Here is a 244,993-nt window from a genome sequence, read left to right on the forward strand (position 1 = left end):
CCAAAATCTTACCACAACGATCCACTAATGTCTGCATAAGCATAGACTCTAGGACTGGAAGGGACCTCGAGAGGTCATCGAGTCCAGTCCCCTGCCCTCATGGCAGGACCAAATACTGTCTAGACCATCCCTGGAGTAATATTCTTTCCTGTGGAGCGCATAAACTCTTGGGCATTTGCAAGGAATTAGGAGATGAATAGGCACATTGCTCCTGCACTGTTAGAAACAGTCAGTTGTTTATATTCCTTAATAATCTCTGGTATCTTGTCCACCTTTATCGCATCCACATGCTCCTGCAACAAATAGTTTTGCAAACCTCCACCATAGTAGCATCCACTATGATCTTCCTAGCCCAAACTGGGCAATAGTTATCAGGGTAGCAGTTAGGTCCTCGGGCAATTGCCATTTCCTTTTCAGTGGGGACCAATGCTCTCAACCTTCCTAATGCTGTGGCTCCCAAGCTTTTCCCATCCCATTGTGTCAAGGGTACCAAACTTCTGTCAAGTGCTGATACCAATGTAATCTTTAGGGTAGGTACTACCCTCTATCTAGTGCTGCTGCCCCAGTACTCCCACACTTGTCCCCCTCAAATGCAGATATCCTCCACAGTTCAACCCTACCAAGTATTCTCCTTAATCTAGTCTCTTCTGCTCAGTGCTGGTGACCCTCATTAACTTTGCTATTGCTGGTAGAGGCCCTTTAACGCCACCATTGCCAGTACCACTCCTAATGCACAAGCTTCCCCATAACCAGCCCTCTCCATTGCCTCCCCCAATTGCCAGTACCCTCCTCCAATGCTAAGGCATCCTTATTAATCCCTCCCCCCATAGCCAACACCCTTTCCCCAATGCCAGGGTCTCCTCATTACCTCCCCATTGTTAGTGTCCCCTCTTCAATGCTGGGGTGAGGCCTCCATTAACCCCCCATTGCCACACACCCCCAGTGCTGGGGTCTCCTCTTTACCCCACCATTGTTAGTGCCCCCTCTCCAGTGCTGGGGTGGGGCCCTATTAACCCCCCATTGCCACCGTGCTGGGGTCTCATTATTCCTCCCCCAGCATTGCCGTGGCCCCCACTTCTGTTGACCCTTCTCCACTGTCGGTCCCGCGGCCGCTCCCCGACAGAAGGCGAAAGGAGTCACACCCCAACCCAACCTCCCCAAACCCGGTTGCGCTGCCACCCCCGGCGCTGGGTGGGAGCTGATGCCTGGTGACTTTGTCCCGCCCTCCTGCTGGGCGGGGATTGGGAGACTCCACCTGTCACTCAACCATATGGCCGCGTGTGGAGTGGGCAGCGGGACTGTCACTCCGCGGCTGGGCCGCTCCCACCGCCTACTCCGGCCCCTCGTTGTCACGACGTAACTCGGGCTCTTAGCGCTGCTGCCGCTGTCGTGGAGAGCCGGGAGGGAAAAGCGGCTTCTTCTGCTGCCCCCCGACCAGTCCCCGTTCTCCCGGGCCGGGGGCGGCGCCCTCGCCATGGCTACCAGCACCACGGGCTCCACACTGCTGCAGCCGCTCAGCAACGCCGTGCGGCTGCCCATAGACCAGGTGAGGATGGGGAGGCGCCCACCCTGCCCGGCTTCCTGTGGGGAGAGGGGGCTGGCTGGGTTTAGCCCCCTCCACTCCATCCCATCCCCCATCCCTCCCCTCCTCATCCCAGCCATGGCATCTCTCCCCGCATGCACCCCACGCAGCCCATGGCACGTCTGTGTGTGTGTGTCTGGGGACAGCCCCCAGCACCTTCTCCCGTGCGTGCCCAGGCACCGGGGTGCCTGTGTGCATAATCCAGCCCTTTGTGTGTGTGCAGGAACGCTTGTGCCTGCATCCACCCATCTCTGACAATAGTGTGTGTGTGTGTAAGATGTGATGAACATGGGTATGCATCTAGTATGAGAATAGGCAATAACAATGCTATTTGTGCAGGTGCACATGGTGTACCTCAGTGTTCTGATAAATACAAAAGCATACATCAGATAGTATTTTTAGTACAACACTTGTTCTAAACTGCATTACAGATCTGTAATAAAATTGTGTACATAATATAGTTATATGTGTGTTTACAAATTGCTATGGTGGTGGTTGACTCCTGTATGTGTGGGTTAGTAGTTATACCAAGGGATTGGTAGAAACCATACGTTCTTTTCCTAGCTTTGTAATTACCTATGTGGCCTCGGGGAAGACATTTAACCTCTTCTTTTTTTTCCTCCCCCATCTGGAAAGGGGGGGATAATATTGACTTGTCCTTCCAGAAGTGTCATGACTGTTAGTTCATTTCTGCAGTTCATGGAACACACTTACTCTGCATTTATGTATTACTTATTTTGTGCATATATGTATCTCTTTATATAAACAAAATGTTTAATAATTAATATATACCCCTGGGCACTGCACTTCCCTAGTGGCGTTTATCTCCGGATGTATAAATACCTGATGACTTATGTCTCTTAACACATGTAAAGTAGAAATTGTTATCCCTATCTTATGGGTGGGGAAACTGAGATGTAGAGGTTTTGTGACTTATCCAAGGTCATATAGTATGTTTGTGAAAGAAATAGAAATAAAACTTGGATCTTCTAACTCCAAGGATAAACAGTTTTACAAATATATATGTAATGTTCATAAAAAATGTAGTGATACTGTGATGTATGGGTAGAGAAACAATTTTAGAAAGAAGAATAATAAGAAAAACCATGGTGTAAATGTGTAAAGGCTGATCTGGGGCAGAGCGTCTAAGTTTCTAAGGTGATAGTACGCAAACAAAGGAAGCAAGGTAAGGAAAATAGAAGAACTCCTATTATATGTACACAGAAGGAGTTTTACATTTAAGGGGCGTCACCAAACCAAACTTCACAAGAAAAAATCAATGGGGACTAAATATTGAGGAAAGGAAACTCTCTAGAAAAAAAGAGTTTTAAATTTTTCTACTCCACTAATACAAGAGTCTAAAAATACCCTAATTCTATGGCTTCTAAACATACATATAAAAAGATATGGCTGTTACAGAAGCTCCCAAAAGCAGGCAATTCTAGTAAATTCTGACACCAGGAGCTAGATATTATATAGAACTTCAGTTGATTCGGTATGCATCTCGTACTGGTAGTAAGGGCAGTATGTGGCCTAGTGTCTGAACTCTCTTATTTCTAAATTTTTAAATTCTTAAAGCACGAACCAAACCTTCTCTATTTTTGTAAAGCAACTAGAACTCACTTGGATGTTGTAAAACAAATAATAGATAACTCCTCATTTATGGCATGATTCCAGGATGTTGGCATTCGTTATAACTTTCATCACTTTGTGGCATATGGTCACTTGTTCAAACTCGTTTTGATAAATATTGCTGATATATCACTTGAAATTATTTATCCAAAAGACTGGAAGGTCTCCATCTAAAACAGAGGTAGGCAACCTATGACACATGTGCCGAAGGCAGCAAACAAGCTGATTTTCAGTGGCACTCAGACTGCCTGGGTCCTGGCCACCAGTCTGGGGAGCTCTGAGTTTTAATTTAATTTTAAATGAAGCTTCTTAAACATTTTAAAAACTTTATTTACTTTACATACAACAATAGTTTAGTTATATATTATAGACGTATAGAAAGAGACCTTCTAAAAACGTTAAAATGTATTATTGGTAGGCAAAACCTTAAATCAGAGTGAATAAATGAAGACTCGGCACACCACTTCTGAAAGGTTGTCGACCCCTGACCTAGAATCTTAATCAGTGTATGGTTTATAATCTGTATTGTTCTAGTGTTCTGCAACAAATGCTTCTGTAAGATAGGTGCTTTATGAAAAATACCTTGCACTTATCTAGCAAGCTACTTGGAAGCTTCCAGGGCAATTTCAATGAAAACTGTGTGTAGTTTAGAAGGTTTTTAACAAGAATGTTAAAATACTCCCTCTTCCCCCTCATTTTTCTATTGTCCGGCCCTATGGACTATTAATGTTGATATGTAGATGTGTACAAAGGAAAATTGTTGTGTATTTTCATTAGCCATGATTTAAGCAATAATAATGTTGATTAGAGTATAGATTCAAGGCTTTGTGAAATTATACAACTTCTTACAAAGTTGTATTTATTGGAGTACTTATTTAAAAAAAATCTTTACAGCTGAGACTTTTGTATAACAAGTCTCATCACAAGACAAATGCATAAAGATATGTTTAATTAGGGAGATAACACGAATGTTGGATGTAATCAAATGGGATGGAGTAGTGGAGGGAAAAGACTAAAAGGAAACAAAGTGTTTGGATAAATTGCTGTATGTGCAAAGGTTATGTATGCCATTCAACAATATTGTACAAACACTAGGGATTATAAAAAGCAGATCTGGCTGAACGAGGAAGTACAAAAGGAGTAAAAGCTTTTTGTTTATACTGGTATAGTTAAAGCTACACAAATCCCTTTTGTGGGAGTTGTACCAGTTTGGCTGTGTCTTCACTGCCAAAAAAGGTGGGTTTTTACAGTGAGATAGGTAATGTGTGTTAACTATTTGCTGTGAAAGACATAGTGGAGACAAGGCTCTAGTTTTTACAGTGAAGTTGCTAGGTGAGATTAAACCCATGTGGAGGGTATAATGGTGACTTTGTCTAACTATACTTTAGTGAAAATCTCTTGTGTCTTGTCTCCACTGAAATCATACAGAAATATGGCTAACACGTGTTGCTGTTAAAATAAATTTAAAGAAAAATATTTTTTGTCTTTGAAAACAGCCTAAAACTTGGATTAAGAGTATGATTTTTACAGAAATAGTTATACAAAAATATGCATGTAGACCAGACATTAAAGGGGATTTAGAGGTACTGCTTAGAAAAACACTCAGTACAGCCAAGGCTTGGAAAATTTGCCAAGTACCTACTAGTCAGAGGTATATTTGAAAGACAGGAGAGGATGGATCCACCCGAGAGATTCAAAGGCAACCACATAGTGAGAGGACCAGTCCCCCTACTTTCGTCAGCTGTGGCGAAAGGGAGAAAGCTGTTGTAACAGATATGCTAATTTCCTGTAAAATCCTTGGGAGACTTTATTGAATGAAGTGTATTTGGGGTCCATTTTATTAAATGAATGGTTTACGTATAGGACCCTACTAAATTCAGGGCCATGAAAAATGTGTCACGGACCATGAAATCTGGTCTCCCTCCGTGAAATCAGGTCTTGTGTGCCTTTACATACAGATTTCACAGGGGGAGACCAGCATTTCTCAACCTGGGGTTCCTGTCCCAAAAGAGGGTTGCAAGGTTATTTTAGGGGGGTTGTGGTATTGCCACTCTTATTTCTGCACTGCCTTCAGAGCTGGGTGACTGAGGAGCGTCGGCTGCTGGCCAGGTGCCCAGCTCTGAAGGCAGTGCCCTGTCAGCAGCAGCACAGAAGTAAGGGTGGCAGTACCATACCATGCCATCCTTACTTCTGTGCTGCTGCTGGTGGTGGTATTGCCTTCAGAACTGGACTCCCAACCAGCAGCTGCCACTCTTCACCCATCCAGCTATGAAGGCAGCACCTCTGCCAGCAGCAGCACAGAAGTAAGGGTAGCCGTACTGCAACTCCCCTACAATAAGCTTTCAACCCTATCCACAACTCCTTTTTGGGTCAGGACCCCTACAATTACAACACCATGAAATTTCAAGTTTAAATTTATGAAATCATGAAATTTATGATTTTTAAAATCCTGTGACTATGAAATTGACCAAAATGGACCGTGAATTTGGTAGGGCCCTATTTATGTATTACTGTAGGCTGGGATTGTACGGCATCTCTCATGGGTGGGAGATGTGACAAATGTCAGACCTGTGGTTTCAGAAAACTCCATTGAACAATGTGCCAGACAGGAATGGACTCATGGAACAAAAAGTGTTGTTTTCCTGGAGAATACCTAGGGGAAGTTGATTGCAAATTTCCCACTACTGGTTATGCAGAAACACAGGGCATAGCTTCATAAGGCTGTGGAGTGGACTGTTGTTTGCTGATCCTCTTACCTGAGGCCATCATCAAAGACCCAAGCCAATATAAAGGAAAGCCTGAACTATTCATGGGTGTTCTGGTTCTGAATCTGAGATGGTTATGAACTTGTAACCATGATGAAAACCATGTTGTGGCTTTTGAAGGACTGACATCTACCAGAGCCCGAGGTTGGACTTGTCTCTAGTAAGCTTTTTAATGTGCATGTAGTTTCTTCTGTTGTCTTTAATATTTTTTTCTGTAGTACTTTCACCTTATGAATAAATGTACTTGCTTATAAAAAGCTGCGTGGTAAAGTTTGTGACTGTTGGCAGTGACAGTTGTTCATAGCCTTCAGAGAGAAAGTAAAGAACAGCCTCTGACCTATTAAGGCATTCTGCCTTGCTGGGGAACTTACAGTATAGGCAGAGAATCAGGCAGCCTGAAAAAAAATCCTGATCAGGAGGGAGAGAGATGCAGGTCTCCTCCCAAAATGGATGACTGAGGGGCCAGGAGCCTAGACTGGTCGCCCTTGTTGGTGGATGAAATACAGATGCATTTTCCCTGAACTGTGGCAGCTGGGATTTTTATAAATTTGAAGTTCCAACTTCTCCAGTTGTTGGAAGGGTCAGAAGCTTTCTGTTTCTTTTCCCCTAACCCATACATAGCCCCCTGATATCAGGATGGGAGTTTCTACTGCACTACCTCTCCCCAAGGCTCTGTTTTTAAGTCCTCCTGCTCTGGTTAACTGAAGTTGCTACTTCAGAATGCTAATGTGTTTCTTAATAGTTGCAGTGCTCCTCAAAGGGTTTTGGATATCAGCACAGAACCTGAGCAGAGTTTTGCTAATTTCACTCTGGTGGTGCTTGGCAAAGTTCTGAGCAGTAGCAAAATCACCAGAGCCAGGACTGGCTGTAGGTTTTTTGCCACCCCAAGCAAAAAAAAATTTTGGCTGCCCCCACCCCAGCCCTGCCCCCCCCCACACCTCCCTGCTACCCCAGCCCTGGGCTCTCCCCACCACCACCTGCACCCCCCTGCCGCCCCAGCCCTGGTCCTCCCCCCACCTGCGTCCCCTGCCACCATAGCCCTGGGCTTCCCCACACCCCGTGCTTCCTCAGCTCTGGGCTCTGTCCCCTCCACCCGCACCACCTGCCTCCCCAGCCCTGGGCTCCCCCGCCCCCTCCTTCCACCCCAGCCCTGGGTCACTGGCAACTTGCTGCCAGGGTGGGTCATTCAGCAGGAATTTTGGATGTGCACAGAACACAGACAGGATTGATTCCCATATGGTTACAGAACTGCAGTAAAGTGGAACAATTTTCAGCTTGTGTGATTGGAGGATATCTGGATGCATATTATAATACTGTCCTCCATAAATGAGAAAAAGTTGAGGTGCCTTTATTATGCTTTTGTTCCACTCTTTCTTCCTATGGGGAATTTGCCAATGCAATATCATTGTCTTCCTTTTAAACAAATAAAACTTAAAAAAGGCAATGGCTGCTGAAAATAGCAATTCCAGCCCTAAAAACCACTGGGAAGCATTTCTTGCTCAATTTTATCCTACTTTTTCTACAGCAAATTACAGTGAATCAGTATATTTGATTTGGGAAAAATGAAATAACAGCTGCCCAAATTGAGCTTGAGCACTCCTGAATTTTGAGGTGTTCAAATCAGGAAGGCAGGTGCTAGATTCCCATTCTGAGTCTAGCTAAATCTGGGAAGGAAAAGTCAATTTCTGCTTCCATGGCTCAGAAGTGGAAATCGTTCTACGTGCCTGATACTGTATCTAAAGCTGCCCAGGTCCAGAGCCTTCCCTCCCTTACTTTTCATTTTAAATTCTAATGGGATTAGAATTTAGTCCACCCAGTTCCTTCTTTGGGTGCTGCAAGGTGAGGTCACACCAGTATCCCTAATCCAGTCTGGGGATGTCTTCTGAAGGGGATATCTGGGCCAAAGCCTTCTACTCTTTGGGCACATTTGTTCCCCATTCACAGTGCCAACCCGCTCTAGCAGTGAGCTCTCCATTCAGAGCAAGCTGCAGCATGAGGTTTCCGCTGCGATACTCCCTCCCCCTCCCTTTCCTATTGATAGCGGCCAAGGGAATGCTGGGAAATTTAATTCTTTCCCTGCTCCAGGGCTGGCTCTATAGGCAGGGGGCTAACCAAGGAACTACAGCTCCCAGGGCCCCATGTTGGTTCTCTGCTCCCAGGCTGGATCCCTGCCAGCTGCTGCCCCTGTAAATGGGCTGCTTCAAGCAGCTGCTTGCTTTGCTGGTCCCTAGAGCCGCCTCTGACCAGAGCTTTCTCTCTACAGATTTGGAAGACAATTTGACACAGTCATATATGAAATAAGGCATAAGGATCTGCATGTGGAAAGTTATAATTGCAATCTAGGGACTAGAAATGTAACTCTATTAAAAATAAAAACTTAAATTCTGCAGAAATTGATAGTGGAAGGCCCCAAATTCATCTGGGAGCACTTCTCATTGGCCACTATTGAGTGGACTTTCAAGCCTTGAAAATTACAGAATTAATCTGAATACATAAAGATACAAGGGCTTTATTTTAACTTTTGTTCAGAGGGTTTTTTCAGCCATCTCTGATAGTCCTGCAGATAGGTGTGGGATGGGAGAGAATTAATATTTGAAGGGGATCCAACTTTAAGTACACTCCTCACTTAACATCATCCTGGTTAACGTTGTTACGTCACTGATCTATTAGAGAACATGCTCAGTGGTTTGAGCATTGGCCTGCTAAACCCAGGGTTGTGAGTTCAATCCTTGAGGGCGCCACTTAGGGATCTGGGGCAAAAATCAGTAATTGGTCCTGCTAGTGAAGACAGGGGGCTGAACTTGATGACCTTTCAAGGTCCTTTCCAGTTCTAGGAGATTGGTATATCTCCAATTATTACAAAGTTGTGCAATGTTTGGTTATAACATTATTGGTCATAGGGGGCTTGGAACGAGTGTGGGCCAGCAGCCCCTCTATCGGGCCTGGAACCAGGGTGGGCCAGCAGCCCCCCTATCGGTCTCCTCTCCACTCCCCACAGCACCTTCTGCCCGCCAGCATTCCAGCGGATCAGCAACTTCCCCCTTCATCCCCACAGCAATCAGCTGTTTCGTGGTGTTCAGGAGGCTCTGGGGAGGAGGGGGAAGAAGCGAGGACATGGCACGCAGCCCCCTCCCCCCAAGCTTCCTGAATACTGCAAAACAGCTGATTGCTGCACGGGGAGGGAGGGGGGAGGCTGCGCGCTTCCTGCCCATAGCAATGTTTGGAGGCATTCAGGAGGCTGGAGGAGGGGGAGGAGCAAGGACTTGGCGTGCTCAGGGGAGGGGGTAGAGCAGAGGTGGGCTGGGGCCTTGGGGGAAGGGGTGGAGTGGGGGCGGGCCTGGGGCAGAGCCAGGGGTTGAGCACACCACGGCACTTTGAAAAGAACAGCAAGAGGAACAGCCAGATGATTTACCCTCTGACTCCACCACCTCAACCAAGCTTCACAATCATCATTGCTGAGTACAGTATTACATTGTTTATGTATATAATGTCTTTTTTTTTTTGGTCTGGCAAAAATAATTTCCCTGGAACCTAACACCCCTTCCCCCAATTTACATTAATTCTTCTGGGGAACTTGGATTAGCTTAACATCATTTCGCTTAAAGTCACATTTTTCAAGAACATAACTACAACGTTAAGCAAGGAGTTACTGTATTTACCTTCTTTCTCCTACAAGTCTGTGTTCCCTTTTTCATTGGTCTTCTGCCTCCACCGTCCCATCCATACCCTTTCTCCTTGTCTTCGCTCATGGAAGAGGCTCCTGTATTAATTCTAGGTCACTATAGGATGACACTTTGTCTATTGAGGGAATAGTGCCAGCTCCCTCTGCCTCCCCTAGTGGCAGATAAAGATGACTTGTGGCATTTTTGCTTTTGTTGCCATAGAAGCAGGCAGCAGTGGTGGAGGAGATGGCAGGAAATATAGTGATGAGCTATGTGGTAGTTGGGAAGGTCACTGGGAGCAGTGAAGGCAGAAGGAGAAGCCTCTGGGCTTCATAGGGATTTAGCTACCCAGAAGGACTCATGAATTCAGCATAAACTGGGTGTGAGTGGACAAAAGTTCCTCTGAGGATCATGGAAACAGAGAAATGTAGGGCTGGAAGGGACCGCAAAAGGTCCTCAAATCTAGCTTTCTGCCATGAGGCAGGATAAAGTAAACCTAAACTGTCCCTGACAAGTGTTTGTCCAGCCTGTTTCTAAAAACCTCCAATGGTGGGAATTCTACAGCCTTTCTTGGTGGGATATTTTGGAGCTAACTATGCCTGCACTTATCTATTGAACTGCGTATGTGGGTCTTAAGATGACTGGAGAAACTCCAACCCTCTTGTGAATTTCAGCTCTCTCAGAGAGAGGAGATTCTGATTGGCTACCTCCCTTGCAGCCCTGCCTCCTGGAGAAAAGCAGCCCATCAGGACTGCTGCAGAAAGCCTGAAGAACTTTCTGCCCTCCCCTCTCCTCTCAGGAGCCCACACTATTCTAATAGGAAAGCTGGGGTGGGAAGGAGAAGAAAGAGCCCAGCAACTCTGCTCCATCCTCTCCTTCTTATTCAAAATTTTGTAGATTCTAAGACCAGAAGGGGCCACTATGATCATCCAGTCTGACCTCCTGTATAACACAGGCCAGAGAATTTCCCTGAATTAATTCCTGTGTGAACTAGAACAAATCTTTTAGAAATATGTCCAATCTTGATTTTAAAATTTCCAGTGATGCAGAATCCACCACAGCCTTTGGTAAGTTGTTTCAATGGCTAATTATCTTCACTACTAAAAAATTGTGTCTTGTTTCCAGTCTGAATTTGTCTAGCTTCAACTTCCAGCCACTGGATCTTGTTACACCTTTTGTCTGCTAGACTGAAGATGCCATTATATTGGTTCCCCAAGCAGGTACTTATCAATTGATCAAATCGCCCTTAAACCTATTCTTTGATAAACTGAATAGATTGAGCTCCTTGTGTCTTTTACTGTAAGGCTTATTCTTTGATCATTCTTGTGGCTCTTCTCTGAACCCTCTCCAATTTATCAGTATCCCTCTTAAATGATGAAGAAGAGGGCTGCACAGAGTATCCCAGCATCAGTTGCATCAATGCAGAATACAGTGCAGAATACAGAGGCAATATGATCTCTCTGCTCCTATTTGAGATTCCCCTATGTATGTGTCCAAGGATTGCATTAGACCTCTTGGCTCTAGCATTGGGAAGGGAAGTCTGGGAGTTCATGTGCAGCTGATGATGCACCACAACCTCCAAATCTGGTTGAGGCACTACTTCCCAGGATAGAGTCCCCCATCCTGTAAGTATGGCCTGTGTTTTGTATTCTTAAATATATATATTACAATGCATATTATTTGCTTGAGTCCAGCTTACCAAACTGTCCAGATCACTCTGTATCTGTGACCTGGCCTCTTCCCTATTTACTACTATTTACTGTTCCTTTGATCTTTGTATCCTCTGAAAACTTTATCAGTGATGATTTTATATTTTCTTCTAGGTCACTGACAAAAATGTTAAATAGTGTGGGATCAAGAACTGATCCCTGCAGGATGCCTGTGACCAAAGAGACGGCTTCTCTTGCCTTCCTCTCTCTCCCTCCTTGCAACACCATGACTGGGAAAGAGCAGGACAAGAGGAGTGAAGAGCTTCGGGAGTAGGGTGACCAAAATCGGGACAGTCCCAATTTTTGGGTCTTTTTCCTATATAAGCTCCTATTACCCCCCTCCCCCCATCCCAATTTTTCACATTAGCTGTCTGCTTACCCTATTCAGGAGGAGTGGAAATGAGGGTGGGGAGGGGCAGAATTGATGGAGGTTCTGGGCAGAACTGATGAGGGTAGAAGTGATGGAGATTTAAGGGAAGAATTAATTGCTGGGCAGGAGGAAGGGCTGATGTAGGTGTGAGAGCTTTGCAGCAGGAGCCAAAGTCATGTTCATAAATTTGGAAGTGTAGGCAACACAAATTGTCACTGTCAGTGGCATTGGAGGGGTGGGTGGAGTTCAAAAAGCAAGAAAAGCAAAAACATGATATAATTTTTATTTAGCCCAAAATCATGATTTTTTTTTTTTTTAAATCTCATGATTTTTGGACGTTTGACTTGAGCTTTTTGAAACTTAAGGTTGACAATATTGAGTTACAATGCTACAGCTATAGCAGTTCTGCCAGTCAGTTTTCCCATGTAGACAAGTCCTTTCAGTGCTTTTTTTCTGGTTTTGTTTAGGCAACATAAACTAAACCAGAAAAAGGCGCTCTTATTCTGGAATAAGTGTGTCCACAGAGGGAGCAATAGCAGAATACTCTAGTGATAAGATGCTGGTAAATTTCCCTGTATAGACATGTCTCTCTGACCCATCTGTTTGCTGAGCTCTTGATCTTAAGGCTTCCTGTCTCTCTATGTTAAAAGAAGCAGTAAGAATTAAGAGTTGCACCTGTATCAGATCTTCAGTCCCCCTTATACAACTTGTAGGTTTGCCAGAATCTATGGTTATGTGCAGGAAAGGTGATGTGTATGGCCCCTTGCCAGTTGTGGCAACAAGTTGTGTAAGGGGTCTAGTCTTAAACTACATGAACAAGTATGTGTCTTTAAAGGTATTATATGGACATAGATTAAAAATCATATTTCAGAAATACCGTTACTAAAACCTTAGATTATGAAAACTGAATTCATTGTCGGTGAAGGCGATGCAGGGGGAAACAACCCTAATAATTTTCTGCTGTTTCTGTGGTTTGTGTTTTTCATTTCACTAGGATGGTGGAAATAAACTATTTATTGCAGGAATAGTGTGTGTGACTGATTAACACTCAGATCTCATCCCCAGAGAACAAATACTTCAGCAAGATGATTTTAAAAGGATAAATAGAAGGATGACATTTGGCAATAGAATAGTTGGGGTCTGAGTTGGGGGCAGAGCAATGGAGCAGGCTCTTATGGACAAGGCTGAGTGAGCTGTCTGTGTGTGGGCATGTCAGGCACAGTCTTAAGTGAATTTCTGAAGCTAGTCTGTTTAGTACACTTCATTCTATGGCTTCTGTTCATTAGCACAGTTGTTCAGTACTTGGATTGCAAACACTTATATGGAATGTTGAAACGATAATAGAAACAACAAAAGCTCTTCATGGAAAGTGTAAAAACCCATTTCCATTAGATTTTTTTTTTTTTTTTTTTGTAAAACCACTTAATTTCTTTTGCCTAGACCACTTAACATCATGTCCTTTTAACTTAGCTGTTAGAGAACTTCCCTATTTTTTTTGAGACAACAAACCTGTTAAGAATTACAAGGACAAAATGAATAATAAAAAAAAAAGGATAAAAGTTTTATAGGAAAATCTTCATATAATTACAGAACTGGATTTTGGTTTCTTTTCAATATAAAATAAGAACTATATCACTACATAACTCAGTAAGTGAAGCCATCTATAAAATTTGCCAGTTGTTAAATTAGTTATTGGAAGGGCTCCTTGACTGCAGTAAAAGTATAATTCTAGTTAAACATGTAGCAAAGCATTTAATATAAGTACAAATAACTATATTAAGATAATGTAGATGCCGAATGATGAAGTACCCGAAAGTCAGGAAATTGCAAAGTTAGGGCTGCATATGGAACAATAACTTTCCCTTTTGTGCAGTTAATTTACATGTAGAGCTTCACTGTTGACATTGCTTGCCTGCTGGGTGGTTAACTATTCAAGCTTAACATTATTTATGTAGCTTTCATACTGAATCTCGTAGTCTGTTGGAGGTTTATACCTAATCTGAAGGTGGAAGAAGGCATTTCTTGCCACTGTTACTTCCTGGATGTCCAGAGCTAGCAAAGATTCCAACAGAAAGCAGGAGACAACTGAGGGAGATGGAAAGTTGGTGGGCTGGGAAGAACAGAAGGTGACCAGAAACGAGGGGATGGCAGCAATGGGGAAGAGTAGCAGTCAGTCAAGGGAGGGGAATAATTAAAATGCCTCTCTATAATGGAGTTGGGAAAAGGAGAAGTCAGGTTCTGCTTTTTAGGATCAGGATTGTGTCTAACACCTTTTTGCTGCTACACGTATCTTGGATGAGTTTGACTTTCAGGTTCTCATGCATTAGCAGAGTGTGGCAATATTCACATTGCAGATGTTGAAGGAGGAATGTTAATTTCTCATAGGATTTAAAAAGGAAAAAAAGAATATTTCTATAAATACTAAATTTTGTATAAACTTATTTTACAAAACCTAAATTTTGGGCCTAATTTGACCTTGACAATTTTGGATTTGTTAGAATTTTATGCACTTTTAATTTTTTTTTATTAAATTAAAATAATAGGTTCTGATCCTGAAAATAGATACTTGAGTGACTTTTCAGATCAGTGGCATTCCTATATTGAAGTGTTTGCAGGATCAGGGTCCAAGTAGGTACTTATGTACTCCTTTGGTAGACTTATTCAGGTCTGCTAGACTTGTTCATGCAGATTGTCCCATAGAAGCTGTTGGGGCAGGTTGCTCTAAAAGTGAACTTGTAGGATATGGCCCAATGTAAACACATAACTAAGCATGTTTTTTAAATGCACTGTTAACCAGGTTGCGTTAATCTGTATTTATGGAGTTCATATATAGTACAAAGTATCTGGACAAACCACTACATCAAGGCCTAGTCTAAGAAGGAAAGAGGAATATGAAATAATCATCATTGATATTTTTTCATGATACATTTTTATCTCTGTTTCACACTTGCTGTTTAATGTAGTCACAGATGAAGTTGTGGGCTGAGGAGATAGAAGAAGTAATCTATGAACTACAGGGAATAAGAAGTGTAACTGTCGTCTAGCTATGTGCCATTTCATAATCTGGACATATACAGTTGATTATGTTGAGGAGTATTGAAAATATAACCTTATTTCTCTAGCTTTCAATAATTAACTTGTAATTGTATATGCTTCTGCCCACTAGTCAAATAACTGTCCACAAATGTCACTGTTTGACTTACACCAGTAATTGCAGGTTTTGCATGTGGAAATAGATTTGCTTGACATAGAGGCTTATTGAACATTTGGCCCTTAGTGTAAGCTGATGTAGCCTTTTATAATCTAATTTATGGAGTTTAATCAAATCATGGTTTACACTTTACACTGCAATGGTGATTGATGCAGGTTTGTGCTCTCAATTGGCTACAGTATGAAGAGCCATAAAGTCAGAATCACCCCCAGGACTATCATTAGAGTGAGGTTATGTCTACACTACAGACTTCACAGTGGCACTGCTGCAGCTGCACCATGGTAAGGCCTCCCTTGCAGCCTCTCTATGCCAATGAGAGAGCTCTCTGGCCGGCATAATTAACCCCCCTCACACATCCTCCTGTGAGCAGCAGTAGCTTTGTCAGCGGAAGAGCATCTCCCACCAGACATGGAGCTATCCACACAACCCTTGACCGACAAAAGTTTTAGCAACAAATATGCTTGTGTAGGCATAGCCTGAGAGACTCTAGAAACACCTCAGGAAAGACACATCCATTTATTAATAATTTTATTAAGTAGATAATAAATGCCACAGTCAGAGAATCATAACAGAAGAAAGTGAGATAATGAACGTCCAGCATTAAGAAGTTTCCTTGTTGGGAACTCCAGAGCCTGGATGATCATCAGGTGATGGTCAGCTAAGTGTCTTCTGATGTGTCTTCCCTCCCCCCCACCGCCCGCGCACAGGCCAAATGACACCTTTTATGAGTTATGCTAATACCCACTGAAGTTCATATCTCTGCAAGAAGGTTTCCACCTCTTTTCCTTGATTGTACTTCTAATTTAGTGTACCCATTAATTCCTGGGTACCCTGTTTTTACATAAGCTAAGTCATCAATTCCTTTATGTTCGTTAACATTTACATCAATTAATCACCATAGCAACTTGCAGTTAGCATATTGCTAACACCCTATTTTTACAAAAAATCCCCCAAATGATACAGCTGGCTTTATTATGATTTGGACTGGTACACTGCAGTACCTTTTTCCTAAACATCAGCACTCAACACATCTATTTACTGTAACAGCGTATTTTATGGTACAAGGTTTTTAATTGGTCATTGAGTCATGTTGACTTATTCTCAGGCCTGAGCGCTTATTTGGCTAAGCTAAATATCACTTAGGAGGAACAGAGTTGTTATGTGGCTGAGTTGGATGCAAGAATTAAAAGACATTACCTAGCTGAACAGTAGTCCGGTATAAACTGCTGATCCTTGTTTTGGTTCTTGACAAATTGAAACTTTAAATCACTTTGGGAAGTCTGCACTTGTTAATATCTATACCCTGTTAGACTTTACAATCTTTCTTGTGGTTAATGCAAATAGCCTTCCAAATGCTGCATTTGCATCTAAGGTTATAGAAAATGGTGCCATTCCTTTGTATATAATGTAGTAGTATTTTATCAAATAGTATGTCACACACCCGCTGTTGTGTGATAATGCAATGTGTTGATGGGACCTCAGAAGAGTCAAAGGTTAATTTTCTTTTCTTGATGAGATCACACGTTTAGATAAGCACAGCTGGTATGAGCTTCCCCTTCCCCCACTTGGCACTGTATTAACAATCTTTCTAAGTGAGTAAACCAGGTCTATCATCCTGTTGTGTGCAAGAATCTTCTTGGTGGAAAGGCCTCTTTTTGACAGCAGGTTCCCTATGCTGCCTCATCAGTTTGTCTAAACTCTAGCGGTCTGTAGCAGGAAGAGAAAACAGTCAGCTATGGATTGTGGTCTTCAGTTGTCCATTGCAGATAAAGATTGGGAAAGATGGGCCAATTGTACTCTAGGTTATGAACAGTAGCAGTTAGTAAGGAGACTTGAGCTAGGAATAAAAACAGTTTTCTTGGACGAAGTTTAAAAAGGGACAGTTTTATTGGAGGCAAAACAAAAAAAGTCCTCACTCCATCCCCACTCCCAACAGCCAGAGTCTGGGGGAAGTTTTTGACATTCTTTTAGCAGCATGTGGTTGGACCTGCTACATTTTGAAATTGGAATGCTCTTGGGCTGTTTGGCAGTGGTTTTACAAGATACATGGGGCTTGCATAATTCCAGAAAAGATACGTTTCCAGTTGTGCAGTTCTCCTCTTGCCTCCCTTGAAACTGTGGATTGCATGCCATTTGGAGCTTTTCAGACTCTGTGTATTCAAATGGGTCTCTCAAAGGTTACTCCTAAAAGGGAACTGTGTAACAGGAAGCAGAGGTTTCTTCTTTTCTTTGTTACTCTAGTCTTTACTCCCACCTCCCCAAAGTAGTACACAACACGCACATGATGCATGCCATCTATATGCACCTCCCATTCCCGTCTTAGGCTGGTTAGTGTACTGTATGTGCCGACCACATGGTAGCCAGCAACTCTTTTGGGTCTCCCCATTGCTCTTCTCCGCGTTAGGCTTCTGCTGTGCCCACTGCTCCTTTCTTCTCTCCTAACTCTGTCAGGTAACCCCCATTAACTAAACCAAAGTCTGATAAGGAATGAAGGGGTTATGCTTGATGCATAAGGGTAAGAGTTCAAACAAGCTCTTAACATTCTTTATACTAAATTGGTAAGTTTAGTTGCCTTAATACTGTGTTAATTCCTTGTGAAAACCTCATTTCCTTGGGTTTCAATAAAAGTAACAACTGCCCAACATCCTCCTCTCTCGCCCTCTAATTTCCTGTGTCCTTGTCCTAAACCTATCAAATATGAGATGGGGAAATAATGTAGCCAGGGCTGCAGGGAAATGTTCTGTTAGAGAGGGAAATAATTGCTGCAATAAGTTTTTAAGATAGGAATCTGTGAAAGGCATGTTTTGGAAGTTTCCCATCCATGTACTGACAGAGCTTTTGTTAATGTGCTTTCAGGATCTGGCAGCGCCAGGACTGTTCATTTTGGGATTTGTGTGTGGTGGGCTACTTTGTTCATGGATCCCCCCCTGCTGGTATAGAGAGGGAATGAGTGCTACCTTCATGGCACAGTTGCTCATGGACTTTAAGGACAGAATGGACCATCATGATCATCTAGTCTGACCTCCTGCACATTGCAGGCCGCAGAACCTCACCCACCCATTTATTCTTAATTGTAGAAGTCCCTTTGCTGAGGCCCTTGGAGGGTTTGGAGCAGAGGAACAGTCATGTTTTGTAGCACTGCTACCTGCAGTCTCACTGGATTTCTGTGCTGAAATCGAAATGGTCAGAGCTTCATTTCTCCTGTTTCTCCTCCAAAGGCTGCTATCCCTTCTCCTCAAAGGGATAATTTGCAGAGACTTATGGGATATGGTTCTTATTAAGTTATCATGTCCCCTCTGCTTTGTCCTGTGCAGGATGGGGCCTTCTGGCCTAATGTACTGTGTAGATTCTAGGACAGGAAGGGACTTTGAGAGGTCATCGAATCCAGTCCCCTGCCTTCATGGCAGGACCAAATACTGTCTAGACCATCCCGGATAGACATTTATCTAACCTACTCTTAAATATCTCTAGAGATGGAGATTCCACAACCTCCCTAGGCAATTTATTTCAGTGTTTAACCACTCTGACAGTTAGGAAGTTTTTCCTAATGTCCAGCCTAAACCTCCCTTGCTGCAGTTCAAGCCCATTGCTTCTTGTTCTGACCTTAGAGGCTAAGGTGAACAAGTTTTCTCCCTCCTCTCTATGACACCCTTTTAGATACCTGAAAACTGCTATTATGTCCCCTCTCAGTCTTCTCTTTTCCAGACTAAACAAACCCAATTCTTTCAGCCTTCCTTCATAGGTCATGTTCTCAAGACCTTTTAATCATTCTTGTTGCTCTTCTCTGGACCCTCTCCAATTTCTCCACATCTTTCTTGAAATGTGGTGCCCAGAACTGGACACAGTACTCCAGTTGAGGCCTAACCAGTGCAGAGTAGAGTGGAAGAATGACTTCTCGTGTCTTGCTCACAACACACCTGTTAATGCATCCCAGAATCACGTTTGCTTTTTTTGAAACAGCATGATATAGTTGACTCATATTTAGCTTGTGGTCCACTATAACCCCTAGATCCCTTTCTGCCATACTTCTTCCTAGAGAGTCTCTTCCCATTCTGTATGTGTGAAACTGATTGTTCCTTCCTAAGTGGAGCACTTTGCATTTGTCTTTGTTAAACTTCATCCTGTTTACCTCAGACCATTTCTCCAATTTGTCCAGATCATTTTGAATTATGACCCTATCCTCCAAAGCAGTTGCAGGCCCTCCCAGTTTGGTATCATCTGCAAACGTAATAAGCGTACTTCCTATGCCAATATCTAAGTCGTTGATGAAGATATTGAACAGAGCCGGTCCCAGAACAGACCCCTGCGGAACCCCACTTGTTATACCTTTCCAGTGGGATTGGGAACTATTAATAACTACTCTCTGAGTGTGGTTATCCAGCCAGTTATGCACCCACCGTATAGAATCCTACGGCACCTTATAGACTAACAGATGTTTTGGAGCATGAGCGTTCGTAGGTGAATACATCACATGCATGCGATGAAGTGGGTATTCACCCATGAAAGCTCATGCTCCAAAACGTCTGTTAGTCTATAGGGTGCCACAGGATTCTTTGCTGCTTTTACAGATCCAGACTAACACGGCTACCCCTCTGATACTTCATACCCACCGTATAGTAGCCCCATCTAAGTTGTATTTGGCTAGTTTATTGATAAGAATATCATCCAAGACTGTATCAAATGCTTTACTAAAGTCTAGGTATACCACATCCACTGTTTCTTCCTTATCCACAAGACTCCTTATCCTGTCAAAGAAAGCTATCAGATTTGTTTGACATGATTTGTTCTTTACAAATCCATGCTGGCTATTCCCTATCACCGTATCACCTTCCAAGTGTTTGCAGATGATTTCCTTAATTACTTGCTCCATTATCTTCCCCGGCACATAAGTTAAACTAACTGGTCTGTAGTTTCCTCGGTTGTTTTTATTTCCCTTTTTATAGATGGGCACTATATTTGCCCTTTTCCAGTCTTCTGGAATCTCTCCTGTCTCCCATGATTTCCCAAAGATAATAGCTAGAGGCTCAGATACCTCCTCTATTAGCTCGTTGAGTATTCTAGGATGCGTTTAATCAGGCCCTGGTGACTTGCAGGCCTCTAACTTTTCTAAGTGATTTTTAACTTGTTCTTTTTTAATTTTATCTTCTAAACCTACCCTCTTCCCATTAGCATTCGCTATGTTAGGCATTCTTTCAGACTTCTCGGTGAAGTCCGAAACAAAGAAGTCATTAAGCGTCTCTGCCATTTCCAAGTTTCCTGTTACTGTTTCTCCCTCCTCACTGAGCAGTGGACCTACCCTGTCTTTGGTCTTCTTCCTAATGTACTGATAAAAAGTCTTCCTGTTTCCCTTTATTCCTGTAGCTAGTTTAAGCTCTTTTTGTGCCTTTGCCTTTCTAATCTTGCCCCTGCATTCCTGTGTTGTTTGCCTATATTCATCCTTCGTAATCTGTCCTAGTTTCCATTTTTTATATGACTCCTTTTTATTTTTTTGATCATGCAAGATCTCGTGGTTAAGCCAAGGTGGTCTTTTGCCACATTTTCTATCTTTCCTACCCAGCGGAATAGCTTGCTTTTGGGCCCTTAATAGTGTCCCTTTGAAAAACTGCCAACTCTCCTCAGTTGTTTTTCCCCCTCAGTCTTGTTTCCCATGGGACCTTACCAGGGCCATCCTTAGCCATGGGCAGAACAGGTAGCCGCCTAGGGCACCACTAGGTCTGGGGGCACTGCTCTGCTGGGAGCCCGGACAGACGGGAAGCAGTGAAGAATGTAAGAGCAGAGCTGCTGGGTCCTAGAGAGAGCTGAATGTACCACAGTCTGAGGGAGGGGATTGGCTGCTGGGGTCTCTGGGAAGGGGTCGGGGAAGGAAATCACCTGTAGGGTGACTAGATGTCCTGATTTTATAGGCACAGTCCCGATTTTTGGGTCTTTTTCTTATATAGGCTCCTATTTCCCCCCCACCTCCATCCCAATTTTTCACATTTGCTGTCTGGTCACCCTGGGTGGGGTAATTGGTACCTATATAGGACAAAGCCCAAATATTGGGACTGGCCCTATCAAATCAGGACATCTGGATCTGGTCACCCTAGCTGGGGAGCACGTCTCACCCCCGGGTGGCAGCGATCCATCTCGCCTGGGGGGAGCTGCACAGGGCAGGATGAGCTGTTGTGGCTCCATGGGTGCCCCGTCCCTGAGATCAGATGCTGTGCTAACTTCACCATAGTCTGTTGCGCTGGCGGTGGTGCCCATTGGTGTGTGATTGGACCTGAGGGTTTGCTGCTGCTATTGCCACTCTGCACCCCAAGAGGTGGAGTTAGGTGGAAAACTGCAGGACCCCAATCTCCTCCTCTACTGCAGCTGTTGGACCAGCAGGCTGGGGAGTGAGCCAAGCATGAAAGCCATACTGCCTTGCCATTTAGATTGTCATTTAACAAATTTGTTCAAGAAAAATGCTTGCTAACAATCCTGAATTCAATTTCAATTTAAAAAAAAATCAATATTTTAGCCAAAAATGGAAAATTAAGTTGTTGACAATTATTAGTGACAAGTTTGGTATGGGGAAGGGAGTGGGCCAGTTTTCATCAGAGAAACAAAAAATGTTGACTGACTTTCCTATAGCCCTGTTACTGCTAAATAGAGCCCTCCAACAACTGTAATATACTCATCTCCTTACTAGTGTGTAGAGTAGGGGTTGGCAGCCTACGGCACATGTGCCAAAGGTGGCATGTGAGCTGATTTTTGATGGCACGCAGCGATGGGCTGAGCGGCTCAGCCCGCTGCTACTCTGCGGTTCCAGCTGCTGCCCCATTGCTACCTGGGGTAATGGCCACCAGCCCCACTCAGCACCCACTGCTGGCCTGGGGACCCCCAAAGAACCCCAGGCTGGCAGTGGGCTGAGCAGGCAGGCGGCTGATACCCTGGCTGAGCCACTCAACCCACTGTTGGCCTGGGGTTCCATTCACTCAGCTGGCAGTGGGCTGAGCGGGACTAAATTCAACAAAATAGGAAAACAAGAGCAACTAATGACAAAGTGCAAGAACCTAGAGCAGGGGTCCCCAACCTTTTTTGTCTGGTGGTCACCAGACGAAGGGCTGTGGCAGGGGACGAGCATCCGCCGAAATGCTGCCGAAATTCGGTGGCATTTCAGCGGCGTCGCCTCTGGATGATGATGCTTATCAGCGGCAAGCGGTGTCATTCAGTACGCAGGTGCACTGAGAGGCCCCTGTGGGCGCCATGGCACCATCGGGCACTGCGTTGGGGACTCCTGACCTAGAAAGCCTCCTGAAGCACGACGATCGTTTTGATTTAAATGGACTTGAACTGTATGAAGAATTGAGTACGCTGTCATCAATGTTGCCACATGCAAAATCGATGATGGACATTGTAGAGTCTATTCATACCAGCAAACTTGTTGACATATATCCTAATGTGTACGTTGCCGCTTGTAACAGTAGCATTAGGAGAATGGAGTTTCTCAGAACTAAAGCTCATTAAAAACTATCTCTGCTCTACAAGGAGTCAAGAACACTTGACTGGTCTTGCTATTCTTGCAATCGAATAAGACATCACTTTGTCTTTGTCATACGATGACATAATTACTGATTTTTGCAGCCAAAAAAACCAGAAAGATTGCTTTGAATTAAAAACAAATCCTTATTTCAATACCTCTTCATATAAATTTCCAATAAAATGTTGACAAATTAAAAAAATATTATTTGCATCATTCTGTCAAATCAGAATTTTTTCTATAGTGCTACCTCTTTAGTGCTAGTCCATCAGCATTATAGTATGCTTAATTAAGTTAAACTGGTTTTAATAATATGCATGTGGCAAGTTTTCCATTAGTGTAAGCTTATGTTTGTGTTGCTAAGAGCAAGACAGGCACAGGGGCACCAGTTTAATAATCCCGCCTAGGGCACCGTAAATCTTAAGGATGGCCCTGGACCTTACCTATCAGCTCTCTGAGCTTACCAAAATCTGCCTTCCTGAAATGCATTATCTCTATTTTGCTGTACTCTCTTCTACCCTTTCTTAGAATTGCGAACTCTATGATTTCATGATCACTTTCACCCAAGCTGCCTTCTACTTGCAAATTCTCAATGAGTTCCTCCCTATTTGTTAAAATCAAGTCTAGAACAGCTTTCCCCCAGTAGCTTTTTCAACCTTCTGAAATAAAAAGTTGTCTGCAATGCAGTCCAAGAACTTATTGGATAGTCTGTGCCCCGCTGTCTTATTTTCCCAACATATATCTGGATAGTTTGAAGTCCCTTATCACCACTAAATCTTGGGCTTTAGATGATTTTGTTAGTTGTTTAAAGAAAGCCTCATCCATCTCTTCCACCTGGTTAGGTGGCCTGTAGTAGACTCCTAGCATGACATCACCCTTGTTTTTTATGCCTTTTAGCCTAACCCAGATACTCTCAACACTTCCATCTCCTATATCTATCTCCACCTCAGTCCAAGTGTGTACATTTTTAATATATAAGGCAACACTTCCTCCCTTTTCCCCTTCTCTGTCCTTCCTGAGCAAGCTGTACCCATCCACACCAACATTCCAAATCATGTGTATTATCCCACCAAGTTTCAGTGATGCCAACAATGTCATAGTTGTATTTATTTATTAGCACTTCCAGTTCTTATTACCCATACTTATTACCCTTACTTCTCGCATTTGTATATAGGCATCTAAGATCCTGATTTGATCTTGCCTCCCAGTTTTGCCCTGACCTTCCTTCCTCTCTGCCATTATGGCCCACGGTCCCTCCTATTTCCGACCCATCTCTCAGGTCTCCAAGTTCCCCACTTAGCTGTGGGCTTTGCTCACCTGTCCCTGTCGAACCTAGTTTAAAGCCCTCCTCACTAGGTTAGCCAGTCTGTGTCCAAATAGAGTCTTTCCCCGCCTCGAAAGGTGAATGCCATCTCTTCCTAGCAGTCCTTCCTGGAATAGCATCTTATGGTGAGGAAGCCAAAGCCCTCCTGGTGACACCATCTTCGCAGCCAGGAATTCACCTCCACGATGCACCTGTCTCTGCCTGGGCCCCTGCCTTTGACAGGAAGAATAGAAGAGAATACCATCTGCACTCCAAGCTCCTTCATCCATACTCCCAGAGCCCTGTAATCACTCTTGATCTGCTCAGTGTCACACCTTGCAGGATCATTTGTGCCTACATGGATGAGTAGCATGGGGTAGTAGTCAGAGGGCTGGATAATCCTCGACAGTGCCTCCATAATGTCTCGGATATGGGCCCCCGGCAGGCATCATACCTCCCCAGATGAAATGTCAGGGCGACAGATGGGCGCCTCCATCCCCCTCAGAAGAGAGTACCCAACCACCACTACCCTACATTATCTATTTGCAGTGGTTGCAGCAGACCTCCCAGCCTTAGGGGTACGAGGCTTCTCCTCCTCTACTGTAAGAGGTGATTCCTTCTCTCCTGTATCAAGAAGAGCATCAAGAAGGCTACCTATTACCACGGTGGGAGGGTTCGGGGCAGGGGTGGTGCACGGCCTGCTGCCAGAAGTAACCAGCTGCTAGTGTCCACCCTGAGCCATCTCCTCCTCCACCAGTGGTGTGTCAGCAGTCTGTGTACTGGGAGAGCTACCTCAGCTGTCTCCACATGGACACTGACCAGGAATTGCTCTTGGATTTGGATGCTCCTCAACCTAGCCACTTCCTCCTGTAACTCCCCCACCTGCTGCCTGAGATATTTCACCAGCAGGCATCTTTCACATTGGATGGTCCCCCTAGCCTGGATGTCAGTAAGTGGGAATTGCAAATCACAGTCTCTGCAAAACCACACCACACCTGGGTAGAAGCAACCACGCTCAGGCTCTCTGTCTGGCTACAGGTGCAGGTGGAGGAAACAGAAGCAGTTCTGGCACAGGTGTTACAGGTCTTCCTAACCATCATAGGCCTCTCTCTGTCAAACTTCCTCTCAAACTCCCCTGTCTGCAGCCCCCTGTCCGCTTCACTCCCAGTTGAGTTGATGTGTCCTGGTCTGTGGAGAGCTTGCTTCTGATAATGAGAGTGGAGAGGTTGGAGGGTTGTTTTGAAGGCTGGAAGTGGGGGTTCAGGAAAGATTTCTTTCAGGATAGGGTCCCCATTAAATATAGGTTGTAGCTGTTTGATACCCCATATCAGTTCTAGTGTGAGGTAGTAGGTGACAACTAGGAGTGTGCTGTCGGAAGTTTTATTTCTATATATATCATGTTCTTTTGGGGTATTTGGGTGCTGACTTAGCAATTATTACTACTTGTTATCCTTAGTTTACCTCCCTCCTCATTGCAATGCCTGCCAAAAAACCAGGTAGAAAAGTGTTTGGCAAATGGTTTAAGTGATATTAATCAGTTGCTTAAAGAATCCTAATATAGAGGCTGCTAAGCAAGGATAAAATGGAAAAAAAGCAGTGAATGTTAATTAAAAATTATGTAAGTACAGTTTTTTCTTTCCAGACAGATTCATACTACTTTGCAAAAAGAAGTTTTAAAATTTTGCTCTCCTTTCAGTCGCTTTGGGTATGTCTGCATATCAGCTGGGAAGCTGCTTTCCAGAGCCAGTAAACAGATGTGCTAGCTCTACTTGAGCTAGCACACTAAAAATAGCAGTATGGCTGTGATGGCATTGGCTTAAGCTGGCCACCCAAGTACGAGCCTTTCTGACCTCCTGAGTACACGTACTTGTCTGTGGCCACAGTGGTTCAGGTTAGACACCCATTGCAATTTTTAATGTGCATCTATTACTGTGCCAAAAAAATAAAAAATTCAGCACATAGTATTTTAAAATTCTGTATTTTGTTTGTCAAAATAACACAATACAATCACACCAGTTTCAATTATTTTGGTAATTTATTTAAAAATACCTGTCAGCAAATATGTCCGTTATAATACAGACAATGAAAAAGATTCAGGAAATGTTTTTTGACAAATAGATTCTTTATTAGGCATATTAATACAGAACTCTGAATAATAATTTACAATACAGAACTGTATTTCCCCATCATTCAGAAACAGTGCAAAGGCTTGGAGGAGTCAAGGGTAATGGAGGAGCTGAGGGAGAGGGAAGTAATTGCTGGGAAGGAGCCTGGGTGTGAACTTGAGGGTTGTTGGCTGTGGGTGGGAGAAGTATGGAACAAGTATTTTTGGGGAATGGGGTGGGATTGTTAGGATTTGCTATTCAATCAGGCTCATTTGCCCCCTGTCCCCATGTGTCCCTGCATCCCCACTCAGGTATCCCCACTCAGACACCCCATCTGTCACTGTGCACCTACTCAGCCATCCCCTGTCCCCATGTGGCCCTGCACCCCCACTCAACCAACACGCTCCCCTGCCCATCCCCTGTCCCCATTTGGCCCTGCACCCCTCGCCCATCCCTGTGTGGCCCTGCACCTCCACTCCCATTCAGCCCCTGCCACTGTCTGTCCTTCCTCAATAGCCCTTATAAACCCCCCCAGCAGCCCCATGTGCCACACACTGTCTCCCATAACCCCAGCTTCCTGACCTGGCCTCACTGGCAGGATGCTGCCTTCTTTTCCGTATCAGCAGCTGGGGCTGGCTCAGGAATATCTGCTCTGTTCTAGTGCCACAGTGGTGCCTGGTGGGCAAAATGCATAACTGCAGCAACTTTCCAGTAGAAGTTATTTTCTGTGGGGGGGGAGAAAAATCTGCTCAGCACATGAATTCTGCACTTGCGTAGTAGCACAGAATTCCCCCAGGAGTAATCTGTCTATCCTGTGCTGGAAAGCATGGTTCCAGTTACTTTGTAGACATACCCTCAAAGTTGTTCTTTGTTTCTTTGTATCATACTCTTGACTATCAGACTGAGTTTAGGTTAGGCTTTTGTACTAGAATGTTCATTTGTATCACAGTATTAAGGAATCTTAAAAAAAACATGTCTTTCAATTACTATAAGTTAACATCTCTAAAGCCTAATAGTGAGTGATATGTTAAGAAATACATAATTGTTTCCCTGGCTATTTGACTACTCTGATCACAATGTAAATAACAATTTTCAGTATATTGTTTCTCAGGGAAATTCCATAACTTGTTTATGTAGGTGACGCAACGCATTTATCACTGTGAATTCAATAGTTAAATTACCTTGCTTGGAAATGCATCTTGACCATTTAAACCTGGAGTTGTTTGTGTATTGAAGATGTAAATACTTTTCATTTGCAATCTGAGTTACTCAGCCCTTAACTGGCCAAACCAGTTTCCTTTTAGAAAAAGCACTACCGTAGGTCATGTTTTTCTTCTGTCTTATTGTTTTTTTAAAAAGCATTAGCATTCTTACTCCAATTCCACTTTTAAACCAGATTGGTTTCCTAGGGTTTGGCTGTTCCTGTGCACAGGGTAGCTGTATGGAGCCACATATGATTGCTGAGAACCAATGATGCTGAGTCACTGAGAGATTGGCTTACTGATCAGAGTTATTACCTTTTGCTTGAATCTCATCTCCCTCCACGAGTCTGAATATTGGCTTGTTCTCAGTCTGAAAATGTATAAATCTACTTTTGCTCAAAATGACACATTGTTTTCTTTCCTTGCAGTGATTTTGAATAAAGACTTAGTAAGCCCTATTTAAAAGGCTCATTGGATTTGATGCTAATTTATTGCACAAACCAGATTATTAGTGCCTAGATCGTATTCTTCATTACTTGTTCCCAGCATACTTAAAGAATTATTTGCCAAAAATTGAAAAAGTTAAACAGAAATAGAAATATAATTTACAAATTGTCTGTCTGTCTGTCTTTTCTGTATGTTGTTTTGGACTATAATCAGCAAATACTGGAAAAGAAACGTTAAGAATGAGAACGAGATTGGCTAGTGGTCCTGATGACTGCCAACAAATGTATTTTAAAATGATAGGGTTTATTATTAGTTGGACAAAAGAAGCTGCTGCTAGTCTTGGTAAAGTTGGGCAAGACTAGTAGTGACTGCAGATCTTTAAGAAGCTAGTATTTTATTTTATTTTATTTTTATTTTATGATTAAAGTAGGGCCTCCAAATCAAAACTGAAATTGTGTGTGTGTGTGTGTGTGTGTGTGTGTGTGTGTGTGTGTGACACACCTGGCAAGATGGTCTTTAGTCTAAATAATTGGTTCAATCTCTTTCACACCTGCACCCCCACAATGTAGGAAAGGCAGGGTATTTGCAACCCACTGGCATCTGTTTGTGACCCTCCAGATTGAGAACCTAAGCCACCATGTATTTCATCCTTGGAGAGAAGCTTTCAGAGCAAACCTGTGATGATCAGTGAAGTATTCTGCAAGGACAGAGACATGTATAGCAAGGAAAATGCTTGCTTCATCTCTGAGCTTGACCACATGATTTAAAAATTTGCCACATTAAATCCAGTAAATTCTATTTTGGAAGAAGGACTGCTGATTTACACAGTGGGTTTAAATACCAGTACAGTGATTGCAGACACCTTTCTTCAAGAACCGATTTGTTATAAAGGTTCAAATATTTTTTTTTACGATAGCATGTTCTGTCAAGCAGGCCTCATGTATGGCTCCTTCATACTCATTCTGGAATAATGTAAAACGTTGAGTGGAATAAGACACACTTGTGGTTTTATCCTGTTCTGTGGAAAACTAGTGGTTCTCCTGATTTCTAAGCAGCTGTTCACAAATAGCAGCAGCCATGTCATGAATTCATCAACTGACTACCTCATTGGAGAGGAAAATTGCATTGACTTAACTGACAGCAATAGATCCCAATCTAACGCTGATATTTGAGATAAAGATGGTCAATGTTTCACTAATTATAATGAGGCTTGGCAGTTTTTGTTATTTGCAGTGTCACCAAGTATGATGCCATTAATGAAATAGTTTTAGAGTTTATATCATTGAAAGCTTTTGCTTGAAGAATTCAGTGTCTTTCTTCAGAAAGACTGCTTGCTCTACAAATGGCTTAATGCCTCCTTCCTCTTAATGGCCATGTGCGTGCCATGTAATTCTTCACCAGTTACTTCAGAAAAGGTTTTTTTGATATCATGGCAGCTGATAAGTATTCTGGGGCATGTCTCAATCAAGTTTACCAGAGAGGAAAGGCAGGATCCAAGCAGGGATATATTGTTGTTAATGATTTGGGATATTAAATAGCTTTTGCAGGTTGTGGGGTTTGGGTTTGTTAAAACTTAGTTCATTTTTAAGAAAAAGTGTTTGGCAACAATGGCTTAATTTGTGGGAAAGCATTTTTAGAAGGTAAACTATTGATTGAGTTTCTTTCCTTAAGCCAAAAAGGCTGTACACAAAGTTGTTGCAAAGTCTCTTTTTCTTTTCTTTAAAACCCAGAAATAGAAATATATAAAGATAGAAATAAATGGAAGGGGTGGAAGTGTGAGAGCAATTAATTTAACATCTCCCCAAATGATTTAGTTGGGGATTGGTCCTGCTTTGAGCAGGGGGTTGGACTAGATGTCCTCTTGAGTTCCCTTCCAACCCTGATATTCTATAATTCTGTGATCCACAAAAGAGAAATCAAGGGCGTATGCATGGCCAGCAGCACCCCACATAAATGCCCGGCACCAGATGGCGCTAGAGCTAGTCCAATGGATACCACTGAAGGAGAAATCTCCAGCAACAGTGCACGCAACGTGCACACACCTAATGTGGAATGGACATGAGCAGCACCTCTCGAAGAACAACAGTTAGGAAAGGTTAGTAACAGTTTTTTCTGCTGTTGCTGCCAAGCTGTTAACTACAGTTTTGCTGCTGTGACATTGCAGGCCCTTAGTGAAATGTAGCCTCTACAGTCTGGGACACTTAATCTGTACCATCCAATTAACAACCATATGTACAAGTAAATGTACTTTATTTTATTTATTTCAATTGGGCAGATGCCTCTATGGTGATTCCTCCATTATGAAGTAGTGTGGGAGATTGAAGGGGTTTCTAGTAACTCCTGGCTACACGCAGACTATACAGCTGCTGTTGAAAAGATAATGAGCGTAAACTCTTAGGCTTGGTCTACGCGATGTAAGGCAACTTACAGAGCTAGGACGTAAGTGTCTACACTACAGTGTTTGCTCCCATTGATGGAAGTTGCCCACTATACCAACCTAATAACTTCACCTCTGCAAGAGGTGTAGTGCTTAGGTCGATGTAGTTAGGCCGATGCGGTGTCAGTGTAGGCACTGCGTTATGTACGTTGCCTGTCTGGAGTCTGGCCACCCTGCTCAGGCTGTCAGCCATGGGACAGGAAGCGGTGGGGCTCCAGTTGTCAGTACCCCACACTTAAGTTGGAGGAAGTGCTCCTGGTGAGGACGCAAACCACTGACTGAAGGGCCGTAGTGTGGACATGAGCCACCGCAGTAATTACTCCAGTGACTGTACGTCGACTTAACTTAGGTCAACTTAATTTTGTAGTGTAGACAAGGCCTTAGTTAAATGAAAAAATTAAATACAAAGTACTTAATTCTCCTGCATCTTGTTATAATAATTATAAGGCTTTCTTCCTTATTGGTTCTTTAACACATGGAAATGTAGTTATTCCTTCTTGGATTGATAAGGGTCTAGTTTGTTGGAGGATGTGTGGAGACTTTGAACTGAACTCGAATTTTTTCCAGAAATTCTTACTAGGTGGTGAGAAAATCTGCCCTTTTTTTCTTGTTCTCCTAGGCTTTATGTTAAAAGTGAACGCTTCCTCAAGAATCATAATATTTAATTGATAAGAATCTTCAAATTCTTCATTAAGAATAAACAAAAATTAGATATGACATAAATGAAACTAAATGGCCTGTTAAACTTTTATACTAAACCTCCTACAATTTGTGCAAATGGCACATTGATTTTTATATAACCCCAATGTATCCTATAGCAAGACAAGTTTGCTGGTGTAGAAACATTTGGTAGATCTAACAAACTGTAAATCAGCATTTCGCTCTTTAGGGTTCCATTTACCACAAAAATCTGATTCTCAGTTAGATTGGGGATGCTTCCAACTCTGCACCGAAAAGTGTGTGTGTGTGTGTGTGTGTGTGTGTGTGTGTGTGTGTGTGTGTGAGAGAGAGTGTGATACAGTTAAAGTACCTCTTAGTGTGCACTCACTTATACAATAACCATAAATGTACTAAACACTTAGCTTTGTGATTGTAAGGTTTTTTGTTTTTGTTTTTGTTTTTTTAGTGGAGTGACTGTCTTTTATTATGTGTCTGTACTAGGGCTGCCAAGCGATTAAAAAAATTAATCGCAATTAGTCGCACGATTAATCGCACTGTTAAACAATAATAGAATACTATTATTTAAATAGTTTGGATGGTTTCTGCATTTTCAAATATACTGACTTTAATTACAACACAAGATAAAAAGTGTACCAGTGCTCACTCTATATTTATTTTTTATTACAAGTATTTGCACTGTAAAAAAAACAAAAGAATTAGTATTTTTCAGTTCACCTAATACAAGTACTGTAGTGCAATCTCTCTATTGTGAAAGTTGAACTTACAAATGTAGAATTAGGTACAAAAAACCTGCATTCAAAATAAAACAATGTAAAATTTTAGAGTCTGCATTATCTCTTGTAAACAACTTGTTTGTCTTAGCGTTTGGCTGAATAAGTAGAACTGAGTGGATTTGTAGGCACTGAAGTTTTACATTGTTTTGTTTTTGAGTGCTGTTATATAACAAAAAAAAATCTACATTTGTAAATTGCACTTTCACAACAAAGAGATTGCACTACTGTACTTGTATGAATTGAAAAATACTATTTCTTTTATAATTTTTACAATGCAAATATTTGTAATATAATATACGCTTTGATTTCAATTACAACACAGAATACAATATATATGAAAATGTAGGAAAAACATCCAAAATATTTAATAAATTTCAATTGGTATTCTGTTTATTCTTGGCGCAAGACATGGTTTTATTCAAAGGCTTTATTCTGTTTAACAGTGCAATTAAAACTGTGATAAATGTTGATTAATTGTTTTATTGTGATTAATTTATTTGAGTTAATAGCATAAGTTAACTGCGATTTAATTCTAGTATGTACACTGTCTTGCACAATAGAACCTTTAATATCTTTTGGGACCTCTAAGTGCTACTGTAATTATAGAGGGAGATGTTAGTGCTGCCTATAGTTATGGCTGCATGTTGCTTCCCAATACAAGTTGCTTATAATCTTGCCAGACTTTAATCATTCCATGCTGGATGTTGACTTCAGGCAGATTTTTTTATTTCCAGAATGTTTCAGCTAAAATGGCTAGCGTGTGTGTGTGTGTGTGTGTGTGTGTGCGTGTGTGTGTGTAAATCTGCAACTGTTTCATTGAGGCACTAGAGTTTGTCCATGTTTTGAAGTGGGGACTCAAAATTTCATGGACTGGTGGGGGTGGAGTAAAAGCAAGAGGTCTCCAAGGTGTCTGGGTTGTGCCTTTTGATATCTGTGTAGTTTATTTTTGTTTTGTTTTTTAAATCCACCCAAATTTGGCCACGTTACTGGCACCCATTTAAAAAATTTCTATGCTCACATTCTCATAGAGCCTTATTAGTTTGACAGCTAAATTCTCCAAAGATAGTCTTTATTGAGCATACTGTATCCCCACACAGCTCTTATCTATCAGCTGGGCTGCATATGGGTCATTCCCACAGAGTAATGGAGCATACACCAGTGTGGGAATACAGGGCCTGAGCAACAATTCTACAGTTGCTTCTCCTGGCAGTCAAGGGTTTCTGTGATAATGGTCACTGAAATGGAAAGCAGGGAAACTATCTCCTGTGCTCTCAGTGCTCTTGATGCTGGTACCCATGGAGCATGGAGGAGGAGTAGCCTGACTGGAATGAAGATGAAATGGGTGAGGAATTGGGGTGTTACAGGACCCAAATGGTGGTATGGATAGGAGTAAGAAGGGGAGGGGGCCAGCAGCCAGGGGATGCCTGGAGGATGCAAGGGGAACTGGGAGAGGGGGGCAGGAGCTTGGATGTGTGAGGTGGAAGGAGGGAGTAGCTGCACAGGTTCTGGAGGGCAGGAGCTGGGAAGTGGGGTGGAGGATAGAAGGAAAGGCAGACAGGTTGGGTATACAGGAGCAGAAGTGTCTAACCACTCCCTCCAGAATCTGGAATTGAATCCAGGAGTGCTGAGTCTCACTTGCTGAAAGCAGAGGGATGTAGGAACTGACTGTCAAATTCTCACGTCCCTCTAGTGCAGTGGTTTTAAACCTGTGGCCCACAGACTGTGTCTAAGAAGTCCATGAAAGATTGTTACCATAGAACAGTGTTTTTCAACTTGTGGTCCATGGACCCCGAGGAGCCGCAAACTAAGATTTTCAAAGGAGTCCACACCTCCATTTTACATTTTTAGGGGTCTGCAAATGAAAAAAAGTTGAAAACTATTGCTCTAGTGCCTAGTACACATTGAAGGTAATTGCAGTGCTACTAGTTATTCATTAGTTCAAGTGGTAGAGTTTTGTGCTGTAGATCGAACGGTCAGAACCCTTCTAATGACCTAAGTTGTGTGTGTCTGTATCTCAGTATGGTTCCACATGACAGAAGTTCTGGATTTTTAATAAAAAAGAAATGTATTAAAAGAATATATATTTTTTAAAGTCAAGCACTCAAAAGTCAGAGGATGCTAGAATAAAGGTTGCCTGTGCAAATTTTATTCGGCTATCTTGAGTGCATGCATTATGATGTAGTCTTTAATTACGTGATCACTTCACTTTTTAGAGCAGCGAAGTGGATTTATCACTGCCTCTGCCAGAGTACTTAAGTGATCTGGGCATACCACTTAACCAAAACATTCACAGTTGGCCACTAATGATGTTCCTTTTTTTCTGGATGCCCGACGTGAGACACCTGCAGCCAGATTTTCAGAAATGCTGAATGCTCATAACTGCAACATTTGAAACTGTGCTTTGATATATAAAGTGCTAATAAAAATGCTAAGTATTCTGAAAAAATCAGGCCCGAGGTGTCTCAAGTTGGGCACCCAAAATTAGTAGACACTTTGGTCTTAATTACTCTGTACTTCAGATGCCAGTCTGTAAAATTGGGGTAGTAATTTTACAGAGGTGTTATGATGGTGAATTCATTGTTTTTTCAGCACTCAAATAGGCTGGTGAGAACTCCATGGAAATGAGGGTAGAGTGATGTGTGTTTAAGTAAGGCCTGAGATCACACACAGAACGAGAAGGAAGAAACAGTGAATAAAGTAACTGTTCACTGAATGAGGCAGAGGTTCTGTGGAGGGGGGAGAGGGAGTATTCAGTTGTGTAAAGACAATATCATAATGTGTATGTCCAAGAAGGGTGAATTAAGGTTGCATAGGCAGTCTTAATTCTTACATTTCCTAACTTTTAAGTGCTGGATTTTGCAAACTTAAGATTCTTTTTAACATAGACATGCTATAATTAACTACAAGTATCTTGAAAACACAGTCTCTGCCCAGGAGAGCTTGTAATCTAAGGGTATGTTTACACTATGAAACTAGGTCGATTTTATAGAAGTCGATTTTTAGAAATCTGTTTTATACAGTCTATTATGTATGTCCCTGTCCAAGACCAATACAGGTTCAAGTAAGTTTTTTGACTGAGTGAGGAAAATCAAAACGTGACAGATTGAAAGTTCAAAACCACGTGGCCATTTATTGATGGGGGATAAGTTGCAACTTGGGCTGGGGAGGAGCGCTTTTACTAACTAACAATACTATTAGAACAAGAATATTTACACAACGTGAAACAATCTATTTACATCCAACAACAAGAAATCAAACAATCTATAATTAACTGCTTACTAAAATCAAGAACAGATACACAAAAAACTAAATAAACTGTGCACACATTAACCAAACACTGTAAAATACAACAATTAACCACAATAGCAATTAATACAACAATTTAACTTTCATATACTATATACATAACTTGGTACCAAGTAAAAGAGGGGAAAAAGGAAGAAGCTAAGCAGACAGAGTATTTACAGCAATTAGAATGCATATACCACACTCCAGGCGCAGCTGACCAGCAGTACAGACACCAAGGCCATGACAAATTGGTGGGAAATAATTCGTAACGACATGACACGAGCCGGCAAAATACGCAGGAGACCCTTCTAGCTGGAAGGGGGATCCATGCCTTCCAGCTAACGTGTGGATACGCCTGCAGGTCTTGGCGCGAGACATGGTTTTATTCAAAGGCTCTTACTTGTGTCAGCGTCTGATTGGTCTCTAGCTCCTTCACCAACCAGGTTCTGAGCTGGTGCCCTCTACGTCAATGGGAGCTGCACTGGCACACTACTTTTGCACACAGCCCTATGCTTCTGCACACAGCACCAACTTGACCTTTTGACTGACAGAAGGTTCAAGAACAGGCACACTGGTATTTTTGCACACGGCACTAGTCTGACCTTAGTTGACCAGGGAAAAAGAGCGGGAAAATGCACATGGCACTATAATGTTGCACACCGCACTACGGTGTTGCACATGGTACCAATGTGATCTTTTGACCGACATTGGCCATTCAGACGCCATGTTTGAGCATAGGCTTTTAGGGCTGCGACAGTCCCCACTAAGTGCATTAAGTCAGCGGAGTGTGTCCTCACTGCTGTGGCTATCATTGACGCATGGATCAGTGCACTGTGGGAAGCAGTATGTGCAGAACCTGGCTAAGAGATGGCAGCATGAGGACGATTGTGATGAGAACATGAACACTGATGTTCCTGAAAGCATGAGCTGTGGCAATTGGGACGTCATGGTGGCAGTGGGTCTGGCTGATACTGTGAAACGCCGATTCTGGGCCCAGCAAACAAGCACAGACTGGTGGGACTGCATAGTGTTGCAGTGATGGGATGATTCCCAGTGGCTGAGAAACTTTTGGTTGCGTAAGGCCACTTTCCAGGAACTCTGCGAGTTGCTTTCCCCTGCCCTGAAGCGCAGGAATACCAAGATGAGAGCTGCCCTGACAGTTGTGAAGCGAGTGGCGATAGCACTGTGGAAGCTTGCAATGTTTGACTGCTACCGGTCAGTCGGGAATCAATTTGGAGTGGGCAAATCTACTGTGGGTACTGCTGTGATTCAAGTAGCCAAAGCAGTCACTGACGTTCTGCTGTCAAGGGTAATGTGCAGGTCATAGTGAATGGCTTTGCTGCAATGGGTTTCCCTAACTGTGGTGGGGCGATAGATGGAACACATATCCTTATCTTGGCACCAGGCCACCTTGCCAACCAGCACATAAACCACAAGGGGTACTTCTCAATGGTGCTGCAAGCACTGGTGGATCACAAGGGATGTTTCACCGACATCAGCGTGGGATGGCCGGGAAAGCTGCATGACCATTGCATCTTTACGAACTCTGGGCTGTTTGAGCAGCTGCAAGAAGGGACTTACTTCCCAGACCAGAAAATTACTGTTGGGGATGTTGAAGTGCCAATAGTTATCCTTGGAGACCCAGCTTACCCCTTGCTCCCGTGGCTCATGAAGCCATACTGTACTACTGTACACCCTGGACCAGGGGTAGGCAACCTATGGCATGCGTGCTGAAGACGGCACGCGAGCTGATTTTCAGTGGCACTCACACTGCCTAGGTCCTGGCCACCGGTCCAGGGGGCTCTGCATTTTAATTTAATTTTAAATGAAACTTCTTAAACATTTAAAAAACCTGATTTACTTTATATACAACAATAGTTTTATTATATATTATAGACTTATAGAAAGAGACCTTCTAAAAATGTTAAAATGTATTACCGGCACGCGAAACCTTAAATTAGAATGAATAAATGAAGACTCAGCACACCACTTCTGAAAGATTGCCAATCCCTGGCCTGGACAGTAGTAAGGAGCAGTTCAGCTCTAGGCTGAGCAAGTGCAGAATGGTGGTAGAATGTGCCTTTGGATATTTAAAAGCTCGCTGGCGCTCTTTGTTGGCTAGGTTAGACCTCAGCACAACCAATATTCCCATTGTTATTACTGCTTGCTGTGTGCTCCATAATATCTGTGAGAGTAAGAAGGAGAAGTTTATGGTGGTGTGGGAGGTTGAGGCAAATCGCCTGGCTGCCAGTTTTGAACAACCAGACGCCAGGGCGATTAGAAGAGCACAGGTAGGCGTGCTGCACATCAGAGAGGCTTTGAAAACCAGTTTCTTGACTGGCCAGCCTACGGTGTGACAATTGTGTGTATTTCTCCTTGATGCAAACCCGCCCCTTTGTTGATTCTAACTCCTTGTAAGGCAACCAACTTCCCCCCTTTGTTCTCAGCTGGCAAAGGAAATAAAGTCACTATTGTTTTGAAACCATGCATTCTTTCTTTATTAATTAAAAAAAAAAGGGAGATAACTGATAAGGTGTCCTGGGTGGGGTGGGGGAGGAGTGAAGGACAAGGCCACATTGCTTATTGTGGCCACACTACAAATCAAAACTGTTTGAATGACAGCCTTCTGTTGCTTGGACCAGTCTTTGGAGTGCAGTGGCCGGGTTCCCGGAGCTTCCCTCCCACCCTCCTGTGTTCTTGGGCATCTGGGTGAGGAGGATATGGAACTTGGGGAGGAGGGCAGGGAGTTGTACAGTGGATGTAGGGACAGTCTGTGCTCTTGTTGGCTTTCCTGCAGCTCCCACTTTAGTCTCAGCATTGCATCCTGCCTCTTCTCATTGCGCTCACTTAATGCTTTCCTGGACTCTGCCACTGAATGTCTCCATGCATTCAGCTGTGCCCTATCTGTGAATGTCACCAGGACATTGTCTAGCAACAAGACTAGAGCAGATTGAAAGGCGTTAAGGAAGTTTGAGGACTGTGTAGCCTTCCTTTTTTGGGAACTGTCTACCCAGAGTATCAACAATAAGTGAAATGGCTTAACAGTTTCTCATGTCTGATGTCCATACCATGTTTTCTTGAAGGAAAGCACAATAGTCTCTGCCAGTAAGAGCAGTGTATCAATGTAAAATTCAACAATTTTTATGAAAAGGAGGGACACATATTCACATTTCAGTTGCAGGTTGAAGCTACCGAAACACCTACAGAACTAGTGAATAACTTGTGTGGAAATGTAAATGGAGAAGAGACCACAGTTCTCCCCACCATGAAAGTGTTCATCTGATATAAAAATAGATTTGGAATAATCAGATGAATAAGCTGGTCTGCAAAATAGATGGAAAATTTGTGACCGTGAGAAACATTCTATTTTGAGTGAAGAGAACTAGGTTTATCAGGCTGTCCATAGCCCAAGTCTCTGTGATTGCTATGCTAGAGGAAGAGAACCACTTCATCACAGCCTTGGCATAAGACTTTGAAAACTCTTCATGCCACAGTCAGTCTGACTCAGAACATAACTTCTGTTTCCAGTGGTAAAGCCGTCTTCCTAATCATTTCACCCATAGCAGAATGGCAGGTCACCTGTATTATACGTCAACTTGCCTGTGAGGACAGCACAGTAAAAGGAGCGGTCTGGCTGCACAACACTCTGCCTCTATTCAGCTCCAAAACTTCAACTGGTTCTTTTAGATCTGAGGACAGACCATGAAAGTAGGTTCTCTGCCCTGATGGAAGCAAAGTTCAGCTCTAGTCTCAGACGAAAGAAGGCAACATTCTAAAAATGGTATCCCAGTTCAAAAACAAAGCCGAGTTATCAGAAGTGGAAGAATGGCTTTGTGCTTAAGGCACTGGTCTGAGATTTATGTTATTTTGGTTCAGTTTCTGGATCTGTCACAGACTTCCTCTGTAATCTTGATGAATCAGCCTCTCTGTTCCTTTTAGTTTTCCATCTGTAAAATGGGAATAGACTTTCCTACCTTAGAAATGTGTTGTGAAGATTAATTCTTTAAAATTGTAAGATGCTTCAGTAATTCAGTGGTATAGAATATAGTACTTAGTTTTTAGAACTTTTGGCCCTATCATTAGTGGGCGGGTGTTGTTGGTAAGGTTTTTGATTTGGAGGCAAGGTATATGACGTTTGTGTAGAATAACAGCTGTCTTTTCTCTGCAGGTTAACTTCGTAGTGTGCCAACTCTTTGCCTTGCTTGCGGCTGTTTGGTTTCGAACATACCTTCATTCAAGCAAAACTAGCTCATTTATAAGACATGTTGTTGCCACGCTTTTAGGCCTTTATCTTGCACTTTTTTGTTTTGGATGGTAAGTAGCATTTTATCTTCTTTTTTCAACCGTTTCATGTGTTTTGTTCCATACGTTTTGATATTTAGTGCTGCTGAAGTTTATTACAGTTAAATTTACTACACTTTCTGTGTAGTAATATATGCTCCATCCAATATAACTGAGATGGAAAGTACTCTAAATGCCATAGTATTTAATTCTCTGAAGATCTTTTCAAAGGATTGGATCTTGCAGCTGTTTTTGGGAGGAGAGAGGAAGAGCTAAAATAAAAACTAAATTTGTACAACTTGTGATAAATTTGTGTAACATACTGCTCTGAGTAGGTATGGCAGAAAGTAATTTTTTTATAGCTTCAATGGATAATTTCAGTGTCTATTTTTTCTGTTGATTTAAATTTTCACAATTGCAGGAAACTATTTAATGACAGACATTGAGATTAAAAAAGTTAAAGTTCTATAACTGTTAAAACGCAAACTGTCAACATTGCAGGTCAACGTATGCAAAATAAGTATCCTGAAATCAAACTCTGATACATTTTCAAGCTGTATTTTTCTTACTTTGCTTGCCTGTAAATTTTGATTATCATTTATGGACATACTTTTGTGTGTGTGTGCGTACGTGTTCAGTGAAATCAATATTTACCAACATTTATCAATAAAACTAGTACATCTAAGCCTAGCTATGAGGCAATACTAAATTAATCACATGCCTAGATACCACTCCTTAATCTCAAAATATCAATTAGCTTGCATTGTTTTTTGTTGAATACTGAATACAGATCTGAATACCATGGGAGAAGGGACGTGAACAGAATTATTGCTATAGAGTGTTTCTCTGGCACCAGGAAGGGCCTGGAAGGAAGGTGGACTCTGGCGCATATCTTTTTAAGATTAAGTTGTGACTGCTGTTAGAATATCTCAATATATGATATTCTGTATAGGTTCTTCTGCCACACTCTTGACTGTTGTATATACTCAAGATGTAATTGGCCAGAACAGCAGTAGGGGCGATACAAGAATTGCATTTACTTTTATGTATGTAAATTACACTACAGACTGTATAATCTAGTTGTTTCCATGCAGTGTGGCTCAATACTTATCAGGCTAGTTCAGGATGAACAAGAGGGAGTTGGCTTAATTGATGTGTGGCAGAACAGCTAGTCCAACTTTCTCTTGAGGCACCGGTATATATTGGCTAAGGCATTTTCTTAATTGACTAAAATGTTCTGGCAACGTTTTAAAAACATTAAGATAGGATGAGCTAATACCCCTCCCCCTTCTCTTTGCATAGTTCTAGAATTCTGAACTACAGTTTTGGCCCCTATATTCAGTTTAGTCACACAGGTACCTGAACATATGCTTGCTGCAGACATTGCTTATAGATTTAGGAAATCAGAAAGTTAAGCTTATTGTTAATGTTATCTTTCAGTTTTATGTGTATAAGTTTGCAGTTTATTTATACACATGCCCATAATCATGGAAGTGTAGGTCTGGAAGGGACCCTGAGAGGCGTTCTAGTCCAGTCCCCTTCACTTAAAGCAGGGCTAAGTATTATCTGGACCTCCCCTGAAAAGCATTTGTCTAACCTGCTCTTAAAAATCTCCAGTGATGGAGATTCCACAGCTGCCCTTGTTACCTGTGGTTCTTTCAACCCAAGGCTCTTGGTAGCTTTACTCTGTGCAAGGTGGTGTCAGGAAATAAATCAATGGAGACATGGCTGTCTGACTGATAGATGACTGGCACAAACAGGACAATACAAGAGTGCTCTCACTTAAAGCTATACTTAACTTAGTGTCAAGCACTTACACATGTCCGCCACAGGTTAATAAAACACCCTCAACCCCCACTAATTACTGAAGTTAGGAGTGGCTCTTGAGTGGCACAGCAGCAGCCTTCCGATGGCCAATCTTGCGTCTGCCGGTGAGATCCCCAAGATGTGTCCAGAAGAAGAGTCCCTGAAGAATCCAACTACCCAAAACTTTCTTCCCTTATTTATTCATAAGTGTTATAATAACATGTCACTCAAATAAAACTTGTTAAGCAAGCAATTTCAAAGGTTAAGCAAGAGAATTACCTCTGATTATCAATTAGCCAGTTGTGTTTTTGCAGAGTTTGCATGCCTTGAGCCTGTAATAGACACATTCCTGAGGGCACATATAGATAAGCTTCTTGTTTTTCTTTAAATATATACCTCAGCAGTTTCAACAGAGATATTATCAGGAAGGACTCTGGGTCAAGCTGTCCTTTTTGTGGTAGTCCCAAAGCCCTCCCCTCCTGACTTGGTCATGCTAAGGCTGCTGCATAGGCTCACTTATGGCCTGCTGGCTTGGTTAACATTAGCAGTAAGCAGCAGTGGTCTGCGCACTTTACTGGTCTGCCAAGATCTCCTTGTGTATCCTATGCAATCTATTCCAGTGCTTAACTGCTCTGACAGGTTTTTCCTAATGTCCAATCTAAACTGCCTTTGCTGAATAGAAGCCCATTGCTTTTTGTCCTATCCTCAGAGGTTAACAAAAACAATTTTTCTCCCTCCTCCTTGTAACAACCTTTTACGTACTTGAAAATTGTTGTCATGTCCCCTCCCAGTCTTCTCTTTTTCAGGCTAAACAAACCCAGTTTTTTTCTATCTTTCCTCATAGGTCATGTTTTCTAGACCTTTTAATCATTTTTGTTGCTCTTCTCTGGACTATCTCCAATTTGTCCTCTGGAATCTCTCCCGTCTTCCATGACTTTTCGAAGATAATCGCTAATGGTTCAAATATCTCCTTAGTCAGCTCCTTGAGTATTCTAGGATGCATTTCATCAGGCCCTGGTGACTTGAAGACATCTAACTTGTCCAAGTAATTTGTAACTTGCATTTCTTTCTTAAAAAAGAAGTTGCAACAGTGTTACATCAAAGCCAATATGAATATTAACCTTCTTATATCTCTAATAGGCTAACTCCTGCTGATGCAAGGATCTTTTTGTAATAATGGAGATCCGTGTGAATTGGACCTGCTTTTATATCAAAAAGGCTAAGCAGTTTTTGGAAGAAATGAAGGCCCGAGATTTATAGAAAAACTTGCCTTATAAATGTCTGTGATAATTGAGCTGAAGGTGACTAGCAACAGCAGCTGATTTTTAGGCTGTATTTGTATGGGAAAGAAAATTTCCAAATAAATTAGTAGTATTTTAACCATTTGATCTCTTTTGATAAGATGGTCCCAAAACAAGAGAGAGTCTGCCTAATGAAGATCAAACACGGAGGGAGCCACCTGATGTAATGGGATACCACTGAGCTTGCCCGTTCCACCAGCTTGGGCTCCCTCACCCTGTCTTGCTGTGCCAGGCCCTCAGGCCTCCTCTAATACACACACAGACAGGACCAACTCAGTTGCAAAAGGACACAGACACTGAGATCAGCTCTGTGTGGGAAGACTCAGCTCAGGGATTGCCCAGCATTCAAGTGCATCCCTCTCTGTAGTGCAAAATTGTATTGTCTTGCACTGCACAGAAATCTGTGCCGTGTAAGCTCATGAAAATCATGCCTTCCCTCAGTGTGGAGGAAGATATGCACAGCTTTTTGCCCCCACTCTCCGAGTTATGAATTGCACAAACTGGTTTACAGAAAACAAAAACAAGTTTATTAACTACAAAGAACAGATTTTAAGTGATTATAAGGGATAGCAAACAGATCCAAGTAGATTACTGAGCAAATAAAGGAAGCATGTAAACTAAACTTAATGCACTACTGGCTACAAGTAGTAATTTCTCACCCTAAATGTCATCTTTAAGTAGGCTGTGGAGATTCTTGAAGACAAACTTTTCTTGTCTGTAGCTTAGAATTCCAGATATTCCTTTCATGGGCCAGACACCTTCTAGCCTGGTTCCAGTTCTTCTCTTCCCGAGATCAGTCTTAGGTGTTTCCAGCAGTCATCTTGGGTGGGGATTCATTAAAGAACCAACCCTGGTTACCTCACTTCACTGCCTTAAAAAAGATTTACATGTGGTGGGAATCTGTCTCTCAGTGGGATTCTCCCACCCCTCCCCCAGTTGAATCCAGTAACTGGTGACATGATCACATGACCCTGCAGTGTCAAAGCAGCATCACAGGAAACTTCTCAAGAAGGTGGGGGATTAGCGTGTTCAGAGTCCTATCATTCTCCCTAATGGCCCATCCAGACCGATTACATTCTGTCTGGTGGGTGTTTCTCAGATGTAAACACTTTTATAATTTTTTTACATAGTTAATATTCCTAACTTCAGATACAGAAATGATACATGCATAGTAAATCATAATCTTTCCAATGATCTCTCACATGACCCATCTTGTATAAAATGCATCTTAGTTATGCCATATTCATATCATAAACATATTTCTATGAAGAATATGGGGCATAGTGTCACAAATACTATTAAGAAAATAAACTTGAGGGAAATTTGTTACCAATGTCATTTTTCAACAGGGAAGTAGGACTTTCTAGCACCATGTTATTTGTAAAAACAATGAGGAAAATGTATGGATAGTCAAAACTGTTTTAATCACTGGATCTTCACGAACTGATGGTGATTTGATTGTCAGTATAAAATAACTTGATGGCAGTGGCCCGGCCCGCACTGCTTCCCGCAGCTCTCATTGGCCGGGAATGATGAACCTGGGAGCTGCGAGTGGCCATACCTGCAGACGCTCAGGTAACCAAAGTGTCTTGCAGCCTGCCAGGGGCTTACCCTGAACCAGTCGCAAATCAAGTTTGGGGACCGCTGCTGTGATGGGCTGCGTGTGGAAAGTTGCTGACCCCGGTCTAGGAAAACATTGTTGCTGCCATGCTGTACCTGTTCTTTGTATAAGTAGAACATTAGTCCCCACAACTGTCAATTATCATATTTTGCCATTAGGTGAAAAGCGAACTGCAAAATGTGAACTTTACTTTCACCTTCTACTGTTTGTGTATGATGTGCGAAGACTAATTCTCACAACTCAAGCTCCCAGCATGCTCTTCCTCAGATAACCTGAGTGGAGCTCTCCTTTATAGGCTTGTGTGAGACAACTGTTCAGATCATTTAAAGATGTCAAGGTCCTCTGTAAAACAGAGTGGATAAGGGACCTGATATTTTGAATGCAAAAAGCTCTCAAACAGATACTTTTATAAGAAAATAGTGAAGCGCAAAAGTTGGTGGGGTTTTTTTTGTTTTTCAGTTACCTACCTTAAAGTAGATTTAAAGGAGATCTTCTTATTAAGCATGTAACAACTACTGATGGATTGAAAATCTAACTATCTTTTCATTTCAAGTAAGGAAAACATATATGTGCTAGACTGTTGGTAATGAAAAATGATTGCCTGGAGTGACTATTATAATTTTTTCTAGGTATGCCTTACATTTTGTTGTACAAAGTGGAATTTCCTACTATATCATGATCATAATAGGAGTGGAAAATATGCACAAGTAAGTATTGGCTTTCTTTATTTAAATTTAAAGTTGATTTAAATGGAGAATATAAACAGTTATTTAGAAAGTTGCTGTATAGCTGTTTATAAGAACAAATAAGGTTTATATCTGCATATATTTCTCTTATTGACACACTTTATATATGTCATATTGCTGTTGGCATTAGAATATCAGAACATTTCAGTATATGAATTGCGCTAAAGATGGCTTGTTTGTAGGGAAAAACACCATCCTTTTTGTCTGCTTTGTCTGTTTGAAATGCTGAGCACTTATTCCACTTACTGTCTGCAGAAAGAAACCCTGAGGCAGCATTGTAATTCTCAATGTATAGCTGTTAATACATTTCTCATTGCTTAATCATAAAAAGTCTTAGATTGCAAATACATGGTTAATCCATATTAATACAATTTTATAACTCTCCATACTAATAGAAGGAAAAGATCCTGGGATGAGAAGAGGGTTTGTGTGATGAAAGTGAATATTAATTCAATTAAAATGCCATTGTTTTTTGTTGTTTTAAAAAGGAAAAAGAAACACATGAAAAAGTATTCATATTAGGATACTATTTTAGTCTGATAATAATAGAATCATAGAAATGTAAGATTGGAAGGGACCTTGAAAGGTCATCTAGTCCAACCCCTTGCACTGAGGCAGGACTAAGTATTATCTACATCATCTCTGACCAATATATTTGTCTACACTGTTCTTAAAAAGCTCCAGTGACAGAGATTCCACAACCTCCTTAGGTGATTTATTCCAGCGCTTAACTACTCTTACAGTTCGGAGGTTTTGCCACAGTTCAACCTGAATCTCCTTTGCTGCAATTTAAAACTAAAACAGAGATCTAATTATGTAATAGCATTCACGTGTCTTTTTTTCTTTAAAGGGAACAAATGAAAAGAGATGTTTTAAAAATGAATTATATGTATACATTAGATAAAGGCCCCAACGGAGTTTAGGGCCCCATTGTACTACGCATCATACAAATGCATAGTAAGAGACTTAATTCCCTGAAGAGATTACTTAAAAAAACAATACAGGCAAAGCAAGGGAGGGGAAACAGAAAGGAGATGTAATTTTGGTATTGTACTGCTGATGTGTCTCAATTGCCCCAGATTATCTTTGAGAGGAAACGGAGAGTATATGGCCTTGGCTACACTTGGAGGTCTGCAGTGCTGGGAGTTACAGCTGTCTTCGTACAGCTGTGTAGGGAAAGTGCTGGAGTGTGGCCACACTGACAGCTACCAGCGCTACAGTATGGCCACATTTGCAGCATTTGCAGCGCTGTTGGGAGTGGTGCATTATGGACAGCTATACCACAGAGAACCTTGTCCCATTTTGGCACTGTGGGTTGTGGGAAGGGGACGGAAGGGTGCGGGTCATTCTGCTTCCTGTCCCAATGCCCCGTGATGCATTACTTTACATCCTAGCAGTCCCTGTTTTTTCGTCCACGTTTGGCACCATTGTGAGTCTCCCAACAGTTTCTGTGCAGCGCAATTTCTTTGGGAAATGGAGCCCGAACTGCTGAGGAGTATGCTGACGAGTCTTGCCAGCACATCACGTTTGGCCGTTGAGCTATTCTTTAAGCTCCAAAGTGATGAGGAGTCCGACGATGATTGCGAGTCGCCCGACGCGTACGACACGACGTTGCTTGTGGTTTTCACGGAAATGCTCAGCACCGTGGAACGCCGCTTTGGGGAAACAAGCACTGAGTGGTGGGATCACATCATCATGGAAGTCTGGAATGAGAATCAGTGGCTGCAGAACTTTTGGATGAGAAAAGCCACTTTCATGGGACTGTGTGCTGAGCTTGCCCCTACCCTGCGGCGCAAGGACATGAGATTGAGAGCTGCCCTGCCGGTGGAGAAGCGGGTGGCTATTGCAATCTGGAAGCTGGCAACTCCAGACAGCTACCGATCAGTCGGGAACCAGTTTGGAGTGGGAATGTCGACCGTTGGGATCGTTTTGATGCAAGTTTGCAGGGTCATTAATCGCATCCTGCTAAAAAGAACCATGACTCTGGGGAACGTACAGGACATTATGGATGGCTTTGCACAAGTGGGACTCCCTATTGTGGAGGGGCGATCGATGGGATGCATATTCCTATTCTGGCACCACCCCACCTAGCATCCGAGTACATTAATCGGAAGAAGTATTTCTCTATGGTTCTCCGGGCGCTTGTGGATCACCGTGGGCGTTTCATTGACATTAACACAGGCTGGCCTGGAAAGGTGCATGATGCACGCATCTTTCAGAACAGTGGCCTGTTCAGGAAGATGCAGTCAGGGACTTTGTTCCCAGACCGGAAGATCACAGTAGGGGACGTTGAAATGCCCATTGTGATCCTTGGAGATCCCGCTTACCCGTTAATGCCTTGGCTCATGAAACCATATACAGGGAAGCTTGACAGGAGCAAGGACCGGTTCAACTACAGGCTGAGCCGGTGCCGAATGACTGTGGAATGTGCTTTTGGCCATTTAAAAGGGCGCTGGCGATCTCTTTATGGGAAGCTAGACTTGGGGGAAAGCAGCATCCCCGCAGTTATATCCGCGTGCTGTACCCTCCATAATATTTGTGAAGGGAAGGGTGAAACATTCAGTCAGGAATGGACCTCCGAGGTTCAACGCTTGGAGGCTGAATTTGCATAGCCAGAGAGCAGGGCTATTAGAGAGGCCCAGCACAGGGCTTCAAGGATCAGGGATGCCTTGAGGGAGGAATTAGAGGCTGAAAACCAACAGTAATGCTTGGTGCCTTGCACAGGAGTGAAGTGCAGTGGTTACAATGTTAGTAGGAATCTGTTTTTCCTAAGCTGATTTGCAGTGCCTATTTCTTTCCTGGGCTAAGGTATCTTTGACTTTCTGCAATAATAAAGACTGTTTTCAAAGCCAAGAATTCATTTACTGAAAAGAAAATAACTTTATTGACAGACGCACAACATTTTGGGAACCTAAAAGGGCTGGGGCGTGGGGTGGTGAACAGTACAGTCACAGGTTTGAATATGTCCTGTCTGGAGTGCTGTGTGATGACTGCTGCACTTCAGGATGCCTATATTGCATGGTGATGGGGGTTAGTGCAGAGGGTAAGGGTCATAGTTCTCAGGGCTGGTTGGTGAACGTACAGGTGTTGGAGGCAGCTGGTGGAGGTAAGAACCTGGATGCTGGGGTAGGCGGTTTGGAGCTGACATTGAGGCACAAGGGAAAGAGTTTTGGGATGGGGGTGGACGGGTGTGGGAGTGCTCTGCCTGCATGGCTACGAGCGCCTGGATAGAGTCCGCTTGGCGTGCCAGGATGCTTATCAGCTGCTTTGTGCTTTTCTTCCTGTCCGCTGCATTTGTCTGGCGGATTCTGCTTTCCCTTTCTCTCCAGTCCTGCAGTTTTTTATTCTCTCCGGCAGAATGATCCATAACTGTTTGCAGCAGGTCGTCTTTGCTTTTTCGCGGCTTCTTCCGCAGGTTTTGGAGTCTTTGAGCTGCTGTTAACACGGGCAGCTGAGAACTCAAGGTCGCTTGTGGAAAGGCAAAAAAGGCAACAGTTAACTGAGGCAGCATTGTTTATATCTCAGTTATTCCCACACAGTGAAGGAGTTTACAGTCTTCACTTTTAGCATAATTTTCCCATACCAAATAGAGCGCGCACAACCCACAGGAGCCCCGAAATGGTGAGTAAGGGGGACTGATTTTTTTAGGGCTGTGCTGGGGTTTCTGTGCATTGGGGAGAGCAAAATGCTGCAGGGGGACCTACACTGAACACTCTCCCAACATTTTCCACAGGAGTTAATCCTGGAAGATATCTCACTGCTGCGGGTCACCTGGGAAGAGCGGGAGGGTCTTCTACAGCAATGTGGATTCTGCTCTGGCCCCTATGCAGCTTGCCTGTGTGCAGCAATGGTCCCCCCCCCTTGCAGCACAGTGGTGCGGACGCGTTAGCCTGACTGGGACAAGGACCACAGTGGCTCTCCCTATAAACTTGGGCAGGCGCATTGCCCACGCTCTGCTGAAACTTTTGAAGAGATTACCGAGGCCGATTTCTGTGACGTGTTAGGCCATATCAATGCGCTATTCCGCATCTAGGCATGCATGCATGCAGCCATAACCGCCCTCCTCTCCCGAAACATTTCCAATCTGAAAATAAAAGCTGCTTACCGGGAACCCGCTCCTCTGCTTCTCCTTCACTAAGTACCGGCTGCTGCGACTGGCTACCTTCCTCCTGGCTTGAGAAGAGTTCCTGGCTGCAAGTCTCCTGGGACTCTGGGGTGTCTCACCCCACCCCAGTACCCTCACTCTCGGTTTCCTCCATTCCTCCACCTCCCCTTCCTCTCCCCGATCTGAACTGTCCATCGTGGTCCTTGGATTGGCAGTGGGGTCACCCCCAAGTATCGCGTCCAGCTCCTTGTAAAAACGGCAGGTCGTGGGGGCAGCATCTGAGTGGCGGTTTCTCTTGTAGGGTTTGCAATAGGCACTCCGCAGCTCCTTTACTTTAACCCTGCACTGCACCGCATCCCGGTCATGACCCCTTTCTAGCATGGCCCTTGAGAACTGCCCATAGGTATCGTAATGTCTACGGCTGGAGCGCAGCTGTGACTGCACAACTTCCTCCCCCCAAACACTGATGAGGTCCAGCAACTCGCCATTGCTCCATGCTGGGGCTCGTTTGGCGCATGGTGGTATGGTCACCTGGAAAGATTCACTGATTGATTGCACTCCACACCTGGCTGAGCAAACAGGAAGGGGATTTTTAAAATTGCCCGGGGCATTTAAAGGGTGCGTCACCTCAGGCCAGGGCAGTAGAGTTTGAACTGATGAGCAGAGTGGCTGAGCAGGCATTCTGGGGTACCTCCGAATACCTCTGAGGCCAATAACAGCGCTTTCTTGGCCACACTGGCAGAGCAACGCTGCATCACCACCACTGCAGTCATTATTCCCCAGGCAGAGGTGGAGTACATGCAGCACTGTAGCCAAGGAGATACAGCACTGTATGTGCCTTGCAAGTGTGGACGGTGAGTAAGTTGCAGCGCTGTAAAGCCACCACCAGTGCTGCAACTCTCCAGTGTAGCCAAGGCCTAAGTGTTCAGTTCCGTGTGTGTGTGTGTGTGTGTGTGTGAGAGAGAGAGAGAGAGAGAAACACACACACACGCACTTTATATTCCTGTATTGGAGTCAACAGAACCCACCTAGTTTGATTTAGCAGCGAAAACTCTCTGCAAGATTTTAGAATTTGGCACACTATTAACCTATTACACCTTCTTACTCCCAACCCCCACACAGGAAGGGGTTTCCTCTGTCAGAGCCCCAAGGTTCCTCAAAGTTCAACTCTCTCGTTTCTTGCCCAAACTCGTTGTGGTTATGAAATTTTCATGTCAAAAGGACGGAATGGAGATCCCTTGAGAGCTCATCAATGACATGTCCAAAACAGTTGCCATGTCATGCCGCACAAGAATCTCCCTTCCACTGTGGGCTGCATATGTGTACCCTGTACCATTTCCTGTCACCACTGAGAAACCCATATTTGATTTAGTGATCTTGATTTCCTGCATGACAGGTGCAGATGTTTACTAGGTTACCATTTAGATAAGACAATGCAGCTTTTCTCTTTTAATGAAAAATATTAATTTCTGCATATGAAATGTTCTTTTTTTCAAAACTGATGCCAAAGGACAAAAGAATTATGCAGTTAATGTTTCATCTTAATCTTTTTCGTCCATAAAAAGCTCTGTCAGTTGCAGTAAATCCCAAAGAGAATACATTTGAAACAAATAAATGGAAACATAAATTATTTTCATATGGAAACATAGCTTCCTTTTAGTTATCAAAAATGCTGAAGGATTAAAGGAAAAATATTCAATCAGTATTTTTGTTTCAGCACCCTCTTACTTTAATTACCATTTTTAATTTAATTGTGTGCACCCTAGTGAATCAAGTTCATCCCTAGTGTAAGGAGACACAACTCCCTTGAAATCAGTAGAGATTTGCTGAGATAAATATGGCCCAGTGCAATGGAATATCTTCACTGCTTTAGGGCAAAAAACTACATCAATCTGCATGTGGAAATCAGTATTTGGACCTTACTGTAGGTAGTCTTTAAGTGTACTAAAATGTCTGTACTATAACAGATTTAAAGCTAAAACCTGAAATATACTTGCACATCTTGTTTGGTGTCGAGAATTATTGACATATTTCATGGTTATGCTTCTGATAAAGGTAAAAAACTATTAATGAAACACCACTGTTGAGATTTTAAACCCCCAGGAGTGTGGCAGTTCAGTTATGGGTTTCCTGCAAGAGAAAGTTGTCTTTTATTCTGTAATGCTATATAGGGAAGAAAAGGAGTTGCGTCTGTCGCCAGTGCTTTCAGCCTTTAATGCACATAAGATGCCCTTGTATTTAAAATGTATAAAAAATGCTCCTGGGTGGTGTACAACTGTTTTCAGTACTGGTCCAAGTTTATCTTCTCAGGGTATGTGCCTCCTGTGCTGTTGTATATGCTAGTGTAACACCAATATGGATGGTGAAACACTGATGTTGAAGCCACACCTTGTGGTCTTCCCCAGTGCAGTCAAACAATGCTGCTTCCTATGCTGCGCTTTAATGGTCATTCTTTTAGTGAACTGGAGCAGCATCTGCAAGAGGTATCTGCTTTTGTTTAGCCTTGTTGATGGAGACAGATAACTACAGCTCAGTTACCTGTTCTTATTGGAATATTTTTTATTTGTACCATGATAGGAAGGTCAGCAGAGCCAGTCTAACTACCCAAAGTTTGAGTAGATTTATGCAGAATATTTTCACCCTTTGAGAGTATGCTCTCTGGGCTGACTGTGATCCCATGCCTCTACTGCTTTTAGTCTTTCTTTGGTAATATGCACTCTGGGTGAATCTTGAAGTCTTTAGATAATGGCAGTGCATTTGTTAAGAAAGGGGAAATTTGAGTTTCATTTCATGGTATCTAGCAGGGTGGATTTGATTTAAATCAAATTGATTTAAATCACTAGTCAGGAAGACTTGATTTGGTTTTCTGTATAAAAGTGCATTCTTGTTGGTTGTTATAACCTTAATACATATTCTTCACAACTCAGAGATAGATGTAGGTTTCATTTTTAGAAGGTACAGTGTTATACCAATTATATTAGACCAGTAAAAACCAGCAGGATCTTATTAAAGGGGACAAGACAGAGATGCCATATTTATTATGATAACAATTTGATTTATGACTGATAACTAATATCTTAATTCTTATACATGCACACACATGTTATACCTAATATCTATACACACACACACATTCACACACACACCCACATTTATCAGGTGTTCTGCAGCTGCTGCATAGTTACCAGTCCTGAAGACAGCTCAAGTTCATGGCTTGATTTTGCAGCTTGGGTTTGTAGCTTGTGGCGGCTAACTGGCCAGGAAAGCTGGGCACAAGGCCAAGCTGGATCTCTGTTGGGCAGGCACTGATGTCCTTCCATGTTGGCAGCAGAATGTTACCCCGAGTCTCTTATCTCACCCTTCTTTTTTATAGGCTTTTAGTTTGGATTCAAAGTCTATAGGTCTTGCTGTGTCACGCTGCCTCTGGGTTTAGACTGATCACCCATCAATTGCAGGCGTGACTTTCAGCATTGAACCTGGCTTTGATCTTTCTTCTGTTGTTCTGTTGTCCTTTTCTTTTTAGGGTGGATGCTTCTTACTTTGTTTAGGGCTATTGTCTAGGTCTTCAGCCGTTGCTATTTGAACTTTATCTCATCAGGACAGGCTGGGGCTTGAGGTTGATTCCGTCATTCATAGATACCTCATTCACATATCTAAACTAAACTGATAAGATTACAGCAGGGTTTGCAAAAATGAAGGTTGGAGGAAGCTTTTACAAAATGGAGTGAGTGTTTTAAAATGGGGTTTGAATTACAGTATGAAACAGAAGTTACAGTGTAGGCAAGTGTAGTGAATGGTGAACAGAAGTTACCTTAATAAAGTGAAGAATTAAAAACAACTTCATTTATCAGTTCTACGTTGTCCCCCTTTTGACCCTTCAATCCAGGGGCATTGAATGGATCACACTTTGGCCATGTCTACATCTAAAATTTTGCAGCGCTGGTTGTTACAGCTGTATTAGTACAGCTGTATAGGGCCAGCGCTGCAGAGTGGCCACACTTACAGCAACCAGCGCTGCAAGTGGTGTTAGATGTGGCCACACTGCAGCGCTGTTGGGTGGCTTCAAGGGGGGTTCCGGGACAAGAGAGCAAACCGGGAAAGGAAACCAGCTTCGCCGCGGTTTGCTCTCTCGGTCCCGGAGCCACCCAGCAAACCGCAGGGAAGGAGACCTGCTTGCTCGGGGTTCCGGGACCGAGAGAGCAAACCGGGAACGCCGCGGTTTGCTCTCTTGGTCCCGGAGCCAGCCAGCAAACCGCAGGGAAGGAGACCTGCTTGCTCGGGGTTCCGGGACCGAGAGAGCAAACCGGGAACGCCGCGGTTTGCTCTCTCGGTCCCAGAGCCACCCAGCAAACCGCAGGGAAGGAGACCTGCTTGCTCGGGGTTCCGGGACCGAGAGAGCAAACCGGGAACGCCGCGGTTTGCTCTCTCGGTCCCGGAGCCACCCAGCAAACCGCAGGGAAGGAGACCTGCTTGCTCGGGGTTCCGGGACCGAGAGAGCAAACCGGGAAAGGAAACCAGCTTCGCCGCGGTTTGCTCTCTCGGTCCCGGAACCCCGAGCAAGCAGGTCTCCTTCCCTGCGGTTTGCTGGGTGGCTCCGGGACCGAGAGAGCAAACCGCGGCGTTCCCGGTTTGCTCTCTCGGTCCCGGAACCCCGAGCAAGCAGGTCTCCTTCCCTGCGGTTTGCTGGGTGGCTCCGGGAATGCGAGAGCAAACCGCGGCGAAGCTGGTCTCCTTTCCCGGTTTGCTCTCTCGGTCCCGGAACCCCGAGCAAGCAGGTCTCCTTCCCTGCGGTTTGCTGGGTGGCTCCGGGACCGAGAGAGCAAACCGGGAAAGGAAACCAGCTTGATTACCAGAGGCTTCCTCCTTCCACGGAGGTCAAGAAAAGCGCTGGTAACTGTCTACATTGGATTACCAGCGCTGGATCACCAGCGCTGGATCCTCTACACCCGAGACAAAACGGGAGTACGGCCAGCGCTGCAAACAGGGAGTTGCAGCGCTGGTGGTGCCCTGCAGATGTGTACACCTTCAAAGTTGCAGCGCTGTAACTCCCTCACCAGCGCTGCAACTTTCTGATGTAGACAAGCCCTTTATGTAATTGTTTTAAGGCAGAACCAACATAACAGTTAGGATTACTAATAGGACAATGAGGGGATGAAAAATTATGTTTAGAACTGCTGATCAGGTGGGCTGCTTCTACAACACTTTGCCCCTTGATTTATGATCATTACAGTAGTTATTGACATTGTAGGGCAAGGTGATTTGTTGCAACCAAACCAAACAATTATAACTAGGTGAATATAACTAAATCCATTACAATTGACTAAACACCAGATATAATCTACACATAAATGAAAACAATTATAGTTATATTAATTGGGAATACAATAAAACCATAACCATTATAATTCTTGGGTATATTGACAAATAAAATGAGGACCAAGTTTGATGCTGCAATAGCCATTAAACAATAAAAGTTACTGAGTTCAGGACCTTCTTAATCATACACAACAAATAAGATTTTGTAGAAGGACTACAGTTATGCAAGGTTAAGCTGATTTGGACTTAAACTAACATTTTGTTGCTAAAATGTTGCAGAATCCCCTGTTTTTAACAGTTGTTTTCAAGAGGTTTGTGAAAGATGGGGCCCTACAATTATGGGCCAAGGTCTTACAGGTTATGGGGGCCCAAGAACTACCCTTTAGGGCATGGGGAAGTAGAAAAAGGAAAAGACATTTGCCCTATCTAGTGTAGTATTTCTTTTTTCTGGACCAATGCTAGCACAGGACACCACTAGAGACAGACACAGAACATGCGACACAGAACACTGAACACAGACTTTGTTGCGACACTATAACCATGGTATTGTATAACTCTTCAGCTGGTACCAGCTTTCCTGATGTTCTGGTTCAGAGCCTGAAAGACAGAAGCTTAGGCCATGTCTACACTTACAGTTTTGCAGCGCTGGTAGTTACAGCTGTGTTCGTACAGCTGTGTAGGGCCAGCACTGCAGTGTGGCCACACTGACAGCTACCAGTGCTGCAGTGTGGCCACATTTGCAGCACTTGCAGCGCTGTTGGGAGTGGTGTGTTGTGGGAAGCTATCCCACAGAGCACCTCGTCCCATTTTGGCGCTGTGGCTTGTGGGAAGGGGAAGGAAGTGTGCGGGTCTTTCCGCTTCCTGTTCCAACGCCCCATGGTGCTTTGCTGCACATTCCGAGCAGTTTGGCGGCATTGTGAGTCTGCAGCGCGATTTCTGAGATTTCTGTTACTAATGGAGCCTGAGCTGCTGAGGACCTTGCTGATGAATCTTGCCAGCACATTACGCATGGCAGTGGAGCTATTCCTTCAGCTGCAAAGTGACAGTGAGGAGTCAGACGATGATATGGAAACGCCTGACGCTCAAGACACTCAATTGCTTGTGGCAGTAACAGACGTGCTTAGCACCGTGGAACGGCGCCTTTGGGCTCGGGAAACCAGCACTCAGTGGTGGGATCACATCGTCCTGCAAGCATGGGATGACGAGCAGTGGCTGCAGAACTTTCGGATGAGAAAAGCCACTTTCATGGGACTGTGTGCTGAGCTCGCCCCTACCCTGCGGCGCAGGGACACGAGATTGAGAGCTGCCCTGCCAGTAGAGAAGCGGGTGGCTATTGCAATCTGGAAGCTGGCAACTCCAGACAGCTACCGATCGGTGGCGAACCAGTTTGGAGTGGGAAAGTCCACCGTTGGCATGGTGCTGATGCAAGTTTGCACAGCCATTAATCGCACCCTGCTAAGAAGAACTGTGACTCTGGGGAACGTGCAGGACATTGTGGATGGCTTTGCACAAATGGGTTTCCCTAACTGTGGAGGGGCAATAGATGGGATGCATATTCCTATTCTGTCCCCACCCCACCTGGCATCAGAGTACGTTAATCGCAAGGGGTATTTCTCCGTGGTTCTGCAAGCGCTTGTGGATCACCCTGGGTGTTTCACTGACATTTACTCAGGATGGCCTGGAAAGGTGCACGATGCACGCATCTTTCGGAACAGTGCCCTGTTCAGGAGGCTGAGGGCCGGGACTTTTTTCCCAGACCGCAAGATCACAGTAGGGGACGTCGAAATGCCCACTGTGATCCTTGGAGACCCCGCTTACCCCTTAATGCCATGGCTCATGAAACCGTGTACAGGGAAGCTTGACAGGAGCAAGGACCGGTTCAACTACAGGCTGTGCCGGTGCACAATGACTGTGGAATGTGCTTTTGGCCGTTTAAAAGGGCGCTGGAGGTGTCTTTATGGGAAGCTAGATTTGGGGGAAAGCAGCATATCCGCTATTATATCCGCGTGCTGTACCCTCAATAATATTTGTGAAGGGAAGGGTGAAAGATTCAGTGAGGAATAGACCTCCGAGGTTCAACGCCTAGAGGATGAATTTGCACAGCCAGAGAGCAGGGCTACTAGAGAGGCCCAGGAAAGGGCTTCAAGGATTAGGGATGCCTTAAGGGAGCAATATGATGCTGAGAGCCCACAGTAATGTTTGGTGCCTTTGCTGTGCTCCTTTCTACCTTGGGGTACAATATTTACCACTTCCTGCAATAATAAAACGTATTGTAAAAGCCATAAAATCCTTTATTCAAAGTACAGTACATAAAAGGCCAGGGGGGTTAGGGTGGTGGACTGTACATTCAGAGGTTTGAGTATGTCCTGTTTGGATTACTGTTCAATGTCTGCTGCACTTCAGGATTACTATGCTGCAGAGTAATGAGGGTGGAGTGCACAGGGTAAGAATTGTAGTTATCAGGACTGATAGGTGATCGTACAGGTGTTGGGGGCAGCTGGGGGTAATAAGAACCAGGCTGCTGGAGAAAGGTGTTTTGTGCAAATACTGGGGAACAAGAAAGAGAGCTTTGGGAGGGATGTGGGTTACCATGGTACAGATCTGCCTGCATGGCTATGAGAGACTCGAAAGAGTCAGTTTGGCGAGCCAGGAGGCTTATCAGGTGCTTTGAGGTTTTTTTGGTAGCCAATTCCTTTCTCCTGCTTTCTGTTTGCCTCCACTCATACATTTTCTCTCTCCATTCCTGTGTCTTCCTACTTTCTCTGTTGTAGTGAATCATAAGTGCTTTGATCAATTCTTCTTTTGATTTTCGCGGATTTTTTCTCAAGTTCTGCAACCGATGTGAGGCCGGTGATCCGGCTGCATTAGTCAAGGTCACTAAAAAAAACATAGATAAAACATGTAATACACAGAGGCTACATTGTTTATTATCACACAGTGAAGGAGTTTTTAGACTTTTTGTAGCATCCTTCCCACATACCTAACATAACAGAGAGGCCAGGGAAGAGAAGGCATGGCGAGCAATGGGGTGAGTGTTTCTGCCCTGACTGCACCTGGGAGGGGGAATTGACCAATGAGTCACTAGGGTTTATCTGCACTGGGTACAGGAGGTAGCTGGTGTCCTGCACAGGGGACATTAGTGAACAGGAAGGTGGCGAGCTGCTGGCAGGGGAGGGGGCGGTCCGCATAACTGCCGGCCTGCTGGGGGGGGGGGGCCGGAAACGCACAGCTGGGCTGGCTGCCTGCTGGGAAGGGGGGGGGGGAGATCGGAGCGCACCGCGGGGCTGGCTGCCTGCTGGGAAGGGTGGGGGAAGATCGGAGCGCACCGCGGGGCTGGCTGCCTGCTGGAATGGGGTGGGAGAGACCGGAGTGCACCGTGGGGCTGGCTGCCTGCTGGAAAGGGGGGGGAAGAGACTGGAGCGCACCGCGGGGCTGGCTACGTGCTGGAAGGGAGTGGGGAGACCGGAACGCACTGCGGGGCTGGGGGGGGACCGCGAACCTGGCGCCCTGCACTCAAGTATCCCTAAATTCTCAACAGGGTTTCCTATTGCCAGATATATCACTGCTGCGTGTTACCTGGGAAGAGAGGGAGGGTCTTCTACAGCAATGTGGATTCCGCCCTGGCCCCTATGCAGCTTGCCTGTGTGCAGCCATGGTCCCCCCACCCCTCGCTGCACAGTGGATCAGACGAGTTAGCCTGACCGGGACAAGGACCACAGTGGCTCTCCCTATAAACTTGCGAAAGCACATTGCCCACGCTCTGGCTGCAACTTTTCAAGAGATTACCGAGGCAGATTACAGAGACGTGATAGAGCAAATCAATGGGCTATTCCACGTTTAGGCATGCATGCAGGCAGCCATAACCCCAACCCTCCTCTCTCAAAACATAAAAATCTGCTTACCCTGAGCACGCTCCGCAGCTTCTTCCTCACCAGCAACTTCCAGCTGCTGCGACTGGCTAGCCTCCTCCTGGCTTGAGAAGAGCTCCTGGCTGCATGCCTCCTGGGACTCTGGGGTGTCTCCCTCCACGCCAGTAGCCTCACTGTCGGCTTCCTCTACACCCTCCCCCACTTCTCCCTGCTCTGAACTCTCCATCGTGCTCCTAGGATTGGCAGTGGGGTCACACCCAAGTATGGCATCCAGCTCCTTGTAAAAATGGCAGGTTGTGGGGGCAGCTCCTGAGCGGCGATTTCCCTCACGGGCTTTGCAATAAGCACTCCTCAGCTCTTTTATTTTGACCCTGCACTGCAACGCGTCCCGTTCATGGCCCCTTCTCAGCAAGGACTGTGATATCTGCCCATAGGTATCATAATTTCTCCTTCTGGAGTGCAGCTGTGCTTGCATAGCTTCCTCACCCCAAACACTGATGAGGTCCTGCAGCTCGGAATTGTTCCATGCTGGGGCTCGTTTGGGGCGTGGAGGCAAGGTCGCTGATTGATTGCACTCCACACCTGGCTGAGCAAACAGGAAGGGGATTTTTAAAATTCCTCGGGCATTTAAAGGTGGGGTCAGCTGAGCCCAGGGCAGTGGAATGTACATGATTACCAGAGAGGCTTCTAAGGTATGCTGGGATACCTCCTTATACCCCGGAGGTCAATAAAAGCGCTGGTGGGCGTCCACACTTGCTGACCAGCGCTGGATCACCAGCGCTGGAATCCCTACACCCGAGGCTCGACCGGGTGTACAGCCAGTGCTGCAACCAGGGAGTTGCAGCGCTGGCCGTGCTTTGTAAGTGTGGCCACATCCTAAGTTGCAGCGCTGTAACCCCCCACCAGCGCTGCAACTCTCTAGTGTAGCCATGGCCTTAGAAACAAATTAGCGCAGTCCTCCCACATGGCAGAGACTGCTCAGTCTCTGCCACAGTGTGTTCGGTACTTGGGGCTGCACAAATGCTAATTAAATGGTGCATTTCTTTGTGACTTTAGATTTTTTTTTATTTTAAAATCTCCAGCCACTTTGCCATGGCCTGGAGGTCTGAGGCAGAAGCAGGACTGTTGTTATTGTTGCAATGCCATTTTGGTCCTGGGAGGAGGAATTTACCCAAATATCCCCCTTCCCACTCTCCAGAGGGGTCCAAAAGTCTGCCCCTTTGGGGTCTCAAATGATATTACTGCTTCTGTAAGATGTGAGAGTGCTGTTTTAACTGTCTGTGCCCAACCTTAAGGGCACTTAACTAGGTTTGAGTATTACATACATTTTTATTTCTCTGCTTTTGCAAAAGAGGCTTGTAAATCTTGATGCAGTTATTTATTTTTACATTTAGCCAATTGAAGGAATACCTTATTACAGGTTTTTCATAGAAGTTAAACTGCAGCTGCTTCCTTTTTGATTGGAGTTAAGGGTTTATATATTAATAAGTACCTAGCCCATTGGTTTGTTCATTTGTTTTTAAGGATCGTTTTAGACAGTGTTTTCTTAAACATTTTTCCAACAGTTGTGAACAACCAACCACAACAAAACCAAATTGATAAATGTTAATATTAAGCACTATAACCCCTAATTTCTAAAAAAATAAATAAATAAATAAATAAAAAAGCAGCTTACAACGGTTGTTTCACATATTTTCTTCCCACGTTTCCCGGGGGTCCCAAGCCTCTCTTTCCTGATGTGCCATTACTTTTCAATTTTCTACCCCTTTTTTCAGTTGGACTAGTTTCTCTTTTAGAGATATTTTTTTCTTTTTACAGGCTGTTAGGTGGAGGTAGCTGTCATTACAAGCCTCCCACAGCAGCCAGATCCCTGCAGCGTCTCTTTTTGTTGCATTTGGGGGTTTACATATGAGGATATATTGGGCCAACCTATTTTCTAGGTCCGAAATGGTGCAGATATCTGCAAGGGCTTGTTCAGTCTAAGGACTGTGCACATATCTTTGAAGAATTTGTTTAGAAGGCATTATCTCTTTAATAAAAGGTGAGGTAGAAGCTACTTTTGACTTCATTCCTTCCTCTGAACTGTTTTTTCTTGCCTTTTCTTAAACATTTTTAATTTTGTTTAGCAAGCAGCACTGCTGGCCCCTGGGACCCTCTTGCTGCCCCTGATTTTTCTTTCTTTTCCTGCTACCTCTTCAGAGGCCAGCAGGTTTTGTTAACAATTTTATGAGCTTTTTATTTTTCTGCTACCCACACGGGGGCCAGCAGGTTTTGGTTAACCAAGAATAGAACCGTGCTCTGTAGAGCCGGTTGTGTGCACACAGATTGGTTTACAATAAGTGAGGCAAAAATACCAATAATCCCCCTTTCGCTATTCTTCACCAAAATGTTATACCAATTATATTAGACCGGTAAAAACCAGCAGGATCTTATTAAAGGGGACAAGACAGAGATGCCACATTTATTATGATAACAATTTGATTTATGACTAATAACTAATATCTTAATTCTTATACACACACACACACACACACACACACACACACACACACACACACACACACACACACTTATCAGGTGTTCTGCAGCTGATGCATAGTTACCAGTCCTGAAGACAGCTTAAGTTCATGGCTTGATTTTGCAGCTTGGGTTCGTAGCTTGTGGTGGCTAACTGGCCAGGAAAGCCGGGCACAAGGCCAAGCTGGATATCTGTTGGGCAGACACTGATGTCTTTCTATGTTGGCAGCAGAATGTTACCCCGAGTCTCTTATCTCACCCTTCTTTTTTATAGGCTTTTAGTTTGGATTCAAAGTCTATAGGTCTTGCTGTGTCATGCTGCCTCTGGGTTTAGATTGATCACCCATCAATTGCAGGCGTGACTTGAACCTGGCTTTGATCTTTCTTCTGTTGTTCTGTTGTCCTTTTCTTTTTAGGGTGGATGCTTCTTACTTTGTTTAGGGCTGTGTCATAACCTAGTCCCAGATTTGGACCTTAGCGTCCAAAATATGGGGGTTAGCATGAAAACCTCCAAGCTTAGTTACCAGCTTGGACCTGGTACTGCTGCCACCACCCAAAAAATTAGTGTTTTGGGGCACTCTGGTCCCCCCAAAACCCTTCCCTGGGGACCCCAAGACCCAAATCCCTTGAGTCTCACAATAAAGGGAAATAATCCTTTTTCCCTTTCCCCCCTCCAGGTGCTCCTGGAGAGCTACACAGAAGCAAACTCTGTGAGTCTAAACAGAGGGACTCCCCCTTCCCGTTTCCCAGTCCTGGAGAACAGAATTACCGAGAGTTAATCTCTCTTTCCCCCCTCACCCAGAGGGTATGCAAAGTCAGGCGAATAAATCTAACACACACAGATCTCCCTCTGACTTCTTCCTCCCACCAATTCCCTGGTGAGTACAGACTCAATTTCCCTGAAGTTTCCCAGTAAAGAAAAACTCCAACAGGTCTTAAAAAGAAAGCTTTATATAAAAAGAAAGAAAAATACATAAAAATGGTCTCTCTGTATTAAGGTGACGAATACAGGGTCAATTGCTTAAAAGAATAGTGAATAAACAACCTTATTCAAAAAGAATACAAATCAAAGCACTCCAGCAACTATAGACATGTAAATACCAAAGAAAAGAAACCATATAACTCACTATTTGATCTCTTTGTCCTTACAACTTGGAAACAGAAGATTAGAAAACAGAAATCACTTCTCAAAGCTGAGAGAAAAGCAGGCAGACAGACAAAGACTCAGACACAAACTTCCCTCCACCCAGAGTTGAAAAAAAATCCTGTTTCCTGATTGGTCCTCTGGTCAGGTGCTTTAGGTGAAAGAGGCATTAACCCTTAGCTATCTGTTTATGACAGCTGTTGTCTAGGTCTTCAGCCGTTGATATTTGAACTTTATCTCATCAGGACAGGCTGGGGCTGGAGATTGATTCCGTCATTCATACATACCTCATTCACGCATCTAAACTAAACTAATAAGATTACAGTAGGGTTTGCAAAAATGAAGGTTGGAGGAAGCTTTTACAAAATGGAGTGAGTGTTTTAAAATGGGGTTTGAATTACAATATGAAACAGAAGTTACAGTGTAGGCAAGTGTAGTGAATGGTGAACAGAAGTTACCTTAATAAAGTGAACAATTAAAAACAACTTAATTGATTAGTTCTACAACAGTACACAGTATACCTTTTTAAACAGTGATTTCTTTTGTTTGATTAGTTTTACAGCTTTATCAGAAAATGAATGATTGTTGGGTCATTTCATTTACCAAAGGTAATTGAAGCAGATAGTTCACCTCCCGATGACTTCATAACTATCTCCAATTCAACAGGCTAACCATTAATATTTGGAGGATTTTCTTGCCATGCTGTATGAGGAGGAGAACATCACCAGACAGACATTTAAATTGTTTTATTTAACTAAAACAACGATGTTAAGTATTCTGGATTTTATTCTTCAACAGCAAACACATATTTAACAAAACAAGCATATGTCCCTCGCTTCTCACATTTCTCTCCAGACTTCTTCTCCTTGTCCAGATCTATTCTGCCCCCCAACAATCTTCTATTCATTGAACTTTTTGGAACTTTGCACTTTTAGAGAGAGGTAAAGGATTGACTCTCTGTACAGAAATTTGCAGAAGGACAATAAAGTTGAGGTCTGTTATTTCTCACCTCTATATATTATTTATTTATTTAAAAACATTTTTGCTGTTGAAAAGCATGTTACATCTGGAGACACAAATCCACAGTTTGAGAACTGCAAAACGAAGCATCTTTGATGGTATCTCCTAGATTGAGCACTGAGCCCCATTGGGTAGATAGAAAGATTAACCTAAATAATCTATACAGAATCCCCTGGAACCTCATAAAATTGGGTCCCTAATCCATGAACCATTGGAACTAATTTAGAAAACTGTTCTTAAACATTACATGAATATATTGTCTCATACTATAGAATCAGAATTTATAATCTCTATTCCCTGATGAGATATCTTTGATCTATAATGTATATTAATTAAAACTAGCTTTAGATAGGTTTTTTCCTCAAAAAGCATTTTATCAAAAAAACAAACAAACCTATTTTTGATATTTAAAAATAAAATCATTGATTTTTATCCATGCTGCTATCTAGACACTTGCGGCTTCCGTTAGTTAACCATCTGTAGTATTATCTCAGACACTGAGGATTGGATATCAAATGTTAATCTATGGATTCCTACTTGGCTACATTTAAATCATGTTATATTGGTAGAATAAAAAAGCTGAAGGGTTAAACTGATGTTTTGAGAAGTTGTAGTATTCACAAGCTCAAATTTTTGGACCAATGGTGACAAATTGTAGTAATGTTTGTTGATTGCCCTTACATGAAGCAATGAATCTTGAAACTGAGGTGTTATTTTGAAAAGAAAATACATTCCTTTGGAATTAATAAGTTTTAGAAGGCAAATGGCTCAGTAAGGTACACTCTACCCTGATATAACGTGACCTGATATAACACGAATTCGGATACAACATGGTAAAGCAGCGCTCTGGGGGGGCAGGACTAGGTGCTCCAGCGGATCAAAGCAAGTTCAATATAACGCGGTTTCACCTGTATCACGGTAAGATTCTTTTTGGCTCCCGAGGACAGCGTTCTATTGAGGTAGAGGTGTAATTCTAAGTTTTCTGCATATGTTACAGAACTCCTCTGTCTTGCTCTATGGTTGTGAAGTGCCCTTTAATGCTGAGTTATATACATTCTTCCCTCCCCTTCCCTTGCTTGATTTTAAAAGGAAGTGTCTGTTCACTGCTCGAAAAGATCTATATTAGCTGTTCTGAAACAGGTGACTTGATCAGGGCAGTTAAAGAAGAGGTTCCTAGGCAACTGTTTCTTTTCTGCATAATTACTCATTTTATAGTCTGTAAATAAGCTGCATGTGCCTGTGGGGAAATGGAATTTAGTGTCAATAGCAGTCAGACATTAAGGCGCAGTACTGCTCTGCTGAAATCAGTGGATGTTGTGTCATTGTCTTGAGTGGGAGTAGGAACAGGTCCAGGGAGCACTTTATTTATTTATTTATTTTTTAAAATGAGAAATTGGTAAAGCTGGTGTCTCGTTAGAAGGTAATCTGTTGGTTGATTTTGATCCATGTTATTTAGGCCTGTCATTAGGAGAAGTCTGTGTTCTGCTTTGTGCTGAAAGTCTTGGGAAGATTGTGGGTCTCTTGCTTGTGGTGCTGAAAATATAGGGTTAGGCTGTTTTTACTTTATATTAGAGTGACTTTTAAACTGCTTACTGCATGGATTTGTTTTTTATCAATACATCTCAATTTGTTTTTGTAACTTAAAAAGAAAGATAAGCTGCATTTATAAATAATTGAGAGGTTTGAAATATCTAGTGGTTATGCACAATTTTTTCTGTACATATTTCATATGCTTTTGTTTTTAGCAGACCTTAGATTGTTGTCAATATATGTAATATAAATTTTTCCCCAGCATTTCACACAGTCTCTAGGTCAGAGGATTGTTAAAGTGGTCCACTCAGTGAGAGTTTCCATAGAGAGTCTTATGGATTGTCTTTCTTCCCACTCACTATCATGTGGAACACCTCTCATTCAGGACTTATGTATCCTCATTGTGGAACCTACAGCAATTGCTTATGTGGAAAAGTACTATTAAAAAGTTGTTAATATATTTTAGCTATCTCTTAATACAATTTAGCAACTAGAAGTAAGGCAGACACGTCAACACAATGTGCCCGCTCTTCATGGACCACGATTCAAGAATCTCTGTTCTAGGATGTTTATCAGATATGGATTCTGAAGTGTTAGTTGAACAGAACACTGGGCACTTTGCAGTGGTGCTTGAGTGGTGTTTTTGAGCTCTGTTGTTGTTGTTTTAAACAGATTACAAATAAAACCTCTGACAAATCCCTATTTTTCACCTTTTATGGTAGAAGTACAGCTACAATTAGCACCTGAGATGGGCTGGGTATTGAATGAAATTGGAGTCCTGCAACATCACTTTCTTATTGTGTATATTGTCGGGGTGGGAGTGGGGAACAAGTGGGCTGTTAAATTTTTTAAGTGGATAAAGACACAGAAAGACAGGGACAAGGAGGCTGGAGATAGCAGTCTAGATGCACACACTTCTGCAGGTAGATCAGAATGAAAATATTTTTCCTAGGTTTGTTTCTTGTAATCTTTTTAAAAATTTGGCATTAGAATTTTATGTTACCCAGCTCAGATTGCAAAATTACAGTCAATGAAAGATTTTTAAAAGTCTTGGAGTACACAGAAAAAATCATTATTTAATGCGTAAAGTCAGGTTAAGCTGGAACAAGCAAAAGCCTTGTTCCTCAATTTGAACTAGCTCACTTAGCACGCTAAATGAGGTGCTTTTGTCATAACTTTCCTACTCAGATCTGAACCTTAGAGTTCAGAACATGAGAAGCTAGCATGAGACCTCCAAAGCTTAATTACCAGCTTAGATCTGATAGCGCTGCCACCAATCAGGAATTCTAGGGCCTGATACCCTCTGGTCCCCTCAAACCTTCCCAGGGTATCCCAAGACCCAGATTCCTTGAGTCTCACCACAAAGGGAAATAACCCACTTCCCTTCTCCCTCTTCCCCTCCAGGTGTTCCCTCCCTGGGTTCCTGGAGAGATATACAGATTCAAGCTCCGTGAATCTAAACAAAGGGATTCCACCCTCCCTGCTTCAAGTCTTTGAAACACAAGTACCGAGAGATCAAATCTCTCTCCCCCCTCACCCAGAGGGTATGCAAAGTCAGGCTTAGTAAATCTAACACAGAGATTTTCCCCCTCCCTTCGTTTCTTAGCCTTAACCAGTGAAAAAACACTCAAACAGGTCTTAAAAAGAAAGCTTTATATAAAAAGAAAGAAAAAGGACATAAAATTGGTCTCTGTATCAAAGTGACAATATACAGGGTCAGTTGCTTAAAGGAGAAAATGAATAAACAGCCTTATCCAAAAAGAATACAATTTAACACATTCCAGCAACTACACACATGTAAATACAAAAAAAATATATAAACCTATTGTCTTACTATCCTTGTACTTACAACTTGGAAACAGAAGATTAGAAAGCCTGGAGATTCCTGTGGTCACTCTCAGAGCCCAGAAAGAGAACAGACCAAGAACAAAGGACTCACACCCAAAACTTCCCTCCACCCAGATTTGAAAAAGTCTTGTTTCCTGATTGGTCCTCTGGTCAGGTGTTTGGTTCCCTGTGTTAACCCTTTACAGGTAAAAGAACATTAACCCTTAGCTATCTGTTTATGACAGCTTTATTGAACATTTAACTGACAAATTTCACTAAATTTCATGGGCTCAATAACAGACAAGTTTACTGTGGGATAGAATATAGTTTGAATTGCTGTGAAAGCTAAGATGGGAGTGAAATTTATTTTTTCTTAAGTCATACTTAGAATTAAATATAGAATGGGCCAAGCAAACATTCCCAGCTTTGATTAAAGATAACAAGATGCTCCCGCCCCCAACCCCCCCCCCAAAAAAATCCCAACCCGGACAACCACTGCAGAAGGAGAAAAGCATTAGAAATCTTAGCCTCTTGCAGCATGTTAAACGGAACAAAACCTTTTTGTGTAAAGCAGATATTGTGCAGTTAGGGTCAAATTGTGATCATATATAGGTGGGAAAAGTTCACTGCATGCCTTATAAAGCTCCCAAGGAATCTCACGAAGATAACTGAGGAACCTGACTAAGATGACTAGGGCTATAAATCTCTGGTTGCCAGGAAGAAGATTGAGATACTTCCTAAAAAACAAGATTATTTTCCCCCTGAACATCAGACATTTGATCTGTGTTAAGTGTGGAGGTGCTTTTTACCAGTTAACTGTATTTTACAGGAAAAAAGATCTGAAATAGCCTTGCTACTTCCCCCCAAGTTGCAGTTATTCTCCTCCTCTTATGTTCCTCAGATATTTGGATCAATTTGCAAGTCAAAATTTTGGTGATCCGCGGAGCAACATACTGGCACAGACGCCAGTGTTCCTTCTGTTCTTCCTCTTTTAAGATTCAGATTTCTTTGTCCTCTGGACTCTTTCAACATGATGGCTTCTTCTTTTTAAAAAAACAAACAAACAAAAAAAAGTATTGACTCTGTGAATTAGATCTCTGCTCTGCAGTTTTTCTTGTCATTGTGACCCTCTGACATCTGTCAGCAGCCTTTGATGCCATTGACCAGATGCCAATCTCATTTTCCCCTAAAAAGGTATAAACGCACTTGTACCTTTAAAAGATCAATAGCAAGACTATCTGTGACTATCTCTTGCCTTTAGAATTTACTTCCCTTGTAGCTGGCCAAATCGTATGTGTGGTACCTTCGGGGCACGATGCAAGGCATTATCATTGGATTGTGGTTGTGTGTGTTTATTAATACTTAGTGTTTTCGTCTTCAAAGCTCTTTATTAACATACTAATTGATTAAGTCAGTTAGTTCTTTATACCTTATTCTTGACAACATAATTGCTTCTACTTGAATAGCTGGTAGTAGAAGTTCGCAATAGGGGTTCCTAAATGAGGCTCCAAATGGGTTAGTTCTGTCTAGTTGATGGTTTTTAATTTAGTATAAGTACCTGATTACTGTGGCATTACGCACACTATATAGTAACAATATGTTAGTGTACTAAGCAGGAATAGCAGTTGGGAATGTTTGTGTTTATTGCTGAATAAATTTTTTGTTTAGTTTTTTAACTTGGCTCTATTAAATAGAGTGCAGTCTTTAGGATTGTAAAGTATGAAAAAGATATTTTCCTGTTAGGAAAAGGCCTTATGTGCATTGTTGTAGCATCTAGAAGCCCTAGTCATATACCAGGACCATTGTGCTAAGCATTGTACAAATGAAGGACAAAAAAGATTTGACCTTGCCCCAAAGAGCTCACAGTATAATACTAGAGGCAACAGATGATGGATACAGGCAGATGGAATAGGACAGGGAAACAGTGACACAATGCTGGTCAACTTGATCAGAAGTGGTCTTAGCATACCAGCAGTCTAGCTGCTGTCAAGTTTTCATGGAAAAGGAGAGAGTTAAGAAGGGGCTAGAAGGAGGATAATGAGGTAGCTTTGCAGATGTTTACTAGGCACTCCTCCCAAGTGTGGGGGGAGCACAGGAGAAAGCACAAGTGTGCTTGTTTGAAAATTTAACAAGAGGAGACTGGTGTCCTTGGCTGATTGGCGACAGGGGTCAACATCTCAAAAGTGATTTGAGAGACTGTGAAAGGCGTAGAAAGTGAAGACAAGTTATTTATTAGATGTGATGGAGAAGGGGGAACCAGTGGAGAGATGCGAAGAAATGGGTGACGTGGTCAACGTGATGGGCTAGGAAAATGATCTTTGCAGCAGTATGCTGAAAGCATATGAGTGGGATAAAATGGCATTTATCAAGGTCAGAAAGAAAAATGTTGCAATAATTGAGATAAGAGTCTGGAAAAGGTTTTTAGTTGTGTGGGTGAATAAGAAGTTACACAGAAAGAATCAGTAAGATTTAAATATAGCCTGGATATGAGGGCAGAAAGAGAGGTCTGAATTGAAGATGACATCCAGGTTACATGTCTGAGTGATGAGAAGGATGGTGCAGTTTTGTCGATGGTAGCAGAGAAAGGTGGTAGTGGGAGCAGAGAGGAACATGAGACTTTCTGTTTTTAGACACATTGAGCTTGACATTCACAAAGAGGTGTCTGAGAGTCAGGCTTAGATTTTAATTAGGAGAAATAAGAAGGTAAATCTCTAAATTGTCACCATAGAGATGGTAGTTGAACTTGTGTTTGTGCATGAGGTTATCCACAGATACGATGTAAAGGGAGAGGAAAAGTGGATCCAGGACAGCTCTGAGAAATCCCTTCTCCCAAAAAATTGAGAAGGAGGAAGATCTTCCAGAAGATGTGCTGAAGTAGCAATTAGAGAGATGGGAGGAAAACCAGCGGACAGGCGTTGAAGCCAAGGGAGGAAAAGATTTCAAGAGGAGCTTGGCTGATGGTGTACAAGGTGGCTGACAAGTCACAGAGGATGAGGATGCAGTATGGTTCTGGTTCTGACCTTGGCTAGAAAGAGGTTGTGACGTGTTCCCTCTGGGGTACCACCAGGAACTGGGATACCACTGAGCTCCCTGACCCGACATGCTGGACTCCCTCTCACACTGTAATGCTGTGACAAGCTGCAGAGCCCTCCGGCCTGCACTTTCACCAGCAAACATGCAGGTAGGGATGCTCCCAGCTGCAGTTACATGGAGACTCTTTGGCCAGCCCCTGCATCGAAGGCTACAGCTAAGGCTACTCCCAGTTCCCCAGGTACAGATCCCCTTTGGAGTATAAACCCAAAATTATACTGTCTTGCGCTGCACAGGGAACTGTACAGTGTAAGCTCATAAAATTTGCCCCCTCCCTCACTGTGGAGAGGAAAATGCAAAGCCCTTTACCCTTGAGTTATGATTCCCACACACTTAACTTCAACTCACTGCTTTAAATAAAGCAGAAACAAGTTTATTAACTACAAAAGATAGATTGTAAATGATTATAAGTGATATTAAACAGATAGCAAATTACCTAGCAAATAAACAAACTCAAGCTAAGAGGCTGCAGATTCTTATGGGGCAAGCTGCACTTGCTTTACTGCTTGGAATCCCCAGATTTTTCATTCACAGCCTAGAAATCCCTTTAGCCTGGATCCAGCGCTTCCCCCAGTTCAGTCTTTGTTCCTCAGGTGTTTCCAAGAGTCTTCTTGTGTGGGGAATGAAGAACATCAGACGGTCACTCCCTGCCTTATATAACTTTTGCATATGTCAGGAACGGTTTATTTCAAAGCTTGGTTCCCAGATCAGTCTGTGGAAAAATACTGACATCCCAAGATGAAGTCCACATGTCCTTGGTCTGACCACATGTCTTTGTAGAGTTATAGCATCCATTACTCACAGACTGTTTGGAATGTTCTCAGGAAGGCACATCAGCTAGGAGAAAGCTTTTCCTAAAGCCTGTTGTTTTTGTCTAATGGCCTATTGCCCACAATAGGCCCTTCCTCACCCACTATCTAGACTGAGAGCATTTTGTCTAGTGGATGTTACCCAGGTGTAACTACATTTGAAATACAGATACATAGTCAATATTCATAACTTTAGATAAAAAAATGATACATGCATCAAATAGGATAATCATATTCAGCAAATCATAACTTTTCCAATGACATCTCACATGACTTATTTTATTAAAATATATCTAAATTACGTCATAATCATCATAATATCAGTGTGAAGAATATAGCATGCAGTGTAACAGAGGTCACTAGAGACCTTGGTGAGAGGGGTTTCAGTGGGGTGCGAGAGGGGAAAACGCAGATTGGAGGGGGTCTGGAATGGAATTGGAGGAGAAGAACTCCAGACAGGGATTGTAAACAGCATGTTAAAGGAGTGTAGAGCTGAAAGGGAGATGAGGTGGTAGCTGAAAGGCAAGTGGGGTCAAAGGTAGGTTTTTTTTTAAGATGAGAGAGACTAGAGCATACTTGTGAAAGAAGAAAGATTAAGGGGAAGGATAAGGTAGGGAATGGGAGTAGACGAGAGACATCAGGAGATGAGATGAGGTCACCGGGGCAAGTGGAGGGTTACAGGTGGAAAGAAGATGAGAAACTGTGTCTGTGACAGGGGAGAAGGAGACCTAGAGAGTTGTCAGAAGGGAAGGGAGAGGGAAGGTCACACCATGTTTTGTCAATGTTCTCTTGGAAGAATTTGGGGTGGTCCCGAGTGGGGAGAAAAGTGGAGGCAGAAGGTGGAATAGGGTTTAAGAAGTGAGTCAAATGAGCCTGGGATAGTGGGTGTGAGATTCAATTAATTTAGAGAAATGGAGTTGTTAGCTAGGATGATGATAAATTTGTAGTGGAGGAAATCAGTCTAGTCATCAATTTCTGCCAAAGAAGCTCTGGAGCGTGAGAGGAAGCTAATGTTAGCAGTGAGCCAGGGCTGAGGGTTGGCAAGGCAGATCTTGTGATGGGAAAGAAGGGCAAGAGAAGGACAAAGGGAAGAAGGGTGGAGGAGGGTTTTCATAGGAATGAGAAGCTGTACTCACTTTTCCCATCCCCACTCATCCAACAAACAGAAGCTTTATCCTTATGTATTACTGATTAGAAATGCTCTGATGTTCAGCTGGAACTTGCTATGGAAATGCCATTGCGCTTGTGCCAGTGGTAGGAGGGACTTTCTGCTATCTAAGAAGATGGAATCACAGGGAATCATGCCTCCAAGGACCTGAGACATCAACTAACGAGTTTCAGAAGAAAAGCTCAAAATAGGATGTCTATGAGAAGCTTTCTGCCTGTGCCAGAAAATTGTCAGGATTCTAGCAGAATGGAGCCATTTAAATTGTCTGCACGCAGTTAATTATCAAGAGTTAGTGGCTCAGCAGGAGTTCCTGTGGGGGAAGACTGACAACAATCTTATTCTCCCTTGAGAAGGCTTCTAAGGCCTTGGCTACACTGGCGCTTTACAGCGCTCCAACTTTCTCACTCGGGTGTGAAAAAAACACCCCCCTGAGCGCTGCAAGATACAGCACTGTAAAGCGCCAGTGTAAACAGTGCCGCAAGCTAATCCCCATGAGGAGGTGGAGTACGTTCAGCGTTGCGACCACACTCACACTTCAAAGCGCTCCCGCAGCAGCGCTTTGAAGTTTCGAGTGTAGCCATACCCTCACTAACAGCAGTGAGGTGTTTTAGATAAAGAAATCTTGGACAAACAGGTAATCCTTTTGCTCTCTCAAGACACCCTGGCTGAAGAAAGAGACTTTTTTCGCTCTAGTGGGATGGCCAAAGATGTCTCTTTAATGCCCCCTACACTCCTAGTTGTACGTATGTGATATATTAAAATGACACAATCAATTTTGAAGCTGAATCAGTTTCAAAAAAGGGGTAAGTAGTAGTTTCCGCTGCTACACCTATTCTTGAGTCCCCTGGTTAGTTTTTGTGTATCTTCAATCAGTTTCCTATTTTAAATTGATAGTTTACATAGCAACATAGAGAAATATCTGCACAAACAGAAGAAACTAATTGCACACAACTGTTGTCAACTACACATAATAGAAATATGGAAAATATATCTTCTTTGATCTTTCAGTTAAAGTAATCTTGAATGTTACTTGTTTTATGCACACGTTTTATACATAAGTGATGTTTGTTTAAAACATTTAAAGCATTCCCTTATCAAACTGCACTGCTCTAGTGTTTGAACTGAACCCTAGTTACATAGATTCTTTTATCTTGCTGTCATCACTTCAGCAGATCTGTCTGTCTGTTTTCAAAATAAAAATATTTCCCAAAGCTAAGGCTGAGTCTCCATCTTTATCTTAAAATATTGTGCTCTCTCATATACGTGCCCAATGGCATGAGTTAAGGACAAGTCTCAACCTCAGTTTTAAAGTTAGCTAACTCTTCTTCTCAAAATGTATGTGTGAGAGTATTGGTGTTAAACTTTTAGGCCCCACATAGTTGCCTAAATAAATACACTAGTCATACATGTAAATGTTCTTGAGTAAATAAGGGTACATCAGAAGCAGGAAGCCTGCTAAACAACCAGTGGGGCCCCTTGACGATCGAGATACAAAAGGAGCACTTAAGGATGATAAAGTCATTTTGGAGAAACTAAATGGATTCTTTGCTTCAGTCTTCACGGCTGAGGATGTTAGGGAGATTCCCAACTCTGAGCCAGCTTTTGTACGTGACATCTGAGGAACTGTCACAGATTGAAGTGTCACTAGAGGAGTTTTTGGAATTAATTGATAAACTCAACATTAACAAGCTACCGGGACCAGATGGCATTCACCCAAGAGTTCTGAAAGAACTCAAATGTGAAGTTGCGGAACTATTAACTAAGGTTTGTAACCTGTCCTTTAAATCGGCTTCGGTACCCAATGACTGGAAGTTAGCTAATGTAACGCCAATATTTAAAAAGGGCTCTAGAGGTGATCCTGGCAATAACAGACCAGTAAGTCTAATGTCGGTACCGGGCAAATTAGTCAAAACAATAGTTAAGAAAAAAATTGTCAGACACATAGAAAAACATAAACTATTGAGCAATAGTCAACATGGTTTCTGTAAAGGGAAATCATGTCTTACTAATCTGTTAGAGTTCTTTGAAGGGGTCAACAAACATGTGGACAAGGGGGATCCAATGGACATAGTGTACTTAGATTTCCAGAAAGCCTTTGACAAGGTTCCTCACCAAAGGCTCTTAACGTAAATTAAGCTGTCCTGGGATAAAAGGGAAGGTCCTTTCATGGATTGAGAACTGGTTAGAAGACAGGGAACAAAGGGTAGGAATGAATGGTAAATTCTCAGAATGGTGTGGGGTAACTAGTGGTGTTCCCCAAGGGTCAGTCCTAGGACCAATCCTATTCAATTTATTCACAAATAATCTGGAGAAAGGGGTAAACAGTGAGGTGGCAAAGTTTGCAGATGATACTAAACTGCTCAAGATAGTTAAGACCAAAGCAGATTGTGAAGAACTTCAAAAAGATCTCACAAAACTAAGTGATTGGGCAACAAAATGGCAAATGAAATTTAATGCGGATAAATGTAAAGTGATGCACATTGGAAAAAATAACCCCAACTATACATACAATATGATGAGGGCTAATTTAGCTGCAACGAGTCAGGAAAAAGATCTTGGCGTCATTGTGGATAGTTCTCTGAAGATGTCCACGCAGTGTGCAGAGGCGGTCAAAAAAGCAAACAGGATGTTAGGAATCATTAAAAAGGGGATAGAGAATAAGATGGAGAATGTATTATTGCCCTTGTATAAATCCATGGTACACCCACATCTCGAATACTGTGTACAGATGTGGTCTCCTCACCTCAAAAAAGATATTCTAACACTACAAAAGGTTCAGAAAAGGGCAACTAAAATGATTAGGGGTTTGGAGAGGGTCCCATATGAGGAAAGATTAAAGAGGCTAGGTCTCTTCAGCTTAGAAAAGAGGACACTAAGGGGGGATATGATAGAGGTATATAAAATCATGAGTGATGTTGAGAAAGTGGATAAGGAAAAGTTATTTACTTATTCCCATAATACAAGAACTAGGGGTCACCAAATGAAATTAATAGGCAGCAGGTTTAAAACAAATAAAAGGAAGTTCTTCTTCACACAGCGCACAGTCAACTTGTGGAACTCCTTACCTGAGGAGGTTGTGAAGGCTGGGACTATAACAATGTGGCTAAGTCCATAAATGGCTATTAGCCAGGAAGGGTAAAGAATGGTATCCGTAGCCTCTGTTCATCACAGGATGGAGATGGATGGCAGGAGAGAGATCACTTGATCATTGCCTGTTAGGTTCACTCCCTCTGGGGCACCTGGCATTGGCCACTGTTGGTAGACAGATACTGGGCTAGATGGACCTTTGGTCTGACCCGGTATGGCTGTTCTTATGTTCTTATGCAACTCTGTTCTTTGTATTTGTGATAAGTTGGTAGTTGTAAGAATAGTGTGGGTGTGTGGCAAAATTGAAATGCTTATTGGTTGACTCAATTATAGGAAATATTCTGGTGAGCTGCAGATTCAGTTCAGCTAAATTTTTAAACTTCCTAAACCTAACAAGTCATAATTCAACTGTTGTAAATTTTTATTTCTGTTTTAAATGTTTTCCCGTACTGTTACCTTTCCCCACAATTCTATTCTATTTTCTCTGCACTCAGTTATTTCTCCTTTTATCTCTCTGTTCTGTCTATCCACTTTCCCCTCTTGTCAGTTCCTCAGCCTCTTGCCTTCTCCTTTTTTTGAGATCCTTTCTCTCTTCTCACTGGCTTTTTCCCCCACCAGTTTATTCCTCTAGTTTTGTTTCATTGTGTGTGTCCTCCATCCCCCCGTTGTCCCTCCCAAGTCTACAAATGGTTAGTTAGCAGCCTGTGAAAAATTTTGCTAGGGATAGCTCACAAAATAATGAGGGTGGATATCGCTTCTAGGATCCCAACAAACTGATAATTATTTTGGTAGTTTGGTGTTTTTAGGCTATTTTCTGACAAGATACCTGGAAAAGGCAGAAAGAAATCAACCCAAATTGATGCAAATACACCTAAAATCTCACCAGTAGTCACCAGAACATTTGCTGGCTTGAAACTTACCTCTTGAAAATAATACTGCTTTCCTTACTACCTTGTTACAAGAGAGACAAGCTTTTGAGCTTACACAGAGCTCTTCTTCAGGTTACAGCTACAGAAGTGCTTCTTAAACTATCTGATGTGGCAGACTGGCAATTTTTTTCCCCTCAATGTGCCAGAGACCAGTACCACATTTGCCAGGAGCCGGTATCATATTTGTGCCATATTATTATTGTTTTCGCATAGGCACGTAGCACATCAGATCAGAAAAACTAACATTCTTCACTGTCTTAATTGGAATGGGAGTGTGGTATACATATGGAGATGTTCCCATTTAAATACATTAAAGACTGACTGAAAGGCTGTGCATCTGGGTGGATAGAATAAAATGACTATTGGTTTACGATCCAAGAAAATATTATTTGAACATTCATAGTAATATTAATTTATATCGGAAACAATATAATGAATAAAATAAATAATGTCTGCCAACTTTTATTTTAATGTTTATTTTGTAAACAAATAATACAATATTACAATACAAATAAAAATATTAAAAAATCAAACCAGCAAAGTCTTCTAACAAAGATATTATAAAAAAAAATTAACACCACAATAATAGGCATGTTCAAACCTTACGTTTACTAATGTGAAAGGTGAGCCTGCTTCTTTGTCAGCTTATGCAGTTGTGGTTCAATTGAGGACAGTGCCACATGCAATGGAGAATGACTATTCATACTGTTCCTGTACTTTGTCTTAATGACACTTATGGTTGAGAAGCCAGTCTTGCAGAGGTATGTTGGAGGAAGTGGGAGAAGAGTTTTCAGAGCAATTTCAGTAAGCTCAGGATATTCTGCTTTCACTTTTACCCAAAAGGAAGCAAGTGATGTTGTAGTTTTGAAACTCATTTTCAATCTTTCGTCAGCAGCCAGCTCCAGCAGTTTATCCTCCATAGTGACAGTTAAGTCATCTTTCAATGGAATAAATGGATTTACTATCCAGTCCCTTTCCGTAGATCTTCTTCTGCTGGAAAGTAAAACTCAAAACGTTCTGCCAAATTCGTCAAGTGTTCAGTGATGATGTTTCGTAGAGATGTAACATCAAGGTCTTTGCCTACATCGGCGATGATTGTCGCTAAATTATGAAACATGTCATAACAATCTCTTGAAACTCGACTCTTCCGTGCTTTTAGCTTTTGTTTCTGTCCATCTATCTTGTCTGTCATTGTAAGATACAAAGCCATGCTTCCGTGCATGAAGTTGTTGAGATCATTAAAGATGGCAAAGATATCAGCCAAATAAGCCAGTTTGGCTATCCAATCCACATCTCGGAACAATTGTGACCAATCTGGTTTTTGTCCTGAAGAAACTCGGCAAGCTCGTTTCGGAGCTCAACTACCCTTGACAGGACTTTTCCCCTCGATAACCAACATACGTAGGCATGCAATAGGAGCTGTTTATGATCAACTCCCATATCATCACATAATGCAGCGAATGGTCTCGAATTTAAAGCATTTGCCTTTACATGGTTCACAGTTTTTACGACCTCGCTGAGCACACTGTTTAGTTCTATTGACATATTTTGTTGCAAGACTTTCTCCATGAAGGAAGCAGTGGGTCGACTTGCATTCCAGTGCAAGCACCTTAATCTGGGTAACCACTCCAGAATGCTGTCCTGTCATTGTGGCAGCGCCATCAGAACATAGACCTACACAGAACTTGAAATCCAACCCACATTTGTTAAAGATGTAGTCGCTTACAGTCTTGAACACTTCAGAACTAGTTGTTTTTGTTGGTAGTGAAGCAGAAAACAAAAACTCTTCCTTCAAATCACCCTCATGTTCAAAGCGCACATACACCATCAGAATTGCCGTATTAGCAAAGTCTGTACATTCATCAAGCTGCAAAGAAAAGTGCTTTACTTTGCTAATTTAATCTGTCCTATGAGCTGATCTTCCATATCGTGAGCCAGATCGTGAATTCATCGAGCTATGGTGTCATTTGAAAGTGGAACCTGAGCCAGTTTCTTCTCCACTGTCTCGCCCAGCATTTCCATGCAGTCATCTTTAATACAGCCTATCACTAGTCTCTCACCGATTTGCATATGGCTTTTTATCCTTAGCAACGCGAAGCGCTACTTTATAAGAAGCTTGCAAAGCACAAGTATTTATGTGTGACACTTCAAATATCTTTCTGACGGCCTTTTATATCAACTTGCTTTCTTTGAAATAACTCTTTCAGCTTTGAACTAATTTCATTATGTTTTGAATCTAAATGGCTCTTGAGCTTTGACAACTTCATTGCGTCATTAGCCAACATATCGCCACAAATAACGCACTGTGGTTTTGGCACTCCACTATCATTTGTGGCTACAAAACCGAACTGAATATATGAGGAGTCATATTTCCGAGTAAAGCTATTACGAATTCTTTTTGTTAACGATACTTTGGTTTCATTTACATTGCTGTCATCTGATTCAGAATTACTTGTGTGTTCAGCAGCGGGATGTCTTTGCTTGATAAATATGTCAATTGCACCTCACTTCACCGTCTGTAAATTAGGCATAAAAATAGTTAATATAAATTCCATTACCCTGGGTATATACTTAAATTTATGATATTAGGATGAAAGATGAATAAGTGCAGTGGGAATGCTTTTATTGAGAAATATGTGCGGGAGAACATTGATTAATAGGGTAAATAATGTTAGGATAAGAAGATAATATAAATTTTAAAACCAAATTGCAGACAGGATAATAATTGGAAAGTTAAGATGGTTTGAACATATGGAAAGAATAATGAACGTCAAAAATAAGATTTACCTGCCTGAAAGATATGGAGTGAGAAAGTGAGGAATTTCGAGAACTTCCTGGCAGAAACACACAGGTTTGATTCTAGAAGAAGTAAGATCAATGAGAGTGTGTGTGAAACGATATATGGATATGGAGGAAGTGAGGATGTTATGCTCATACAAAGCACACGGGATCTTTTCAGAGGGAACAGTCTCTCTCTCACACACACACACACACACACACACACACACACACACACACACACACACACACACACACACACACACACTCCTGCCAGTTGATGTTTATATTTACCAGTCTGTTGTAGCTTGAGTCAATCTGATGGCCAGTTAGATTGAGCACGAGTGAGGAGCTGGGCTCTGTTGGTCGCGATCTGATGTGCTGAGACTTTGCAGGACTGAACCCAGAGTTCCATGGCAAAACACCCCAGCTTTATAGTTGTAAATTCCCATTTGAGTCCATGCATTTTGCAATGGCATCCTGTAATCATTAGTCCTTAAGAGGTATTAATCTTGGGGGTTTCTGCTGTTATCATTTGATGGTTATTGTTGGGCTTCCCATCGTTATCTCCTATTTTTTGTCTTGCCTTCGGGGGTGCCTGCATCGCTTCTGAGGTCGTCAGTGCTGCTAACATGTTTAGCATTGGATACAATGGATGTTTTCTGATTGTCTCCTGGTCTTCCCAAGTCTCTCACTTTTTCTTGACCATCTGGACATTTGTGATTGCTTTCACATCTTCTCTTTTCCTGATGCATTCATTCCTCATTCACACAAACAGTCTCTCACAGAAACCTTCAAAGGTATTGCAGTGAGGCAGCGTGGCTCCCCTCACCCTCAGGAAGGGTCGAGCCCCGCTGGATACCTAACGGGGTGGGGCTACAGAGCAGTGAGCCCGCCCCTCAAAGGGTCAGGCGGCGACCCGGAAGTATAAAAGCCAGCCATCAGAGCTCAGTTGGAGCCCAGCCGCCGTCGGGAGCAGACCTGCTAGAGGGAGCTCGCAACTGGGAAGCCGCTGGGGCCCAGGGCAGTTGCCCTGACTGGCCGGAGCTTCCCCGCACCCGTTACTGGGAGGAGCCGCTGGAGCTTCCCCTACCCCGTTAGTGGGAGGAACCCCCGGAGCTTCCCCACGCCCGCTACTAGGAGGAGTTGCCGGAGCCGCCCCATCCCTGCTGTTACCCCGAGGAACCCCCGGAGCAAGCCTGGACAGACTTCCCAGAGGAGCTGCCGGACTTACCGCCCAGCCCTGGATGGGAGGAGCCCATGCTACTGGACTTCCCGGGAGCTGGCACCACGGACCAGGTAGGCCCGGAGGGGAAAATTGGAAGTAGCCCGGGGGCAGCTGACCCCAGTCAGGCTGTAGACGTACCTGAACTGATGTCAGTGTGTGGCGGTCAGGAACCCCACTGAACGTTAGCGGTGATAGCCGCTACTAAGACCCTGGGCTGGAACGCAGTGGAGTGGGAGGGCCTGCATTCCCCCTGCCACCCTCTCAAGGGTGGCAGACTCCCCCTCCCCCTGGCCTGAGGAGGCCGCCCAGATTAGTCTGTGTTTGGTGCCCCGCCTGGACCGAGGGCTGAGCTCCCAACTGACTTGTGTTGTTGTTCAGCCCTGCATCAGAGGGCCTGAGCTCCCCTGAACTTTGTGTTTGCTCAGCCCTGAGACAAAGGGCCTGAGCTCCTAACTGCCTTGTATTATTGCTCAGCCCTGCAGTGGAGGGTCTGAGCCCTCACTAACTCGGTGTGTCGGTGCTCAGCCTTGCAGCAGAAGGCCAGAGCCCTGAGGTGACTGTGCAGGGTCACTCAGCCCTGAAGAATAGGGCAGGACCCGACTACATGTAGCAGGCCACTGTGGCTCCCCTCCACCCTCAGGGAGGGTCGAGCCCTGGCCGCACAACGTTACAGTATACATACAGCAGTATTTTATATTCGCCAGAATACACTGTAAATCAAGCCTTGCTAAATCTTATAACTAAAACAATTCACATTGGGGCTTCAGGCCCTCAACATTTCTCTAATCTGTTTATCATAGACACAGTACAAAATCCTGTCTCTTACTAACTAAGCTTTATAACCGGTCCTAATTGTAATGCATATTGGAAACAGGATCCCAGTCTCAGATGGTCATTCCTTTCTGTTGTTCAAAAAGGGTGGCTTGCAGAATGAAATCTAAGTTAACATCAATTCTTATAGTACAATTGTAAAATTCTGCTCCTCCAAGGACTATTTGGCTATTGGTGTATGGTGCTCAGTTCTCTAATCTACTTTGTAAGGAATACGGCAGGATAGGATAGAAACTAATAAAATTTATATTATTAGTACTTAAATTCTCAGATCAGTGGGTTTGGGCGGGGTCCCAAATAACAAATGTGCAGAGACCTGTATGACGCTCTCTGTTCAACTTCTCAATGGTAACCACCGGTGGGACGGGGTCTTTATATGCGAAGGAGTGTGTTTAAGCGCGCGCTCGCACGTCTTATGCAAAACATGCTATAGCGCTATGGCATAATTATCAATATTATAATATGTGCTTCTGAAAACATATTTAATATTGTCAACTTTTATCGACTGATAATTATTCTTGGTGGAATTCCGGTTCGATTTTTAAATAATACTATTATTTCTCTCTTTCTTTCTGGAAACGTGCCACAGACCAGCAGCCAGTGGCTCGCGGACCGGCACTGGTCCACGGACCACCAGTTTGAGTAGCACTGGCACTACACTACTTACAGTGGTGCAGCTGCACCAATGTAGCACTTGTGGTGAAGATGCACTAAGGTGACAGGGAAGTTGGTTAATTTGGCTTAATTACTCCACCTCCTATGATGGGCTGTAGCTGTGTTGGCAAGAGAATTTCTCCCGCTGACAGCACTTTCTACACTGACACATAGGTTGGTATAACTTAGGTTGCTCAGAGTGTGAATTATTTACACCTCTGAGCGATATAAATTATACTGAAATAAATTGTAGTGTAGGCTTGGCTTGGCAACATTGGCACTTTATACCGCAATAAAGCCTCCCAGAGCGCTCTACTTTACTCCCCATCCACACTGGCAAGGCACGTAGAGCGCTCTGACTCTCTGGCTAGAGCGCTCCTGGTACTCCACCTCGGTGAGAGGGATAATGGCTGTTGTGTATTGGCTGAGACGCTCCAGGGCCAGTGTAAACAGGGAGTTAAGTTACAGTGTTTTGATTGACCTTCGGAAATGTCCCATAATCCCCTTAAGTTAAGTGGCCTCTCGTCTCTTTGTTGTGAAATCCTCTGAGGAATGCGGAAGTGCCTTTTCAGAGCTCCATTTCAGACAGCGGCTGCTTATCTGCAACGGGGCAAAGCAAACGTTTACTGAGTGAGTGAGAGGCAGGAGGGCTAGGGGGATCTGAACTTACAAGATAGTGTGCTGACACACTCTCAGCACTCCAAAACCCCACTCTCTTCCCCCCACATACAAACACACTCCACCCCACCCCCCTCATTTGAAAAGCACATTGAAGCCACTTGAATGCTGGGATAGCTGCCCATAATACACCGCTCCCAATGCCGCTGCAAATGCCGCAAATGTGGCCACACCAGTGCGCTTGCAGCTGTCAGTATGGACAGACTGGAGCGCTTTCCGTAGTGTACTCTCCGAAGACTGGTTTAACTCAAAGTGCTCTACAGCTGCGAGTGTATCCAAGCCCTTAGAGTATCACAGCTAAATACAAGGGGGAACAGATTGTTTAGCATAAGTAGTTATCACACATTTCAGAGGACCATTCAAGATGAAGTGGCTTGAAGTGGCTCCATTCATAGGGAGGAAAGGAATAAAGGGGGCAGAAGCATCTCTTGGGAGTTGTTAGTGGGTTATAGGGCTTGGCTACACTGGAGAGTTGCAGCGCTGTAAACCCACCACCAGCACTGCAACTTACTCACCGTCCACACTTGGAAGGCACATACAGCGCTGCATCTCCCTGACTGCAGCGCTGTTTGTACTCCTGCTCTGCCTCTGGTATAAGGATTGCAGCGCTGGTGATGCAGCGCAGCTCCTCAAGTGTGGCCACCAAAAGTGCTGTAATTGGCCTCCGAGGTATTCGGAGGTATCCCAGAATGCCTGCTCAGCCACTCTGCTCATCAGTTCGCACTCTACTGCCCTGGCCTCAGGTGACCCGCCCTTAAAATGCCCCGGGAATTTTAAAAATCCCCTTCCTGTTTGCTCAGCCAGGTGTGGAGTGCAATCAATCAGTGAATCTTTCCAGGTGACCATGCCTCCACGTGCCAAACGAGCCCCACTATGGAGCAATGGCGAGTTGCTGGACCTCATCAGTGTTTGGGGGGAGGAAGCTGTGCAGTCACAGTTGCGCTCCAGCCGTAGAAATTACGATACCTATGGGCAGATCTCAAGGGCCATGCTGGAAAGGGGCCATGACCGGGAAGCGGTGCAGTGCAGGGTTAAAGTAAAGGAGCTGTGGAGTGCCTATTGCAAAGCTCGCGAGAGAAACAGCCGCTCAGGTGCTGCCCCCACGACCTGCCGTTTTTACAAGGAGCTGGACGCGATACTTGGGGGTGACCCCACTGCCAATCCGAGGACCATGATGGACAGTTCAGATCGGGGAGAGGAGGGGGAGGTGGAGGAGGAGAGGAAACCGAGAGTGAGGGTACTGGGGTGGGGGGAGACACCCTGGAGTCCCAGGACACATGCAGCCAGGAGCTCTTCTCAAGCCAGGAGGAAGGTAGCCAGTCGCAGCAGCCGGTACTTGGTGAAGGAGAAGCAGAGGAGCGGGTTCCCGGTAAGCAGCTTTTATTTTCAGAATGGAAATGTTTCGGGAGAGGAGGGCGTTATGGCTGCATGCATGCATGCCTAGATGTGGAATAGCCCATTGATGTGGTCTATCACGTTGCAGTAATCGGCCTCGGTAATCTCTTCAAAAGTTTCAGCCAGAACGTGGGCAATGCGCTTGCGCAAGTTTATAGGGAGAGCCACTGTGGTCCTCGTCCCAGTCAGGCTAACGCATCCGCGCCACTGTGCTGCAAGGGGTGTGGGGACCATTGCTGCACACAGGCAAGCTGCACAGGGGCTAGGGTGGAATCCGCATTGCTGTAGAAGACCCTCCCTTGCTTCCCAGGTGACCCGCAGCAGCGAGATATCTTCCAGGATAAACTCCTGTGGAAAATGTTGGGATAGTGTTCAGTGTAGGTCCCTCTGCAGCTGTTTGCTCTCCCCAACTCACAGAAACCCCAGTACAGCCCTGAACCAATCATTCCCCCTTCCCAGGTGACCCGGAGCAGCGAGATATCTTCCAGGATTAATTAATTCCTGCACTCATTCCCCGTTACTCACCATTTCTTCACTGCTGTGGGTTCTGTGTGCTCTGTTTGGTATGTGGAAAGTATGCTAAAGTGAGACTGTAAAATCCTTCACTGTGATTATACACAATGCTGCCTCTCTGTTAAATGTTTCAATTTTTGTCTTTCTAATAACAGTGTCCTTGAATACTCGACTGGCCATATCAGAGACTGCTGAGAGGCTACAAAACCTGAGGAAGAAGCCACGAAAAAGCAAAGAAGATATGGTGAAAGCAGTTATGAATCAATCTGCCAGATAGAGTAAAAAACTGCAGGACTGGAGGGAAAGAATGCACGACTGGAGGGAAAGAAAAAGCAGGCGAAAGGCAGTGGCTAAGAAGAGAAGCACGAAGCAGCTGATAAGCATCCTGGCTCGCCAAACGGACTGTGTCCAGTCACTCGTAGCCATGCAGGCAGAGCACTACCGTGCCACCCCCCGTCCCCAGTCCCAGAGCTTTTTCCCTTGTGCCCCAATGTCAGCTCATAACCCACTTCCCCAGCATCCAGGTTCTTACCACCACGAGCGGCCTCCAACACCTGTACGTTCACCTACCAGCCCTGAGAACTACGACCCTTACCCTCTGCACTCAATCCCCATCACCATGCAGCATTTTCATCTTGAAGTGCAGCAGTCATTGCACAGCACTCCAGACAGGACATATTCAAACTTCTGACTGTACAGTTCACCACCCCACCCCCCTGCCCTTTTAGTTATTTTCTTTTCAATAAATGAATTCTTGGCTTTTAGAACAGTTTTTTTTTAATTGCAGAAAGTGAAAGATACCGTAGCCCAGGAAAAAAACAGGCACTGCAAATCATTGTAACCACTGCACTTCACTCCTGTGCAAGGCACCAATCCTTACTGTTGGCTTTCAGCCTCAAATTCCTCCCTCAAGGCATCCCTAATCCTTGTAGCCCTGTGCTGGGCCTCTCTAGTAGCCCTGCTCTCTGGCTGTGCAAATTCAGCCTCCAGGCTTTGAACCTTGGAGGTCCATTCCTGACTGAATGTTTCACTCTTCCCTTCCTGACTGAATGTTTCACTCTTCCCTTCACAAATATTATGGAGGGTACAGCACGAGGATATAACCGCAGGGATGCTGCTTTCCCCCAAGTCTAGCTTCCCATAAAGAGATCTCTAGTGTTCTTTTAAATGGCCAAAAGCACACTCCACAGTCATTCTGCACCGGCTCAGCCTGTAGTTGAACCGGTCCTTGCTCCTGTCAAGCTTCCCTGTATACGGTTTCATGAGCCAAGGCATTAACGGGTAAGCGGGGTCTCCAAGGATCACAATGGGCATTTCAACGTCCCCTATTGTGATCTTCTGGTCTGGGAAAAAAGTCCCTGACTGCATCTTCCTGAACAGGTCACTGTTCCGAAAGATGCGTGCATCATGCACCTTTCCAGGCCAGCCTGTGTTTATGTCAATGAAACGCCCACGGTGATCCACAAGCGCCTGGAGAACCATAGAGAAATACCCCTTCCGATTAATGTACTCGGATGCTAGGTGGGGTGGTGCCAAAATAGGAATATGTGTCCCATCTATCGCCCCTCCACAGTTAGGGAAACCCATTTGTGCAAAGCCATCCAGAATGTCCTGCACGTTCCCCAGAGTCACGGTTCTTCTTAGCAGGATGCGATTAATGGCCCTGCAAACTTGCATCAACACGATTCCAATGGTCGACTTTCCCACTCCAAACTGGTTTGCGACCGATCGGTAGCTGTCTGGAGTTGCCAGCTTCAAGATTGCAATAGCCACCCGCTTCTCCACCGGCAGGGCAGCTCTCAATCTCATGTCCTTGCGCTGCAGGGTGGGGGTGAGCTCCTCACACAGTCCCATGAAAGTGGCTTTTCTCATCCAAAAGTTCTGCAGCAACTGCTCGTCATCCCAGACTTCCGTGATGATGTGATCCCACCACTCAGTGCTTGTTTCCTGAGCCCAAAAGTGGTGTTCCACGGTACTGAGCATTTCCGTGAATGCCACAAGCAATTTAGTGTCACATGCGTCAGGCGACTTGATATCATCGTCAGACTTCTCACTGTCACTTTGGAGCTGAAGGAATAGCTCAACTGCCAAACGTGATGTGCTGGCGATACTCATCATCAAAGTCTTCAGCAGCTCGGGCTCCATTTCCCTCAGAAATCGTGCTGCACAGAAACTGTTGGGAGACTCACAATGACGCCAAACGTGGACGGAAAAACAGTGACTGCTGGGATGTGAAGCGATGCATCACGGTGCGTTGGGACAGGAAGCAGAATGACCCGCACCCTTCCGTCCCCTTCCCACAACCCACAGCACCAAAATGGGACGAGGTGCTCTGTGGGATAGCTGCCCATAATGCACCACTCCCAACAGTGCTGCAAATGTGACCACACTGCAGCGCTGGTAGCTGTCAGTGTGGCCACACTGCAGCACTTTCCCTACACAGCTGTACGAAGACAGCTGTAACTCCCAGCGCTGCACACCTGCAAGTTTAGCCAAACCCATAGATTGTTGTATTAAGCCATAAATTGTGTCTCTATTCAGTCCATGATTTTAGTAAACTGTCTAGTAAAGTTTTTTGAATTTAAGCTCCCAGGTGTGTTTTGCAAGTGTTGTACAGGTTTCCTTTGAGGATGAGGACTGATAGGTCACTCATGAAACATTCACCCACAGGTGATGTGGCGTTTTTGTTTATCGTTATCTTTTGGGAGTTCATTTGAGAGCCTAGTGATTGTCTGGCTTCACCCAAATAGTTGCTATTGGGGCATGTAGTGCACTTTATGAGGTACACCCCATGTTGTGATAGGCATGTGTAGGATGAGGGTTCTTGAAAAGTGTGGTGTGAGGGTGTGGGGCATTGTAACAGTGGAGATATATCTGTAGGTTTTGCATCTGTTGTTCTGGCAAGATTGGTGCCGCTTTGAGTAGGTGTGTCCTGGTCTGCGGGGAGCTTGCCTCTGATGCTGATGTGACCAGGGTCCTAGTGGGGGCCAGCTCTGGTCACTTAATTATGGTGAACTGCAAAGAATGGGGCAGCCAAACCCCCAAAAGCAGGTGGATATTCCAATTCTTAAATTCACCAAGCCAGCATAAAACAGCTTCTTTATTACCTTACTGGTTACTCAGAAGTCCAAACAACACAGTTCCCTTAAAGTGATCCAACGTCAGGCCTCCTTCTAGGTACCCACGTCAAGTATGCTGAAAATTTTTGTAAATCTTATTTCCTCATATAAAAGAAAAGGTTCTACCAATCCAAAGGATTGGACACATTACTTCCCAGGTTAACCAAGGTTTCAGATCTTACCCAAATACATGCTACAGCCAATTCTTATTAACTAAACTAAAAGTTATTAAAAAACAAAAGAGTGAGAGTATGGTTAAAAGATCAATATATATACAGATGAGTTCAATTCATTGAGGTTCAGATTCACAGCAGAGATGGTGAGCTTTGTAGTTGCAAAGAGTTCCTTTAGAATTCAGTCCATAGATCATAGTCCAATGTCCAAATCTCATATTCAGGGTGTACCAGCATAACTGGGATCTCAGTCTTGAAACTCAAACATCCCCTGATGAAGTCTTAGCAGATCTGAGATGACAGAAGGACCCAAGGATCTTTTATACAATTTCATGTCTTTTGACAAATTGAGATTTCCTTGGGGAACAAAAGAAATTAGGTTTCAGAGTAGCAGCAGTGTTAGTCTGTATCTGCAAAAAGAACAGGAGTACTTGTGGCACCTTAGAGACTAACAACTTTATTTCAGCATAAGCTTTTGTGGGCTACAGCTCACTTCTTCTGATGCACAGAATAGAACACACAGACAGGAGATATTTATACATACAGAGAACATGAAAAGGTGGAAGTATGCATACCAACTTGAAGAGTCCAATCAATTGAGATGAGCTATCGTCAGCAGGAGAAAAAAAACCTTTGAAGTGATAATTGAGATGACCCATAGAAGGTGTGAGAACTTAACATAGGGAAATAGAAAAAGAAATTAGGATGACTTTGAAGGAGGTCCATCACCAGTACTTAATGAATTAACATAAGGCCATTTGCTTTTTCCTCCACCATTCACAGTACATTTCAAAGAGAGATGAATACCAAGATATCCCATGTTTACAATTCATTTAAATGCTAGGATCTTTTTTTGACCTCTGAATTATTAGAATACAGCATGGATAGGGACTGTTGATTACATTATCTGACCCTACTCATACATATGTAAATACACAAAAACACAAACATTATCTCCCCAAGTGTCTTTTGAGGGTTATTTATTTTGCAGGATTTTTAACCCTTTTTAGCCGTGCGTCAGAGCTGAGCTTGGTGAGATTGGGGGTTGTTTGAAGGCCAGAAAAGAAGGTTTCAGGAAAGACTTATTTCAAGATGGGGTCCCAGTCAAGTCTGGGTTGTAGCTGTTCGATTATACCTGGTATGGATTCCAGTGTGGGGTGGTAGGTGACAATAGGGGTGTGTGGTCAGAGGTGTGTTTATTTCTATATTGAATCAGGTTCTCTTGGGATATTTGGGTGTAGGTTGTTACAAGACAGGAGAACTGAGTGTGTCTACTCTTCTTTTAAACCTTTGCACCTTGTTTCAGTCAAATCACTCCTTAAAACCTACTTACAAGTTAATTCCTTCACCAATTTTAAAATAAGTAGCATGTTTCATATATTATGCATACAGCTATTTTGTGACCTTAATCCATCCTTGTTCTCCCCTGTGACTGTTATCTCTCTGAGCCATTTCTATCTTGATCTGTATGATGAACAGGATAGAGACATGTCATGTTTTATTGTAAAGTGCGATGAATATTTTTGGCGCTGTGTAAATACAATCCTTGTAAAAACGTTAGCTTCCTGCATATTCCTATGTTATATAAATAATCTCTCTTTCAAAAGCATAAGAAATTTTAGGATCTTTCTGTTCCATAGGCATACCTCTAAAATTCATTTTGATCCTGTTACTACTTTGTTCATTGTTTTCAATCTACTAGTCTCTAGAAATAAATCTGTCTCTGGGGTTTATTTATATGCCTTACTGTTTTGACTTCTCTGATGATTTGTTCTATATGTTTATTACCTTTTGCATCATGTAGTTCTACCAGACTCCCCTGTTTATTCCTAGTTTTGTGAATGGAAGTGCTGCCTAGCAACAGGCAGAGCTCCCCTGTACCCTGCATGTGAATAATCATGTGAATACAGAGGTGGTCTTGATATGAAATAAAACACATGATCCAATAAGTAGCTGTGCAGTAGTTTCCTGATAATGTTCAGTAATTTCTCTTGAAACAGGTGATGTATCAAAAATATCTGTTACAGGTCTCAGACACTTTTTTCACTTCCTTTAACTCTTCTGAATGTATTGTGATGATTGGTGGTGTTAGACGCCGCCTGTGTGGTGCTCTGCTCTGTTCAGTGTTGATAACAGTCAGCTGCGTGTGCGTGTTCCCTCTGTGTTCTGCCCTGGGTCTGCACAGATAGCTGACACAGCAGACCCCGAGAGAACCCCCAATGACCACAGACTCCGATAAGGTACGAAGGCACACGGCCAGGTTTATTGTCAAACAAAGCACAATAATAGTTTCCAGCAGACTCTACAGGACATACTATGAATTTGTACCCCCTGACAATGGACCAACTCAGTCAGTGGCGGGACTCTCCACTGCCCTCTAGGCCAGACAAAGACATCCACTCAGGGGTGCATTCTTATAAACAGGTACAAACAAGCTGCATATCACTCCTGATGTATTGAAGCACAACCCGTCTGCATGTTGGGGTGCTGCCTCTCTCTTAGTACATGTTGGTTTGAACAAACAAGTCTATCCATCATATTATCCTTTTGACCCTGTCTTTTACGATGGGTCAGCCTGTTCCTTATTATCTCTGTGGAACGTGTTCATACCGCACTGTTCTGGTGCCATCTTGGCCCATATTTATCCTGTTAGTGCTTGATACCCTTTAGATATGTGTATGTGTCCAATTAGCAGCCTCCTTCTTGCGAACTTCTGTGAGCGCTTAACTTTATGTTAGCAAAGTCTTGACCATTACTTTAGCTCAGGCCTCATATCAGGCCTCAGGGCCTCATTTTACCACAATTGGACTTGGTCTTTTGCCTAGATTCACAGATTCCAAGGCCAGAAGTGATCATCTAGTCTGACCTCCTGTATAACCACAGGCCATAGAACCTCCCTAAAATAATTCCTAGAGCAGATCTTTTAGAAGAACATCCTATCTTGATTTAAACATTGTCAGTGATGGAGAGTCCATTGTGACCCTTGGTAAATTGTTCCAATTGTTAATTACTCTCACCATTAAATTTATGCCCTCTTTTCAGTCTGAATTTGTCTTGTTTCAATTTCTAGCCATTGGATCATGTAATATTTCTCTCTGCTAGCTGCAAGAGCCCATTAAAAATTTGTTCCCCATGTAGATGCTTGCAGACTGTGACCAGGACACCTTGTATCCTTATTCTTTTTGTTAAGCTAAATAGATGAAGTTCTTTGAGTCCATCACTGTAAGGGATGTTTTCTAATCCTGTAATCAGTCTCATGGCTCTTCTCTGAACCCTCTCCAGTTTATCACCATCTTCCTTGAATTGTGGACTCTAAAATTGGACATAGTATTCCAGAAGTAGTCGCACCAGTGTCAAATAGAGATGAAATAACGTCGTGAGATTCCTGTGTTTATTCATCCCAGGATCACATTAGCTCTTTTGGTCACAGCATCATGCTGTTTAAATTAAATGCATGTTGCCTTTTTATAACCATTTATTATCTGTGGCACTTAGCTCAATTTCACAAGAATGATAACTGACTTGGATATCTACCCCATTTCTTCATAATGACAGGAATAAAGTAGTGGAACAACTTGATTTCCTTATCTACTGGTATAAAATCACTCTGCTCTCAATTTTGAATGGTTAAATAGATATTTTCTTTCATTTGCTAAAAAAAAAATTAAAAAAATTCTTATTGGTTGAAACTCTCTTTAATTTGGCAATCATTTCATCTGTTTTTCTAAGCATTCTTGTTAAATTTGTCATCTTTGTTCCCAGTGCTTATATTTTAAGTGTCCTATATCACTATTTATATTTGTTTTTGCCACATTGACACCTTCCTTTTTTGGTCATGTGGCTGGAATGAATTTTCATTGTTATATTTTCTTGCAGAGGAGAAAAGATTCTAAATCTGTCAAGTGTTTCCTGTCTTTCTTAACCTTAAATTGATATCATTTGAGCCCAGAAATCCCCAGAAGGACAGTTTTCTTCATAATACTTCAGGCAAATATCCAGAAATGCGGTATAATATCCTGTAGTCATACTTGATTGAATGCAAGTGACAGTTACTAGATTTCTTTTTATGATATGGGTGTAAATTAAAAGTATTTAAAATGTTAACTTAAAATGGGTTTTCCTAATTCACTAAATTCTAAATTCTAAGCTAGTAGTTTTCTTCCTACCTTTTAAGAAATTTTAAATAGTGCTCAAATTGTGTGTGTATCTGGACTGTGTTCATCCATGAACAGAATCGCTTTCTTGGAAAGGTAAGTGGAAAGGTAAGTGTCTGGATCAATAAAGCTGTGCTTTTAATCAAGCAAGAGAAAACTGCAAGCAACTTTAAAAGAGAAAAGTCATGTTTTCTGGACACTGTTCATTCAGTAATCCTTGAAAGCCAGAACGTTTACTGATACTTCTGCGAGGCACATTACTTCTCCTGTCATGCTGCCAAACAATTTGACTACAAGCAAAGGAGCTCTGACTCATGGTATCACTGTTGCATGCTTTATTACCTCAACAAACTATTGCTGTGAAATAAATCAGATGCCCTAGAAAATGAAGTGGCAGCATAAGTTGCACCTGGGAGAATTCAATAAAACTTGCATTCCTCTTCAGTATCTTTACACCATAGTAGTATTGCTAATAAAATTTGATTAAAAATTCTGGTGCCACACCATTGTAAATGAACTAACTCAGTACTACTGTTGGGAATGGTGGGGGTAAGACAGTGTTGTGTGTGTTGCACATGAAGTATCTGGCTGGGGAATAGGGACTATGTGCGTAAATCTCATTTTCTGTCTAAGCTGCTGGTTTGCAGACAATAATATATTTAGATGTAGAATATATTTACTTATAAATGTGTGTTAATGTCTGACATTAAACTACTAAAACAAAAAAAATCAACTCATCCTGTTGCTGTCCATCTTTATCTTCTATGTGTTGTCCTTAGGAATGGCAGGATTCTCAAATGTATATGTTGCTTTATATTGTATGTGGCGAGTACCTTGCCTTGATATTCTATACTAAGGATAGTGGTGTGCCTTTCATTTAGAATTTCCTTGGGGCTGTGACTTTAAATTAATCAAGCTGTGTTTTGAAAACTATATTTAATAATTATTTTAAGGCTAAACTTTCAAAGCTCAAACATAAGAACATAACATAACTCTAGTTCTAAGTTGCACTACACAAAAATATATGTACAAACCAAACCCTAGTGCACCAATAATTCTGCAGACTCCAGATTTTCTCACAGGAGCAATGTTCTTCAGTTAGGTGGAAAATTAATTTGTACTTTCCCAGAAACTAAACTAATTAAAAGGCAGCTAAATATGGATGGAATATTTCCTGATATTGTTGTGGTTACCAGATGGATGTTGTTGTTGTGCAGACTATTGCTATTCCCATTCACAATCTGGGATTGAAGCCGAGGTGGTTTATGAGCCATTCTGTTGAGATGGGATATACATTACAGTAAGTATGAGCAATAGTGCTGAACAATTATTATAGCAGCGATGCTGAAGGCCGGATCCATGTATTTGGATTGTTGTTACTACTTCAAGCCAGGGGATGTGGCAGCACCCCCAGCACTCCTAGTTCCAACACCTGTGAGTAGAAGAGCTCCTGTTCTAGGAGAAGAAACTTTATTCCCCCCAGAAGAAAATTGGATGACTTTGTAATTCTCTTTGAACTGTTATTACAGTTGTATCACCAGCCTCACAGACATTAAAATCTAGACGCTAATAATAAATTCATGTATTATAATAAAGCACTCTGCACAAAAAAAGTTGCAATGGACTAAATATTGAAAATGTTTATATTTAACATCTCTAGGTTAACTGAACCTTTTTAGTGTGACATAGATTGGATAATGAATACTAAAACGCTTTTATCAACAGGTTTTGTTTTTGAGGAATATTGTTACAATATCCCTTCCTTCCCCCCAATAGTATAATAAACAAAAATATACCCTTAAAAGTTTTTGGATGAAATCCTGACTCCATTGAAGTCAATAAGAGTTTTGCCTTTGACTTCAATAGGCCCAGCATTTCACCTTTTGATAGAAAAGCTTTGGATTCAGCACACAATCCTTAGAGTATTGAACAAGTTGTTGTCATTTTATAAAATCTAGAAAATATCAAAGGATCCCTTTACATGACCTTTTTTCCACAGTCAAATCAAGAAAAAGAGACAAAGTTCTGCAAGCCTTACAATTGAACTTACAGTAACCACCCACCAGCATACATACATACAAATAAATTAACTCCATCAGCCTTGGGTATTTAAATGACGATGGTAATTTGCCTTAGCCAGAAGATGATAAAAATGAAAAACTCCAGAAAAAACTTTCTTTACTCACATGACACCCAGGAAGTCCCCTTATCCTCCCCTCAAAACCCTGTCAAACGAATGGCTTTTGCATTATGCCTAGAAAGTTACTAAATCAAAGCCTATTGAATCTGGCCAAGTGGGAGGGAGCAAGTTCCAGAAAATACAAGAGCTGTCCTGGTAGATTCCTTTCTTTCCTACTAAAAGTGATTCAGTTTGAACACTTCCACTGACTGCAGTTGTGGCAAGGCTCTAATTAAGAAAGGGAACAAAATAAATAAGGCAAAGCTTAGTTTTTTAAAATGCAATTTAAGTGGGAGCAAACAAACAAAAAACATGTTTTGATGCTCTTCAGTGTTTTTAAAAGAAATACAAAGCTTGATACTTATTCTTTTCAAAATGTTGTTCTTAGTCCAAGGGAACATAAATATGTATCAGGTCACTGTTAAGCAACACTAAAATGGATCAGTAATAAAAGTCTAAAATAGTGTTTTTATTGAAAATGGTAACAAACCCTTACAGATGGTCAGTTGAAATATTATGCAGATAAAATAGCTTTGTGGAAGGACAAAGCTGAAACTTAGACTTCCTCCTCCTTTACTGTTGTTATCTTGAAAACATAATTCCCGTGCAGTACAGTTACTGCACAATAGACAGTGGATAACAGAGGAAGTGTCTAATGGCTTGGAATGCTGCCACCCACTTTGGTGGGAGGATGTTATATAGAGTAGTGATGGGCAAATGTTTTTGAAAATGATTAAAACACTATGTTGTCAATTCAGAAAAGCACTTATGATGTAAATTAAGCACATACTTGTGCTTTAGTGCTGTCCTGAACAGAGATGCTTTCCTGAATTGGGAATCATAGAATCATTGGACTGGAAGGGACCTTAAGAGGTCATCTAGTCCAGTCGCCTGCACTCATGGCAGGACTAAGTATTATCTAGACCATCTCTGACAGGTGTTTGTCTAACCTGCTCTTGAAAATCTCCAATGATGGAGATTCCACAACCTCCCTAGGCAATTTATTCCAGTGCTTACCCACCCTGACAGGAAATCTTTCCTGATGTCCAACTTAAACCTGCCTTGCTGCAATTTAAGCCCAGTGCTTCTTGTCCTATCCTCAGAGCTTAAGAACAACAATTTTTCTCCCTCCTCCTGATAACAACCTTTTACGTACCTGAAAACTGTTATCATGTCATCCTCCCCCACCCTCACCCCCAGTCTTCTCTTTTCCAGACTAAACAATCCCAGTTTTTCCGGTCTTCCCTCATAGGCCATGTTTTCTAGACCTTTAATCATTTTTGTTGCTCTTCTCTGGACTCTCTCCAATTTGTCCACATCCTTCCTGAAATGTAGCACCCAGAACTGGACACAATACTCCATTTGAGGCCTAATCAGCACAGAGTAGAGCGGAAGAATTACTTCTCGTGTCTTGCTTGCAATACTCCTGCTAATATATCCCAGAGTGATGTTTGATTTTTTTGCAACAGCGTTACTCCATTTACTTATATTTAGCTTGTGGTCCACTATGACCCCCAGATCCCTTTTCGCAATACTCCTTTCTAGGTGGTCATTTCCCATTATGTATGTGTGCAACTGATTGTTCCTTCCTAAATGGAGTACTTTGCATTTGTCCTTATTGAATTTCATCCTGTTTACTTCAGACTATTTCTCCAGCTGTCTCCTTCTGAAATCTTAGGAGCAATCTTTTCAAAAATGAAAAAGCTAAAATGTACTGCAGTTGAGGCCTGATGATTAGGAGGAGGAACTGAAATATTTTCCTGTGCTTTGTGTCAATCTTTACTGAGAGAAGATAATATTAAATTCTTAAAAAAAGACATAAGGCAAAATGAGACAGGAACTGGTTAAAGAAACTATGTAACATCAGTATCTTGAAATCAGTAAGATCAGATGGAATTGAACCTGAGTACTAAAGGAACAAACTGAAACATTAGAACCACTGAAAACTATTTTTAAGTAGCAATTGAAAGCAAGTATGGTTCAGGAGCATGGAAATGAGAAATCACTATGCCTTTTCTATAAACAGGAGTGGGAAGTGCATATGGGGGATTTATTGCAGTATTGAGTAAATTGCTGGAAAATTAATAAAGCAGCTTAAAAGGAAACAAGAAATCTAGTGCACAAATAGTAGATATATTAGTTTGTCTTTTTTTGTTTTCAACAAACTTTTGTTGCCTACTATTAATTTTATGGTAGTGAATTTGGTATTCTGCCTGGACTTCAGCAAGGAGTTTGATATAGTTCCACTCTGTACTTTTTCTATGAAAACAAGAAAAACATGGATACTGTGCATGACACTACTTATAAATACTCAACTGATTAAAAACAAATCAGACATTATTGATATTTGTGTGGTCCCTGGAATTCTTCTGTACTCAATAATGCTGAAGTTTTCTCTAATGATTTGGAGGATAGAGTGTGTGGTGACCAGTCAGTTCGCACATTTTATCAATCTGGGAGATATATACAAATACCTTGGAGGATAGGTTTAAAATATACTGTGATCTTGAATTGCAGAAATGGGTTAAAATCAATAAAAGAGAGTCAATAAATAGTTATAAAGTCGTTTGCATTGTAAGTGCTAATCAGATACACAACTGAAGAATAGAGCGTTGGCTACACAGTAGCATTACTAAGGAGGCTGTGGGTATTCTAATGCATGATAACTAAATGGGTAAATATTGTAATGCTTTATTAATAGGTACATCACATGCAAATTCACTGTGTAAATATATCAAATATAACTTGAACAACAAACTCATGAATCACTCTCTCTCCCTGTTTTGTTGCCCATTTTGGGATTGGATGGGTTGTTCTCTTTGAGCCACATCTGGCACAGTCTACTTCCTCAGGGAGTCTCCAGGCTTAATGCCTGATCAAGTTTTTCTCGTGGATCAGTTTATTTTTCCTGGTGTCACTTGAATGCTGGTATCAGTGTGCATTAATGGTAGTAGGAAACAAGACTGCCAAACTCTGAAAATATAGCTAATGCAATGAATTATTTTGTGGAATGATATTTAATAGACTCAAGCTGGACAGAATAGTGAGCCACAGAGATTACTTCAGGACATTATGCCATATAAGAAAATACAAGGATGTTAATTTTGAGGGCATTTTTTACTAATAACATTACCACAATACAAACTTAATAAAATAGCAATCCCTAACATACTTGTAGTGCTTTAGTCTGACATAAGTGAAATGTGTCAACTTCAAATAAAACAACGATAAGTATTTTAGGAAGCTTGTAAATGCTTCCTATTGTGTTAGGACTAGTTTACACCTAAGTTCCCTGTAAGCTGCATGGCCATGCAGCAGCCTTCTTTGTGCCACACAGGCGCTCAGGGAACCTACTTGGGGACCTGCTGCGGCCAGGGGAAGGGCACATCTCCCCTGGCCCCAACCTAGCCTGGGCCCCAACCTTACAACCTAGTGGTTGGGCAGGCCTGGACCTGCCATGGCTGGGGCAACCCTCCCTTGGCCACAACTCTGCCACTGCCAGGGCGCGCCTACCCTGGCTTGAACCCAGCTGTGTCCAGGGTGCCTTTATGTTGGCCTGAACCTGGCCGGGGCAGCCTGGCCTGGCCCGGACCCAACCTAGTCTGGCCCCCAACCTAGCAACCTACCAACCTAGGGACCAGCCGTGGCCTGGGCACCCCTCCCACGGCCACAACTCTGCCATGGCCGGGGCGCGCCTACCCTGGCCTGAACCCAGCTGCGGCTGGGGCCCCCTTACATTGGCTTGAACCTGGTCACGGTGGCCTGGCCAGGCCCTGACCCAGCTGCAGCTAGGGTGACCCGCACCAAGCCCCGGCCCAGACCTGCTGTGATACCCCTCCCCCAGCACAAACCCAGCCCTGGCCCAGACCTGCCAGGGGAGGGGCACCTATCCTCCTGACTAGCCCCCGATCTGCCACGGTGGCTTGGAAAGGCACCTCTTTCTCTTCCTCCCCTACAGCCCAGATGCTGCTGGGGGGAGTCTTCTCTCCCCAAAACACCCTCCTGCATCCCAAATCCCTCCAGCTCCAAGCTTACCAGTCCGGTGCCTCTCCTTGTCCTCTGCTTACTTCTAGCTGCTGAGAGGTAAGGATGATATTAGCACACATTTTGTAGATAATATAGCATAACCATTATCTGAATCAGCACCACCCACATCATGTCATATCCTCCAAGTATGAGGACTCCTAACTTAAGTATGTGAGATGGTATTACCTCTCTTTCAGAAGGGCAACCCCTCCCCCTAGGCTTAAATCAGAACGACCTTCTGATAAGCAAGTTGGAGCAAACACTTTGAATGAAACTTGAGCTCTGATTCTGGCTTTGCATTGACTTCATGGCCTTGGGCAACACAATTAACTTCTCTGGCACTTTTCCCCACCTGTGCAATTGAAAAGATTAATTTAGTTAATGTTTGTACAGTACTGGATGTAAAGCACTTTATAAGTGCTAATTAATTAATACAAACATTATCTAAGCTAAGGCACCCTGGAGTAAAACTGCCACTAGGAACAAACTGATCACCAAAAAAAAAGAGCATAAAATACAGTTTTAAATCCATAGTTGGTACCATGTGTTATTACTCAGTGCATACTTTTATAGATCCTGACAAACTCTGTTCTAGGTATTTATACTCTCATTGTCCCCATCCTGAAAAATGGAAGCTGAGATAGTGTCTAACAGACTTGCCCAAAACTTACAGGAAGCCGGATACGGGACTTGCAATCAAAGTGTAGTGTGTTTAACAGGGAACAATCAGTCTCCAAAATCCTATGAAAGTAATAAATATTGATGTTCTATATCATGAAGCAGATGTCTTTTTATGAATATTAATGGCTAAAGATACACAGAATGGGCACTTGTAGGAGTAATTGTAGGTGTTGGGATGTTAATTTCATCCCTATTACAAAGAGAAGACTAGCACCACAAACTAGTGTTTTTTAAAAGAAGCAAAACAAAAAATCCCACATGGACTCTACTTTAAATAGAACTCTTCTGCTTGTTCTGTTCATTCCAATTCCTCATTTTAGTCCAGTTCATCTCCACAGGAACAAGAGCATTTTGTGTGTCCTTGGAGTGTTTCCCAGAAAGTTTTTCCTGAACTATGCACTCAGCATCTATTGTTTGGAATAGCTTATTAGAGCTGTGATGCTGTGTCATGAAGTTTGTTGTAAAATGCAAATATACAGGAAGACAAGGAAGGAAATAGTTATCTGGTTAATGATACCTCTTCACGAACATCCTAATCAAATACTTGATTCTGTTTCTTCAGGTGATAGATTCTCCTACTGCCAACGGTGAAATGAAGACATATGAACAATCAACAAACCGTTTCATATCTGTTAACAGCTGTACTTCCTCCATCACAACCATCGAGCAGACATTTCTATAAACACACATAATAGAGAAGTGTGAGGTGGAATAACTGCATAAATATTGGTATTGTTTCACAGGGTTTCTCAAGCAGCAGGGGAATTCAAGGAGGTAGCATGTAACTGTCTATAACTGAGTTTCCACAGGACACCCAGGCAGATATCTGCCTGACCCATGTGGCTTAAAATTAGCATCTTTGTCTAACCAAGAAGTCACCTTCTGCAGACTGTCTCTAGTAGTGTCAGAAGTCTGCCATTGATATTTTCATAAAGATCAATGGTTATTCATAATTTTACTCCAGCAATATAGGGTTGGCCCCTAGAATCCCGTGGTGGTTCTTCTTCTTTCTTTCTTCGAAAGATTTTCCTTATGGATTCCACTCTTGGTGAACATGCGTGCTATGCTTGCAAGATCAGATTATTTCGGCCATAAGTATCCATTGGGGTTGTTCCTAGATGTCCTCATGACTTTACACTTGAGGGCATAAAGGGCAAAGTGGGCCCAAATGTCCCTCAGTTCCCTCTTATCACCAGTGACTGCAAGACGAAAGTCTTGCCGTGTCTGTCTGCTTCTCTGTGACTCTGTTGTGATTAGCGTTAGTGATTAGGTAGTTAACTTTTAGTTTGCCTGTTGGCTTACAATATTTTTTTACTAAGTTTTTACTAGGGCTGTTGATCACAGTTAACTCATGCAATTAACTAAAATTTTTTATCGCGATTAAAAAATTAATCATGATTAATTGCACTGTTAAACAATAAAATACCAATTTAAATTTATTAAATATTTTTGGATGTTTTTCTACATTTTCAAATATATTGATTTCAAGTACAACACAGAATACAAAGTTTACACTGCTCACTTTATATTTTTTATTACAAATATTTGCACTTTAAAAAAATAAACAAAAGAGACAGTATTTTTCAGTTCACCTCACACAAGTTCTATGGAGTACTCTCTTTATCGTTAAAGTGGAACTTACAAATATAGATTTTTTTTTGTTACATAACTGCACTCCAACCCCCCCCCAAAAACAAACAAAAAAAAAAACACACCACACTTTAGCGCCACTCAGTCCTACTTCTTGTTCAGCCAATTGTTAAGACAAACACGTTTGTTTACATTTTTACAGGAGATAATGCTGACCACTTCTTGTTTATAGTGTCATCAGAAAGTGAGAACCGGCATTTCTGTGTGGCTTTTGTAGCTAGCATTGCAAGGGATTTATGTGCCAGATATGTTAAACATTCATATGCCCCTTTCATGCTTCGGCCACCATTCCAAATGATATGCTTCCATGCTGATGACACTCGTTAAAGTAATGCATTAATTAAATTTGTGGCTGAACTCCTGAAGGGAGAACTGTATGTCTTTGGCTCTATTTTCTCTGCATTCTGCCATATATTTCATGTTATAGTAATCTCGGATGATGACTCAGCACGTTGTTCATTTAAGAACATTTTTGCTGCAGGTTTGACAAAAGGCAAAGCAGGTATCAATGTGAGATTTCTAAACACAGCTACAGCACTTGACCTAAGGTTTAAGAAGAAAGAAAAGTGTTGAGCTAAAGTTCAGCTTGTTCTTCTCCAAAAGCAGGAAAGCCTCGAGCAGGGTGACATATAAAGCTATATGAAGAGGTTTTCTATTTAGGCATCTCTGCACCAGCTGTCTCTGTCAACAATACCCATTTCAATAATACCAGGCTAGTCTCAAGCCCTGAAACAGTCTGGACTTCTTGTTGGTTCCATAAGGGTTCCTCTAGCAGTAATATCTACACATCAACTTCCTATCCAGACCATACAGTGTTTTCTCACTGTGCAGTGTGTAGATTGCATATGTGCCTCTTTCATGTTTTACTCTCAGTTTGGGAGCCTCCTCGCTCTTGGGATCTCCTTTGAACCCTTAGCAACTTGTTGCTTTTATCACTTATCGATGAAGACTACCTACTTAGTAGTCATTACATCAGTTTGAAGGGTAAGGGAGATTTCAGACCCTTACGGTGGGTCCCCCTTACACAGTGTTTTGTAAGGACAGGTCACTCCCAGACCAAGTTCCTGCCCAAAGTTTAGTCAGAATTCAATATGAAACAAGTTATTCATCTCCTAGTTTTCTTCACCCAAGACTCATTTAACCCTGGGGGAAGCTAAACCTGACAAATTTGATGGAATCGGAGCATTGTCATACTACTTCAACAAGACAGAATAATTCAGGGACACATCTAGACTATTTGTGGCCTTTACTGATAGGGTTAAGGGTCAGGCTATATCCTCTCAGAAGTCATTTAAGTGGGTCTCCAACTGTAAAAGGACATGATAGGGGTTAGCCATGTTAGATCAATCTAGTCTCTTTAGAGCTCATTTTCCTAAAGCTCAGGCAACCTCTGCTGCTTGTTTGAAGAATGTCCCTATTTCTAATGTTTGTAAGGCAACTATGTGGCGCCCAGTCGACACATATACAAGACACTGCTCTTTGGTCAAGGCTTCCCAATTGTATGCCCGTTTTGGTAGGGCTGTTCTGTAGTAATTGTTTTAAGTAGGACACATAATACCTGCCTCCAAGCAAACAGACAATGGCTTGTTAGTCACCAAGAGGGGAGGGAATGATAAAAATCTAGGTTAAGTAATTTTTTTGAGGTTTTAAAATGTAGGTAAGAGTGGTTCAGAGAAGCTTGAAAAAACAAATTTTCTATGTAACATTTTTCTAATCTTGTTCTGAGTTTCCTGAACTATTGTTCTTGATGATCTTCAGAGTACCGGTACAATGATTGAAGAAACAAGTAAGACTGTGATTTTTGTAATTGTAAAAAGTATATAATAATTGCATATTTGCCAGTCTTTAAAGTCAAACTTTTTCTAGAGCCTGCAGAACTTCTCAGGGCAGTTGCTCATGGCCTGATTCTCAGCAGTATTAGAAGCAAACCAGACCCAGATGCATGGATATGCATGTGCATGTGAGTCACATAGTATTTTTGGTTGCATGGTAGCTTATCGAGTGTTTGGAGTAATCAGTCAGAGGTTAACAGTAGTTCAGTGCTGTACAAAAAAGGTTACTTTTGATAACTGCTTACTAATGCTCAATTCTATATGCTTGATGACTCATACTGTGAATAGTCCCATTGTCTTCAATAAGACTTATCACAGTGCAGACAGTTTAAACATGGAAATACTTCTTGGCAGGAGGGGCCCAAGTTGTGCCTGATAAATGTGGTCCTGATCATATTTAGCACAAAAGTATTTAATTTAATTTTAAAAATATGCTATGTAACATTTTTTTTTCAAATTTAAATATAACAAACTCTTGAAATTCAAAGCTATTGTTCCCACAGCCACCATAACATTTCTTCCGCTTCCAGCGTTATCAGATGACAGAATCTATTTATAAGAATTGTAGGTAAAGCTTTTCATAAACTTGAGTTTCCAATGTACAAAAGCATTATCTATAAATAAAACTTCTGGTAGAGATTTAGTACTCCCATTTTGTTCCTGTACGTTATTAATGTTTTTTTAAGGTATGTCTACACTGCATTTAAAAACCTGCAGTAGGCCTGTGCTGGCTGTAGGGTTCAGGCTAAGGGGTTGCTTAATTGCGGTGTAGATGTTTGGGCTGGGGTCTAGGAACCTGTGAGGTGGGAGGGTCCCAAAGCTCAGACTGCAACCTGAGCCCAAACGTCTACACAACAATTAAACAACTCCTTAGCCTGAGCCCTGCAAGCCTGAGTCAGCTAGCATGGGCAAGCTGCGGTGTCTAACAGCTGCAGTGTAGACGTACACTTTTTGATTGAATCAAAATTAGATCAATTTTAATCCAATCAGCTATAGAATGTGTGGTTGGAATAGCTGCCGAATTGTTTCTAGTGAAGGTAACAATTCTTTCAGTTTTAGGGTGTAGGTCTCTGATCAACAGATTGGACTGTTTCAAAAGCAGAAATGTCTAGCACAGGCCACGGAGAGAAATGGGAAAGCACAAAAAATGTCTTTCATCATTAGTTCCTTTCAGTGTTCTGATTGTCAGCTAACATGAATTTTTCTGTTGCTCCTCCCTCCTTGACTTTTTGATTTCTTGAAAGAAACTTAGTGGGGTGAGAGAGCAAAGTCTTCTGAAGCACAAAAATGTATATAAAGGAGAAAAATTTCCCATAGACACTAGGAAAATCTTATGGTGGGGTCCACTGGAAAATCTGCCCTCAAATATAAACAAGGAAAGAGGGAATATTATGAATACATGGCTAGTGATTTACAGTCAAAGAAAACTGGTGCAGGAAGTGTATCAAAGTTTTGCCCCCTTTCACTTTCTTGAAATCTCTTCCAGATTCTCATAGGATAAGACTAATGAAAATAAAACAAATGATATGACTGCATTAAAAGAAGGAAGAGAGGCAGCTCCAGTGTAACCAGATAAGGACAAGGCTTCCATGTGCTTTTGATGCTCTATGGTCACAGTCAGAAGAGGCCAGGTGGTGACCAGATAGCTACTTCCAGGGTGACCAGATAGCTACTGTGAAAAAACAGGACCGGGGGTAGGGGGTTAATAGGTGCCTATATAAGAAAAAGTCCCCAAAAACGGGACTGTCCTTTAAAAATGAGATATCTGGTCACCCTATTTACTTCCTGCAGCAGCTGTTAAAAGTAGTTACTGAAATTTACCATCTGTGCAGAAAACAGTTGCAAAGAACATCATTCTAAAGGAAACGTTTTCTGAAAGTTAAAACTGCCTGAAAAACAGTGCTGGAATAGAAAAGCCTCTTTAACCACAATTATAGTAGTGCTATAAAAAAAGATATTTATTGAGAACAGCTGCTTACTGGGTAACTTTCTACAGATTTTGTACCAAAGTTGTTATTTCATAAGAATCGCCATACTGGGTCAGACCAGTGGTCCGTCTAGTCCCCAGTATCCTGTCTTCCAACAGGTGCCAGGTGCGTCAGAGGGAATGAACAGAACATGCAGTTGTCAAGTGATCCATCTGGGTTGTCTAATCCCATCATCTGGCAGTCAGAGGCTAGGGACACCCAGAACATGAGGTTGCATCTCTGACCATCTTGGCTAATAGCCATTTATGGACTTATCTCCTATGAATTTAACTAATTCTTTTTTGAACCTTGTTTATAGTTTTGACCTTCACAGCATCCCTGGCAATGAGTTCCACAGGTTGACTGTGCATTGTGTGAAGAAGTACTTCCTTATGTTTGTTTTAAACCTACTGCCTGTTAATTTAATTGGATGATCCCTGGTTCTTGTGTTATGAGTTGGAGTAAATAACGCTTCCTTATTCACTTTCTCCACACCATTCATGATTTTATAGACCTCTATCGTATGCCCCCATAATCCTCTCTTTTCCAAGCTGAAAAGTCCCAGTCTTTTTAATCTCTCCTCATATGGAAGCTGTTAATTGTTTTTGTTTCTCTTCTCTATACCTTTTCCAATTCTAATGCATCTTTTTTGAGATGAGGCAACCAGAATTGTACACAATATTCAAGGTGTGAGAGTACCATGGATGTATATAGTGGCCTTATGATATTTTCTGTCTTACTCTCTATCCCTTTCCTAATGATTCCTAACATTCTGTTAGCCTTTTTGACTGCTGCTGCACATTGAGCAGATGTGCTTAGAGAACTATTCACAGTGACTTCAAGATCTTTCTTGAGTGGTAACAACTCATCCCATCATTTTTTATGTATAGTTGGCATTATGTTTTCTGATGTGTATTACTTTGTATTTACCAACACTGAATTTCATGTGCCATTTTGTTGCCTAGTCACTCAATTTTGTGCAATCCCTTTGTAACTCTTCGCAGTCTGCTTTGGACTTAACTATCTTGAGTAATTTTGTATCATCTGCAAATTTTACCATCTCACTGTTTACCCCTTTTTCCAGATCATTTATGAATATGTTGAATAGTACTGGTCTCAGTACAGATTAATGGGGGACACCGCTGTTTACCTCTCTCCATTCTGAAAATTGACCATGTATTCCTGCCCTTTGTTTCCTATCTTTTAACCAGTTACTGATCCATGAGAGGAATTCTTATCCCATGAATGCTTACTTTGCTGAAGATCCTTTGGTGAAGGACTTTATCAAAGGCTTTCTGAAAGTCCAAATACACTGTACCCACTGGATCACCCTTGTCCAATTTTGTTGACCCCCCTCAAAGAATCCTAATAGATTGGTGAGGCATGATTTCCCGTTACTTCTGCATAGTCTGAATGAGTACGCAGAAGCACATCTGCACCTTAATCTTCGTGTTAACCTTGCTACTGAACTTCTGACTTCTTCATCTGTGTTCAGCAGAGTAGGTCATGTTGTAAATAACTGACTACAGTGAATGGATGCAAAACCTTAGTTTTTTCGCAATTAAGATTTAACTTGAGAGGACTTGATTTCCTTAGAAATCTCATGTTTTCATGAACTTTAAAAAAGAAATATTTTGGATTCTCCCTAAATGTTAAACTAATTTAATAAAAGTTTCTTTTCGATAAATATTAGATTTTAGTTTCTAGAAGAATAAAATGAACTGCAATGAGAGATAATCCATTACCTTTTTTAGGCTAGTAGTTCTTAGTGGGAAGATGTATCAGATCTAAGTGGAGATTGCTTCAGATAAAAGGCTTTATTTTAAATAGATTCCTGCAGTTCTAAGTCTAGAGGGCAGTGAGGTGGAACAAACTTATTCTTCATATACATTCAGTTTTAGCAGTTATATCAGAAAGACTTCATTTCATGATGCAATCAAAGATAATGTTCTGGAAGAATTCATAATTCTGAAATTTCTCAGCTAGTTGATGTTTGTTCAGACAAGCCCTAGGATATTCTAAACTGCTTATTTATGTTGCCTGAATCATTGATATACTGACCACATTAGTAGGCATATTTATTTTGGGGGAAGAAGGAGGATGAAGGTGGTTCTGTTTGCTCCTCCCATTTTAGGCTGGGAGACAATTCTGGTTCTCCTGACTGCCCCCCTCTCTCATCGCACTCACATTGAGGATTTTCTTGAATTGTAGCTCTTTGAAATTACAGCAGCTTGTTTTCAGCAACAAGTTCTGCTTTTGCCCTGTTGGGATTACTTCTTATGATCTCAACAGGGGAGCGTGGATAGTAGGATTGGTACTGAGGATGCCATTAAAATATCTGATGTAAATAAACCAAGATCATGTGAACATTCATTCTGATGTTCTCTTCTTCAGAATGAGGATCAGCGGGCCAAAAATACATTGCATTAAACAGCTTTACTTTTCAGCGTTTGATGCAGTTAACCACTTCAGGATTGTAGTTGCAGGGTTCCAATGAATGTCTGGCAAGAAATTATTGGCTACATCTTGTTGATGGGCCATAGCTGTGGCTGGAAAAGTGCTCATTTCTAATCATACTACTTTTGTGTTAACAATTCTCTCAAAGACTAAATGTAATTTAAGAAATATAAGGAATGATTTTCTCTGAAGGCTGGACTCAAATAATCTTTTGCATTTTTTAAAATTTCTTTCCATTTAGCTACCAGTACTTGAATTTCTTAGATTTGGAAGGATACAGGAATAAAATTTTCTAGGATTATCTTCACAATGAGGAGAAAAGTAATATATACATTTTAAAAATTAACATATGCTAGAATATTTCTGGTGACTGGGAGACACATTATGAATGTGAGTGACTGAATTTTGCCAATTAATGTTTAAAAGGACTCCTGTTGTGCAAGGTACTAAGTGTCCTGCAATTCTGACATGAGCTGGAGTTCAGAGTGTTGTACAGCTTGAAAAATCAAACCAAGGAATAACAAATTATGTTGTTCACTTATTGTTGTAATTGTAGCTTTTAGTCTTAATTTGCTATTTCATAATATGCTAATAAATATTAAGCATGTATTATAAAATTAGTGTTAGAAACACCACTAAATTGGGATTCCTCTTAAGCGTTTGCAGCAAAATGGGGTCAGTGCCTCATTTTTGTGAAGATGATGAATTGTACAGATTAGCAAAATACAGATTAGAGCTGTTCTGCTGTATTTGACCCACATTTCAAAATAAACCCTTTCTATAATCACAGACACTTTAAAATAAAATTTTTGCATATTGTGCACCCTCTATGTTATGATAAATGAGTATCTCGCCTTGTGAAACTAGCATGCTGCAGGTAATCCTGACCTAGAATGTTGGTATAATGAATGGACTCCTTTCTTTGTGATATGCCTTAGGGAAAGAAAAGGACAGGAAGAGTTCAAATATATACATGAACTGTTGTGTGCTTCTCTTAAAAACAAGTAAGTTGTTAGATACAACTGTTTCCTCTAAAGGCTAATCTCTATTCAGAGATGAATAGGGGGTCTGAGAGAGCAATAGTGGGAAGTTTATACTTAAAAAAAAAATAATTTGAATCTCCGCATCTAATCTTACCTACCATCCTTCAGCAGTGAAATCAAGGAGATTTAGTCCAGTTTAATGGATATATAAAACCAAGCTCTAGTCTTACTTTTGACATGGGGTCTCTTTTTTCTGCTAGAGATCTGAATGTTTCCAACCACATAAATGTATAATTCTCATTAGCACTGAGGTTTATGTGCATCTGTGCATTATTTTGATTTACAAGCAACTGAAGCTTAGTGCCTTCAATGTCCTATGAGATGCTAATCTCCGTCCATAATGCCTACATTGGAATGCCACTTTATCACAAAATGATTTTTAAAAATACATTTTAAAAGGGCTGTTTAATAGTTATTTCAAAGCTTGTCATTTAACTAACTTTTAATTGAATGAAGTAACTATAGTAAGAAGGATACCTTTCCAAAATAAATAAATAAAAGACACTATGGACAGAAACCACTAACTTTCTCCCGCTGTTTTTATTGAGCTAACTTCCCCTAATTTCTTTAAATATTAGCCTTTCAAATGCAGAGTTAGTCAAAGCTTCTGGCTGTGTCTGTAGTTATATGGATTTTGTTTATATTTATTCTTCTGTGAACCCTTCGTCAATGCTAGTCTTGTCACAGCTTTCACGAATACCTCTGGAACAATTCATGCCCCCCCAGTTTTCCAGTTTAAAAAAACCCGCACCTTTAACGTAGTCATTTATGGATTCTGTTCAACATTGTAAACCAGCAACTTTGTGCCTATAAACATTATAGTGGTTTTCTTTTTAGTAAAGAAAGTATCAGAGGGATAGCCGTGTTAGTCTGGATCTGTAAAAGCAGCAAAGAATCCTGTAGCACCTTATAGTATTCACCCACGAAAGCTCATGCTCCAAAACGTCTCTTAGCCTATAAGGTGCCACAGGATTCTTTGTTGCTTTTAGTAAAGAAAGCAATTTTACACAAGTGGCTCAGATTAAATTACACTTCATGCCATGTGTCATAGGGAGAAAATTGAAAGAGCAAATTTAAGTCCCCTTCCTGCTATGAGCTTCATGTAGGCAGACCTCCATTGACTTCAGTGAGGCTCTGCACAGGGGTCCACTTGGAATGAGATCATCTTGTCGTAATTCATTTTCTTTTTTAAAAAAATCTAAGATTTCAAAAAGGGAAACATATTGGGAATATTCAAAGCAAATTAATCATGCTCTGAAATTTGCAGCTAAGAGACTGACAGTAGAAAATCTGCTTGGCATGTAGCAATATTTTGTAAAACGTATTGAAAGAAAAGGTTTTTGTTATGCAGGCCCCTAGTTGCAGACATTGTCCCTCTGAGTTTCAGCAGCCTCTCTGGGTTGCCCAGTGGACCACAGCACTGCCTGGAATCTCCTCATTCCTCATGTATCAGGCATGCTATCTGAACCACCACATGCTATGGCCCTGCCTCTGGGACACTTTTTCCAGCCTGAGCATGCTATCTTTGCCAGGACTTGGAGTTCTCAGAGGGTAGCCTTAAGTTTGTCTTCTTCAGCAGCTGCACCAGGGGAATCCTGCTCCTGCTAGAAATCGGCTTTTAGAGCTCCTTTATGTGCTGCTCTTATGCAGCATAAAGACCAGTGTCAGGGTGAAAATCTCACCCATTGTGTTGCCTTTGTGCCATCTGGAACTTCCCTTGTTCTCACTTCCTGTTTTCTGTTTCGGCTGCTGTGTTTCAGAGTAGGCTTTTGGCAGATAAAATATCTTTTGAGAGTGCCATGACACTGACAGACAGAGATTTCCAATGTAGCGGAGATCTACCTGCTTGCAAAAGCTTACCTCCCACAAAGAAAAGTTCAGCTTCCAGCTTCCCACTAGAGATTTCACCTCTCCAAAGAGGACAATATAGTTTGTGGCAAAGTACCTGCTTCTCCTCAGCTGGCTCAGTCCCTTTTTGCCTTGGGGAGACAGGCTTGGGCAAAGCAAAGTCCTTCCCGGTCGCGCAGGGTCTGGCTGATCCTTTTCTCAGTCAGTCCCTTGCTCTGTTTTCTCCTCTTCTGAGGACAGAGTGCAGTCTTCCTTGCTGGAAGAGTTCAGAAACTTGCTGCACCTATTTGCTGGCAGCTTCTCTGCTTCTCTCACTCCCCCGCCCCCCCCTTCCCTGCCAGGGAGGGTTTAAAAAGGTCTCCAGCAGTTGGGGCCAGCTGAACCTAATTAGTTCCCTGGTAACTCTTATTCCAGCTGAACTTATTTCCCCATGGCTGTCTCTCCTCAATGGATAGGGAGAGGCCTTTTAACCCCTCTGGGACTAATTACTACCACTCCCTTGGTAGCTACTTGTCCTGGATTTGCCACATATCGCCCCCGCCCCCGTTCAACGCTATGGGGTTGGGCTACTTGGGTTGGAAAGCAGTGCACCCTTGACAGGCCATCCGCATTGCCATGTTGGATTCCAGACCTATGTTGTACTATGAAGTGGAAGGGTTGAAGCGACAGAAACCATCTTGTTACTCTCGCATTTTTGTCCTTGTTTTGGGGCATCCACTGCAAAGGGGCATGTTCTGTGACCAGGGTAAACCTCCGTCCGAGTAGATAGTAGCGGAGGCTTTCTATGGCTCATTTTACTGCCAGGCATTCCTTTTCCACTATGGCGTATTTCTGTTCCCTAGGTAGGAGCTTCCTACTGAGGAAGAGGATGGGGTGTTCGTCATTGCCCACCATTTGTGAAAGCACCAGTCCCAGCCCTACTTCCAAGTCGTCTGTTTGTAGGATAAACTCCTTCCCCCAGTTTGGGGCTACTAGTATGGGGTCTGTGCAGAGGGCTGTCCTCAGATCTGGAAAAGCGGCTTCTGCTATGGCAGATCATTTTACTGTGTCTAGGCCCTGAGCTTTGGTTAGGTCCGTTAATGGGCATGCCCTGGTGGCGAAGTGGGGAATGAACCGTCTATAGTACCCCACTAGTCCCAGGAATGCTCTGACCTGTTTTTTCCGGAGTGGTTGGGGCCACTTCTGTATAGCTTCTAACTTGTTGAGCTGGGGCTTCACCACGCCCCTCCCCGCTGTATACCCAAGGTACTTGGCCTCAGCTAACCCGATCGAACATTTGGAGGGATTTGCAGTCAGTCCTGCCTTCCTCAAGGTGTCTAGGACTGCTTCTACCTTCTCCAGGTGCGTCTCCCAGTCGGGGCTATATATGATGGCGTCATTGAGATAGGCAGCCGCGTACTTTCGATGGGATCGTAACAGTTTGTCCATTAGCCGTTGGAAAGTAGCGGGGGCCCCATGCAACCCAAAAGGGAGAACAGTTTACTGATATAGTCCTTCTGGAGTTGCAAAGGCCATCTTCTCCTTGTCGGCCTTAGCCAGGGGGATCTGCCAATAGCCCTTAGTAAGGTCAAGGGTAGACATAAACTGTGCCTTTCCCAGTCTGTCAGTCAGTTCCTCTATCCTGGATATAGGGTATGCATCAAATTGGGACACCTCATTCAGCTTGCGGAAGTCATTGCAGAACCTCATACTGCCATCTGACTTAGGCATTAAACCACGGGACTGGACCATTGACTATGAGATTCTTCGATGACTCCTAAGGCCAGCATCTTCCTGACCTCTTTCCTAATCTCCTCCTTCTTGGCCTCTGGGATCCGGTATGGCTTGACGTTCACCTTCACTCCAGGCTCTGTGAAGATGTGATGGTGAACCTCGGTAGTCCTGCCTGGCTTTTCCGAGAACACATCCTGGTTGCGTTTGATCAGGCTGATCACTTCTGATGGTTGTTCTGGAGTCAGCTCCGGGGATATTCCCACCAGGTTGGGCTGATTGCTTTTAGGGGATGGTGCCCCCAGCGCAACCACCGGATCTTCTCTATCCTGCCAGGGTTTCAGCAGATTTATATGGTAGATCTGCTCCGGCTTCCGGCGACCTGGCTGCCGGACCTTATAGTCGACTCCTCCTATAGCTTTTATTACCTCATATGGCCCCTGCCACCTGGCCAGGAGCTTGCTGTCCGCTGTGGGTATGAGCACCATCACCTGGTCCCCTACCTGGAACTTCCGGGTCATTGTTTGACGATTGTAGTACGTCCGTTGTGCCCCTTGGGCCTTCTCCATGTGTTCGCGCACAGGGGAGGTGACTCGGGCTATTCGGTCTTTCATCTGTAGCACATGTTCCATGACGTTTCTCCCTGGGTTCGGCTGTTCTTCCCAGTCTTCTTTAGCCAGGTCCAGTATGCCCCTGGGGTGTTGACCATATAACAGCTCAAAGGGGGAGAATCCAGTGGAAGCCTGAGGAACTTCCTGTACGGCAAACAGTACATAAGGCAGCAGGGTGTCCCAGTCTTTCCTGTCACGACTAATCACCTTCCGTAACATGTTTTTCAATGTCCTATTAAAATGTTTGAGGCCATCTGTCTGGGGATGGTAGACCGATGTTCTAAGGGTCCGTATGTGGAGCATGGTACATAAGTCCTTCATCAGTTTAGACACAAAGGGAGGTCCTTTGGTCTGTCAGGATCTCCTTAGGTATTCCTACTCTGGAAAAATGTGGACTAATTCTTTGGCTGTGGTCTTGGACATGGTATTCCATAGGGGAATGGCCTCGGGGTATCGGGTGGCATAATCTAGTACTACCAGGATGTACTGATGGCCCCGGGCTGACTTCTCCAATGGCCCTACTATGTCCATAGCCATTCGCTCAAATGGAACCTCAATAATCGGCAGAGGTACCAGAGGGGCCCTTAAGTATGGTCGGGGCCCATGTATTTGGCATTCCGGACAGGAGGTACAATATCACCGGGCGGCTGCATAAATGCCAGGCCAAAAAAACCTCTGTAGAATCTGATCAAGGGTCTTATCTACCCCTAGATGGGCCCCTAACAGATGGCTGTGGGCCAGATCCATTACCGTTCTCTGATGCTTCCTGGGGACCAAGAGTTGTTCTATGACTTGCTCTTGGACGCGGACTATTCTATATAGCAGATCCTTCTTAATCATATAATATGGCCCTAAGCCCTTAACTCTCCCCTCCACTGGGACCCCATTTACTTCGACTACTTCCTTATGAATATTGTGGTATATGGGATCATTGGCCTGATCCTGACCAAAATTCCCGCGTGCGGTCCCTATTTGTCCAAATTCGGGGGGGGGTCTACCTCCGTCTCCCCCTCGGGGAAAGCCCCTGGGGAACCAGGTCCAACGATAGGATTGTTCATGGCCAACCCAGTCCCGCTGTCAGCTGAGCCCCTTCTTTCCCCTGCCAGCGTAGACTTCAGGTGCTGGGTCAGGATCCTCATCTCCCTCCTTTTATCCGCCCTCCCTTCCCTCCGAGTTTTCCTGGACTTCCCCGGCGAGGAGAACAAATTCTGGCTAAACTCATAGAAGGTGGGGGGAGGGTCACCTATCTGGGCCACATCTTGGGTTCCAGGGTGTCATAAACAGATAGGAGGAGTTAATAGAACAGAAGTACTTTATATCTCTTTTGCCTGTAAAAGGTTAACAAAATCAGTGAGCCTGGCTGTCACCTGACCAGAGGACCAATCGGGACAGGACACTTTCAAATCTTGAGAGAGGGAAGTTTTTGTGTGTGCTGTTAGTTTTTGGTGGTTGTTCTCTCTGGGTTCTGAGAGCGACCAGATGTGCAACCAGGTTTCTCTCCAATCTCTCTGATACCGTCTCTTATATGTCCAGAATAGTAAGTACTAAGTAGATAAAGCGAGTTAGGCTTATGTTTGTTTTCTTTATTTGCAAATGTGTATTTGGCTGGAAGGAGTTCAAATGTGTATTTGGCTGGGAGGAGTTCAAATTTGTATTTTGCTGAAAGGATTTTAATTTGTACTTGTATACTTAGGCTGGGAGGGTATTCTCAGTGTCTATAGCTGAAAGACCCTGTAACATATTCCATCTTAAATTTACAAAGATAATTTTTTACTGTTTCTTCTTTCTTTAATTAAAAGCTTTTCTTGTTTAAGAACCTGATTGTTTTTTATTCTGGTGAGACCCCAGGGGACTGGGTCTGGATCCACCAGGGAATTGGTGGGGAGAAAGGAGGGAAGGGGGAGAGAGGTTAATTTTCTCTCTGTGTTAGGATTACTTTCTCTCTCAGGGAGAGTCTGGGAGGTGGAGAGAGAAGGAGGGGGGAAGGTAAATTTTCCTCTCTGTTTTAAGATTCAAGGAGTTTGAATCACAGTGATCTTCCAGGGTAACCCAGGGAGGGGAAGCCTGGGAGAGGCAACAGTGAGGGAAAGGGTTTACTTTCCTTGTGTTAAGATCCAGAGAGTCTGGGTCTTGGGGGTCGCCGGGCAAGGTTTTGGGGGGACCAGAGTGTACCAGGCACTGGAATTCCTGGTTGTTGGCAGCGCTACAAGTACTAAGCTGGTAATTGAGCTTAGAGGAATTTGTGCTGGTACCTCATCTTTTGGACACTAAGGTTCAGAGTGGGGAATTATACCACGACACAGGGTCATTATTTTCTTCTACCTCGTCCCCGGGGAGTAGGCCATCAAACCCCGGGAAGTCTTGTCCGATAAGGACAGGGTAGGGGAGTTTCGGAACTACTCCCACCGTCAACTTAGTGGGGCTTCCGAGAACTTCTGTGCACACAGGATATTCCCGAGCGTTTGGCCTGGGGTAGTTGGCCTGGCCTGACCAGAGTCTTTCTCCCCCAGTCCTCCAGTCTCTCTGGGACTGCTGGCTGCTCTTCCGCCTCCTTCCTCCCCTCCATTATCTGGCCTGGCGCTAGGGCAAACCGGGGCCTCGGCACAGAGACTGGTCTCTGATTCTGGTGCCTTCCTTCCCCGGTGGTCTGAGAAAGTTCTTGGGCTGCTAAGTGTCTCTCCACGAGAGCAACTAGTTCATCATAACAGGAGGGATCATTTTGGCGGACTCACCCTCGTATATCCGGCAGCAACCCCTCATTTACCTGTCCAATACCAGGATTTCCACTATCTTCTCTGGCCCATGGGTCTCGGGGAGGAGCCACTTCCGAGTGAGGTGTATCAGGTCAAAAAGCTGGGACCTGGGTGCTTTGTCATCCTGGTACTTCCACTCGTGGAAGTGCTGGGCCCTTATGGCCGGCATCACGCCTGTCCTTGCCAGGATTTTTGCCTTCAGCTGGGGGTAATCCATAGCTGCTTCTGTGGTCATGTCAAAGTGGGCTTTCTGGGCCTCCCTACTCAGGAATGGAGCCAGAAGGCCTGCCCACTGGTCTTGGGGCCAGGCCTCCTGCAGTGCCGTCCTCTCGAATGCAAGGAGATATGCCTCTATATCGTCATCTGTTGTCATTTTCTGTAAATAGTTGCTCGCCCATAGCAGCTGGGTCACCTGGGCCCTGTGCGTCAGCGTGGTCAGGGCTTTCAGCTGGTTCACTACTTCATTCAGGGTGGCTCGATCTTGGGCCACTTGGCTCATCAGCAGCTGGTTTGTCTCCTGTTGGACACGTACTGTCTCTTGCTGTGCCGTCACCTGTACTCTGGTGGCCTCTTATTGAGCCGCAGTGGCCTGTATCAACACCTTCACTACGTCCTACTTTTTTTTTTATTTTATTTTTTGTGATTTTACCTTGCCCTGAGATGGCTTGCCACAGAGCCTCACTCACTATGACATCCCACTCCTGACACCACGTGTGGCAAAGTACCTGCTTCTCCTCAGCTGGCTCAGTCCCTTTTTACCTTGGAGACATGGGCTTGGGCAAAGCAAAGCCCTTCCCGGTCGTGCAGGGTCTGGCTGATCCTTTTCTCAGTCAGTCCCTTGCTCTGTTTTCTCCCCTTCTGGGGACAGAGTGCAGACCTCCTTGCTGGAAGAGTTCAGAATCTTGCTGTACCTATTTGCTGGCAGCTTCTCTCACTCCCCTGCCCCGCTTCCCTGCCAGGGAGGGTTTAAAAAGGTCTCCAGCAATTGAGGCCAGCTGAACCTAATTAGTTTCCTGGTAACCCCTGTTCCAGCTGAACCTTATTTGTCCATGGCCATCTCCCCTCAATGGATAGGGAGAGGCCTTTTAACCCCTCTGGGACTAATTACTACCCCTCCCTTGGTAGCTATTTGTCCTGGGTTTGCCACAAGTTGCAGAATCTAAGAGGATGGCATGGCAGCTGCTGGGTTGAAGATGGTTTCATCCCAAACCCCTCCTCCAGCAGGCATCATGAGAATGCAGCCTAAGCTTAACCCCAGTATTATCAAAATATTTTTTTCACTGGAGACTCAATATAATGACTCTCAACCTTCTGGGTGGGAATATATGTAGGATTGTTGTCCCTCTCTTTTTCAAATTGTCTGAATGGGGGGAAGCTCTCAAAATCCTCTTATGTCTAAAGAATTAGTCGAACACTGCTTTATTATGGGGAATTCTTTTCTCTCCTCAAATTAGTTGTTGATAGAAGGAAGGAGGAGTCTATCTTACAGTATTCATTATAGGATGGGGCTTTTTCTCTTGAAAATATTGACTTTCTTCATGTAATATAGTAAAAATATTATAGATAAGTACAAAAACTATAACACACAACTATTTTGCATAAGTTCATATTTGACAGCTTTAAAGGTTCCAAAGGCTTTGGTGGAGACCAAAAGATTGGGTGAGTGGGTGTTTTTGTTTGTTTCTTTTCTTTTACTACCGTGTATATGGGATAGGGGTGCTTGGGCCAGACATGCCTAGGGCCTGGTACAATACCAGCCGCTTCTGTGGCTCTATTGGATGCACTGGGGGATGCACCCAGCAGTCAGATATTGCTCACTGACACATTGTATGGGTCGATCCCCCCCCCAGGGAAGCTTTCTCTTGCCAGTACTGAGAAGCCTGCAACAGTTGATACTGGACTCACCTCAGCCTGCTCCGGAGCTGCAACTGGTCCTGGTATTGCAAGAACAGCCTTGGGAGCTGTCTCCTTTTGCTTCCCCCTCATTTCCTGATAAGACTGTGATATTGGAGGCATCATCCCCGGTATCAAGAACTCCTCAGGAGAACGGCACCTTCTTGGAACATTCACATGGAACTAGTGGAAGAGAATATCCTCAAGCTCATTGACATTCTCCATTCCACTGTGACAGAAAAGGTGGTGTTGCCTATAAATGAGACCTTTATGCAGCTGGCCAAAACACTCTGGCAGAACCGTTCCTCTGTTCCACCTGTGTCAAAACGAACAGAATGAAAATATCTACCCTAGTTCTGTTCCAGGTGTTTGAGCAATTTTATTTGTTTCCCATGTTTAGCTTATTAGTTGTGGTGGTGGTGAATGAGAGAGGCCCTAAGGGTCAGACTAAGGCTACCCCCGAATACAAAAGCCTCAAAGAAGAAAATACGCTTACTCACCTTCTTATAAGTGGTGTTCTTCAAGATGCATTGCCTATGTCCATACACAACCCACCTTTCTTCCCTGGTATACCATCAGCTTTTGGTGTGAAGGAACTGAAGTGTGTGTGTGTGCGGGGAAGAGGGTGGCTCTGCCCTTTATAACCTCCGTTCGGAGCATGAGGAGCTCCAGCAGGTACTGTTAGGGAAAACTCTCTGGCACCAGTGCATAGGACATGGGTATAATGGCAATATGCAGCACATCTCGAAGAACCATAGTTATGGGAAGATGATGGGTAACTGTTTTTGAATCACACCGGCCTAAATTTCACTTATAGAAAAACTCATTAAGTTACAGAATGACCATTTTTGTTGGAGAAATACATTTTACAGATAAGAAACTGGCTTTTTCTTGGCATAGACTTTAACTTTGTAATAGCCACAGATATAGAAGAGACAATAGTTACCACAAAAAGGAGAAAGGCACCTGAAGTACTTCTTTTTCTTTTTTTTTTTTTTCTTTTTTCGGGTGAATATCAGATTTTTCTATGTTAAGGACTCTGTAGCAGTGGGCATTGGATTAGACATTTTTTACCTGTGCACCAAATCTCTCCTTCCTTGCTTTTTTCCAAATCAGAAGTTATAATACACACCAGTATCTATCTTGCCAGTGATTGTCAGATCACTCTCGTTGATATGACCTGACTTTCTAAATTAGCAAAATAGTGCTTTGGCAAGTAGCTTCAAGATAAACAACTTGTGTCCTTCAGTGTAATAGACTCACAGAATGTTATGAAACCAAAGCTATTTTCACTCTGAAGGAAGAAATAGAATATTTAAACAGTGACTTTGAAATAGAGAACCAACTATTTGCATTAAAAGAAGGATCAGGCAGGAAGAAGATAACTGCTGTGCTTTCTGGTATGATTTGAGAAGGGAGATTAGGGAAATATACATATGGATACAGTTAAAGTTGGGGTTTTATCCAGTGTTATGTTCCCCAGTCTACCATATTGCTGTTTAACGTTCAACTGAGCATTGGGCCTCATGAGGGACTTTAGGTTGTATGGTTACTTCCGAAGAATCATACACATTTATTTTTATTGCGGAAATAATTTGCTGTAAACAAGAATTTTAATTAATACCACTTATTAATAACTGTTACTGCCAAGCAGATGTCAGTGCTGAGACCATACATTTTTATACACAAACACATATTCAGACTCAGCATTAGGCAGATTGTCTTGTAATAACAGATTATTAATGACTGCTATTTCTTTGTTTAAAATTGCATAACATTAATTAAAATACACATTAATATGCATGAAAATGGACCCCCTGTTTGTTCTTTTAAATTCTGTATTCCTTTTATTGTCTCCAGTTTCTGGGACTTATTGCAAAGGATTTTTTCCAATACTGGTTTCTATATTAATCTGTAACATAAAGGGGTCATAGATAAATGGACAGACATTTTTCCAAATCACTAGTGCCAAAGTCTTATTCTCACTTGCTTCTAAACTGATGTAATCTTTAAAAATAGAAAATTCAGCCACTGACTACCTGCCTTCACAATGTGACCGACCCTTGCTGCTCTTACCTGTAGCAAACGCTAATAACTTGTACTCTTAGTAGCTAAAATAGTTGGTTAAATATAAATGAATACTTAGTGCAATATGCAAAAACTTTGCAGTTTTTAGAACTTTGGTCCTCAGACTGAAATGATGATTAAAAGCAAATCTGAGTTGTCTGAAGATCTGGTTCTTTCTGTGTGGTGTAAGATCCAACTGTTCTTTATTGCAGGGCCTGTGTCTTTTTTTCCTATCAATTTTCTTCAGCTTTGTTCTGACAGTTCCTGCAGTCTTGGTCATCTTAATTGCCCTTCACTGTAGCTTCTCCATCTCAATAATAGGCTAAATTTAAAAAAAAATATTCCAGATGTTGCCTCACCTACATACTGTATTGAAATATCATTGCTGGCTCAACTTCAAGTGGGGCCCTACTTAGCCGAATGTGTACTTGTTAACTAAACTTGTTAAACATTACTTTCATTTTCTGCTGTGGCCATTTGCTCTAAGTTACAGTGTCACCTTTAAGAAGTGCTCAGATACCATCGTGATGGATGTGGTATAAAATTGAGGTGGTTCTGTTACTGCTTTGGAGTCTTCAGCTGAAACATTAGCATATAATTTGAGTCACTGGAGAAGATGCCCCCTTAAGTATTATTCCTCTGAGAAGTTGAAATAGTAAACAGTTTTGAATAAGTGCACAACTGTAATGAAGATAAATTTATTACATTTCAGTTTAATTTTCTCACTTTTTTCAGGAGGAACTGCCCTGGATGGCCTTATGATAGAACTGTTGCTGTCTAAAATATTTTTCTTTTTGTGTGCTTGGTTTACTCATTCTAAGAATTGTTAAACTTTTTGTCCTTTGCAATGAACTAGAACAATTCTCCTGACTTCTGGCATTTGTAGAATGGCTTTTGATAATATATTCTCTTCTTGGTCATGGGGTTTTTTTGGGGGAAGGGGTGTCCCGAGTTACCTGCACACTTGTTGTTCTAACTTCTCCATATCATTCTTCATTTAGTTGCTCTATTTAATATTAACTAACTTTCTTTCTGGTTGTCTTTCACTGTTTAGAGTCACTTCTTACTGCATGAATCCTTCTGATTTGTTAGTGTATGCAGCAAACAAAATTAGAACTATCACTAATACTAGTAGCCATCCAGAGGTATCAAGTGGAGTGCAGCAACTTAGTTTAATGTTCTTTGGTGTTTGGGTAGTTCTTCATACCTCTATGCTGTGTGTGTTGACTTTACAGATACTATCTTGGTTCTTATCCTAACTAGATGGTTTCTGCCAAGGGAAATAGTCTCATTAATATACTAGAAATCTTTTAATATGTCATTATAGTAGTTAATAAAAAGTGAAATGGTCAACCATAATTTATATAGACTTTTGAAGGGTCTTTGACAGGGTCCCTCACAAGTGGCTCCCCAAAAATATCAGCAGTCATGGAGTAAGGCAAAGTGTTGTCATGGACTCAAAAGCATATTTGAGTTGGGAAACAGATATAAATAGCCTAATTTTCTTCATGGCAAAAGATTAGCAGTGGGGTGCCCTCATGGTTCATATTAAATCTAGTGTTATTAAATATATTAATGATCTAGAAAGGGGGCTCAGTGGCAAGGCAAAAAAAATTGTAGATGCAACAAAGTTGTTGGGTTAGTGAACAACTTTAGAGGGACTTAATCAAGCTAGGTAAATGAGCAAAATGATACCAGATGAAGTTCCTCTTTGATAAATGCTAAAGAATGTGCATGGGAGAGAAAATTTTAACTAGTCTTACAACCTACAGGCTTCTAAATTAACTGGATTAACTGAGGAAAGAGTGCCCTGAGCATCACTGTGGACAGCACAGGGAAGACTTGTAAAAGCAAACAGGATGCTAGGATGCATAGGGCAATAAGATATTCTCCGTCTTATTCTCTATCCTTTTAAAAATCATTCCTAACATCCTTTTTTGACTGCCGCCGCAGACAGCGTGGACGTCTTCAGAGAACTATCCATGATGACTCCAAGATCTCATTCCTGATTAGTTGTAGCTAAATTAGCCCCCATCATATTGTATGTATAGTTGGGGTTATTTTTTCCAATGTGCATTACTTTACATTTATCCACATTAAATTTCATTTGCCATTTTGTTGCCCAATCATTTAGTTTTGTGAGATCTTTTTGAAGTTCTTCACAGTCTGCCTTCGTCTTAATTATCTTGAGCAGTTTAGTATTGTCTGCTAACTTTGCCACCTCGCTGTTTACCTCTTTCTCCAGATCATTTATGAATAAGTTGAATAGGATTGGTCCTAGGGTTGACCCTTGGGAAACACCAGTAGTTACCCCTCTCCATTCTGAAAATTTACCATTTATTCCTACCCTTTGTTCCCTGTCTTTTAACCAGTTCTCAATCCATGAAAGGATCTTCCCCCTTATCCCATGATAACTTAATTTATGTAAGAGCCTTTGATGAGGGACCTTGTCAAAGGCTTTCTGGAAATCTAAGTATCCTATGTCCACTGGATCCCCCTTGTCCACGTTTGTTTGACCCCTTCAAAGAACTCTAATAGATTAGTAAGTAATAGATTTTCTTTTTATCCATGTAGTGTTACAAGAGGTAATGCAAACAAAGAGTTTTAGAAGTTACATAAACATCATGTTTGATGGTTTAAACCCCTCTCTAACTATTTAGGATTAGGATGAAACCTTCGTGGAGGCAGATTGGATTAATGGATTTTAACACAAGAGGGACCATTAGATCGTCTAGTCTGACTTCTTGTACAGACGCCTCCTGGGTTACGCAAACCTGATTTATGCAAATCCTCGCTTACAGAAAAAGTTCTGTAAGCTAGATATAGGAGGGTTTGTTTGTTTGTTTTTTGAGTAATTGTTGGGTATCTGTTTCTGACTTATGCAAAATTTGAGTTACACAAGGCGTTCCAGAACGGAACACTTGCGTAAGTCGGGGAGTGACTGTATAACACAGACCACAGAGCTCTCGTATTGATCCCAGTAACTTATGTTTGCCTAAGCATATCTTCCAAAAAAGCATTCAGTCTTGATTTGAAAAGATTAAGACATATCAAGGGAAGTGATGGATCAGTTACTTTGTTCTAGTTAATTTTTTGTTTAAAAAAAGTGCCTTATTTCCAACTTACATTTTGTCTCATTTTAAATTCTAGCCCATTGGTTCTTTTTACACCTTTGCCTGATAAATTAAATAGCCCTTCGTACCTGATATTTTCTCTCCATAAATTATTTATACACTGTGATCAAGTCACCTTTTGATCTTGATTATCCCAGATCTGCCTATTGTGGGGTTCTTTCACTTACCTCTGTGTCATTCCATGCTGGCAGTTGTCAGGGTAAATAGTTTCAGAATATCTTTTGGGATTTTAAGGTTTTAGACATAAATTTACCTTGATTAGGTATCTAAGGTTTTTTTAATATTTTCCTCAACAGAATCTTAGTAACTATTTCGAGCATAACTCGTCTTTCTGAGAACCAGTGCAAACCATTTTTTATCTATATTCATTTCTCTCAAGAGCTCCTCTATCACTTCTGTAAAAGCAGCAAAGAGTCCTGTGGCACCTTATAGACTAACAGACGTTTTGGAGCATGAGCTTTCATGGGTGAATACCCACTTCGTCAGATGCATGTAGTGGAAATTTCCAGGGGCAGGTATATATATGCAGGCACACTAGAGATAATGAGGTAGTTCAATCAGGGAGGATGAGGCCCTGATTGAACTACCTCATTATCTCTAGCTTGCCTGCATATATATACCTGCCCCTGGAAATTTCCACTACATGCATCTGATGAAGTGGGTATTCACCCATGAAATCTCATGCTCCAAAACGTCTGTTAGTCTATAAGGTGCCACAGGACTCTTTGCTGCTTTTACAGATCCAGACTAACACGGCTACCCTTCTGATATCTATCACTTCTCTAATTAGAATTTCCAGTATCATCTTTTTATGAATCTGTGACATTTTTAATCACATGTTATGTAAGTGTTTTTGCACTTCCTCTAATCTGTCTTCACTGCAATGCTGTAGTTAAGGATTCTCTCATTCTCACCTCTATTTTTCAAATGTTCCTTTAGGGCTGAAATACCTCAAGATTGTGTTCTGAGAAGCAAGAAAACAAGCCTAAGACTTAAAACTGTGCTTATAGAGCAGTGGTCTCCAATGTTTTTATGCACAAGATCACTTTTTGAATTTAAGTGCAACATAGGATCTACCCTGCCCCTCTCCTGAGGCCCCGCCCCTTCTCCAAAGACCCGCCTCCTGCTCACTCCATCCCCCTCTCCCTCCATCGCTCGCTTTCTCCCATCGTCACTCACTTTCACAAGGCTAGGGCAGAGGGTTGGGGTTCGGGAGGGGGTGTAGGCTCTGGGTTGGGGCTGAGGGGTTCGGAGTGTGAGAGGAGGCTCTGGGCTGAGCCTGGGAAAGGAGGTTGGGGTGCAGGAGAAGGTGAGGGGTGCAAGCTCTGGGAGGTAGTTTGGGTGCAGGAGGGAGCTCCGGGATGGGGCATAGTGTTGGAGTATACGAGGGGGGTATGGGGTTCTGGCTCTGATAGGGGGCTCAGGGCTGGGGGTTGGCGTGTGGGCTCCCACTGGGCAGCACTTACCTCGGGCGGCTCCCGGGTGGCGGTGCAGTGGGGCTAAGGCAGGCTGCCTGCCTGCCCCGGCCCCACACTGCTCCTGGAAGCACCCAGCATATCCCTGCAACCCTTGGGGGGGGCACATAGTTCCGTGTGCTGCTCCTGCCTGCATGCACCGCCCCTGCAGCTCCCATTGGCTGCAGTTCCCTGTTCCCAGCCAATGAGATTTGCAGGGGCAACACTTGCAGGCAGGAACAGCGTGTGGAGACCTCTGCCCCCCTCCAGGGGCTGCAGGGTGGTGCTGGCTGCTTCCTGGAGCAGCGTGGGACTGGGGCAGGCAGGGAGCTTGCCTTAGCGCCGCTGCACTGCTGGACTTTTAGTGTCCAGAGATCACGATTGACTGGCAGAGGCTCCAGGATCAACCAGTTGATCGCAATCTATGGGTTGGTGACCACGGTTGTAGAGTATGTGTCTCAATCTCTTTTGCATCGTTATCCTTTCCAGAAACAAATTTGCTTGAGAAATTATAAGTAATCCATGCAGCCTTTACTGCCGACTTACGTTTGTAGTTAAAATTGGTTTGGATTTAAAAGTTCACAATGGGCATGTGTGTACTGTTCTATAAACATGGTGTGCTTTATCACATTGACACACAATTACCTGGGGAAAATGTCTACTGTTGGATAAAATTAAATGTTCAGGCCTCGCTGTTCTTATTTATAGATAAGACAACACCCCTCCTGATACTACACCATAACTCCTACCGATACCCCAGTTCACCTTGGAACCTATTTTCCTCCAGATAGAGAGTTTTCAGTTTATACTTATTGAACTATTGACTATTTGGAAGCGAGGACAGAAAGATTAGGCTCCTGAGAAGGGTTAATTCCTTTTTTAAAAGAAATGTGTAGACATAGACTCAAGACATTTGAGTCTCTATATTTTTTTAATATAACCTCAGTTCTTGTTCACCTTGACAAGATGCAACCCAAAGCTTATTCTGTAGCTCCTCGAACTTCATACCTCCAGAAAAACACAACTCTCAGTTCATAGATTCCCAGGCCAGAAGGGACCATTGTGATCATCTAGTCTGACCTCCTGTGTAACACAGGGCCATAGCAGTTTCCCAAAATAAGTCCTTAAAGAACATCTTCTAAAAAAAATCCAATCTTGATTTAAAACGTATCAGTGATGGAGACGCCACCATGACCCTTAGTATGTTTTAATTAAATTTACTAAACAACTTTTTCATATCATGCTTCTAATGCTCTTCCTTATTGCTGTCTCTCTGCCTTAACCCTGTTCTAAATGTAACACTTGCTTACTCCTCAGCCAGACAGTCTCATGTCCATTTGGGAGCAATCTTCGGTTGGAGTCTTTTAGTCTGGTTCTTCCAGAGAAGGGAACACATGCATTTACCACATAAGAAAAAGAGCACTGCCTTTAAGGCTTTAGGTTTGCCAATGAATGTGAATATATAAGAATGTCACCTAAGTATCTCTTAATGCTTTTTGGGTTAGAAGTTACTGCCTTACATCTCAGTCAGATACTGTTTTTAATAATTAGCTTTTCTTGCTACATTTGCGCTAATACTGATAAATGGATGTCCACCGCTATGCAATAGCCTACAAGTAACCCACTGAGAGAATTGACAGAGAGGAAAATCTTGGCCCTTTCTATTTAATTATATGTGGCTTTGTGCCTTGAAATAGAAAACACAAACAATCCTTTTAGTTTGTCAGCATTCAATAAAAATGTATTTCAGTTTATTTATTTTATTTCCATTGTATGAAATACAACTTTAGTTCAGCAGGTCAGCAAAGGAAACCACAAAGCTGTGGGTTTTGCTGTGGTAATTCTGATAGTCAAAATCCCTTCCCCAGCCACAGCTCTAGCTTGACAGTGCTTTTTGCATTCGTTTCATAATGATTTGGACAGTGATGTGTAATTTTTTTTTTGTAGGTATAACCTGCACTCTGTCCTCTACCTTGCAATCATTGCTTTCAGCAGAAGCACAAACAGCTTATTCTTTGCTTGTGCTGCCTATGTCAATGGAGATTTTTTGCTTTCAAAGGCTTTGTTGCCCCATTGTTGAAGTCATTCCAGAAAAGGAAGTTAGTGGTAGAGGTGGAGCTCAACCATATCTAGTCACAACAGTGACTACATCAGGGGCGGTTTTATGTTTTTGGCCACCCCAAGCACGGCAGTCAGGCAGCCTCCGGCGGCGGATCTGTGAGAGGTCCGCCGGTCCTGCACCTTCAGCGTACCCGCCGTCAAATTACCGCCGAAACTGTGGGACCAGCAGACCTCCCGCAGAAACACTGCCAAAGGCAGCCTGACTGCTGCCCTCACAGCGACCGGCAGGCCGCCCCCCGTGCCTTGCTGCCCCAGGCACGTGCTTGCTGCGCTGGTGCCTGGAGCCGCCTCTGTGTAACATGTCATAATTTCCTAATGGTGTCTCTTGCTTTTCTGGCATAAGTAAAAATAACTGAAGAGAATGTTGCTATTTTTTGGCAGTGGCACAGTTTTTAATTTATTAGTAGCTAAAGCTGGCATTGCTGCTGCTTCTATTATTATAATGCAGCTTCTGATTATATGACTAATATAGCATAGCTTCCTTGTAGGTTGTGTGCAGTGCTTCTACAAATACTACAGTAAACAGAGTTGAAAAGTTTAGGATTGTTACAGCTAAATTCCTATAAGGGAGAGTGGCAAAGTTAGTGCCCTGTTATCGTCAGTCTTGGCTTCGGGTGGTGCTGTCTTCTAAACTGTCTCTTGTAACCTTGAAAGTGGTATCTTGGGCGTTTAACTTGTTTTCTCCTCTCCTGTTTGTCTTCTGCAAGTTGGATCTTGTTCATTCTCTCTTCTCCATCCACTCACGACTCTTTTTACCCTATTTGTTGTATCTTTGTTTTCAGAAGCAGAGAACAGTATAGGTGTGTTAAGTCATACAGGAAGTTGTGCATAGCCATGAGGTAGTGAATATTGATTCCACGTGCTAAATATTTCTCTTATGTCTGAAATATATAATTGACTGGAAAGGATTGGAAAACATGCCTTATAGAAAGACTCAGGAGCGCACATCTTTTTAACAGAGAAGCTTAAGGGTTGATTTGATCACAGGAGTAAAGATAAATTTCCTCTGGACACCAGGCATCCATAATTAGTAGCATAGTTGGTCCTAAATCATTATAGACTGTTTGGCTCACCACTAGGTTGATCATGTGATTGATGAGGTTAATAAGTAGAATCTAAACATTAATTTTAAAATAATTATGATTGCAAAGAGAGCATTCCACACACTAAGTAAACATGTGAATTAATTTAATGAATGGGAATGGGAACTTGATGGGATGGGAGTCAACTCAGTTTCTTGATGTGGGGGAATTTAATTGATTTGATTTAGGGGAGAATGAAATTGAGGTGGGAGGAGGAGTTTGTGATAGTACAGTTATAGGAAATGGGTAGGGGAGAAGAAAGAGAAGAGACTTGGAGAGTCACAAACAAGTTGGAAATTAAATGACGGAGTGGTGGGGTTGGTGAATGCATATTGACAGGATGAGGTGTGAAAAGAGAATCCATGTGGGACAATAATGAGTGTGGATAACAGGAGTGAATGATAGTAGGAGAGAGGGAAAAGTAGAAGTGTGGAGAGAGTGACAGAGGAGCTTCAGTTTGTAGAAACTTATTTTCTTCAGATCCGGAAATGTAGCCTCTTCCATAAGGGCCTGGCTCAGCAGGAAAGTGTAAGGGAACCCAGGCTGGTGGAATAGGAGGGATCAGTGGTATCCCAGAGTATCAGGTGGCACTCCAGGGGGGCAACCCATCACAACATCCACTTAAGATTTTCTGATAGTAGGCATTATGTTTGTTGAATTGTTTCAATTGCTGCTTCAGTGTAAAGGGACAGTGTTGTGGTTATGGGGTGTGGCTTCACTACAGAGTTGACTTGGATGTAGCATGTGGTTGTGAGAAGCCAGTCTGCAAAATCTTACGCAAGTTCCTGTGACCTCACCAGCAATGTTTAGTGGTGTGGAAAAAAAAGCAGGGTGGGCGATTATATCCCCAAACAAAGTAAAACTTTATGCACTTAATACAGATAATTCATAATGTTTTATACATATATTACATAATCACATTCAGTTTTTATCTCATTAAGCTATTTGTACTTATTTATTATTTTTAAATGAAGCAACAGGCCTCATTCTCATTATTAAAAGAAAATACATCCTGTGAGTTTGGGGGGTGGGAGTGTTTGGGAGTTTGGTGAAGTTCAGTATGGGTGGGGTTACTCTAGGAATAGGAGGTTGAGGTGTACTGAGATTCAGTGGGGTTGAGTGAGAGTCTCTCTGGAGTTCAGGATTTCTAGGATTAGGGGTGTTTCTCTGAGGATATGGGACCAAGGGGATTGTGATACTCGGTGGGACTGGGGGTCCCTCAGACTGTAGATGAAGTGACAGTGGTGTTGGGGTATTTTTCGAGCCAAGGTGAAGTGACAGTGGGGTTGGGAGACTCTCTTGGGATTTGGGGAGTGAAGTGACAGTCAGTGAGTTTGGGAACGTCTCTCTGGTGGTGCAGTGAGTTCCTGGGGCCCATCGCTGTGGTGCTGCTTCTCTTTCCACCCCACCTCATCTCTGTTGCTCCCTGCGCCACATACAGACACTTTAAATGCTGCTCACTGGTGCTGCACACACCCATGTTTTTTGTTATGACTCCTGGGAGCATATCCCATTGTTTGTCCTGCAATTCTTTCCCAGTGAATTGTGGAAGAACTCATAGGCAGCGGGTTATATACGTTTGCAGTGCCCGGGCTCCAGGAATATTCAGGGCTGGGTGCTCTGCTCCAGCAATATTTGGAACTGGATTGCTCCCCCGCCCCTGCCTGGATCGGCCCCGGCCCCCACGGGTCTCCTCACCCCTGCCCTGCCGCGTCCCTGCCTGGAGCAGGTCCCAGCCCCCGCCTGCCACCTGCCCCCCCGCCGTGTGCCCCACCCCCCGCCGCATCCCTGCCCGATAGAGAGCAGCGTGGATCTCTCCTCTGCCTGCTTGGGCTCCCAGCAGAACTGCTGTCTGCTGCCCCAGGGTCCTAATGCCCGCCATCCGCTATTGGCAAGGCAGGCTGCCCTTACCCTTTGTTTCTGCCCTCGCCCTGAGCCTCCCCAACGCCCCAAACCCCTCAGCCCCAGCCAGAGCCCTCATCCCCCCGCACCTTGATCCTCTACCCCAGCCCTGAGCCCCTCCTGCATCATGAACCCCTCATCCCCCAGCCCCAACCTTCATCCCCCCACACCCTGATCCTCTGCCCCAGCCCTGAGCCCCCCCACATCATGAGCCCCACAGCCCTCACCCCACACTTCAAACCTCTGCCATAGCCATGAGCCCCCTCCTGCATCATGAACCCCTCATCCCCCAGCCCCAGCCAGAGCTCTCATCCCCTCACACCCTAATCCTCTGCCCCCTGCCCTGAGCCCCCCTGCAGCATGAACCCCTCATCCTCAGCCCCAACCCTCATCCTTCTGCACCCTGATCCTCTGCCACAGCCCTGAGCCCCCCCGCAGCATGAACCCCTCATCCTCAGCCCCAACCCTCATCCTCCTGCACCCTGATCCTCTGCCACAGTCCTGAGCCCCCCCGCAGCATGAACCCCTCATCATCAGCCCCAACCCTCATCCCCCTGCACCTTGATCCTCTGCCCCAGCCCTGAGCCTTCCCGCATCATGAACCCCTCAGCTCCATAGCCCTCACCCCACATCCCAGCCCTCTGCCCTAGCCCTGAGCCTCCCACATCATGAACCCCTCATCCTCATCCCCAACCCTGATCCTCCCGCACCCTAATCCTCTGCCCCAGCCCTGAGCCCCCCCGCATCATGAATCCCTCATCCTCAGCCCCACAGCCCTCACCCCAACCCTCTGCCCAAGCCCTTAGCCCCCTCCTGCATCATGAATCCCTCATCCTCAACCCCACAGCCCTCACCCCTGCACTCCCTATCCCCAAACTCCCTCCCAGAGCGTGCACTCCCTCCCAGAGCATGCGCCACCTCCCCCTTCCTACACCCCCAACCCGAGCCCAGAGCCTGCACCCAAACTCTGTTCCAAAGCCTGCACCCCTCACCCTCTCCTGCACACCCACCCTCTGTCCCAGCCCGGAGCCTGCACCCAGCACCCAAACTCCCTTCCAGAGCCTTCACCCCTCACCCCTTCCTACAGCACCACCCCCAGCCCAGAGCCTGCACCCAAACTCCATCCCAAAGCCTGCACCCCTCCTGCACCCTAATCCCCAGCCCAGGAGCTGCACCCCATACCTCCCCCCGAAACCCTGCCCAGAGCCTTAAGCTGGTGGGGGCAGAGTTGGGGGGGCTGAGTTTGGGGGTCGAGTTCTGAGCACCACCAAAATTTCTACAAACTTGCCACCCATGGAAGAGCTTGTATGTCCTTGTGGATACACAGGGAAACTATGAGAAATGTATTGGAGGACCATCAGCACTCAGTGATTTAGTCTACATTCTCACTGTGAAGTGGGCTGTTTACCAGCCTATGTGAAGGAAGCACTGGGTTTTACCCTACAGCCCCAGATGAGCCAGCTTGTTAAGGGGAGAGGGATTAGGGGCAACACCTGAGTAAAAACCTGAGTTAACTCTGCAGTGACTATATATGCTTACTGATGAATTTCTAAAGAAGTTAAATGTTGCTTTGGATCATTAAGTGCAAACTTCGGTTTAATGCGTGATGCTTGTGTGATTATGGGTGTGTTTACACTGCAAACAACTCCACCCCACAAAACAAGCTGCAGAGCTCATGTATACAGATGGGCTTGTCTACACTTACATTTCACAGCACTCTAACTTGCTGGCTCAGGGGGGTGAAAAATCACCCCCCTGAGCATAGCAAGTCTGAGCTCTCTAAATAGCTAGTGTAAACAGGCTTCGAGCGCTGGGAGCCGTGCTTCCAGCGCTGGGAGCTAATCCTCTCATGGAGGTGGATTACCAGGAGCAACTTGCACTTCAAAGCGCTGCCGTGGGAGGCTCACAGGGCTTGCAGTATAGCACTACAGCACTAAAAACAGCCATGCAGATAGATGTTCCCGCTCAGGCTGGAGCTTGGTCTTTGAAGCTTGGGATGGGGAAAGGGTGTTACAAAGCCCAAGCTCTGGACTAAGCGGGTATAGCTACATGGCTATTTTTAGTGCCATTGTGTGACTCTGAGGTTGTAGACATGGGCTCTGAGTCTCGGTGGTGGTGGTGTGTTTTTTGCAGTATAAACGAACCCTGTAAGCCACATTATTCTGATTGTCATATTAGTCTTGATGGGCAAATTGATAAGGGCTTGTTACATTAAATATAGGAATGAAAAATGTTTGTGTTCTTTCCTTATTTTGTTTGTCACCTATATATGGGGGAGGAGGAACGGTTGGCCCTGCCTACTTGTGCCTCCACGGACTTTTCCTAGTCTTCCTCTGAAAATTAGTAGGGCTTCTACTGACCACAAAACTGCTGAGTTTCAGTTCATCTGCAAATTTGACACCATCAGCTCAGGATTAAACAAAGACTGTGAATGGCTACAAAACCAGTTTCTCCTCCCTTGGTTTTCACACCTCAACTGCTAGAACAGGGCCTCATCCTCCCTGATTGAACTAACCTTGTTATCTCTAGCCTGGTTCTTGCTTGCATATATATACCTGCCCCTGGAAATTTCCACTACATGCATCCGATGAAGTGGATATTCACCCACGAAAGCTCATGCTCCAAAACGTCTGTTAGTCTATAAGGTGCCACAGGATTCTTTGCTGTTTTGTCAGAGGCTCACCATCGAGTTATTGTACTCTGATCCTCACCAGACCCTGTGTGGAATCTTTCAAACCTGGACTCTTAGCCAATTGATGCTTTTTCTTCTGTCTCAGAAAAAAGCAAGTTACGATATAGAAAGGGGGGTCCTCAAAATGAAACTTGTTCTGTCAGGAACTGGTAGTGTTATTTAAGACCAGCTTGCAGGATGGAGTCACTGACAGTTTTCTTCTGTCTCATTGGAATCCCTTGGCTAAGAGGCTGAGGTAACTCACTTCCTATGACTAAGTGTGGCTCCATACTTGCCCAGCATAGACTGATATTCCTATGATGCAGACCAGAGCCGTAACTAGGGATTTTTGCGCCCGAGGCAAGGGACTGGGGCGACACGTCCGGCTCTTCGGCAGCAATTCGGTGGCAGGTCCTTCCCTCCGAGAGGGACTGAGGGACCCATTGCCAAATTTCCGCCAAAAAGCCGGACGTGCCGCCCCTCTCCCTTGCCAACAACCAGTGGCAATTCGGCTGTGGATCCCTCAGTCCCTCTCGGAGGGAAGGACTTGCTGACAAATTGCCGTCGAAGGAGAGACTTTCTGTGTCCCTCACCTTCTGCGCCCGAGGCAAGTGCCTCACTCACCTTGCCCTCCTTATGGCACTGATGCAGACATCTCTCTAGAACAGAGAATATTTTGTCTCTGCAAATATGCAGTTTAAAGGAAAATGCAACTGTGTTAACACAAGTTGTACAAATAGGTATGTATTGAAAGAATACATCTGTTAACATTCATAAATAACAGAGGAGCTAAGGCACATGTGGATGTTTCAGACTTTCTGTTACTGTGAGTAGCTCTGACCTTCCATCTTGCAACTTCCATTTCACAATATGTGGGATGTCTTTGAATCTTTTCACTTCCCTCAATGCACTTTTCTGGCCACAAACCCACTGTCAAATTCCACACATTTCACAGCTGCTGCCCTCCTCCACACATGCAAAAAATGTCTCTCCTGTTGCCTGAAGTTGAATTCCAGCTGACTTCATCCTGGGCTTTTGGTAAACCTTCCCCCTCACTCCTAACATTGCAGCAGCACTCTCCCTCTGTCCCAAAAGGGCTGCTGTGTATCTATGTAGAGGGAAGGGTGTGGGTAGTACTAGAATTCAGGAGTGGAGTCAGCTGGGATTCCTATCCAAGCAGCAGGAGAGAGACTCCCAGACTGAGTCAGAAAAAGGCAACAGCTGTGATAAGTAGAATGTGTCTGGGTGTGAACGTGGGTGTGTGTTCAGAGCACAGTGAGGAGCAGGTGAAGGAAAAGTATCAGCTTGCTTTGATTTTAGTGCTACAGGATGGTACTTGCTAAAAAGATTTTGGCTTTTTAATGTTAACGCTTGATTTTGGTGGAGTTTTGCTATTAAATAATTTATCCCACTATATTTGTATGAGTTATTATGGCAAGCTGGGCCAAAATTATATACAAAAATTAACTTTCTTACTCTTTATTCGTACCCCTTTTTGATATTGTGCCCCATACCAGTTTTAGATCAGATTTGCCAAGTCAGTAGCGGTGATAGAGCTTTGATACTTTTTTTTTTAAATGCTATCTTTATGCAAGCATGGTGTCATCTTTGTAGGTAAGGTAGGTGTACATAATGTACTTTGTATTAAGTTTTTTGATTCCTGCAGAATAAATATTTTCTGTTTTTGTTTTTCATTGACCGATATACTGAGGTCCCAAAAGGAGAGGGCTAATTTATCTGACTTGCTCTCCAGCTGTGCAGTGTTCCTCAACCCTCTGCTAGTTTGCAGTGGAGAATGTTCCTGGGTAACTATTTGACTACTACAGTTTTCTGTGTGTGCCAATCAAATGTCATGTAACTAAAGAAAAGGGAGAGTAAAGCACTTGGCTGTTATGGTGCTGGTGATGCCGCGTAAGTAGGTAGGCAGATACTGTAGGTAGAAATATCTGTGAGTGAAATTCTAGGATTATTTCACACACCAGTATAGGAGCAAGTTTTTGTGAATTACAAAATGGCAGGTTCAGGTTCTCCATTATGACACTTCATCTCCCGTTAGAACAGTTGAAAACATCTGCCATTCAAAGGCAATCTCTGAAGTCAACAGAAACTAATGCCTCAGAAATGCTACACATTGTAAAATGAATAAGGGATTTTGTGTGTGTGTGTGTGTGTGTGTGTGTGTGTGTGTGTAGGGTGATTTAAGTACTGCTGAAGTACTAAAATACTGTAATTATTTTTTAAAAATTCTAAGATCAAATTTTATGCTAATATAGGCATGGCTGTTTCTTATCTATACTTCAAGTCATCTGAGAGATAAGAGTTATATTTACACATAGTAATGTTTTAATTAATAAACTCTTTCTGTTGCTGTTCTGAACCTTGGAAAAAGCCTTATACAGCTCACTTCTTGTATTTGGGACATTAGATGTTGGTTTGGGCATATTTTGCTATAAAAAGTTGGCTCTTTTATAATTTGTCAGTTCAAAGAACTTTTCTGAGAAAACCAAAGAGATCCTAGAATGTTGGGAAGTTAATCAGTAGGAATTATAATGAGCATAAAATACTGTGCACATGACAGTACACCTCTGATTTCCACATGACTTACAAAGATGAACACAGATCGTGTGTAATGGAGGCTGAGGGAGGCTAAGCCTCCCCAAACCTCTTGCTTCTGGGGGTAGGGGCAAGGGTGGATTTGAGGCCCCCAAATCTTCTCCCACTATGGCCTCAGGAGCTCAGGGCACAGAACTTTTCCAGTCTCAGGGCCGCAGTGGGGGGCAGGAGGGAAGGAGTGATGGGGGGAGAGGCGGAATGGGGGTGGAATACGGCGGGGCCATGGGGAAGGGGCGTGGCAGGGCCGTGCATGGAATGGGGCCAGTGCTGCAGTGAGGTTGATGGTGGGGTGGGGTGGAATCCTGGACGCCCCATCATCTCGGGCATTGGCACTCTCACTGAAGGACTGTCTGGATATATGGACTCTCTACTCAGACCCTATGCCACCAGCACTCCCAGCTATCTCCGTGACACCACTGATTTCCTGAGGAAACTACAATGCATTGGTGACCTCCCAGAAAACACCATCCTAGCCACCATGGATGTAGAGGCTCTCTACACAAACATCCCACAAACAGATGGAATACAAGCTGTCAGGAACACTATCCCTGATGATGCCACAGCACAATTGGCTGCTGAGCTCTGTGCCTTTATACTTACACACAACTATTTCAAATTTGATGACAATATATATCTCCAGATCAGTGGCACTGCTATGGGCACCCGCATGGCCCCACAATATGCCAATATCTTTATGGCCGACCTGGAACAACGCTTCCTCAGCTCTCGTCCACTCACACCCCTTCTCTACTTACGCTACATTGATGACATCTTCATCATCTGGACCCCTGGGAAGGAGACTCTGGAAAAATTCCACCACGATTTCAACAGCTTCCACCCCACCATCAACCTCAGCCTGGACCAATCTACACGGGAGGTCCACTTTCTTGACACCACGGTGCAAATAAGTGATGGTCACATTAACACCACCCTATATCGAAAACCTACCGACCGCTATGCCTACCTTCATGCCTCCAGCTTCCATCCCGGGCACATCACACGATCCATTGTCTACAGCCAAGCACTGAGGTACAACCGCATCTGCTCTAACCCCTCAGACAGAGGCCAACACCTACAAAATCTCCACCAAGCATTCTCAAAACTACAATACCCGCATGAGGAAACAAGGAAACAGATCAACAGAGCCAGATGTGTACCCAGAAGCCTCCTACTGCAAGACAAACCCAAGAAAGAAACCAACAGGACTCCACTGGCCATCACATACAGCCCCCAGCTAAAACCTCTCCAACACATCATCAAGGATCTACAACCCATCCTGGACAATGATCCTACATTTTCACAGGCCTTGGGTGGCAGGCCAGTCCTTGCCCACAGACAACCTGCCAACCTGAAACATATTCTCACCAGTAACTGCACACCGCACCATAATAACTCTAGCTCAGGAACCAATCCATGCAACAAACCTCGATGCCAACTCTGCCCACATATCTACACCAGCGACACCATCACAGGACCTAACCAGATCAGCCACACCATCACTGGTTCATTCACCTGCACATCCCCCAGTGTAATATATGCCATCATATGCCAGCAATGCCCCTCTGCTATGTACATCGGACAAACTGGACAGTCTCTACGGAAAAGGATAAATGGACACAAATCAGACATTAGGAATGGCAATATACAAAAACCTGTAGGAGAGCACTTCAGCCTCCGTGGCCACACTATAGCAGACCTTAAGGTGGCCATCCTGCAGCAAAAAAACTTCAGGACCAGACTTCAAAGAGAAACTGCTGAGCTTCAGTTCATCTGCAAATTTGACACCATCAGCTCAGGATTGAACAAAGACTGTGAATGGCTTGCCAATTACAGAACCAGTTTCTCCTCTCTTGGTTTTCACACCTCAACTGCTAGAACAGGGCCTCATCCTCCCTGATTGAACTGACCTCGTTATCTCTAGCTTGCTTGCTTGCTAGCATATATATACCTGCCCCATGAAATTTCCATTACATGCATCTGAGGAAGTGGGTATTCACCCACGAAAGCTCATGCTCCAAAACGTCTGTTAGTCTATAAGGTGCCACAGGATTCTTTGCTGCTTTTACAGATCCAGACTAACACGGCTATCCCTCTGATATCTTTTAAATACAAATTCTGTAGAACTATGCCCACCATTCTTCAGGCAGAATATTATACAGTTGTCCTGCCATTACACAAAATATGTAGCCACCCTAACCCCTACAAGAAAAGTAAGTTTCTTAGTTGCAATGTTTATACGTTGGTAGAGCCCTGGTGCCCTGATTGGGTTTCGAGCTAGGTGCTGTCCATAGATATAGATGTGGTCCTTGCCCTGAAGAATGTACAATCAAAGAAGGTGAGCAATACATGAAGAGTGGTGGAAGAGCAGGAATCACACAAGTTGTTCATAATTTACATATGTGTATTTATAAAGCAAAAGAACATATGTATGAAACGTGTGTGTTTTGATTGTATCATTCTTCCCTACCATTTTTATGTCACTAGGCTTTTCTCAATGTAAGGTCTTCAGGGCAGGGACCATGTCTTTATTACTACTTATTGTATCACTACTATGCATAGGAAGGGGCAGGGGACTGAGAGAGACAGGGAAAGGAAGTGAGAGAGGGGAAAGAAGCAAAGAAAGGCCTTAGTCTAGGCTAAAGTTAGGTTGACACAAGGCAGTTTACGTCGACCTAGTTGTGCATGTGTCTTCATTTTAAATTTGGTTCCCATTGGTGGAAGTGCCCCGCTATGTTGACATACGTTTGTAGTGTACACATGGCCTAAGAGGTGGAGGGGATTCCTAGACACAACCCACTTGTTTGTCAGTAAAAAGGAACTATATTCAAATGGCTTTATGGGAAAGGCTTTTCTGGAATCGAAGTGCCTTGCAGCATCTCTCTTGGGATGGGGGAGCAAAAGGCCAGGTTGCCTCTATTAGGAAGGATGTGATTTGTATTTATTTTTCTCCCTATTATGAGGGTGGATTAAAGAGATTTATTGTCCCTTCCACCAAATCTGCTCTTGCCCTTCCCCTTTAAATGTTTGGATTCCTGAATCAATCATTGGACTCCTCCAGTGATGATTACTACCAGTGTTAATGTAATTCTGTCTGATGAGGTGTGACATATGCCTTTTTAGCAATACAAAGGAAAAGTTGAATGGAAAAATATGCATAGATCAGGTGGCCAGAAACAATGAAAGAAAAAAAATCATGTCATTTGAAAGGATTGGAGCTTTTTTGTGGAAAGGTCTGAAGATCAAAAACTCAAAAGATATTTTTTCAACCAATGTAACTACTTGGCAAATGAATTATTAACAAGCAATGATATCATAGTGCAATATATATGTGGAGCAGTGAGAAAGGAAGTCTTAGTTTCTTTTCTAATCCCTGTAAAATTAGTTGCCTTGATCATCAACTAATGTGTAGTAGAGTATTGCTGAGGATTACAGATTGTCCAAAATTTATGCTTTTAAACATTTTGTAATAATGCAATTTTAAAACTTTGGATGGTGTATTTACTTGATAACCTGTTCAGTGCTTTGGGAAATATAAACTTTGGAAAGCACTAAAACCTAATATAAGAGATTAGTACAAAAATATCAGCAAACTTATAAAAGAATTAATAAAATATATATCACACTTCTTAAATCATTTATGTCCCTGCTGATATGCCTTCTATTTAAATATACTGTTGCACATGTCAATCCTGTCTTTGCTTTACTGTGCTTTATGACTGGAACTGCATCCGGACTGGATTGACGACTATTTGTGGATGCACTCAGTTGACAGATAAAACCAGGTTATCTTGACAAAAAAGTATTGTGAAATAATCCTAGATGTGTTTGCCCAGATGTGTTCTAAATGAATATGCCTCTTAACTGTTTATTATAAAAGACTTAATTTGTAGAATTGTTGAATAAGGAGTCACATGCCAGTTTTTTCTTGAAGTTTTATCTGTAAAATAAATATTGACTTTTTACCTTCTGGTAGCCCACATTTAGAGTGAATTACTGCTATAATTCTAAAATGGAAAACATAATTCAATTCCTAGTGGTTATAGATGAGAAAATAATTTCTAATTCCAGATAGGGTTGCCAACTTTCTAATCGCACAAAACCGAACACCCTTGCCCTGCCCCTTCTTTGAGGCCCTGCCCTATTCACTCCATCCCCCCTCTCTCCATCACTCACTGTCCCCCACCCTCACTCACTTGCTCATTTTCACCGGGCTGGGGAGGGTTCCTTTTCAACTGGGTGTTCCAGTGCTGGGGGAGGTGCTGGGAGGGAGGGGAAGGAGTTGATCGGCATGGGCCGTAGGTGCATGGGAGCAGGGGGGAGGGGGAGGGAAGGGAGCTTGGCTGTTGGTGGGTGCTAAGCACCAGCTAGGAGCACCCGTGTAGTCGGCACTTACTAAGAAAGATAATGCTGCTTGGTTCTTATACAGCACTTTTCATCTTCAAAGTGATCTATTAAGCCTCAATTAAGTGACTTCATTAATGAGCCAATTTTCATTTAACCAGAAATAGGGTGACCAGATGTCCCGATTTTATAGGGACAGTCCCGATTTTGGGGGCTTTTTTCTTATATAGTCACCTATTACCCCCCACCTCCTGTCCTGATTTTTCACACTTGCTAACTGGTCAGCCTAACCAGAAAGTTCAAGACTGTCACCATGTTTCCCTCAGTGCAGTTTTAACTAGCTCACTAGAGTTTGGAACACTTCCTCATGTACAGTGATCAGATACTATGATGCAACTTTCTGATTGTTTGAATTCTTATGCAAGTCCATTTTAAAGCAGCTTTATTTCAACAATTTAAAAGCCAGTATCAGAAATGTTTTTCACACACTCCAACAACTAAATTAGCTCTTTAGATCTGTCCAGAAATTTACCATCCTCAGCCCAAAGTCCCCTTGTCCACCCTTTGTCGTAACTGATTACAATATTTTCCTCACCTAAGGCAAGGAGTAATTTTGATAGGAGAGTAGAGTTTTTCATAGCTGAACTGCATGAAGTTTAATGAAACAATGACAAAATTCAACCATGAACTGCAAAGAAAAAATGTCAGCCAAAGGACATTTTCCCTCCACCCATGTGAATTTGAAAGCAGGGACTAACAGCAGCTATTCAGTGGCATGGAGGAGGTGTTGGGAGGGAGAGGGAGGAGCAGGGATGAGACATGCTCTGGGGAAGGGGTGGAAAGAGGCAAGGAAGAGTTGAGGTGGAGCAGGGGCGAGAGGAGGTGGGGTGAGGTGGGGCCTTGGGGGAAGGGTTGGAGTGGGTGTTGGACCAGGGGTGGAGCGGAGGCAGGAAGAGGTGAGCAGGGTGGAGGCTCAGGAGAAAGGGGTGGGGCCTGAGGTGGAGCAGGGCTTGAGCACACCCAGGGAAAATTAGAAGCCGGTGCCTGTGTTTTGAATTATTTTCCTATTAATGTACAGTTTAGAATTACTGACTGATTTAGTGGGGAAAATAGGTACATACAGTAACTCCTCACTTAACGGCCTCACGGTTAACGTTTCGTTATGTCGCTGATCAATTAGAGAACATGCTCGTTTAAAGGTGCGCAATGCTCCCTTATAACGTTGTTTGGCAGCTGCCTGCTTTGTCCACTGCTTGCAGGAAGAGCAGTCTGTTGGAGCTAGCTGGTGGGGGGCTTGAAACCAGGGTAGGCCAGAAGCCCCTCTGTCAGCTCCCTGAAGTTCCCTGTGTGGCAGCCACCCAGCAGTGTATCAATTGCCAGGTAGTTCAGGTGTCCATCCCCCACACTGCCATGTGTTGCTCCTGCCCTCTGCCTTGGAGCTGCTCTCGGGACTTGCTTGCAGGAGGTTTGAGGGAAGAGGGCTGCTGATGTCAGGGTGTCCCCTCATTCCCCGTTATTGCCCCCCATGCCTGTACCCCATGTCCACAGAGCCGGGGGGGTGGGGCAGAGCATATGACAGGACTCAGGATGGAAGGAGCTTGCTGGCAGCAGTTGCTATCTCAACTTGCTGATCTGCTTGAAAAAACAGTGTATTTAGAGTGGGGTCAGCATGCGTAAAGGGGCAATGTGTGTGTGTGTGTGGAGGGAGTGGTGTGCTCCAATGGAATAGCGTGGGTTCATCATCACTTTCAGTTTCCACAGGGAACGTTTGCAGCCATTGCTATGTGTCTATTGTCTCCTCCCTCCATTTGTTCTGCCTTGTAGAGTGTGAGGATACATTAACAACAATGTGTTAACCCTTGAGGGCTCAGACGAATACTAGTTCATCATTTCCCAAGGCGTTCCCTGGGAAATATCCCACCCTCTGACTCAACCACCTCAACCAAGCTTCACAATCATCAGTGCTGTGTACAGTATTAAATTGTTTGTTAAAAACTTATGGTGTGTGTGTGTGTGTGTGTGTGTGTGTGTGTTTAAATATAAATTTCCCTGGAACCTAACCATTTACATTAATTCTTATGGGGAAATTGGAGTCGCTTAACATCGTTTTGCTTATAGTAGCATTTTTCAGGAACATAACTACAACCTTAAGCAAGGAGTTACTGTACTGAGTTTTCAGGTAACATAAGCAATATTGAGGCAAGATCAGTACTAACTTTATGAGGGTAAGTTTTGTTTTAGATGATTTTTTTACAAAATTTAGACATTATTTTGCTATACTCCTACAGTCAAATTACCAATAGGTGTCATTTAATTTTTTTTCAATTTTAAAATGCATACAGATATTTGCACAAGAAATGTTACCACGCAGGTTATGATGGTTAGCATGTGTCCAGTTGATTATCTGAAAATACTTTTCTTGCCTGAGCAGATTGTTCTGGTACATCAAAACTAAGAATACTGACCTTTGTTAGCATGAAACTGGGAAATGGTGGAATGTGTAATTATCTGTTTTAAAATAAGAATTTCACACAAGAAACCTGTATGTAGTGTAGTTGTAGTCATTTCAGCCTCAGGATATTGGTGAGACAAGGTAGGGGAGGTGAGATAATATTTTTTTTATTGGACCAACTTCTGTTGGTGAGAGAGACAAGCTTTTGTGCTTACACACAGCTCTGCTTCAGGTCTAGGAAAGGTACTCCAAGCATCACAGCTAACTCCAGGGTGGAACAGATTGTTTAACATAAGTACTTAGCACATATTAAAGATAGAATGGCCCGTTAATACCTCTGCTGTTACAGGACAAAAAAAAGGGGTTAGTAAGTGATAAATCCAGCGTCTCTGTTCAGTCCATGATTTTTAGTGTCTACCAGCATTATGAATTTAAGTTCCCAGGCTCGTCTTTTTAAAGTGTTCTGCAGGTTTCCTCTGAGGATGAGGACTGATCAACAAAGCCCTAGCTGGGATGATTTAGTTGGGGTTGGTCCTGCTGAGTATGGGGTTGGACTAGATGACCTCCTGGGGTCTCTTCCAACCCTAATCTCCTATGATTCAGATATAGAGTGATCGCTTGTCTCTCTCACCAACAGAAGTTGGTCCAATAAAAGATATTATCTCATCCATCTTGTCTCTAATACAAGAGAGCTGTGAGATGAAACCCTGCCCTTTGTGGCTGGTGAAAGCAAGAGGGATAGGAGTGAGGAATGTTGAGACCAGCTTCAATAGAGATTAATATCTTCCTTGAGGTCATTGTGCCAGGAAGGCATCTGTTTCAGAATCTATTTGTAGACACTGACAGTCTAGGAATTAACATTCTAACCTTCTCTTTAGAAGCTAATTTGTAGCAAAGCAGTGCCATCTAGTCTCTTGTAGTTTACTTGACCGTTTTAATCAGGCTCTTGTTCTAGGCATGGAGACTGCAATAATTTCACAGATGGTTGATCAGTGACTTGGTGTTGCCAAGAGATCAAGTGTGCATGCTCATCCTCCCCAAATCTCTGAGATGACTTCTCTACCATTGACTGTGAGGTTTTGTTGAGCCGTTTGTGGACCCTGACAGGCTGAAATGACATTTCAGACCAGTTTCTCAGATCTTTCCTTTCTGTGTGATCTGAAAAGGTGGTGTTGGACAGTTGCTTACATACTCTCAGGGCTGAAGTGACATCAGTATTTAAAATTCCATTTCTTTTGTCTCCTTCCTTCTGTTTGGATGGTGTCATTTATTTGCCTTAACAGGGTTGGGTTGGCATGTTTGAGACTTGAGTGATTTCATTTGGGTGGGTAGCATCTAGAGTGTGTAATATTATGGTTATATCAATTACTGAAGGAAGGGTTACACCCAGCTTTGTTAGTGAGATTCATGACAGCTCATGAATGCTCAGGTAATGTGATGAGTAGCAGTTCTTATTTCCATCTGTCTTTGACCAGGAGGTTGAATAATCTTGGAGGATTGTGGTGACTTTGTTACATACAGACAAGGCTTCCTTTGAAGAACACTTGCAAGCTTGTCTTCATGCACATTCTGCAGGGGGGCATGTGATGGTAGAACCTTTACCTCTTTGCTGGGGGAAAATGTTACTCTACCCTTTCCCACTTATAACAATTGGCTTACAACAAAACTTACAAGCTAACCGTAAGATCATAATAATTCCTGACAAACTTAAAATAAGAATTTCCAAACCTTTACATATTTAAGGGTTGTACAGTAACTAAGATGTTCTATCACTGATTTAGAAAGTGGGAGACAAAGTTAGCTAATTTAGCTCCTTGAAATTAACAGTGTTTCTTCATTAATTATGTTTTCAGGACTGACCTTAAAGAGAGAGAAGTTAAGGGACAGGTGGTAATGAACTACAGAAGAATTCTCAATTTTTTTGGTGATTTCTCTTAAAGCATCCAGGAAAGAGTAGAGGCAAAAGTCTTCCCTTATTGATGCTATTAAGTATTACTCTGTGCCAAATAATTTTATTTTTACATATTGTAGCCTTTTATTCTATTTAATGTTAATTATACTCCAGTGGATTCTGCTCTGGTAGCCACAGTCTCAAGTTCAGTAAAGTTACATCTGTTCTAGATCTAAAGCCTATAGGAACACATGAAACCATAGGCAAATAACACATATGATTACAACAGCACTGATCTTTTAGTAGTTTTATTAAAGTTATCAACAAAGTTATAAATGTCACAGCATATACAATTAATAAAGATAAGTACGATGTACCTTCAGACATATTCATGTCCTCCTAGATCAGGGGTCTCAAACACACGGCCTGCCAAGCTCCCCGTGCGGCCCCCCCACCCCTCTGCCTACCCGTGGGATTGCCCCCTGTGGTGTTGTGAGCCTCGTGCCGCTGTCTGAAGCAGCTGGCAGCACGCCCCTTCAGGCTGGGGAGGGGGAAGAAGGCAGAGGGCTCCTGCATTACCTCCTTCCAGGCACCGTCCCCCGCAGTCCCATTGGCCGGGAACAGGGAACCGTGGCCAATGGAAGCTTCGTGGGAGGTACCTGGAGGAGCGGCAAGAGCAGCGCACGCACAGAACCCTGAGCCTCTCCCCCTCTCCCAGGGGCTGCAGGGACACTGTTCCAGCTGCTTCCTGGAACGGAGCAGTGTGGGGCTGGAGCCAGGGCAGGCAGGCAGGGAACCTGCCCTGGCCCTGGTGCGCGCCACTGCCACCCCGGAGCCGCACTAGGTAAGCGGTGCCGGGCTGGAACCCGCACACTAACTCCCTGCCCTGAGCCCCCTGCCACATCCCACACCCCTCCTGTACCCCAACCCCCTGCCCTGAGCCCTCTGCCACATCCCACACCCCTCCTACACCCCAACCCCTGCCCTGAACCCCCGCCACATCCCACACCCCAGCCCCCTGCCTTGAGCCACCCTGCCACATCCTACACCCCAACCCAGTGCCCTGAGCTCCTTGCTACATCCCACGCCCCTTCTGCACCCCAACTCCCTGCCCTGAGTCCCGTGCCGCATCCCGCACCACTCCTGCATTCCCTGCCCTGAGCCACCTGCAGCACCCCTCACCCTCTTGCACCCCACCCACCAATGCCCTGCCTTGAGCCCCCTGCGCACCCAGCATACCATCTGCACCCCCTGGGGGCAGCGTTGGGGTGGGGACTTCGGGGAAGGGGTTGGATTGGGGCAGGGAAGGGGTGGAAAGAGGTGAGGCAGGAGCGGGGCCTAATGGAAGGGGCGGAGTGGGGGTGGGGCCAGAGGCAGCGAGGGGGAGTGTCAGTGAAACAGCCCTCGGTTCAATGCACTAGTCCTCATGTGGTCCTCATGGTCATTTGAGTTTGAGACCCCTGTCCTTGATGGTGTTAGAGTCTGTTGGCTCTCTCATGAATTGATCATCAATACGGGAGTGGTTCCTGCTCGAGTTTCCCATAGGAAGCTCAATTTTCTTGCTCTGGGCACCTTTTTTATGCAGTCAGTCTGTCTATACCTACATTCTGCTCATGTACATGGAATTTTCAACCCTCTCTTTCTTACTGGTCTGTGTCTCTTAGAAACACAAGTGACACCGAATTCTATAGGCTGTGTAGGTTCTCGTTGACATACCACCTTTAACTTGCAGTTAAGGCACATGTTAGAGACAAGATTTGTTGTTGCAGCATTTTGTAATTTAAATTTAACTTTTCCAGCTACATTTTCATGATATTACCAGTTGGTACTTCTTTTCCTATAATTTTTCAGGTTATTTCTCGGTCATTAACTTACATCCTCATTTCTTGTCTCCAAGGTCTAAAATAGCTAAGCTAAAGTCTTGCAGGCCTCAGCCCACAGTTTCTTGTATTTCAGCTTGTCTTACTCATATCTACTACATAATACCTCTAAATATAGATCAGTCATTCTTTTATAATCCTATAAATCAACTCTAATTAACAACCAATGAATATATATGGCATAACGTATGGATTAATTATAACATCACACAATAAATGGATAAACTAAAATCACTGGCTACAATATGTTCCTCTTAACTACATGACATATGTTTAAATTTTGGTATATGCAGCCAACCTTAAATACTAGATAGTGCTTAATTTTATAAAAATCTCTATATTGTTTAAATACTTCTGTCATGTTGTTAACTATTTGTTTTAAGTCAATTAATTGGTCTCTTCATACCATTTATTATCTTAGTTTAGGGGTGAGCAAACTATGGCCTGCGGGCTGCATCCAGCCCATAAGATGTTTTAATCTGGCCTTCTAGCATCTGCTGGGGAGCAGTGTCAGGGGCTTGCCTGGCTCCGTGCGTGCCGTGGCTCTGCACAGCTCTTGGAAGCAGCAGCATGTCCGCCCTCCAGCTCATACACGTAGGGACAGCCAGGGGGCTTTGCATGCTGCCCTAGCCCCAAGCGCTGCCCCCGTGGAACCACGGCCAATGGGAGCTGCAGGGGCAGCGCTTGCGGATGGGTCAGTGTGCAGAGCTGCCTGGCCAATGCTGTGCCCCCATGGAAGAGCTGGAAAGGGGACGGGGCAGTGCGCAGAGCCACCTGGCTGCGCCTCCGCGTTGGAGCCAGAGAGTGGGGGATATGCCATTGCTTCTGGGAGCTGCTTGAGGTAGACACCGTACAGAGCCTGCATCCCTGACCTCCTCCCATGCCCCAGCCCCCTGCCCCAGTCCTGATCCCCCTCCTGCCCTCCGAATCCCTCGGTCTCAGCCCGGAGCACCCTTCCTGCACATCAGACCCCTCATCCCCAGACCCCTATGTCTATCCAGAACCTGTGTCACGGCCTACAGCCCTGATCTTGCAAACAGTTATGTGCATGCTTAACTTTACTACTGTGATTAGTTCCATTGTAACGATGGGACTAATGATAGTGAAATATATTCTTAAGTGTTTGAAGGATTAAGGTTTAAGATTGTAAGATGGTGGTGGTACTCCTGAATTTAAAATTCTGCACCAAAAAAAAAAAAAATTCTGAGCACAATATTTTAAAATTCTGCAGATTTTATTTGTCAGATAAACGTAGAGACTCCAGCATGGCATTGGGGAGCACAGGCCATGCTGCAGAGAGGTGGGAGATCACTGTGCAGCTCTCCCCCCAACCCTACTATAAAAGTTGTTCCAATGCCACTGCATACTTTGTGTCAACATTTGTGTAAAATGTATTTGTTACACATCTATGGTTTCTTATATCTCAATTCTAATTTGAGACATAAATGCACTGTTTTTTAATACATGCACTAATGTGCTTGTTTAAAACAGAAGTTAATTGTCAGTACTAATCCCTACTAGAACAGCTGCAGTGGATGTACAGTGCTCAGGTTTTGAGTGTAGTAGAATCAAGGAATCTCACTGAGGAGTTTAATATGTAAGTTAACAGAATATTTGTGTATCAATTTTTGTTGTTAAACTTTAAGGGAGAGGAAAAGGATAAATGTTGTTGACTGGATTCTTTCCATTGTTATAGCACTTGCAGATTTTATAACAGCAGTTTGAATTATGGTTGCATGTATGCATATGAATGTACACACACTATGAATAAATTGCCACAATAGATGCTTTCTGTGGTATGTTTTGCACACCCTATGGAAAATGAACCAATGTTTGTCCTAGGATAGCAATTTTTTAGTGGTATTGTGGGACTATATATAGAATTTGGGTGCATTAAAACTTGAAATTGTGTAATACTTGCCAAAAAGTATGAAAAAATTAATCTACTTAACTAACTGCTCTGCCTTAATAGATAAAATGTGAATGTTTTTGCTCCAAACACAAACTGCAAGTGACTTGGAACATTGGAGCAATATGTTTGCATTTGATTGATAGCCTTTTTGGAGTAACTAAATAAAATATAATTGTTTTTCCTTTGCAGATATTGCTTTGTTTTTGCTTTGGGATACCTCACTATGTGCCAAATTACTAGAGTCTATATCTTTGATTATGGACAATATTCTGCTGATTTTTCTGGGTAAGAAAAAATTATATACTCCATTTCCCCCACAACCCAACAACAACATACAGTACAGCTTGTCTGATGTGATACTGTATTTACTCTGATGGTAAATTGTTGGATGATAGTAACTGAAATTTGAGTTATTCTAAGTTTCTGTCACTACCTGCAATATTCTGGGCAGCAAAAAAATCCAATAAGTGGTTTTACAGCAAATCTATTTTTGCAAGGCACAGATTTAAAAAGCACTATTCAATAGTATTTACATGCTAATTTAACTTAGAAGTGAAAGTTTAAAAGTCAATAGCATTGAAGACCATATTCCCTAGTGGAGCCCTGGATTGGGACTCAGGAGATGTTGGTTCTGCTCCTGGTTCTGTTGGTAGCCTCTTGGGTGACCTTGAGCAAGCCACTTTCCTGCTGTGTGCCTCAGTTTCCCCATTTGAGAATTGGGATTATGATGCTGGCCTCCTTTAATTGCTTTGAGATCTACTGCTGAAAAGCACTATATAAGAGCTAGTTGATATTATTTATTATGCTATTTTTCTTCCCAGACTTCTGGACTTGAAGTCAGAAAGCAAAAGGGAACACACAGTGTATTAATATTAAAAAATTCTGTCAGGAAATATAGAATTTATACTAAACAGTTCAAATAGTGCCATTTGCCCACCATATATAAATAACTTCCTTCAGGTATGTAAGTGCTCATCCAAAGCTCATTGAACTTAATGAAAGCCTCCCATAGAAGTCAATGGGTTTTGGATCAAGTCCATACAGTACTGGTTTGGGAATACTAGTGGAATCTGAAAAGTGACAAGCATTTTTTGGAATAATTTGAATTATTTCCAGTAGCTTCTGATTAAAATGTGAAAACTTATCAAGAGCTTCCAGTAGAATCTGAAATGTTGTATCCTACTGTGATAACTGTTGGCATTTTAAGCACATTGATTTCAAACTCAACATTTTACTGAGTTTTACCAGAGTCACAAACTTATATAGTTCAACATATGTTTTCTGGGAACTTGTAAGTCGGTGGAAGGTTCCATCAGAAATACATAGAGGTAGATAGCACGTCTTTTATTTCAAGAAATAGTACTAAAACAAAAAATGAAAAGAAGTTATCATAAGCAGGACAGGAAACAAAACTTTGTAGCTTGGGCTCCACCTTAGTCCAGTGATTCTGGATGTGGAGCCTGATCTTCTCAAAGGCATCCTCCTGTTCTTAAGCAACCAATTTATAGAATGTCCATGAGCATTTGTGGAAGCTGAATTGAGACCTCTTGTTCACCAGCGAGTGCCTTGGTGCTCTGTCATGTGAATTTTACAGACTAAGAAATAAGATTTTTGGGGTGCTAAAGCAGAGGATCGGTCTCAGTGTTGAGAGTGGCAAAGACAAAGACTGTTTCTTGGGAGGAAAGATTGAGATTGTTACAGCGTTCTTCCTCCTTATCAGATCTGTGATATCCTGTTGGTGTCTGTTTTGCATAGAATCTTCTGCCAGATCAATGGTTGTGGGTATCACAGAAGATAGGAATGAGAGGGACTTGTATTTTGCAAGACATGGCTGAAAGAATTCATAGTAGAAGACTGATGTAAATGTTAATCATTATGAGGGGAAGTAGAAATAGAAAGATGATGAAGAATGGGATCTAGTAATATATCTGTGGAGCTTTTGCAGAGAGCTACTGCTTGAGTCATCCAATTTAAGGCAGAGAAGGGACCAGTATATCATATAGAAACTTTTGAGTTAGTTTCCAAAGAAGCAGAGTCTCACAATATTAGGTGTTTTTTCCCCTTAAAGTCCCAGCTCCTGGTGAGAAGTGATTATATGATAATCTTAGTTTACTTTTTTTATGACTGAAAGCTTCTAGCTCTCATGACTGTGGAGAAAAGCTTTAAAATGTGAATTCTAAAGGCTCACAAACTTGAAGGCAAATGTAAAATTAATTATATTTCAGATCTTATTATTTTAAAGCCAGGCATATAACTTTGGGGGATCTGACTTGTGTTATGAATGCTCGGGGTTGGCAATATTGAGATTCACGTACGGGCAAAACACATACCTAAGCCATTGGTTAGATACAGTCCCATAATTTTTTCTTGTCATCAATTATTTAGTCTCCAAAGCAGATGTTGATGTTACTTGGTACAACTAATAAGAGTCTCAAATAGAGTGTGAAGTGTGATAGAACAGAATAGGCCATATTTATTCCACATTTGGAATAAATCAGTGAATTTATATCAGAAATTAATTTAGACCCAGTAGATTTGGTTGAAACAAGTAGAAATTCCACTTATAGTTGGACATAGGCCCAGATGTATTGTAGTCTGTGTCTTTTAAAAATACATAATTAATAGAAGGGAATTGCCCAGTCCAATTATTTCTTCCAGCTCTTACTTAACTCAGGTGGTGCTTTCCTGTCCCTATTCAATTATTGTATTTTGTCACTTGGAGGCCAGGGGCTTTAACCAATTGCTCATATTCCTGTTCTGTAAACTGTTACCTTTTGTGTGTGTGTCTCTCTGTGTGTGAATTTCCAACCCTGTTCTAGCTGCACAGACTTTTTAAAAAAGTAATAAAAAATTCATACACAGTGAACAGTTTGACCTACTAAAACACAAAAATTACTGGCAGGGCTACACAGTGATGGATAGGGCCAATAAACTGCAGACTAAGCTGCCTCAAACAGGGTCACAATTCTGTAAAAAGTGGAACAGGCAGTTGCAGGAAAATACTCATGTATATTGCAACATTAATTTGACATGTGGTTTACCTTCCAGACTCTTAGTTGTTTGGGGATTGGTGGCATAATCATGTAGGCATCTAGCTACCATGTGATGGGCATAGTAGAAATGCTCAGTAGATATTCAATACCAACAGAATACACTAAGAAAAATACTACAGTTCAGAACACACAACACAGAGTAAAAAAATACCACAAACTGTGCATAATGTAGAAGCTGAGTAGGTTACTGTGTTACTAAGATTGCGACCGTATACTAAATCTTAAGTCACCATGACCTAAGCAGCAGCTAACTTCACATTCCTGCTACTCTTTGGAAGGGCATTCCTGGGCATATAACAGCTAAAAAGTCAAATAATTCAAGTATATAAATAGAAGGAATAATCACCAGTAGTGCTTTAACTCTGAATTTCCTGGGTTTGTAATGTTTGGTTTAGTGACAGCTGCAACATCTCTGTAACTTTCTCTTTTAAACCTGTAACGGTATGTCTACACTGCAGTCCAAGGTGTGTTTGCGGAAGCTTGTCCTGCTACACTGCTGTTTTTGGCTGTGCTAATGTGAGTAAAGCTAGTTTGGGCATGTGTACTAATGCTGCAGTTACACCTGGAATTGCAGTGTGGACATAACCTAAGTTATCAATATGTACTTTCAACCTTAACTCTATGTCAATGTAATTTTTTTTGTCTTGGAATAAATAAAAGGATAAATAACCAAAGTAAAAACAAAACAAAAATAGTAAGGATAAGGTCAAGAACAGCATAGTTTAAGTCACATGCCTGCAATATGACTTCAGAAATCACATCAGCATTAACTATAGCAAACTTCTTTAGCAATGTGATCATCTGTGAAAGTGTAGAACTAGTTCTTGTAAACTGAGAAGTATGTATATTAATACATACTTCTGCCTTTTGGTAATAATTTTCTAAACGTTAGATACCCATACAAATGAAAGGTGGTTTATTAAGTTAAAAGTTCCAGCTGCTTGTATTTTCTTTCGAATATGAGAGAAAAAGCTTTACAACTAGTTAATATTATGTAATTACAGTAAAATCTTTATATGGAAAAATTAAATGTACCAAGATATCCATAAATAGTTCTCTGCTTCATATCTTGTTACTTTTTTATTACATCCAAATAAATTACTTCAATTTTTCAAAGTTAGTTACGTATTATTAAAAAAGATGCTTTTGTTGTGAATTGTGGCCAAATTAATTCTTGAGATTTGCTGTCCTGGGTTTTGATTTCAGCTGAGCTTCTTAAGTGAGTTATAGCCATATATTCACTGCAGGGATTGCTATTGTCCTATGCATACTGCTGCTGTTGCTAATTTATAACAAAGAAATAATCTTCTGTGCCCTTTGCCACTTACTCCTCCCCCTTAAAATAAATAAACCCACCCACCCCCCGTGAATTTATATTTTCTTCAGTTAAATTTCTGGAAATTTTCCCTAATTTATTTAAACATTTAAGACCCAATTCAGCAAAATAGATGCATTGCTTTACCAAACTGCTTAAATCCTGGACAGTTCTAGATCTTGGCTCTTCAGTGGACTGACCTGCTGTATGTAAGGAATATTTTCTGCTCACTGTGTAAACATAAGGCCAAGATCTAAGCTCCAGTGGTTAGACATTTTGTCCTCTTCCAGTGGGGATTGCTAGTTTAACCTATTCCCAATTTTAAATGTGAAATTAAAACATGGATATTCTTATTTAAAATATCTTTATTTTTTCCCTTGTAACAGCCCAATGATGATAATTACACAGAAAATCACTAGTCTGGCTTATGAGATTCACGATGGTAAGACTTTTTGAACTGCATTCTTTGACTTTAATTCTTCACAATGTATTTTTTATAATTTCCCTTCAGTTTAATTCAGAAAATTAAACCACGTATTTGTGCTGTGAATTTTATTATCCCACTACACATTTGGGGGCGGGAGGGCCTGGTGGGAGAAATTTGTTTTGGTATCTCAATTGTTGGTTCTGTAAGTATTTGATAAGGGACCAATTCAGCAAAAACCATGGTAGCTTGCACAGAATGCAAGCTCTGAAAACAAGTCTTATTGTTCAGAAGATACCACATCACCAAAAGATTGGCCTGGCATCCTCTGCCCTCTTTTGGGCTGGGACATGGATCTCTAATGAGTTAGCAAAACAGAATCTCCAAATTCAGAGATCAGCACTGGATTCACAAATTGGTAGAACAGGCACTAGTTCCTGTGACTTTACATGACATAAATACCACTTTTACTAAAAAGGGAGTAAGTAGAGAAGAAAGTCAATACTTTCTTCTTCTTTTCCTAATTTTGTTCCGTGCTATGTTTAATAATCTTGTATAAGACTCTGTGAATTTTAATTTTTATTGGATATAATATGAACAGAACTATAATATGTCAATTGTATATTACAAACAAGTTTAGGCATGAACAAAGAGGCTTCATAGTTGTGTATATATATGTCTTAAATGGCTAGAGAAGAGTTGACAGGAAGTGAATTGTCCCAGTGTGTGACAATATATAGAAGTGATTCTTAAGGGTGGGACGGAAAGAAATGATTGGTATCAGGTTATTTTATGAGCTAGTTTGATTTCTTGGTCACTTTGAGAAGTAAGAATGATAGTGTGCACCATGAAAAACACTGACAATGTGCCTTCCACTCAAACTACTTTAATCAATTTTAAAATGCTTAAAGACAAGATTAAATATTGAAAGGATGACTTCTGGGATTATAACCACAAGTGGCTGGGGTAAACTATTTTTTCCACTGCAACAGGTTTAAGAAACTTACCTGTTCCACTGAAACAGTTTAAGAAACTTCCTATCCAATGTTTTTAAAAACCTTTAAAATGAACTGAAATTGTGGCTAGACAATCTTCTGTTATTTCAGCTGTTGTGCATTATATTGTTTGTGTAGCACTGAAGTATGCTTGAATAAGCTCTGTGATTGTTTCCCCTTGGGGACGTTAATGAAAATGTGATGTATATCTCATGAAACTAGTCCAGTGAGAGAATTTTTAAATAAATGCATTTGTTGTAAAATAATTGGGGTTTGTTTTGCAAATTATGTCAAATTTTTCAACTGTCTATAATGGTGTCCTCCAGTCTCTGTTTTCTGGCTCCATTTTAATTTTATTTTATTTTATTGAATTAAATGTTATTGCTTCAACCCCCTAGATTTGCATGTCTCTTCACATGCATAAGGATAGGCCTCTACTCTAAGTATCTTGCAGTTTAGATTGAACACAGCTTATGTTGACAATGTAGGAGGGAGAGGAAAGAATGACAATGACTGACTAGGCCTATCTCCAGTGAGTTCTGTATTTATACCTTATCAGTGCAAAGCACAAGGACTTCTCCAATTCACTTAGTTCTAACTGCTGTCATACCTATGACTGTTTCGCTTCAAAGTCTCTCAGGGCTTGGCTACACTTGTAGCGCTGGGAGTTACAGCTGTTTTCATACAGCTGTGTAGGGAAAGCACTGGAGTGTGGCCACACTGACAGCTACCAGCGCTGCAGTGTAGCCACATTTGCAGCTTTTGCAGTGCTGTTGGGAGTGGTGCATTATGGGCAGCTATCCCACAGAGCACCTCATCCCACTTTGGCGCCATGGGTTGTGGGAAGGGGACGGAAGGGTGTGGGTCATTCTGCTTCCTGTCCCAACGCCGCGTGATGCATCGCTTCGCATCCCAGCAGTCCCTGTTTTTCCGTCCACGTTTGGCGCCATTGTGACTCTCCCAACGGTTTATGTGCAGCGTGATTTCTGTGGGAAGTGGAGCCCGAAGTGCTGAGGAATATACTGACGAGTCTCGCCAGCACATCATGTTTGGCAGTTGAGCTATTCCTTAAGCTCCAAAGCGATGAGGAGTCCGATGATGATAGCGAGTCGCCTGACGCGTACGACATGACATTGCTTGTGGCATTCACGGAAATGCTCAGCACTGTGGAACACTGATTTGGGGCTCAGGAAACAAGCACTGAGTGGTGGGATCATATCGTCATGGAAGTCTGGGATGACGAGCAGTGGCTGCAGAACTTTCGGATGAGAAAAGCCACTTTCATGGGACTGTGTGCTGAGCTCGCCCCCATCCGGCGGCGCAAGGACACGAGATTGAGAGCTGCCCTGCTGGTGGAGAAGCGGGTGGCTATTGCAATCTGGAAGCTGGCAACTCCAGACAGCTACCGATCGGTCGGGAACCAGTTTGGAGTGGGAAAGTCGACCGTTGGGATCGTTTTGATGCAAGTTTGCAGGGCCATTAATCGCATCCTGCTAAGAAGAACCATGACTCTGGGGAACGTGCAGGACATTCTGGATGGCTTTGCTCAAATGGGTTTCCCTAACTGTGGAGGGGCGATAGATGGGACGCATATTCCTATTCTGGCACCACTCCACCTAGCATCCGAGTACGTTAATCGGAAGGGGTGTTTCTCTATGGTTCTCCAGGCTCTTGTGGATAACCGTGGGCATTTCATTGACATTAACACAGGCTGGCCTGGAAAGGTGCATGATGCACGCATCTTTCGGAACACTGGCCTGTTCAGGAAGATGCAGTCAGGGACTTTTTTCCCAGACCGGAAGATCGCAGTAGGGGACGTTGAAATGTCTATTGTGATCCTTGGAGACTCTGCTTACCCGTTAATGCCTTGGCTCATGAAACTGTATACAGGGAAGCTTGACAGGAGCAAGGACTGGTTCAACTACAGGCTGAGCCGGTGCAGAATGACTGTGGAGTGTGCTTTTGGCCGTTTAAAAGGGCACTGGCGATCTCTGTATGGGAAGCTAGACTTGGGGGAAAGCAGCATCCCTGCAGTTGTATCTGCTTGCTGTACCCTCCATAATATTTGTGAAGGGAAGGGTGAAACGTTCAGTCAGGAATGGGCCTCCGAGGTTCAACGCCTGGAGGCTGAATTTGCACAGCCAGAGACCAGGGCTACTAGAGAAGCCCAACACAGGGCTTCAAGGATTAGGGATGCCTTGAGGGCGGAATTAGAGGCTGAAAACCAACAGTAATGTTTGGTGCCTTGCGCGGGAGTGAAGTGCAGTGGTTACAATGTTAGTAGGAATCTGTTTTTCCTAAGCTGATTTGCAGTGCCTGTTTCTTTCCTGGGCTACGGTATCTTTGACTTTCTGCAATAATAAAGACTGTTTTCAAAGCCAAGAATTCATTTATTGAAAAGAAAAGAACTTTCTTGACAGACACATAACATTTTGGGAACCTAAAAGGGCAGGCGGGTGTGGTGGGGAACTGTACAGTCACAGGTTTGAATATGTCCTGTCTGGAGTGCTGTGCGATGACTGCTGCACTTCAGGATGCCTATACTGCATGGTGATGGGGGTTGAGTGCAGAGGGTAAGGTTCGTAGTTCTCAGGGCTGGTTGGTGAACGTACAGGTGTTGGAGGCAGCTGGTGGAGGTAAGAACCTGGATGCTGGGGAAGGGGGTTTGGAGCTGACATTGGGGCACAAGGAAAAGACCTTTGGGATGGGGGGTGGGGCGGCGCGGTAGGGCTCTGCCTGCATGGCTACGAGCGCCTAGATAAAGTTCGCTTGGCGCCAGGATGCTTATCAGCTGCTTTGTGCTTTTCTTCCTCGCCGCTGCGTTTCTCTGGCGGATCCTGCTTTCCCTTTCCCTCCAGTCCTGCAGTTTTTTATTCTCTCTGGCAGAGTGATCCATAACTGTTTGCAGCAGGTCGTCTTTGCTTTTTCGCGGCTTCTTCCGGAGGTTTTGGAGTCTTTGAGCTGTTGACAACACGGGCAGCTGAGAAGTCAAGGTCGCTTGTGGAAAGGCAAAAAAGGCAACAGTTAAGAGAGACAGCATTGTTTATATCTCAGACAGTTATTCCCACACAGTGAAGGAATTTACAGTGTTCACTTTAGCATAATTTTCCCATACCAAATAGAGCGCACATAAGCCACAGGAGCCCCGAAATGGTGAGTAAGGGGGACTGATTGCTTCAGGGCTGTGCTGGGGTTTCTGTGCGTTGCGGAAAACAAACAGCTGCAGGGGGAACCTACACTGAACACACTCCCAACGTTTTCCACAGGAGTTAATCCTGGAAGCTATCTCGCTGCTGCGGGTCACCTGGGAAGAGCGGGAGGGTCTTCTACAGCAATGCAGATTCCGCCCTGGCCCCTAGGCAGCTTGCCTGTGTGCAGCAATGGTCCCCCCACCCCTCGCGGCACAGTGGCGCAGATGTGTTAGCCTGACTGGGACAAGGACCACAGTGGCTCTCCCTATAAACTTGCGCAAGCGCATTGCCCACGCTCTGGCTGAAACTTTTGAAGAGATTACCGAGGCCGATTACCGCGACGTGATAGACCACATCGATGGGCTATTCCACATCTAGGCATGCATGCATGCATGCAGCCCTAACCCTCCCTCCTCTCCCGAAACATTTCCATCCTGAAAATAAAAGCCGCTTACCGGGAACCTGCTCCTCTGCTTCTCCTTCACCAAGTTCCAGCTGCTGCAACTGGCTAGCTTCCTCCAGGCTTGAGAAGAGCTCCTGGCTGCATGCCTCCTGGGACTCCGGGGTGTCTCCCCCCCACCCTAGTACCCTCACTCTTGGTTTCCTCTTCACCTCTCCCGCCTCCCCCCCCGCCCTCTGAAGTGTCCATCATGGTCCTTGGATTGGCGGTGGGGTCACCCCCAAGTATCGTGTCCAGCTCCTTGTAAAAATGGCAGGTCGTGGGGGCAGCGCCGGAGTGGCGGTTTCCCTTGCGGGCTTTGCAATAGGCACTCTGCAGCTCCTTCCCTTTAGCCCTGCACTGCACTGCGTCCTGGTCATGGCCCCTTTCCAGCATGGCCTTTGATATCTGCCCATAGGTATCGTAATTCCTATGACTGGAGCACAGCTGTGACTGCGCAGCTTCCTCCCCCCAAACACTGATGAGGTCCAGCAATTCGCCATTGCTCCATGCTGGGGCTCGTTTGGCGCGTGGAGGCACGGTCACCTGGAAAGATTCACTGATTGCACTCCACACCTGGCTGAGCAAACAGGAAGGGGATTTTTAAAATTCCCAGGGCATTTAAAGGGCAGGTCACCTGAAGCCAGGGCAGTAGAGTGCGAACTGATGAGGAGAGTGGCTGAGCAGGCATTCTGGGATACCTCCGAATACCTCTGGAGGCCAATAACAGCGCTTTTGGTGGCCTCGCTGGCGGAGCAGCGCTGCATCACCAGCACTGCAATCGTTATTCCCCAGGCAGAGGTGGAGTACATGCAGCACTGTACCCAGGGAGATACAGCGCTGTATGTGCCTTGCAAGTGTGGACGGTGAGTGAGTTGCAGTACTGTAAAGCCACCACCAGCGCTGCAACTCTCCAGTGTAGCCAAGCCCTCCGATTTCAGAGACTAATTCAAAGAGATGATTGTGTAAACTAGTCTTACATCTATTACAGCCCTAACAACGAGTCAGTACCTTTTTAAAATATCTGTTTTAAAGATTACAGTTTGAATTCCCAAATTCCACAAATTTGTTTTAGAAAATTCAAGTTAAGATATTCACTGGAATTCCTCTGCATCTTAAACCCTGCCGTGTCACCCTGTCAGTGACTTACTCTCACCCTGTCTTTGGCCTCTCTTTGTTCAAAAACAGTAAAGAAAAAATTTTAAATGGTCTCCACTGTAGCAGTATCGTGTTTGCACTGGTGTGTAGAGATTAGCTTGTCACACTTTCCTCTTCACCTTGCCTCTAAATTTTAAAGTTTATAAAATAGTCAAACATTTGCTCCAGGCTGAGATCTGACACAATATCTCAACTCACTAAACTTTCTTTCAGTACCATGTTTTTATCATGGAAAAGAGAAGTTGATCTCTGTTCAAAGTATGTACAATAGATCGGAGAGGGTGGTGATTAGTTGGTCTCTTTCAGAGGAAAATACATTCAAAATTATAGATTTCACAAACTATAATCATGATTACTAAACACCCAGGGTTTGGGAGTCACTTATTACTCTAAAGAACTTGTTGTGATCCAGGGACCCCTTGTTGCCAACTTGCTGAGGGCACAGTGGATGCATAGGGTTTTACAGAGATCTCTTGGATTGGATATTTGCATAATAGTTCACTGAACGGTGACATGTGAAGTCTCTACTGAGAGCCAGTAGCCCACTGGTTTTTGTAACCATTGCAAAATATATGTATGGATAATATTTAGGAAGTTATGTATCCATACTGAAAATTATGTTATTAATGTTTTGGAATTAAGGCAAGCCACCGGAGGTGACATACTTTGGAAATGTTCCAAAGGAGGTAACGGGCATTGTATGCCTGACAATATATGCCTGTTTGTGGGATAAATAAGAGATTGCAAAATGTACAAGAGAGGAAATCTATGAGAATAAACAAACAGCAGAAGGGTGTTCTATTTATGAATAAAGATAAGGGATTGTTCCAGTATATCTTGGCATGCAGAGGAACACATGGAATCCTTCACCTAGGATGCAAGCTAATATTGTGCTTGTCTCAGAAAATAAGGGTCATAGCCTGCCTAGCTGCAAAGCTCTGCAAGGACTTCCGGTGAGCAATACTTGGTTAGAGATGAGAGCATCTTGTTAATTAAGTCTAGGCTCTAGAATGGCCGTTATGATTTTATTTTATATGTAACCATTTGTTTCCAATATGTTCACTTCCTATAGTTAGAATCTGTATGCTTTGCTAAAAAAAAATATACGTGATTTCACTATAAACATATCTAAGTGTTGTGTGTTAAGTGAAGCTGTGATCTGAGGTGGAACTGGTAAGCTGGAATGTGCTATTTCTTGGAAGCAGCAAATCTGTGAATACTGCAAGTGTTTCATGGACCAGGGGCTGGATGCTTCAGGGACATGCTCAGAGGGCTTGAGGTTTGGAGCATGCCACTCATTACTTTGTAGAATGACAGTGGGTCCTGTGAGGCCTACAGGGAAGTGCATGTGTTGCCTGTAGCTGGTGGAGTTGGGGAGCTGACCCCAGGCACATACAGACGAGGCTTCCTCATGCTAAGGGCAGGTGGTAGTGAGGTGTCTCACAACCCTGGGTACTCCAGGAAGCCTCACACTCATCATTTTAGTATTAAGGTTAGTAGCAAGTGAAAGTCTTATTTACTAACTTTATCTTTCTAGATAAATGAGCTGTTTTGAATTTGTTTGCATAATGCACAAATGGTGGGGTATATTATACAATGAACAAGGGGTGCTGATTAAGTGTGATGGCGAGCATGAAAACTTCTCACTGACTGTTCATTAAGGTGTACAGTTATTTGCAGTTAAATAAGTAATGTAGAAATATCTGGTGAATACATGACCCAATTATGGGGCTAGCTGCACCTTTGTCCCCTTTCTGGTCTCAGGTGAAATGTTGTGATTCTTCTGCTTTTATATTGGGACTTGAGTACACTATTGAGTACTATTTATCAACTGCTTATTGTGGCAGAATACACCCTGGTGTTCACACCCTACACACTTTTGTGATTATGTATTTATGTATAATAAGGTATGCCTTGTAAGGTATAATTTGAAAACTCATACTTTGCTAGCTAGTATTGTTCTGATTAAATATGTATGGCAGCACTTCCCCTGTATGATAATAGTAATGCAAATTCCAAATCCACAGCCCTGCCCAGGCAGAAGTCAGGTCTGTCTTAAACAGAGGAAGGAATTTGTGCTTGCCTTACTTTGCATTTAAGCAGTAAACAGAGTCATAAAGTGGTGGGGCTGAGGTGGGAGGGCAAAGGAAATTCAAACAGGTGGGAAAAACAGCAGGGAATAGACTTTCTGTCTCTTGTGTCTCTGCTGGAAATAGCTCAGTGGTTTGAGCATTGGCTTGCTAAACCCAGGGTTGTGAGTTCAATCCTTGAGGGGGCCACTTAGGGATCTGGGGCAAAAATCAGTACTTGGTCCTGCTAGTGAAGGCAGGGGCCTGGACTCAATGACTTTTCAAGGTCCCTTCCAGTTCTAGGAGATTGGTATATCTCCAATTATTATTTATTTATTACTTCCTTATTTAAAAGTTTGAGTACCTTAGGAAACTGTGTTCCCATTCATACTTATTCTTTGCTGCTTGAGGAAGACTTAGATGAAGCCTGTAGTTGGTTTTTGTGCGCTTGGGAAGAAAAGGGCAGAGCAGCTTTGAGGGCAGAGTTTGTGTGTGGGAACACAGGTGACTGTAGAAATGGACTGACATCACAAACACAAAAATAGGAAATCTGGCCTGTACACTGGCACAGATCTGAGTTATATGAAATGACTTATTTTGGTAATATACAAAACAATCAATACATTGAATAAATGAATTTCAATTGCCTTTTTCTTTACCAAAAGGCCCATTATGAGGGAGACAGAAGAATGTTTTCGGTTTAATAAGGTGGCTACAAAAAATGGCAGACATCTGATTTTTTAAAAAAGCATGTCCTATGTAAAGTAAATGGCAGAATGGAGGATTAAAGCTCTTTAGGGGCGAGTGTTAGATCTAAGAGAATAATAGGTAAGAAAATCTGGAAATGAATAAGAAACAGACTGGGCTGAGTGAGAGGCCTGGTCCACACTACAGCGTTAAATCGATTTAAACAGCATTAAATCGATTTAACGCTGTACCCGTCCACACTACAAGGCACTTTAAATCGATTTTAAGGGCTCTTAAAATCGATTTCTGTACTCCTGCCCAACGAGAGGAGTAACCCTAAAATCGATATCACTATATCAATTTAGGGTTAGTGTGGACGGAAATAGAAGTTATTGGTCTCATTCTTTTACTGAGCTACCCAGAGTGCACTGCTCCGGAAATCGATGGTAGCCTAGGACCATGGACGCACACCACCGAATTAATGTGCCCTAGTGTGGACACGTAAAATCGATTTTATAAAACCGGTTTTAATAATTTCGATTTTATGCTGTAGTGTAGACGTGGCCAGAGACTGAGTGGATATGTGGGTGGCTACCTGCATAGGTGGATGAATGTTAGCATGGGTTAAAATTGATTCTTCTTCATGCCAAAATGTTTCTCATTTTGCTGTGTAATTTTATATGATACATCAAATATATATAAAAAACATTGTTCTCTCTCTCTCTTTCTCTTTCTGCTCCTAAAATGAAAACAAACATATATTATGCCACTGATGTTAAGGTTTTTATAAGTTGGGAACCCTGGATATTGGCAGAGCACTCCTTAGTGTGGATGCAGCCATACTGGTGAAGCTGTGCTTTGTACCAATGTCATAAAAACACCTCCCCAAGTGAAATAAGCTGTTTGCACAGTGTCTAGCAGAATGGGGTCATGGTCTATAACTTCACTGATTCCCAACTTCAAGAAAAGTGCGGCAAGCAACGTCGACCTCTGTACGTGGCCTTCATCGATTTCATGAAAGTATTCGACTTCATCCGCAGTGAGGCTCTGTGGAGAATTCTTAAATTTAGATGCCTGCCAAAATTTGTTGCCATCCTCTGACTCCTCCACGACAACATGTCTGTGATGGTCGCCAGCAATGGATCCGAAATGGACCCCTTCCTACTATAGACAGGAGTTAAGCAAGGCTGTATCATCGCTCCAACCCTTTTCTCCATCTTCCTTGCTATCACCCTCCTTCTCATGGCTGACAAGCTCCCCTCCGTACTTGACATTCAATACAGAATGGACAGCAAGCTCTTCAGCCTCATTTGTCTTCTGTCCACGATAAAGACTATCACTAAATCAGTCATTTAACTCCAACTTGTGGATGACTCTGCTGTGTGTCCACTCAGAAGAAGATATTCAAAAAATAGTAACATTTTCTCTGAGGCCTACAACCAACTCGGCCTCATATTCAACAACAAGAAAATTAAAGTACTCCACCAACAGGCTTCAGATCACCAGGATCCTGCTCCTGTAATTCAGATCAATAAAGAGACCCTGGAAAATGTTGAGCACTTCTTTTACTTCAGCAGCTCTCTGTCACAGAAAGCTGACATTGACTAAGTTGGTCAAGAATCACACCTCTTCATACCACTGACTGACGTAGCTATACTGGCAGAAGTCTGTAGTGTAGACATGGCCTAACAAAACTGGGTGTAAAGAAGCACAGCGGCAGAGAAATGTATTATTGACAAATAAAAAGTAATGCACATGGGAAAGAACATAAGAATAGCCAGACTGGATCAGACCAAAGGTCTGTCCAGCCCAGTATCCTGTCTATCAACAGTGGCCAATGCCAGCTGCCCCAGAGGGAGTGAACCTAACAGGTAATGATCAAGTGATCTCTCTCCTGCCATCCATCTCCACCCTCTGACAAACAGAGGCTAGGGACACGATTCCTTACCCATCCTGGCTAATAGCCACTAATGGACTTAACCTCCATGAATTTGTCTAGTTGTCTTTTAAACCCTGTTATAGTCCTAGCCTTCACAAGCTCCTCAGGCAAGGAGTTCCACAGGTTGACTGTGCGCTGTGTGAAGAAGAACTTCCTTTTATTTGTTTTAAACCTGATGCTCATTAATTTAATTTAGTGGCCTCTATATTATATTATGGGAACAAGTAAATAACTTTTCCTTATTTACTTCCTTCACACCACTCATGATTTTATATACCTCTATCATATCCCCTCTTAGTCTCCTCTTTTCCAAGCTGAAAAGTCCTAGCCTCTTTAATCTCTCCTCATATGAGACCCATTCCAAACCCCTAATCATTTTAGTTGCCCTAATTGTGGAGTGGTGGTTGGATAAATACCAGTGCAGAGATACAGAGATACTCCAGTGGTGTGTGTACATAGGGTAACCAGGCCTTTCTGTCTACCCTCTATCATAATACAGGAACTTCCAACATACAAAGGAATGTGTAATGAAAGTGAAAAGCAGTGGATCAAAAGCTGATAGACAAATATTTTCCAGTACAATGCAACGCCTGTTAAACTGTGGAACTCATTTCTATATGACATCATTGAGGCACAGAGTTTATAGAAATTTGAGAATGGATTAGACATTTATATAGGTAACAGCCATATTTACCAATTCTGGATATCTAATCATGGCATCTTCTAAAGATGAGTTGCACAATAAAAACTATGGAGACAGCGCAAGGAAAAAGAAAACAAATCATAAACATAGTACAGTTCACATTGGTTGGTAGCTACTGGAAATTTGACTGGCTGCCCACTCAAATTGTGGTACATAGTACCATAGCAGACATATTTATAGCAATAGTTCTGGCAGTCATTATTAATTCTCATAAACTTAAGTTCTGAAGAATGTTTCTTTTCATAATTGGTATAAATAATTCCCTATTTTCATTTATCTTGAGCCTTTCTTCACCCTTTCCTTTTCCCAACTGCAAACACTCTTTGTGTTTAGTAAAAGAACTCCAGCACATCATTCAAAAGCTTAAAATACCTTTAGCACTAGTTCAGCGTGTCTTAAAACCCAGGAATCCTATCTGTAGCCCTCTGTCCATTCACTTGCTTTCTAAAATACAGGTTTTAAAAAAAAAATTCAAGACCATAGTGAAAATTTAAGAAATTACGTTTTGTTGTACAAGTCTACTACATATTACATCTCTTTTGTTCATGGAGCATCATGACAAGATGAGTTCCCATTTAATAAATGTTAGCTTATTCACAACAAAAAGTAGCAGCTGTTTTCCCATGACAGTGTTTCTCAAATGCATCTGCTCTCTTTCAGTTTGTTTGGCTGTAAATAAGTCAGTGAACCTAGATTATTTTTTAGTAATTTAACACTTCCTCCTCCTGGAACGAAGGGATTATTTGCTTTCTTTTAATGCTTCTTGATCTATAATTTATTTTGTAACTCTCATGCAACTTTTGCTGTATCAGTGACAACATTTTGGTTAATGTCTTGGTATCACTTTCAAAAGAGTGACTTCATGATTACAATACATGCCTGTGCTATTTTGTTCAACTGACATCTGTGTTCTGTTTGCTTTTGTTGCTGCCAATGCCATAGTGACAACAAAAACTGTAATCTCTGGTCTCTTCTTTTGGACTATAATATATAATATTTTACAAACAGTAAGGATTTGAGTTTACAGTAAACTCCTGATTATCTGCATAGCAAGGGCAGTGGTGGATTAAGGTTTCCTGGGGCCCTGGACCAGAGCAAGTGAGGAGGGCTCCTCCTTACCCCTTCTGCCTGCGGTCCTACCCCTTTTTGCTCCTTCCCTGGGGCCCACCTCGTTCCAGCCAGGGTCCCCCTATTCTGCCCTTATTGTGGCCCACCTATTTGCTCCTTTCTGTCTGTGGCCCCAAGACTGGAGAAGCTCTGTCCCCACACCACGGCCCTTCGGCCGCAGCAGGGAGTGAGAGCTCCTTCAGTCCTGGTATTGCAGAGGGGGTCAGGGTACTGGGATTTCCCCCTGGCACCTCCTGCGCTTCTGTAGGGGACCAGGGTTGGGGTGCTGAAGTTTCTCCCACACCCCGTGGCTTCTGCTGGGGATGAGCCACATGGCTTCTGATGGGGTTGGGGGTGCTGGGGGCTTTCTCCGCTACCCCGCAGCTTCTGATAGGGTTGGGGGTGCTGGCGGCTTCTCCTTGCCACACTGCCTGGGTCAGGGGGTGCTGGGCACTTCCCCGACCCTGCCTATTCAGCGTTGCTGCTGGGGAGCGGGGTTGGAGTGCGAGGGCTTCCCCTACCTCATCTGGCACTGCTGCCAGGGAGTGGGGGCTTCCCCCTGTCCTGCCCGCCTGGCACTGCTGCCAGGGATTTCCCCTGCCTCATCCTGTCCACCCAGTGCTTCTGCTGGGGAGCAGGGTTGGGGCATCGGGGCTTCTCCTGCCCTGTCTGCCTGCCAGGCAGCCAGTGCTTCGAGCTTCCACTGCCTGGTGTCAGATTTTTTCCGGGCCCCCCAGTTGGCTGGGGCCTTTGGACACAGGCCCCGTCAGCCCAGTGGCTAATCCACTAATTAGGTGGGTGGCTGTTCATTCTCTTGTGTGCAGCTGCCCAGGTGCGCACCTTAGAGGGAACTGCAGCAAGCTGTGCATCAGATAGTTGTGTTCGGTATTTTGACTTGTTTATATTCGTTGTGGGAAAAAGTGATGCTGCCTCCATTTCTGACTCTGCCCAGCGACTAATGATGCTGCCTCCATGGCTGAGTTTGCCCAGCGACTAGTGATGGTATCTCTGTCCCTCTCCCCCAGCCAAAGGGAGTTGTGGGGGGTAGAGCCTGCAGCAGACATCGGGCAGCATGTCTGCATGCATCTCTCCTCCATGGACTGTAGTGGGGAGTTCTTGGGCTGCAGATGGCCCACAGGCCGGGACTTTGAGACTCTTGCTTTAGAAGGTAAACCCTAAAGAGGGGACCATTGTCTACTGATTACTTGTTCCCAGAGTCTCAAGATCAAAAGCTCATGCTGTAATAAGGGAAAGACTAACCTATACATAGGTTGACTAATTCTGAGCTAAGGCTGTTATGAACTTGTAACCACAGAAAAACTCCGTGGTGAGGGTTGAAGGACTGACTCATACCAGAGTCCTTTTTGGAGTTGGGAGGAGTGGTGATCTCTGGTAAACTTATTAGCATGAGTATACATTTTTTATTGTTTTTAATATCTTTACTCTGTAATGTTTTCACCTTAAGAATAAAGGTGCTTGCTTAGAAAGAGCTGCATGGTAACTTGTAACTGCAGGCAATTACAGCTGTTGATAGCTGTAATTAGAGAAAAAGCAAAGTGCAGTTGTTGGCCTGTTTAGGAAGTCTTGCTTGCTGGGATATCACAATGTGGGCAGGAAACTGTGCAGCCTGGTAAACTCCCAGTCAGGAGGCTGAGGAACGTGAGTCTCTACCTAAGAGAGCAGGCGTGCTGGAACAGGTTTTATAGTGGGAGTGCAGATGATGGAAACAATGGAACCCATGTATGTGGTGTTTGTTATTACTACTTCAAGCAGCACCCTAGTTTCAGCACCACTTCAAAAGAGGGGATGGCTCAGCAGCTGAGAGCATGGAGTGGGTGCCCTCGAGGGACCACAGGGTGGGGAATAAAGGTACAGTTGCCCTGAACTGTGACACAAGGAAACCCGATTATCTCTGGCAAATAAATGGTTAACTAGTGCTTATTTCTTCCCTCTTCTACAGGAATGTTTAGAAAAGAAGAAGAATTGACCCCATCACAGAGATGCTTGGCTGTAAGGTAGGCTTTCCTATGCTTATGAGTATAGTTTCTGTTTTGAATGCTTTGCATGGATTATGAAGACTTTGTAGCTCTAATGCAGTTGATATATAAGATGTCTAGTTATCTAGCTGGATCTGGTTTACACTGCATGTACAGTATATTTGTAATTTAATTTCATGTGGTTTTTTTTGCCCTTGAAAGATAACTACTGAAATAGACATTACATTTTACTTGCAAGGCTTTTACTAAAACAGACAATTTCTTATTAAAAATTTTTTCTTGACAATGAAGAATAAAAGTATGTACTGTATTTAGTAGGTGATTAGTAACTGCGTAGTACACGTGAGTTACAGCCATCAAAGAAACAAAATACTTTTCTCTGATTTCTCTTTTACAACTTTTAGTTTGATTCTTTCCCTCCTTTCTTTATTTGGAAGACTTGTTAATAGATGTCAGTACCCTAGTTTATGCCACAGTGTCTGTCCAATCAAAGAGTACGTAAGTGCTTTGGGACTACTCTATTTGACATTGTAGTTATATAGCTTTTGAAGGCTTAAAGTATCCAACATCTGAAATCTAGACCATTTTTGTGGTGGACAGATCAGATAATTGGAGAATTTCTGCTCTTCAGAAATAACTTTCTTTTTAGTACCTATTATTTCAGAAATCTTAATGGCACGAAGATAATTGGACTAAAAAGAACCCAGCAGCTTAATATTTTAATTTCAAATTTCTTACTATTTATGAGAGAAGAGAGATCCTCTTGTTATAGCATTGTGGGATGATGAGTCTTGAAACCCTAAAAGAAAGGAGGGCATTCTATTGCAGCATATTCATGCTGACCACATTTGTCATAAGAATGGAGTACAAAACTTGCACATGTTCATTCCATTGTAGGTGTGTACACACCCTGAGCATAGTTGCTGAAAAATTTTCCCTCGGTGGTAGCTGTTGGGGTGGCATGGGGGTCTTCTCGTACTATGCACTCATAGTGCCAGTTTAAAGGGCCCAGCTGACCCCGCACCTCCTCTGTTCCTTTTTACCATCCATGACAGTTGCTGGAACTGTTCTTGTTGCTACTGCAAGCTCTCTCAATGGGTTTCATTTTTCAGATAATTTTTATAGTTAGTACTTGTAAATAGTTAATTAGTTTTCGCTAGTATAGTTTGTGTTTCTCCATTTGTTAGCAGAATTTCATCTGCACCTGGTGCCAAGGTATGCCTCAGTCACCAGGATTCAAGCCTCGTGCATTCTGTAACAAAGCTATGTCCCAAGCAACCCGCTCTGTAGTTGCCTAAAGTGCTTGGATGAGGCTCACGTCAGGGATCGTTGTCAGATTTGCAGAGACTTTAAGCCTTGTATGAAGGAGGATCGGGAGGCCAGGTTGAAGTTCCTGCTTATAAAGGCTGTGCCGAGCCCTTCCTTCGAGCTGGTTGGACTTGGAACCAAGCACCTTGGTGTTGGTGAGGAGCGCTCATTCCACCAAACAAGATTCCTAGCACTGTTCACCATCCCCAGTGCCGAGGAAGAGGCATAAGAAACTGAGGCGATGTTCCCTGATGCCAAAGGCCAGGCATGGGGAGTAGAGCAGAGTGAGACCTAAGTCAGGCCACTCCTCTGCCTTGGCATTGCAGCAGTCAGCACCATAGAGTCTAGTACCAGATGAACCATCAGCATCTGAGGACAGTGTGATACCCATGCTATTGCAGTGCCTTCCACGCAAGAGGCACTTGCTGCTGCCAGAGACCCGCTATTGCTGTCGGTACTAGTGTCACTGGCAATATAGGAGTCAGTTGTATCGGTGCTGGAAGGCAGGAGGGAGCACATGGCCCCTAATTACGGTTTGGTTCCAGAGCCCACGGTACCATCTAAAAGGAAACTGATCATGCTGGCTCGAATGCAAGCTTCCCCACCTTGGCACTGGTCTCCAACACTGGTGGGAACTGCACTTCCCTGGTCACTGAGGAAGGCTAATTGTCATTGGAATCAAGAAGTTAAATTGCACTCCTCTCGTCTGAGGAGCCACCCCCACTATTCTTTCAGTCATCCTTACCCTGCAGTGGACCCAGGCACAGTAATGCCATTGAGTGCTTGGCATAGTGGGTCGTGACCCATATGGAACCAGTGGGGGTTTCCTCCAATCTCTGGCCCCCATTTAGGACATTCTTATTCAGTGGCCTCCAAGAGAAGGGCCTCCGTCCCATTGGGCATCACCTGACCAGGATTCAGGTACCAAACCCAGCGCCAACTTTCTGGAACCTGCTTTGCGGGATCCTGTCAGCACAGAGGGAGAAGAGGAGTGCCCTCAGCCAGTGCTGGACTCCTCTCCAGACGAGGCTGTGTCGGGGCAGGCATGTCGCCTTTTCACTATAACTATAAGGGCCACCAGGATTTGCTGATGAGGGTGGCCTTAAATTTGGGCTTACAGGTGGAGGTAGTAAAGGAGTCCTCTCTTAGTCTGGTTGACATTCTAGCCATGGCAGGCCTGTCAAAAGTAGCCCTGTCTCTCAGTGAGACCATCATGGATCCTGTGAAAGCCTCTTTGCAAACCCCTATATCTCTTCCCCCTACGTCAAAGAAAGCCAAGAGGAAATACTTTGTTCTTGCCCAGGGTTATGAACTCCTGTACACTCTTTCTCACCCAGTCTCTAGGATCTCTGGTGGTATCTGCTGCCAATGAAAGGGAAAGGCAGTGTCTGCATGGTGCAACACCTAAAGCAAAGGACTCCAAAAAGTTGGACTTATTCAGTAGAAAAGTCTACTCTACTGGGGATCTGCAGCTCAGGATTGCTAACCAGCAGGTGTTCCTGCACAGATATGACGTAAACATGTGGGACTCCATGTTGAAGTTCAGAGACTTGCTGCTGCAAGAGGCCAGGCTGGAGTACTTCTTGCTGGTAGATGAGCGGAAATGGATAACAAGAGCCTCCCCGCAAGCTGCCTTGGATGCAGCAGTTTAGGTGGTCAGGTCCAGGCTTCCACGATAGCCAAGCATAGGAGTTTGTGGCTACAGTCCTCCAGCCTCCTGAAGAAGGGTCCAGCAAACCCTGTAGGACCTTCCCTTCGAGAGAGTTTAGCTTTTTTCGGAGCAGACCGACGTGAAGCTTCATGGACTGAAGGATTCCAGGGTGACCCTTATGTCCCTGGGATTGTATATCCTAGCAACTTCAAGGAAGCACTACAGACCTCAGCAGTCCTCCTGGTACTCCACGCCACCAGGCCATCAAGACCCACAGAGGAAAAGGAGCAGGGGCTTTAGGAATAGACCACCCCTCCCTTCTCCCTCAGAATCAATGTCTGTCCCATCCAAACACCCAAAGACTCCAAAAAGGTCTTTTGATGGGATGCTCCAGGATGTTGTACCAGGTTCCATGTTTCTGGATCCTGTTTTCCCTTTATTTGCAGACTGCCTATCCCACTTCATTTGTACTTACTCTCTCGTATCACAACAGACCATTGGTTACTTAACGTGGTGGAAGTGGGATATACTCTCCAATTTATTTCTACTCCTCCTTCACACCCTCCCTCCCTGTCCCTCTTCAGGGACCCATCTCAAGAGCAACTTCTGGCTGAGGAGGTTCAATCTCTTCAGGTGGGAGCTATGAAAGAGGGTCCACAAAATCTAATGGAGAAGAGGTTTTACTCCTATTATTTCCTAATCCCAAAAACTATGGGTGGTTCCAGACCTATTCTAGACCTGCGCCAGTTTAACAGCTATCTCAAGAAATTAAAGCACCTCATAGTCTCCCTGGCTTCTATTATTCCCTCCCTGGATCCCGAGGATTGGTATGCTGCCCTCGATTTAAGAGACACTTACTTCCACATATTAATCTTCCAAGGCCACAGAAGTTTCTTAGCATTCGTCATGAACCACACACACTACCAATTTGCGGTTCTCCCATTCAGCCTGTCAGTAGCTCCACAGGTGTTTACAAATGCATGGGGGTAATGGTGCCCTTCTTGAGGAGGTGAGGGGTGCAAGTCTACCCATACCTGGATGACTGACTAGTCAGAGGCCGGTCTAGAGCTCAGGTAAAGTCCAGCATCCTCCTCATCCAGTCGACATTCCAAGCCCTGAGCTTGCTAATAAATGTACAGAAGTCTACCCCCACTCCAGTACAGAGGATAGAGTTTATTGGAGTGGTGCTCGATTGTACCCAGGCCAGACTTTCCTCCCAGAAAGTCGGTTTCAGACAGTCATGTCCCTGATAGTATACCTCAAGGGCCACCCAATTACAACAGCCCGGGACTGTCTGATGCCTTTGGGCCACATGGATTTATGTACATATGTAGTGCAGCACACAAGACTGCACCACAGACCGCTTCAGACACGACTGCCTCAGTGTACTCGCCAAACCGCCACCAACTGGACTCTTGATCTCACGGTACCTTCCCCAGTACTTACCTCCCTCAACTGGTGGCTGGACCTGCTGGCAGTTTGTGTGGGCATTCCCTTTTCAGTGCCCCAATCATCGATATCCTCAATCTCAGACACATCAGTGCTAGGGGAGCTCACCTGGGTCTCCTCAGAACTGAAGGCCTTTGATCTCTGAAAGAGCTCTCACTAAAAAGTCAGAGAGCTCAGGGCAGTTCACCTGGCTGGTCAGACATTCCTGCCTCGCATTATGGGCAAGAGCTTGTTGGTTCTTATGGGCAACACTGGAGCCATGTTCTATCTCAACAGGCAGGGAGGATCTTGCTGTCTCCCCCGTCGAGAAGCAGTTCAGCTATGTGAGTGCTGCATAGCTCACTCAATCCACCTCGAGGCTTCTCACCTTTCAGGAGTGCAGAACGAGTGGGCAGATCACCTCAGCAGGTCTTTCTCCAGTCATATAAGTGATTCCTTTGCCTGAACATCGCAAGAGACATTTTCCAGCAGTTGGGGACTCCCTGGGTAGACCAGTTTGCAACCAGGCACAACAGGAAGTGTCACCAGTTCTGCTCCCTGGGAGGTCTCAGCCTGGGATTGCTCACGGATGCCTTCCTACTCCTGTGGACAAGTCACCTGTATTATGCTTTCCCTACTATCCCACTCATGCACAAGGTTCTGCTCAATATCAACTGGGACCAGGCATGGGTCATTCTAATAACTCCAGGTTGACCATGTCAGCATTGGTTCGCCATGCTACTAGAACTCTCCATGATGGCTATGATCCTGCCCTCTCTACATCTGGACCTGATCTCTCTGCATCATGGTCGTCTGCTCCACCTGAACCTCAGCTCCCTCCACCCGACAGCCTGGAATAAATGCCATGGCTAAATCCCAGAGAGCTGGCTTGCTCGGAGCAGGTTTGTTAGGTCCTATTATTACCGTGATTCTAAATACCAAAAGCTCTTGGTAACTATTACTCTTGATGGAACACTGGCAGGAAATAAATCACTGAAGAGACAGCCGTCCGACCGATAGGTGGCTGGCACAAACAGTATAATACAAGAGTTCTTTCACTTACAGCTGCACTTTATTTTAGTCTGAAGCACTTAGACACCCCAAAAATCAATAATTTCTGAAGTCTGGATGGCTCTTTGAGTGATACAATGACAGCCGTCCAATTGGTCAGTTTTGCAGTAGCTGTTGGGGATCCAAAGCTTTGTCCATGAAGTGTCCCTGAAGAGTCCATCTACCCCATACTTCCTCTCCTTATTTATTTGGGTTAGTGTAACAATAACGTGTCAATAAAAAAATCTTGTTAAGCAAACAATTTCAAAGTTTAAGCAAGAGGTTTCCTCAAACCATTAATTAGACAGATGTGTACTTGCAGAATCCACACATCTTGAGGGCCCTGACAAACACATACCAAAGGGAAGATACAGATAAGTTTCCTGCTTTTCTAAAACCTATACCTCAGCAGTTTCAACAGAGATCTTATCAGAAAGGACACAGGGCCCCCTTCCCTTCCTGACTTCTTGCTAAATTTGTTAAAGCCATTGCAGAAGCCTGCTAAGACCTACTGATTTAGCTGCTTTTGGCAATAAGCATGACAATCTATATTCCAGTTACTGATAGAGGTCCAGGCATTTTGCTGGTCTCCTAAAATCTCCCCATACACTAGTAGGTAGCAGGAAGCCATCTATCAGTGCTACTTACCTCTCAAAGTGGAAGCAGTTCTCCATCTGGTCTTCCCAACACAGAGTCTCGCCCACGCGGTCATCAGTTCATGATATTCTTGTTACACCTGAAACAGGAAGGTTTAGCGATCTCCTCAGTCAAGGTTCACCTTGCAGTAATATCTGTTTTCTCAAGGTTCTAGAAAGACTATATCCCCAAGTGGGAGAACCTGTCCCTCCATGGAACCTAAACCCAATCTTATCAAAACTTATGGGTCCCCTATTTGAACCATTGGCAACATGATCCTTGTTATACGTTTCATGGAAGGTGGCTTTCTTAGTGGCCATTACTTCTGCTAGAATGGTCTCAGAGATCCGTGCCCTCACATCGGAACCTCCATACACAGTCTTCTTTAAGGACAAGGTGCAGCTACATCTTTACCCTAGCTTCCTCCCAAAGCTGGTTTCCCAGTTTCATGGCAATCAGGCAACTTCCTACCCGTTTCCTGTCTGAAGCCATATGCAAATAGAGAATATCAGCAGCTTCACTCATTGGATGCTAGACATGCTCTAGCATTCTACATAGAAAGTACCAAACCATTCCGTAAATCCGCCCAATTGTTCATCGCAATAGCTGACAGGATGAGGTCTTCCCATCTCTGGTCAGAAAATTTAGTCTTGGATCACATCGTGCATTTTCATGTGTTACAAGCAGATGGTGTTCTGCTACCAGCTTATCCTGACTGCCCACTCCACAAGAGCACAAGCATCATCAATGGCATTCTTAGTTTACATTCCTATTAATGACATTTGCAGAGCAGTGACCTAGTCATCAGTGCATATGTTCTCTGCTCAGTATGCCAACAGTCTGGGGACGATGCCAGATTTGGTTGAGCTGTTTTGCAGTCAGCATGTCCATGAGTTCCAATCCCACCTTCTATGCAACTACTTGGGAGTCGCCTACAATGGAATGGACATGTGCAAGCACTCAAAGAAGGAAAAACGGTTACTAACCTTTCTGTAACTGTTGTTCTTTGAGATGTGTTGCACATGTCCATTCCAAGACCCACCCCCCTCTATGTCAGAGCTGTCTGGAAAGAAGAAATTGGGGGAACGGGGTCACTGGGCCCTTTATATGGGCACTATGAGCACACAGCACGAGAGGGCGCCCACGCTGCCCCAATGGGCATCATCGAGGGGAAGATTTCCATTGATTGTGCTTGGGTCACGCGCACACCTACAGTGGAGTGGACATGTGCAATACATCTCAAAAAACAACAGTTACGGAAAGTTTAGTAACTTTTTTTCCTCTCTTTCTGATACCTTTTCTGAGATTGAGATCAGGGGCACATCCTCAGCTGCATCTTCTGTAAATGAAGAGTATGCTATATTATGTTTAAACTTTTCAGAATTCTCTGTTCTTCTTCGAGTGATTGCTCATATCCATTCCAGTTAGGTGTACGCGCCGCGCGTGCACATTCGTCGGAAAACTTTTACCCTAGCAACTCAGTGGGCCGGCAGGTCGCCCCCTAGAGTGGCGCCATCATGGCGCTTGATATATACCCCTGCCGGCCCACCCGCTCCTCAGTTCCTTCTTACCGCCCGTGTCGGTCGTTGGAACAGTGGAGCGCAGCTTAGCTGACCTCCACTTCCCTAGCTACTCGTAGTTCGCATATATAGTTATGCAGTTATAATCCTTTTATATATATATTTGTATACTTATACGTTTTTCTTTGCTAACATTGTTAGTTTAGTAATTGTTAGCGGGGTTCAGGAAGTAGCCCCTTCCATGAACCTGGTGCCGGAGCCCATGCACGGCTCACCGGGTTTTAAAATGGGCTCGGCCTGCCAGAAGCCGATGCCGAAGGGAGATCCACACGGCTCCTGTTTGAAGTGCCTCAGGGAATCACACTTGACAGCTAAGTGCCCCATTTGCAAGGCTTTTAAGCCGAGAACAAAAAGGAGCGGGACTTTCACTTACCCCTCCACCTTGGGCGCCGAGCGATGATCAAGCGGCTGGCAGAAGTGCCTCCTCGGCACCGGACCTCGCCGGTACTGCCACGGCCTTTCGGCACCAGCCGTCGCCGGCACCGAAGTCGACTCGGCACCGCTCCCTTCCTCCGAGGTCGAGAAAGCCTACGATTCCTGCTGGTGCCTGACGGCTCCCTGGCACCCGCCGTGGTTGAGCCCCCTGCTTCTGCTGCTTCCGTGCCACCTGCATCGCAGCCAGAGAGATCGTCTAAGTCAGATCGCCCGGCACCGGCACCCACAGAGGCACCGACGACATCGGTACCGTCGATTCCAGTCCCCCAGGGCCATTGAATCCGGTGCCTGACAGCTCCCCGGCACGCGCCGTGGTAGAGCTTACTGCTCCTGCTGCTTCCGTGCCAACTGCACCACAGCCAGAGAGCTCGTCTAAGTCGGATCGCCTGGCACCGACACTTGCTGAGGCACCGACGACGTCGGCACCGTCGATCCCGGTCCCACAAGGGCCATAGAATCTGGTGCCTGACGGCTCCCCGGCACGCGCTGTGGTTGAGCTACTGCTCCTGCTGCTTCCGTGCCAGCGGCACCGCAGCCAGAGAGCTCGTCTAAGTCGGATCGCCCGGCATCGACACCTGCTGCGGCACCGACGACGTCGGCACCGTCGATCCCGGTCCCACAAGGGCCGTAGAATCCGGTGCCTGACGGCTCCCCGGCACACGCCGTGGTTGAGCTACTGCTCCTGCTGCTTCCGTGCCAACGGCACCGCAGCCAGAGGGCTCGTCTAAGTCGGATCGCCCGGCACCGACACCTGCTGCGGCACCGACGACGTCGGCACCGTCGATCCCGGTCCCACAAGGGCCGTAGAATCCAGTGCCTGATGGCTCCCCGGCACGCGCCGTGGTTGAGCTACTGCTCCTGCTGCTTCCGTGCCAACGGCACCGCAGCCAGAGGGCTCGTCTAGTCGGATCGCCCGGCACCGACACCTGCTGCGGCACCGACGACGTCGGCACCGTCGATCCCGGTCCCACAAGGGCCGTAGAATCCGGTGCCGGACGGCTCCCCGGCACGCGCCGTGGTTGAGCTACTGCTCCTGCTGCTTCCATGCCAACGGAACCGCAGCCAGAGAGCTCGTCTAAGCCGGATTGCCCGGCACCGACACTTCGGAGGCACCGACAACGTCGGCACCGTAGATTCCAGTCCCACAAGGGCCGTCGAATCCGGTGCCTGACGGCTCCCCGGCACGCGCCGTGGTTGAGCTTATTGCTCCTGCTGCTTCAGTGCCGACGGCACCGTAGCCAGACAGCTCATCTAACTCGGATCGCCCGGCACCGACACCTACCGAAGCTCTGACGACCTCGGTACCGTCGATCCCGGTCCCACGAGGGCCGTCGAATCCGGTGCCTGACAGCTCCCCAGTATGCACTGTGGTTGAGCCTGCTGTTCCCTCCACGCCGGAGACATTACCAGCGGCGAGGGATCTCATTGCTATGACAGAGTCGATGCTGCCTGACCCGGCACCGCCGGTGCGGGTAATACAGTCTCTTCATGTGACCGTCCTCTGTCAGCACAGCAGAGCGGCACCGTTCATGATCACGGTCCCGCAGACACTCCAGGTCCTGTCGGCACGTCCGACACCACTTACAGTCCCGGTGCTGTTTTCCTCATCGGTACTGGTCGCACTCGCTGCACCGGTCGGTATCCCGTTCGCCGAGCCGCTATCGGCACCGTTCCGACTCCCGGCACCACGACAGGTACCTTGACTCCTGTAGCCTCTCCCCGAGCCTCGAGATCTCGGTCGACCTCCCGGCACCGTTCTGGTTGCGGGTCTGGATCTCGTTCCAGGTACCGGTGCGCCTCCCGGTGCCGGTCCCCGGTGCCGAGTTGGGCAAGGTCCGATAGAGTCAGAGACTCTGCCTGTGCTGCCTTTTAGTACTTCCATGGTCATCCGGACACGCATCCGTGTCATCCCACATGCGCAGATCTTATGCTCAGGACCACGATTCTGATATGATGGCCAGCGGGCGCCAGCCCCGAAACCGAAGGAGGCTTGGCGAATGAACCTGCTTGGCCGCCAGGTGTACTCTGCAGAGGCCCTGCAGCTCTGGGTAGCAAAGCAACAAGTCTTGCTTAGCTGTGATAATTGTAGCACCTGAGTGAAGGTAGTTTAGTTTATGGAGTTTTCCCTCAAAACTCCCGCCAAGAGTTCGCTGCCGTCTTGGAGGACGGGGGGGAAAAAGGTACCCAGAGCGTCCCTCCAGGCCTCGTTGGATGCAGCAGACTCTGCAGCCAGGACTCTGGCCTTTGGTGTCGCCATGGGGTGAATCTCATGGCTTCAGGTTTCAAACCTCCGGCCAGAGCTGCAGTATGCCATTCAGGATTTACCCTTTGTTGGTACAGGCCTCTTCGCGGCAAGGACAGCCCCAGGCTGCGAAGCCTGATGGACAATAGGGTCCTAATGCGCTCTCTCAGCATGCATATGCTTGCGACCAAACGCAGGCCTTTCTGTCCCCAGCCGCCATACTCTATGCCTAGACAGAGACAGGACTTTGGCAAACGGCGAGGCCAAGGTGGTCGCAGACGAACGTCAGGACCCCTAAAGAGCCAAGGTCAAGGTCCCTCGCAATTACCACTGGGACCAAAGACGAACCTTCCAAGGTGCGCCTGAGGGCGGTGTACCAGTCACAGGCCGGGATCCCAATCCTGCTTTCTCCTGGCGTGGCCCCAGTTAATTTCAGATCGCTGGGTCCTGCACACGGTGGAGCATAGGTACCCCCTCTAATTTGTTCCAGCCCTGTTCCCCCCTTCAGCGGACGAAAGGGGCAAGGGGTTTTACTCCCATTATGCCCTAGTCCCCCACTCGAACGCAGGTCTCAGACCTTCCTAGTCCTGCACGGACTCAACCGGTTTAGGATAAGGTTGAAGTTCCGCACGGTATCCCTGGGAACCATTATTCCATCCTTGCCTCCTGGGGGCTACTACGCCGCCCTGGATATGAAGGACGCGTACTTTCGCAACGCCATCTTCCCTCCGCACAGGAGATACCTCCGCTTTCTAGCCAACTGTCAGTACTTCTGGTTTACGGCCATAATCGCCGCCTACCTTCGCTGATGTCGGATATGCGTTTTTCCATATCTGGATGATTCGCTTATCCGAGGAGACTCTGAGACACAAACCACTCAGCGCGTGGGCATCGCCACGGTCTTATTCACAGGTCAAGGCCTGATGATTACTATAGAGCAATCCACTCTGGTTCCCACGCAGAGGTTGGACTTCCTTGGGGCTATCCTTGTCTCCTACCTAGCCGGAGCCTGCTTATCACAACTGCGGTTTTAGGCGATGGCAACAATCATCTGAGGTCTACAGGCTTTCCCAACGACCTCGGCTCGTTCTTGTCTCAGTCTCCTGAGTCCATGGTTGCCCGCAAGTTTGTAACCAAACACGCCAAGCTCCGCCTCCGTCCTCTCCAAGTCCGGCTCACCTCGGCGTACCACCCGGACAGGGAGCCGATGGTCATGGTAGTCACCTCTCAGCTTAAGGCCTTTGGTCTTCTCGGGGGCTGGCGTTCCACATCAATGCCCCAAAAATGAGAGTAGTCCGCCTGGTGTGCCAGGGGTTCCAGCGGCAGCTGCGAGGCCGTTGTATCTCAGTGTTTACAGCCAACACAACGGCCATGTGCTTCATGAATATCCAGGGAGGGACATGGTCCCCCCCCCCTTTTTGTCAGGAGGCCATCCATTTCCGGGTCTTTTGCATGGCCCACTCGATGGAGCTGGTGACGTCCTTTCTCCCAGGCGTTCGGAACGTCTTGGCACTTTGACTCAGCAGGTCTTTCCTGTCTTACGACTGATCACTCTGCTTTCCAGAAGTGGAGATGTTTCCTCACATAGAACTGTTCGCTCACCGCGAGAGCAAAAAATGCCAGATGTTCTGCTCCTTCCAAGGTCTCTCCTCGGGATCGATCTTGGACGCATTCCTGGTGCCAGGGAAAGGCCAACTTCGTTATGCCTTCCCACTGTCCCCACTGGTTCATAAGGTCCTGCTCAAACTCCGCAGGGGCAGAGCGCGCATCATCATGATCACTCCAGAGTGGTCCAGGCAGCACTGATATACCACGTTGCTCGGCCGGTCAATAACAGACCCAGTTACCCTGCCACCCCATCCAGACCTCATCTCTCAGGGCAGCGACAGGCTTCGTCACTCGGACCTGCAGCCTCTTCGCCTCACGGTGTGGCTGCTGCGTAACTGAGCCGGGGTGACAGGAAGCCTTCCACCTGGTCAACGTACCGGGCCAGGTGGAAGCGTTCTTCTACAGCTGCAATAAGCTCTATTTTGCTCCTGCTGAGGTCTCGCTCCCCTCTGTTTGGCCTGCCTCTGCCCTTCAGCGGCAGGACCTGGCAGTATCATCGCTGAGGATACACTCAGCAGCCATCTCTACCTTTCAGCCAGGCTAAGGTGGACGTTCCGTGTTCTCACGCTCTATGGGTTCGAGGTCCCTCAAGGGCTTGGAGCGCTTGCACCCTCGGGTGCGCTGCCCAGCCCCGACCTGGGACCTCAACCTAGTTTTAACCAGACTTATGTCTCCCCCAGTCGAGCCGTCCACGACTGGCCCTCTGCTATACTTGTCTTGGACGACATCTTTCCTCGTAGCTGTTACATCGGTCAGACGGGTCTCCGAGCTCAGAGCTCTTACGGTGGTTCCGCCGTACACTAGGTTTCACAGAGACAAGGTGCAGTTATGACCGCACCCGGCTTTCCTCGCTAAGGTGGTTTCGGCCTTTCATGTTACCCACAGCTCAACGCAATGGGCACAACCATTGCACTCCTTGAACATCTGTGGAGTGCTCGCATTTATATTGCGCTGACAGAACCATTTCGTAAGGTGCCCCAGCTCTGTCACGGTAGCGGGCCAAAGGGAGGGCTTGCTTGTTTTTCCTCTCAGAGGAACATGCGTACATCTGCACTTGTTATGATTTGGCTCATATTTCCCTACGCCACATCATCGTACACTCTACCAGGGCTGAGGCTTCATCTGCCGCCTTGCTGGCTCGTGTTCCTACCCACGAGCTCTGTCGCGCAGCTCCATTGGTCCTCGGTCCATACCTTTGCTTCGCAGTATGCCCTGGTTCAACAGTCAAGAGAGGCTGTAGCCTCTGGCTCGGCAGTTTTCATTCTGCCACATTTCACTCCGACCCCACCGCCTACGTAAGGCTTGGGATTCACCTAACTGGAATGGATATGAGCAATCACTCGAAGAAGAAAAGACGGTTACTCACCTTTGTAACTGTTGTTCTTCGAGATGTGTTGCTCATATCCATTCCACACCCGCCCTCCTTCCCCACTGTCGGAGTAGCCGGCAAGAAGGAACTGAGGAGCGGGTGGGCCGGCAGGGGTATATATCAAGCGCCATGATGGCGCCACTCTAGGGGGCGACCTGCCGGCCCACTGAGTTGCTAGGGTAAAAGTTTTCCGACGAATGTGCACGCGCGGCGCGTACACCTAACTGGAATGGATATGAGCAACACATCTCGAAGAACAACAGTTACAAAGGTGAGTAACCGTCTTTTTTGATCAGTTGACCACTCCAACTCTTGAGTTATGCATTAAGGGAATTTGAACAGGGAACATCACAATTCTTTTTGTTACTCATTTTATTATCACTGAAATAATGGTTCAGTGACAGCTACTGAAGAATTGAGTGCCTTCCTTCTGTTTAAAAAAAAAATCAGGGGAGAAATAAATATCAACTTACAGAATGGGAGGACCTATAATTTATGTGAGGTGTTGACATTTATGCTTGTAACTATGTCCTTTCAAAAAGAAATCCCAAGTGGAGGTTTTATAGACAGTTCTCATTTATTTAAATATCTTTTTATACCATCTATTAGTCATACAGGTAGAAAATGTCCTCGTTTATTCAATATTTTTCTATTCTTCATGTCACTTCCACAAGAGAAACCATTTGGAACTAATTTCAGGAATTTTTACCACAATTTTGACAGAGGACCAAAGCTGTTCTATTTTTTTTTAAGTATGCTTTTTTGCCTGTATTAGTGTGCTTAGGGTGTTTCAGAAGAGGGTTTGTGTGTACGTGTTCACATGTGTGTATACGCATATGTACATGTATACTATGTATATAAAACCTGTGCTACCATGAAAAATCATTCAGTCTCTCACTCCAGACAAACTGAATTTAGACTGACAAGAGCCCTTTACCTAATTGCATAGTTATATTATATTACTGATTTTTAAGCAGAGTGTCTCACTGATCACAGCAGCGAGATCTACTTAAAAACTGATGATATGATTTTGGGCTTTGAGAAAGTCCCTGTGGGTAGTTAAATCAGTCTGGAAACACTCAGTACAGACTGATGAAGAAACATTCATTTATATTTTAAATTATAGTTATAAAAATGTAGCTAGACTGCTTTACTGTATGTATTTTAATTGAAATTAGAGTAAGTAATAAAATAAATGATTATTCCTACAGTGGACTGTTTTAAAAGCATAGAGTACCTCTCACAAGTTGCTTGTCTTTAAATTACAGACGCATGCCAAGTCTACTGGAGTATTTAAGTTACAACTGTAATTTCATGGGTATCCTGGCAGGCCCGTTATGCTCTTATAAAGACTATATTACTTTCATTGAAGGCAGATCATACCAACTGACACAGTCTGAAGCAAATGGGAAAGAAGATGTAAAATATGAACAAAGAGATCCTTCACCAAATGTAAGAACTATGATTTTTTTTGCAGTGCTGCTATATCTATCTATCCATATATATATAGAGAGAGAGAGAGAGAGAGTCATTGCATGAAAAGCTTGGTTTGCATTATTCATTTACAGGCATAACTTCTCAGATGTATCTGGAGTTTATTCAGTGGTACAGTTTTTTGTTTAAAAAAAAAAAAGTATTTTTCCTGAAAGGTAGGTGTTCTGCATAGATTCCCACTGTTGGATCTTCTGAACAAAAAGTAAATAATCTTGGAGCTGCCTAATAAGCTTACATGGTAAAATACCACCTTCAGATGAAGCAGTTCATGTGCACTTCCTTACAAGCATATTTGTCTGCATGAACTGCTTCTGAAAATAAGCCGGAAATAATGGGAAAAACCGCATGCATTTTGTCTACGGAATTTGAATGGGAGATTTATAAGCTATTTCAAAGTCTCTTAAACTTTTTTGTTCGCTTCCTTCTGAATTTCAGGCTAAAACTGCACATTTACATGTAACAAGTCCCTCTAATCGGGTCTTTCTTATAGGAGAGAGAGCTTTAACATGCCTATAGGAACTTTTTCAGTCTTAATTTTTTTTCATTTCTTTATTCATATGAAGGACAAGTAAACAGATTGTTTGTTTGTTGTACGGATGCAATGTACCAATGACATACGTGCATCATTATCGTACCACACTGCACCCAGAATCCATGCACATTAGGATTTTTTTATTTGCTCCTTTATCAGAGTGAGGGTCCAGGCACATATGGATGAAAGGCCTGTTGATCATCTGTTGCAAACAATACACATATGATTTGAATTAAGACCAATGACTACTGAAATGTTGTACATTACCCTTCTTAAAAACTGATCAGTTTAACATTAAGGATGTGGAACATACTTTTCCATCATCCTGCACATTAATTCGTCTGACTGTATATATGTACACATTTGAATTTTAGTCCAAGATACAGTTATCACCTCAAACAGAGAACACAAAGTTATTATGAAAGAACTGGAGATCTCCAAATATATTGCCTCTCCAAATCCACCTCCAACTTACCTTTTCCCTGCTTAACTTTGGGTATGTCTACACTACCTGCCGGATCGGTGGATAGCGATTGATATATCGGGGATTGATTTATCATGTGTAATATAGATGTGATAAATCGATCCCTGATTGCTCTCCCATCTACTGCTGAACTCCAGCTCGGCGAGAGGCAGAAGCAAAGTCGACGGCAGAGCCGCGGCAATCGACCCCATGTCGTGAGGACGCAAAGTAAGTCGAACTAAGATACATCTACTTCAGCTACGCTATTCTTGTAGCTGAAATTGTGTATCTTAGGTCGATTTCCCTCACCCCACCCCCCCAGTGTAGACCAGGCCTGAGGGTGAGGCCTATGAACATAAGAATGACCATACTGGGTTAGACCAAAGGTCCATCTAGCCCAGTATCCTGTCTACTGACAGTGGCCAATGTCAGGTGCCCCAGACGGAGTGAACCTAACAGGTAATGATCAAATGATCTCTCTCCTGCCATCCATCTCCACCCTCTGACAAACAGAGTCTAAGGACACCATTTCTTACCCCATCCTGGCTAATAGCCATTAATGGACTTAACTTCCATGAATTTATCCAGTTCTCTTTTAAACGCTGTTATAGTCTTAGCCTTCACAACCTCCTCAGGCAAGGAGTTCCATAAGTTGACTGTGCGCTGTGTGAAGAAGTTAGTCTCTAAGGTGCCACAAGTACTCCTATTCTTTCTGTGTGAAGAAGAACTTCCTTTTGTTTTAAATCTGCTGTCCATTAATTTCATTTGGTTACCCCTAGTTCTTGTATTATGGGATTAAGTAAATAACTTTTCCTTATCTACTTTGTCCACATCACTCATGATTTTATATACCTCTATCATATCCCCTCTTAGTCTCCTCTTTTCCAAGCTGAAAAGTCCTAGCCTCTTTAATCTCTCTTCTTATGGGACCTGTTCCAAACTCATAATCATTTTAGTTGCCCTTCTCTGAACTTTTTCTAGTGCCAGTATATCTTTTTTGAGATGAGAAGACCACATCTGTACACAGTATTCAGGATGTGGGCATAGCATCGATTTATATAATGACAATAAGATAGTCGTCTTCTTATTCTCTAGACCCTTTTTAATGATTCCTAACATCCTTTTTGCTTTTTTGACCGCCTCTGCACACTGTGTGGACATCTTCAGAGAACTATCCACGATGACTCCAAGATCTTTTTCCTGATTTGTTGTAGCTAAATTAGCCCCCATCATATTGTATGTATAGTTGGGGTTATTTTTTCCAATGTGCATTACATTACATTTATCCACATTAAATTTCATTTGCCATTTTGTTGCCCAATCACTTAGTTTTGTGAGATCTTTTTGACGTTCTTCACAGTCTGCTTTGGTCTTAACTATTTGAGCTGTTTAGTATCATCTGCAAACTTTGCCACTTCACTTTTTATCCCTTTCTCCAGATCATTTATGAATAAGTTGAATCGGACTGGTCCTAGGACTGACCCTTGGGGAACACCACTAGTTACCCCTCTCCATTCTGAGAATTTACCATTAATTCCTACCCTTTGTTTCCTGTCTTTTAACCAGTTCTCAGTCCATGAAAGGACCTTCCCTCTTACCCCATCACAACTTAATTTATGTAAGAACCTTTGGTGAGGGACCTTTTCAAAGGCTTTCTGGAAATCTAAGTACACTATGTTCACTGGATCCCCGTCCACACGTTTGCTCACCCCTTCAAAGAACTCTAACAGATTAGTAAGACACGATTTCCATTTGCAGAAACCATGTTGACTTTTGCCCAACAATTTATGTTCTTCTCTGTGTCTGACAATTTTATTCTTTACTATTGTGCTTGCCTGATGTAGATATGCTTGTGCATATGCCTCAAAGTGGTACTAAACTTTACCACATAATCTTGCTAGTAAGCTTGCTATCTGAAGGTCAGAAGGCCAATATATGTGTGAATGTATAAAGGATTCTACCTTCAAAATACTCTAGCTGCAGGTAAGCAATTTCCCTTAAATTGTGTTGCTCATACAGTGCTTGACTTTTTTTTTTTGGTAATTTATGCTGCATTCCCTTTTTGATGTTAAGATTAAGATAAACTGTCTGTGCTCCTGATACTTCGTTTCCCAACTGGTGTTAGAGAAATTTTGGCTGCATTTTATAGCACCAGTGAGTACTGCGTGCTTTTCAAAAAAATTTGGATTATCTATTTGTTTACTGCATTTGCTGTATCAATTACAACCTTGTTTGTTTTGTTATGACTCATGTTCCAATCCTGTTATCTTAATAAAATGCTTATTGAAATATTTTCCTAGATTCTCATATTAATTTTACTTTTTAAAGAAAAACAAATCATTAAGTAACTCATCAAAATAAGAAACTTAATGAGGATCAGCAAATGTTAATATCTTAGATGAAAGACTCTTTCAGCTAAATTTACTATGTGCTTCCTTTCCTGTCAAATTTTATTTCTGTAACATCAAATATTCATGCCAGCCTCCTCCTGTACACTTGTGTTAAGTGCATGACATGAATCTAGTCTAGCATTTTACTGTGTTAATTGCATGTTAACTGAATCTAGTCAACATTTTAAAATGGTTTATTTCATATCTCCCTCCTATTATGCCTTTTTACAAGCTATCATTTGTTAGTGCTCAAAGTGGTGTCAACAGTCAGAAATTAATATCTATCTTCGTAAGTTTACTTTTATTATAGCTGTTAGCTATCCTTAAAATACAGGATTCCTGTGGAAAAAGTCTCCCTGCTTTTGGCTTCTTAGACTATTTTTAGATGTTGATGCTTTTGTTAGTTGCCTGCCGTTTTTAACTAATTGATTGTATAATAATTTCAAATGTAGTAAACTATATTATAGTTCATTAGTTTACTGAACTAATTTTTGTTTGTGTATCACCCAAGAAGATTTAAAAATGAATCCATTTCAGTAGAAGTGTAAAAGTTTGCCTGGAAGATTTAATTGCTTAAGGCCTGATCCAAAACTCTTATGAAGTCAGCAAGAATCTTCCTATAGACATCAGTGGGCTTTGGATCAAGCCCTAGGTGCTGAAAGGATAACAAGATTACCCAACAGAATTTTTTTGTCAGGCTTGGTGATCTAATTTTTCCAAGTTCATAATGAAATAGAATTGTGAGATCCCGCAGTCAGTTACTGGAGCAGTAAAAATCATAGCAAACTGAAACTTTGTGGAGATCAGGGCCAAGGCCTACAAAACTGTATTAATTGACTTGAATGACTGAACATCTTTCAAGTATGATATTGATACTTAGGTAATGTTTTGTCACCATGAAACTATGGCAGTGTCTGACCAGCGAAATATGGTCTCTTGAGCTGCTTTGTGTTTAGGTAACGAATAGATCAGATACATGTTTTTAGAGAAGGGTATTTCTGGTTTATTCTGAAAAAAGCAGCTTTCCTGTTATATAGAGACTTTTTAAAGTAGAAGGGTTGACAAACATTTGTAAATGGCAGAAGCTAATAGCAACATCTCATCAGCTGTCCTCTAAATCAGAATTACTACTTTTAGAAAGGATTTTACTTGTTGTTGCTTTGACACACTACCTTGAAAACATGATCTGGTAATTCTGATACTCTTAAGTGAATTCACATTTTTCAAAACCACACTTATATAGGAAATTGAGTTTCAGCTTTTGTGATCTGGGGTGAGGGTCAATATTCTTCTCACACAAACTAATTCAAAATTTATATGCTATGTGTTAACCTCAGATTCTGTTAGAGGCAGGGACTGTCTTCTCCTGTGTTTGTAAAGTGCTAGAATAATGGGTCACTGAACCTGACTGGGGATCTCTGGGGTTTACTGTCATACAAATAATACATAAGAACACTAATGAAATAGTATTATGAACTTGAAAATCAACATAATGAGCAAAACCATAATAAAATTATTACAAGTTGTCATCTTCTTACCTAGACATTTATCCTAAAACATACAGAGTAAATATAATAATAAAATATTTAAACAGAATAATCTTTGTACACATTATTTTCTCACAATTGTAGACCAAAACCACCAGCTTCATAGTTTTATGGTTTTGAATTTTAAGAACTAAATTTCAGCAAAACTCCCAATGTTCTACATTTCACATTAGACAGCATCCATCACCTAGCAGTCACTTGTGCTCATTTGTACTCAATTTGTGTGAGTACAAATGCCTGGGATTTGCACCCATGTATTTGCACTGAGTGTGTGCATATGCAAATAAATGATTTGTGTGTATAGATTAAGTATTTGTTTATGTAAATTACACATGTACTAAAGTGTGAATAATTGTGAGTGACTTGTGGAAATTCAGCCTTTTGTTTACATCCCCAGAGAACAAGAGATTAATGCCCTTCAGCTTTTCCCTTCCCTTGAACAGGAACTCAGGGGAAGGACTAGAAGAGTGGCTGAATAGGAGACAAACGGAAGAATACTTTTGGGAAATTAAGGCTCCTCACTGAGAAGTCTCAGGATGGAGCTAAACATTAAAAAGGTTTTTTTTCTGCCTATATTCTGATAATTATTTTACTTTCTTGATAAACACCAACCCTTGAGGAAGAAACCTTGCTGATTCCAACTGCTGAATTATCCAAGCTTTTCTGCTGAATTATCCAAGCAGTTTATTGAATTCTGTTGAATCATTCAATTATCTGATTTTAATACCTTTGAGACAATTCTCTCTGAGTTCTGTGATATGTAAAAGTCACTAACCACACCCCCTCAATGCTCTCTCTGCTTACCATCTCCCTCATCACCAGAAAGTGCAAGAGCTCATGTGAACCACTATTAATGTTTATGCAGATATGCCAATATCTTCGGTAATCTAATCTTAAATCTTTGACAACACGAAGGATTTAAGAGTCACGTGGAGGAAAGGGGTCACATAGCAGTTTTGTAGGTTTGGGTACTTAACATTTTTTTAAGGATTATAAATTTGAAATATTGAAAGTCTGAAGTATTTAACCAGTATTCTTGGCCTCTGTTATACATAGGTTTTTATACCACCTTCATCACCATGGTATCTGAGCTTGCCTTCCAGTAGCGCGTTAAGCAACGTGACTATTATCTGTCACGTTTGTTCTTTCATCCTCTCCCGAGAAGAGGATGCACAGTGGAATGTATTATTTTGGTAGAGTTTATTATTATTTTATAAACATACCTATTGCTATGTGTTTTTGTTAAAGAAAGCAAGGTGGCTTGCAGCTGGAATGAAAGGTAGTGAGGTTTGTGAAGTTCCTTAGTTCCTGGGGGAGTTCATAACAGTCTTGGACAATCCTGGAGAGGGTTTTAGCTCCCACGTAGACAAGCTTTACTTTTATTGTTGAGAGTTCCATCGCTCTACAGGAGCAAAGTTGTCAACAATGGTCTTTGACCTGGTGGTTATGTGGCCTTTTAGGTATCCTGGACCCAAGCCATGGAGCATTTTGAAGATAAGGACAGAGACCTTGAAATTGATTCTAAAGTCTATGGGAAGCCAGTGTAGAGGGTGGAAGACTGATATAATTTGTTCACAAATATTTGAGTGGCCTGTTTTGCACTGCAACATTTTGTAGTTGTTGGAGTTTTCTGAGTGCTGGCATTTTCAGGCCCAAGTACATAGCACTGCTGTAGGCCAGTCAAAAAGTGAAGAAGGCATGAATAACTGAGGCTAAGTCATTCTTCACCAGGATGGGAAGGAGACTCCTAGCCAACCAGAGCTTAGAGTCAGTGAGGAGTCCAAGAGTACTCCTAGACTACAGACTGAATTGACCAATGATGGATGTGAATATTCTGCCAAAGGAGACTGTGTCATGGCTGAAAATTATTCAAAATACTTTCCTTTCTGCCCACCATCACCTCGTCTTTGCTTCAGCCAGCTGTTCTTCATTCATGAGCTGGTCTCATCCAAGCCCTGGCCATCTTGGTTGTAGTGGTGCAATCACATGTGGTGAAGGGAAGGTAGAGTGGTGTGTCATCTGCATATTGGTGACACTTGAGTCCATGTTGTCTGACCAGTTCACCTAGTGGTTGCATGTAGATGCTGGAAAGGACCAGAGAGAAAACTGGTCCTTGTAGAACTCTACAGATGAGGAGGGTCTAGTAATGGAGGTGCAGTTTCCTGTCACTACTTGTTGGATATGCCTGTCAAATAATTTTAATGCATCATCTTGGATCCCTGCAACCTCTGAGATGATACAGCCATATCTCTTGGTTAAAAATGTGAAGCACTGCTTCTGTCTGTTGACAGGAGGAGATATCCATCAGTGCCACTAAAGCAATTTCATTTCCATGTCCTGGCCTGAATCCAGAATGAATTGTGTCTAGAATGTTAGCTTCAGTTATATGTGCTTGTAGTTAGCCTTTTGCTAGCTATGAGCTTGTAAATAATCAGAAGGCTTGACACTGGTTGGGAATTGGTTAGGACTGAAGTATCCATGATGGGTTTCTTCAGTGTTATTCAGATTTCTGCTTGTTTGAAAGAAGAAGGGAAGATTCCTTCTCTGAATGATACACTGACCTGATGGTGGTGGAGACTTTAAAGAGGGATATGAAGGTGGACAATCAAGTGGCTTTGCAGATGTTTACAGGGAGCTCATCCCATGTATTAGGAGCAGCATAGGAAGGAGCATGAAAGTACTTGTTTTGAAAATGTAGTAAATGGGTGAAAGCCAGCTGGCAAGAACAGAAGTAGCAGTCAGCATCTCAGTAGTGTATAAGATATGAATATGTAGGGATAGGCCATGAAGGACCTGAAAAGCAAAGATTAGTAGTGTATTTAATATGCTAAAGGATGGACAACACAGAGGGGGTGATGTGGTCACACAACAAGCCAGGAGAATATTTGCAGTAGCATTTTGAATGGATATATGTGGAACAAAATGGGATGTGTCAAAGCCAGAGAGTAGGATGCAGTAGTTACGATGAGTGCTTGGGAGAAGAGATCTAGCTATGTGGTCAGAAAGGAAAAGCTGGATATGAGAGATATTATGTAAGATATACAGAATTCATACATGACCCGGATATGAAGCTTTAGAAGAGACCAAAATGAATAGAATGCCCAGATTACATGCCTGAGTGACAGGCAGGGTTGTGGTGATGTCCATGGGGTCTGAGAATGGAGGGAGTAGTGACTATTTTGGAGTGGGAGAAAAGATTAAGATCTCTGTTCTGCTCACATTGAACATAACAGTGACATGCACAAGGAAATCTGTAAGAGATTTTAGGGTATGTCTACACTGTCCACGTTACAGGGCGGCTGTGGCAGTGCTGCTGCGGCTGCGCTGTGATGTGGACAGTTTAGACACGCTTTATCGCATGGAGGAGAGCTCTCCCGGCCATAAAAAAAAAAATAACCACCCTGAACAAGCGGTGGTAGCTTTATCACCAGGAATGTGGCTTCCGATGATAAAGCGCTGTCTATACTGGCGTTTTCAGTGCTAAAACTTGTGTCGCTTAGAGGTGGATTTTTTTCACACCCCTGAACAACAAAAGTTTTAGCGCTGACCGTGGCAGTGTAGAAACAGCCTTAGTCTGGGCAGAAGGAGAGTAGAGAAAGAGAGATCTGAGAGACATATCAGCATAGAGTTGATAGTTGAAATGTTTGCAAATGAGACTGCCCAGAGATGATGTGCAGATGGACAAGAAGGCGGGGGGGGGGCAAGTAAGGAGAAATGTGGAACCTCTTAGAAAGTTGGATGGGGGTTGAAAAGGATCCTCCAAGCAAAAGGAGAGTTAAGAGGAGTGAGTAAGAGGATGAGCAGAAGAGGGACAGGATCCTGAAAGACAAGAGAAGACACAATTTCACAGAGCCTGGTCAGCTGCATCAAAGACAGACGACAACTTGAGGAGGAAGAGGGTGGAGCACCTATTTGTCTTTAAGTGGCTGCACACATGTATTCCATTCAGAGATGTCGATGCCCACTGTGCCAGAGCCAGAGAGTTTTCTGAAGCTGTATGTTTTGGGGCCGTGCACATGCCCTGCTCCTCCTTGTGGCCCCTCCTGAACGTTATATAAAGGCACTGCCACTTTGTTCCACTTCAGTTCCTTCTCTCACCACCTCTGGCCTGAATCAGAGCTCCCTAGTAGTTTACTTTAGTCTTTTTTTTTAAATGTGCAGTCAGCATGTTCAGCTCTTCTTTTCCTTTGAATAACTAGTTAGCGTTAGTACCCAGTAGATAGGCTTCGTTTATTGTTTTAATTCTTTTAAGTTAGTTCATAATTAGTTTTTGGTATGAGGCACTGTTGGTAAGCAGCAGTCACTGTGCTTCAAGCACTGCCCATCATATGAAGTGTTTATTCCAGTAGTAACACCCACCCACCTGCTGCCTTTTGTGACTCAACAAGGGACACATTACAGAGAGGTGCAGTATCTGCTGTTCTTTCAAGAAAAGAATGCAGCTTTCCATGGATCTGCACCTCAAGCAATACCGCCTGGAAAAGGCTATGAGACCCAACTTGGCTCCAGGGCATTTGACTGAATGTCTTAACTTCTGCACACACTATGCCAGAGAGACTGCAGTGGTGTCATGACAGACCCCTGGTTTCACACTCTTCTCCTCAGAGAAAAAAAGGAGTTGGGATTCCTTTGCCAGGATTCCTCAAAGGAGGACCCATTAAACAGACCAAAGAAGCATTCTTCTTTTTCAAAGGATTCAGAACCTCACCTGCACTCCTTGAGTACACATGGCAGAGTTGGGCCACTGACCTGCGTCTCCCAGTACTGCAGAAGGAAGATACTGGTTCCATGCTATTGACTCCGGTACCATCTGTGGGACAGCCATTGAGTCCAGTACCAACAGACACTGTTTCAGCACTAACATTACAAGTACTGATGAACTCACAAGCTTATGAGGCTGCAAACGATTTGCTTAGCGTCTTCATTCCAGACTCTCCTGTAGTGCAGAGATTCCATTGCATTGGTTGTGCCTCCTGCTTTTCCCGTTCTGTCCAAATCTTTGGCTCTGATACAGAGACTGTTAGTTGTACCAGAGTCAGTACCTGCTAAGCAATACAATAAAGTTTTGATCCTGGCACCTATGCACACTGGTCAGAACTGGTATGATCTTCCGTCTCTGCACCTGTGGCCTCAGTACCAGGATATTGGGTTGATAGTCAGAATGGCCATTGACCATAGCTTATCCTTTGGCGCGGACTATAAAATCTTTCCTCGTATCGAGTCTCAATGCAATATCCTCCACATCTTGGAGCACGTTTGTGGTATGACTATCATGCCAGCATTGGTTCTGATACTGACCTCTTTACAATGGACTACAGATAAATCAGATCACCTAAGGCCTCATCAGGATTGGCATACCCAATACCTACTGATTATTATTCAGGTGGCTCCTCATAGTTGGGTTCAGAGTATCCACCACTGACATCCCTACCTAGGCACAGTTGGTCTAGCAAGTCTTGTACACCACTCCCAGAAGGAGAGCATTGGTACAGGGAGCAGGACCATTCGTATAGCTGGTCCCCAATGTCTTGATCACTGGCCCACTCAAAAGGGAAGTTTCCAGACTATTTGGCTATGCACCTTCCAAAGCCATCTATGTCAGAGACCTGCAAAGGTCCCCCCAATCAACCAGAACTGATTCAGGATGAATCAGAGGAGCTGGTTCTGGCATAAGTGATCTTTTATCCTCATGACTCAGTGACCCTGGATGACTCCTTTCCACGTCTGGAGGATTTAAAATCTTATTGGCTCTGCTGAGGAGAATGGCTGTGGCTTTGGGTATGCAAGTTGAGTTGTGCAAGAGAACACTGATAAGGTTTTGGACATTCTCCAGGTGGTGGCCCCTGGAAGGTAGATCATCCTATTAATGAGGCTCTTTTAGAACCTACAAAGACCTATGTCGCACACCAGCCTCCTTAGCTCTTGCGGCTAAGTGCATGGACAAATTATACCATGTCCCAGTGCAAGGCTTCAAGTGTTTTTATTCCCATCCTGCCCCAAATTCCCATGTGGTCACTGCTGCCAATGAGAGGTCACATGATAGAATCATAGAAATGTAGTGCCAGAAGGGACTTGGAGAGGTTATCAAGTGCAGCCCCCCGTGCTGGGACAGGACTAAGTAAACCTGCACCATCTCTTCCAGGTGTTTTGTTCAACCCTTTCTTAGAAACCTCCAGTGATGGGGATTCCACAGCCTCCCTTGGAAGCCTGATCCAGGGCTTAATTACCCTTATAGTTAAAAAGCTTTCCCAATACTAATCTAAATGTCCCTTGCTGCAGTTTGTCCTACTTTCAGTGGGCATGGAGAACAATTGATCCCTGTCCTCTTTATAGCTAGGGTGACCAGACGTCTGGATTTTATAGGGACAGTCCTGATTTTTGGGTCTCTCTTATATAGGCTCCGATTACCCCCCACCCTCTGTCCCGATTTTTCCCACTTGCTGTCTGGTAACCCTATTTATAGCAGACCTTAACATATTTGAAGATTCTCATCAGGTCCTCCCTTAGTCTTCTTTTCTCAGGACTAAACATGGTTTTAACCTTCCCTCATAGGTCTGGTTTTCTAAAGGTTTTATAATTTTTGTTGTCCTCCCCTGATCTCTCTGCAGTTTGTCCACATTTTTCCTAAAGTTTGGAGCCCAGAACTGAACACAATATTCCAGCTCAGTTCTCATAGTGTCAAGTAGAGTGGGACAATTGCCTCCTGTGTCTTACATACGATACTTCTGTTAATACACGTCAGAATATTAGCTTTTTTTGCAATCACATCACATTGTTAACTCATATTCAATTTGTGATCTACTATAATCCCCAGATCTTTTTCAGGATTTCTACCACCTCCCCAGTTAGTCCCCATTTTGTAGATGAGCATTTGATTTTTCCTTCCTAAGTACTTTATACTTATCTTTATTTTTCATCTTGTTGATTTCATAGCAATTCTCCAATTTGTCAAGGTCATTTTAAATTCTAATCCTGCCTCTAACCTCCAGCTTGGTGTTTTCTGCAAATTTTATAAAAATACCCTCTGCTCCATTATCCAAGTCATTAATGAAAATATTGACTAGCAATCGATCCAGGACTGACCCCCTGAGGAATCCCACTAAATGTACGCTCCCAGTTTGACAGTGAACTATTGATAACTACTTTTTTAGTACAGTCTTTCAACCAGTTGTACATCCATTTTATAGTAATTTCATTTAGACCATATTTTCCTATTTTCCTTATGAAAATGTCATATAGAATTGTATAAAAAAACCTTACTAAAAATCAAGAAATATGATGTCTGCTGCTACCTCCTATCCAGTAGTAACCCTGTCAAAAAAGGAAATTAGGTTGGTTTGGCATGATTTGTTTTTGACAAATCCTTTGGCTATTACTTATGACCCTATTATCCTCTAGTTGCTTACAAACTGATTATTTAATAATTTGGGGAGGGGAGATTCAAATCAACTCCCAAAGAAAGAGTCCAAGAGACTTGATTTGCTAGGGAGAAAAATCTGTTACACGTCCTTTCTCCTGGTGTATAGCTTATCAACAGGCACTGTTAACTAAATGTGAATTTGTATTGCTGAATTTACTGACAAGCTGCTGGAAGATGCATGGGAAGAATTTAGGACTTTCCTGGTAGAAGAACGCTTGGTGGCCACTCCAGGGTGCACTTGATGTGGCAGATACTTCTTGAGTGATAGCCTCTGCAATAACAATGAGGAGAGCTTCCTGGTTACAAAACTGTGGTATAACCTCTGACAGCCAGCAAATCTTAGATGATCTCCCTTTTGATGGTCAGTTTTTCTTTTCCTACAAAACTGATGAGACTTTGCATTCATTTAAAGACTCCATTTGTTGGGAGCATATTTATCAGCCCCCAGGAGGTGTCAGCATAGGGCACTGCAACAACAGTGCTCCTAGCAATATTATAGACAACGTGGATATCCACAAAGGCAGCATGACTTTTTGAGGAGGAAGCAGAAGTCACAGAAGGATTTCTCCAACTCCAACTAAAACCAACCAGCCTGTACCTGTTCTCACTCAGCGGAGCGGAAGCAGTACATTTAGCGTCTCCCTCAAGGACAGTGATAGTCATGGGTGATCATTCTGCTATTTCTTCCCCATTTTGGGACAGATTGTCCCACTTCCTCAGTGTTTAGGAAGCCATAATGATGGCCAAATGTGTCCTGAGCACTATGAGATTGCGATATTCTATTCAATTCCTCTCCATCCACTTCTTCTACCACCTACCCCATTCCTTTCCAGGAACCCATCTTACAAGGCAGTGCTCTTTCAAGAAAATCTATACCTTATTTCCAAACTGAATTTGGCTAGCTTCTACTTCCAGCCATTGTATTGTATTGTATTGTACCTTTTCTGCTAGACTGAAGAGGCTGTTATCAAATATTTGTTCCCCATGTAGGTACTTACAGACTGTGTGATCAAGTTATCCCTTAACCTTCGTTCTATTTAGCTTAACAAAAAGAATTCCTTTAGTCTTTCACTGTTCGGTATGTTTTCTAATCCTTTAATCATTTTCATGGCTCTTCTCTCAACCCTCCCCAATTTATCAACGTATTTTTCAAATTGTAGATACTAAAACTGGACACAGTATTTACAGCAATGGTTGCACCAGAACTAAATTAAAAAGTAAAATAACCTCTTTACTTCTGTTCGAACGTTTATGCATCCAATGATTACATTAGCTCTTTTGGCCATAACACCACACTGTAAGCTCATGTTCAGCTGATTATCCGACTTGGTTCCCCCCTCCAAATCTTCTCCCAAGATAGAATCTCTGTGAAGTATGCAAGTATCAGACGTACATAATATTCCTCATAGTTTTACTTAACCCCTTATTTACCACATATGATCTTGTTACCGACGGAACATTCTCACTTTTAACCTCCACTTTTGAGTTACATTTGAAAGAAAGGAAAATTAAATCTGTGTGTAGTAGCTAAGAGAAAATAAAATCTAAATTACAAGGATTCTCCTAATAGTGCTTTTCTGTTATGCTAAAGAATGGCTCTCAAATCCTGTTATCTGTTTGGTTTATCTCTTGCCTAATGAATTTCCTACATCAAAATCATCAGTATTGACTTCCTTATGCAGTAATGGTCTACAAATTGTCTTTTGAAAATTGTTGGGTGTTATTTCAGTAGTTCTTTCCATCTCCTGGAAGCAGCATTACTTGTGGATTATTGGATGCGATGAATTCATCAGGCCTCTTATTAATACACTTCCATTAGGCCAGCAAAATAAAGCTTGCTAAAATCTTGATCTCTGAAGTGCTGCCTGTTGACATGTGAAATATCAGGATTATAGCAATCTTTTGCTGTCACTCTGCACATCACACAAGAAGGTAAATAACTTGAACAGAAGGCACAGTAGAGAACAGAGTGGTTGAGTGGGAAGAAGGAGAGACAGTAATATCTAAGCTGGGAAAACAAAATTGATCACTTAATTACAGTTTTATTTTTAAGTATTTTCATTCATGGCAGTGGTGAAGTTACCTTGTTATCTTACATCTTTATGTTAATAGTTACACAATATTTGAAATAGGACATTGTCTCTGAAAGTATGGGAAAATATTGAAAGTATGGTGGAGAGAACAAGGAACTAGCTACTACTTATCTGTTCTAACACTTTTATAGCCAAAATCAGGCCACATTAATTATTTTCCTGTCAAATTCAATAATAATAGAATTATAATGGTAAATGTATATCCATATTTTAGTCTCAATTAAACTATTGAGAGAAATGGAGAATTTTGAATACAAGTAGAGCCTAAATGACTGTAGCTCTTCAATGATTAACTTGTGCATGGACACTTTAGGTGCTTCTTTAGTATATGAAAGATACTTCAGCAACTTACACATCATATGGGACCTTTTGTCCGTGGTATACAGAGCAGACTATGTATTTAAAACAGCAAATGTTATGTAAAAGCAGCAAAGAATCCTGTGGCACCTTATAGACTAACAGAGGTTTTGGAGCATGAGCTTTCGTGGGTGAATACCCACTTCCTCAGATGCATGTATTCACCCACGAAAGCTCATGCTCCAAAACCTCTGTTAGTCTATAAGGTGCCACAGGATTCTTTGCTGCTTTTACAGATCCAGACTAACACGGCTACCCTCTGATACAAATGTTATGTGTTAGTCATTATGTGCAGGGGTGCTGGAACAATTTGTATAGTGGGGATGCGGAGAGCCACTGAACCCAACTATTAACCCTGTATATGATGAAGACCACTTCAAGCCAGGGGGTGCTGCTGCACCCTCAGCAACCCTAGATCCAGCACCTATTCTTGTGCTCATTTTATAATGGAACCCGATCTACATTTAAAAAAAAAAAAGGCAAGAGCAAAAGGACTGGGCTTTGAGGGATACTGGGTGAGAATCTGTGAGTCCTTGGGTGAGTTACTTGACCTTCTTCTGCCTTGGTCACTCTAGCTGGAAAACAAGGCCTCATAAAACCAGAGGGAAGGATTCCATTGTAAATCCCAGTTAAATACATTTAGAAATCGTTATAATTTCAAATCTTGTATATAATACTATGAAACATCCTCCACAGTGGTGCTTAATATATTGATTTGGACAACATTTTACATCTTGTCTTTCTAAAAGTTACTGAAAAGGAACTGAAAACAAGGAGATACTAGTACTTACAGGCTTGAATAAACTCCAATTGATGTTTGAGTGGTATGTCATTAAACGTGGAGAAGGGGACTCTTTGCCCCTGTCTGTCGGTGGGTTTTGTGAAAAAGATGCGCTAACCTCAAATGACCAATAGAGAATCTTGATAATGACATCTTAATTTTTATCTGTTTAGATAATTCTTGATACCATTATGAAAAGCTGGAAGTATGAATGGTGTTCCCATTTATTCAAGGGATTTTTCAAGGTTCTTAATTGCTGTCAGATTTTGATTTAACAATTCTTACTTTAAGAAGGGAGGGTCATAGCATAATCCAGGCAGGAATATTTCCTTTTCCTTTTATTCTTTTAGCTTGTAAATGTCATTAAAAATTTAAAGTTCATAGCATGTGTTTATCAGGAAGTAACATACTTTTCTACACCTATTTAGAGAAGATTATCAATTATTTTTGTTTCAGAAAGCTTAATAAAAAAGATGAAGCTCACAAACTCTCCTATATTGCACTTTTCAGATAGCTGTGACACAGAAACTCTTAATCTGTGGGCTCTCCTTATTATTTCATATGACTGTCACAAAAACTTTACCTGTGGAATACAACATTGATGATAACTTCAGAGCTACAGTTTCTTTGCCTATGAGGATTATCTACCTGTATGTCTCTCTAATGGCTGCCAGGCCCAAATACTATTTTGCATGGACTTTAGGTAAGCAACAAAAAATGTGTTTGTACTTTTCTTTACAGTTAAGAGTACTGTATGTTGGGTATGAATTTAAAAGTGAGTGTGCCCTCTTGGGGACTTAGAAAGAACTAATTTTAGAACTGAGACTTTAGGCAAGGGACAATGAATGGGTTTATTTTATAGTTGCCCATTAACATAAATTTAAGCATAGAAGTGTATTTTGCAAACTAGATTCCAGGGCCCGATGAATAGATACCTCAATAAAACATGTATTTGTCATAAACAGATAGTAGGAGTTAATAGAACAGAAGTACTTTATATCTCTTTTGCCTGTAAAGGGTTAACAAAATCAGGAGCCTGACTGTCACCTGACCAGAGGATCAATCATGGGACAGGATACTTTCACATCTTGAGGGAGGGAAGTTTTTGTGTGTGCAGTTAGTTTTTGGTTGTTGTTCACTCTGGGGGCTCAGAGGGACCAGATGTGTAACCAGGTTTCTCTCCAGTCTCTCCAATACAGGCTCTTATAAGTTCAGAATAGTGAGTACTAGGTAGATAAAGCGAGTTAGGCTTATGGTTGTTTTCTTTATTTGCAAATGTGTATTTGACTGGAAGGAGTTCAAATTTCTATTTTGCTGAAAGGATTTTACTTTGTACTTGTATACTTAGGCTGGGAGGGTATTCCCAGTGTCTATAGTTGAAAGACCCTGTCCCTATTCCATTTTAAATTTACAAAGGTAATTTTTACTGTTTTTCTCTCTTTAATTAAAAGTTTTTCTTGTTTAAGAACCTGATTGGTTTTTTATTCTGGTGTGAGATCCCAGGGGACGGGGTCTGCATTCACCAGGGAATTCGTGGGGAGAAAGGAGGGAAGGGGGAGAGAGAGGTTAAATTTCTCTCTGTGTTAGGATTACTTTCTCTCTCAGGGAGAGTCTGGGAGGGGGAGAGAGAAGGAGGGGGGAAGGTGGATTTTCCTCTCTGTTTTAAGATTCAAGGAGTTTGAATCACAGTGATCTACCAGGGTAACCCAGGGAGGGGAAGTCTGGGAGAGGCAACGGTGAGGGAAAGGGTTTACTTTCCTTGTGTTAAGATCCAGAGGGACTGGGTCTTGGGGGTCCCCGGGCAAGGTTTTGGGGAGACCAGAGCGCACCAGGCACTGGAATTCCTGGTTGGTGGCAGCGCTACAAGTACTAAGCTGGTAATTGAGCTTAGAGGAATTCATGCTGGTGCCCCATCTTTTGGACGCTAAGGTTCAGAGTGGGGAATTAGACCACGACAGTATTTGATATATTTGAATGAGAAATGGTATTTTTATCCCTTTAAATTTTTCTGAAAAATAGTTTAATTGCATAGTGCATTTTAATTTAAGACTTATGTACTTTACTTTTCACACCCATTTATATCTATTCTAAACCTCTTCCTTGCAGTGACCAAAAAAAAATCCTATTTAGAATAGCCCAATTGCAAGAACAAATTGCATAAAACTCAATATAGACATTGTAGTGTATAGTAATATGGTCAGCAATAACTGCAACGTAAAGTGCAGTTGTTTCCTGTATTGATGGAAACATTTCACCTTGTTCTTATTAAAAACTTTAATGACCAGCTAAAAGCAGAATACTTATATATTGCCCTTGTTTAAGGCACTAAATGGATGTTGTATTTTAAACAATATTTTTCCTTTTCAAGTCATTTAGGGAAAAAATATTCAACTTTCAAAAGTTTGTGCCATGGAAATATTTATTATATATATTTGATTATATATTTTGTTTATTATATATTTTTTGCATAACTCTGCATGAAAACTGAGGGGAAATCAATGCAGTAAGGAATTTAGTAGAATAGAATTACTCACTTTCAGCTGCTAGTTTAATTCCTGCTCAGTGAATGAAGTATTTTCAGCCTGTCTGGGTACAGAATAAGTCTAGGGGTTGTTGAAGAATGACATACTTTGGACTATTGTGCCTAAAAACACCAGTATTATCATCTGTCAAGGATGGAAGCCAGCTGAAAAGTGCCTAAACTTGCACTGTTGGAGTATCTCCTCAGAGCGGCTTCTGTCTATACAATGTTTGCTAGCAGAATTGAACCAGCCTGGCTTTGATAAAATATGAAAGGACATAAACTTTATTGGATCAGTGCTTCATTTAGTTCTTGCCCTCTTTTGCTGCTACTACTTCATTGTAACTGCTCTAAAGGCCTGAGCAGAATGCATGATGACACTGGTGTTTTGCTGAATGCAATGCTTTGGGGTTTTTATTTATTTTTATCCCTTGCAAATGCTAAAGCTCTTTTACAAATATGTTAAAATGCATACTGATGTGTATGCTATCAGCACTGTTTCCTCTTTTAGTTAGGAAGTTGTTATGGAATGGGTGTTACTTTCTGGTACTGTATTTCTAACTTGATCCTAAAAAAGTGTGGCAAGCTGATATTTCTTATGCCTGGCCTCAAATAGAGCAGCAGGTTCTCTCCTTATTTACAAAATTTAATTTAATAAATGTTCATTGGTGGTGCTATAGAATATGATAATTTATTAGGTTAGGGTACTTTTTTTAAAAAAATATCACAAATTTTGTCTTGTGGGCCAGTAGAGGTCAGAAGAATCTCTTAGATAAGCGGTGTCAGACTTCCTTGACAGCTGAATAACTGAGTGAAATGTATAGCCCAGGAATCAGCAACCTTAGGCACACGGCTGAGCAGGGTAAGCACCCTGGGGGGCCAGGCCGGTTTGTTTACCTGCCGTGTCCTCAAGTTCGGCCAATCGCAGCTCCCACTGGCTGCGGATCACAGCTCTAGGCCAATGGGGATGGCGGGAAGCAGCAGTCAGCACATCCATCGGCCCGTGCTGCTTCCCACACCCCCCATTGGCCCGGAGCGGTGAACCGCGACCAGTGGGCGCTGCGATCGGCCGAACCTGCAGACGCGGCAGGTAAACAAACTGTCCCGGCCCACCAGGGTGCATACTCTGCCGAGCTGCGTGCCAAAGGTTGCCAATCCCTGGTGTAGCCTCTCCCTGACGGAGGAAATGTGTTGTGCAAATGGTAGCAATAGATATAAAAGGGGAAAGTTTTCATATGTGACCTCTGAGAAAAAGGGGAAAAAAATTATCCCACTGACTTGCCTGACATCATGGGTATGGATTAGTGAGAAAAGGAAGTTAGGTTGCCTTAGGGCTGCTGTTAAGAAAAAGGGAATAAAAAGGTTAAGGATTTTAGGCATATTCCACTATCATGTAAAGTACACTTATTTTAGCACAGGAGTATACTTCCAGTGTTCTGTCTTCTAAATTTCTGTTTCCTGTTGCAACTTAAATATATTGTTTTTATTTGTATAATATTGGTTTTATTCTAGACTCATACTGAACTAACACAGGTTAGAGGCAATTTTTCAAAGAAGGAGGGAAGGTTATTATAATAGAATATCAGGGTTGGAAGGGACTTCAGGAGGTCATCTAGTCCACCCCCCTGTTCAAAGTAGGACCAAATCTCCAATTAAATCATCCCAGCCAGGGCTTTGTCAAGCCTGACCTTAAAAACCTCTAAGGAGGGAGATTCCACCACCTCCCTAGGTAACCCATTCCAGTGCTTCACTACCCTTCTAGTGAAAAAGCTTTTCCTAATATCCAACTTAAACCTCCCCCACTGCTGCTTGAGACCATTACTCCTTGTTCTGTCATCTGCAACCACTGAGAACAGTCTAGATTAATCCTCTTTGGAACCCCCTTTCAGGTAGTCGAAAGCAGCTATCAAATCCCCCCTCATTCTTCTCTTCTGCAGACTAAATAAGCCCAATTCCCTGAGCCTCTCCTTATAAGTCATGTGCTCGAGCCCCCTAATCATTTTTGTTGCCCTCCGCTGGACTCCTTTCAATTTTTCCACATCCTTTTTGTAGTGTGGGGCCAAAACCTGGACACAGTACTCCAGATGAGGCCTCACCAGTGCCAAATAGAGGGGAATGATCACATCCCTCGATCTGCTGGCAATGTTCCTATTTATACAGCCCAAAATGCCGTTAGCCTTCTTGGCAACAAGGGCACACTGTTGACTCATATCCAGCTTCTCCTCCACTGTAACCCCTAAAGTCCTTTTCTGCAGGTGCTTATTCTGCTGTAACTAGTGTTCTTTTCCTTTATCTTGTCCTGTCAATCGGGTCAGCAGTTCTTGTTCTTCATTTCTAAGCATTCTTGTCAAATGTGCCATGCAAGATGACGCCAACCTCCTTCATGTCTTCCTTCAGCATCTAGTTCTTCAGCTCATGACTTAGTTCTTGTACTCTCTGGCCAACGTATCTCACATCTTGCCATGTTATGTGACCCGGCTATCTCAACCTGTGCTCCCTCAACTTTTCCATAACGGAGGCTGCCTGCATCATAGCTCATGCCATTTAATTGCATAGCTTAGCAGCTATTGTCTTACTCAGTGTTCACCTGAGCATTCTTGTTTTGGCAGCGTGAAGTAGTGTTCTTCTCTCTTCCTCATTGACCAGTGTTCCGACCCATATGTCATGGCTGGCCTCATCATGATCTTCTGCACTTTGCTCTTTAGTATACTTGGCACATATAATCCCCATCAACTCCCTGCATTTACAGCACCTGCTCTTCATGCAACTCCTAACATCTGCATCCACATTCTCATCATGGCTCAACACTGAACTGAGGTTCAGAGTTTAACTCTATACCATCTCACTTTATTGATTTCTCATTGTCCCTCTCAATTAAACTTTACATGTATTCTGTCTTTTGTAAGCCATTTTCTTCTACTGTAGCTCTCCATTGTTCTAGATCTCTTTCCAGTTTGTATTTATTTTCATGGCATGACATGTCAGCAAAAACCATGCTCCAGGGAGCCTCTCCCCATATCTCCTGCATCAATGTGTTTATTATAATTGGAACTAGGAATGGGCTTATGGCTGATCCTTTATGTAGACCTGTCCCCACAGTGAATGATTCATTATAGCCACTGCTGCTTCTCACTGTTGTTGTGCTGCTCTCATACATGTCCATGATAGTTTTAACATATGTCTCTTGCATGACCACAGGCATCTCCATAACAGTTCTCTAGGAACTGTCTCATAAGCCTTCTCTGAATCCACAAACACTAACTGCAATCCTTTGCATTTCTCTCTGTACTTCTGTAATATCTGGGCTGAAAACACTGTATCCTATGTTGACCTTCCTTGCATAAACCTGAATTGGTTGTTGCTTAGTTGATGTTCCAGCTCCTCCCGAAGTCTTTTCTCGATTATTCTTACCAGCCATTTCAAAGTGTGACTCATTAATTTGGTGGGTTGGTAAGTACTACTTTCTTGCACATCTCCTTTGCACTTAAAGATAGGAACCAGTGTGATCTTCCTCCATTCACTGGCCTTTTTCCAGTGCAGAAAATTAAGTTGAAAAAGATCATCATTGTCCCCATGCCCTCATGGTCTAATGTTTTAATGGCTCAATTGGTATGTTGGCTGGTCCCACTGCCTTACTAGTTTTATAACCTTGAACTCTATCTGAGTCTACACCATGAAGAGAAGTCTTGTGAGACTGTTTCTTGCACATACTTCCTTAGGTGGTTTCTTCACATTGTCTTCACTGAGCAGCTTCTCATAAAACAGCTGCCACCTCCTAGTAATATCACCATCTTCCACCAGTACTCTTCCGTTTTCATCTTGGACAAACTTTACAGTTCCCAAGTTCTCTGTGCTTCTATGCCTATTCTTGGCTAATTGATATATTCCTTTTCCCCCTTCCTTCATCAGTAGGACTGCTTACAAGTCTTTAAATATCTGACCCTTAGTTTCTGCAACTGCTCTTTGTGGTGTTATCTTTAAAAGCTTGCATTTCTCATAACTTTCCACCGTTTTTTTCTGCCATTACTTAAACCTTTCCTTCTTCGCTGCCTCTGGCACATCGTTCCCTCTTTTCATTTGGCCACACATTTGCACATTTTCTATCATATGTTCTGATATTTCCTCCCAAACTTCACTGGTATCAGAAAGGAACTGTGGGCTGTCCTGATATCAGGACTTGTACTATTAGAAGAAATTTTGAGTACACATTAGAAATCAAGTCCTTCTCAGTAGTTGATTTTCCCCCCATTGATTTTTAACAGGCACATATTTAGAGCATCAGACTTTGGTATGCTATCTGAAACATCATGCAGTGAGACAATTTCCTTTTTGTATTTATATATTCAGCTCAGGTATCCCTCATAAGTGAAGGAAGGTATCTGAACATTGGGACACTTTCTCAAACCACTGCAACCAGTGGATACGCCCGTGCTTTGTAACCTTAAACTGAGTTCAGTTTATATTCAAAATAAAACTGATCATATTCCAATTTTTCTGTTCTCTTTGGGTGGTAGTTGATACCATGCATCGCAGTGAGCTTGAATGGGTTCCTCTGTCAGTTTGATCCAACAGGCATATTGGAAGGCAAAGATACCCTCTCCCAAGTACAAAGAAAAGACCAAATAGAAATAAATGTCCTGTGATAGGAGAAGGTGCTTACATTGTGAAACCGATGGTGTATTATATGCCTGTTTGCTTTTCTTTTTTTATAAAAATTATTTTAAGATTGAAAATGGCTTGGTTTGCAAACATATATCCTTATCTGTCTTATTCTTTTCTCTTGATAGTTAAGTGCCTAATCCAGTGACTCTAGGTGCTTCTAAACATTTAAATATACAGCCAAAAAGTGCATTAATACAACAAATCATGTGTACAAAGTACTTGTCATATGATGCACAATATTTGTAATGTAGGCAATTCATAACTACTTACGTCAATTGTTTTCTCTTGTTTCATTGCAGCAGATGCAATTAATAATGCAGCAGGGTTTGGTTTTAGAGGATATGACAAAAATGGAGCATCACGCTGGGATTTAATATCAAATCTGAGAATCCAGCATATAGAGGTTTGTTCATGGCTCTTTCAAATAAAATTGTGCTTATGTAGAAAACTTTAAAGGCATTAAATTGTCTTACACTTTTCTATTCTCAGGATTGCAAAGGTGTCACAAATCAGAGGTGACAATCAGTCTCTGGGGGAAGGGGTGACAAATCACATACATTTTGGATATTTTCTGCAAGCCAACTAGCTTGTGGGATTTTTTGTGATTATGAATACTCTAAATGTAGAGTTACAAATTAAGGAATAAAAGCAGGCTCATAATAGAGCGGTTGAGTAAATTCCTGCTGTCTTTATTCAGCTCATCCCCAAAGAATACTTGGTTTGTGTATCACACTATTCTGAAATACAGCATGAGTCTTTAATATGGCCTCTTTACGTTTTTCAGAAATAATTAATGTTTTGATTTTATAGTTTTCAACAAGTTTCAAGATGTTTCTTGATAACTGGAATATTCAAACAGCTCTTTGGCTTAAAAGGTACTGTATTTAAAAGAAAACTTTTCTACTTTGAAGTTTCTTTATTACTTATCTTTAAAAATAATCTATGAATACTTCTTATTAGAGATCCTAAACCAATGCAGCTGCATAATCGATGCTACGCTTTAATTATAGCATTATCTGCCTCTGGCTGCTGGCCTGTGGAGGACCCTGTGAGCTTTTTTAGCTACTCAGTCACAGAATCTTCCCTGTGTTATGAATGCAAACTGTGTGCACCCTCTTCCTTCTACACTGCAAGCTTTAAACCACATGGGAATGCAGTTGGGAGAGTATGCTGTGTACGCATTGTCTTCTTCAATACCCTTATGTAATTGGCAGATTCACTGTTCCCTGGCTTGGCCAGAAATAAGAGATGGTTCCCAATGGGCTAATGCTTCCCTGCTGTTCCCCCTTGGAATTGTTGTGAGGATGGATTAATAGAGCCAAATGAAACATCCCACTTCAGCTGGGTGAATAGAACGCAGAAAATGCCCATCCTTCTGGGCAATTATATTGAGGCAGGTCCATTTTCCCCTCAGGAGATGAACTTTATTAATAGCTGGCAGTCTGGGTAGACCCCCATCTTGGAGCCTTACATATGCCTTTACTAAACACTTTGGACTGCAGAAGCTTAATAGCCACACATCCAGGAAATTGGATGTTGGTAAGCAGGAGAAGCTAATTTATATAAGATTCCTGTTCTATGAAGTAACTTCTAGTTGTGAAGACCTCTTTCCTAAGTTTTGGCACTATGCAAAAGATGACTAGCATCTCTGAATAGACAACCCGTGTAAAGACAGTAACTGCAGTCTTCTGCAACCTGTGGTTGATTCATATGTATTCTGCTGGATTGGCCTCTTGAATTAGCAGTGCATTTCCAATGTTAAGATGGAGATGTGGAATAAAGCCTGTAGAGTAGATTGATACTCATTCTCAGAGCAAGTATTACAGTCCTGCTGTGATACCAGATCTAGGGCACTGATGCATACTAGGAGCTCTATGGCTTTGTAGTTGCTCTGTCTAATCAAACTCCTCCCTCCAAGTCCAACATGGCTTATAACAGGGAAAGTGCTCCCAGCAAATGTAAACCCGCTCTTCAAATAGTGGAACACACCATCAACTGCCTCCTCCAGAGAGTAGGGTGTATCCCTCAAACTTGCTCTCCTTACAAGAGGGTGTGTGGAGGGGGGTACACGCTCCTCCCCAAACATTTGTTCCATCACTGAAAAGCAGAAAAGGTTTTAATAATTTAAATTTTATTGCAGGGAAGATCAAACTATGTCTGATAATGTAAACACCTATTTGCAAGCCAAACTCATGATGTCATAGAATTTATTGCCAGAGAAGTCAGCAGGAAGGTGCAGTTGCACATATAGCCGAGGGTCTAGAGACATACTGCCTACTAGAGCTGGTTGGGAATTTTTCAACAAAACCATTTTTTTTAAATCAGAAAATTCCAATTTGTCAAAAACAAAACTGTTTGCTGCACAAAGTTGGTTTTAATAAGTTTCCCATTTTGAAAAAAAAAAAAGTACTTTGTTGAGATGTCCCATTTATGTGTTTTCCTATTTCTGGAAAAGCTCCAGTTTGAGGATCATAATGACTTCATTTCAAAATTAAATTAATTTATAGTATAGAAAAAAGGCTTAAAGTATCTAAAGATCAATACTGAAACAAAATGTTTTGAAATTATTGCAATAAAACATTTCAATTGACCCAGTCTGAATTTGTTCCGATTTTCTGGTTCATGAACATCTTCATCCCAGTTTGGGATGGGAACTTTTTTTGGAAATCTCAAAAAATGTCATTGGACAGGTAATGCATTTCCCATCCAGCTATAGTAGCTAACCAGTAGAGTTCTGCCTCTCGGAAGTGGTGTCACAGTATTGTGAAGGAGCATACATAGTAGCATTGAGATCTGGTATCAAAGCAGAGTGTAAAGTTACAGCGTTTTCTGTAAATCGTAATATGTTAATGTTTAAGTCCAAGATTCAATAGAACTATGTAATCAAATAGCAACTGCTATTTAATCTATGGCTTGCTAGGTTTTAAATGGTTATTGGCACTATTGTTGATCATCTTTTCTCCCTTATACCTTTTGCCTTTAATATATTTACTTTACTTGTTAGAGTATGCTATGAGCGAGCTTCCTTCAGTCCTACGATCCAGACCTTCGTCCTTTCAGCCATTTGGCATGGTGTGTACCCAGGATATTATTTAACATTTTTAACAGGAGTACTAATGACATTAGCAGCACGAGCCGTAAGTACCAACCATGTATTTTAATGAGTAAGTAGTTTGTAAAAGCAAAGTTACTATGCTACAGTGCCCAAAGATGTGTACATCACAAGGGAAACTCAGACACAATCTTGCGCCCAAAATGTATAATATATATTTTAGATGTAACAGCAGTAGTGAATAGAAGGTTAGGATGGGAGGAAAGACGAAAGAGGAAGGACTACACTGCTGTTAGTGCATGTGTAGCGCATCTTTCACGTGACGTTCAAGCTTCACTGACTATCTTGTACAATATTACTGTGATGTGAACAGATATAGTTAAAAGTGATATTAAAAAGACACATACTTGCTAGTGAGGAGGAGGAATCTTTTATTAGGGTTTGGAGGCCTAAGCTAACAATTTCTGTAGAATTTAATAATAATTTTAAAATAAACGTGTATTTGGTACTTTTGTAAAGATATTAAAGTAAAGCAGTGTTCTCCTCAGCCAGCAGACAAACCTCTCTAGTACATTTGCTGCTCAGAGTTCTGCCAAGCAATAGCAGAGTGACATTAATAAGATTCTGGTCAATTTTACTGCTGCTATTCAGAACCCTGTGGATCCAGAAAAATAAACCCAGAAACTAAAGTAAACCTGTCAAGAAATTTGTCAATGTCACAGTGCTGCTTGGGAAAGGAGGTACTAGAATTAATCAAGGAGGAAGAGGACCCCAAAAATGGAGGCTGAGCAGGGAGGGATACAGTATCAAAGACCTCTTTGCTGTCAGAGCAGGCGGGAGGCTTTGAAGGCGAGAGAGAGAGATGGAGCACAAGATTCCTTGCACCTTCCAACTGCTAGTGGGAGCTGGAGCTTCAGTTTATCAGACCTCTCCTACTACTAATAAAACATAATACTTTTCTCCATAGATCTCAAAGCATTTTACAAACACGAGTTAGCATTATTGTCCCATTTTAAAGCTGTGGCCCCTTTCCTAACAACAGTCAGGAGTCTCTGGAGGAGCAGTATATAGACATAAATTCCCTTCCCCTTTACTGCCACTGGAGGGGTGGATCTTCACACTTTTCAGCCAGGCTGATACAAAACTAGAGCCCCAGGCAAGGCCCATAAACAGTTCCCTGGCACCAATCGCAACACTCCACTCTCCAGTGGAGCACCCCTCACTGTCATATTTCATCTCTCTCACAGGTATGATTAGCTCTCACGTTTACAGAGCTTGGGTTTGTGTGTATTAGTAGTACTGACTGACTATCAAAAACAGGTTGAAGTGTTGTATCATGTCAGTTATTTACTGTCCCTTGTTAGGTTTGTGAAGATCAGATTCTCTGTGATCACCACTTTCCTCTCAATTCCTTATTAATGACATTTACTGATTAAAATCTAATCCTTTCAAGTGTAAATAACCTAGATTTCTTTATAGCTAATTCTGTAGAAGTTGGATGATAAATCTTAACTGGGTTGATTTTTTTTGAACTGCATATACAATTGTTTCTAATTTACACTTCAGTTTACTACAGATTGGCACAAATGGCCATGTAGATGCATAGCTGACCATTTGCTTGAACAATTACAGCAGAAGGTTGGCCCAGTGGATAGGATGCTAATTTAGGATTTGAAGATACCTGAGTTTAATTCCCTGCTCTACCACAAACTTCCTGTGTGACCTCGATCAAGTCACTTAGCCTCTGTGTGCCTCATTCCCTTCTGTAAAAAGGGGAAAATAGCACTTCCTACCTCACAGTGGGTTTGCGAGGATAAGAACTTAAGATTGTGAGGCACTCAGGTACTATGTTGATGGGAGCCATATAAATACCTTAGAGCAGCGGTCCCCAACGCAGTGCCTGTGGGCGCCATGGTGCCCGCTGGGGCATCTATCTGCACCCGCGTACTGGCTGGCAGACAAGCATCCGCCAAAATGCCTCTGAAAAGTGGCAACATCAAGAGGCAGAGGTGCTGAAATGCCGCTGATTTTCAGCGGCATTTTGGCGGCGACTCCTCTTGATGACGCTGCTTCTTGGCGGCATTTCGGTGGATGCTTGTCTGCTGGCCATGGTCCTCGGTGACTTGTTGTCTAGCGCCCACCAGACAAAAAAGGTTGGGGACCACTGCCTTAGATAGTTACTTCAATTTTTCACATGCAGTTGTAGTTGTGCATACAAATTAAAGGTACATCGGCTTATGTATAATATATTTAAAAGCCCTTATTTTGTATTGCATCATTAAAACATGGCATCTTTGGAGGGTGGGAGAGGAAGTGGACCATATCTTCCTATTCTACACAGGCTCCACACTCCAGGACAATTCAGTGATGGGTGTGATGTTGGGAGGAAACATGCTGAGGCATTTCGTTGAACAGGATACGACAATCATGATAATCAAATGTAGTAATTGTATAGGATTTTTTCATCTTCAACAGTCTTCATAATCTTGTGAGATAGGAAAACCTTAATCTCCTTTCAGTATTGACTGAAATTTAGGTGCATGACTTTTCTAAGACCATGGAAGAAATTGGTATATAATCCCAAGATTTAGGTTTAGGAGTTCTTTTGAGTCATGTGCTCAGGGCACTATGTCTACGGCCAGATTGTCCATTATGATGTGACACCGTTGCACTGCGCAGGTGGCACAAAGGGGTAGGATTCTGGTGATAAGTAATATCCCATGTGAAGGGAAACTCTTTTGGTGGAAACTCACTTGGAGGCAGTCTCCTGTCTCAGCCTCCAACTGAGGGTAAGAGGTGTGACAGGGGAGTGGGGTAGGATAGAATGAAATTGCACTGATCTTCCACTCTTGTGAGGTCCTTAAGGGATGTTACTGTAACCGACCCTGCAGCTGGGCCAACTCAGCTGTAATGAGCTCTCTCATGCTCTCCGCATAGGCACCAACTCTGTGGGTGGTCCAGGGCTGGAGCGCCCACAGAAAAAAATAGGCAGCTAGCTTCCCTCCTCCCCCCAGCCCCTGGCACCTCTCACCTGCCGGCGGCGCCACCAATCAACTCCTACCCCTCCCTCCCAGTGTGTCCCAGCAGCTGCCATCAGCTGTTCTGAGGCGTGCAAGAGGCACTGAGAGGGACAGGGGCGGAAGTGAGTGGGAAAAGGCAGGATGGAATGAGGCTGGGGAGGGGGCAGAACTGGGTGGGAAGAGGCAGAGCAGAGATGGGGGTTTGGGAGAAGGGGTGGGGCTGAGCAGGAGTTGAGCACCCCCGGGCAAAGGAAAAAGCTGGCCCCTGTGCCCTGCCCGCCTCCCTCGAGGGATGTCTCTGTCATTACGAAGCAGCTCTTTGTCCAATGAAAGAATGATCATTTAAAATGTACTTTGTGTGCGTTTTCTCTCTGTTTGTGCTTTTAGACCTTAGTATGTGTTATAATTGCCATAATAGTATGCTGCAGGTACAATTTATCACCATTTACTTTTTCATGGGAATTGTAACTGAAACATGAATATTTAACTTTGGCTTAAAATGACACTATCTCAGGCTGTAAAGTAATTTACACATTCACAAGAACATGTTGTGAGATATCACAGGGAAGCAAATAAGGCCACTTCATATGCATAAGGCCTTTTCTAAAAACGTAATTTTTGCTTCTACCTAGCGCTTTCAAAATTATTTTTTTAAACCTTAAAATGGAAGAATGATTAACATTTGACAATTGAATCTAATTTTTTCATTTGTAAAACTTTGCTCTGTTTACTTTTATGGGCATTGGATCAGGCCCACACTGAACAATAAAATAAATTAAAAAATAAATAAAACCCACAAAAAAAAGAAATAATTTTGACCTCAAAAGAACTTGTTCCTAACCACAAAAAACTCCACTTAATCTGGTCATTCCTCAAGCAAAAGCCTAAGTAAGTAGATAGCCTGCTTATTTTGTACTTTCAAGGTTTGAAGTAAGGACTATGTTGGACCAGTGGAGGATACTCCAGTGAGACAGCTCAGCCTCAGAGATCAAATCTCTTATGTATAACAGAAGCATCCTCACTGATCTCAGCTCTTAAGATGGAACATAAAGACAGAGGTGGTCTTACGGAAAACCAGATCCCTAAGCAGCATAGGAATTTATACATAATGCCTTGAGTCTCAGCCAGAAACAAGTTGGTAGTGAGTTTAGGTGTAATTTGTTGTACTCAAGAAGCACCACTAAGCAAGCCAGCACTAGCAAAAATTTCTGAATAGTTTTTAAGGGTAGCTCCCGAGTTGAATAAAAAAAAAAACAAAACAAAACAAAAAAGCAAAAAAGCATGGATAATTCTGGCAAGGACAATTATGGCAAGGACAGCAGTAAGGAAAGACCACAATGTCCCAGACAGACTCAACTACTGCTATCTGAGAATTCAAGATTAGCCAAAAATCCAAAAGGAGTGTTTGATTTTAGTGTAACCCTTGCACAAAGCACAAACTTATCTTCTTTAAAACACTCCACCATCTAGCTATGCCTTAATAAGAAATCAGATTTGAAACTCTTTTTTCAGTCCCACCTTTGTTCCACCAATGATACAGTCCTGGATCGTAGAGCTTCTCAGGCATGATTCTGTCAGTTACTGCCAAGATTCACTGAGTCAGGAACACATAATTATGCTTCTCCATCACAATCTTTCATAATGATAGCAGAATCTGCATGGACACTTGATCTTGTCCTTCACAGGACAGACAGTCTCTTAATGAAATCAGCACAAATACTGACTGTACCCAGACTCAAAGCCAGATTGAAAGGGGTCAGTAAGAAGGCTGCAGATAATAGAACTGCTTTACCACCACTACCCCTCCAAAAAAACCCAAACATACAAAATCTGAAGGTACAGGTTGGTTATTGGCAAAACGATCAAAGTGAAGACAAAGGACAAACAATTGTTCATTAGCTAGAGCTTATTCCCAAATTGGTAGAAAAATCTCCGAAAATAAGTAAAAGCCTTTCCCAATTAGACAGATAAGATGGGTGAGGTAATATTTTTTATGGGACCAGCTTCAGCTTTCCAACTTACAGAGCTCTTCTACAAGCCTTGGCTAATATGAGGCAGCCACATTGTTCTATGTCAGGGGTTGGCAACCTTTCAGAAGTGGTTTGCCAAGTCTTCATTTATTCACTCTAATTTAAGGTTTTGCGTGCCAGTAATACATTTTAAAGTTTTTAGAAGATCTCTTTCTATAAGTCTATAGTATATAATTAAACTATTGTTGTATGTAAAGTACATAAGGTTTTTAAAATGTTTAAGAAGCTTCATTTAACATTAAATTAAAATGCAGAGCCCCCCCCCCGACCAGTGGCCAGGACCTGGGCAGTGTGAGTGCCACTGAAAATCAGCTCGTGTGCCACCTTCAGCACCCGTGCCATAGGTTGCCTGCCCTTGTTCTAAGTGGTGAGCAGCCTGATTAGTTTTGTTAACTGGGACTTTGTGGACATTACAGGACGAAAGAATTTTCCTGCCCTATCCCATAGAATATTAGGGTTGGAAGGGACCTCACAAGATCATCTAGTTCAACCCCCTGCTCAAAGCAGGACCAATCCCCAGATGGTCCCCTCAAGGATTGAACTCACAACCCTGGGTTTAGTAGGCCAATGCTCAAACCACTGAGCTATCCCCTCCCCCCAAGCTATGGCCCAAGACTTAAAAAATGCTTTATCTTCCACTCTCTCAACATGCTATGCAATTTCTGGCCCTACAGACTTCTACTTTCAGCCCCCAAAATGAGAACTCAAGTGTATCCTTCCACCTAGGTGTTGAACTAGAAACCTCCTGAATCAGTCTCCATTGCTGTCAGCTTAACCTTGTGGCCCTGAGTAAACTTATGAGAGCCATCCAGTGCTGACAGGGAATCACAAAGCTTTTAATAGGACTGTAATTTTTTTCATGGTACTTATTGCATATTTCTTTAAATGTGATAAATTTATACTATGAATTAATACTGTTTAAAAGGCTTCATGTCAAATATTTAACACTGGCTGTTACAATCTGTAGCCTGTAGGGCAAGCATGCCTATTATTCCCTGACTTGCCTTCATTATATTTAGTGGCTTTCATCAGCTGAAACACAAGAAACCTACAGGTCTGTATCCTGTAAAACATTAGCTTAAGCATAAATTAGCATAGGTGTGGTTAAGTATGCCATAACCCTTGTCTTAGATAAATGGCTTCACGGTTATGTAATTGTGCCGACTCACCACCATGGTGCCTCCTGCTGATCGTTCTGCAAATTAGCTCAGTCTTTTCACAGGGCGCCCTCCTCCAGTGGTGTCTCGCCACTGTCACTTCTGCTCCGGACCTGCGTTGCCTCAAGGATTGCAGCATCCTCTTTAGGACACAGCCCTCCTGCCATGCCCCATTCCATTCCCCTCCCCCCCCCCATTCTGGGGGAACAATTGTCCTCTGTCCAGCTACTTGCCTCCGTGGCCGACTGCAGCCCAAGGTTCTAGCCACTTGCTTCAGTGGCAAACTGCAACCTTTCACTGGCCACTCTCCTTAGTGGTGGTACTGGGAAGGAGACTTGGGCCCTCCCACTACCCTGGGTTCTGACCCAGAGACCCTCTAGGCAGCAGCCATGTGCTGCATCTCCTTCAACCCCCACTGTCCCTTTCATCATACCACTAGCACCTTCTCTGCTCCTGTATCTGGACTTCAGTCTTCCAGCCAGTCACGCTGGAGCGCCCTCTCGCTCCCCTCACCCAGCCAAGCACTGCTCTGTCCAGAGTGCTGGCAGTTCTGTCAGCCCTTCAGGAACCCAGTCCTTTCTCACTGGGCTCCCAAGAGGGGGAGGGATAGCTCAGTGATTTGAGCATTGGCCTGCTTAAAGCCAGGGTTGTGAGTTCAGTCCTTGAGGGGGCCACTTAGGGATCTGGGGCAAAAATCAGTACTTGGTCCTGCTAGTGAAGGCAGGGGGCTGGACTCAATGACCTTTCAAAGTCCCTTCCAGTTCTAGAAGATAGGTATATCTCCAATTATTATTAAAATTAACTGCCCACTCTGCCCTACAGCCCTCTTTATATATGGGCCTGCTCTGCCCTCATTGACTGCTCATTGGAGCCCCTCTCTTATTGGCTGTCTGCTGCACAACCTCCTCAGGGCTGCTTTTAACTCTTTCTCCACCAGCATGGGGCAGACGCCCCATCACAGGTTACCTGTAGGGAAGTTAGGAGAGCTTGCTCAATGGTAAGAGTCAAAATGTACCAGTAAATGCTACCATAAAGACATGGAAGTAATAACCACAAATCTGCTTAAGTGATGTGTATGATAATGAGCTAAGATGGCAGTTACACATATCAATATGTTAACCTACAGAATAAATACACCTCAGTATTATGTTGGTGAAAAGGCTAAATTTAGGTATGGAAGACTGAGCATGAGCAGATGATGTTCAAGTCTTATAACAGGGCAGCAACCATGTGGTCTGGGGCTTGTTCTTTTCTGGGCTTCTTCAATCCCTGTCTGCTTTCCACTACTTGATCCTTCAATTAATTGAGGAACTTGGACCATCAGACACTATGGCATACCAGAGACAGGGCTGACCCCTTTGTCTCTTACCACCAGGTCCTCAAGGAAGGGTTTGAGTATGCATTTCTAAGAGCTTATGCAAAGAATGCTACCACAGATAACCCCAATATTGTATTATCTACCTTTTTATGTGACTTGGGTCCTTTCTGTCTTTGTTCATTATTTCAATAAAGATATCTAAGGTTTTACTTTTCCCTCAGTGTGAGTATCCTTATCATCCACCTCGAGACTCTCCACAAGATATTGAACTCTGTAGTGTTACATCTCTGTAGCCTGATTCTGGGCTAAGAACCTTGTCATTGTCAGATCAATTGTCCATCAGTCTAAACATCATTAAACTAAAAAAGGGTCAGACAACAAATCTAGTATGTTTATAAATTTGTTTGCAGAGTACTTAAGTAGGTCATCAACAAATAGCATCCACTTAAAAAATTGTCCAAAATACTTGTGTACACACATAAAAGATTGTAGCAGCTTATTGGTCTGTCCATCATTATTCAGATGCTTCCACTGCAATCAGTGAATGATTTATATAAACTGTACCAGGCTGGCCGGATGAATTTATGAGGAAAGATTGAAAGAACTAAATTTCTTTAATTTGGCTAAACTGCTAAAGAAGGAAGTAATCACCTACAAATGTTGGGGGAGAAACGCGAATAGTCATCTTCCAAAGGCAGTGGTAGAAGCTTAAGCCATAGAAAAATGTTCTGTTCAAAGCACAAGATGTAAATACAGGACAATTGTGCTTGAGCAGGTTCTGGACTATATGATATAATGGATACTTTATATTTAACTTATGATACTAGAATTTTGTTCTACTAAAAATCACATACTTATTTCCAGATTGTGTTTTAAGTGTCATCCACAGTACTTCTTTGTTTTCTAGTGATCCATAGGGGCCCCAGAGATCAAGCCTCCACTGTGTGCTAACTAGGCACTCACTATCCATACATAATGAAAGAGGGGGAAGGAGAAAAAAACAAACATTCCTGCTGCAGAGAGTTTACAATCTAAGCATTAACAAACACAGCAAGTGCATACAACAGAGAAATGGGAGCATGGGGAGGACACAGCAACAGTGACCTTGTTTGGTAGTAAGTAGCAGTTTCAGGACACCAACTGTATTTGTCAAGTGTTTAGTTGACATCATGGCAAGGTGATGAATCTTGAGGAAGGACGTGAAAGATGACTGTGTAGTTACCTTACAGTATTTTAAAAGGAGCTCCTCCTCTCATGCTGAAGGAGCCACATAGGAAGAAACAGAAAAGTACTTGAGAGAAAACTGGACTAAGGGATGGGGCTGGGATCATTGGCACAGCTGAGATACAAGTCAGTGGCTCCATTCTTAATTGGAATTGCAGGGTTCAACAATGAAGGGCTTTAAACGTTGATGTGGGTTTTTTTGAGTAGATGGTGTGGTTTGCTGTGGAGAACAGGGAATCAGTGGAGGTGAGAGAGGATGGTTTAGTCACAACAAGAATCCAGGAATGTGATCTTGGCAACAGAGTTTTGAATGGGCTTGACAAGGGCAAGATGGCATTTGTCAAAGTAAGAGGGGGGAATGCCACGATTTGAGGTTCAACCAGACCAGTGAGAGGTTGTGTCACAGCTTGTCTTGTAACCCTCAGTGCCTTAAAATGCTCTGCTGCTGTAGCTCCCTGTCTGGGTGCTCCCAGTCAGCATACAAGCAAGCGCTCTAAGTGTGTGTGTGTTGAGCAGCCCTGTTCAGCAACTCTGACTCCAGCAGACTGTGTGTTACACCACAGCCACACTCTGGTCTCCAGTACCCTTGGTTATTACTAGTCCAGCACACACCCAGTCCTGAATTTCCACAAAATTATCTGCCCTGAAATGTCTAGCCCTCACGTGGAACACTCAGAGGAGTAATAAAGTCCATTGCTCCTGTAAAGAGACAAATACACAACAGCTTGTTGCTTTAACTGAAGTTAATAATCAAGTCAAACACAGCACTGGGCTGATTTAGAATAGTAAGACAATTAATCATTTTATTTAATGAAGGTGGTTTTAAGTTAATTAAAATGTGACCGTTAAGGTCAGAAATGGCTACCAACAAATAAAAGTGAAAAACACACTCTAATGATTAAGACTTACCTTGAACCAAGACCATAGTTTTCTTGAGTCTTACCACGCTTCCTTCCAGCAAGATAGCTGACCATCCCTTTGTTCCGGATCTCCCACAAAGTCCTAAGTGCTCAGTTCCTTTGTCTTCTGAGGTGAACAGTCACTAGCAGTTCTTTGCCTCTCTCTTTTATAGTCCAGTGAATTTTTTAAATGTATGCTTCTCAAAGTTCAAGTGCCCCTCCTGTGGGAAAAGGTGGTGGGGAGTCTGATGGAAAAGGTTCCAGTTTCTTTTTCACTGCTAGTGCTTTCTACAATGCAAATTGACTTGTCCTTGCAGCCTCTGATGTGCCAGTGAATGACTGTGATTGCCAATTGTCTGTGATTGCACCTGGATGGAGGCATTGGTCTTTTCTTTGTCTGGAAAAACCTATTTACCCACTCCTCAGACTTATATGGGTCAGACACATTTAGTCCCATAATTCCTTCACATTTGTTCAGTCCTTTGGGGATTTACCATATACACACAATGCAATAGTAATGATCATTGATTTATTGGTTTTCCAATTATACCTTACACAACACCTACTAGATACTGATTATGACATAAGTGAACTGGGATACACTAAACTGGTCAGGCCAGCTGAAACTCACTGTCTGATATCAGTGAGCCCCTTGCCCCCTGGGTACTGGAGGAGGAGGTTCCCATAGTCAAGGTGTGAGATGAGGGCCTGGGTGAGAGTTACGGTGTGTGGAAAGAAGAAAGGTTGGATCTTAGATATTTCTGTAGAAAAATCTGAAAAGTTTACACAGAGTTTGGATGGATGGGTGTAGACAGAAGACAAAATGACCCTTAGTTTAAGTGCCTGTATGACTAGGAGGTGGGTGATGTTGTGAAAAATGATGGAGAGGGGACGGCTTGAGAGGAAAGAGCAAAGCTCAGTTTGGGCCATGTTCAAATGAAGATGACAACTGGACATCCAAAAGGAAATATTAGAAAGGCAGACAGATATGCTGTCTTAGGAGGAGGAGGATTGCTCATCTGTAGAAAGGTTGATTTGTGAGTTAGTGGCATAAAACTGATAGAGCCATACTTGTGGATTAGTGACAGAGTTGTGGGATGCCTCCTCAGAATAGGAGAGGGGAGGAGGAGGAGGACCCAACAGGTGAGACCCTGAAGGACCGATTGGAGAGGTGGAAGAATTATGAGAGAGAGAGCTACGAAAGTCAATGGAGGACAAAATTTCAAGAAGTCAGGACTGGTTGATGGTGTCAGAAATCTCCAAGAGGTCTAACAACTCTTTATTAAGGAAAAACAGTCAGCAGTTAGTGGTTACTTAAGAATAGGAAACTCATTAGGATGATCTCATCACAGTCGCCTTCAGCACCAGACAATACAGCTTCAACCTCCCTTCGTTACACTAACTTATCTTTTTTGTGTATTAGTCATCTTTTCTTTTTGTTACTGTAATGGGGTCAGCATCCATCTCTCATGCATGCCCTTTTCTCTGGACGACAGTGCCTGCAAACAGTTTTTTTTCATGGGGAGGGGCACCCACCTCTCATGGATAGCCCCCTTTCTCTTGGTTAGATGTGAGCTTGTGTTTCTTTTTTGGTCTTACCTCAGGATGGCATCTGCCTCTTGCGAGGACGCCCTGGCCGCTGGTTCTCTCATCCGGTCTTTGGCAGCTCAGCCCTCTGTCCAAGCCACACAAGCGTTCCTCCCTCTTTCAGGGTATGTCCTCCTGAGTTCTTATCACAACCCTGGTATGGGGCCGTAGCTCTTGGTTTCTTCCCAGGGGCACTGCCTTCTTCAGACACCTAGCCGGGGCCTATCTTGGTACCTTCTGTGAAGCTGTATTGAATTTGTGGGATACTTTAGGATATTATGAATACCAATATTGTAAAATTACAATGAGTTATGCCAGGTATACCGTGGTAAGGTATCTGCAAAAATGTTTTATCATACCTGGCAAATTATTCTTTTTTGTTTTTGTATCACCTTTTTATTGTAAGTTACATGTATGGTATGTCTGTAGTTCCAAACTTGTGCTGTGCATCTGGCTGACACCCCCCCAGACAGATTGGCATTAGCACTTCCCAGCCTTCTTGATGACCCATCAAGGGACATCAGCTATACAACTGACCCATTGAGAGAAGGAAAGGGATACACTTTATGACTCAGCAAGGCATGCAGGGGTATGCCTATGGACAGAACTCTAAGCTGCCCAGCACATGGCTAGGCAGCTTGTATTTGAAACAAAGAAAATACAAGCTGCATGGCCAAAGGCTATAAAAGGCAGCTGCATCTTCTCCATTTTGTCTTCAGTCCTGCTTCTTACCTCTGGAGTAAGCTTTCTACAAACAAAGCTCTGAACTAGGGTGACCGGACAGCAAATGTGAAAAATTGGGACAGGGGTGAGGGGTAATAGGAGCCTATATGAGAAAAAGACCCCAAAATCAGGACTGTTCCTATAAAATCGGGACATCTGGTCACCCTACTCTGAACAAAGAACTGAATGACCCATCCAAGCTGTGGATGTGTTCCAGAGGGACTTTCAAGCCAGCAAACTCACCAATGCTGCTAGGAATCTGAATATGGACTTTGAAGTCTTTGTATGTATGTGACTGCTTTACCAACTCTCTTCTTGTTCTGTCTTTATAACAAACCTTTAGTTTTGCACACTGAAGGATTGGCTGGCAGCATGGTATTTTGGGTAAGATCCAAACCTATACTGACCTGGTAACGTGGTTGACCCTTTGGAGTCAGAAGAACATTTTGTATATGTGAGCAGAATTTTTTAAATAACTTCTCACTGTACTGCACCTAGGTGCTGATTGGGAGCCAGAGAACTGGAATGCAATAAGGGGGCTGTGTGATTTCTTTTTTTGTTTCTTGATAACCAGTGTGGGAGAACCAGAAGCACAGTTTGTGACTTTAAATTCTGTGTTACCCACCAGCATTGGGAGTATCTGCTCTCCCTTTTGCAGCCTGCCCTGACCTTGGCATTTCCAGTGAGGCTGCCCTAGGCACACCAGGTCACACCTCAACTGGTGTCCTCTTCAGCAGCCCTCCCTGGACTCAGTCTGCTACCAGACCAGCAGGACCTATCTCAGTACCCTCGTCTGGTCTGGCCAGGTTTTATGCTCAGTCCTGTGGGCTCAGCCTGCCTGCATTAACCTTTTGACAGCTCTGCTGCTATCCAGCCAGCCAGGCACCTGGTCTTTGGCAGCCTCTGCTGGACTCAGTGTGTCTGGTGAGCTATCTACAGTCCTACTGTTCATCTGACCAGCCAGGCACTTGGTCCTCCCTTGTCAAGTGCCACATAGTCACTGAAGGCTCTGCTCTGCTTTTTGCCTTTTATCTGGCCTTTCTGACCCTTACTGGTTGCTCCAGCAGCCCCTCTGATTGGCCGCTCTTCTGCAGCCACTCTAGACTGCCTGGAGGACTTTTCACTGCTCTGTTCTGGGACAGGGTAATACAGGACCATGAGGTCTCCAGCAGGGGCCTCCAGACTTAGTCCATCCTGCCACTCTCACAAATTTCTCTGAAATTTGTTACACATGCACAACACTAAACATGATTACTCTATATAATTTTCATGTGCACAGTTCTACTTACACTTATGCTGTTAAAATTCACAGCAGGTTTCTCTCAAGCCTAAATGTACCTTTCCTCCCAAAACCCTGCAGCCCTTATGCACCCCTGTGAGCTCTGTCAGTTGGCACCAAATAGGGTTGCCAGGTGTCTGGTTTTCAACAGGAAAACTTGGTTGAAAAGGGACACTGGTGGCTCTGGTCAGCATGACTGACTAGGCCATTAAATGTCCAGTCGGCAGCACAGTGGGGCTAAGGCAGGCTCCCTGGCTGCCAAGGCTCCGTGTGGCTCTTGGAAGCAGTGGCATGTCCCGCTTCTGGCTCCTATGCATAGGGGCAGCCGGGGGACCCCAAGCACCAGCTCTGCTGCTCCCATTGGCTGGGAACTATGGCCAATGGGAGCTGTGGGGGCGGTGTCTGCAGACGGGGCAGCATGCAGAACCACCTGGCCATGCCTCTGCCTAGAAGTCAGAGCGGGGACATGCCGCTGCTTCCAGGAGCTGGCTAAGGTAAGCGCCAGTGAGAGCCTGCACCCGTGACTTCCTCCCGCTCCCCAACCCCCTGCCCCAGCCCTGATCCCCCACCCACACTCCGAATCCCTCAATCCCAGCCCAGAGCACCCTCCTGCACCCCACGCTCCTCATCCTCAGCCCAAGAGCCTGCATCCCAAACTGGAAACCTCACACACCCCTGTACCCCAGCCCAGAGCCCCCTCTTGCACCTGAACCCCTAATTTCTGGCCTCATCCTGGCACCTGCACCCAGAGCCCGGAGCCTCGTCCCATATTCTGAATCCCTCGGCTCCACCCCAGAGCCCCCTCTCGCACCCTAAACTCCTCATTTCTGGCCCCACCCTGGAGCCCACACCCCCAGCTAGAGCCCTCACCCCCTTCCGCACCTCAACCCCCTGCCCAGTGAAAATGAGCAAGTGAGTGAGGGTTGGGAGAGTGAGTGATGGGGGGCAGGGGAGATATATGGAGTAAGCAGGGTCAGGGCCTTGGAGAAGGGGCAGGGCTCGGTTTTGTGTGAGTAGAAAGTTGGCAACCCTAGCACCTAGAGGTTCCTGGGTTACACAGGGTTCTCAAAGAAACATACAGGAGCTGTGTGTTAATGTGTTATGTACAAATTTTGTTACATTAACTACTACATTACTGAGACTTCTGAAATACACAGTTAAAATTTCTTACATTTAGATAAAACAGGATGCTTTTTAATGCTTTGGACTGTAATCCTGTCAGTGAGTGTATGGGAATGGCTTAACTTAAGGAGACTTTTGTTGAAGTATTCTATTTTCATATTATTCACAAATGTACATTTACAGAAGATTAGATGTCACTTACTGTAAAACAAGGTTGTTTCAATCAGACAAGAATCTCAAATTAGATTGGATATATTGAAAATACTAAATTCTAATACTAAATTCTTAGGCCAGAGAATGCATGGTAAGCTGAAGGTCAGGGTGTGCAAGCTATCTGTACCTTAGGTCAATGGATGCTGGGTATAGTTTGGACACACATGTACCAAGTGCAGTGTTCTTAGATGAATTCTTTGACTTATGTATAAAGTGCAATTGAAATCTTCTTTCCAATAGGTTCCTTGCCTCAGCATAAAGTATGTGAAACCCTTTCCCCACCAGATGTCCTCGAGGACAAAATGAGAAGAGGAAAGAGACTGGAGATAAGATGAAGTCTTTAGTGGCAATGGAACAAATAAAATACAATAAAACTAGCTCTCAATAACAATGTTTTAGTTGCTAATACTGTTTACTGTTATCTGCTTTTTTTTAGATAAGAAACAACATTAGACACTACTTTGTTGATTCTCCTATTGTTAAATTATGTTACGATGTCATCACATGGATAGCAACTCAAGTAGCAATAAGTTACACAGTTGTGCCATTTGTGCTGCTCTCTGTAAAACCCTCTTTCCTGTTTTACAGGTAAGTATACTTTATGGGTTTTTTAAAAATTACTGAACTCAGAGGCAAGTTAAATTATTCTTGTGGCGGGGTTCTCCTTTGAGTGGTGAATAAAAATGTAGTATTTGGATCCCTATCTTGCCAGCTAAGTGAGTGTCATCCAGTTTGAAAAAACAAAATAAATAACAATTTTCATAGTTCCTTAAGCACACAGAACACAAGTGCACTATTGAATTTCCTGGCATAGGAGCCATTCAGAGCGCACATCTGAGATTAGAAAATGGGTCAAGGGGCACAGAGCAACAGGAATAAGTGACCACTGCCTAACGTAACTTTCACAAATAACCAGCCATAAAAGGATAAATAGGTATATATTTCTCAAAAGAGAGAGTGCGTCACAGAAGACTCTTAAATGTAGCAGGAAAATCCCTTTTTTTTCATTTTTTGTTTGCAGTTTTAAAGTGACACAGATGTTTAACATACTATATAGTGTGTGTGCATACACATATAGTGACAGTATGTGTAAATACTCAGGACACAGTCTGGCAGTAAGGTATACTTAGATAATTTTTTCACATCTTAGCTCATAGAGCCGAGAATTTCATTTGGATAGATCTCTAATTCCAATGTTGGATTTTCTATAGTTAAAGCTAGTAAACATGGTTTGATATGAACAGGTTTAGTCTCGACCGTGTCCTTTTGGTGCAGCACACAAATCCGAGTTAGTGTCCAAACTCACTCCAATGCTTGGGTGTGGCTTTATTTGCAACCCCAAAATAACAACACAATATAAACTTCAATCTAAGCATCTTCTGTGCAGTTGGCTGCCCTGGGGATGCTCCAAATGCCACTTGTAGTTCCCCCTCCCAAGAAAGCCTTTTGAACCTTCCTCCCATGTGTGAGTTATCAGACCACACTTACAGTGGAACCTCAGAGTGATGAACAATTCAAGAATGGAGGTTGTTTGTAACTCTGAAATGTTTGTAATACTGAACAAAACGATATGGTTGTTCTTTTAAAAGTTTACAACTGAACATTGACTTAATATAGCTTTGAACCTTCACTATGCGGAAGAAAAATGCTGCTTTTAACCATTTTCATTTAAATGAAACAATCACAGAAGTTTCCTTACCTTGTCAAAAAAAATTTCAACTTTCCCTGTATATTTTCAGTAGATTACATTTAATGCAGTACTGTATTGGGGAGCGCGGGTCCCTGCTGCCGCCTGATTGCGTGCGGTTGACTGGTCAGTTTGTAACTCATAACTCTCAGGTTCTACTGTTCTATAACAAATAAGTAGAACTGCACCAGGGCTCTAACACCTGTTTATGGGGTTAGTCAACTGGAAAGTCCAATAACCCAATTAGAAGTGAAGTTTCTTTGCTATCATTATTCTTCTCCTCCACTTTTCATTGCTCAAGGTTATTTTTTCACTTTTGCTTTATTTTTTGTTTCTGCTGTTTCTTTTATTAATTAAATATAGTACATTTGCCAGAGTATGGAATACATCAAAATATATCATACTTCCCAAATACCTAATGGCATGTGTGACTGCAAAGCTGGGTTAAGAGGGTCCCTTGGGCCTCCTCTCCTCTGTCCTCCTCTGGTTGGAACTAGCTGGTTAGGTCACCGGGGTCACCTCTTCACAGCCCATTGTCCTCCCTCTGGCCAGAACCGGCTGTGACTTCTGAGCTGGGCCTCCGGGTCACCGGTTACTGGGGTATCCATTCTCCAGGCCCTTGGCTGGGGTCCCAAGTTCTGTCACTGGTCCTCTGTAACAACAAACTCCCTCTCCCATCACCTCATTAAACCAGTAGCACAGAGGGAAACTGAGTCCCACCCCCTCTGCATGCAAATCATGGAAAAAACAAGAAAATCCCCCACTTTATCACAATGTCTATTACAGATTATAGCAGAGTGGGGGGGTCACCAAAAATGAAATTTTGCTATGGTAAATGTAGTATTTTACCTTGGAGCTGGTAATAGTTCAGAATTGTCTACTTTACATTCTAGCAGTAAATATACTGGGAGAGGTTTCACTTTTTGTTGATTCCCACTCTCACCTCCAATACAATAAAATATATTTGAAAGAATGCCAGTGGAAATGTTGATGCCTTGCTGCTAAAGATCATATTTACAGCAAACTACTTATGTAAGAGGAGTCAGTTATTTAAAGTAGCTATAATAGGTGCCAAAGTTCTGATTAATGATTTTTTTTTTCTTCTTCTTCTTCGTTTAGCTACTGGTATTTCTGTCTTCACATTGCCTGCATCTTAGTGTTGTTGATATTGCCATTGAAAAGAACTCAAAAAGGAAGTATAGAACACGAAAGCATCAAGCCCTCATGGCCCAAAAAACTAGAAGAAAACATTTTGGAACAGAACAGTTATTCCACAACAAATAATAGTTTCAGTCAGAAACGAGAAATAACCTGCAGATATCCATCACTGAAACAATGATTGGGAAATACTATGATGAATATGTTTTGTATGTTTTCAAAACCCATTTTTAGCACCTTTTGAAGGGGTTTGTATTTGTTTGCAAAGGTGTTTAGTAAGAAAAGAATGCTGTTACCTAGGGAATATCACATACAATAGCAAGACTGGAAACAAAGCAAATTAACCCCTCCTATGCCATGTCCCTGTGGGTCATGCCTTATATGAAAATATTACCATTATTTCAATGGACACTCAGGACTTACAACGTATGTCCATAGGGTCAGATGTGTGCCCCTTTGCTGAATGTACATTGTGTATCCCAAGGCACTGATGGGGTGGAAAACAGGTGTGTCAGTCTAAATTAACACATGGAAATTAACTTTTCCAAATGAATGACTTGCCTTAAACCCTCTATCTACTGAAATATTGTTTCTAAGTGATAATTTCATGTTTAATATTACGTGGGAACTGTATAACGTTGGGTGCTGTTTTTAAAAAAAGACAGGACTATGAAATGGGAAACTGTTGAAAGGTTGTGAATCTTTGAAAAGGTATTGCAATAAACATCTCAGTATTTGGAGGGTTTTCTTAGATCTCAAACTATTACAGTACGTTGAGGAACTGTAAACATTACCAATGCCAAATTATAGCTTAGTTTGATAAAGAGAGTCTAATTACAAAGAGCCCTTCTGAAAGGATTTTTTTAAAACTAAAGATTCACCTTTTTTTCTAGGGCTAATAGCTCTGTTCTAGGTTTATTTTATTTTGTTGTTTTTAAAAACACTAAGTGGACTTTGAAGCTAGAGACAAAATGGCAGCCATAATAGAATACAGATGAAGACACTGTGCAAGCCACCAGGCTTTCAGTGAAAGTGCTTCTTACCCTTAGCTACTAGAGTTTCTTATTCTAGCACTTAAACATTTTACAAAGTGACTTTTTAATCTTTAAGAAGTCACTCTGAAGTTTCTGAGACATAAAATGGTTAGTTGAAGGTGCTTACAGTATCAAATAAATATTGCCAGATTACCCTGAGGTTGTAACTCAAGTTACTAGAAAACAAAAGATGAAATCATATGTCAACCAGTCACTGTAATAATCCATGGCCCTTCACCCCAAAATGCCAGTGAGCTTTAAGGAAAGCTTTTTCTTTTTTCTAAAATTAAGATTTCAGATGCAGAATTCACACTACACTTTTAGGTAAGATTATGGGAGAAAGCAAAGCTTGGGAATGGGAGACTGATATTTCATTTTGAAATTATATCAAGGAAGTAATGTTGTGATTATATCTGTAACAGACCATTTATTGTGGTAATGGCCTCTGCTAGAGAAAAAATGTGTTTAAAGGGCTATGTTTTTATTTGCTTATATTCTGTATTATTTTCATATGATTTTTAGTAAATGCAAACTGTGTTTATCCACGTTGTTTTAACTTTAAAACTTATACAAAAAATGCCAGAGCAACAGTAATGAAACTTATTATCAAATAATAACAGCCAAATGAGGTGAGTAATAAATTTCTTGATTAATATTTTGGATCCTAAAAACTTCTTGGTTGTGAATCTTACAACATTAGTTGACTGAATATTGTGAATGAGTACAAAAAAAAGGCAGCTTTCAGCTTTTAGGGACACTAACAAGAAAAATTATAGTCTTCTCGTCATCTAAAATGTCAGAAGGCTTCTTCAGCTCAGTTTCCACAGAACTTACACTTGAGTTGGATCAGAATTATGTTTTTCTTGCTTGGAAAGTTCAGCATCTAGGTTTTGGCACTCTTCCCAAAATTCCAAGGAAGATGAAGACAAGCTTCTCCTATATGTGGATATTAGCACACGTCCATCAATCCACACAGCTAGGCAAACTGAGTATATCCTGGATATGACTACACTATGTTAAAAAACCCACGGCATCAAGTCTGAGCCCAGGTCAGCTGACTCAGACTCCCGGGGCTCAGGCTGCAGGGCAAAAAATAGCAGTGTGGGTGTTCGGGCTTGGACTAGAGCGGGGGCTCTGACACCTTCCCCCCTTGCTCAGGGTCTCAGGGTATATTGACATTGCAATAAAAGACCCATGGTTGGCATGGGTCAGGTGACTCCAACTCAGGGGGCTCAGGCTGCGGGCTATAAAATTGCAGTGTAGATGTTCGGGATCAGGCTGGAGCCTGGGCTCTGAGACCCCTCCAGGGGTGAGGATGCCAAAGTGTGAACACGTACACTGTAATTTTATAGTCCTGCAGCCTGAGAGAGCTGATCTGGGCCATCCAAAGCTATCCCAGGGGTCGTATTGCAGTAGGCATATCCTGAGAGAGCAGTTAACTGCACTTCAAAAATGGCGTGGATATTGGCAGTCCGTGTAATTGAAAATGATCACCCGTAAAAGAAAATGAACAGATTTGTAAACTCCTACCATGGTTATGCAAACAGACTACTCCATCCCCTGGGCTATGGTTATCATAACATGCTTTCCCCAAACACATCTATCTTTTCACATTGTATATGGCTAAGGGCAGGCAGATATATCTTATTCCACACAAAAGCAGCTAAGGATTTTATCCATAAATCTGTAACATCACCTGCATTTTCTCTTTCTGAAAGGATATCAGACTAAACAGGAGACTAGTCTACATTTGTACACACTTCTCAGCTTCTTTTGGTTTATCCCCTTCTGTTGTTATTGAGCTGGGTCCTCTCCTTCAGAACCCCTGCCCTCTCCCAAATGGCATAGAGCCTAATTTGGCATTTCATTTACATATCTACACATATAAGCATTACATATGCAAACAGATTTGCCAGGATGCCAATGCAATATAATCTGTATTTGGTAGCCTCAAACCAAAATGTCTCCTTCTCCCCTTAGTAATTTGGTATTTTCTTTTGGTATGCATGCGAGCAGATATCATCACATTTTAAAGAGGCATTTGTCATTAGTTGTGCATTTGCAGTAACAAGAGTAAATATCCTGTGGAAGAAAGCACTCACAGGCTTCTAAGGGTATGTCTACATCTAAAATTTTGCAGCGCTGGTTGTTACAGCTGTATTAGTACAGCTGTATAGGGCCAGCGCTGCAGAGTGGCCACACTTACAGCAACCAGCGCTGCAAGTGGTGTTAGATGTGGCCATACTGCAGCGCTGTTGGGCGGCTTCAAGGGGGGTTCGGGGAACGCGAGAGCAAACCGGGGAAGGAGACCAGCTTCGCCGCGGTTTGCTCTCGCGTTCCCCGAACCCCCCTGCAAACCGCAGGGAAGGAGACCTGCTTGCACGGAGGTTCGGGGAACACGAGAGCAAACCGGGGAAGGAGACCAGCTTTGCCACGGTTTGCTCTCGCGTTCCCCGAACCCCCCTGCAAACCGCAGGGAAGGAGACCTGCTTGCACGGAGGTTCGGGGAACGCGAGAGCAAACCGGGGAAGGAGACCAGCTTGATTACCAGAGGCTTCCTCAGGTATGCTGGGATACCTGCTTATTCCACGGAGGTCATGAAAAGCGCTGGTAAGTGTCTACACTTGATTACCAGCGCTGGATCACCAGCGCTGGATCCTCTACACCCGAGACAAAACGGGAGTACGGCCAGCGCTGCAAACAGGGAGTTGCAGCGCTGGTGATGCCCTGCAGATGTGTACACCTCCTAAGTTGCAGCGCTGTAACCCCCTCACCAGCGCTGCAACTTTGTGATGTAGACAAGCCCTAAGATGCAAATACAATTTGTGCTGGCCCTTAACTTCCTAGGGAATTGGCATAGCTACGGTCTCATTTAACACTTGGATATGAGGGAGTATACATAGTTAAGCAACTATGTACAAGCACCAATTGAACACTACCTGCAAGATTCCTAGCTTTAAATTGGATATAGCTGTCTGCTTCTACATTCAGTGTCGTATTTATCACTCTTGATTCCGATTTGGAATTTTGAAATTCTACAAATATTGCCATTGCTGCATAAGAAACAAAAGACAATGAATCTCAGTCTTGGGTAGAATTAGTGCCCTTCCATTTTTATCTCTTTGTAATATGCTCATTCGTGAACATGAAAATACATAGGGCCAAATTCTGCTCTTAGATGAGAGTACCTCCTATTCGTTGCAATGGGAATTGTGTGTGTTTATCTCTGGGCAGCATTCAGCCTTCATGCATTATACTGTTGCGTTTTCTGCTTTTTGTTACTTGCTTTACTATAACAAATTAAAAATACTGCACCAAATTCTGTTTGTGAATTAAGTTCAAGAGCAGCCCTCAGTAAATTTAATTATTTAAAGATTATTCAGATAAGAAATATTTAGGTAGAGTATTTCACTTTAAAGGCTTATATAATTACTATTTTAGATTACTATTTTAGTGATATTTTAATCTTTAAGAAGAAATTTGTGGTTTATCAGATACAAAAGTAACCTACTTTTAAATATGGGTCTCATTTTATTTACCACTTCATATACACATTAGATATTGGATTCCAATTAAACATTTTTATGAGGGCTAAATATAACTCATCCTTGTTTGTAATGTTATGGTGCTTTGTAGACAGTTGCATATTGAGGACAGCTCTTCTGGACACTTAATGAGCTAATGCTCATTTTTAAATGTATTCCTCATAGTAACTGTTCGCTAATTATTTTTAACATTTAACACTCATGCATTCATTGAAGAAAATAAATATAAAGAAGAATAGTTTGAGTGGTGCCTATCACTGTCACTATAGTGAAAGGATCAGATGGGTAGCCGCGTTAGTCTGGAACTGTAAAAAGCGACAAAGAATCCTGCGGCACCTTATAGACTAGCAGACGTATTGGAGCATAAGCTTTTGTGGGTGAATACCCACTTTGTCAGATGTATGCGTCACCCATGAAAGCTTATGCTCCAATAGGTCTGTTAGTCTGTAAGGTGCCACAGGACTCTTTGTCACTATAGTGAAAGATCTGTTAATTTTAAAAATGTATATAAATCCTGTTTTATTCAGCCGTAGACATTCCTTCAACTGACACTTATACAAGATTTCAGCATAGGTAAAGTTTTTTTAAAGGGACACATGAAAAGATATTTTCTTAAAAAATAGTCTTGTGTATGTTTTGAATAACACGTTAAGGAGAAGATGTTCAAAGAGAGGTGCATATAAATAATTGCATTGCCCTTGTCTATGCACACATTTTGTATAAGCATTTTGGTTAATGGTGTGGCTATTTTACCAAAATACATATGCTATCCATTATACTGCTAGTTTATATAAAAGTGCTTATTCCACAGTAGTTTATTCCTCTGACCCTAGGCGAATAAACCATACCAGTATAAAAACCTTTATACCAGTTTAACTGCATCCACATTGGGGAGAGAATTATTCCATATTAATAATACTAATGTAGTTACAGTGGTACAACTGCTAAGTAAAGACAAACCTAGGTACTAAAATATCATGGGTGAAATCCTGGCCTCTTTGAAGTCAATGGCAAAACTCCCATTGACGTCATTGGGTCCAAAATGTCAACCCATGTGTGCAAACTGTATATCAGCATACACATGTGGCTACCTCTTCTCCACGTATACATGCAAATATCTGAATATGGGCCTACACCTAACTTTAAAAACCTGGCCTTAGATTAAAACATAAAGAAGTTTAAAAGTACCATGTAATTTCCTCTTAAACATTGTAATTGTTGATCTTTGTAACTACTCTGGTCTGTTTAATTTTTCTAATTCTAATTGGAGTTTTGTGAAACCAGCCTTGAAAACGTCAAGGTTTTTGCCTAAAAATAGATGTGTTTTCAAATGAAAAATGAATTAATCAATTTTACAAAATCACAATGAAATGTGAAGTTTTCAAATTTAATTGAAAATATTTTACATCCATAGTTCTCATGCATTAAGATTCCAGTTGAATACAGCATTTAAGTACATGTTTAGCCTCAGATATGTCCTTAACCCATCCTTATTCAGCACAGCACTTAGGTATGTACTTAAATCCAACTGAAGTCAAGGGGACTTAACTGTTTGCTTGAGGTGAAGAACGTGCCTAAGTTCTGTGCTGAATAAGGGTGAACTTAAGCAGGTACTTAAGTACACTTCTAAATTGGGGCCTTCCCCAATGATGCAGTGTTTCAAACAGAAAAACTGCAAGGGATGATTAATAAAGTAAACTAAAATTACTTTTTAATCTTTTAATTTCATAGATTTCAGATGAGAGTTTTGTATTTATTTGGTTACCAAAACCTGTATTTCAAGCCTATTTGTATTCCCTCTAACAGTATTTTAAAAAATCTTTTGGAAGCATTTTGGTTACAGAAATGTGCAAAAATAAGCAAATAAATATAAATTGGCCAGTTCATCCTCTTGTATCTTTCTCCATGCTATTAGTCTCCAATGGATTAGGCCTGGTTTAGTATTTTAAACATTTAAAAATTACGTCTTTTTTAATATGTATATCCTTATAAAATTGTGAAAATGCAACTCTCTGGACTGAGAAACTGTTATGGTCTGTGGTGTGCATTAACTATATGTAAGTGTCTGTATAACTATTTACACAAGATTAGTTTGTCCCCTCAGATCATATATCATACACCACAAAATTAAGTTCTGTTTTCATGTTGCTACTTCAAATAAAAGATAAATTAAACCTCAGACTGTCACATTAAGGTCTGAATAAGGTGACAAAAATGATCTCCTGGCCAGTATCCTAAAGTGAAAATATAACTGTTAAGCCAGAATCCAAATGCAAAGTAAAGGTCTCTGCTGAAGTTTCATAACAATCTCCACTTAAAGATGGCCTGTAGCCAGTCTTTGAACACAAAATTTGACTTCACATAGCCAGATTATTTGAATGGAAAACAATGTAGGGCTGCTTTTAGATGTACCCTTTTCTGATTGCTCCATCAGCGGAGGGAAGTGAATAAGGAAAGGTTTTGGAGAAAAGTTTCATTCACTGAGATGCTGACCTGGCACAGGAACTAGACCGAGTCAGGAAGAATCATCTAACTTGGATTCATTGTAGAGTTCTTACCAAAATTTACAATGTGAGCAGACATCATTGGTTCATCCAGGGCTATGATTTTACCTCTCTTTCTTCCAAACCCTGAAAAGGGTTTGTATGTCCAACATATTACAATCACAACTTAATGAGTACTGGAGATCTCAAAACAATAAGGCATTGCATATCAATGGTGCAGCAACATTTTGTCACAATGGGTTATAGAAAAGGATATTTGCCTACATGTTTCTTTTTTTGCCTTTTTATGTGTTCAGTTCTCTTAACTTTTTTTTAACAACTTTCTCCTGTCATACACGTTTTCTTGTCCAGTGATATTGACTATTTCTATGAAGAGTCTTCTGACATGTCTTAGAGTGACAAAAGGTATCATATGATTTCGTAGTGACTAGGTAGTTATTTTTAAATTCCAGACCTCAAGAGTATTCTAGATCAGTTAGAAATGAAAATTCTAAATGTATTGAATGGAAACTAGTTTAAGTCAAGGTGGGTGAACATAGCATTATTCAAACAATATAAGATGTTGTAATAAATTATTCAATTTAAGAATCAAAAATATGAAATTTAGTTCTTTCCTGTCTTGGTTACACATTCAAGGATATATTATTTACCTCAGTGCAGAAGTAGTTATGCACCCAAATACCCACACACAGAGTTGAGAAACTACGCCTAAAAGTGGATAGTTATGAGTATTCCTCAACTTGCCTTTTCTGGTTCAGAATATAATACATTGTCTGTGAATTTCATTTTTACTATTCCAAAATATATATTTTTTAAAAAGTGTTATTTTTCAACAGATCCATAAACCTAGATCTTGATGTATGGTAAATTAAAATACCACTGTGTTAGTTACACTGTGATGTGATATTTTAATAATTACTCATTTCTAATTTGTCTCTGCATTGCTGCACAGATAGCAAGCTGTTATGTTTTAAAGGTGTTTTTAACTTGCCTATAAATGTTTTCTAATTTGTCTTTAAAATCTGATTAAACAGTAGTTTAAAGAAAACCTTGAATTTGTTCTGCTAATTTCATTGGTGTCTTAAATAACTGCTAAGTAGTAAGATTATTCAATGCATTGCAGTAAACCATGAGATCTAACAAGGTAAGTAGACCCTTTGCTAAAAAAGAAATGCTTTTCTTCACCAGAGGACCACACCTCTGATACCTGAACTATTCAACTTTACAGTTAGACTATCTAACAATGTTAAAAATAATTAAGGAATAGTAGGGATAAGTGAAGAGCCTCCAAATAATTTAATTCAAACTGAATATTAGTGTCTATCGATTTTAGGAATATTGGATATGGAAAAAAAGTGTAATGGAACTAATAGGGGGTAAAATGTGAGCTATGATGGGCAGTGTAGTTAGGACGGCATCAACACCGGCCTCACAGAAATAGTGAGAAAGAACTGAGTTTTTTCACCAAGTGTCTGTGTCCTTCAGGAGGAGGTAACGGCAGAGGGATTTAGGCAGCACTAAGTGGACATGGCACATGACTAGATCCTGGTAGCAGGATCACAATAACAGGCAGAGAAGAAAGGAATGCTCTGTGTGTACTGTGACAAAGTTCCTCCTCTACCTTGGTGGGTCCTGTGCTTATTGGCAGATTTGCTCACCTCAGTGATCTTCCTCACAGTCTGGATCAATTCCTCCTGTGTCTGATCAGGAGTTGGGAGGTTTGGGGGGAACCTGGGCCCATCCTCTACTCCGGGTTCCAGCCCAGGGCCCTGTGGATTGCAGCTGTCTATAGTGCCTCTTGTAACAGGTGCATGACAGTAATAACTCCCTGGGCTACTTCCCCATGGCCTCCTCCAAACACTTTCTTTATCCTCACCACAGGACCTTCCTCCTGGTGTCTGATAACGCTTGTACTCCTTAGTCTTCCAGCAGCATACCCTCTCACTCTCAGCTCCTTGTGCCTCTCTCTCTCTCTCTCTCACATACACACACACACACACACACTTACTTCCTCTCCTCAAGCTCCCCTGAGGAGCCTGCCTTGATTGGCTGCAGGTGATCTAATCAGCCTGTCAGCCTTAATTGGTTCTAGCAGGTTCCTGATTACTCTAGTGCAGCCCCTGCTCTGGTCACTCAGGGAAACAGAAAACTATTCATCCAGTGAACAGTATATTTGCCCTCTACCAGACTCCTGTACCCCACTGGTCTGGGTCTGTCACAGTATATATAATATTCATATTTAAAAATTTAGTTTTTATGGCATGTGTGTAAATTTCACAATAGTGAGACTACAGGGATCAGAAACACTTCTCCCAGCCAGTACCCCAAATGAGTTAGGAATGACTTCAAAATAATTGAGCTACATGACTGAGCCTAAATCGACTTTGCAAAGCTATCATGAAAATTTCCCAGACCAGGCACAAAATCAACTGACCTTTCATTTGCTGTGTGGGGATTAGTGAAAATGACCCCACAAAAAACTTTTCAGTAGTGTTACAGCTATGTTGGACTCAGGATAGTAGAGTGAAATATCCTTCACAAGTGGGTGAAATAAAACAAACAATCACTGTGCTCTTGAATTAACTCACTGGATTTATGGCTCGTTAAAACAATCTGTAACCAGGGCTGGCGCCACCCATTAGGCGACCTAGGTGGTCGCCTAGGGCGCTAACATTCAGGGGGTGGCAACCGGACCTTCTGCCGCCTCTGTCGGGGGTGGCATTTTGGGGGCGGGACCTTCCGCCGCCTAGGGCAGCAAAAAATATGGTGGTGCTCCTGTTTGTAACACACTAGCCCCCTCCCCCTTTTTTTTGGTCCTGTGACTGCAGAGGTATTAACTGATCATTTCACCTACAATGGTCTCTTACAGTATGTGAGAGACAAGGTGGGTGAGGTAATATATTTTATTGGACCAACTTCTGATGGTAGGCGAGAGAAGTTTTCGAGCTTACACAGAGCTCTTCTTCAGATGTGGGAAACCTACGTGAGAAGAGCTCTGTGTAAACATGGAAAAAAGCTTCTCTTTCTCATGAACAGAAATTAGTCCAATAAAAGATATTACTTCACCCACCTTGTCCTTTAATATCCTGGGGTCAACACAGCTACAACAACACTGCATCTTCCAATATGTGTTAACTACTTGTGCTAAATAATTTGTTCCGTAAATTAGCTGACACCAAGTAAGTTACCCAGACGTGAGGAAGAGCTCTGTGCAAGCTTGAAAGCTTGTCTCTCACCAGCAGAAGTTGGTCCAATAAAAGATATTACCTCACCCACCTCGTCTCTCTAAAAAATAATTTTAGACATGTAAATGTATTTGTGTGTGTACAGTAATTACTGCCAAACAATGGGTGGGTGAGCAGAATTTTGTAAGGCTGCTCCAAATTCAGCCACTGGCTGGTTGGATGACACTCTCACAAGACACTCTCCCTCTCAACCCATGTAGGTGGATACATTCCTGAATATCCAACAACCCAAATATCTTCAGCTTGATATTTGGAATTAGCCTCACTAAAATGGCTCAACATTCATATTGTTTAACGAACTGCTTATTTGTTAAACAATATGTTTCTTGTTTGTTTCTCAGCCACCCCAAGAAATAGGATTGTTAAAATGAATCTCCCATGGATCAAACTTCAGCAGTATTTGCTCTGGTATTAGGACTCCAGCGTAAGGACTTACCTTGTCCTTGCTGGCTAACAATATTTAAAGCAGACTTGGACAAATGTTGGTCTTTGCCAATATATGTTGTTGTACAAAATGAGCAGTACCATTGATACTCCCCGAAGGCTTACTGTTTCCAACTTAGACATAATGAAGTCCAACTACAGGCATAGGAACCCAGGACTTAGCTTATATATTTGTAGGAAGACCATATTTGTTTAATTTGTAAACACCTAGAGGGTAATAGGATTATAAGGAATGGCCAGCATGGATGTGTCAAAAACCAGTCGTGCTAAACCAATCTAATGTCCTTCCACAGGGTTCCTGGACTAGTGGATAGGAGGGAAACAGTAGACATGAAAAAGTATCTTGATTTTTTTTAGTAGGCTTTTGACACAGTCACATGACATTCTTGTAAACAAACTAGGGAAGTGTGGTCTAAATGAAATTATTATAAAGTAGGTGCAAAACTGGTCAAAAGACTACTCAAAAGAGTAGTTTTCAACCATTTGCTGTCAAACTGGGGGCACATATCTTGTCAGGTCCTCCAGTCCTGTGTCCAGTACTATTCAGTATATTCATTAATAACTTGGTAATGGAGTGGACAGTTTTTACACATGACACCAAGGTTGGAGGGGTTGCAAGCACTTTGGAGGATAGGATTAGAATTTGAAGTGACCTTGACAAATTGGAGAATTGATCTGAAATTGACAAGATGAAATTCAATAAAGACAAGTGCAAAGTATGTTTCATTAGGAAGGAAAAATCAAATGCACAACTACAAAATGGGAAATAACTGGCTAGGCAGTAGAACTGCTGAAAAAGATATGAGGTTATAATGGAGCATAAGTTGAAAATGTGCCAACAATGTGATGCAGTTGCAAAAAAGGCTTATATCATTCTGTGATGTATTAACAGGAATGTCATATGTAAGACATGGGAGGTTATTGTTCCACACTACTGGGCACTGATAAGGCCTCAGGTGCAGAACTGTGGGAAAAAAAACTGGAGAGTCCAGAAGAGAACAACAATTATAGAAGGTTTTTAAAACATCTGAGCTATAGCTTTTATTTGTTCTAGAAATGCCTCATCCACCTCTATCTGATTTGGTGACCTGCAGTATTTCCTTACCATGACATCATGTTTATTTCCCCCCACCCCGCCGCCCTTTATCTTCACCTGGAGACTTTCTACTGGTTTGTTTTACCTCCTTCTGTCCCTCAGAACAACGCGTACATTCGTAAAATGGAACAGCTCCTTTTCCCCCTGCATGTCCTTCCTGAATAAGCTATACCACTCTATACCAATACTCCATTCATGAGATTTATCCCACCAAAAATGGCATCTGTGATCTGATTAAGTAATAATTTAGCTTAGACTAATACTTCCAGTTGTTTCTGTTTAGACCCCATATCTCTTGCATTTATGTATAGATATTTATGATGATGAGCAGATTCCCCACTGTTATCCCCATTGTTGCTCCTATGACTCCGATGTAAATTTCCACACTCTCTCCATCCCCATCATTTATAGAACTGTAGGATTGGAAGGGACATGAAGAAGTCTTCTAGTCCAGTCCCCTGCACTTAGGGCAGGACTAAGTATTATCTAGACCATCCTTGGCAGGTGTTTGTCTAACCTGCTCTTAAAAATCTCCAGTGGTGGAGATTCCACTGTTACAAGAGATTTTTACCTATTTTGATCCTGTATAAAGATTGCAGCACCCAGGACAGAGACAGGCATAAAGATACTGACAGTCAGAAGTGGGAGTGAGAGACATCCTGAACAATTCACTTCTTCCAGTTAGCATAACAAAGGTAGTGGTAGCATCATAATGCTTTAGTTTGTGGAGAACAGTAGTTAGTTTTAGATTTGAGGCTTTAGATGAGTTATAATTAATGGTAGTTTATAACTAAATATCCAAAAAGGTGGCCACACTGATTTTATATTAGAAAACATCAAAAATGGAGGACACAGACTAAATTGACCAATAGTAGATCAGAAACAGGGATGAAATAAAGTTCAAACAGGGATGTCTCAACTCACTGAAAAATACCTGAAGGAACAGGTTAGGAGCAGGAGCAACTAAAGTGACAGGCAGAGCTGATTGGTTGAACAGTTGCCACCCACACAGGGAGGATCAAGAGGAGGATGCAAGCAAATTACCAAGCCTGAAATAATAACCAATCAGAGAAGGCCAGAAACTGAACATAAGGACAGCTGACAGGTGTGTGTGTGTGTGTGTGTGTGTGTGTGTAAGAAAGAAAAAAAAAAAGTAGCAGCAGAAGACAGCAGCAGCAGAAGACAGCAAAAGGAGAACAGAGAGTAGAGAAAAGCAGCAGCAGAGGGAGAAGATCGCAGGCAGCAGTAGCAACAAACAGAACAGAAGGACTGAGATGATACAGCGGGATTATAGAAGAAGTGTAAGTCTGATATTTATGATGATTCTTAAGGAATGACTGGGTATGCCTGTTTCTGAGTGTGATCCACCCCACCCCATTCTGTGACCGTTTTGAAAAGGGCTCACACAATGATAATCTTAACTACTCAATGTTTCTTTGTTATATTGTAATGTTATTTTATACATATGTATAGGATATTTGTATGCTACATTGTAATGAGTCTAATGTTATTGTATTACAGGCCTTATGCATATGTACGGAAGGATCAGTATGTACTAATAATGCAACATTATATTTGTCTTACAGTCTATGTAGTCTTCTGTGCCATTTGGATATATGATCTTTAAGTGCAATGTAGCTGTCTTACTACCTATTATATACTGTAATGCTTGCTTTCTTGCTTTATTGAATATACTGTAATGACCGAATCTTTTTTAAATGAGACCTTTTGAAGAACTGCTGCTTGTATGTCAATCCTTTGAGCAGAGGGCTATATCCATGTCCTCCCAAGGGTTAGCAGAACTAGTGTGCTCTGCAGAGTCCTCTGCATGTCAGAGACAAACCCCCTGGTAGCACCCTGGCAATTCCTCTAAGGTGGGTCACCTTCTTATTACCCCATCTGAGTAGAATAAGTTTACAATCAATTTATGGTTATAGGCAGTCCAGTGCTGGGATTCCTTAAGTCCAAATTTTGGGGTAGCAAACTGGTGCCCCTGGGTGGGCATGAGGTGTTAGTTTAAGAAAAAAAATGTCTCCTGTTGGATAGGAGGATGATTGACACCAAGCAGTACATTTTCTTTTCTTTTCTCCCTTCTTTCTCTTTTTTTTTTTTACCTTTTTCTGCTGTTTATCTTAAATCCAGCTTTTCAAGAAGCATGCTAAGGGTATGTAACTAAAGATAAGTGAAAGTTACCTTTTTAGGAATTGTTACCTTGTTCAGTTATCTCAGTTACCTTGTTAGGAATTGTTATTTATATTGATGCTGGTGCCATAATCCTAAAAGAATTAGGAAGCCCAGCTAAATGCTTAAGGGCTTATGGAAGGGTCAGTATAGTTGTGATCAGGCTATTCATTAGTTTGAGCCATCATACCTTAGTGCAGGGTTCGTCATGCCCCAGTGAGTGGCTAAGTCTGAGCTATTTATTAGTTTGAGCCATCATACTTAGAATGCAGAGGTTGTCATATCTCAGTAAACAGCTGCAGTCAAGTTCACAGCAGGTATAGTGTTGTAGCTTAGATTTAGAAGATACAATTGTAGTTGCAAAGCAAGGATCACAGCCCAGATTTTCACCTACACCTGAGTGAAAGTGAAAAAGTCTGTGTAAATGTTTTCAGGCCAGAAGAAGGGAATTCAGACCCATGGGAAATAGAATTGGGCACATAAGGCCTTAGGAAATCAGATTCTGGGGTCAGACACCGAGGATAGGAAGGCCTCAGAAGAACAAAAGAATGGCCATGTTGGATCAAACCGAAGGTCCATCTAGCCCTGTATCCTGTCTTCCAATAGTGGCCAATGCCAGGATGCCCCAGAGGAAATGAGCAAAACAGGTAATCATCAAGTGATCCATTCTTTGTCTCCCATTCTCAGCTTCTGGCAAACAGAGGCTAGGGAGGCAGACTTTATCCAGCAAACTCAGAGAACCGGGTCGGGAGCCCACAGCAAGAGGCTGGAGGAAGGTAGGCTTTATCCCAAGAGTTGAAAAAGTGAAATGAGTAGAGTATTAGAGATTAAGGATTAATAGTAAAGTTTTAAAATAAAAAAGGGGATAGGGTGATAATACAGAAGTGAGATTTTGAAGGTCTAGCAGCAGTTGGTTTTGAGGAGGTTGTAATCATACCTGGAGACCTCTACCTGGCCAAGCAAGTTGTTGGACTAGATTGATAACTGGTATATTTCTGATATGTGAAATGTAAGAAAGAGTGACTCCATAGCAGATCCCAGAATTTGGCCTGACCATTAGAAAAAAAATATTTCAGAGTGGTAGCTGTGTTAGTCTCTTATGAGCAAAAAGAATAAGGAGTACTTGTGGCACCTTAGAGACTAACAAATTTATTTGGACATAAGCTTTCGTGGGCTAAAACTCACTTCATCGGATGCATGCAGTGGAAAATACAGTAGGAAGATATATATACACAGAGAACATGAAAAAATGGGTGTTGCCATACCAACTATAACAAGACTAATCAATTAAGGTGGGCTATTATCAGCAGGAGGAAAAAAAAACTTTTGTAGTGATAATCAGGATGGCCCATTTCCAACAGTTGACAAGAAGGTGTGAGTAACAGTAGAGGAAAAATTAGCATGGGGAAATAATTTTTACTTTGTGTAATGACCCATCCACTCCCAGTCTTTATTCAAGTCAAATTTAATGGTTTGCAAATTAATTCCAATCCTGCAGTTTCTTGCTGGAGTCTGGTTTTGAATTTTTGAATGCAAAATGACAGCAAAGGGGAAACTGAGGCACAATCGCATTTCAGAAATAATGTTAGGAAACAGTTTGGACGATTTTGCTAGAAAGTTAGGATGTGGTCCTTGGAAGGGAAATGGATTCATTGGGCCTGGTGCTTATCAGCAACTCTGAAGGCAATGGCATCAATGGGTTCAACCTAAGAAAAAAGGCTTTTTCTCAGGAAAACCTAATGAGGAGAAAAAACAAGTTGCCTTGCAGGGGCTCCAGCTTGTAGCTAGAACTTTAGATTCAGAAATGGATACATTATTAAAATAAATACAATTAAGAAAAGAGAAAAAAACTTAAGGATGAAGAGTTATCTAATTTCAAAGCAGAAGCTGACACATTGAAAGCAACTATGCAAAGCAACTATGCTGACTCAGTGCAAATTGTTGAGTCCTTGTAGTGGGGTGGTCGCCCACTTCCTGGTCTGGAAAGGGTTACAGCCAGTCCTGGGAGAGGGCTGGGGCTGCGAGCTAAAAGCTAGTCTGACTGTGGAAGCAGCTGCAGCTGGGCCATGCCCCAGTCAGACCTTAGCTGGCCCTGATAAAAGGGCTATGAGCTAGGAGCTAGACACACTCTCCCTCCAGCTTCAGAGTCTCTCTCCAGCACTAGAGAGAGAAGGACCTAGCTGCCTGGGAGCCAGGTACCAGAGGTAGAGCAGTGCTGGGGAAAGGCAAGAGGAGCTCCAGCCTGGCAACTCCCCAAGCTGCAGGCCTTGTGCAAGGCCTAAAGAAGGTACTGGGGCTGCAGAGGTGCAGCCTGGGGTGAGGCAAAGGCAGCTGGTCCAACCCCCTTGCCGATGATGAGTGGGCATGACAGACTGCCGTTTGCCCCAGTGAGCAGGGGCTAGAGAACGACTGGCAGTAGCCACTGAGGCAAGGTGGGGTAGAGGATTGGAAGTTTCCCTGGGAGAGGAGACCCAGAGACTGTGGGGGTACTATGGTGGGCAGAACCCTGACTAAAGGGGCACCAGGGTTCGGGAGGGACACAAATGCCTGAGGCAAGCAGAACATTGGCCAGCAGAGGGCACTCTGGAGCTAGAGAGCTAATTCCCAGGATGAACAGCTGGAGGCATTGCACCAGTGAGTTGCCACAAAGCTAGAGTCCCAAAATGAGCTAAATAAAATAAGAGGAGAATAGGAAAAGTTCATGAAAAACTTGAGGAATGGAAGCAAAAAGCAATGGATAGGCAAGCTGCAATTAGAGTAATACTCTCGGATGCTGATGAAAAGAAAGGAAGAAACCATGCAGCTTGTATAAATTTGCTTTTACATTCCAAGGATGACAGTTCTATTTCACTTGGACTCCTAGGGTTTTCATAATTCACCAGCTATTTGTCATATACATGTAAATAAAATGTGGGATAAAATGCCTAATAAGGATAGGATCGTATCGTATATAAATGATATCTTTATTAGTACAAAAACTAGGGAAGAAAACTTAGAAATATTAAATCAGGTTTCACAAAAGATAAAGGAAACAGGGTTTAAGGTTAGTCCAGAGAAGGTTCAAATATGCCAGCAGCAAGTAAATTATTTAGGAATAATGTTGAGACAAGAAGGACGATTGCCAGATAAGCAAAGGGTGGAATTATAGCAAAAGTTACCAAAAGATATACAGCGGAGTCACGTCATATGTGCATTTAACTTATGCAAATTCAACTATACATCTGCTATGAGCGTATGCCCCGGAGTGAGCGTGAGATGGGAGACGTGAATCTGCTGTTCCCTCAGTCGGTCTCATTTCCTGCGTGCCTCTCATAGTGTGAAAATCTCGCCATTCTGAGTGTGATTCTAGTGTTTAAAGATATGTATTTTTCATACAACGTGGCCCCTAAATGCAAGCCAACTACTTCATCTGGTGCTCAACTGAAGAAACAGTGATCTGTTCCAACACTGGAGGAAAAACTGGCTGTCTTGGACTTATTGAGAGATGGTATGTCGGTCTCCAACGTGGTGCGTAAATATGGCCACAACAAATCTAGCATCTGTGCCATCAAGATTCAAGAGAGAGAAATTTGTCAAGCCGTGGCATCAAGTGCTCCAATAACTGCTAAGGTGATGAGTCAGGTGCGTGATAAGACTTTAGTGAAGACTGAAAAGGCGTTAAACTTATGGCTGGAAGACATGAACCATAAACGTGTGCCTATTGATGGATGGCAACACGTTGCGAGAAAAAGCTCTCAGCATCTATGCACTGTTCAAATCTCCTGTCGAAGAGGGCCAGCAACTGATGAGAAGGAATTCAAAGCCAGCCAAGGTTGGCTTAACAGTTTTAGGCACCGCTTCAACCTCAAAAACGTGCAGACTACTCGTGAAGCTGCATCTGCTGATGAAGAGGCAGAAAAAGCGTACTGCGAACAATTAAACAAAATCATAGAAGAAAAGGGCTATCTTCTGGAACAAGTTTTTAATGCTGACAGGACTGGGCTCTTCTGGAAAAAAATGCCCAACTGCACTTACATTTCGAAATCAGAAAGACAAGCCCTTGGCTTCAAAGCAGCTAAAGTCCGTGTGACTGTTTTGTGGCAATGTGGCTGGGCATTTAATAAAGCCGGGCTTGCTCCACAGGGCTTTAAATCCCTGTGCCCTAAAAGGCAAGAACAAAAAATCTCCTGCCTGTGTTCTGGCAATCAAATAAAAAGGCTTGGGTAATGGCAGTATTATTTCTGGATTGGTTCCACTAGTGTTTCATTCTGGAGGTCAAGCAGTACCTCAAAGAGAAAAGACTTGACTTTAAGTGCTGCTGATCATAGACAATGCTCCTGGCCACCCTGAGGCACTCCGGTTTGCGCATGACACTGAAGTCATCTTTCTCCCACACAATACCACCTTCATCCTTCAACCTCTCAACCAAGGTGTGATTCGCTGTTTCAAGGCCACATAGACGAGGCTTACGTTCTCACGGATATGGAGCACTATGGATGCTGATCCCAATCATAATGTGATGGAGTGTGGGAAGTTCTTCAACGTTGCCGATTGCATCACTTATATTAAACAGGCAATGGATGCAATCAAGCCTGAAACAGTCAATGCATGTTGGTGAAATCTATGGAAAGAATGTGTGAATGATTTTAAGGGTTTCCCGACCATTGACAAAGAAGTGAAACTCATTGTTCAGGTGGCCAGGCAAGTGGATGGTGATTGGCTCTCAATTAATTCTTCAATTTTTTCTCAAGGATGTCAACAAAGAGAAACATTGACTAACAAAAAGTTAGAGGAACTGATAAAATCGTCTACCGAAGACAAAGATGACAATGATGAACAGGAAGAGCCAGCAAGTTGGAATCTTCATAAATTTGCTGAAGTGTTCCAAGCAGCAAAACACTTGAATGATTTAATTTCTGAATACGATCCCTCTATGGAATGAAGCCTCAAAATCACATGCAGTATTATGGACGATTTGAGACCATATCAAGAAATGTTTGAGCAGCTCAATAGCCAATCACCATGTTTTTCAAGAAAAAAAACAACCAGCAGCAGATAAGCCTGGCTCATTGTCTCCTGGATCAACATCAAGCCCTGACAACCCCCCAGTAGTGTCATCATCATTGTAGACTAGCAAGAATATCCAAGATGAATGGTGAGTGGTTAGGTTTACTGTTTTCCTTTTTTATTCTTTCATTCTTCTGACTCTCTCTCTTTTTAAGTAATTAAAAATACAGTACTGTAAAATTATATTTTGCATATGTACTCTATTATATACTGTACATTACTGTATACATTATACATATTACTGTACAGCGTTGTATACTGTACACAAAACCATGTATACTGTACTTTATGGGTGATTTAAGGGATTTTCAAGGGAAATTTTGACTATATGCAATTTTCACCTTATGCACTGACTTTAGAACCTAACCCTTGCGTATGAGTAAACTCCACTGTATCTACCTTAAGATCATTTTTAGGGATGGCAAATTTCTCAAGAGATTTTATAGAAAATTATGCAGAAAAAGCCAGTCCATTGTGTAAATTATTAAAGAAAGGTAACAACTGGGAATGGGGATTAGAACATCAAGAAGCTTTTACTCATCTTAAAAATGGATTAGCACAAGCCCCAGTGTTAGCATACTGCATACACAAAGGTAGGACAACCTTTTGTGCTCTAATTGGCTACCACTAGCACTGGAATGAGCGCTGTATTAAGCCAAGGTTATGGTACAGGTCTTTGACCAATAGCATATGCCTCTAAGATCCTGAACGGAGTAGAACAAGGATTCACTCCCTGTGAAAAAGAGATATTAGCCTTAGTTTGGGCTTTACAACTTGGGAATATTTAGTAGGACTACCCCTAGTGCTTCTTAAAACATCCCATTCTCCTGTGAGATATGTATTAACAGGAACGATTAACAATGGACATGTTTCTAGCCTTAGAGTAGCAAAATGGACGTTAGCTTTACTGAATAAAGGTCCCAAGTTTATTACCAGTTCCTTATGGTCTTATAATTGAAGGGGAACAACATGAGAGTGTCCCTTAACAGAAATTCCTTCCAAAGAACCTATATTGTTCCAAGGTCGAGCAATCTTAAACAAGGTTGTAGATACAGTAGATGTAATTTGGTTTGTGGATGGTTCTAGCTTTTACAAGAATGGTGAACCATATACTGGATATGCAGCAGTAGGAATATCTGATGAAAAAGTTAAGGGACTATGCTCACCTCATTCGGTACAAGCTGCTGAAATTGTAGCAGTGGCATTGGAAAATACGCCAATGGATGAAACTGGGGCTATTTTTACAGATTCTGAATAATTTTTTTCCACTACTATCATTTCTCTTATTGTCTACATAATCTTTTTCTATATTTACTGCCATCATTAAACTCATTCCATATTTGTTACTATTATTATTGCAAAACATAATACTTACAAACAATCTACTACATCAGCAGTTCTCAAAATTTAGCAACCCTAGGACCCCCATTTTGATTTAAAAATTTTTGGGGATCCCCAATCCTCCACCCACCCAGCCCTTGCTCCGCCCTTTCTCTGAGACCTTTCTCCTTCTCTGAGGCACCGTTCATGCTCACTCTATCCTCCCTCCTCTGTGGCTCATTCTCCTCCACCCTCACTCACTTTCACCAGGCTGGAGTAGGGGGTTGGGTTGTAGGAGGGGGGTGCAGGTTCTGGGAGAGAGTTGGGGTGCAGAATAAAGGAGAGAGTTTGATGCAGGAGGGGGCTTGGGTGTGGGCTCTGGGAGGGAGTTTGGGTGCGGGTTCTGGGCTGGCCAGCAAAAGGCACAAAAACTTGTTGCATTGAAATAAAGGATAGAGAGAATATATAGAGAGAAGTAGAGGATGATCTCTTTCATAGGTTTTATTTTTTTGGGTCCTTTGCTGACTGAGGAGTCCAATCCTTGAGCCGCAGGTTCACTGGCAGACATTACAGGTGATGTTGTAAGTCAGGGTTGGATCACGATTGCTGTGACAGTCTTCTGTGCTTTTTCTTTCCCCCTAGCATTTTTCTGTGACCAGACCAAGGCGATTTTTCTCAAAAGTGGGAGTTCCTTCTCTGAGAAGTCTTCACCAGTTATCCCTATCCTGGGTTACTGTCTTCCAGTGTGTGGTGTTGAAGCCGCATGTCTTGATTTTTTTTCTTGAAGGTGTCTTTAAAGTGTTTCTTTTGGCCTCCGCTTCCTTTCTCCCTTTGAGTTGGACATCCAGCAATTGTTTTGATAAGTGTACATCAGGCACTGATTTAACCCTCCGTTAAGATTACCTTTTTACACATACCTGTGGGCTTTTGACACGTGCCCCCTCTGAACCTAGTTTAAAGCCCTCTTCACTAGGTTGGTGAGTTGGTGTGTGTGATAAATGAAGGGGGGGGCTCCCTTTTATAGACACCCAGCCAGTAGCTATAAAATCCCTCTTAGTAGCTTCTTTCTAATTGCTCTACCTGTAAAGGGTTAAAACGTCTCACTGCTATGCATAAGTAAAAGGATGCGAGTGGGCACCTGGCCAAACAAGCCAATGGGAAGGCTAGAACTTTTTAAAATTGAAAGAAGACTCCCCTTTTGCCTGTCTGTTGTTGTTCTCAGGGAGAGGCAGACAGGGAGCAGTTATGCTGTGAGAAGCTTGGGCCAGGTATGAAAAATCATCAGTATCATACCTAGAAACTACTCATGTAAAACCCCAGACATGTAAGTAGACCAGGAAGTGTCTAGAAAGATGCGATTAGGTTTATCCCTTTTTTTCTTTATGGCTTCTGGAGTCCTCTGTGCTAACCCCAGGTGCTTTTGTTTCACTTGTAACCTTTAAGCTGGTCCTCAGGAGAGCTATTTTTGATGCTTAGTCCTTGTAATTGGTTTTTTTTTTTAATCTAGCAAAAAGCTTAAGTTCCCAGCTGTATTTTCTTCTTTTTTAATTAATAATATTTACTTTTTTTAAGAACAGAATTGGAGTTTTGTGTCTTAAGAGGTTTGTGCACCTGTTGTTTAATTAGCTGATGGCAACAACTGATTTCCTCCCCCTCCGCCCTTTGTCAGCTCTTTCCCAGAGGGGAGCTGAAAGGGCTTAAGGGTACCCCATAGGAAGGAATTCTCAAGTAAGCGTTCCTGGTCTCTCAAAGGGTTTCTGCACTGGGTGGTGGCAGAATCTACCAATCCAAAGTCAGAGAAAAGCTGCAGCCTGGGGAGTTTAATACAAGCCTAGAGTGGCAAGTATTAATTTTTAGAGTTCTTGCAGGCCCCCCACCTTCTGTGCTCAAAGTGCCAGAGTGAGGAATCAGCCTTGAGTGTGAGAAGATGCTCTTCCCGTTCTTAGTTAGGTGGACCTCATTTCCTGCCAGCAATCCTCATTGACAGAACAGCATCTCTTGTCAAGGAAGCCAAAGCCCCCCTGCTGACACCATCTGTGCAGCCATGCATTCATCTGCAGGATGCTGTGTGAGCAAGAGAACAGTTCCAAACTGAGACAAACTAAATGCATCTCAAGGACAGGGGCAGGAAATGAAACCACCCATTTTTGTTTGTGAGATTCATGAAATTAATTGATTTTTGTTGCCACTGTTTGTGCTCTGGGATTTTCCTGCCAGCCACTGCATAGTTTGCTTGTGTTGTAAGGGTTATTTATTGGATCCAACCATTTACCAGCTCCATCTGGGATTGGAGAGAGGTGTTTGGTTTCTTTAATACTGTTTTCATAAGTATTTAACATCTTGGCCTCTTGTTTGAAGCGACTAGATAGATGCCAAACATTTAAACTAATGTTTAATTTTCAAGCTCTGAAAAGGTTTTTTTTTTTATTTTTCATCTTTTTTTTTCTGCTGGGTTGGTTTTTTAAAGGATGGTTAAGATAGTGTTATTGCAAGTGAGCTATACATCTTTCACAAGGTCCTGGATTTGAGACTCAGTCCTTCATTCCCTTCTTTTCTCCCACACATGCATACTTGTGAGCACACAAACTATAAAAGTAACTAGCTTGTGGTCAGATGGTAGAACCTCTGAAGAGGTGGAGTTCCATGTCAGGTTGCCTGAATCAGGTTGTAGAGGGACTTGAAGGGGTGGGTAGTGCAGTTGGAGATGATTTTAGAAGCAACATTTTTGACAGACTACAGAAGGGAGAAGTAAAACACGCAGAAGACAAAAAACCGTAACTTTCTGCATCGCATCACCAAGTCCTCCAGCTACTTAGATACAGACAAACAATGGAACACTTTGAATTGTGAAAAGAGCTAACTATGTCTGGGAAATGTTACACAAGAGAGAGGGTACACTAATGGAACTGCTTATGTTGATAAAATCTTGTGGGTA

The 244,993-nt window shown here is 42.9% G+C and overlaps 1 protein-coding gene and 1 long non-coding RNA gene across 3 annotated transcripts; one reads left to right on the plus strand and one right to left on the minus strand.

Annotated features, from left to right (window-relative positions):
• Positions 1 to 1,334: 1,334 nt before the first annotated feature.
• Positions 1,335 to 224,784, plus strand: MBOAT2 (membrane bound O-acyltransferase domain containing 2). Of its 2 annotated transcripts, XM_030555474.1 has the most exons (13): positions 1,335 to 1,546; positions 38,840 to 38,985; positions 44,310 to 44,387; positions 144,720 to 144,815; positions 149,285 to 149,340; positions 163,571 to 163,625; positions 178,183 to 178,366; positions 194,502 to 194,694; positions 201,474 to 201,577; positions 201,985 to 202,049; positions 204,179 to 204,311; positions 219,235 to 219,386; positions 221,605 to 224,784. In XM_030555474.1, exons 1-13 carry the CDS (start codon positions 1,475 to 1,477, stop codon positions 221,822 to 221,824), a joined length of 1,554 nt encoding a protein of 517 aa, XP_030411334.1. In that variant the 5' UTR covers positions 1,335 to 1,474; the 3' UTR covers positions 221,825 to 224,784. The 2 variants fall into 2 exon arrangements, with proteins under 2 accessions (XP_030411334.1, XP_030411335.1); XM_030555475.1 differs by lacking the exons at positions 1,335 to 1,546; positions 38,840 to 38,985; positions 44,310 to 44,387; positions 149,285 to 149,340 and having other exon boundaries at positions 144,723 to 144,815.
• Positions 166,965 to 221,120, minus strand: LOC115648209. Its single transcript, XR_003999487.1, has 3 exons — positions 220,901 to 221,120; positions 169,693 to 169,780; positions 166,965 to 168,597 (listed from the first exon to the last, which is right to left on the minus strand). It is a non-coding gene; the product is annotated as an uncharacterized LOC115648209 (long non-coding RNA).
• Positions 224,785 to 244,993: the final 20,209 nt, after the last annotated feature.

This window comes from Gopherus evgoodei, chromosome 3, assembly GCF_007399415.2.
Source record: "Gopherus evgoodei ecotype Sinaloan lineage chromosome 3, rGopEvg1_v1.p, whole genome shotgun sequence".
Lineage (NCBI taxonomy): Eukaryota > Metazoa > Chordata > Testudines > Testudinidae > Gopherus > Gopherus evgoodei.

Coding starts and splice junctions, on each gene's coding strand:
- MBOAT2 (XM_030555474.1), top strand. CDS start 1,475: ATGGCTACCAGCACCACGGGCTCCACACTGCTGCAGCCGCTCAGCAAC. Junction 44,388..144,719: donor GGAGTGGAAAATATGCACAA/GTAAGTATTGGC, acceptor TTTCCTTTGCAG/ATATTGCTTTGTTTTTGCTT. Junction 149,341..163,570: donor GGCTTATGAGATTCACGATG/GTAAGACTTTTT, acceptor CCTCTTCTACAG/GAATGTTTAGAAAAGAAGAA.